Source organism: Gopherus evgoodei, chromosome 1, assembly GCF_007399415.2.
Source record: "Gopherus evgoodei ecotype Sinaloan lineage chromosome 1, rGopEvg1_v1.p, whole genome shotgun sequence".
In the NCBI taxonomy this organism is placed as follows: domain Eukaryota; kingdom Metazoa; phylum Chordata; order Testudines; family Testudinidae; genus Gopherus; species Gopherus evgoodei.
In genome coordinates this window covers 310,431,064-310,719,421 of record NC_044322.1, presented here as the reverse complement: position 1 = coordinate 310,719,421, position 288,358 = coordinate 310,431,064, and the positions used below count along the sequence as shown (strand labels likewise).

The 288,358-nt window shown below is 42.2% G+C and overlaps 1 protein-coding gene across 1 annotated transcript; it reads right to left on the bottom strand.

The window, feature by feature from the left end:
- Positions 1-73,889: 73,889 nt before the first annotated feature.
- Positions 73,890-270,848, bottom strand: ADAMTS20 (ADAM metallopeptidase with thrombospondin type 1 motif 20). Its single transcript, XM_030548927.1, is given in 42 exon segments — positions 73,890-75,561; positions 77,038-77,142; positions 81,089-81,180; positions 82,760-82,893; positions 83,306-83,351; positions 83,354-83,417; positions 83,482-83,576; positions 83,745-83,874; positions 83,997-84,197; positions 84,441-84,446; positions 85,211-85,375; positions 87,834-88,007; positions 92,055-92,222; positions 134,283-134,459; positions 140,555-140,716; positions 141,068-141,367; positions 141,608-141,772; positions 142,946-143,047; positions 144,239-144,361; positions 150,310-150,474; positions 151,201-151,365; positions 153,063-153,273; positions 155,003-155,129; positions 163,194-163,323; positions 163,431-163,597; positions 169,316-169,411; positions 173,818-173,935; positions 177,632-177,661; positions 177,663-177,769; positions 177,866-178,047; positions 179,592-179,737; positions 211,297-211,401; positions 213,109-213,250; positions 214,312-214,458; positions 216,505-216,610; positions 216,940-216,980; positions 220,211-220,335; positions 221,464-221,547; positions 227,431-227,693; positions 240,777-240,942; positions 269,203-269,549; positions 270,695-270,848. Coding segments are annotated over 42 exon segments (5,760 nt in total). The 5' UTR covers positions 270,786-270,848; the 3' UTR covers positions 73,890-75,471.
- Positions 270,849-288,358: the final 17,510 nt, after the last annotated feature.

The window sequence follows — 288,358 nt, the reverse complement described above, 5'->3', positions numbered from 1 at the left end:
CTTTAATCTAGCAGAAAAAGACATAAATTCCAGTGACTGGAAGCTGAAGCTAGACAAATGACTAAAAATAAGGCACACATTTTTAATAGTTAGCGTAATTAACTATTTGAACCTCTTGGTATATGGTTGATTGCCATTACTTGAAGTGTGTAAATCAAGAGTGGATCTCTTTCTAAAAGATATATGGTCATTTCTGGCCTTTACATTTATGAATCTATAATATTATTTCCTAAGGTAACTAGTTAAATTTTACTGAAGTGTATGGATAAAAGTATATTGATAAAAGACCCATGGCACAGTCATGGCTGACCTGAGTTAGCTGCCTCGGGCTCACAGGAATCAGGTTGTCAGCTATAAAATTGCTGTGTAGATATTTGGGCTCAAGCATAATTTCAGGCTCTGGGACCTGTCCTCTCCCTTCCACATGGATTCTCAGAGCCTGGGTTCCATCCCGAGCCCAGACGTCTACCCTGCAATTTTATAGGCCTGAATCCCAATCTTAAGTCAGCTGATTTGGGCATGTGCTGTGGGTCTTTGATTGCATTGTAGATATACCATAAGAGGTCAAGTGCAAGGGATTATCTTGAAACTGATATGTCAGAGAAGCAGCTGTGCAGAAACAACAACCAAAAAATCACCATTGTTCTATTCACAGAAAACAGCCATTCACTCATCACAGGGCTGGCTCTAGGCACCAGTCCTCCAAGCATGTGGTTGGGGTAGCACTTTCTAAGGGGCGGCACTCCGCCCCACACACACCCTTTTTTTATTTTAGCTTGTAGTGACAAAAAGCCACTCGCCCTATCAGAGTGCAAGCCAGGATCCGCACCCCCTGCCCAGCCCGGCGGCGCCCTGCACAGCCCACTCAGGCGGGGAAACACCGCGCCACCCTGGGGAGACTCAGAGCGGCAGTGGCAACAGGACCTCTCCTCCCTCCCTGCATCCCAGGCCCCGCTTCCCTCCCTCCCCAGCTCAGCCCGGGCTTGGCTCTAGGGCTCTGGCTGCAGCGGCGAGAGGGGCTCCAGCAGTGTGTGAGGAGTCAGGGAGGGAGGGAAGTGGGGTCCCCTGGAGCCAAGCCCGGGCTGTGGCGGTGAGAGGGGCTCCCGGAGTGTGTGAGGAGGTGAGCAGCCAGCTGGGCTCATCAGTGCTGAGCAGGTAGCCCCAGAGATCCTCGCCTTCCCGCCCTCCAGGGCTGGGCCAGGGCGCGGTGAGGCTGAAGAGGAGCAGGTCCGGGGGGCTCTCCAGGTCCTCGGCTGCCAGCATGTCGGGGGTGAGGGCGGTGAGTACAAACTGATCCACCTCAGCCACCAGCAGCGCCACAAAGCCCAGGGAGGGGGCCGTGTTCTCCGTGCCACCTCGCAGCCGCATCGCCACCTGGAAGTACTCCCGCTCCATGCGGCCCAGCAGCTCCACCCGCATGGGGACAGAGTTGCGGTTGGGCCAGGGCTCGGCTGCTGTGTGCTGGTAGTGGATCCCATGTTTGGGAGTGGGAAGCCCAGTGCTGGGGCAGCAGGGGGTGTGGGTTGGGGGGGAAGAGAGATCCCAGCCTGGGGCAGCGGGTGGGGGGGGCACTGGTGGGCAGAGGTTGGAGCACAGGGCTGAGGTGGGAAGCAACCAAAATTTTTTTTGCTTGGGGCGGCAAAAAACCTAGAGCCGGCCCTGACTCATCATCTCCAATGCTAAAGCATTAATGTGAGGGAAGCATTATCGTTTGTGTCTTGAGGGGACTGCTCATTCATGTTGAAGGAGGAATTTGAATATTGGCAGGAAGGGGCACAATAAGGACACTGGCGATGAGGATTGGAATTGTATAGGGAAAGATGAAAGGGTTGATTTGTGGTAGGAGATATGGCAGGTGAGTCCAGTGTTTTGTACTTGGGGTGGGGGTGAAAACACAAACCAATGTAGGTGGGAAGATATTTACCCGCCATGAGGTGGGTCTAGCTGGTAAGACTCTGGACTGGGACTCTGGACTGGGACTGAGGAGTTCTAGGATTAGTTTCCAACTCAGCCATAAACTTTCTCTGTGACCTCTTGCAAGTCACTTAATCTCACTTCCCCATCTGTATCTATCTAACTCTACTATATTAATATCCACTAGGGAGCTTTTAGTGCATGCCAGCAGGATACACTGAGGCCAGTTAATGAATGACATGCTACTGCAGACTAAAATTTACATCCTTCTGGTGAGGATTAAAACACAGTGTAGACTAGCCCTCAAAATTTATATGAATTCCATTATTATTGTGTTTGAGCACCTCACAATTTAATGCATTTATCCTCACAATAACCCTCTGAGGTAGTTAGGTGCTATTATCCCCATTTTACAGATGGGGAACTGAAGAACAAAGAGACTAAAGCCCAGGTCTTCAAAGGTGCGTAGGTGCCTAGCTGCCTCTTTAGACACCAAAGTCCACCATTTTAGGTACCAGTGACATTTTCAAACCACCACTGGGCTGCTGCCTAGGTCCCCTAGGCACCTAAGTTTCCAGTGGTTGGCATTCACAAACCTCTCTAAGCCTTGACTCTGACCCATATCTAATGAGCAGCTCATAGCCCTAATCAAGCCAAAATCCTGGAGGCTCTGAAGTGGGATTCCCAAACTAGACAGGGGAACAGTTATCTCACTGGTGGGGGTCAATGCCCTTTCTCTTCTCCTTTGTCGTTTCACTGTCTTATTAGTATGTCTGATCTCCTCAAAGCGAGCTGTGCCTTGGTGAATGGTGTGGCACCACTGTGTTCTGTTTCATGCCAAGCCCTCCCAGTATGTTGGGTTGATGCCTCTCTTTTTAAGGTGCACTTTCAGTATGGCTTTGAAACGCTCCCACTGCCCTCCGAAAGCCCTTTTTCCCTGACTTAACTGAGAGAAGAGTACTTGCTTCAGAAGGCAAGTATCAAGCATACGGTACGCAGCGGCCAGCCCAGCGGAGTTGGTATTTCATGATGTGCCCTTCTATACTGCTGATGTTGGCTGCAGAGAGAACACTGATGTTAGTGCATCAATCTTCCCAGTTGATCCTGAAAATACTCCTGAGGCAGCACTGCTGTAATCACTCCAGTCACTTGAGATGTCACCTGCTATCTACTTACCCAGGTCTCACATCCATAGAGAAGGGTGGGGATGACAACTGCCTTGTAAAACCAGATCTTAGTACCTGTTTGTAGATCCCTATTACTGAAGACTCATTTGAGTAGTCTTCCAAAAAATGTGCTGGCACAGTGCATCCTGTATTCAATTTCTGTGCCAATACTGGCTGTTTGGGAGAGATGACTGCCAAGGTATAGAAAATGGTCCTCATTTTCCAAGGGTTCTCCGCTGATGGTGATTTGTGGAATACGAAGAGTAGTTTGTGCAGGTGAGAGCTGGTAGAGTACCTAGGTTTTCCCTATGTGGAGAGAGACAAAGCCAGGTTGTGATATGCATCTGCTAAAAGATTTAGGGTGCTTTGCAGGTTGGCCTCTGTGTGTGCAAGAATGACACAGTCATTGGCATCACTGACCTTCAGTATGCAGATTCTTGTGATATTAGATTTTGTTTGGAGAAGTCAAAGCTTGAGGAGTTGGCCATCCATACGATACTCAATCCTGATTCCGTCAAGAAGGCGGTCATGAATGAGAATCAGAATCGCAGCAAGGTAAACGGAGAAGAGTGTTGGAGCAATGACGCAGCCCTGCTTGACACCAATGTGAATGGTTAAATCTCTGAGCTGTTGCACAAAATGGTGGCAGTCATCCCATCATGAAGTAGTCTAATGATGGAAATGAATTTTAGTGGACAGCCAAACCTACACAGCACCTTCCATAGATGCTTACAACACTAAAGAAGGTGGGGGGGGGGAATCCACCCAATATTGTCTAGATTTTGGAGGGTGAGGGGAGTTGACTTCTGGTCAAAACCTGATTATAAGATTTATGTCATCAAATACATAAAGACAGAGCCTGGAGCAAAAATATGATGAGCTGTAGGAAAGGGCTGGTTGTAAGAAAGTGTTAACACATTTATTATTGCTCTAGGGAAAGGTGTATTTGACATTCTTATCAGACCAGCTGTTAAACTATAAAGGCATGGAGATTTACATCTGGTTTTGAAAGCCAGACAGAGTCACACGATTGACATACAATGCTGAGTTGATCAGATCTGTTTTTTAACTATAAAATGCCTTGTTACATTAGACATAAAACTGAAGAGTCTGGTCATTATGCCCTACACACAGCAGTGGTATTTCGGCTTGTATTAATTTTGTTGTCAAAGATACAGCTGTTGTAGGAAATATTTTGAATTTTTAGTACCATCTGGTGTGCTGAAAGAAGAAGTGCTTTAAATGTTGGCATAAATCCATTTTCTAAGTGGGTAATATTGGTGCTTTGAAAAAGGGGCTGTCAGAACAGGAGATGAGAGGAGTCATTAATCTGAGCTGTTTTCATCATTCTATCATGCTACAAATCCTACCATACCTCAGTTAAAACAAACATGTTTATTACTCTGTAAGAGTCGTCCGAATGGCTCATCATTACTAAACACATTTGCATTATCAAACATTTTTTCAGGGTTTGACATTCAACGGTGCCGTGAAATGATAGACTTGGGAATTGTACAAAACCAGGAGGCAGAGTGAGCTTAGACTTTATGCTGAGGCAGTGACAATACATCATTATGTGGGTGAATACCTGCTTGATGGCCCCCTCTGCAGTGCTTCTGGCACCATACTCTTTTCTTGGCTGTTGTTTAGTGTAGGTCTTGGCACTCAATTTATTTTTATTTTGCATATAACTGAGAGTGAGCTTGAGATCTAATTTGAATACATTTCCTTCAGGGAGAATTGATTGAGCTTTCTTAACTTTATGAATGTGTATATGTGGCTTTTTGGATGTATACTATATTGAAGGTCCTATAAAAATATACACAGTATAATTTTCCTGCTAAGGAGCTATTTTCTATCCTGGCAACTTGACTTAGAGTTGTAGCAGTTGTAGCACTGAAATAATAGTAACAGCACCTTTCAATTAGAAAGTATTTTTAATATGAGGATCTTTAACACATTAATCCATTGCTCCTCCTAACCCCCTTGTATAAGTAAGAATTATCATTAGAACTATTTTTAAAATGGGGAAGCTGAGGCACAGAGCTGTTATGTGACTTCCGAAGTCAGTGGAAGAGCCCCAAATCCAGGAATTCTTCTTTGAGTGCTTGTTTATGTCCATTCCAATCAGGTGTATGTGCACTGCATGCATGCCAGCTGGAAGATTTTTCTCTTAGCAGCATCTATAGAGTCAGCCTGGGCACTCCCTGGAGTCGCGCCTTCATGATGCCCAATATAGGGCCCTGCCAAATCCCACTCCCATAGTCCCTTCTTACTGCTAGTGACAGCTAGGTGGAACAATGGTCACTCTTGCTTTCAAGTGCTTCTGGCTTTCAAGTCCTCTTCCATCTTCATTTTGAGTAATTGTAAATAATTAGTTATTAGTCATAATTAGTCATTGTAATTCTTGGGGGATCCCCCCAACAATTTTTTCCCCAGTTCTGGGGTATGCCCAGGTCCCCAGGGTTCAAACTCTGAGGACTGTGGCAAGTTTATGCTCAAGAGTGACCCGCACTCTTCTTGTCTACGGTGCCTTGAGGAGAGCCACCAGAAAGACAAGCGCAGGATCTGCAAGAGTTTTCACCCTAGGACACGTAAAGACAGGTCTCAAAGACTCAAGATCCTGCTAATTGAAGCAGCACTTCGACCACATTCTGACCTGCGGTCCACAGAACCCACACTGAGCACTTCTGCGTTGGTCCGAAGTGCTCTGGCACCGACAGTGCATGAGCCAGTGCTGAGCAAGGACTCTAAGGACTCCCGGCACCGCCAGGGCTCCGCACAAAAGAAACTCTCTTCAGTTTGGCACCGTTCTGAATCCCCGGTGTCACAAAAGAAAAAAAGGACAGATAGGAGTCACTCTCCCCCTTTAACAACCAAGGGGCCTGCAGCATCGGAGCACATCTCGAGCCAGGCCACCTCATCTCTCCAGCCTTCCAGGGTTTCATTGACTCCTGCCCCGTCTGGGGTTCAGTCGACCCCAAACCCTCAATGGTCCCCAGACCACCAAGGTGATCATCTCCAGCTCTCCTCAACACCAGAGGCACTCAAGGTAGCCAAGGACCTTATACGCCTCACAGTGCTGTCTTCCATGCAGAGGAGATACAAGTCACTGGTGACTGTGCTATCCCACTTTTAGTCATGGGAAAAGCCACACACCGATCCCATCCCCGGCACACCTTTTCCTGGCAAGGCCCACCCACACTGGGGAGCTGCACCAGTCCCCGACCTCTTGGCACCACTCTCCAGCAGCCCAGAGTATCGCTCCTTCATGGTCTTCCTACTTGGAGACCTCAGAGTTGGAGGTGGAATCCTATCGTTCTGATAGGACCGTGACCAGGAGGTCCAGATCCTGCTATGACACCAGACCTACCTGGCACCATGGCCTCTGCAGTGGCAGCCCCTCCACACAATGGCCCTTTTGGACACCCTGGACGTATCACCAGGGACAGGTCCAGGGCCCAAGGTCCAGGTCAGCGTCCTTCGTCCCCCTCGCAGGCACCGCCAGCTCCACTGGCAGCAGCACCACAGACAGAAGTGCCACTGACAACGTTGTTGTCCCCTACAGCTCCGGCATCAACCCACACATCAGTGGCACCGCTGGCGGCTGCAGCATTGGTACCACTGACGTCAATGATATCAGCACCGCTGGAACCAACAACTGCGGCACCACCTTCCTCGGCACCAATATTTCTACCCCTGGTGTCCTTGGCACCGCAAGCTTCAGAATACCACATGCAGTGAGACCCACGGGGCACTGAAGGGAGTGAGCAAGGTCCCCTGCCAGGCCTCTCCTCCTCATCCTTCCTGGATGAAACTGTGGCAGGGGCATAGACAGTCCCAGCCCTGGAGAATAACAGGGCACTCCATCAGCAATTATGTCGTGCTGCCCAGAACCTGGGCAGACAGGCAGAGGAGGTTGTGGAGGAATCCAATCCTGTTGTTGACATCCTCACATCCTCCGATCCCTCTCATGTCGCTTTGGCCTCAATAAGGACAATTTCAGAGATAACAAAGACCCTATGCAAATCCCTGCACCTCTGGCCCCTACAGCCAAGAGGAACGAGAGGCGATACTTTGTCCCTCCTAAGGGATATGAACATTTATACAACCACCCACCTCCCGACTCCCTGGTGGTTGATGCAACCAATCAGTGAGAGCACCAGGGCTACCAGGGACCCTCACCTAAAAACAGGAAGGTAAAAAGACAACCTTTTTGGAGGGAAGGTTTATTCCACTGGGGGACTACAGCTCTGCACTGCTAATCAATAGGCCATCATGAGCAGATATGCACACAAGACCTGCGCTGCAATGGCCAACTTTGCAGAGCTCCTGCCTCAGAACTCTCGTACAGAGTTCTCAAAACTGGTGAAGAAGGGAAAGCTGGTCTCCTGAGCTTCCCTGCAGGCAGTATTGGATGCAGTAGATGCAGCCTTACATACTATGGCAAGGAGAGGTTCCTGGTTGCAGGTCTCTGGGTTGCCCAAGACTCCATAGTCTAAAAGACTCAAGGGCGACCCTTAGATCTTTGAGGCTTCACACCCCGGCCACTCAACAAAGGCATTTCTGTCCACAACCTCCCTCTAGGTTCTACTAACCTCAGAAACACCAGGATGCTCCTTGTAGGAGGAATAGGAGCGGTAGAAGGAGGCAGTACCCCTCCTCAGGCCAGGGCTCAGGCCAGCCTAAGCCAGCATCTGGCCCCAGACCACCCTTTTGAAGGTGTGATCGAGGACGGTGCACCAGTACTGCAACTTGATCCAACCCCTCTTACCTTTTCATCCCGACTGTCCCCTTTCTCCTGTGCATGGTCCTATATCACCTTGTACCGTTGGGTGCTCCTTATGGTAGGGAGGGGATATTCCATCCAATTCTGTGCCCTCGGGAATTCACCAAATGCATGGCAGTCATCGTAGCATTCCTGAGAAAGCAGCAGGTACAGGTGTTCCCATATCTCGACAACTGGCTGATCAAAGGCCACTCCAGATCCCAACTGGAAGCTCAGGTCGGCTTCATAAGAAGGACATTTGACAAACTGGGTCTCCTTCTAAATGAGGCCAAATTGACACTGTCCCCAGTTTAGAGGATAGATTTTATAGGGGCAGTGCTAGACGCGACTCAAGCCAGGGCATACCTCCTAGAAGCCAGGTTTTGGTCACTGAGCGACATCACACAGGGCCTCAGGCCCCACCACTACAGCAAGGAATTGCCTGAAACTTCTGGGGCATGTGACTGCTTGTATCTATGTAGTATAGCATGCCAGACTCAGGTTTCGCCCACTCCAGTCATGGCTAGCTTCAGTATATTGGCCAGCTCCAGATGCTTTGGACAGCATCATAACCCTGCCTCACCCACTACTAGACTCCCTCCTGTGGTAGCTCAACCCACAGATAGTATATGCAACAGTTCCCTTAATCAGTCCCCAGCCATCGCTCTCATTAGTGACAGATGCATTGTATCTGGGATGCGGGGAGACCTCAGGACACAAGGCTTCTGGTCTCAGACAGACCTCACTCCGCATATCAGTGTCAGAGAACTGAGAGTGGTGCACTTGGCGTGCCAGGCTTTCAGAGTCATATATCAGGGAAATGTATATCATTCCTCATGGACAACACCACAGCAATGTTTTATATCGACAAACGGGGGTGCACACTCCTCTACCCGGTGCCAGGAAGCCCTCATGCTGTGGGACTTCTTTGTAGAGCACTCGATACACCTGCAGGCATGATACCTCTCTGGGATACAGAACAAGCTGGCGGATAGATCTGGGTCCAGATCTAATGCATCCGAGCGTGCTGAGGGAATTCACTGATGTGATTGCAGAGCCATTGGCCATTATCTTTAAAAACTCGTGGCGACTAGGGCAGGTCCCGGATGATTGGAAAAAGGCTAATGTAGTGCCCATCTTTAAAAAAGGGAAGAAGGAGACCCCAAGGAACTACAGACTAGTCAACCTCACCTCAGTCCCTGGAAAAATCATGGAGCAGGTCCTCAAGGAAACCATTTTGAAGCACTTGGAGGAGAAGAAGGTGATCAGGAACAGTCAACATGATTGCCTTCTGTGATGAGATAACTGGCTCTGTGGATATGGGAAAAGCAGTGGACATGATATACCTTGCCTTTAGCAAAGCTTTTGATACGGTCTCCCACAGTATTTTTGCCAGCAAGTTAAAAAAGTATGGATTGAATGAATGGACAACAAAGTGGATAGAAATCTGGCTAGACTGTCGGGCTCAACAGGTAGTGATCAACAGCTCGATGTCTAGTTGGTAGCTAGTATCAAGCGGAATGCCCCAGGGGTTGGTCCTGGGGCTGATTTTGTTCAACATCTTTATTAATGATCTGGATGATGGGATAGATTGCACCCTCAGAAAGTTTGTGGATGACACTAAGCTGTGGGGAGAGGTAGATATGCTGGAGGGTAGCGATAGGGTCCAGAGTGACCTAGACAAATTGGAGGATTGGGCCAAAAGAAATCTGATGAGATTCAACAAGGACAAGTGCAGAGTCCTGCACTTAGAACAGAAGAATCCCATTGCTACGGGCTGGGGACCAACTGGCTAAGCAGCAATTCTGCAGAAAAGGACCTGGGGATTACAGTGGATGAGAAGCTGGATATGAGTCAGCAGTGTGCCTTTGTTGCCAAGAAGGTTAATGGCATATTGGGATGCATTAGTAGGAATATTGCCAGCAGATCGAGGGAAGTGATTATTCCCCTCTATTTGGCATTGGTGAGGCCACATCTGGAGTATTGTGTCCAGTTTTGGGTCCCCCACTACAGAAAAGATGTGGACAAATTGGAGAGAGTCCAGCAGAGGGCAACGAAAATGATCAGGGGGCTGGGGCACATGACTTACAAGGAGAGGCTGAGGGAACTGAACTTGTTTAGTCTGCAGAAAAGAAGATTTGATAGGGGGGATTTGATAGCAGCTTCAACTATCTGAAGGGTTCAGCAGACATTTTGTGCACAAATGTGACACATACTTTAAAAAAAATATTGGGACTGCATTCTAAAGTTCAATACAATTTTAAATCCTCCAGAATGATAATTTGTACCACTCACTTGAAATAACAGAATCAAGTACACTAAATGAAAACACAGGACACAGACAGAGTAATTATCTCTCCTACTGCTGTGGCGTTTTTGTAGCAGCCGGAGACCATCCTGTGATGACGTTCTGTTCCTTTGACATTATCATTTAATTCCTTTCTTTTTTTTTTTTAAGGTTTTTAGAGGGATTGGGTGCAGCTGTGTCTTATTAGCCTTTCTAAGGAACCTGTTTACTTTAGAGCCTGCTTCAGCTGCTGTTTAAGGAGATTGAATGTCTTACCCCTGTCCTTCCCAGTGTGCTTTTCCTAGCAATTTTAGAACATTATACTCTGCATTAAGAATTTCCTCCTGTTATTTTATTATGCTGATGAGTAAATATAGGCATTTTTTGTGGGAGACATTTGTCTTATTCATAGTGGATTAATAGTTTCCTTCTTCTCCCTCCTGTTTTAATTTATTAGACTTTTGTAAAATTTCTTAAGTGGTGCAAGAGTAAGTGGGAGCGAGTTAAACCCCAGGAGGCTGTAAAATCTTCTCATGGCCTGATCCCAAGGTAGCTGAGCAATGCTAAACTCTTGCTGAAAACAGGGGAAGTTGAGGATTATTCAGCACCTTGCATGATTGGGTCTTTTAGCATCCTCTATCTTAATCATTGGAATGCATTAATATTCTCTAACCAGTCATGTGTATTCTTGCATCAACATTACAATAAAAATAATTTTCAGTCTGAAGCAATGTCTCCTACTTCCCAAAATATGCATGTAAAAAAAATCCAATTGACTATTTTCAAATGATCTGAATGAGTGCTGGAAAAAGAGGATTTCAAACGCCTTTTTGTGCATCTAGAATTATAAACCACTTAGCTCCAGCTCATGTGACTGCTTCTCTCCGTGTGATACTACTGCAGTTGCACTCATCCCAGGTGCTCAAGCTAACAGTGGCAAGTTTAATGGGAATAGGATGTGTGGTTGTTTGAATGAAAACTCTCTGTATCCATCACCGTCATTCTGTCCCCAGGCCAGAAGACAGATTGGTGGATTCATAGGCGCCAACCCTATGGGTGCTCTGGGACTGGAGCACCCCCGGGAAAAAAATTGTGGGTGCTCAGCACTCACTGGCACTGCCTCTATCAGCACCTCCTCCTCTTCCCCCATGCCTCTTACCCGCTGGTGGCCCCACCAATCAGTTACTCCCTCTCCCTCCCAGTACCTCCCACCTGTGGCAGATCAGCTGTTTAGGGATGTGCAGGAGGCATTGCGGGAGAAGAGGAGGAGAAACGGCGGAGCATGCTCAGGGGAGGGAGCTGAATGGGGCAGGAAGAGGTGGGGGAGCTTGGAAGAAGAAGTGGAGTGGGGTTGGGGCCTGGGGCAGAGCAGGGGTCGAGCACCTCCCAGGAAAAGACAAAGTCAGCACCTGTGGGTGGATTGACTGACTGACATCTAAAGAGAAAAATATATCTAATGTAAACTAAAGGTATGTCTATGCCGTCAAAAAAGTTGTGTTCTTAATTTGCATTAGCTAACTCAGGTTAAACTGACAGTGGAGACACAGCAATTCTGCTGTTAATTTGAGTTAGCAGCTTGCTTCCAACCCCAGACTCCTTTATAGGTTGTAGCCTAAGCTGCTAACCTGAGTTAAAAGCAGAGTTGCTGTGTCTTCTGTTTTATTTTAACCCATTTGCTAACAGGTTAAGAACACACTTTTTTTGGTGGCATAAATATACCCTAAGAGATGGAAGGGTATTGGAGGTAATGTTTGAGTGAGAATGTGTCAGGACAATACATGTTAGGAACATGAAAAAACTCCAGATGCTAACAAAGCTGGGGTGGGGGTGGAGTTTGGTGGTGGGGGAGGATGAGGATTCTTAGTGATGTTGTGTACTGACAGCTTGATTCTTTGGTTTTTGCACTTTATATAGTTACACCTGTGCAAAATGGGAGTAAAGCACTAACACTGGTGCAAATGAGTAGTACATACTGATTTGATAGCCTCTTCTATTTACATGTCACAAGTGTAAATGACTACACAAAGTTTAAAGAACCATGTTCAGGCTCTCTAAAGGCTGCTGTACATTAGAAAAGCTGCACCAGTGTACTAAGTCTATCTAAATTAATCTAGTTACACCAGTGCATACTTCAAATGTAGAGGCATTTAAATTTAAACTGATTTAAGTGAACTTTAAACCAGCTTAAGTGCATCTACAAGGGTTTGCAATGGTGTAACTAGAGTGATTTTACATAAGCAGACTTTAACAAACTGAAAGAACTAGTAGGAATGGTCCCATGGGGAAAAAATCTAAGGGAAAAAGGAGTTTAGGAGAGCTGGTAGGTTCTCAAAGAGACAATATTTAAGGCACAACAGAAAACTTTCCCCATGCAAAGGAAAGATAGGAAGAATAGTAAGAAGCCAATATGGCTGCGCCAGGAGCTCTTTAATGACCTGAAAATCAAAAAAATAATCCTACAGAAAGTAGTGGAAATATGGACAAATTGCTAAGGAGCAGTATAAAAGAACACAAGACTATAGGGACAAAATCAGAAAGGCAAAGTCACAAAATGTATTTAACCCAGTAATACACATAAAAGACAATAAGTGGTTCTATGAAAAATGTAGGAGCAAGAGAAAGAGAATTAAAAGTGTAAGTCTATTACTTGCCAGGGAAAGAGAGCTAAAACTGGTAACAACAAGAATGCTGGTGTGCTTCATGCCTATTTTGCTTAAACAATTAATATTAACAACAAAGGGGAAGGAACACAAGCCAGAATAGGGAAAGAACAGGCTAAAGATATAGATAAATTAGATGTATTTAAGTTGGTAGGGCCTGATGAAATTCAACTTTTGGTATTTAAGGAACTAGCTGATGTAATCTTGGAACCATTAGCAATTATCTTTGAGAACTCATGCGAGTCTGCTGAGATTAGAGCACTGGAGCAGTCAAACATAGTGCCTATCTTTTAAAAAGGGGAACAAAGAGAACCTAGGGAATCACAGACCAGTCAGCCTAACTTCAATACCGGGAAAGATACTGGAACAAATTATTACACACTGAATTTTTAAGCACCTAGAAGATACTAGGCTGGTAAGTAATAGCCAACATGGTTTTGTCAAAAACAAATCATGTCAAACAACCTAATTTCCTTCTTTGACAAGGTTACTGGCCTAATGGATGGGGGAAAGCAATAGACATGACTTATCTTGATTTTGGTAAAGCTTTTAACACATCCTACTTGACATTCATATAAGCAAAGTAAGGAAATGTGATCTAGATGAAATTACTATAAAGTGGGTTGATATCCCTTACTCAAAGAGCAGTTAACAATGTTTACTGTCAGACTTGGAGGAAGTATCTAGTGGAGTCCCTGTAAGGGTGCGGGACTCACCCCTGCAGCACCTCCTGCTGGTCATCCCCAGGAATTAGCTCTCCAGCCATTGAAGCACCCTCTGCAGGCCAGTGATCCGCCTTACCTCACTCTGAACCCCATGTCCCATCCAGGACCCAGTGCCCTGTTATCTGGGGTGCTGCCCCCTAACAGTAACCCCATAGTTCTGGGTGTCCCCCTCCCAGGGGAACCCCCACCCACTATCCCCACTTTGCCTCAGTCTTGGCTACTGCCCCATCTCCATCTAGCCCCCACTCACTGGGGCAGACTTCAGTATAAGCCACTCATCACAGGCAAAGGGGTTTGGACCTGCTGCCTTTGCCTAACCCTGGGCTGCCCTCTGCAACCCCCAGTACCTGTTGGCCTTCTGGGCCTGTAGGCTGCAGCCTGGGGCTTTCCAGGCTGGAGCTCCCCAGCTCCTCTTCCTTTCCCCAGTCCTGCTCCACTCAGGTACCAGACTCTAGTTCCCTGCAGCCAGGCCCATCTCCCTCTGTAAACAGAGAGAGACTGCGTGGGCCTCTGGCCCACAGACTTTTATAGGGGTCAGCTGGGCCTGATTGGGGCATAGTCCCAGCTGAGCCTACTTTCCTCCAATCAGCCCAAGCTCTTTGCTCCAGCCACAGCTCTCTCCTGGGCTGTTTTAAGCCCCAAAGGGCAGGACCGGGTACCACCCTGCTACAGTCCCCCAGGGGCACTTCCTCCCCCTCGTGTCCCGCCCTGATACAAAGTGGCAGGACCTCCTGCCACCTCTGGAGGGTGAGGAGCCCCGGTGGGCCAGCCTCTACTCCACCCTGGTCCCGAGGCCCACTGGGGATATTAGTTGGCGGCTTCTCCATGGGGCCGTGAGCACGGGCGTGTACTTGGCGCGGTTTACCCCTGTCCCGGACACCTGCCCCTTCTGTGGCGTGAGGGAGACCCTGGCGCACGTATACTTAGAGTGCGCCAGGTTGCAGCCCCTACACTGGCTCCTCATTGACATCCTATTACGTTTCTGGCTGCACTTTTCCCCTCACCTCCTTCTGTACGCACTCCCTATCCGTCGCCCCACGAAGTCCTGGGACCTCCTGGTCAACCTCCTCCTCGCCCTGGCTAAAAAGACCATCTACGCGACCAGGGAGAGGAGGTTGGCCGATGGAGACTCTGGTGACTGTGGGGCTTGTTTCTGATCCATGGTCCGTTCACGCATCCGGGCGGAGTTCCTCTGGGCGGCGTCCACTGGCTCCCTTGATGCCTTCGAGGAGCAGTGGGCGCTGTCCGGGGTTCTCTGCTCGGTGTCCCCATCAGGTTCCCTTCTTATGACCCTTTGACCTCACTCCTGTCCCTGTTCTTTTATTAGTTGTCCCCCGAACTCAGTGGTCCTGTGGTTCCTCCCCTTAGGCTGGGGGGGGATCCTTTAGCAGTTGGCGGGCTTCGCCCGCCCACTTCCCAGACACCCAATAGATACAGTCCCCCAAGGGCACTTCCTCACCCTCGTGTCCCACCCTGATACAAAGTGGCGGGACCTCCTGCCACCTCTGGAGGGTGAGGAGCCCCGGTGGGCCAGCCTCTACTCCACCCTGGTCCCGAGGCCCGCCGGGGATGTTAGTTGGCGGCTCCTTCATGGAGCCGTGAGCATGGACGTGTACTTGGCGCGGTTTACCCCTGTCCCAGACACCTGCCCCTTCTGCGGCGTGAGGGAGACCCTGGTGCACGTCTACTTAGAGTGCACCGGGTTGCAGCCCCTGTACCGGCTCCTCACTAATCTTCTGTTGCGTTTCTGGCTGCACTTTTCCCCTCACCTCCTTCTCTACTCACTCCCTATCCATGGCCCCACAAAGTCACGGAATCTCCTGGTCAACCTCCTCCTCGCCCTGGCTAAACTGGCCATCTACACGACCAGGGAGAGGAGGCTGGCCGATGGAGACTCTGGTGACTGTGGGGCTTGTTTCCGATCCATGGTCCGTTCACGTATCCAGGCGGAGTTCCTTTGGGCGGTGTCCACTGGCTCCCTTCACACCTTCGAGGAGCAGTGGGCGCTGTCCAGGGTTCTCTTCTCGGTGTCCCCATCAGGTTCCCTTCTTATGACCCTTTGACCACACTCCTGTCCCTGTTCTTTTATTAGTTGTCCCCCTGTAATCAGTGGGTTCTGTGGTCCTGTGGGTCCTCCCCTTAGGCTGGTGGAGGCTTCGCCCGCCCATTTCCCAGACACCCAATAGTACAGTCCCCCAGGGGGCTCTCATGAATCCAGTACTATTCAGTAATTTATTAATGACTTGGATAAAGGAGTGGAGAATATGCTTATAAAATTTGTAGATGATACAAAATTGGGAGGGGTTGCAATCATGTTGGAGACAGAATTAGAATTCAAAGAGATCTTGATAAATTGGAGAACTGCTCTGAAATCAAAAGGGGAAGTGCAAAATGCTACACTTAGGGCTGGTACAAAGCGGATGGTAATCAATTGTTCTCCATATCCACGGAAGGTAGGACAAGAAGCAATTGGGTTAATCTGCAGCAAGGGAGATTTAGGTTGTATAGAAGGAAAATTAAGGATAGTTAAGTACTGGAATAAGTTACTCAGGGAGTTGTGGAATCCCTGGCAATAGAGGATTTTAAGAACAGATTAGACAAACACCTGTGACGGATGGTCTAGTATACTTGATCCTTTCTAGCTCTACATTTCTATAATTCTATGAAAATTATTTTAGTTACACCAATGCAAATTTTCTAATAGGAGAGCTTTAAACTAGATTCGATGGGGACAGGTGAGAAAAGCCCAAAGGTAAGCGGAGAACATGGTGACCTGGGAGATGGGTCGGAAATAGGAGGAAGCATGGGCTATAATGGCAGAGAGAAAGAAAGGCCAGGGCAAAACTAGGAGGCAAGATCAAACCAGTATCTTAGATACCTATACAGAAATGCAAGAAGTATGGGTAATAAGCAGGAAGAACTGGAAGTGGTAATAAATAAATACAACTATGACATTATTGGCATCACCGAAACTTGATGCGATAATACACATGATTGGAATGTTGGTATGGATGGGTACAGGGCCAGCTTTATGACCCAGGGGACCCGATTAGAATATTCGGCGGCAGGGCATCTGGTTCAGGTTTTCCGCAGTACTGAAGGACCCTCCACTGGCACTGAAATGCTGCCAAAGACCCCCAGAGCAGACCCCCACCGCCAAAATGCTGCTGAAGAACCCCAGAGCGGGGCCCCCTTAGGCACGGGCGCAGGGCCCTCTTTGATGTGGTGTCCAATTCCGGGGAATCGGGTGAATCAGCTTGGATGGGTGGATGGGTACAGCTTGCTCAGGAAGGATAGACAGGGAGAAAAGGAAGGAGGTGTTGCCTTATATATTAAAAATGTACACACATGGACTGAGGTGGAGATGGACATAGGAGACAGAGGTTTTGAGAGTCTCTGGGTTAGGCTAAAAGGGGTAAAAAACAAGGGTGATGACATGCTAGGAGTCTACTACAGGCCACCTAACCAGGTGGAAGAGGTGGAGGAGGCTTTTTTTAAACAACTAACAAGATCATCCAAAGCCCAAGATTTGGTGGTGATGGAGGACTTCAGCTATCCAGATATATGTTGGGAAAATAACACCGCGGGGCACAGACTATCCAATAAGTTCTTGGACTGCATTGCAGACAACTTTTTATTTCAGAAGGTTGAAAAAGCTACTAGGGAGAAGCTGTTCTAGATTTGATTTTAACAAATGGGGAGGAACTCATTAAGAATTTGAAAGTGTAAGGCAGCTTGGGTGAAAGTGATCATGAAATCATAGAATTCACAATTCTAAGGAAGGGTAGAAGGGAGTACAGCAAAATGGAGACAATGGATTTCAGGAAGGTGAATTTTGGTAAGCTCAGAGAGCTGATAGGTAAGGTCCCATGGGAATCAAGACTGAAAGGAAAAACAACTGAGGAGAGTTGTCAGTTTTTCAAAGGGACACTGTTATAAAGGCCCAAAAGCAAGCTATTCTGCTGGATAGGAAAGATAGAAAATGCGGCAAAAGACCACCTTGGCTTAACTACAGGATCTTGCCTGATCTAAAAAATAAAAAGGAGTCATATAAAAATGGAAACTGGGACAAATGACAAAGGATGAATATAGGCAAACAACACAGGAATGCAGGGGAAAGATTAGAAAGGCAGAGGCACAAAATGAGCTCAAACTAGCCACAGGAATAAAGGGAAACAAGAAGACTTTTTATAGATTTTATACATTAGAAGCAAGAGGAAGACCAAGGACAGGGTAGGTCCACTGCTCAGTGAGGAGGAAGAAACAATAACAGGAAACTTGGGAATGGCAGAGATGCTTAATGACTTCTTTGTTTTGGTCTTCACTGAGAAGTCTGAAGGAATGCCTAACTTAATGAATGCTAATGGGAAGGGAGTTGGTTTAGAAGATAAGTAAAAAAAAGAACAAGTTAAAAATCACTTAGAAAAGTTAAATGCTTGCAAGTCACCAGGGCCTGATGAAATGCATCCTAGAATACTCAAGGAGTTAATAGAGGAGGTATCTGAGCATCTAGCTATTATCTTTGGAAAATCATGGGAGACAGGAGAGATTCCAGAAGACTGGAAGGGGGCAAATATAGTGCCCATCTATAAAAAGGGGGAAAAAAACAACCCAGGAAACTACAGACCAGTTACTTTAACTTCTGTGCTAGGGAAGATGATGGAGCAAGTGGTTAAGGAAATCATCTGCAAACACTTGGAAGGTGGAAAGGTGACAGGGATGGATTTGTACATCCAGCATGGATTTGTAAAGACCAGGGATGGATTTTGTACATCCAGCATGGATTTGTAAAGGCCAGGGATGGATTTTGTAAATCCAGCATGGATTTGTAAAGAACAAATCATACCAAACCAATCTGATAGCTTTCTTTGATAGGATAAGAAGTATTGTGGATAAGGGAGAAGCAGTGGATGTGGTATACCTAGACTTTAGTAAAGCATTTGATATGGTCTCACATGATATTCTTAACAATAAACTAGGCAAATACAACTTAGATGGGGCTACTATAAGGTAGGTGTATAACTGGCTGGATAACCATACTCAGAGAGTAGTTACAAACGGTCCCCAATCCTGCTGGAAAGGTGTAACAAGTGGGGTTCTGCAGAGGTCTGTTTTGGGACAGGCTCTGTTCAATATCTTCATCAACAACTTAGATGTTGGCATAGAAAGTGCGCCTATTAAGTTTGCAGACGATACCAAACTGGGAGGGATTGCAACTGCTTTGGAGGACAGGGTCATAATTCAAACTGATCTGGACAAATTGGAGAAATGGTCTGAAGTAAACAGGATGAAGTTTAAAAAAGATAAATGCAAAGTGCTCCACTTAGGAAGGAACAATCAGTTTCACACATACAGAATGGGAAGAGACGGTCTAGGAAGGAGTATGGCAGAAAAGGATCTAGGGGTTATAGTGGACCACAAACTAAATATGAGTCAACAGTGTGATGCTGCTTCAAAAAAAGCAAACATGATTCTGGGATGCATTAACAGGTGTGTTGTGAGCAAGACACGAGAAGTCATTCTTCCGCTCTACTCTGCGCTGGTTAGGCCTTAGCTGGAGTATTGTGTCCAGTTCTGGGCACTGCATTTCAAGAAATGTGGAGAAATTGGAGAGGGTCCAGAGAAGAGCAACAAGAATTATTAAAGGTCTAGAGAACATGACCTATGAAGGAAGGCTGAAGGAATTGGGTTTGTTTAGTTTGGAAAAGAGAAGACTGAGAGGGGACATGATAGCAGTTTTCAGGTATCTAAAAGAGTGTCATTCGGAGGAAGGAGAAAACTTGTTCACCTTAGCCTCTAAGGATAGAACAAGAAGCAATGGGCTTAAACTGCAGCAAGGGAGGTTTAGGTTGGACATTAGGAAAAAGTTCCTAACTGTCAGGGTAGTTAAACACTGGAATAGATTGCCTAGGGAAGTTGTGGAATCTCCATCTCTGGAGATATTTAAGAGTAGGTTAGATAAATGTCTATCCGGGATGGTCTAGACAGTATTTGGACCTGCCGTGAGGGCAGAGGACTGGACTCGATGGCCTCTCGAGGTCCCTTCCACTCTTAGAATCTATGAAAAAAACTCCTAAGATTATTCATGACTGTTACTTCCTCCTCTCCTCTCCCAGCAAGGCCAATTAATTATGCTTAACTGCTTACTAAGCAACAATAAGTTCTCACTTGCCTCTGAATGAGATATGTGCTGGAGTGAGGAGTATATATTATACCTGGAGTTTCTCCATGATAGGTCTCTATGGGCTAGAGGCAGTTCTAAAGCCTTCCTCCTTTGTAACCCATACGTATATTCCTCTGTTAAAACTGAACTGATTCTTTTGTCAATTTTCTAAAGTATAAGCTATATAGAACAGCAGGGTTTGGATGGGATTGTAGGAACAGGAAAATCAGACCAGTTCAGAAGGCTTTAACATTTTTTGGCTTTGTTCTTAACTTCATCCTTTTGATTTTTCACAGTAGCCTTCAGTCCCCTCCTTCTACAAAAAATGTTACCTAGCTTCCTAAATGTTGTATTGTGCCCTTGTTTGTGACCACTTTATCAGTGTGATAAATGTGTCTCACATTCAACCTTCTCATCAAGATTTTGAAAAGTTATACCCAGACGTTAGGATGGTGTTAATGTTAATTGCTTGCTGGAGAATGTCCTCCTGTTAATCCAGAAGTGACTTTGCTGAGAGAGCTCTGGTAGTATCTCTCCAAGAAAGCTATCTGCATTGTACATGCATGTTCATCAATAAAGTTCAGAGGCTATTTTCCAGGAAGTCTTGTTTATACTGATTATTATTTACACTATGTTTGCGAGTGAGGCCAGATTACAACAGTGACAATGTAACAGTAGATATAGAATAAGCCCCGAGGTAGGGTGGCAAGCTAGCTTTATTATAATTATTTATCATTGTGGCAGAGCCTAGAGGTCTCCACTAGGTTGGTACCCCTTGTGCTAGCCACTGCACAAACACAAGGAGATTTTCAAGTTCTATGTATTTTAGAACCCTTTCACCAGTTTATCACTGTCATGGTATAATTCCCCACTCTGAACTTTAGCGTCCAAAAGATGGGGTACCAGCATGAATTCCTCTAAGCTCAATTACCAGCTTAGTACTTGTAGCGCTGCCACCAACCAGGAATTCCAGTGCCTGGTACACTCTGGTCCCCCCAAAACCTTGCCCGGGGACCCCCAAGACCCAGACCCTCTGGATCTTAACACAAGGAAAGTAAACCCTTTCCCTCACTGTTGCCTCTCCCAGGCTTCCCTTCCCTGGGTTATCTTGGAAGATCACTGTGATTCAAACTCCTTGAATCTTGAAACAGAGAGGAAAATCCACCTTCCCCCCTTCTTCTCTCTTCCCCTCCCAGACTCTCCCTGAGAGAGAAAGTAATCCTAACACAGAGAGAAAATAACCTTTCTCTCCCCCTTCCCTCCTTTCTCCCCACCAATTCCCTGGTAGATCCAGACCCAGTCCTCTGGGGTCTCGCCAGAATAAAAAAAACAATCAGGTTCTTAAACAAGAAAAGCTTTTAATTAAAGAAAGAAAAAACAGTAAAAATTATCTTTGTAAATTTAAAATGGAATAGGTACAGGGTCTTTTAGCTATAGACACTGGGAATACCCTCCCAGCCTAAGTATACAAGTACAAATTAAAATCCTTTCAGCAATATACAAATCTGAACTCCTTCCAGCCAAATACACATTTGCAAATAAAGAAAATAAACATAAGCCTAACTCGCCTTATCTACCTAGTAGTCACTATTCTGAACTTATAAGAGCCTGTATCGGAGAGATTGGAGAGAAACCTGGTTGCACTTCTGGTCCCTCTGAGAACCCAGAGAGAACAACCAAAAACTAACCGCATGCACAAAAACTTCCCTCCTTCAAGATTTGAAAGTATCCTGTCCCCTGACTGGTCCTCTGGTCAGGTGACAGCCTGGCTCACTGATCTTGTTAACCCTTTACAGGCAAAAGAGATATGAAGTACTTCTGTTCCGTTAACTCTTAACTGTCCGTTTATGACACGGCCCCCAAATCACCGACAGTGTGGAACCACACTGGCAGTGATTTCTCGCTAGAACTCTAGAATAAACAGATCAATAAACACATGCACCCTTACATATGCTACTAATTATGTACAACAACAAGATTCTTCACATTGTAAGGACAATTTTTAACCAGTTGATTTTGGGAAACTTTCATGGGAGAGTGCATCAACTTCTTGATCTGTTGTCGCTGCAGATGTTCCCGGGTTGTGGAGAGGGTCACCTTTCCCACACCACCATCCCTTTTCCCTTCGTCGTAGACACCGTCAGGCCACTCAGCGTCATCTCCTCCCTGGGCTGTAAACTGACAAACCGGTAAGCCTCTGGAATAAAAGGGCTTGAGAGAATTAACGTGGTACACTCTGGGCTTTAGGGAGGAATTGGGAAATGCTATGAGGTAGTTAACAGTTCCCAGGCGCTCTTGGACCATGAATGGCCCTTCCCATGATGCTTCCATTTTATGGGTCTGTTGTGCCTTTAAGACCATAACCTGGTCTCCTGCCTTGAAGGAACGCTCTCTGGTATGTTTATCTTACTAGCCCTTTTGCTGTTTCTGAGCGTCCTTTAGGTTTTCTTTAGCGAGGGCTAAAGAGTGTCGGAGGGTGCTTTGTAAGTTGCTAACAAAGTCCAGAATGTTAGTTCCTGGAAACAGTGTAAACCCCTCCCATTGCTGCTTCACCAACTGTAATGTCCCTTTAACCTCGTGGCCATACACAAGCTCAAACGGTGAAAACCCTAAACTGGGATGTGGTACAGCCCTGTAAGCAAAGAGCAACTGCTGCAACACTAGGTCCCAATCATTGGAGTGTTCTTCACGTAATTAACGTATCATGGCCCCCAAAGTTCCATTAAATCTTTCGACCAGGCCATTGGTTTGATGGTGGTACAGGGTAGCAACTAAGTGATTCACTCCATGAGTCTCCCACAGTTCTTTCATGGTCTCAGCCAGGAAATTAGTCCCTGAATCCGTAAGGATGTTGGAGGGCCAACCTACCCTGGCAAAAATGTTTATTAGGGCCTGGCACACAGTTTTAGCCCTGGTGTTGCCTAGAGCTACTGCTTCCAGCCATCGGGTAGAAAAGTCCACGAAAGTCAGTATGTACTGCTTTCCTCTGGGTGTCTTTTTTGGGAAAGGACCCAGAATATCCACAGCTACTCGCTGAAATGGGACCTCAATTATGGAGAGTGGCTGGAGAGGTGCCTTGACCTGGTCTTGGGGCTTTCCCACTCTTTGGCACACCTCACAAGACCGGACATACTTGGCAACATCCTTGCCCATCCCCTCCCAGTGGAAGGGCCACTGAGATGATCATGGGCTAAGCTTAAGAGCTTCCCCTGGTATTTAGTTGGAACCACCAACTGTTTTTGTGGATGCCAGTCTTCCTGGTGTCTACTAGAAAGAGTCTCCTTATATAAAAGCCCTTGTTCTATAACAAACCGGGATCAATCAGAAGAGCTGAGAGGCGGTGGGGTGTTCCTTGCCGCCGCCCAAGCTTTCTGAAGGCTGTCATCTGCTTCCTGCTCAGTCTGGAACTGTTTCCTGGAGGCTCTAGACACCAGTTCTTCCTTAGACTGTGGACTTGGGCTTGATCCTTCGGGAAGCGATGTAGGTGATGGGGTTGTTTTCGTGGTTGGTGAACCGCTCTCCGCTGGTGCACTAGGTGGTATTTCAGGCACTGGCTGAGCGTCTTGGGTATGGTTGTCTGCTGCTTCTGCCAGTTCAGGCTCGCTGGCGCCCTCTGGCATTGGGGTTGAAGATGCGTTTGCAAGCGCTGGCATCAGTGATGGCAATGGTTCTGGTGCTGGTTGCGTTTCCAGGTCCAGGTCTGGGACTGGAAGTACTGTGGCTGTTGCAGTCATTGGCAGGGAATCCGGGTCCACTACCTCTGTCTAGGTCTTTGCTAACACAGACGGGGCCCCAGTGTACGGCTCAGGAACAGGGTTGAGTCTGGAAGCTTGCCTGGCTTGGCTGCATGTAATCATTCCTATCCTCTTGGTCCACTTTACCTGGTTGGCCAAGTCTTCCCCCAGTAGCATGGGCATTGATAATTGTTATAGACTGCAAAAGTCCACATTCCTGACCAGCCTTTGTACTGGACAAGCAATTTAGCTGTAGGCAAGTTTACAACTTGTGCCATGAAGGGATAAATTGTCATTTGGGCCTTTGGATTGATGAATTTGGGGTCCACTAAGGATTGGTGGATAGCTGACACTTGTGCCCCCGTGTCTCTCCACGCGATAACCTTCTTTCCGCCCACTCTCAAAGTTTCCCTTCACTCTGAGGGTATTTGAGAGGCATCTGGGCCTGGGGATCTTTGGAGTGATGAAGATATAATGAACTGCACTCAGTTGGGGTTCTTGGGGCAGCTGGCCTTTATATGTCCCAGTTCATTACACTTGAAGCATCGTCCAGCTGCCTGGTCACTGGGCTGAGGTGGGTTACTGGAGATTGGTGAGGTGAGAGAATAGGGAGTCGGCAGCTTTTCTTGGGTTGTAGGTGGGGTCTTGGGTTGCCCTCGGGTATAGGGTTTATTGTCGGTGTGACCCCTGTGATATTCGCTCCCCTTGATAGTAGTTTTTTTCTTTTCTGCCACTTCCATCCATCTAGCTCCAATCTCCCCTGCCTCAGTTACAGTTTTGGGCTTCCCATCTAGGATGTAACTTTCTATTTCCTCCAGAACACCCTCTAAGAACTGCTCCAATTGTATTAGGAGGTGCATGTCATCCAGAGATTTAACATTGGCTCCTGATATCCAGGCATTATAATTCTTTCCAATGTGGTAGGCGTGTCGGGTGAATGACACATCTGGTTTCCACCTTAGGGCTCTGAACCTCCGACGGGCATGCTCAGGTGTTAGCCCCATTTTGATTCTGGCCTTGGTTTGAAAAAGTTTATAATCGTTCATGTTCTCCTTAGGCATTTCAGCCGCCACCTCTGCTAAGGGTGCACTGAGCAGTGGCCTCAGCTCTATCATGTACTGGTCTTCAGAGATGATGTACCCATGGCAGGTCCTTTCAAAAATTTCTAGGAAGGCCTCAGTGTTATCACCTGCCTTGTAGGTGGGAAATATCTTGGGATGTGGAACAATAACTGGAGAAGGGTTGTTAGGGTTGGCTGGAGCATGCTGCCTAGCCTGGGCTAATTCCAGTTCATGCTTTCTCTCTCTTTCCCTCTCTTCCCTCTCTCTTTCTTTTATCTCCAGCTTTCTCCTGTAGGCAGCCTCTTTTTCTCTTTCTCTCAGTTCCATCTCTTTTTCCCTCTCTTCCTTCTCTCTTTCTCTCTCTTTTTCTTTTATCTCCAGCTCTCTCCTGTGGGCAGCCTCTCTTTCTCTTTCTCTCAGCTCCATCTCTTTTTGTTTTATTTCTAATTCTTGTAGTTTCTTTTCCATGTCTTGCCTGTGGTCTGTGTCTTTGATTTGTGCCTCTGCATCCAGTCTTGCCTGTTCCTGTTTCAGGGAGTCCTTGGTAGTCATGGTCTGTTTTCTTCTGTTGGGGCACCCTCTGCTGTTTACTGCCTGAAATTCTGGTTCTCTGTTGCCTCCTTAGGGTTGCTTAGCAACAGAGTCTTTTTTTAACTCCTTCCACCTAGCTATTCCGACAGAGTTGGAAAGAAAAAATAAATTCATTTGCAAATGTGTTTTGCTGGTGTATGGTGACTCACAACTGGAGTTTCTTTGTTTAACAAAGATCCTTGTTAAACCCTAATGTCTTTGCCTTCAGAGTACTCAGAAGGGAGAGACCAAAAAAAACTTGCAGACCTTTGCTTTTAAAAACAATCTCCTCTAGCCTGCTTTACACACAGCTAGCAGGAAAAGAGAAAGAAAAAATTCTACTGGCTTTTGCTTCTAAACCCAAACCTCTCAGTCTGCCTGCTAGCAGGGAGAGAAATAAAAACCTCACTGGCTTTTAGATTCTGTCTTGTCTATCTATCCCAGATGCGGCACACCATGTCATGGTATAATTCCCCACTCTGAACCTTAGCGTCCAAAAGATGGGGTATCAGCATGAATTCCTCTAAGCTCAATTACCAGCTTAGTACTTGTAGCGCTGCCACCAACCAGGAATTCCAGTGCCTGGTACACTCTGGTCCCCCCAAAACCTTGCCCGGGGACCCCCAAGACCCAGACCCTCTGGATCTTAACACAAGGAAAGTAAACCCTTTCCCTCACTGTTGCCTCTCCCAGGCTTCCCTTCCCTGGGTTACTTGGAAGATCACTGTGATTCAAACTCCTTGAATCTTGAAACAGAGAGGAAAATCCACCTTCCCCCCTCCTTCTCTCTCCCCCTCCCAGACTCTCCCTGAGAGAGAAAGTGATCCTAACACAGAGAGAAAATAACCTTTCTCTCCCCCTTCCCTCCTTTCTCCCAACCAATTCCCTGGTAGATCCAGACCCAGTCCCCTGGGGTCTCACCAGAATAAAAAAAACAATCAGGTTCTTAAACAAGAAAAGCTTTTAATTAAAGAAAGAAAAAACAGTAAAAATTATCTTTGTAAATTTAAAATGGAATAGGTACAGGGTCTTTTAGCTATAGACACTGGGAATACAATACAAGTACAAATTAAAATCCTTTCAGCAAAATACAAATTTGAACTCCTTCCAGCCAAATACACATTTGCAAATAAAGAAAACAAACATAAGCCTAACTCGCCTTATCTACCTAGTACTCACTATTCTGAACTTATAAGAGCCTGTATTGGAGAGATTGGAGAGAAACCTAGTTGCACCTCTGGTCCCTCTGAGAATCCATAGAGAACAGCATACACAAAAACTTCCCTCCCTCAAGATTTGAAAGTATCCTGTCCCCTGATTGGTCATCTGGTCAGGCGACAGCCAGGCTCACTGATCTTGTTAACCCTTTACAGGCAAAAGAGATATGAAGTACTTCTGTTTTATTAGCTCTTACTTATCTGTTTATGACAATTACAAAAATGTGAATGAATTGGAAGAGAAATAAACAGGAGTGTTTTTGTCCTTCAGATTAGTCACTAGGCTATTCTGAACCTCTCTAGGTGCTTTATTACTTCCTCAAATACCAAATGCTAACTACTTTTCCCTTCAAGGGAACATGGACCCATATAGCCAATAATGTCTTAATAGTATATTAATTATCAATAGCTTGGGCTCACATGCTGCCTCACACAGAGCACAAGCTCTACTTCTTGCTGGAACGTGGGCAGGAAGTGACTTGTGAGTCAGTCTAATTAAAGTACATGACCAGACAGAACTTCACTGAATGCATCTTGCTTAGTTATCAGTTGTTCTTTTGACTTGGGGTGGGTGAACATCATGGAATTTGAGGTATTATGAACCTCTTGAATGGTTGGGAGCCTTTTAATAATCTTGTCATTATTTTTAAACCTATGTTGTTGTTTTCCCCAGCACTGATTCACTTTTTCCTCTCAATGCTTTTCATAGAATATCAGGGTGGGAAAGGACCTCAGGACATCATCTAGTCCAACCCCCTGCTCAAAGCAGGACTAATCCCCAGACAGATTTTTACCCCAGTTCCCTAAATGGAACCCGCAAGGATTGAACTCATAATCTTGGGTTTAGCAGACCGATGCTCAAATCACTGAGCTATCCCTCCCCCTTGTTAAGAGAACCCTGTGTTTATGTAGTAAGGTTATAGGAGAGCCCCAAAGACAGGCTGGCAAAAGTGAATGCCCTAAATATGGTATCTATGCTGTAGTGTATTCATTTTTTCATTATATTATCTTTCTTGCTGCTCCCTCTTATCACCTTTATCCAGTCTCTACTGAGCAGAATGGAAATGCAATAAAATTCAAGTTAAACTTTCAAACCCACATTGTGAGAAATTTGACAAATCAAGTTTGTCGGTGCTTCTCTTTCATAAAGAAGACCATAAAATTAACACGGATTTGCAATTGGCTTGTAGCTAATTAGTTCATTTTATCATCCATTTATCATTGAGTTATCGTCAATTTGTGTGCTACTTCATATAGAATGAACATATGTTAAATAGATGTTACTAGGACATAGACTTACAAATGCTTGACATGAGTGGGTGATCTAAGGATGAGTAAGGTCAGAAGATTAATGTAAAAGATGTGCCAACAGGTGATGTTACAAAAAAAAACTAGATTGCAATAAACTGCAATGTAGTGTCCAAGATCAAGGGAGAGCTGACTAATATCACGGAATGTTCTGCCCTGCCCGCAGGATACATATTGTGCATAAATGCTAATGAGAATAAAAGAGATTAAGAACAACCTATGAAAAACAGAGCACCCCAATATTTGTGAGGTGTGGAAGGTACAGATAAGGAAAAGAGGGTTGAAACCCTCATGCATATGCATAACGTGTTAGGTGTGCACAGAACAACAATATAAAAAAAGTTCCCTGGTTAGATAAAAGTGGGAAGGCGCAAGAGTAGACACATGGGAAACCCCGGTAGGAACCATCCCTCTACCGGTGATCATCTGTTGAGAGGTCCATCAGACCCTGGAATATCTTTAGGGATGTGATTATGACTATAGTCTTAATCATTGCATGGATTTATGTAGGATTTCTATATGCATGGGTAATTATAACTTTACTTATTGCATTAATAAAATGTGTAGTACAGATAAGACTTAGTAGTTGTGATTGTGTCTGTGGTCACTGTCCTTGGACTTCATGTGTTCCTAAAGTCTCCAAGTTTGAGAAAAGTACCAGAAGTAATATTTACTCTGAGCTTGAAGCTGTAGCAACAGGAGCTGAACCATGGTAGTTTAATATGAAATTACAAACTTCAATTTAAATTAAAAAAGGCTACAGGTTTTAACTGCAAATTCACAGTCTTGTTCTTGGTATCAGTATCTTTAGAAACCCCATTCTTTTCTTGTCTTCCCATGTTAACTTCCAATCCAATGGTTTGATACAGCTCCTGATTGCAGCCTTTCATTTAATATCAAGGATTCAGACTCCTAAAATTCCATATAATGAAGTGACAAATCTATTCTGTGATTTTTCTTCTCTAATCTAATTTCCAATGCTTGTGTAGTGTTCTTTATCTATATTGAAAGCTGTCTAAAGTGACCATCCAAAATACCAGCAACAATCATTTGCTTTGCAAAGGCGGACTTGGTTTTAACAAACGCTTGTGCAAAACTGTAATGAGAAATCTTGAGATTTAAAAAAGTTTCTTAAAACATGGGAATGTCTTTTGAAAGGAGTGATCCTTAGGGCACAGACTCGTGTCTGCAGACTCATGGTCTGGCCTTAGGCAAATCACTTATCCACTCTTTGCTTTGGTTTCTCATCTGTAATATGAGGGACGCTTCATTTGTAAAGTGGAGTAAACCAAAGGAAAAGCCTGCAATGATGAGAAGGAAGCCTGGAACAGCCTGAGAGGATGAGGAAGAATAGCCAATGCAATGATCTGTGGGGATGCAAAAGAGAAACCTATAGTGGCCAGCTGAATGACTAGGGAAAGATAGCGTTGGAGTTTCTGGCAGAGGAAGGGGAAGTATGCTGAGCACGCCTCCAATGCAGCAAAGAGCACTTGATTGACTGACATTTAGCTTAACCGAACAAAATGGTTTCAATGCAAATTAAGAGACTGACTGGTATTGCAGGCAACAGTTTTCAGTTAGACTCTAACAGCACTGTATACACGAGGAACATGGACAAACTCCAGCTGCTCCACCCACGTAGAGTTCTTTGCAGGATCGAGCAGCCGGTGGAGCAAATGATGCATAGCAATTGAAACCTTTGTGAATGACATGCCATACTTTCTGCTTTTTACAGCAATTTTCTATTGCAACTAAAGCTACTATCCGTGTCTATGATAGTTATGGTGTTTTTCCAGCTGATAGTGGCGTTGATCCCTTTGGCACTAGATACAAAGGTTAAAAATAAGAAACTTTAGTTGGAAATTTTTCCCTACATATCGATTTACTTTGCTGTCCAAATATATTTTGCTTTACTCAACATTTGGTGAGTCTTGGAGCAGTGGCACCAGTTCAGATATTTCTTTTGGCGTGGGGGGAGACAATTTCCAGTCCCCACTTGTCCCCACCCACTTCCTTACGGACCCTGGGTCTCCCTTGGCCAAGAAGTCTCCCCTCTCTCTTACCCACACAGTGCGTGAGCCAGCATTGCCAGGAGTTTAGCTCTCAGTGGTCAAATTTCAGTGGCGTTGCAATCACACAGCAAGGGTGATGCTCCCGATCACAGGAGCAACAGCCACACTGATTTAGTGTGGGGCCACTGCTTAAAAGTGGTTGGACTATGAGTGAAAGGGAGCTCAGTCCATACTCTGTTCATTGCTGTGTGGGCTCAGCTCCCACCTGCGCTGCTGCATAACTTCACACTCCTTGCTGTGCACCACACAGGATTTGCAGAGTCAAGCCCTTCGACTGCTTTGTGCTAGGATATCTTCCAGCATATTCTCTCTCTCTCTCTCTCTCACTTTTTGCAGACTCTCTAGGTCTCTATAGTATTATACTAATTTGGTATTTTTCTGCAACCTCCTTTTGCAACTATTGTCACAGCTACATTCTCTACCAACTGATATAATCGATGAACAATAATGTAAGAAATACATGAGTGCCCCCTTTTGTCCAGTGTAAAGTAAAACAATTCAGCTGCTTCTTTTTCCCAGAGGGAGAATAGAATCAAGTCACTTCTATTAATCAATTATTCTATACTTACTTACAGGGTGAAGTGGAATAAAATAGACAAATTCATTTCTGTTATAGCTTATGGTAAAATGTAGAAATGTGGCTGCACACGTACACATTCAGATTGTGTGTAAGACATTTTATATACAAATACACAAACATGCACATACACGTTATATATAAGATGGAATTAGTATTATTTTCTTTCTATCTCTAGTACTATACTCATCATGGTTGTATCTGAGTAGAGAGACTTTCTTTTTGGTATCACTTGATCAGAGAAATCAGACCTAATAAAATATTCTCTTTTTTCCTAGCCCTGCTTGAACCATGGGATTCACTTTTCCTTAAGATAAGCTCAGCAACATGGTTATGCTGTTTTATTAAGAAGTCTGATTTCCCTGATAGTCAGACCTATGAATATTAACATTCTCACTTGCAGTCCCTCTTGAATAATTGTGAAAAAATATTACAAATACATATGTTATTTGAAATCTAGTAACTAGTCAGAATGCATATAGCTGATGGATGCTGCACGGAAGAATGTGTCAGCTTTCAATTTATATTGGAGGATTCACCCCTAGCATTACTGTAGCTGTACTGTCATCTTCAGGAAGTTTGAAAAACAGACAGGGCTTTGTTTTGAATGTTTGAGTAGAAGATGTGGGAGGAAAGGGGTTTATTGTAAAATCAGTTTATAGTACTGTTTATAATATGGACAATACCTCTATGTTTTTAAAAAGTGAGATTTTCCCCTAAATTAGCAAAAACAATCAGCCAAAACATTGAAGAATCCCTGGGCATTGCTCAATAACATTTCTTGATTGTTCAGTGGATGGGTTGCCTCTGGAAAAGAGTGCAGTAAAGCAATTAGCTCTTGCAATTTGACAAAAACAAAGAGCATCTTATTATATGAAAAATCCAGTGCTTAAAATTTATTCCCAAATAAAGAAGTCTACAAAAATGTCATGTGAAATCTGTCTTGCAAGATTGTATGCCTTTTGTTAGCTCATTTAGAAGGCACCCATGAAATACCAGAGACTTTATTTTGTGAACTATAGGAAGAAGAATCTGTTGAGTTTAGATGGCAATTAAAAAAAAAAAAAGCTTCTGTGAACACAGGGATTATGAAAGGTGCCAAACTGAGCTGTAAAGAGTGTGTAGTGTTACAGCCTTGTTGGTCCCAGGGTATTAGAGAGAAAGGTGACTGAGGTAATAATTCAAGTTGATCCAATAAACTATATTACCTCATCCACCTTGTCTCTCAGTTGTAAAGAGTGAAGGTCTTAATTTATCCAGGTAATAGAAGGCATGAAAGGCATGTGCTATACACACAAATTGCCTCAACTTCTCTTCTGGAGGAAACACTCTAGCTAGATGTTCAGTGTCCATTTTCATTCAGCCCAGAGTCCTTTCTAAGATTGCCAGTTAGATCTGCTCAAATAATAGAAAAACAGATTAGTATATATACATTTGAAAATCAAGAACTTGCATATGATTTGCTGCTGTTTGTGGGGCCAAAATTTAGTTATTCATAAATATTTCTACAATTGCTGGTAATTGCAAAACATTTGTGTATCTTGAAAATGTGTCATGTTAGTTCCAGAAGTGTGTTTCTTGCTGTTCGATTTGCATCATTTATTATTCTCCTGTTAAAAAGTCACAGTAATACAAGTGGGAAGCAAATCACCATGTGACCAACTGTAGACAGACAGCAGCAAAGAGTCCTGTGGCACTTTATAGACTAACAGACGTACTGGAGCATGAGCTTTCATGGGCGAATACCCTCTTCGTCGGATGCAATTAATGAATATATCTATCTGTTAGTATTGTTAATGATATGACCCTCATCCCAGTAGTACCCTGATGTCTTACTATCTTTATCCATACAACTGTCCTGTGAGGAATGGGCATATTATCCCCATTTTACAGATGGGGAACTGAGGCACAGGATGTATAAAGTGACTTTTCAAAGATCATCAGGGGTGTCTGGATGAGCCAGGAATTGAATCCAGTGTTCTAGAGGCCATGGGACATAGTCCATCTTCTATGCACTAAACTATCCTTCCTACCCATACAGAATACGTGCAAATGTCCTAACATTTTAAAATTCCAACTATTCAGTGAATACTTACAAAAACTGCATTAACTTGCAGAAATCTACAATGATCAGCAAGAGATTCATAAACCATAAAAAGCCTAAAGTTATAAAATATTTGGTTGGACATATGCTGTTCAACTCTATTTCCAACCTGACAGTGCAGCCTGGGATGATATATTTTTGTGATGTGCATACCTGTGTAGTAGAACTGGACGGATACAACCGTCTTATTTCACTTAGGCCAATGAACAGCTATTAGATGGTAATGAAATTCAGTCATTTCTGACCTGGTCCACATTTGAACAAGTGACCTGGAGATAGGAGGCTTTGTATCCAAGCCTCTAAATTCTGCTAACACTATTATTACTTTTTTAATATCGCTTTGAGATATTTTCCCTTTTCTTGTATACTGTTCCCAGTTGAGATTATGTTTAATAGCCTTAGATCCATGTAAGACTGAGAACTAAAGACATTTTAAAGTAAATGTGCAGGAACTGTGCAGCTGAAACAGAATAAATTACGTTTAAAATCAAGGAAAGCTCCTAAGGAGGGAGAAGTGTAGCAATCTTATTTTGATTTTGTGCATTGCATCTACCAGCTGTATTTTTTCTGATTTTATATCATTGATGTAGCAAGCAGTTCTTCCAAATGAAAAAACTTTTGAATAAAGGTCAACAAGTTTTTGGAGTGCTATGGATTTTTGGATGCATTTAAAATTTCAATATATGGTAGTACAAAACGTCGATATGTCTCATATGCATAATACATCCTCATCAGCAACTGATCTTCATCCCTCTTCAAAGACATTGCTTCATTTTGCCTGAGTCTGCGATCCCATGAAACCCAGCTCACTGTAAGCTTTGGGTAAATTGGGTGCTTTCAGTTAGCTTGGGTAGGTGTCCTGCTACTATCTCATCTCTACTTTGCTTTTTAGAACTTTACAATTTATACAAAATATTCTGGCATGCCTTGTCTGAGGGAAAGCATTTGGTTTTCCCCACTTTTTTCTGAGATCCATTTCTCCAACGCAGATTCTTGTTGATTGAAAGGGAGGACCCACTGGCCAAGTGAAGTGAGGCCTAATACGCAACTTGAGGGATTTTCTGTTTGTCTGTAATGTGATAACTTTTGAAGACTACATTCAATTAATTCCAGAATTTCAGGCATGTTCTAGGAATCAATGGGAAGAATCATACTGAGTTGGGTGACAACTGAAAAAACAGAACACCAGAAAAACCTGATTTCCACACTGTGCCCATTTGTTGTGGCAGATAGAGGAGCATTATGATATCAGAAGTAACTCAGACAGTTATGAGTCACTCACTCCAGTTTATTTGCATATTTCAATCCCATTTGTTGAAATGAGTCTGCAAACAAAACTGTAGGTCAGAAACGAGGTGCTTTGACAGAGTTAGAAGGGGTGTGTGGGAGTGCAGGACTGGAATAGTGGGGGCTACTTCAGATCAGGAAGGCACAGGCAAGATCATTTATCTTTGTCCAGTCCAAACTGTTTTAGTTCATCTAAACAGTACCCATTTGGTGGTCTAGGCAGAGAGAGATTCCTCTGCCTGCTGCAACAAAAGGACACTGTCAAGGGAAAATTGGTGTTGGTATGAAACCGATAAAACAACAAAGGCAAGTTTAGTTACTGTCTTTCATTGTAGGCTCCAATTATCTAACCATATCTAAATCTCATCGTATCTTTTCTGAACCTTTTGTGCCACAGAACTGTGGTATCCATTGTAATAACATGAATGAGAGTGAACTCATTTGGCCTTAATGTAGAAGATATAGGTAATAAATGTAATTCCATGGGAATTTGATTTTAATTTAGCATGCATGTATGTCTATATATTTGAAAAGTTTGTCTGGATAATGAATTATATTTGCTAGGCATTTCATAATAGTTCTTATTTAAGTAATAGTGTCTGTGAGCTAAGATCAAGAGTAGTATCTTAATTGCTTTTCTAATACCTAAATGTTCTTAACCAGCAAAATGATCAAAACTGAACATTTTATGCAGTTTAGCCCAAAATTTGAATTCCTGTCTAGCTATGTATTTTAATTATGCAAACTAGGACCCCCTGAACAATTGTCACAGAGTAAATGGGAAATCACAATAGAGCTCCCAGCGCGGTAAAATGTAAATCTCTCTAGCCCTTGCCCATCTCCTGCTCTTATTGCATGGGACCAGGTTTTGGTAAATTGTGGCTCCTCATCCTTCCTCTTTGGAGGCTCCTACACAGTTTCAACACGAGGGATCTTGTTCCCCTGGGTTTGCTGGAAAATATACAATACACTCTTCAGAGCCCAAAGCAAAGCAGTCACTAAAAATATTGTGCTTCCTGTAATGGATGGTGGAGGTAGCCGTCTAGCTCTTCGACCTACAGGGAAATCATCTTTGCTCCTGTAACACCGAGTTGTTTGTTACCATTGAGTTAAAACAACAAGGCTCAGGGACGTTATTAACACTCCACTTCCATAGCCCAGTATGCCAGTGTTACCAATTAGTAATATAATGTAACCTGCCTAATTTAGATCTAGATGTGATGAATGTCATCATATATCCCTTCACACTGTACTGCAGTGTATTGTCTAAGCCCTAGTGAATCTTACCAGTACTACTGTATCATTTATTTCTCTCAGCATGTTGTCATGGCCATGCTGGATTGTTTTCCTTTGGATTCCAACAATAGTAAGTCAATTAGAGCAGGACTAGGCCCCTGGGAAATGACATTAACTCCCTCCCTCCCAATAGGAGTACAGCTGACGATAGCTCTGAACAATTGCTTTCTTTTCTTTGTCCATTTTGTTGGTTTTCCTGCAATCCAATGAGCCTTTTCTTTCCTAATTAGCTTTCTGATAGGTACCTTATCAAATGCTTCTCTCATCAGCTAAACAGAGCAACCAGCTGTGGGTTGCTGTCAGGCTACAACAAAGTTAAATACTGTATTGTGATAGAGGTAAAAAAATTGCTCTCACTGATTCTGTGCTGGGTTTTGTAGAAAAGAAGCATGTGATTTTTTTTTATCTGATTGGTTGTCTCCTTTCATTCATTAGTTAGTGTAGAGGAACCATGGTAAAGTAATGTTTTTTAACCAAAAGCATGTCAGTGCTTAGATAAAGAGAATACTTTTCAAGTCAAGTGTTTCATTTCCTGGATTAATATAGGCAGAGGAATATGTTTTGCCAGTTCGAATTCTCTTCTGCTGGGATGCTTTTTGGCATTATTCTGTGCAAAAAGTAGTAAATCTAAAGCATTAAACAGCCTGCTGAGCCTAGAATTCCCTGGCATTTAAAGAATACGCATTCAAACACCTTTCAATGTGCCTTCCCCTGATTCCACATGGAGAAAATACTGTTCCCCTTCCAGGGGCAGAGCTGATCATGAACAAAGTAGAGCCAACGTGGGTATCACTGAGTGCTTGGGGATCTGTACAGACTTAGCACTGCAGTGCACAGCCCCACAGACTTTTCTTAACTGCTGAGAGAGGGGGTTTGAGGACTAGAAGCTGGCTATGCCATTGGACCCACAACTGCAGGATCTACTGACTAATGCACACCCTTGCATGTGAGAAAGAAGGGGCAGACAAGGGCTACTCCAGTTCTGTGGTAGTGATAGTGGCTCTGCATCATTGGTTCTCAACCAGGGGTTTACAGCCCTCTGGGGTTCCAGAAGCAGTGTTCCCTCTAATTTTTTATGTCCATGTGCAGAATGAATTTTGTTGTGTGCACCAATATGGAGGTGATGTGTGACACATCACCTTTATCTTGGTGCACATAACAAAATTCATGTGGTGGGGCCGAGGGGTTTGGAGTGTGGGAGGGGGCTGAGGGGTGGGGCAGAGAGTTGGGGTGTGGGGGGTGAGGGCTCTGACTGAGGGTGCAGACTCTGGGGTGGGGCGGAGGATGAGGGGTTTGGGGTGCAGGAGGGGGCTCAGGGGTGGGGCAGGGGATGAGGGCTCCAGCTAGGGGTGAAGGCTCTCTGGGTTGGGGCCAGGGATGCAGGATGGGACTCAGGGCTGGGGCAGAGGGTGGGGTCCAGTGGGGTGTGGGGTGGGGCCAGGGATGAGGGGTTAGAATGAGGCTGCCCTGGGGCTGCAGTGAGGAGAGAGGACTCCTCCCAGCCCTCTGTCACCACAGCAGACCGGGGCCGGGGGAGAGGCACTTTTCCCTGGATGAGGCAGCTCTGTTGGGGCTGGGCTGGGCCAAGGGAGGGGCTCCTCTCCTGGGAGCTCTAGCAGGCCTGAGCTGGGCCAAACGAGGAGCGCCTCGCCCCTAGCCATGGCAAGTCCAGGGCAGGTCCATGCTGGGGCCAGCAGGGAGAGGCACCTCTCCCCACCGCAGCCCTGAGCCCTTGCATGGGGCTTAATAGGCAGCTGCATGGCCACGTGGCCACACAGCTTAGAGGGAACTTAGTCCATGAGCCCTTTCAATGAGGCTGCAGGGCCCCATGGCTGAAACCCAGAGCCCAAACCCCAACGCCCCCCACGGGGCGGAAGTCGGGAGCCAAGGCTGAAGCCCCAATCCCTGGGACTCTCTGTGGGGTTGAAGTCCTGATCCACAGTGCCTCCTGTGGGGCTGAAGCTTGGCGGTGGGGGGTTGAATCCTGGAACCCCGAGTCCTGGTGCTCCCATGAAACAGATGCTCTGAGCCCATGGGCAGAGTTCGGGGGCATGGAGGGCGTTGCCCCCCCAAACTGCAGCACAAGAGCAGGGCAGTCCCTGGGACAGGTCCACCCACTGCCCCCATCTCCTTCTCTCCCTACCCCCTGGCCAGGTCGCAGATGGAAAGCTGGAGCCGGGCAATGCGGGGCAGCTGCTGCTCTGGTTGATGCCATGAAGCAGGCAGCCACAGTGTTCCCTCTTCTCCTGCTGCTGCTGGTGCCCAGAGTTGAAGCTGCTCCTCAGCTCCCAGCAGCCTTTGCTCCTGCAGAGGCAGCCAGTAAGAGCTGCCCAGGTGGAGGGGCCCATCTCTATGGCTGGCAAAGCCCTCTGGGACCAGGGACCGCAGGGGAGCCCACCCGGCATCCAGCCCCTAATATCCTTCTCCCTGCCACCCTGGGCTACTCCCCTGCCCTCACACAGCCCTAGCCACCCTCATCCTGTTCCCTCAGCTACTCCCTTCCCTCACACAGCCTCTAGTTACCCCTCCCTGCACCTGAGCTACCTGTACCCACACACATCCCCTAGACACACGTCTCCCTGCCAGGGCTGGCTCCAGGCACCAGCTCAGCAAGCAGAAGAAAGAAGCAAGAAGAAAGCGGCATGTTGGAGCTGCCGCCAATCATGATCATGGCTTGTTTTTTCCCCGCCGCTTGGGACGGCAAAAACCCTGGAGCCGGCCCTGCTCCCTGCACCCTGAGCTAGCCTCACACAGCTGCTAGCTACCCCCTCACTGCACTCTGAGTTACCCTCTGTCTAAACACAGCCCCTAGCTGCCTCCTCCCTGCACCCTCAACCATTTTTAAACTTTTTGAGCTGAACTCCCCTCCTTTGAGTTATAATTTTTGGTTGTTGTCCCCCCCCCCCAGACAGAGTGGGTGGCCTGCTGAGGTGAGTCAGGGGGTGGAGGTGGCGGTCCCTCCCTGGACTCCACCGTGTGGAGCTGCCTCAAGCCACACTGGCCCCCGCATCTCCCCCAAATAGACGTCAAACTACGGCTATGCCCAAGGTTCCTGCCCTAAGCCTGCCACCACTGGGCCCTGGAGTTTTTGTAGCATGCTGGTGGGGGGGCCTCAGAAAGAAGAAGGTTGAGACTCCCTGCACTGGATCACTTCTACTGTTGCTGTGCTCCACAGCCCTCAGTACTCAGGTTGTGTACTGAGTCCAGGATTTGCCTTTTGCTAAATAGGACAATTTCAGGCACCACAGTCTTCAAAGCATCAAGCAAGAGAAGCAGGACAGGATTAAAAATCCCATTTGCAAACCATTTTGTTCAGGTAGATGCTGTAGCAAAACTGCCTGGAGTGGAACTACCAAGAGCCAGGAAGTGACAATGATCCACTTCTAATTATTCCCTTGAGCACCGAAAAGAGAATCAGTTTTGTTTTTCCAGACACAGATAATTGTAAGTGGAGTGCTGTAAAGACCTGGGTATAGCATGACTAGACCTAGTGTTGTTTTGGGCAAAAAGCCTATCAGCTGAAGTTTACATTAAGGCAGCTGCCTTACCTATATGTAAAATTACAGCAGGGCACTTGAGAGAATTTTACTCCTGAGGATATTCTTTGCCAAAAAAATTAAAAATTCTATGCACAATGTTTTAAAATTCTGCAGCAAGGCATTGGGGAGCACAGGCCACTGGCTGCACAGAGGTGGGAGATCACTGTGAAGCTTCCCCCCAGGTCTGACACAACATAAGGACAGGACCTGCCCCAGATACATCCCAGGGCCGTACCCCTCTGGGCCAGGTGCACCAGATGTGGGCAGGCAGGTTCAGCAAGGCAGAATCCAAGTGTGAAGGGGTTTAGTGAGGGGGGATCCAGATGTAGGTTGAGAGTGTTCTGTGTGGGGAAATCTGGGTGTGGGCAGCTCAAAGGGGGATCGGAGTGTGTGGGGGATCTGGATGCACAGGGACTTGTTAGGGGTTCTGGTTGCAATGGTAATCAGATTCTGCAGAGTGGTCCAGGTGAAGGTTGTTGGGACTCAGCAGGGGGGTCTGAGTCTTGGGGGGGATAGAGCTCAGCAGGGGGATCTTGGTGTGAGGGGCCCAGCAGGGAAGTCCAGATGCTGGGGGAGTGGGGTTAAGTGGGGTGGGGATTCAGCTGCAGCTGGTTGGGGCTCAGTAGAATGGGGTTGGAGGTGCGGGTGGCTCATTGGAGTGGTGCAGGGGAGTGGGAGTGGGACTCATCGCGGGTTTCTGGATGTTGGAGGTGAAGCTTGGAGGAAGGGTTTCGGTATGATGGGGTCTGGATGCATGGGGGTTGGGCAGATGGGATAGCAGCTCCCTGTACAGTTATCCCTCTTCCTGCAGCTGAGGAGCAATGGGTGCAGGAAGCATGGGGGCGGGGGGAAGTTTGTGGAACTGCCTACAACCAGGGGAGAAATTTGGGGATAGGTCTGACACGGTCCTGGATGCTGTGCAGGGGAAGAAGTAGTCCCATCCTCCTCAGCCCAGCCAGGACTAGCAGCTGAGTTCGGTGCAGGGTAGGAGCCACCAGCTGGGTCTTCCCCAATCCTGCCCCCTGCTGCACAGTGATTTACCTCTCTGCTGGCTGCCCAAGCACCTGAAACATACTGCTGGGGAGGGTCTCATGGCCGCTCTTGTGGCTTCCCTTTGCTTCCCAGTCAGAAAGTCATTTTTCTGTGGGGAACAAAGAAATCTGCAGGGGACATAAATTCTGCACATGCGCAGTGGTGCAGAATTCCCCCAAAAGTAGAAGTTGTTGTTAATCCTCAAACTTATGACTAAAACCTGTTTTTAGCTATTCTGCACACAATATCAATCTAGAATGAACCTAAATATTATACTTGCAAATGTTTAATAAGTTGGGGACTACAGTAATTTATATTAAATCCTATACTAGAACTTGTATCTGTATATACATTATGCAATTCCATATTATGAACTACAAAACATGTAGGATATTTTAAAGTTAATGGAGCCAATATTGCTTGATAGAAAGTATGATGTTCATGTCTAATTAGCCAGTAACAGAGAAAAAGTAGACACTTGCATGCAGAAAACATAAAGGCATTGGTGAGTGCGAGCGTATCTGTCATAGTATAATTCCCCACTCTGAACCTTAGCGTCCAAAAGATGGGGTACCAGCATCAATTCCTCTAAGCTCAATTACCAGATTAGTACTTGTAGCGCTGCCACCAACCAGGAATTCCAGTGCCTAGTACACTCTGGTCCCTCCAAAACCTTGCCCAGGGACCTCCAAGACCCAGACCCTCTGGATCTTAACACAAGGAAAGTAAACCCTTTCCTGCACTGTTGCCTCTCCCAGGCTTCCCCTCTCTGGGTTACCCTGGAAGATTACTGTGATTCAAACTCCTTGAATCTTAAAACAGAGAGGAAAATTCACCTTTCCCCCTCCTTCTCTCTCCCCCTCCCAGACTCTCCCTGAGAGAGAAAGTAATCTTAACACAGAGAGAAATTAACTTTTCTCTCCCTCTTCCCTCCTTTCTCCCCACCAATTCCCTGGTGAATCCAGATCCAATCCCCTGGGGTCTCATCAGAATAAAAAAACAATCATGTTCCTAAACAAGAAAAGCTTTTAATTAAAAGAAAGAAAAAACAGTAAAAATTATCTTTGTAAATTTAAGATGGAATATGTTACAGGGTCTTTCAGCTATAGACACTGGGAATACCCTCCCAGCCTAAGTATACAAGTACAAATTAAAATCCTTTCAGCAAAATACAAATTTGAACTCCTTCCAGCCAAATACACATTTGTAAATAAAGAAAACAAACATAAGCCTAACTCGCCTTATCTACCTAGTACTCACTATTCTGGACATATAAGAGACTGTATCAGAGAGATTGGAGAGAAACCTGGTTACATGTCTGGTCCCTCTGAGAACCCAGAGAGAACAACAACCAAAAACTAACAGCACACACAAAAACTTCCCTCCCTCAAGATTTGAAAGTATCCTGTCCCCTGATTGGTCATCTGGTCAGGTGACAGCCAGGCTCACTGAACTCGTTAACCCTTTACAGGCAAAAGATATATGAAGTACTCCTGTTCTATTAACCCTTAACTATCTGTTTATGACAGTATCAAAGACAATTATGGTTTGGTGCATCATGTTCCGCAACTTTAGTGAAGAACACTATTCTGTGTAATGAAAGAACTCCAAGGCTGGTCTGTTATTTGGTCACTGTTCAGTGGACAATGTATTGGGTTCTTCTCTGCATCATCACCTTGGCACAGGAGTTGTGATTAACTGCCTGGTCAGGCTGGGACTGTAGGCCTCTTGATAAATTCAGTGCTTTAGAACAAAGCCATCATTCTTCTGAGTGGTTTAATGTGCCATAATGAACTGAAATAAGGCAGAATGTAAAGGAAGAGAGATACAGGCACTCTGCTGGAAAGCAAAGTCATTAAAAATAATGAGCAGTCTTTCACTTCCTTCTTTCTATTAACTTTTTGCAAAGGACAAACTGGTAGCTTATTTTTTAACACAGCCTCCCCTTTGCTGATATCCCTTAGACAGATGGCTAAACATTTTCCACAACATGGTACACAATATTCAGAACAACACTGTAAGAAAATTCAAAGAATTTCCCTCTTTTATTTTTCATCTACATATTCCTCAGTCTGTTTCTCTAACAATCTATCAGTCTCCCTCCTCCCCATCACATCAAAAAAGGTACATAAAAGTGGCATTTTTAAGGATAATTTGGAACATGTATATAAATATATATTTATTTCAAAAACCAGAAAAGACTTTAAATACCTGTTGTAAATTTGAATTAATTTAAGCCTTGAAAATTCTTCCCTGGCTTGACTCCTGTAGTCACTAATCCTAAAATATATTGAAAAAGTTCCACAACAGTTTGCAAACATGTTCTGTCCTGATAATGCTGGGTAGGAAGGACAGACCCATCAGTGGTATTTTAAAATGTATTGCCCAGGAATAGAGTCCAGAAGGGGAACCCACAGAAGGTTATGTTTAATAGAATGTTGTTAATTGATCCCATGTAATTCTTTCTTTCCAATAATCAAAGAAACTTTCAAATCTTTGATCAGTATTCATGGGACCCAGTTCTGCATCCATCCCATATACAAAATCATCTGATATGAGTTTTCAATGCAAGTGGGCTACAGAATGAGGCACATACCCTAACATTAGAATTTAAATATATATATGCTTGGAATACAGTAAAAGATTAAAGTTATTTACAAGCAACACTAAAATCTGTCTTTAGTGCAATCAGACTAGTGGCTCAAATTATTGTCCTGGATTATTATTTATTTATTTGTTTTATTTATCTTGAAAGTTGCAAAGAAGGGTTCAAGCCTCTAATTTACACTCAAGACTTGTCTCCGCTGAAGAATTAACTCAAGTGTTTCCCCAAAGTTGAATCCTGCCTGCACACACAAATCCATAACTTGACGGCGGTGGTGGTTTAATTCCATTTAGCCAGCCTGTCAGGGAGTCTCAGCTACAGCTGGAGTTCGGACAGCCATGAAGCTGCTAATACAATCACTTTGTGCAGTAATCCAGTTGCTCTGTACAGTTCATGTTAGCCACTCTCACTGGAGCTAAACTAATTTGAGAGGAATTGACTTTGCAGTGAAGGGGCTATTGCAGGAGGGGCTATCTACTACAAAGAACAACCAGTGCTCAAAGTGTTCTGCTCATGTTCCTTTCTTCTCCTGGCACGCCCTGTATACCCAGGACCACAGGGAGAGGCACAGTTCCAGTCTGGCAGCTCTATGCTACCCAAGGAACTCCCTTACACAAGGGAGTTTTCCTTGTGGGTGGGGGGATGCATTTTAGCTATTTCTGCTAGCTTCCTGGACCCCACACATAGCTGAGCAATATAAAGGGGCCAGGACAGAACAGATCATCTGGACCAATAACATTTAAACAAGTGCAAACATTATTGATTTGTCTTAATGTCAGTAACTCTTGTCTCCAGTTATAGCTGTTTAAATTACTTAATCCTTTCACTGCTGATCATCCAGTAAGAAACAGAGACCTGCACCTGCCCTGCCACATTATGATCTTCATTAATTGAAAGGATGTTCTGATGGAACAATCTTGCATAGTTTGAATATGTAAGTGGAGGAATATTCTGTATGGCCATTTATCTGTATAGCTAAGATTCTTGCTTCTGTTCCTAAAATGGTTACCAGCTAAAGGTCTGTTGGGTTCCTGGGGAGTGGAATTTTATAGGTTTTTGATAAAACTTGGTCTTAAACCTTAATTAAGGCTCATTAATCTAATTCAGTAATAAATACCTTGCAATAATATCTCAGATTAAAATCAAAGTGCATGGGAGAATAGAAAATAAAGCTAAATCTCCCCCCAAATACAATAGAATTGAAGAAAATCTTAACAGATTTTGGCAAAAATTCCCCATAGATGTCAAATGGCCAGGGCCGGCTCTGGATTTTTGGTCACCCCAAGCAAACAAACCTGCGAGCCGGCCGGAGCAGTGGGGTGGCGGGGGGTGGGACGGGGACGTGGAAGAGGGGAGAGACAAACAAACCTGCAGGCCGGCCAGAGAGGCGAAGGGGAAAACAAACAAACAAACAAAATCTGCGGGGCAAACGGATTGCGGGTGCAGGGTGACTCCCAGCCCTGCAGATGTGCCCCAGGCAGCAGGGGGAAGACAGAGAAGGAGGGTGACCAGGGCTTCCTTCAGCAGGGCGCTCGCCACACTGCCTGCCAGGAGGGCTCCACACCGCTCCGGTCAGCGGGCAGGGAAGGATGCGGGCTCACACAAACTCTACGAGGCAATTGTGTGTGTGTTCATTGCAAAAATCTGCAGCATGCTCACAATGGAAAATTTGAGAGGGGTGTAAAATAAATGAAGTTTAATGTCAAAATAAACAAACAACAAGAGGTACTGTCATGATTGGACTGGACCAGGCTGGGAGGAGTGGGAGAGAATAAAATGGCAATTCTGGGCTACCTGCTTCATTATGTCTAAGGTGCCACATAAGATTTAGGATCCTGGACACAATATGCAAATAAAACTTTGAATGATCTTTTAGAGCTCCTGAGTGCACCTTAAAGCTGTACTGACACAGTTGAAGTTAATGTCAACAAAGGAAGAAGGATGGTCTAGTGGTTAGGGCATTTGCCCAGGTGTTAGGGGAGAGATGTTCAATTCTTTACTGAACTACAGACTTCCTGTGTGACCTTCAGCAAGTCAGTTAGCCTCTCTGTGCCTCAGCTTCCCATCTGTAAAATGGGGATAATAGCATTTCCCTACCTCACAGAGGTGTTCTGAGGATAAATGCTTTAACAACTGTGAAGTATTTTGAGATCTACTGAGGAAGAGCACTATATTGGCTAACTTCTATTATTAAATTTATCTTGTCAATAATCTATGGATTACAAACCTCTGAGATTGTAGTGCATTCACAGGATACTTAAAGAGTGTGCTCACACCACATGCTATAAGAGCACTGAAGCCCTTATGTCACTTTTGCCTATGATTCAGGAATAATGGTCTAATAAAGTCAAACTGCATGTACTATCTTATTTCACAGATGCTAGTGTTCAGATAAGTGACTGTAATAATATACTTTCCCTCAGAATCCTGCTTGAAAAATAACACTGACTGATGAGGGAATATTTAAGCAAGGAATTCCAGTTGTGTTTGTGCATTTTGTTTGTTTGTTTTTGCTTCACTTGTCTTTCCCATGCACCTTCCAAATGTCAGTTTGTACTTAGGCCTGGTCTACACTGGGGTAGGGGAGGATTGATCTAAGTTACGCAACTTCAACTACACTATTCACATAGCTGAAGTCGACATACTTAGACCTGCTCACTTCAATGTCTTCACTGCAGTGAGTCGACTGCTGTCACTCCGCCATCGATAGGTGACAAGATGTCCCATTTTTATAGGGACAGTCCCATTTTTTTGGGTCTTTTTCTTATATAGGTGCCTATCCCTCCCCCCCTGCCCCCACCCCCGCCCCCTGTCCTGTTTTTTCACAGTTACTATCTGGTCACCCTAGCTGTCGACTCTGCCTGTGCCTCTCACAATGGTGGAGTACAAGAGTTGATGGGAGGGTGCTCGGAGGTCGCTTTATCGCATCTAGACTGGATGCCATAAATCGACCCAAACACGATAAATCGACCCCCACTGGATCGATTGCTGCCCGCCGATCCGGGTAGTGTAAACATACCTTTAGAGCTGAGTGACTAATTCACAGTGAATAATTTTTTTGATGCATTTAGTCTCTCTCTCTCTCTCTCTCGCCTTTTTTTTTGTTGTTGTTGAATATCTGTGAACAGACTGATTTCTTCAAATTAGTTGCATTTATTCAACAACTATTGTGGTTTAGTAACAAGGGGATTAGGCTGTGACTCTGCAGAGCTGAATTCTCTTCCTCATGCTCACACTAACTTTCCTGACTTTGGAAAAATCACTTCATCTGCCTATGCCTCTGTTTCTCCTTTTGCCACTGTCTTGTCTCTTTAGAATTTCATTTCTTCAGAGGAGGGACTGTCTCTTATATGTGCGTGCACAGTGCCTAACATAATGGGGCCCTGATCTCAGCTGGGACCTCTACTTGCTACTGTATTACAAATAATTATTCATAATTGCCACGGTTGCAGGGCTTGCTGCACCTCTGTCCCCTCTCTGGACTCCATGAGTGCATCCTTTCAGGTGTCAGTCCTTGTGCCTTTATCTCTCCTGGGGTGGAATTATGCAACTCTCCCACTCTTAGGCTGGGCACTGGGCTACAGCACACTGTAGATCCACCATGCTTACCCAACTGGTCCAACTGAGTTCAGCACCTGTGGCTCTTCCCTTCAGGAGTCTGTGAGCAGTGGTGAAAAGAGTGACCAGACAGCCTTCTCAAATCAAAGTATTGTTTAATCTTAACAGTGGGAATAAAACATTTAGAGAAAGGAATCTAAGACAACCTGTACACGTCTACCTTACCTCAAGGCTTAGCATCCCCTGATAGAAGCCTATGAAGGTCTAACTTTTTCAAACACAGTGAGTATCTGTATGTGTCAGTCTGAACAGCCTCCGAGAACCGACTGGCTGATGGCTGGACAGAGAGTGTCTTTTAAACTATTTATAGCGAAAATGTGGGTTGGGGTAATATCTTATATTGGACAAATTTCTGTTTGGTGAGAGAGAGAGAGACAAGCTTCTGAGCCACACAGAACTCTTCTTCAGGTTTGGGAACGATACTCTGAGTACCTCACCCATCTTGTCTCTCTAATATCTTGCGACCAAGATGGCTACAACTAAACTATTTATAGTCCTTTTAATCTGTTGGCCCCAAACAAACTCTGTAACTTGGCTAGAGCCCAGAGATAGGATCTTCACAGCTAATAGCTCAAGCATTATCTCCTAACTACCCTAAGGTATTTACCAGGGGATGGCTTATCTTGAGCCATTGCTTTCACTTCCTGCTTGTTTTTACAATTCTCTGTTAAACTCAACCAACATATTCATGCAGTAAACCTCCCAATATTTAACCCGATGTATCATACAGCAAACATCTCAATAACCAGGTCCACACTGGTATTCCTAAATTATTACAGAGCAGCGCCACATCTGTCAGAATAATAGTTTTATACCAGATTTTCATCAATGTCCCTGAAAAAATTTAGGTTCTTGTAAAAAACAAAAAAACAAACCATAAACCAAAACAAAACCAAAAAAGTTCACTCTAGACTGTTAGTTGTAGCCGTATTATTTCTGTTTCTGGTCTGAATGAGTGTGGAAGCACTTCTCGCAGAAAGTCTCTTGTGTAAATTTAAAATACAGTTTCCTTGAATAATTGAAATTTTGGAATATATTATGCTAGCATTTTTGCCAGGAAAACTCTATCACAGGAATGATTATAGGAAAGAAAAACACAAGGTGTAAATAAGACTGAAGGAAATTCAATTAAAAATATAAATGAATATTCACTGTGTATGTGCATATGTTTGTCTCATTCATTTATTTTTAAAATTACTTAGGGCTGTGCTGATTTATACAAGATGAGGACCTTGCTGGGTTTCTATTTCAGGAGAGATGGTTCCAAACTTAATCTCCTACTACCCAAAATAGACATGAACTGTAAATGATTTTGCCCTTGAGAAGTCCTTTCTGTTTGTGAGTGACATGGTTGCTTTTCATCTTTTGCCAAAATTGGCATGAATCAAACCTTGAATGCCTTTACTCTGCATATTCCCAAATGCTAAAACATTTTGCGGTTTCAGGATGGGATGAATGACAGGTGTAATGAGCACACTCCACCTCCATCCTCTGGTGCCCCAGAACCTCTCAGATGCTGGCAGTAGATAACAATTTCATATAAATTTATTTATATTCCCATCACCAACACCTGGACAGTCTTGTGCAGAAAAATATTGACAATGTTTCTGGCTATCAGGCTGTTTCCCACAAGAATCTGGGAGGGACAGATCACAGTGCATACTGGGCTGTACTAACCCAGGTCATCCACCCTGGCTTCCTTCCTATGTCTTCCTTTATACCCCTCAACTGATGGCTAATTGGTTCATCAGCCTTCCCAGCCTGATCATCTAATTATAGACTCATAGACTCATAGACTCTAGGACTGGAAGGGACCTCGAGAGGTCATCGAGTCCAGTCCCCTGCCCTCATGGCAGGACCAAATACTGTCTAGACCATCCCTGATAGACATTTATCTAACCTACTCTTAAATATCTCCAGCGATGGATATTCCACAACTTCCCTAGGCAATCTATTCCAGTGTTTAACTACCCTGACAGTTAGGAACTTTTTCCTAATGTCCAACCTAAATCTCCCTTGCTGCAGTTTAAGCCCATTGCTTCTTGTTCTATCATTGGAGGCTAAGGTGAACAAGTTTTCTCCCTCCTCCTGATGACACCCTTTTAGATACCTGAAAACTGCTATCAGGTCCCCTCTCAGTCTTCTCTTTTCCAAACTAAACAAACCCAATTCCTTCAGCCTTCCTTCATAGGTCATGTTCTCAAGACCTTTAATCATTCTTGTTGCTCTTTTCTGGATCCTCTCCAATTTCTCCACATCTTTCTTGAAATGCGGTGCCCAGAACTGGACACAATACTCCAGTTGAGGCCTAACCAGCGCAGAGTAAAGCGGAAGAATGACTTCTCGTGTCTTGTTTACAACACACCTGTTAATGCATCCCAGAATCATGTTTGCTTTTTTTGCAACAGTATCACACTGTTCACTCATATTAAGCTTGTGGTCCACTATGACCCCTAGATCTCTTTCTGCCATACTCCTTCCTAGACAGTCTCTTCCCATTCTGTATGTGTGAAACTGATTGTTCCTTCCTAAGTGGAGCACTTTGCATTTATCTTTATTGAACTTCATCCTGTTTACCTCAGACCATTACTCCAATTTGTCCAGATCATTTTGAATTTTGTACCCTGTCCTCCAAAGCAGTTGCAATCCCTCCCAGTTTGGTATCGTCCGCAAACTTAATAAGCGTACTTTCTATGCCAACATCTAAATCTTGATGAAGATATTGAACAGAACCGGTCCCAAAACAGACCCCTGCGGAACCCCACTTGTTATACCTTTCCAGCAGGATTGGGAGCCATTAACACTCTCTGAGTACGGTTATCCAGCCAGTTATGCACCCACCTTATAGTAGCCCCATCTAAATTGTACTTTCCTAGCTTATCTATAAGAATATCATGCGAAACTGTATCAAATGCCTTACTAAAGTCTAGGTATATCACATCCACCGCTTCTCCCTTATCCACAAGGCTCGTTATCCTATCAAAGAACGCTATCAGATTAGTTTGACATGATTTGTTCTTTACAAATCCATGCTGGCTATTCCCTATCACCTTACCACCTTCCAAGTGTTTGCAGATGATTTCTTTGATTACCTGCTCCATTATCTTCCCTGGCACAGAAGTTAAACTAACTGGTCTGTAGTTTCCTGGGTTGTTTTTATTTCCCTTTTTATAGATGGGCACTATATTTTCCCCCTTCCAGTCTTCTGGAATCTCCCCCGTCTCCCAAAATTAGCTGTTTACCCCAAATCAGCCTTCTCCGGGTGGAACTGATTGGTGCCTAAGCTGGCTCATCTGTTAGCTTCCAGCACTCTGTCGCACACCATCCCGCTTTGTTGAATGCTGAGATTCCTTTTTCTTCGTGCTCTCTCTTTTTTAGAAGAGGCAGCAGCTATCTGTTTCGCACAATCACCCCCAGGGTGCTTATCCAGTATCCCCTTACAAGCTTCATCCATCCTTCACTCACAAAAGTCACCCTTTGTGGGTGGGGATCATCCCTCCCAACTCTGTATCTGCCCACAAGTCTTCTCATCAGGGGCAACTTGGAGTCTAATCTCCGCATCCTCACTCTGTTTATTTTGAGGTAGGGCATATTTTATCACCCCACTGTGCTTTTAATCTATAGCCCTTCCGCCCCATTGTCCTAGCCTGATAAGTGTATCTTGGGGTACCTCATCTCAAGACCCTGGCAGTGAGAATGCTGGGGACAGCCCATCTCCTTCAGATACTCTTGGGTGTTTTTTCTCATCCTGTATCTGCTCAGCTACTTCTTTCTTTTTTCTCTTTTCCCCTTGGGAACCTCTATTTTCATCTTTTACTCCCTGGCTTGTAATCTGTTGCCCAGGGTTCTCTGGTTCTCCTATTTAGAGCCCTTTCTTTATCTTTCCCAGTGGCTCAGTTCCCTTCTGTAGTGAATCCTGGATGCCTACTCTCTTCTTAGAGGGGAAGGGGCTCCGGTCCATCTCTAACACAACCTGTTTCTGTCTGAAGTTATTCAGGACCTCCAGGGGTATCTCAGCTATTGCGCAGAGTTTTTTCTCCCGTGGATGCACTCCTTTCCCCTGGCAGGATCCAGTGTGGCTTCACCACATCTTTCCTATCCAGCAAACACAATGCAGTGTCCAATAGGCCATTCTTTCATCCCCTCCCCACCTTCACAGAGATGTCTGGCATTTTTCTTCACCTCTCCCCCAGTGTCCCAGTCCAACCACAAAATCTAGACAGTTCACAGTCCATATAGGAACACTATCTAATATGACCCTGTCTCCCACAGTGGTGGTAGGTAATTTCCCATCTCACCAAAGGCGTTCCTCTGGTCTCCTCCCTTTTCTTCTCTACAGGCTTCACCTCTGCCAATTCTCCAACCTTCTTTCCTGGTTTGGGTCTGCTAAAAGGACACACACCCTTTTGGGGAAAATCTGCTTCCTCAAACTTCTCTGTGAGTCTGACCACCACCTCCAGGGCTGTGGGATGATGCCTCCTAACCCAGTTACAGGTATTCTCAGGGAGCTCCTGTAGAAATTGCTCCATAATTTCACCTATCCTCTGCATATCTGGCTTTGACCAACAGGTAGCCCAGTCTGTTAATTTTTTCATGAAAACCTTGGGCCACACATCTACAGCCCATCTAGTGACTTGAAACTTCTGTCGGTACTTCTCCAAAAACAGATCCATGTGATCTAATATGGCCATCTTAACACCATCATAGTCTCAGGTCTGTACATCACTCAAGGCCATGTAGGCTGCTTGAACCTCCCCTTGCCAAATAAAGTGCTGACCATATTCTTCTGTCCCGGCTGGCTTCTGTTGCTACCCTTTCAAATGTCACTAGAAATGCACTGGGGTCGTCCAGTAACTCTGAGCATGAAGACAGCTATTTAAAGGTAGACATTGTCCCAGAGTGACATTTTGATGCCTCTTTGTAGTCCCTACTTTGATCAGTTTAATGGGAAAAATGTTTTTTATTGGATACTCTGATTGTTTACTGGGTAATTGTTTTTCAGTGCTGTGTTGAGTGCAGTTATGTGTTTATATATAAAAAGCAGCATTCCCTTTCCTTTGTTCTTTTCTTCCTCCCTCTCCTCATGGTCTGTAGTCATTCCTCCATATCTTCTCATCACTATGTGATGCTCAAGCACACTTATGGTGGTAGAGTATATAAGTGAGGAAAAATAAAATTGGCTGGTTGTGGATGTACTGTTAACAGATGGCTCAGAATGGTCTAATTAGTACTAATTACCCTCACTCCTAAAAATGTGTGCCTTATTTCTAGCCTGAATTTTTCTAGCTTCAACTTTCAGCCGTTGGATCTTGTTATATCTTTGTCTGCTAAACTGAAGAGCCCTTTAATTACCAAATTTATGTTCCTAATGTAGGTACCTATAGACTGTGTTAAAGTCTCCCCTTAACCTTTTTTTAAAATAAACTAAACAGATTTCGCTCTTTGAGTCTATCACTCAAAGAGGTGTGTTTTCTAATCCTTTATCATGCTTGTAGCTCTTCTCTGACCCCTTCCCAGTTTGTCAACATCCTTCTTGAGTTGTGGACACCAGAACTGGAGATGGTATTGTAGTAGTGGTTGCAGCAGTGCCAAATATAGAACTAATATAACTTCTCTACTCCTGTGACATTCTATACCTTGGGGGAGCATACTGTAACCCCCACAGTCCTCATTTTCATATTATTATGATCTTACATATAAAGCATGCTTTGTAAGATACCAGAGGAAAGGTTATGATCTGCTAAAAGTAATTTTTCTATCCATATATGTGTATCATTAATGCATATGAAGTTCTGAGAATTATGTTGTATGGTGGTCATTAAAACATGTTATAAGTTGGGGAATCAGCCAGATATTAGTTCCCCAGAGGAAACAGCAAGGAAAGTAACCAATGCTGGGCAGGGTGTCAAACAACCCCGCAATAGCTATTGTCCAGGAAGGGAGCTACAATGCAATGACTCACCTACATGAGGCCATACCAGAGAAACTGCTCAACCTTGCTTGGAGAGACTCTGAAATGCCCCCCCAGACATGCCTGGACTTGTGTTCCCCAAGCACATGGACTGAGGGTATAAAACAGAGTGGACACATACTGGGCCCTTCTCCTGTCCCCAACTTTGTTGCAAGCAACTAAGACACTGAGAGGAAGACAGGACTCCAGCAGAGGAGATAGGCTCAGGTTTAAGGAACAAACCTGTGTATTAGGGACTGCAATATCCAGTGGGGTAAGAAAAACGGCTTAATCTAGATGTTGCCCAGTCTAATAGGGTTGAGAGTTTAGACCGTGTGCTTATACTTTATTTTATTTTGGTAACCACTCTGACTTTTTGGCTATCACTTAATATCAGTTAAAAGCTATCTTTGTAGTTAATAAATGTGTTTGTTTATTCTACCTGAAGCAATGTGTTTGGTTTGAAGTGTGTCAGAGACTCCCCTTGGGATAACAAGCCTGGTACATATCAATTTCTTTGTTAAATTGATGAACTCTTATAAGCTTGCAGTGTCAAGCAGGCATAACTGGACACTGCAAGACAGAGGTTCCTAGGGTTGTGTCTGGCACCAGAGGTATTGCCTAGTGTCATTTGGTTGCACAATCCAAGGAGCAGCTTACATGCTAGAGGCTGTGCGTGAACAGCCCAGGAGTGGGGGTTCTCACAGCAGAACAAGGTAAAGGTGGCACCCAGAGTCAAGCAGATCACCAGTCCAGATAACACTAGGGGAATGTTACAACTCCCTATTCGAAATTCCCTTGTTTATGCATCTAAGGACTGCCTTAGCCTTTTTGGCCACAACTAAATAGTCTTTCACTTTAAGGCTTGTTTTCTAATCCTTTAATCATTCTCTTGGCTCTCTTCTGAACAATTTTTCAACGTCCTTCTCAAAGTGTGGACAGTAGTACTGGACACAGTATTCCAGCAATAGGCACACCAGTGCAAAAAACAGTGGTAGTATAACCCCTTCTCCCCAACTCCTACTTGAGATTCCACTGTTTATATATTCAAGGATTCCAATAGCTCTTTTAGCTACAATGTCATACAGGATACTTATGTTCAGCTGATTATCCCCCATGGCCCGTAATTTCCTTTAGACACACTGCTTCCCAGGATAGAGTCCCCCATACTGTAAGTATTGTCTGTGTTCTTTGTTCCTAAAACTATACATTTACATTTAGCCTTTTAAAACTGGTCCTAGCTCTGAAGATCCTTGAGAAATTCACTCCCTGTCTGTACCAGTTCAAGCACCCGGTTTCTGATTTCAAACTTCTGCTGGGTCAATGTGAACAAGGTGTTCCTAAATACTCAGTAACTTGGGGATCTTCATGCCATATTTCTGCACTGAAGCAGTGTTAGTTATTCTTGGAGCTGCAAAGAATTAAGGGGACTGTATCAGTAAACACTCAGGTCAATGCCTGTCTAGTTTCAAGGTCTTACATCTGTACAGTTATTCTCCTCCTATGCCCATGTCCAAATGGAGACTAATTAACATGGTGCTGCTGACTTCTCTTGCTGGTCTGCCAACTTTGCTGTTGCGGATGCAGTGATCACAGTTGTCTACTGGAAAGAACCCAGTGCCCCCCAAATATTAAGTGTTTTCTTTTCAGAAGCATTGTATGGTGCGCTGCACAGTAAAACAGATTTGTAATGGACAAACAGCCCCTTCTGTGTGATTTTAACAAATGTGCCAAGTCTGCATGGGTTCCTTACTATAATCTCTTTGTGTCAGCTCTGCTTATGAATGCTTAGCAGAAAGGCCTCATGCTGCAGCCAAAGGATCCATATCTCAAAGTGCTATGATAGAAAAATTTGGAGTCAGATTTTATTTCCCAACTCTGTTAATAAAATTTCCCATGGAAGCAATGTAGAGAGGAGCTGGCGCCACTTGATATTATTCAAAACCACAAATTTCCTCTGCCTTAAAACTTGCCAGATTTACTAACTCTACTGCAATGTCTCAGAAATTGAAGATGTATTTCAAACTAACACCCTCATTGTTTGAAATGCACTTACTGAGCATTAGTGATGCGGATTTAAACATACAGATATCTTTACGGATGATACAATGAAGAGGGAGTTATGTGATGAAACAGCACAACTTCTTTAAATGAAATAGAATACACTGTAAGTCAGGTTTCTTCTCACTAAATCACCTCTTTATAGTGTTTACTATTGTTATTAAGGCTTTAGATGGCAGAGAGCTGTAGTTATTTACAGTCATCCCAAGCCTGAGAACATGAGCACAGACTGTACAAAAAGAGGACCAGAAGAAGCAGAATTTCAAGCTCCAAAATGAAAGGAAGGGTGAGGGCATCTGCACAGCTGGGTCTCATCTGGTTTCTTGGCCATCTAACTGACTGTCTGCATCGAGGTTTTGGGCTAGCACCCATGAGCACTGCATATGAGCCATGCCAGGTTAATTAGTCTGGCACTGTGAGGTTCCCAGTGGAATTCTGGGAGTTGGCGACTATTCAGTATGTACTGCTCTCCATGCCAGAACTGGGCCATGTGGAGCTGTGGGGTATGATATTTGCACCACTGTAGGCATGTGGTGCACTGGAAGACTCGACACAAAGGTCTCCTTCACAGAGCCTGAATGGGTGTGGAGACTGCTTAAATTCTCTATATCTTGGGCCACCAGCTTATGTATCTGCTAGTTTTGGCCTTAATGCACCCACATAAGCAGGCTAAGTGTTTGGGCCTAATATAGTCTTGGTTAGGATTGATTAGGCCATATTTCACTAAATAGATTGGGCAGTTGTCATGCTGGCAGACCAAGTGCAAGCTTATGCCAAGGCCCCTAGGCCTCACTGAATAGTGACAAATACATAGCTAGGAACCAGTCTGACTCACCCGTGTGCTAGTATTGTTAAAATAGGCACTATGTTTGTAAAAAATGTGTTTAGCATTTACACCAGGAACAGGCAACCTATGGCACACGTGCCGAAGGCAGCACATGAGCTGATTTTCAGTGGCACTCACGCTGCCCAGGTCCTGGCCACCGGTCTGGGGGCTCTACATTTTAATTTAATTTTAAATGAAGCGTTTTAAACATTTTAAAAACCTTATTTACTTTACATACAACAATAGTTTAGTTATATATTATAGACTTATAGAAAGAGACCTTCTAAAAACATTAAAATGTTTTACTGGCACGTGAAACCTTGAATTAGAGTGAATAAATGAAGACTCTGAAAGATTGCCAACCCCTGATTTAGACTTTATGAAATGCTTGTGAGTCGCTGCATGCATTAATCCATATTATAAGGTAATAGTCCAGTGTTTGCTCTGAAACTGTTAACCCCCACAGTTAGGAGAGAAGCATTACTGAGTGTGAAAGACTAGTTTTCCACAAGAGGCATCATCACCTCTCCAACAAAAGAAGGCCCATAGACAGCAGACAAGCCATAGTGGAACATCATATCAGAGGGGTAGCCGTATTAGTCTGGATCTGTAAAAGCAGTTAGATGCATCTGACGAAGTGGGTATTCACCCATGAAAGCTCATGCTCCAATACATCTGTTATGCTATAAGGTGCCACAGGACTCTTTGCTGCTTCTACATAGGACAAAAGACTTTGTTGATTGCTCCCTCAACACCTATGAAGAGGAGATGTGCAAGTGGACTTATCCCATCAGCTTGAACTCTGGGGACAGGGAATAAGAAGAAGGACCAGTGTGTCTACGCTGCTTGAACACTGAGGGGCGATGATTTGTAAGCATAAGCAAGGGATCACCCAGCTGTTTGGCCTGGGTTAGCCTTAGAGGATTTATACATCTTGCACATTACAGCAGCTTCACTTACCTTTTGAAACCTCAGACTGTAACTCGTGTGTGTGTATTTACCTGCTTTAATGCTGTAAATAACTCTCATTTCTTTTTCCTAGGTAATAACTCTTTAGTTCGTTTATTATAGGATTGGCTACAGGCATTGTCTTTGATGTGAGATCTGAGTTACAATTGACCTGGAGTAAGTGACTGGTCCCTTGGGACTGGACATAATCTGAATATTGGTGTGATGTTTAGCGTAAGAGGCCAGCTATCACAAAGGCAGGTTGCCCAGATGGCAGAATAGAGCGGAATACCCCAGGGGCTCTTTGTGACTCTATATTAAGGCTGTTATAGAGGAGTTTACACTTGATCAGTGAAATCTAAGTATAGAACTCACAACTAGTTTGGGGTTTGTGCCCTGCGGTTGACATTCATGTTCATAAGCAGGGCAGGTGCAAGGAAGTTTCACGCCCTAGGCAAAACTTCCACCTTGCACCCTCCCCAGCCCTGCAGCAGTTCCCCGCCCCACCCTCCGCCATGAGGCACCCCCTGCACCCGTGGCAGCTCCCCGCCCCGGGGAGCTGTGCATCACCTCCCCACCCCAGCTCACTTCTGCTCCGCGTCCTCCCCAAGAATGCTGCCTCTGCTCTAATTCTCCTCCCAGGCTTGTGGCGCCAAACAGCTAATTGGCGCTGCAAACCTGGGAGGCGGAAGAATTAGAGTAGGGGCAGCATGCTCGGGGAGGATGCAGAGCAGAGTGAGGAGCCCTGTGGCAGCTCCCCCCCGCCCTGAGGCACCCCCACGGCAGCTCCCCACCCCCCTGGCCCAGGGACCCGTACAGTACCTCCACACCCCAGCTCACCTCTGCTCTGCGCCCTCCCCAAGCACGCCACCCCTGCTCTAATTCTCCTCCCAGGCTTCCGGCACCAAACAGCTGATTGGCGCTGGAAGCCTGGGAGGCAGGAGAAGCAGAGCCACGACTGTGCGGTGGAACCTCTGGGCTGCCAGCAGCACGCTGACCCAGGGGAACCCCTGGGCTGCCAGCGGCAGCTCAGACTCCCTCTCCCTCCCAGCACAGCGGCGGCTGAAACACTTCAAAAAAAATTTGAGGGCGCCGCTTTTTGGCACCCCCAAATCTTGGCGCCCTAGGCAACCGCCTAGTTGGCCTAAATGGTAGCACCAGCCCTGTTCATAAGCCACTCCAGGCAGCGTGACAGGGTCTACTTATCAATCCTGGTTTTCACTATTTGCCATATATTACATTTATATTTTGCCTTTTGTCCCAAAGGGAGGCAGCATGAGCAAGCAGATAGGGCACTGGACTGGGAGTCAAAGAGACACAGATTCTATTCCCAGCTCAGCCATTGACCTGCTGTGGAAACTTGGGAAAGTCACTAGCTTGCTGGATCTCTTTTTCCACTCCCACCCTAACTGTTTGCACAATGTTTAGCACAATGGAGCTCTGAGTGCTGCTGGAACATTTATGTCAGTGGTGCACAAACTTTTCCAGTCACACACCACTTACTATTAACGGAATCTATCTATGCTCCCTCTGCCCCCTCTCTGCCCCTTGCCTCCATTACTGCACAGCCAAGGCTTCCTCAGCAGTGGAGCTTGGGCTGAAGTGGAGCTGGAGGCAGAACTGAGACTGGGGGAGGAACTGTGGCTAGAGGTGGAGCTGGTCTGAGGGCAGAGAGGGAATGAAGGCAGAGCTGGGTTGGAGGTGGAGCGGTGGGCAGAGTGGAGCTGGGGCTGCGGGAGGAGTGGGCATGGGAGTGGAGTGGGACTGGGGATGGATCTGGTCTGGAGGTGGAGCTGGGCCTGGAGGTGGTGCAGGAGTGGGGGCTGGATGGGTTGAGAGCAGAGTGGGGCTGCAAGCGTGGTGCTCCCTCCCCATCCCCCATGGGAGCTGGTCCAGTACTGAGACAGAGCAGGACTGGGAGCTAATTGGGGTGTGGGGAGGAGCGAGCCTGGAGGAGGAGCTGGTCTGTGGGCAGAGTGAAGCTGGACGCATGATGCTTCCTCCCCACCCCCTGTGGGGGCTGGCCCAGGCCCTGCTGCAGGCCCCCCCCCCCCCGAATGCTCCTCCATGTCCCCCTAGGGGGCAGTTTGGGACCACTAAGCTAGGTGTTACTGTAATGCTAATAATAATGGGATCCCAAAGCCAATACGCAAATCAGTAATCATAAATAATCTGAGGTTTTAAAAGGCCTCTCATGTTTCCTTTACCTTATTGTGTCTGAGCAGGCTTGAAGGCAGACAGCTCCTTCTGGGTTTCAAAAGGACCAAACGGCTATTGTTTGCTTGGCACAATTTCACATAGTAAAACTGAATTGCTTCATGAAATGCAATTAGTTTAGCAAAATATTTTATACATGTGTGTTGCCCAGTTTAGGTGAGACTTGCCATTTTTCCATTATTGTATGTAGTTATTGTAATAATTGTCATGAATTTTTGCAGTAAGTTTGGCGTTAATTAGGAAAGACTGTTTCTAACTAATGTCAAAGACCTGCAGTCAGATAACCTGGACAGTACCTTCTGGCATGAATCATTATTCTGGGAATATTGTGACTGAGACCTGGTTCTCCATGGAATGACATTGTACCATGGTGAGTAAGTACACATATAGATTCATAGATTATACAGCCAGAAGGGATCATTGTGATCATGTCTTTTTGCTGTGTGTTTGTACAGCACCTAGCACAATGGGGTCCTGATCCATGACAGACTTATAGGCACTACAATAATACAAATGATAAATAATAATAATCCAAATCTAGTCTGACCTCATGCATAACATAGGCCAGGAGTTCTCAAACTTCATTGCACCGCGACCCCTTTCTGACAACAAAAATTAATGCACAACCCCAGGAGGAGAGACAGAAGCCTGAGCCTGCCCAAGCTCCCATCCATGGGAAGGGGCCAAAGCTGAAGCCCAAGGGCTTTAGCTCTAGGCAGTGGGACTGTAACCTGAGTCCTGCCACCCCGCCCTTGGGCTTCAGCCCAGGCTCCAGCAAGTCTAAGCCAGCCCCGGCAAACCCATTAAAATGGGATCGTGACCCACTTTGGGGTCCTGGCCTACAGTTTGAGAACTGCTGACATAGGCTTTTGGGCTTTCCAAAATTAATTCCTGTTTAAGCGAGAGAATAGCTTTTAGAAAAACATCCAATCTTGATTTCAAAGTTTCCAGGGATAGAGAATCCACCACAAGCCTTGGTAAATTGTTCCAATGGTTAATTACACTCACTCTTAAAAATGTGCACCTTATTTGCAGTCTAAATTTGTGTACATTCAACTTGCAGCCATTGGGTCCTGTATTACATTTGTTTGCTAGATTGAAGATCCCGCCATTACCAAATGTATGTTTCCCATGTAGGTACTTATAGATTGTGCTCAAGTACCTCTTAACCTTCTGTTTGGTAAGCGAAACAGACTGAGCTCCTGAACTCTCTCATGATAAGGCATGTTTTCCAATCCTTTAATCTTTATTGAGGCTCCCCTCTGAACAATTTCTCAGCATCCTTCTTCAACTGCGGACAGTAGAACTGGACACAGTATTCCAGTAGCAGTTGCACCAGTGCCTAATACATAGAGTATAACCTCTCTGCTCCTACTTCATATTCCCATTGATACATCCAAGGATGGCATTAGCCCTTTTAGCTACAGGGTCACACTGGAGTTCATGTTCAGCTGATTATCCCACATGGACCTTAAGGCTTTTTCAGAGTCACTGCTTCCCATGTGAGAATTGCTCATTCTGTGTATAAAAAGGGATACATGAAGGTGCCCATTAGTCACAAATATGCTGCTTCTCTTACATCCTTAATGGATCTAGGTATGAAAAAAAAGGCAGCGGTTCTTTGATTTGATTAAACAATGAGCAGCATGGTATGCTGGATACTACGGTCGCTTGTTTCCCAGAGACAGAGTAGTCTGTCATCAGAAATTCACATGGAATTTACACTTCAGTGTGAGTTGCAGTCAGATCTAGGTAGAATTTGGTCTTCTTCTTTTTCTTGTGTAGGCCCTGTGACACAGCAGCCCATTGGTGGTTCACTACTCTGTGTCAGCAACTCTTGTCAGGCCTGACAAACTCACTACACCTAACACACTGCTGCCATATGAAGAATATCATGTAAAATATCAAACAAAAGCTTATAATCATACTGCTCATCCTGACCATTGTGAGATGTATGTATGGGTGTCATGCAAGAGGTTGTATGTATTTATTATAAATAGGTTTAAACCATAAAAACAAGAAGAGTTGATTAAACAAGACAAATACATGCTGATTTACCTGTTTTCCTAGATCACTGATGTAAATTAAGCAAGATAAGCCAAATACAATGGGAGTGTATTTGCATTAAGTCAACAGGAAATGCCAGATTGACATCAGCATGGGCAAACACCGAACCCCAGAAAACAAAGACACTGCGTGCTGGGGAAATATAAGGCAAAGCAAAAAGACACTCTGGTGAGCCATTTCACTGAGGAATACTCTTGGTGGAAAGGAGTGAGTCATGAAAAATCTGGAGCCTAATTTGACCAAATATTAGAAAGTTCTGAACAGGACTCTGAGCGTGAGAAACTGTTTGAGACAAAGGCATGTAGCCTGCTAAAAATAGGTTTAGTCTCTTAAGAGCATGTTATAACTTTGTTTTATTTATAACCAATTGTTTCCACCATCTTTACTCAGTACACTTACAGACTTCTTTGTTTTCTCATAAGTAGATTTCAGAGCTTTGCTGTTAAAGTGTGAATTCTTAGTTGAACCAAACCTGGTGCACTGTTTCTTGAGAGATAGCAAACTTGATAATTTCAGTGAGTGCCCCATCACAGGGAGAGCACTAGAACACCATTGTTAATGTTGGGAGATGGGGAGTTTGTTGTATTATTAATGTTTTAGCATTTTTTAATGAACCTTAACTCCATTTATTCTCTAGAGCCGCTGCCCCTTTGTAATACTGTTATTTTGGAATGCGGCATTTCATTTGTTGGGGCTTGTATTAGTGTACTCTATTTCTTGTGCACCAGTTTATAGTCCTTGTTAAGATTAGTAGGGAGTTATTTTTTGCCAGGGGACAGCACCCTTGCATCCCATGCACAATCAGGAGTCACTTTAGGTGTAGGCAACAGGCATCACAACAGAGACCCCAGGACCAGACATGCCAAATCCGCAGAAAAAATGCAGAAATAATTGGGCTTGTTTTTGGCTTAATTAGCTTGTGAGTTGCTTGTTGGCTAGTTTTTGGCTTGTAGCTTGTTGTTTCTTCTTCTTTTTTTTTTTTTGATCAGCTCCGGGCAAGCAGTGGCAAGGAAGGATAGAGTGAGGGGTGCACACCCAGCCTACACAGTCCCAGATTTCACACTGGGGGGATCTAGTCACATAGAGTGTTGGGGTTCTTAGGGATTGGCTTGTTTTGAAATGGAATTAGCTTGATTTCTGGCTTCTTGTGAAAGTCAGGTGCTTATTTACTGCATGCAACTTGGCAACTGTGCCTAGGACCTAACTTATGCAAGGAGGGAAAGAAGCCACTCCAACTAGCCAGCACCAGGGAGGAGCCTTAAGCCACACCTCATGGGAGCGGCTACAGGCATCTCAGAACTCTCAGGCAATGAGCGAAAGGCTCAGCCTTTTTTTAAAAAACCCTGAATTAGTATTATTTATTTATTAATTGATCCTCAGCAGTGTGCTCTGTGCTGCATAAAACAACAGAGGAAAACACATTGCCTGATACAAACAATTTACAACCTTAGGCCTTGATCATGAAATTGGATCTGCACCTACATGAAGCTTCATTAACTGCAGCAAGTTTCCATGCAGGCATCTGGGTCCACCTGTGTGGAGCCAACTGTGGGATCAGGGCCTAAAAGCCTTCTATTGCATTAGACAGCAGTGGTTGAAATCACTACTGACCATACTCAGACCTAGTGTAAATGGGCACAGCTCTGTTAAAGTTATACTAAAGTTTCCACCAGCTGCAAATATGGCCTTACATCTTCCAGATTCTTCCCTTAAATAGACACATGAAAATGCCATTGACTTCAGTGGGCATTGTGTGTACATGTCTGTCATAGTATAATTCCCAACTCTGGACTTTAGCGTCCAGGTTATGGGTACTAGCCTAAAGTACTCTAAGCTTAATTACCAGCTTAGATTCTGTAGCACTGCCACCAGTCAGGAATTCCAGGGCCTGATACCCTCTGGTCCCCTCAAACCCTTCCCTGGGGACCCCCAAGACCCAGATTCCTTGAGTCTTACCACAAAGGGGAATAAACCATTTCCCTTCCCCCTCCTTCCTTCCTCCCAGCTCTTTCCCGCCCTGGGTACACTAGGAGACCCACCCCGAGAGGAATGTTACCTTCCCCCTCCCTTCTTCCCCAGAGAGAGATACAGAGATAAACGAAGAGAGCAGGTTTTTCTTCCCTCCTCCCTTTCCTTTCTCCCACCAATTCCCTGGTGAGTGCAGACTCCCTTCCCTGGAGTTTTACAAAAGATAACCAAAAAATCAATTAGATTCTAAAAAAAAAAAAAAAGGAAAACTTTAATAAAGAAGGAAAAACATAAAAATTGTCTCTGTAATCAAAATGGTAAATATACAGGGTTTTTTAGCTTATAGACAATAGAAAGAAGCTTTCTCCAGCAGAAACACAATTTAAGCTACTTCCAGCAAGTACACATCTGCAAATAAAGAAAAACAAGTTAAAAGACTATAACCGCCTTTGTACTTACTCACTATTCTGAATAGATAAGAGACTGTAGCAGGGAGATTGGCAGAAACCTGGTTGCACCTCTAGTCCCGTCCAGGACCCAGAGAGAACAACCCACAAACCCAAAACCCACAAACAAAGGCTTCCCTCCACCTAGATTTGAAAGTATCTTGTTTCCTGATTGGTCTTCTGGTCAGGTGTTTGGATCCCTGTTTGTTAACCCTTTACAGGTAAAAGAGACATTAACCCTTAACTATCTGTTTATGACAATGTCTGGTGCCAGAAAGTTAAAATGCTTTAGGTCATTACTGTAGTGTATTTAAGAAAAAAAAAATAAAGGGTTTGAGGGATCTGCCATCTTCAAAAAAGAAAAATTATTTCAGTGAGAAAAATCTTCCTTCATTTGGCAAAGCATGAGTCTCTTTTGAATGGATTATCATGGCTTGTAATGCAAGACAGCCTGCAATGCTCACATACTCCTCTGGATAAGAATTTCATTCCAAGTGCGAGATATCTGTACACTATTGTTTTATTATGGCAATAATAACACTGCACTAATCCTCAAGCTAGTTTTCTGTTTCACTGGTGCATGTCAGGTTAGGTGGGCAGGCTGGAAATGTCTTTCCATCACCGAGGTTAAAGTCCTCTTTTTGCCTCTGCTTAGAGAGGTGTGTGAGTTAATATTAAGCATATTAAGATTAAGAATGACAGCTGTGGTTTATTTTCCATGTTGGAAATATTCTGAAGCATGAATTTCACGTATAGCAACACTGGCACCAACTGGCCAGACAAATGCATTGGTGAAGGGAGCGGTGTTTCACAGAGCCACAGAAGAGCTTTTCCCACTTAATTTTATGTCTGCCTCACTACATTCTCATAGATCCTTCTCTAAATAATCTCTTGGAGCATTTATTCATGAATACAATCCCAAACACACAACTGACCCTAGAACAAGAAGTGCCTATGCATTTCTAATCTTGACATGAAGAATGGAAAGTTAGTGAAAAGCAGTCGGTTTTTTTAGTCACTCTTTTCTACTCCCTTTAAAAGATAGGAAACAAAGGTCAGGAATAGATGGTCATTTTTCAGAATGGAGAGAGATGTCCCCCAGGGATCTGTACTGGGGCCAATACTATTGAATATATTCATAAAGGATCTGGAAAAAGGGATAAATAGTGAGGTGGCAAAATTTGCAGATGCTACAAAATTATTCAATCTAATTAAGTCCAAAGCAGACTGAGAAGAGTTACAAAGGGATCTCACTGAACTGGGTGGCTGGGGAACAAAATGGCAGATGAAATTCAATGTTGATAAATGCAAAGTAATGCACATTGGAAAACATAATCCCAACTATACATATACAATGATGGGATCTAAATTAGCTGTTACCACCCAAGAAAGAGATCTTGGAGATATTGTGGATAGTTCTCTGGAAACATCCACTCAATGTGCAGCAGCAGTCAAAAAAGCTAACAGAATGTTGGGAATCATCAAGAAAGGACTAGATAATAAGACAGATAGTATCATATTGCCTCTCTATAAATTCATGGTACATTCATATCTTGAATATTGCATGTAGATCTGGTCACCTCATCTCAAAAAAGATATATTGGAATTGGAAAAGGTACAGAAAAGGGCAACAAAAATGATTAGGGGTATAATCATAAGAGGCAAGATCAAAAAGACTGGGACTTTTCAGCTTGGAAGAGAGACAACTGAATGGGGAATATGATAGAGGTCTATAACATCATGACTGGTGTGGAGAAAGTAAATAAGGAAGTGTTATTTACTCCTTCTCGTAACACAAGAATTAGAGGTCACCAAATGAAATTAATAGGCATAGGTATTTCTTCACACACAACGCATAGTGAACCGGTGGCACTCTTCGTCAGAGGATGTTGTGAAGGCCAAGACTATAACAGGGTTCAAAAAAGAACTAGATAAATTCATGAAGGATAGATCCATCAATGGCTATTAGCCAGAATGGGCAGGGATGGTTTCCCTAGCCTCTGTTGGCCAGAAGCTGGGAATGGGCAACAAGGGATAGAACACTTGATAATGATCTGTTCTGGTCATTCCCTCTGAAACACCTGGCATTTGTCACAGTTGGAAGATAGGATACTGGGCTAGATGGACCATTGATCTCACTCAGTATGGCCATCCTTATGTTCTTATGTACCACCTTCCTCTCAAAGTTACCTGCAGCATAAGGCTGAATGCCTCATGTTAGTACTTTGAGGGGGAAACTGAAAATTGCTCTAATTTTCTTCTTTATCTCACATGTAAGCAGTAATTAAATTGAGGAGCAGTTCGAGTTAATGCAAATTGTTATTGAAAAAAGAATAATACATTTAAGACAGAAGAAGATGATAGAAGGAAAAAGGGCCCTTGCTAAATGCTATCAAACATTGGTTAAAGGCAATAGCAATAGCAGCCTTTTATGTTCAAATAAGATGGAGGCCTTCCTAGATGTTCGAAAGAACAACTGGGCCTTCTGTTTTCTTTTCATGAAGTATTAAATAGACCTTACAGAGAATCTTTTCTGCAAGGTATTTTAAAACAAGACAAAAGAAAACAATAAAAATGTTCTGCCTTGGATTTTATGGGCATAAATTCCAATTTGTGTACCAGACAGTTAGTTTTAATGATTTCTAGTTTTAGAGGCAAGAGATGACTCAAATGCAAAGATGGTTTCAACTCACAAGGCATCAATACTATCAGGAATCACTGTAGTTTTTTGCATTGGAAAATTCACAGACTTTCTTTGACTGTCCCTTCCTTGTATAAATCAGAAGGTAAAATTAGACCCTTTCAAAAAGAACCTTTCACTATTCATAAATTCAGGATTTTTTTCCAGACTAAAACAACAATGGTTTGCATGAAATAAATGGGTTGCATGAAATAAATAGCTTATTTTATTTCACCCACTTTGTAATACCCCCCTCCCTTAGCAACCCCAACAGAGTTATCCCCCTTACAGCTTGAATTGTCCTTCGGTATTTTTTTAAATTGTACAAATAAGATTTGAAAAAATACATATGGGCTAAAAACTCATATTGTGGGAACAGTGATGAACCACAAGAAAGGCAATATTTGTGCATTACAAAGAGAAAGGTTCTGGACTGCTGTGAAGAATCAAATATGAGACAGCTTGATGTATGCACAGCTGTTCATGTTTAAGGACAGAATACAGACATAAATATGGCCAGAATGCTTCGCTTTGGTGCTACAATATTTTTATAAACCAGATTCAAAGGCATATCTGTCATAACTGAACACAAGGCGAAATATATCAGAAACAGAGCCCAGACGCCTTTCTCCACAGCCAGGATAAACAAAACCAATAAGAACCTCTCAAGTCATGGACATGTAAAATAAATCTCATTGTGCAAAAGAAAGCCACCTTATTTATATGAGACGATTCAATGTCAAATATTTCACCCACATCAGATAACGCTTCTGCTGAATGAAATGCAGAAGGTGGTGCTTTTTTCCCTCCTGACTGCCATCATCACTGTTGCTTGTCCGTCTGAACTGAAGCTAATATTTCCAGGCAATAGCAGCAGTATCCTACTTTTTCTAAAAGCAGCAAAGAATCGTGGCTTGTGTCCAAAGCACACCAGTAAGAGAGCCTGACTAATTAAGACATGGAAAAAAATGAGTTCCTGCTTATTTAATTCACATGCACAGTGAGGTCCATCTTGAGAATCATAAAGGCTCAAGAAAATGTGAAGACATACCAGAAAAGAGCAAAGCCAGCCTACAAGTGAGGTTATGGCACAGGCAGTCAGGAAACCTGCCCTTTTCCCAGGTTTGCAACTGTGTGATCTAGAACAAGTAATTTAGGGCCAGATTCTGCCACCCTTATTCACAATGAGTAGTATTTTTATATGTGCCAAGGCAGTAAAGTACTACACAACCTGAGTAAGGGTATCAGAATCTGGCGTTCAACTTCTCATGGCTCAGTTTCCTCATCTATAAATTGGGAATAAGTAAACTATTATGTTGTCAAAGTTAATTTTTGGTATCCTTTGCTGGAATGCAAGTGGAAAGTAGTGTCATTTATTTATAAAGGTCAACCAAAACTGTAGCGAAGCCTTGGGAATACTCCAAAAGTAGGCTACAGCAACATCTCTATTGTGACCTTGTTTATGGCATACACATTTCCACACGCAGTCCTGTTTGAAACAATCCCATTTATGAGTTAGAATTTCTATCTTTGGGGGGGGGGGGAAGGATAGCTCAGTGGTTTGTGCATTGCCCTGCTAAACCAAGGATTGGGAGTTCAGTTCTTGTGGGGGCCAGCTAGAGAACTGGAGTAAAAATCTGTCTGGGGATTGGTCCTGCTTTGAGCAGGAGGTTGGACTAGATGATCTCCTGAGGTCCCTTCCAACCCTGATATTCTATGATAACCCCAGTGATCTTTATTTTTCTGCTACCTATTTACTTTTTTTTTAATGTTCTCTGATGGTTTTTAACTTAAGAATTAAAATTTTAAAATACTTGAGAATCTTTCAGGGGGGGGTTGTGTATGCATTTTGTTTTGTTAGCTGGATACCAATTTAGGGCAACAGTATTGTTTCCATTTAGAACCTTTAAATTTTTAGAATATTTTAAAAAGGCATGAGATACAGAAGATGCTTGTAGGATGGCAACGCTATAAGTACCAACATGGGAACAAATATTTAATAATGGGCTCTTCAGTCGAGAAAGGTATAACAGGATCCGAAGGCTGAAAGTTGAAGCTAGACTAATTCAGACTGGAACTAAGGCGTACATTGCTAACAGTGGGAGTAATTAACTGGAACGATTTATCAAGAGTCCTCACTGACAATTTTAAAACCAAGATCGGATGTTTTTCTAAAATATATTCTCTAGGAATTAGTTTGGCCTGTGTTATATGGGAGGTCAGACTAGATGATCACAATGGTCCCTTCTGACATTAAAATCTAGAAATGAATAAATTAAAAATACTCTTTGCTTAGATTGAAAACTTCTTGCGCCTGAGACCATCCTTTTATTCTGTGTTTGTACAGCAGCTTGCCAAATGAGGTCCTGGCCCATGACTGGGGCTTCCAGGCACTACCGCAATACAAATAATAAACAATAACTCTGTACTTTATTTACAGACGTTTAAAGAGTTTTTTGCTCAACCCAGGAAATAAAATTGAGATGCTAGGCTAAAAACATTCAGGATCTATGGAGTGAAAAAAACCCCTCCATTATCTTTAAAAGCTCATCTTGGATATTATAGCCTTTAAGTTAGATAAAGCCACATAAAAACACACATGTGCACGTACTCCCACCCATACATTAACATACTAAAGGTATCCTCTGCAGAACCTTAGATTTGGCTTATTGTGTCCTGTACCTAGATGTGGTGGGCAGCTGCCCCACAGCGGTGGGAGAAAGGTTAAAGCAGCCTTGGGGGAGGCTGCTCAGAACCCATCCCCAATTAGAGGAGGGCTTATTGAGCCAGCCAAAAGAGAAAAGGCTTAGTGGAGCAGCCAATCAGGGCCAGGCTGGCCCATATAAGGACTACTAAGCAGAACAGGGGCAGTCTTTCCTTGGAGGCTAAGGGAGGAGGACTGGTTACCCTGTAGGAGGGTTGAGAGAGACAGAACCATGGACAGAGCAGTGCTGGTCAAGGGAGCAAAAGGGAGCTCCAGCCTGGTGGCTGCCAGACAGAGGCCTTGATACAAGGGCAGAGAAGATGCTAGAGCTGTGAGGAAGTGGCCCAGGGAAACAGAAGGTGGAGTAGGAGGAGGCGCAGTACATAGCTGCTGGCTAGAGGGCCCCAGCATAGCGGTTGAGCCCAGGTCCTTCCCTCTCTTTGTCCCCCCCACTTGCCACCCAGTGGAGTGGCCAGTGCATGGACTGCAGTTTGCCACTGAGGCGAGTGACTGGACTGAGGCCTGTCGCGTCTCCCGGAAATGGGTTGAGAACTGAGTGGAGCACAGCCAGAGGGCTGTATCCAGATGAGGACACTGTGCAGGCAAGAGAGATGATGAGTGGGACACCACTTGAGGAGGGTGCACTGGCAACTCTGAGCTAATTCCCAGGAGGGCCAGCAGGAGGTGCTGCGGTGTTGAGTCAAATGCAAACTGTTACACTATTGTATCCTGGATCAGATTTTTGCACTGCTTTGGTGGCACAAAGTGGCTGGAAAGCAGACAGATCTGGATGGATGTGAATTCACCCAAGCTGAGATGCTCTCAGCTTACACAGATCCAGTGAACTCAGCTCCTGTGCTACCTCTCACATACGGCTGCAGTATGTGAATATGCATGTAAGGACTCTAAACCACAGCTATCCCCACCTGACATGCAGTCCTTGAGGACTGTTGCCAGATGGTGCTGGTTAGAGCAGTCCCCAGACAACCTACCTTCCAGATGCTAACTAGTGACTTGAGTGACATTTGCTGTTGAGTGTGCAAAAGGTTTTCCACTTCAATCTGCCTCCCCATATCTAACGCTAAGAGATGAATGCTAATACTTCCACTAGAGCCAACATTTCATAGCTGCATAAGGAGGGGGGTTCACCACCTTGGAGGTTGTTTAGTATTATTGTCCCCATTTTCTGAATGGGTAAACTAGACACAGGGATGTGAGATGACTTTCTCAAGGTCACACAGCAAACCAGTAGTAGAGTTGGGACTGGAACCCTGAATCCTAGCACTTTCCATTAGCCACAAAGATCATCTCTCCCCTAATTTTACTTGCCCTGGAAACCCAATGAAGCAAAGAATCTGGGCCCATATTTTCAACACAAGAAGCCCAATCCTCCAGCCCTTCCTAGGTGTGTGTGTGTGTTTCAAATGTCTTTGAAGGTTTGGTATCACAGAATGGGTGTGTATTAGGTACTCTCAAAGCACGTTAGAGCTTGCTGAACCTGTGCATTTAGGGCCAGATCCTGCTCACAATGAAGTCAATGGGTGTTTTTCTATTGATTTCAATGGGAGTTGGATATGACCTCTAATAAGCAATATGAAAAAAGTCTGTCTTTCTCTCAGGAAATGAGGTGCCCTCTTACAAAAAGGTTATGCTTTTTACACAAATGTGGCAGCCCATTTACTGGGACAGGAGGAAGAATTATTCTAAATAATTAAACCTGAGAGAGACTTGTCAAAGTACGAACAAAGTATATGTATTCACACAATGCTCTTGCATGTTAAATGATAGCTATTCACTAGGGGTCACATGTAGCATTTAGCCATACCCTTTCTGACGGCATGAAGCCATTTGACTTCGCAAGCTGTGTCGGGGGAGTGCTGGGAGTAACACAACTTTAAGAGGAGCAACTTTCTTCCCTTTTTATGTGGCCAGTCAACTCTGCTGGGCTGCATGTGGGCAGTGGAGCTGTGACTCCATGTAGTTCTCATCCCTTCCTGGCTCCTTTTTGGAGCATTGTTTGGGGGCAGAATATAGTCTCTGTGCTTACCAGAAATCATTGAGTGTGTCCTGTAATATAGACATGTGGGTGTAAGTGTATGTAGATTTTACATTTTATTTGGTGATCTAGGGAAAAAATTGTCAAAATACTTTCTAAACTTGACAATTCTGTATTTTTATTAGTGTTTGGACAATTTGTATATTTTAATCTTAGCACCAAAATAAAATGACAAATACAGGTATTGGATTGTCCAATATTTCACTTACTATGGGTCAGACTCCAGTTGGTCACCTGCGGCTGGCCTGTGCCAGCTGACTTGGGTTCGTGGGGCTCAGGCTGCGGGGCTGTTAATCGCAGTGTAGACATTCCAGCTCTGAGCCGTGGGACCCTCTCAGCTCACAAGTTCCTAGAACCTGGGCTCTGGTCTCAGACTGAACATTTGCATCACAATTAAACAGCCCAAGCCTGAGTCTGCTGGCACAGGCCAGCTGCGGGTTTTTAACTGCAGTGTAGACATGCCCTAAGTGTAAACCAAACATGACTAGCTTTCCAATTGACATAATGTAATTTATCATGTGTAACAGCCACAAGATGGAGCTCTGCACATGGCATTTTAAGAAGATTCATCATATGAAGCACAGATCTGGCTTCAGATTGTGGTATAAATTTAGTGTGATGTCAATTAAAGGAAATGAAAACATAATACTATAGGAACGATCCATAGCTTTCATTTCAGTACATGAGACTTCAAACAGGAGCAAATATGTCAACAATATCAAGTAGCCAAATTCATCAGCGTTATTCATTAACCTGCATGTGTCCTTTAAATACCCTTTAGATTAAAAACTAGTGAGTTTGCACAGAATGATTGATGAAAAGCCCCTTCCCTCCCAAATAAATCAAAATACTAAAGTGGGGAATTCACGAAATGCCAGAACAGTGAAGTACATTCTCCCTAACATTCGTGCTGAAACTCAGGCAGACAGAGAAGCACAAAAGTCATGCTCCATTGAAGAATTCATTATAAAAGTATTTTCAATGGAAAGAGGAAAAGGAATAAATTCAGCCCCAGCTGTCATAAATAATGATTTTGGCCCACAGGCTTTTAATGACAAAGAGCTATTTATTCAATGTCACTATTGTAACCACATTAATACTCTGCTATTTGTTGTGAATTTGATGTTAAAAGTCTAAACAAATACAGTTTGCTTAGGAAAAGATATAAGGTTAGACTCTGCACTTAGCGATCTGAAAACTGCCCAGCACCCAGAAGGTGTCTTTTATTCCTGAAAGGGCAAGGAGAGAGGAGCCAACCTACTACCTGCCTCCCATGAACTGGCCAATAATAAGCCAGAGAGCATGGCACAAACCCTGCCCCCAGAATGTGGGGAAGGGAAGGAGTGGGAGATGCATCCCAAGGTTGGCACATGGCTGGCTGCACCCAAGCATCTTTCAAAGATGCAGGGTGGCCATCAACTGCAAATCCAGTCAATTCCCCTTCCTACTGAGATAGAGAGCATCTTCTGCTATTCCATTCCTGCACCAGGAACTGGAACACAAAGTTACAGTGTGAAGGGCAAAAGAACATTTAAGCCACTTTTCTCCTCCATTCCCCCCACCTAAATTAAAGCAACTTTAGGCCTGCTCTAAGTTATGCTCTGCTGCAACAGCTCTAGCAGAATATTGTGTTCTCCAGTAACATCTCTTCCCCTCTGACCTGCTCACAGAATACCCTATACATTACAAAGTGCAAGTTGAATGGTGCGGCTGTATCCAGCCTGAGGAAGTTGGACACTGTGATGGAGTCAGGGTGCAATGGTAAATTTACCCCATAAATTAGAAAATATCCTGAGGTTGTGATGTTACTTGATTAAAATTTCAATCTGCACAGTAAATGTAATAGCTTGGATTTTATTTCCCATCATTAAGTACATTAGAAAACTGCAGTATCTCATACCATGGTGTGGCAACTGTAGGCAAATTGATACTTAATGGTGACCATTGTAATGTGGTATGAGGGACAACTTACCTATATTGAAAAACTCTGGAGCACTAGCCAATGCTAGTATCAGCTAATGGGGCACTTTAAAAATTAAAAAAATCATACAGCTTTAAAAAAACCTAAATTTCCTTTCCAAAATTAACAATATGACTTTATTGTAGCTTATTGAAACTGGGAGCATTTTGGAAATCTAATTCTGCTTTACATGCCTTCTACTATCTGGCTGTTTTTGGTGGCTATTGCCCACTCCCAGACTGGCACTGCCTAATTTCTGCTCCCACCCTACCCCGTCCCAGCCCTTCTTTTCTTGTGGATCCCTGGCCTGAGGAACAACTTCCTTGGAGTCCTGAGGTGGGGGACAGATTGCCACTGAGGGTGCTGGCTGTCTCCCTGCCTGCACTGGAAGAGTGATGTCTGCTTGTAGAGGGTCCCCTCTTTGTGAAGATCAGGGGGCAAAATCTTCCATTACTGGGAAAAGGGGATGTGGGTGATAATATACTAGCATGATTCCCCAATGTTAAGCACTAAAGGCTAGATTCACATAGGGTCTTTGGCACCTAATTGCCACTTCAGGCACGTAATTTCCAGATTTTGGCACCACTAGGATTCACAGAACCATCATTCAGCTGCCTTCTAATCCTGTAGGTGCCTAAACTTGCTTGGAGCCTAAATGTTGGCAGTAAAAATTCCCTTGGCACCTGTGTTTCTGCCTCTCAGCATGTGCGCTGTAGCCTATCTCTAGTCATCCAGCTGTCTTAATCGCCAGAATGATTCACAAACTGAGGGAAGATACACTCCTCTGCCTAACTCACATGCAGGGCCCAATACAATAGCACACTCAGAGGCTGCCTAACGCCACACAGAACAGGCAGCAGGAGGAGCTCCCCTATAACCTTTAGCCCAGTGGTTAGGGTACATGCCCAGGGCATGGGAGACCCCTATTCAACTCCCACCTCTGCCTGATGAGAAGGGATTTGAACTTAGATCTGCCACTTCTCAGGCAAGTGCCCTAACAATTGGCCTATGGGACATTCTGATGTGAGGGTGGCTCAGCGTCTCCTGGTGAAGCTGCTCTCCGTTGGATAAATAAATAGCCATTGGCTACTGGGGCTCCCACCTCTGAGGCTACAAAGTCATTCTCTCTCTTTTCCCCCACCTGGCTTTTTGCAAGAAATGCTATAGGCACTTGTCTCCAGGAGAGGGTTCGCAGCTGAGAATCCCAAGCAAAGGTAGGTTTCTCCCTCCAGCCTAGACACTAAACTCCCTGAGGGAACAGGGCTGAGGACACATCCTCAGGCTTTGTGAATCCCAGTGGTTTTCTTCATGCCTAAAAGCTAGGCACTGTGACACTCAGCAACACAACACCTACCTTTGTGAATCTAGCCCAAACTTTCACTGCATGACAATGAACTGGGAGGAGCTGGATTTTCTTGATCATAAAGCAATGTTTTGGAATGAGAACAAGCATAGTTCATTTTGTGATTTTTGTAATGGAGAATAGTAAATGGAAGCTGTATCCTTTATAGTTTTTGAATTATTATAATTGGCCATTTCAATCAACAGTTATTATTCCAAATCTTTTAAAAAAGGCATTCACTAAAATGCTTTAAAAAGTTAGTTACATAGTAGCTGATGATACCTGCATCTTTTCAGTGTTTCTTTATTGAATGTAGTGGCCCATAATCTGAACTGCCACTTCCTCTGTAAAACTGTCTAGACTCCTGTGCTTAATCTTAATCAACCAAAGACCGCTACATGGAGGATTCCTTAATAAAACAGCATAATATCCTGTTGCAGGATTGGGTCCTTACTTAGCATAAACCTAACACCACAATATTAGTTCTTTCTTCTACAGAACAAAGTACTGTAAACTCTTCCCAACATTAAAGTTTCCTGTAGCTCTGATATGTTCTTTGCATTCCTTAAACTCACCTGTGAATTTTAAGTGCACAAGATTTGCAGGATTAGGTGTTAAATCCATGAGACATGAATACAGTTCTAGATACAAAGGAGTTTTTAATCAAATATTTTAAAAATGAATCTCACTACACACTGATTTCTGTTTGCCTGTACAGTGAATACAACTGATTGTGTGGCAATTATTTCAAGAATTAAACTATATGTTGTATTTTGCTCAAACGATGCTAGGAATTTGAACTATTCTGAAGGTATATAACAGCTTCATTATTTTTGGAATACTATGCTATACTTCATTGTGGGGATAAATAAAAAGTACTCAAGTGTCAATCACACAATTATATTTATTATATAAATATTTTATAAATTACATTTTAATTATAAATGTAAACATTTCTAGGAAAATAGTGTTATATATTTCTTATACACGTTTAGAACCAGTATAAGGCACATAGTGCAAAAATACTTTTCTGATACAGAGATCGCAAAATAGTCATCTACATGTGTTATCTAAAAAGCAACTACTTAAACGTATGTGGTACAATATAGCCTTTCATTAAAATGTATTCCTAACTTGGCTTACACTTTGTGGGTAAAACTAAGCTATAGCTGCCATATGACCTACCAGTTCTCACTGGCGTATAGTTAAAATAGTTAGCTGACATTTGATTGAGAATTAAAAATGCCTATAATTATCTAGTACATAATGTGTCTTATTATGCACGTAGAAAATCTTATTTTGAATACCTGAGAATTTACCTGAAACAGGTTATCTTTATTCTGTACTTATTTCTGCACTTCTGGACTTGGACTAATTCTAAACAACAAATCAAACAGCTACATCATGTCTGAAATTTAAACATTTCCTCCTATACATTTCATTTTGCTAGGATGAAGCACTTTTAACAATGTGCATTATAATTGCATTTATTGCCTTCTGAAAAATTAAACTGCACTTCTCAAAAACGTGCACTAGGCACACGTTGGCCTAACCTTACCTTCCCTTGTTGAACTCAGAACTTTCACTAAGGTCAATGGCAATTCTGGGTGTGGAAGTGAGACAAGATAGGGCTTTTGTTAATATGGTGTTAGCCACTTCCAACAAATAAAATGTCTGGAGTATGTGGGCAGAGGTTAAGTAAATATGTATAGTTATACAACCGCATACTAAATTGTACAACATACACAATATACTGCTTTTACAGTATACGTAGCTGTGTGAGAGGTAGGGTTTTAAAACTAGATTTTCAAACTATGATGTGTTTCTTTATTTTCTTGTACCCACAACAAAACAGCGTTTTGATGTTTAACATTTTTCATGGAGACTACAGAGTTTGAACCACACTTTCCAAAATTAATATTACTGTTTGAGCACCACAAAAATGAGAGAGAATGAATGTTTTTAATGACACAGAAATGGAAAAAAAAAACCTATAGAAACTGTATCAGGAAAAAGTATATTGATGATGCACTCTTCTGATCTAAATTGTTGACAAAACACAATTCCCAACAGGTTTCATAAAGCTGAAAGTAGTTGAAATTATGAATTGGTTTCCTTCTTTTCTACACTTTAATATAGTTAATCAAGAAAATCAGCACAGTATATGCATTTTACTGTACATTGTACAATGAGGTGCACTGATTAGTTGCAGGTACAGTATTACAATTATGGTCCAGTTTAAGGTGTTACCAGCAGTAACATCAGTGCAGTTTATTTTATTTGCTTGTATATACTGTACATTGAATGAATATCTCTTTATTAAAACCTGAGGGTTTATGATTGTGGTTTATGTACCTGTTAGCCCATCACTAAAAACGATTAAACAATGATATGCATCCTTGAACACTGAAGAAAATAGGAAGGAATTCTTAGTAGTAAACTAACACTTCAGAGATGAAAGACTGAAAAAAATAATAGCACCTAGAATTTGCACCTTAAAGACAGATTTTCCTGCCTTTGATGTTCTTACCACTTCAGGGTTTTTACTGTATTTGAAGTTGGAGACCAATACTTGTATTAGGAATACATTTCCCACAGAATCCTCCACATCTTCCATATATTTTAGTACCATCCTGGAAATTAGAGAGGCAAAAATAGCAAGAACTCAGTCAAGAGAAACTACTAATGCCACAGTTACACACAACAGTTTAATAAAATGTTGACTCATTAGAACCTTTGACACATCCCACTGAAGACTACTGTATCTGGAAGACAAAATCAAATTAACTTGAACCCATAATGAACTCACTGGGTTTGTCCAGACAGGGCAGCAGTATATACCAGAGGGCTCTAAATTGTAGACACTCGGAAAAGTTGAACTCAAACTGATATATGTAGACCTTGCTAATGCCCTCCTAAAGGTTCCTAGCATACGTTAATTTAGCACTGTTTCAGACAGGACTACATCAATGGGCAATAAGTACCTATTAGCACAGGTGCCAGCTTCCTACTTATTCCAAGGGTGCTCAGCTCCAGGCCTCAAGCCCCCCATCCTGCCCTGCCTCTTCCTACTTCCACCCCAGGCCCCAACCCCACCCATGCTCCACCCCCACCCCACCTCTTCCCACCCCCGTCCCTGAGCATACCCCATCCCCACTCCTCCCCTTTCCCCCAGCACCTCCTGCATGCTGCAGAACAGCAGATCGTGATGGGCAGCAGGTGCAGGGAAGGAGGGGAAGGAGTTGATCTGCAGGGCCACTGGCAGGCAGGAGGCACTGAGGGTGGAGGAGGAGCTGACTGCCAGTGGGTGGTAAGCACCTGCTAACTTTTTTCCGTGGATGCTCCAGGGCTGGAGCATCCTCAGATTCAGTGGCTATGCCTATTAGACTGTGTCAGCAGGGTCTATGCAGGGCAGTTAGAGTGCAATCCTTTAGAGCGTTCTATAATTTACAGCCCTCGGGGGGCGCACTGTCCTAAAGAATAGACAAGTTCATAAATTCTTGACCCATATGCACTGTGTACCTTCAGAGATTGCAAGGCTAACTGTGCAATGTTAGAATGTACTGCAATATCAATAACAATGTATACCCATATAACGATCTGAAATTTAATGAATTTACGAAAAACATGTATGGACTAGTGGTTAATTAACCAATGTGTGTTTTATACTATTTATACCCTAATGCTCTTTCGATTTCCTGCATGAATTCTGTAGGAGATAAAAGATCCATGAGAATTCCGCACAGTAGATATCGTAAAAAAGATTTATCACCTGGATAATGCCACTATGTCTTCTTAAAATTTTATGGAAAGCTAGATAGGACGAAGGTACTTACCTAGGTTGGAATGTTAGGAGAACAGGATTAAAACACTCTTAAGATCTCATGTCATCTTTCATAAGAGTTCAGTGACCACAAGTTGTCAGGCCTCAGTGTTATATCTCATCTCAAACAAATCAGTGGCCTTGAACAACATTTTGATTCAGAAATGACTGAGATCAAAGAGTGGCTCCTACTGAATCACTACCACCACTTCCTACAGCTCCGACGTACAGATGAAAGTGTCTCAGTCAAGTTGAGAATGGACAAAGAATATGCAAAACTACTTACTTGGGATTTGTGTATATCAACAGTTGCATAATTGCCCTGAGCAATCCATCTAGCTGTACTGGATAGCCTCAGTCCAGTGCCTGTCAAATTAATGCTGAACTGCCCCTATCAAGGAAAAAAGAAATCAAAGCACAGAGCTTACGTACAAACTTTAAGACACTTAACATTAGCAAATACTACTTAGAGTATTGCATTGTAACCTTATGTTCCATACTAAACTTTGTATTTCTAAAGTCAAAAAGCCTAGAAACCTCTGTGTTGACACACATAAGCCTTTTACTGTATTTAGCTTGCTCACCATCTCTTATACCTTGAGAGTAAATTATTATTTTAATATTTTTCTTGCCTTTTATAATAAAAAATTAGGTTACATCAAATACTCAGACATTTTGTGATGTTCCCAGATAGTTTTTGCAAAGGGATTAATTATGGACAAAAACATAACGATCAGGAGTTCAGTTTAGATTAGAGAAACATCCAAAAGTTCTGATATTTATTTGAAACATAAACAAGCATTTTCATCAAGAGACATTGCTGGAATTCTGGTACAAACAGTTTTTTTGTGTGATCCTTGCAGTAATTTCTGGTTTGCTGGCAATGGGAAATAATGCTAAATAATACCAATTATTAGATCGTTGGCATAATTACAATACCATATAATATAACATTAGTTATCATAATAATCAAATAACAATTCTGGTCAAAAGCCAGACATTTTGAGAGATCAGCAACAAATTTCAAAAATACTTTTAAAATTATCTGAATTTCTGAAAACCTCAAACTTTTTGGATTGATTCATGTTTTGGGTTTGAGTCACATTTTATCTGAAGTGGATTGCTTATTATTCCTAACTGAAATCTGATGTCTTTATTTTAATCTGTGTATTAAAAAATGTGAGACCTGCCAGAATGAGGCCTGCTTTCTTAAAGATAGACAAAGAGGGTGAGGTAATATCTTCTTTTGGACTAAACTCTGTGGGTGAAAGAAACAAGCTTCTGAAGCTTTGAAGAAGAACTTTGTGGAGCTCAAAAGCTTGTCTTTCACCAACAGATGTTGGTCCAGTAAAAGATATTCCCTCACCCACCTTGTCGCTCTGATATCCTGGGATCAAGACAGCTACAACATCTGAAACAACAATTTCTCAAAAGATAAATATTTTAAACTGTGTTCTGAACTTTTTGGAGCTACATAGGCAGGGATTGCCACACTCTGGCAACTACAGACACATCCTTCTCTTCTACTCACAGCTCTCAGCCTTTTTCAAGTGCAGTATCCAATCAAGTGCCTCACCCTATTCTGAAAGTGATAGCTCACTCTTCCATGCTTACATAATACTTAATATACCTCTTAACAAAAGCAATCAATACAGATACAAATAAATATTTAATTTAAATTCACTGCTAAATACAAAGTTGTATAATAAACACAATTTCAGAGAATTGCATAGAATCCAAAGCCCTTTTATATGCAAACCTGTATTTAAAAATAAAAATCAAAGATGGACTTGAAACACACTTTAGAACAGACAACATGTTCAGAACTAGAAACTATACTAACCTTTTTCCACTAATTTTTTCCACTTTAGAAAATAAATGGTGACATAGAAGACAAGTTGCAGAAATTGAATAAACTACATTAATGCAATATTGTGGTTGATATTTTAAACAAACATGTCAGCAAATACTCCGTGTGTGTGTACATACAGACAGTGCCAAAACTTGCTCCCCCTAGTAGCGAATGAGAATTTTGCAATTAACTTTAATGAAAACTGAATCAATCCTGTATTGAATGTGCTTGTTTTAAATTTTGTAAAGCGATGAAGGCTATGAGATTAGTACTATGCAATCGAAATCTCAGTCAGTTCCAGTAATACAGTACTACATGAAAAACTCTCTCCCATTTTACTGCTTTATTCTTTTGCCAAAATCCAATATGGTAAATATATGTTCTACTTAGTGTTGGGTGGTTTAATCTAGGCTTGGCAGAATTTCAATTTTAATTTTTTCTATAATTTTGACAGATAATATCAAAGTTTATCTTTAAGCATTTTTTTCAATTTTTATCTATTTAAATTTTCACAATTGTGAAATTCTGAGGGGGGGTCAGACAATTATTTAAAGACAGATGTTGAGATTCAAAAAGTTAAAACTTTATAAATATTAAAACACATTGTCAACATCATATGTAAAAATATACAAAGTGAATAACCTTAAATCAACAAATCATACCCGGTTTTCCTATTGATTCACTAGCACATTTTAAACAATCTAATCACTGGATTTTGACTCTAATAAAGTTTTCAAACAGCAATTTTCTTATTTTGCCTATCTGTAAATTTCAATGATCATCAATGGTAATACTTTTTTCTCAGTTTGTGGTATACAGTGAAATCAACATTTACCGACTTACTGAAATCTAATCTTTCCAAGCCTAGTTTAAAGGTGTAAATGTTTAATGAGATACCTGTATTATGATAGTACCCAAGCGTTATCAAAAATAAACTACATACAAAGGACTGTAGGTACTGTATGAAGAGTTTATTTTTATTTCAGGGTACTAGTGATGCATATGCACCATTTAAGTGTCACACTTGTGATTCATATAGATGCTGGAAACGTCATGAAAATTCAGTCTCGTATAGTTTGGTCTCTGTATATAGATATTTTCATATCTAGTTGCTCTTTTTATTTTTTAGGACTCATACCCCTAGGTGTACTGGCACATGTTGATATGTTACACAGGTGAGGCGGTCCTTTGAGTACCAAAGAAGTGGAATGTATTAATTTTATGGAATACTGCATCTGGAGAATATTAATGTAAATTGAGTGCAGCTTATTCCATAATCATAGACCCATAGTATTTCACGAAGTAACTTCATCCATAGTGCTCTCATGTTGCAGAAATAAATGAAAGGTGCATGTGTGCAATTCTACTGATGGTACAGCAGTTGCCTGTCATGTATAATATTCAGGCTTGGGAACAGATTTGAAAAACTTTGAGTGTGAAGGAAGCAGTTCAACTGATCTGGACAGAGACCAGCAGCACTCCTTCAAGGCATCTCCTGTAGGCGTGAACACTTCAGTGCAGAGATATGTCCCCAATTAGCTGAATCCATTATCATTAGTCATTAAAGGTCATGTTCACCACTGGTGTAAATAGAGGCAGTTCAATAGAACTGTGCCCACTTAGGTCAGTAGTGGATTTGGCCCTACAATATTTTTTTCAGTAGCCAGTGCTCTGAAGCACTTGTGAGGATTTTTGTTTATTTGTGGTTTAATTTTCTGGTTACTGTATTCTGCTGCTGGTCGTAGGCCAGTGGATGACATTTGGCTGCTTGGGATGCCTTATTGTATCTGCATTTATTAGACCTCTGCTCTTTCTCCACACAGGTATTCCGACCTCTTTCGTGATGTCCCATTAAGGCAACTCACAACATATGGTGGGAAGTGTTCTTTTGCTGCTGAGTGGTCAATGGCTGACTTATCTTTAAGTACTGCCTTTCAGCTCCTCCACACTTTATGTGAATGAATGTCTCATGCCATATACATCTTAGGAGCAGAGAAACCAAGAGAAAATACAGAGAGAAGGGGAGTTAGCTGATACTGCTGTCCCAAAAGGGATCAAAATAAGGGGAGAAGGAAAGGGATGGAGAGGAAATGAGAAATTTGATGGTGCCTTAGCAAGGACAGCTGGAAAGAGGGATTAGAAGGACATTGGAAAGACATGCAAAAAATTTAAGGGGTATTTCACATCAGAAGAACACCAGAACAACTTCTGTAAGAGGCAGGAACACAAGAGATCAATAGCAGATTGGATACTTATACAGGGAGCAGGAACATGAGGGACAGCAAAGGAGACAGCTGTGGGGAAAACAATTTCAGGGAGCAAATGTAAGGGATGATGGAATAGAAAAGAAGGGAGCAAGAAGCAATTATTTATTAATGTACTGTATTTTTATACAGAATATTGAGCCTATTGCATCTTCCTACTAAGACCTCTAGTAAAATGATCTTTTTCTTATATGTTAATTTCATGAAAAAATTATAAATACCTGTGGGCATCTGGCAGCACTATAGCAATCTCCAGCTGTAGCAAAAGGAACAGCTCTCCCAAATACAGTCTGAGCAAAGAGAAGGTCTGTAGCTAATAAACAGTTATGACAATTATTTAGCACTGGAATTTTTGCTTTATAAACTTATACAGAAAGTAGCAAAAGTATTACTTCTGTAAACTGCTTCCATGTACATTTTAAATGGCATGTTTCATTAAATCCATGTAACAGTGACAATGTTGTCTCTCAGATTCATAGATTCCAAGGCCAGAAGGGATCATTGTGATCATCTAGTCTAACCTCATGTATAACCCAGGTCACAGAATTTCCCCCAAATAATTTCTAGAAATAAGTGCCTAAGGCCTGGAAATTGAGAGAGAACATCTCTGATTAGTGAAAATATTCCAGCTAGATTACAAAATGCAACGCAATTAGAGGCACAGTAGACCCTTATCCACTCACCACTAAATAAAGAAAAAACTACATAAATAATTAAGAGATTGCATAAACACCTTGAGTTTATTAATTCACAGAACTGCATGTTAACACAATAAGAACTCTTACAACTTGCTTTAACATCTAATTTTGTTGTCCATTTGTGTCATATATTAAATTTGGTTTTATTTTTGTCGTTGATTACAGTGTATACATTTCCTCCTGTCGAGAAGGGCTCTTTAACTAGTAGATTAGGGCATAACAAGAACCAATGGCTGGAAGTTAAAACCAGACAAATTCAAATTGGAGATAAGGTGCATGTTTTTAATAGTGTGGGTGATTGACCATTGGAACAAACTAACAAGGGAAGTGGTAGGTTCTCCATCTCTTGATGTCTTCAGATCAAGGCTGCATGCCCTTTTGCAAGATATGCTTTAATCCAACAAGTTATTAGGCTCAATATGAGGGTAACTGGGTGAAATCGGCCTGTGATATACAGGAGAACAGACTAAATGATCTAATGGGCCCATCTGATCTTAAAATTTATGAATTGTGCTGAAAATTTTTTAAAAAGTGTTCTGTAATGGGAGGATAAATACAATTGGGGTGTTTTTCTGTACAGAGTTTCTTAGATGTTTTACATTCTAAAGTTCAAGTAATTTGGACATTCTTTTAAGTGTTGACCTCATATGAAAGCATATAACCTAACACATTCATATTAATAAAAATAACAATACGCCACATTCCCTCTCCCCCATACCTCCAAATTTAGGGTTTGAGTTAATGGTTTTACTAGAAAGTGCTGATTTTCAGTCAGTCATCGTCCTACTTCCCTTCTCATCCCTATTGTTCATGATCATCATCAACTTACATAAACATAAAGCTTGGGCCCTTGAACACACCTTGAACTTAGACAGGTCCCTTGAACACATTTCTAGTTTTGGAAAACAAAATCCATGTAATCTGCTATAGGAAAAGGCTTAGTTCTTCTCTTGAGAAACACAGACACATGCAGATTATGCATGTGTATTAAAGTTAGGAGACATCCATGAAAGTTTAAGGTTTGAACCTGTAAAGTTCTGCGTTTCATTCATGGAAGTGCCATCGTAGTTAAGAGTTTTGTTTGCACAGAAATGGCGCAACGAGGTCCTCAATTTGCATTTATAGTAGTCGCTTTAAAATTCCAACAGAAGGATCATATTACATAGAGGTCTATACTAATATATAAACACTTACTTTTAATTTGCATAGAGATTATATCAATTCTTATTTTGCTAAAAGTAGTGTGTCCTGCAGCAAGGTAGTCATTTCTGCATGCACAGTCTTGCCTTCTGCTTCCATTGAAAGGACATTCGTATGGATTTTGTAACCTGCAATAGCACATTTTGGTTTCTATTTTGATGTTTCTAAAGTAGTATCATAGGTGAATCATAATCAAATCATTTTAGACTAGGCACAGAATACCTTACAACAAATATTGAATAGTAGAACATTTATTACATGTGGGCCAACTGCAAGCACTGGTATAACCAGGTGCTATTTTCACTGAAAAATAATAAAAGGTCATCTGTAAGGTCAGTTACTGCAGGTACACACACATTCAGTATGGAAATATATTACATTAGTGATGTACATTGTATGCCTACATCTTTGAAAATTGGGTCCAAAAATATTTCTATGCACATGCTCCCATAAAGGAAAACTCGGCTTTATAGTTTCAAAGTACCGAATACATTTCATAATGTAAGAATCGCACTGACTTTAAAAACAAGCCCTTTATACCTGTATCCATATACTTCAGAAAAGTTGTCTGCTTCACCTTTAACCATGTTAAATATTCTCTGGGATTCTCAAACTGCATCCCCGAACAATAATCTACAACCAAAAATATAACCTTTATTACATAATACAAGTTTTATTTCACAACCCACCCCTTGTGATAGAAATTTTGATAGTACCTTTATCAATCTTCCTTTAACGTTAAGTAAATATTCACCATCCTTTCTAATTCCTTTTTTAACCTGGATTTCTTTGCAGCTAGTGAAAGCTTCACCTTAAAAATGAATGATTGAACCATATCAATATTTCATGAACTAAGAATTGAATCTGAACAGCTACTTGTAAATATTTGCATTACAAAGATATTTATTTTACAGTTTTTACATAAATATCCCAAGAAAGCATTTAGTACAGTACATAATCATCACTGTAAATTACTTACATTCTTTTGCATGACAGATCTTTCTGGCTGCCGGTTTTAAACGTGACAGGCACAAGCTACTGGAGAAACCATTTTCAGTCATGCATTCTACTCTTCTTTCCTTTATTCCCACTCCACAAGCTACTGAGCACTACACATATAACAAGAAGTTCAGAAGAAAATAAATCATTAACACTGTCAGCAAATAAATTTTGGTAAACTTTTTTGTGTTTGAGGCAACTGTAAAGTTTTAGCTTGCACATTTATACTCACTTTGCTCCATTTCCCCACCTTCCAAGTAGCTGCTTGTAAACATCCCCTGATATTACATTTATAAATGTGTGGGGAAGGCACTATTGGGCAATCTCGATATGCTACTGAACGAAGACCATAGGCACGATTATTCCGAATAGTATGGATTCCAATACAGTATGTGATCCTTTGCCAGTAATCAAGCCCACAGCTGGCTGAACACTGGATAATAACAAAACTCATTATTTTCAATAATAGTTGCAGCATCAGAATAGTAGAGTTATTGAGTTCTGATCCTCATCTTCATTGAGAGTATGGGGTGAAGGTAGCCATTATTTCCATTAGATGCTGGCCCCAGATCTGAGTAATGATCTGGCAGAGCACAGAATGGCGCTCTATGCCTCAGGACTTATGGAGCCTTTGGAGGTGGGAGCGCTTGCCCTCCCCTGTCCCAAGGGCAAGAACCTGGCTCTGCAATTACCCCTCCACACAGTGCAGGTAGAAAGGCCCAATGGTCCAGGAGCCTAATGTAAAGCCTACTGAACTCAATGGAAAGACTCCCACTGACTTCAGTGGGGCTTTGGATGAGGCCTCTGGAGAGGTTCTTCAGTACACAGAAAAGGAATTTGGTGGTTAGGACCAAGAGGACAGCTGTTTCGCTAACTGAGAATCTTCAGGTGGGTTAGGTGTGGCTAGTAGATCATGGCAAAATCTCTAAAACATGGTGGCTGCTGCAAAACAAGGGGAGAAAACTGATAGAAAAGAGAAGCTCCCTTATCTTCTTGCGTATGCCATTTCATCACCCCATTACAGTTCCTGCTATTCCTTTACCCCCTGGACGCTGCTCCAGAGAAGAGTCACTTAAAGATGTGAGAAGCTGACAGTTCTACAGCCAGTGCCTTCCAGCACTCAAGAGTACTCAGCACCGCCCCCAGGCTCAGGCGGCAGCACAAATGCAGTGGGTGAGGGAGAAGAGCTTAAGTATTGTTCCTGTTGCCCCCACCGACAGGTCAGAAACCCTACCCAACAGTATCCTCCCACCCAGAGCTGCAACAGATTGTGGAACACAACCATATAGGATTGTGGTATTAGAACCACAACAAGAATCATGGCTGGTGTGAATGTCCCATGCGGAAAAAGTCTAATTTTTTTTTTTACATAGAATGGACAATTTATATGAACAAACAACATCAAAAGGAAAATTTGGTTAGGCAACATGATAAGTTACCTGTGACAGAGTCTCCTGTAACCACAACATATTTACAGGGAGCAATCCTGCATTTTTTGATCGACGGAGGCTTTGTGGCAGGATCACAGGAACTTTCATTTACTTGGATCTTGTTTTCATCCACACACTTGACCTTCCGGCGTGTTTCCTTTTTCCTACATGATGCTGAGCACTAGGTATGACATAAACAAATTACAGCTTTTCCATTTAAAATGGTTATTTATAGAACAAATCTATCTGGTGCACAAGTAAAATCTTGAAACAAAGGTCTAATGAAACCTGTTATCTAGTTCAGTACAAAATACCTAGTGTGTCCAAACCTTTCACTTTGTTCTCAAAGCACAGATACCAGCACTTGTAATTATACATCCTGATTGTTTCATATATGACTGTGTAACATGTGAGGTGAGCCAGAGGTTAAAATGAAGAAAATGTCAGGGCAGGACAAGGGGCTGGGTCAAAATGACTCCTCTGTGTGAAAGAATAAGAAACAATAAGCATTCAGTTAATGTAGGCTGGGTAACTTGGTCTTTAGAAATTGAACATCTTGCAAATGTTAAGTTATAAAGAAGTTTTGATAAAATGAATCCAAACTCTACATTAGTAACCATTAATACTGGATATAATTGTGAAAGAAGGGGCAGGAACAATGTGAACAAAGGAATTTCACACAAAGGTAACAAACATGAATGAGTTAACAAGAAGAGAGAGCAAAGCAAAATGCATTTATGTTTCCAGTTGAGAGCTCTGCATTTCTAAATAAAAAAATACAAGCATTGGAGAGAAGGAAAAATCCATACTTATTCTTGAAAATTTGTATTTCCTGTTATAAACTCATTATCCTAAACCATTTCTGACAGTCTAGAGAATCTCTGCACCACTGGTTAGCACATCATGTTTATGTTTGGTCTTGGCTAATAGTCATCCCTTGTGTGCCAGTATCACAGCACTCCCAATACTCCAATAGTGGGTACCTCAGGACCTCTTGACATGTTAGTGCCACTTCGTTGTCTTTGTGAGGGCTGAGAAGGAGAGGTGGCAGCACTGTGCTGGTTGGATCCGGGGAATGATGAAGGAAGAGGCAGCCGATGAGGGGCAGGAGAACCCAAGGATAGAAGAGGGACATTGAAGAGCACATACAGGGAAGCTGAAGCATAAAGACTAGAAAATGGCGAAGGAAGACATGGGAGCAAATGAAGCTAGATGATGAATTTTTAAAAAAAAAGTAATTAGAAACAGATGTTTCATTCTCAGTTCAGATAAATGTTTTCAGAGGATTTTTTGAAAAGGAAAACAAAATAGATAATTCCCCTAAAGAAAAACAGCCTTCACCTGGATGGACCAGGAAGGTGCATGTGCACAACTCCCCATGAAGCTAGGTGTTCAGTATTAGCAGTCATCAGGCGAGGTGCCCATGTGCATTATGGCAAAACATTTTGTGATGCGAGCACTGACAGCTAGTACCACAAGAATGTTCTGTGCATGTAAAGTTTTGGTTCCTCCCCTCTGTTATGCTAACATCATAGTACTTCAATGATTACAATTACTCTCATATTATAAACCGGGGTTTCTCAAACTCTGTTACAATGTGGAGCACAGCTTAATAGAGATTGTTTCTAGGACACCTCCCCTCCCAATCTCAGTCATGTGGGCAATCCCATTCTTGATCACATAATATCCCTCTGGCAAATGCCACAGTTGCTTACATGAGAAAGTGACAGTAGGAACGTATTTATATATCTTCAACTTTCTTGTAATTGATTTAGCAGGAAAATATGCCAGAATCATGTGACCAATACCCCGCTCTTTCCAAGCCACCAGCAAGTGATCTGTGGATTATCTGTGGTTTATGGCATGTACAGTAATAGCAAGTCAAGAGGACTATACTTTTACAGTATAAATATTGCACCATTTAAGTTTTAAAATCTCATACCCAGATTTGGGACTTTGTTCCTCTAGTAGCCTGATTCTAAGAGACAGCATCCCTGAGGATCAGGTTATAAATTAACATTACATAACAGCTAGGCTACCTGTGCATCTTCCTGACTATGCTTCTTTTTTTAATTATCCGCAATAGTTGTTTCACATTTTTACTTATTTATTTTTTACAGTTACAATAATATCAAAACCATCTACAATTCTATGCCTTTGGATCTTCCTAAATGGGTATGCCATGTTTTATTTTATTTCTTATTTTTAAAGGCAAATCTTCACATTGTAGAACTTCTCATTGTGGAAAGAAATGTTCCCAAAAGGATTTTATCCTTGGAGTGTCTACTGAATACTTCATCTTTCATGACATTCCCTGTAGATTTTTTCTATTCTTGAAAGGTGATTCTTTTATAGTTTCTTATTTTTGAGGCCTCCACTATTAAACATATTCTACACTACATATGGTTTACATCAGATTGAAGAGAGAGAGAACTATTACATTTAAATTAGTTTTAAACTCCCCCATTGGGGACCTGCTGATACTTTCTGCACTGTTTATGCCTACAACTCTAGACAAACAAGTTCTTTATTAGAAAGAAAAAGTGCCTTTGAAATTTCATGCCACAGCTTTTGAATTTTGCAGGCCTGTTCACATTTGCAGGCCAGTTATTTCACACTAGTTAAAAGGCCATACTTACATCTTGCCATTCATCTGTCAGCCATTGGTACAGCACACAGGCAGGCAGCCAACAGGGCTTCTGACTAGGGGGCTGGGCATCATGATTACACATTGCTTCATTCACTCGACCCCTGCCTTTCAGCTGACAGTAAACATCCCGTTGTTGAATCCCCACTCCACAGGTCACCGAGCACTAAAGAAAATACATAGACTTTAAGGTCAGAAGGGACCATTATGATCGTCTAGTCCAACCTGCACAATGCAGGCCCCAGAATCTCACCCACTCACTCCTGTAACAAACCCCTAACCTATGTCTGAGCTATTGAAGTCCTCAAATCATGGTTTAAAGAAGTGGACAGCTTCCTCTATGGCTCCCAACCAGAGGAATCAGCTCCTTAAAGGAGAACTTCATCATGAGCTCTCCTCACAAACACATCAGAACGGCTGTCTGGAGTTCCCAGGCAGTCTGGATGAGCTGGTAGCCACTGAAGAAGTAAGTGAGGCTGGTCTCCTATAACGTCTGTTCCTCTTTCTAGCCTGGTACTGGTGATGGGACATACACAAAGCATACCAGTGTGACTGCTGGGGACAAGAAGAGAAGAAGACATTGATGATATCAATTTGCCTCTCAATGATACTGAATGTGATGCCTAAAGTATCAGATACTGAACCACCGTTGATGGTAAATTTTGACTAGCAATCATTGGTACCAAGTGAGAAGGTTCTTGGACTGCCAGCAAAACCGCTACTGAGAGACTAAGCAGATGGCATGCTGCAAAATATGTTTCAGGAGTTGACAGTATAGGGATAGTCTCCTGTTGCTGCTGAACCAATGAAGATTGCACTGCTTAGTCAGGCAGTGCCACCTTAGGGGTCGGTCATAACAGGGCAAATGCGAAGAGTAGTGGATTGGATATTGCTGTTCCATCTCACCATCAGACACAGGCATTGAAATTCTCATTGTTACAAGAAGAAGCAGAAAAGCAACTGAAAAGTTTCTACATATAAATTTTCTATTATTGTTGATCCTATATATTCTTGGCATATGGCAAGAAAGGGATCCACCTTAGCTATTCACATGCTAATCTAAATAGCTCTCTCACACACAAACAAATGTTCTTTGTGCAGCTTCATCTTACCATTTTCATCCAATATTTTTAAGACTTCAGCAACCACCAAATGATAAGAAAGAGTTCTTCCCCTTTTTCTACATCTGTGTTTCCTTTTAGGATACCCAGTCCACCCCAATCACATAATTGGCAAAGTTCCTAAAGTGTGCACCTTTTAAAGAGACAGAATAAATTATCTGATACAATTTGAATAGGAAAGATGTATACCACAACTTTTAAAATTAATTTTATTTGAAGATACTAGGCGCAAGAGTGGAGGTTCTATTCTCCAGACACATTTGTAACATAATCATTAACTTTCCAGGTGCCTACATGAGAGTGTAAAAGAGACAATAGACTCTGTATACACATTTCTGTATTCATGTTATATTCTTCATCACAAGTACATGCCTGTGTCAGACAGATTGTTATATAAACTGTTAATTTCAAAACAACAATAAAAAGTCAAGATGCTGAAATGAAGAATTTGCTATAATTCTCTAGGACACATCTTTGGTTGCAAATTATCAAATTATAAGGCTAATACTTTCAATTATATTTTAATAGGAAAAATGTACTGAAATGCAATTATTTATGATGCATGATTATACTGTAGAAATGTTATAATTTATTCTGTCTCAACATACTGTCACCCAGACACATGACTAGGGGTAGACTTGCCAAAGATGACTCAGACAAAACAATTTTAAGGTGCAAAACAAAACATCTATTATTGCTAATACAACAAATGTTTCAGTGTGTCTGACACTGGAGCACATTCACAAACTTCCACACAATATCTGCTTCCAGTGCTGTACTATATGTCTTTTATACAGCTGCCAAATCCTTACTGCCTCCATTTCTTTGAGTTACTAATTACCACACTGATGATTCTGTAAACTACCTCCAGCAAGGTTGTCCTAGGCTTACTGGTAACAATTGTCAGGGACTGACTGACCAATTCTCAGAGCCATGTTCTTTCTAGAACAAATTTGGGAGTAGAGGCAACTGCCATTTTCTCTTTAGGTTAAATAGCCTTTACATCGAGGGGCTGATGTTGGGAAGCCAAAACAAATTAAACTCAAGTTTTTTCCCTCACTCACTGGGGAATACTGTTTTCTTCTGACTTTAGCGAAGCTGACACCACATTGCAATAGCCACTGTTCTCCTTAGAAAGGAAAATCGTAAGAAAAAGTGTTGACAGATGGTTTCACCTCTGCTCTTGGGAAGAGTTGGAGAAATAGAATGTTACGGTAATTAAGGAAAAAAGAACTTAAAGAGCAGGATTGTTAAGTACCATTCATTCTCTATTTGTACCACAGACATAGGCATTTATAGACTGGGTCAGTTCTTCTGCTGTGTTCACTTCCTCTCGGTGTGGCAAAGAGGTGAGACTGTCACGGCGCTGATTATAACTTCCTGATTCTCCATCTACCATTAGGCATAGGTCAGAGCAGCCTAGTTCACTAACCTGTGCCAGGTGGCTATGGTAACCAAAGGACCATTTGCCAGCTACTGACTGCCAGAGTACATCATCTGCAGGAACAGCCCTTTGTGTACTTCCACACTTCTCCACGCTCCGCACTAGAATCTCCCTCTCTTTGCACTGCCTGAGTAGCACAATACAACCAGGGTAAAGAACCTCCATAATAATCAGGCTCCCAAAGCAAGAGAGACTCTTAAACCACAACGAAGCATCCTGGGGGTTTTTGTAGGGGAGAGGGGTAGTTCAGGAAAAGAATGGAGCTTCTACCTCCCCCCATCAAATTCTTCAAAGTCAGAGATCCCTAAACAGATAAATAGGGGATGGGAAGAAACCCAGCTTTTGGCCAGGCCATTTGTCTGAATTCCTCCCCTTCAACTCCAGGGGACTAAAGAATGTGTGTGAAACACTATTCAGTTAATCAGGTAAACTGATCCATCCCATATATACACAGAAGAATGTCAGCAACCTGCAATATTACTGATGAATACATTATTATATATATTATGATAATACCGTAGCCTGCAAATGTTAGTGTATGTTCTATTGTTTATAGATGATGGACAACATTTTCAAAAGCATGCATGTGATGTAGGACACAATGGGATTCAGGCTCCCTGGTGCCTAAGACACTTTTGAAAAGGTTACCCTCAAAGAGCAAGTTAAAAGCAAAGTACTGCAATGTGAGGAATTATGACACAATACATTATTACACACTGATAAGAAAACCTCAAAAGATTTGGAGTTCTGTTTAAAAAAAATATCACAGAATGTAAATGTTTATCTTAGCAATTTCACCTTGAATATACATATTAGGCTAGCTTCCCTTCAAGAACAGGCTGCCCTGTGAGAGGAACACCCCAAACTATTAATCAGCAAAAGATGTGTATTATCAAATAGATTTTCATTTTTACTTGCAAATTTGTCAGTCATTTCTGTGATTTAGTTTAAAGATAAAAGCAAGACCTAAGTGAGCCACTTCAGTTTAAACTGTAGATATAATTAGTGTGGTATGAAACAGCTTCCATATGAGGAGAGATTAATAAGACTGGGACTTTTCAGCTTGAAAATGAGATGATGAAGGGGGATACGATAGAGGTCTATGAAATCATGACTGGTGTGGAGAAAGTAAATAAGGAAGTGTTGTTTATTCTCTCATAACACAAGAACTAGAGTTCACCAAATAAAAGTAATAGCAGGTTAAAAACAAACAAAAGGAAGTATTTCTTCATACAACATACAGTCAACCTGTGGAACTCTTTGCCAGAGGATGTTGTGAAGGGCAAGACTGTAACAGGGTTCAAAAAAGAACTAGATAAGTTCATGGAGGATAAGCCCATCAATGGCTATTAGCCAAGATGGGCAGGGATGGTGTTCCTAGCCACTGTTTGCCAGCAGCTGGGAGTGGGTGACGGGATGGATCACTTGATGATTACCTGTTCCGTTCATTCCCACTCAAGCACCTAGAATTTGCCCCTGTCAGAAGATAGGATACTGGGCTAGATGGACCTTTGGTCTGACAAAGTATGGCCGTTCTTATGTCTGCAGCACATCTAGCACTTTAACTGAAGCAGTATGGCATTAATATGGCCTTTTATGCTTTGCTTAGAAGGAAGAATGGTATAAAATTACAGTAAATTTTACATACATCCTTCCACCTGTTGGCCTTCCATGCAGGACATCTGACAGCTCTACAAACTTTGTGGGTTCGAGGCTTCTTTAAATGTCTACAGTTTTCTTCCTCTAATTTACTTTGGAGGTTGTTCACACAATGCACATCACGATACTTTATACCATTTCCACAGGAAACAGAACACTGGAAAAGAAGAAATAGAGTTGCTTTATTCCTTTGTCTTTATTAGAATTTTAAAATGCCATGAAAAAAACATAAAAAGCAAGCACTTAGCATATACCAATAATACCAATAAGTAATACTGTTTTATATTGTGGCAATATCTACTGTACATGTCTACTTTGAAGTTACTATAGAAGTTGTTTCCTAATGAACAGTACGTATTGTTCTCATCCTGGCCACAGTTATTGTTCAGTGATCATTTTTAAATATATGAGATCAGCCTGCAACTCATGAGATCTCATAAATATGCTGATTGCACAACAATTCATCCAGGGCCTCTCTGTTTGTAATAAATAGACTTCTCATTTGTGTGCGTATAAGAGAAAGATGGGGTTATACAATTAATCAGAACAAATCATGAACAAAACAAAACCCCTTCAGTTTCCAGAATCTGTAGGAGAATGTGTTCACATAGACCCTAGACTTCATGGAGTTTGTACTGTTTTTGATCCTACATTACTACATCCGACGTTACTATATTTTTACATTTACTATATTTTTATATTTATAATTTACATATTATAATTTTTACATTTATAATTTACATTTATATTATTTACATTTATATTTCAGTGCGGCCAGGATTTCACCCCAACTCTCTAGCAGCTCTCTAGCAGCTCTCTTCACTTCTGCAGATCCTATTTGGGTCCTGATCCTGCACTATTTAGTGTGTGGGCGGAATGGGTGTATTTCATACAAGTAAAATCAGCAATATTTGATGCTGAGATTGAAAATAAATTAATGAAACTGTTGCCTTTTAATATCTGAAGAATTAATTTAGCTGATACATTCATTTCTGGAAAAATGTTGATGTATGAAAGGAATTTTTTTCTCTTTCCATTTTCAGAAAGGGTACAGTTTAATTTATTCTAGGTTTTAGACTATGATTTATCATAGGCCTTAGAAGTCTTGTGCAAATGCTTCCATTACAATCAGGTGGAGAACGATTATGCATTCATATACATATGCAGAAAAGAAGACTTAGCCAAAGTGGGTAACCTCCCCTTTCTTCACAAATGCCAGCAGGAATTTCCTTCTTTCTTCTATCTAGTGTCCTTCATCAGGGGAATTGACATCACATCTCAATATAATCAAACCTTGTAACATCATTTTCTATTTCCAGGAAATAAAATTTACAAAATACAGCCCCCTGGCTGCAAAAATTTTAAATCATCTTGCCTTAAAACTACCAGTGGAAAGCCACTTTACACAACTGTTTTGCTGAGACACACACATTTTATACAAAGATGCTCATCAGATTTAATTAAATAGGATGTTAACCTCCTTACTCAGGCCTTGACCTGCAAAGACTTAGGCATGTGCTTTAACTTCATACATGTAAATAGTCCCATGGATTTCAATGGGACTACTTGTGTGTTTAAAGTTAAGCATATGCATAAATCTTGGCAGGATTGGGACCTGAGCTGTATTATTAAACATCATAATTGATATCATGTCTCTTTATATAACTTTCACTATGTTTTTGAACAAAACTACTGGCTTACCCCACAACTAACAGCATACAGTTCTAATTGGGAGTGGCTACAACGAATCGGAATGTTTCTAAACTAAATTATTTTCCTTCATGTGAACCTTTCAGTTTATGGCTTTAAAATGGTGTGCATATAATTTAAAGGATGTGTGTTACATTTTGAATAATCCAAAGAGAGGAAAATGTGGTAAATGCTGCATATAAAACAATTGCTGTACTCAGCTATTTCTTTACCTTTATCTAAGACTAAGGTTGGTGAGAAACCTGCAATTTTTGCAAACCTTATAATTATAAAGGGATTTCAAAGATAACCTGATTTCCAAGGATTTAGACCTCAAGCCTCACACATTGTCTACACTTAAAAATCTAAAATACTAAGAAGACCTTGAAACATGGTAGTACACTTAAAGTGTCTACAGATATTTAAAAGAAGTAATAAAATGCATGTACAAAGAAACACAAACTCTAAAGATTCTCCCTTTTCATTCTGTTTTTAATAGAATTGGAACTATAGTATAGCACAAGCTCACATCCCCATCTGATATCTAGGAAGAGATCACATTCACATGGCTGGATGCCACTCCTTCCTCAATGGCCTTTATCTGACAATCATTACTTAATCCTCAAATGCTACTAGACACAGCCTTTCTAGCTCCTGTGAGCACTTCTCTATACAAGAGATAGCATAACAGAGAGTCTTTAATTCCTTGTTGCCCTTGCAATTAAAAATCAAGACACTTTTCATATTATATTTACAAATTTTCTTCCAAGGTTATCCAGCAATAATTTGTTTAATAAAATGTGAATTTTTTCCTTCTGCAAGCCTTATAGAGCGACCTTCTAAAGACATTATTTTGCATGTGCTTAACTATATACTGAATATTTATGTTTAATACTAACAGTTCAAAACTGAACACTTTCTTTAAAATAGTGAGCCCAAATCCAACCTTGACATGCCTCCTTTAATTTCAAATTGGCTAAAATTTGCATTGGCCCTGTCTCCAAAGAAGGTGAAAGATTTAATCTATTCTAATTGCAACATAAATTGATAGCAGGTAGAATATAAAAGGATCACTCATAGAATTTTGCAGGAAAAATTATGTATATCGTTTGAAGACATGATTCTAAGTTCTCTTATATAACAAAGTTCTACTATTAAACTTCATGGTTAGAATAAAATTATACCGGAAACAGAAAATATAACAGAACCAAATGTTTTGGTCATCAACAGCAGTGGAGAGGGAACAGATGAGATGGTCATTCGAAAGGAAAATACAAGACATAATAATTATAGGATTATAGGTGGTCCAAACAGTTTCTTTTAAAGTTCATTATCTCTAATATTTCTCATTCAAGTGAAAATGGTTAAAGCCTATGTATTCGATGTCTCAATGACATGTGGAACCACAAATGAAGGATTACCTAACAGATATTTACAGAAGAAAACAGGACTTATGATTCTTAAAGTTGTTAAATTCATAAATAAGAACATTTAATTTAATTGTGGGAAATGGACTTTCATTTTACACTCATGTAAATTTATGTAAATAATCCCAAATTAAAAACCATCAATAAAACCTAATGAATGATTTTAAATGGCAGTAATGACATGAAAATTTGTCTTGGACTTTCCAGTTTGTACCAAGAAAAATTAAATTAACTGAGAAATGATAGTTGTAACAATGATTTTATTTTAATATAGAGTTATTGTTTTACTCTATGCTTATCTAATGCCATAGTTTGGGATTATGTTTAAAAAAATTTCAAAATGCAATTCGGACTTCATACTTTAAGAGTAACCTTTCTGGGAAACCTACAGACAGGATCTATAGATTTTGTATCCTTTTCTCTGTTACATGTTTCTCAAATTAACGACTGATCTTTAACTTCCGGCACACCCAAAACTCCATTCATTATAGGGAGCAGGACACAAATTAGTAGCTTCACTGTGTGGGCGATATTATATATGTCCCAATAGAAGTTTTAATTCACCAACATTTAAGTCTGATTGACTTGTTTAATTGTACTTTTGTTGTTTCAGTGCTCAGACTACCTATGGAAGGAGGAGGAACAATCGTTGATATACCAGTAATAAAAAAATACCAATGATAAACATTTACTGCATTTTAAATTCTTATTAGCATAGTTTACTATTGTCATTCAATTTGTAAACCTCAATCTCTACAAAATTATTTAAAACCAAAGAACCCAAACAATGAAGGTTCTGCTCAACATGTGTAAGAGTGGTAGAACTGGACCTTTAGGGCCTGATCCAAAGTCCATTCTGATCAATGGAAGGACTCTCACTGACTTCAAGTGGGGCTTAGATCAGATCTTTGTTAGTTAACATACAGTAGAACCTCAGAGTTACGAACACCTTTAGGAATGGAGGTTGTTCACAAACTTTAAAATGTTCATAACTGTCAACAAAACGTTATAGTGGTTCTTTCAAAAGCTTACGGCTGAACATTGACTAATACAGCTTTGAAACTTCACTAGTAGAGAAAATGCTGCTTTTAACCCATCTTTATTTAATGAAAAAAAGCCATAGAAGGTTTCCTTACCTTGTCAATTTTTTTAAAACGTTCCCTATATTTGTTTAGTAGTTTACATTTAATGCAGTACTGTACTGTCTGCTGCTGCCTGATTGCATACTTCCGGTTCCAGATGAGGTGTGTGGTTGATGGGTCATTTTGTAATTTGGGTGTTTGTAACTCTGAGATTCTACTCTAGTTGTTACAAGGCTCAATTGTGCTATTTATGCACAGGCCTACATTTCTACCCAGGTTCTCTGAAGCATGGGAAGGAGCACACCACCTCTTTGTGAGGTGTAGCTCTCTGCCAATTTTGTTTTACAGGCTGTTATGGAGGGGGCATCCCCAGAGGAGGGAGCAATCCCATTGTTCCCTTAAATGCAAGGACTGCAACTATACCTGGATTTCTTCTTGTTGTGCAAGGTCAAGGAGATCCCTTATTCTCTTCTCACTCTGCACACTTCCACAGGAGCCAGGCACAATTTGGCTCATAGTGCTCAGCACAGATATAACGCTTTTCTTTGTATAACATATTGTAAAAGCAGGTTAGTTATTTTTTACTTATTGATTATAAACTTGAATTGATTTTGGAGTTGTATGAAGAACACATTTTTCATATTTCATGGATCACATGTGTAGAAAGATTTCCACAGGAACTTTATATCTTGGAAGAAATATGAATATTTTTCTTAAAACAAATACAAGTTGAAAAATATTCCACAACTTTTTTATCCTGAAATTTTAGCATTTGTCTCAAAATGGATTAAGACAGGAGTCAGCAACCTTTCAGAAGTGGTGTGCTGAGTCTTCATTTATTCACTCTAATTTAAGGTTTCGTGTGCCAGTAATACATTTAAACCTTTTTAGAAGGTCTTTTTCTAGATGTCTATATAATATACAACTATTGTTGTATGTAAAGTTTCAAAATGCTTAGAAGCTTCATTTAACATTAAACTAAAATGCAGAGGCCCCTGGACCGGTGGCCAGGACCCAGGCAGTGTGAGTGCCAGGGGCGGCTCTAGTTATTTTGCCACCCCAAGCACGGCAGGCCAAGCTGCCTCTGGCGGCTTGCCTGCAGAGAGGTCCCCGGTCCCGCGGATTCAGCGGCACACCTGCGCGAGGTCCGCCGAAGCCACAGAACCAGCGGACCCTCCACAGGCATGCCAGCAAAGGCAACCTGCCTGCCGCCCTCGTGGCAAATGGCAGAGCGCCCCCCATGGCTTGCCGCCCCAGGCACGTGCTTGGCGTGCTGGTGCCTGGAGCCGCCCTCGGTGAGTGCCACTGAAAATCAGCTCGTGTGCTGCCTTCAGCACACGTGCCATAGGTTGCCTACCCCTGGGTTAAGATAATATTTCTCATATTGCAGATCCTTTAAAAAATATTATAAAACTGCAGTGAAAAGCTGGAGTTGATTAATATCATTCAAAGTCATTCCATAACCCTGGTAACTAGGAGTCACTGGTTAAGTCTTTTTTCGGTATTAAAATTTTATGAGGATCAGCCTCATGCAGCTACTGGCACTCTCTGAAGTGTACAAGTTAATTCTTATGCAGAAGGAGCATAACCAACTGCTAGCAAATTAAGGCTCTTTTGAAACAGCTTAAATATAATTCTGAGCAGTTGCAATAAATAAAGCTTTACTGGAAGGTTTTAGATGTGTCCTTTTTTATAGATTGAAAAAAATTAAGCAGTTGGATTTTTCTTGGAATTTTAGTCTACATTTATTTTAACTTCTTTTCAAGGGAACATTTTGTGTCTGTACTCTAACCAGGCCAAATGGGTTTTTCCAGACTCTACTTGGAAAACAGCTTAGCTAGTGGAAAAGCTATAAATAGCTCCACCTTGTGCTTTTATTCGCAAGTGAATAGCATAAGAGTTGTAAGGCTATGGCCAAGAGGGGAAAAGTAGCATCTACAGAGAATAACATATTACCACTGTAAAAAAAAACCAAAAAACTTTTAGGTGTGATTGTGTGACAGTATAGAGCCAGCATATTCAAAGATAACAAACTGCAAGAAATTGGGACTAGAAACTTTCAAATTCTAAGGCTCAATCCAGAACCTACTTCAGTGAGGTAACAGGAATCAGAAAACTGTTGGATTTCCTGTTGTGATCTAGGAGGCATGTTAGAGAAGGGAGGAGACAGCACTACAATGCCTTGTACTCTATCATGATTTTTGGTTGGCACAATGGCTCCTAGGACCATAGTCAAGTGGGAATAGTTTAAACTGCACTAAAACTAGGCAAAGATTATAACAGTTCTTGGTTAGCTGCAGGATGATGATAGAGTGCAGGGGCCAGCTGGGAACTACTTCAGTCCCTGCCATTAGTTAGAGCAGGCTCTCTTCATGCCCTCTTTCAGCTGGCCCTGCCTCCCCCATGCTGGAGGGTTAGAAGTACTGGTGTAGAGTTGTTACACCAACTCTGCACCACATATGCATTCCCTTTCTGCTGAAGGAATTCTCAGCTGAAGAAATTCACAGGGTTTCCCTCCCCTTCGCAGTTGTGGAGCATTGCAAAGGGGCCATATCAGACTCTAGAATTGGGCCTGTGTCATTTCTGATTTTTAAGTTACTAACTCTTTATTAAAACAAAATGAGTTCTTTACAGCACAAATTACTGCAATACACAAACATTATAATGTTTAACATTATACACTAAAAGAGAGGGTGACACACATAAAAGACGAGAGAAACCAGCAGAGTTGAGGCAGTGGAGATTATCATAGGTATGTATATTATATACAGTCATTGCAATGATTCTCATTAATTTCATCCTACCTTGCCCATCTTCAGTTAATTTATGGTTGTATTTCCCATATTCCTCTTACTATTAGGGTGACCAGACAGCAACTGTGAAAAAATAGGATGAAGGGGGGTGGGAATAGGTGCCTATATAAGAAAAAGTCCCCCAAAACGGGACTGTCCCTATAAAAATGAGACATCTGGTCACTCTACTTAGTATGGTGTTAGAAAACAGATTAAGGGGCTATGAAGTGCCCCTTTACTATTATGTGCAGGCTCACTCATTGTGTGTTGCAATGTGGGGGTGAGAAAGTGGCAACCAACAAGCTTCCACAACATGCTTCATAAGCTAGAATTCTGAACTCCTCAACAGGGCCACCCAGAGGATTCAGAGGGCCTGGGGCAAAGCAATTTTGGGGGCCTCGTCCATAAAAAAAAGTTTCAATAATATAGAATACTATGTTCTCAGGGGGGCCCCACGGGGCCTGGGGCAAATTGCCCCACTTGCCTCCTCTCCCCCAGGCGGCTCTGCTTCTCAAACTCAGAATTCAGACCAGGGCACAACACAAGATGGTTCCAGTGGCAATACAAGATGATCTCTTTGTGTCCTGGACATAGGTAAGATCTCCAGCTCAGCCGCTGGATCTTTGACACAGTGGACTGCAAGACGTTACTAACCAACTACCTGACAAAGCAGGAATAGATGGCCCAATGCTACAGTGGCTCCAATCATTCCTCTCTAGCTGAACTCACAGAGGTGTGATGGGTAACTGCTTCTCCTCCTCACTTATGGGCTCCTGCAGAGCTCCATATAACACTTCAATACCTATATGAGACTACTGGGATGATAGTAAGGTACTATGGGCTCAGCTGCCAAAAGCATGGTGATGACACTCAGTCCTGGTCTACACTACGGGTTTAAAGCAAATTTAGTAGCATAAACCGATTACCCCTGCACCCGTCCACACAATGAACCCTGTATATCGATATAAAGGGCTCGTTAAAACCGATTTCTGTGCTCCTCCCGACAAGAGGAGTAGCGCTGAAATCGGTATTGCCATGCCAGATTAGGGTTAGTGTGGCAGCAAATCAATGGTATTGGCCTCCAGGCAGTATCCCACAGTGCACCATTGTGACCGCTCTGGAAAGCAATCTGAACTCGGAATGTACTGGCCAGGTAGACAGGAAAGCCCACGAACTTTGAATTTCATTTCCTGTTTGCCCAGCATGGAGCTCTGATCAGCATGGGTGGCGATGCAGTCCCAAATCCAAAAAGAGCTCCAGCATGGACCGTCTGGAGATACTGGACTTGATTGCTGTATGGGGAGACAAATCTGTTTGATTAGAGTTCCGTTCCGAAGATGAAATGCCAAAGCATTTGAAAAAAATCTCAGGCTATGATACAAAGTCCACAGCACAGTGCTGTGTGACAAGCATATGGAAAGCCAAAGAATGAATGGACGCTCATAGAGGGAGGGAGGGGATACTGAGGATTCCAGCTATCCCACGTCCCCGCAGTCTCCGAAAAGCATCTGCATCTTGGCTGAGCTCCCAATGCCTGAAGGGTCAAAAACATTTCCCTGGGTGTTTCAGGGTATGTGTCGTCAATTTACACCCTTCCCCCCCAAAAAAAAAAACAGGGAAAAAAACCGTTTCTCGCATTTTTTCAATGTCATCCTATGTCTACTGCATGCTGCTGGTAGACGGGGTACTGCAGCACTGAACACCAGCAGCCACTTCCTGGTGGCAGACGGTACAATATGACTGCTATCCATTGTCATCATCAGCCTGTGAGTGCTCCTGGCTGGCTTCGCTGAAGTCAGCTGGGGGCGCCTGGGTAAAAATGGGAATGACTCCCGGTCATTCCCGGCAGATGGTACAGAATGGCTGGTAACCATCCTCATCATAGCAACTGGAGGCTGAGCTCTATCAGCCCCCCCCATCTTTCATGTGTAAAGAAAAGATTCTATACTGCCTGGACTATCATAGCAGCGGGAGGCTGTGCTCCTTTCCTCCCCACACCCTTTAATATCCTGCCTGGACTATCACAGTAGCTGGAGGCTTCCTCCCCCTCATTTTATCTCACTAAAAAGTCAGTGTTTCTTATTCCTGCATTATTTATTACTTCATCACACAAATGGGGGGACACTGCCATGGTAGCCCAGGAGGGTTGGGGGAGGAGGGAAGCAATGGGTGGGGTTGTTGCAGGGGCACCCCCCAGAATGGCATGCAGCTCATCATTTCTGCGGGATCTCTGGGGCTCTGACACAGAGCGGCTGTGCTCTCTGGTTCTCTAGTACACTTGCCCCATATTTTAGGCAGGACTGACTATTTTTAGACAAAACAGAAAGAAGGGAATGACCCGGGGAGTCATTCCCATTTTTGTCCATGGGAATGGACAGCGAGGCCAGCCAGGAGCACCCGTGACAGCAGCAGCCGGTACAAAACGACTGATAACCATCATCTCATCGCCAATTTACAATGGCAGATGGTGCAATAGGGATGGTAACCATCTCTCCTACCTTGCAAAGGCAAATGAATGTTGCTGTATAGCACTGCAGTACCGCATCTGTCAGCAGCATCCAGTACACATACGGTGACAGTGACAAGGCAAAATGGGCTCCATGATTATCATGCTATAGCGTCTGCTAGGGCAACCCAGGGAAAAAGAGAGCGAAATGATTGCTGTTGCTTTCACGGAGGAAGGATTGAGTGACGACATTTACCCAGAATCACCCGCGACACTGTTTTTGCATTGGGATCTCAACCCAGAATTCCAATGGGAGGGGGAGACTGCGGGAACTATGGGATAGCTACGGAATAGCTACCCACAGTGCATGCTCTGGAATCGACGCTAGCCTTGGTACATGGACGCTCATCGCTGAATTAATGTGTTTATGTGGCCGCGTGCACTCGACTTTATACAATCTGTTTTTACAAAACCGGTTTATGTAAAATCGGAATAATCCCGTAGTGCAGACATACCCTCAGTTATATAACCCATTCTCAATGATCAGCCAATGACAACACAAGAAAATATCAAAAAGGTTCAGTGTCAGAAGCATGACAGTCACATCATGTGTGTTAAAGTGTTCTTGGTTTTTATATAAGAAATATGGTGACTACTGAATTTAATAACATTCGATTTGTTCCAAATGCTCACTTATTTCTATATTGCCCAGACAATTTTCTAAAACACTGATTGCACACGGATATCTTTTTCATGAACCTTTGTACTGAAAGCAGCAAAGAAATTATATACACTCATTTCTATGCCACTGTAAAATATATACTCCTAGATGAAAATTAACCCAGATAGCTGTTTAAGTTTATTAAATCAGGTCCCTTGTGCTGTCAATAATAGAGTAGGTTTATTTATTGACATTAAAAATAAATCCATCTGTTTTTTTAAAAGAAATGGCATGTTAATAGTATTTTTATTAGTAAGAATATTTTTTGTACTTTATCTATGCTACTTCCTGGGACTTTCAAATCAGCTCTTCGAGAAGTAGGTTTTGCATTGTGGCTACAATATTCCAATTAATTCCATCAATTTTTAAATCATTTGTAACCCTCCTTAAAACTCTCCTATGCTGTGATGCCTACAAATACTTGACAATGGTTGGACAGCTAGTGTGTGGTGTCCACTGCTTATCATGTTAATCAGCATTGTCTTGTTGTTACCTTGTGCTCCCCACTCTGTTATAACCAACTTTTTTATATACTGAGCCTGTAAGCTCTTTGTCCAAGGACCATCTTTTATTATGTGGTGTACAGTGCCTAACATAATGAGGCTCTGATTTCTGACTGGGGCCCCATGACTCTCTGCAATATATTTAAATAGCAGTGGCACAGACATACATTGAAGGAAAAATTATACCCATCCCAAACTAGCTATGAAACTGGTCATAGAATTTAAAAGGATGAGATTCTGCCCGTTTTATAACAAATATAGCCCCTTTGACCTGAGTCATTTTGCACGAGTTGCAAGGCAAGAAAAATTAGACCTATGGAATTCATAGAGTAGAAAAGTATTGCCCAGTGTATCATGTTTTCTTGTCAATAGAGAATATTCTCTTGAATACATTTTCTAGTGTTCAGTCCAGTTTAGTTTAGTTTTAAATGTTTCAAGTATTTTTATGTCCACCACTTGTCATAGGAGACTATTCAAACCCTAATAAATCTCATTTTTACTTTCCTAAAATACAGTCTAAACATTCACTTTAGTTATCTGATTCATTATTTCAATTTATACTGCTTAGCACCTTACTTTCTCTCCTCTTTGTTGTTCCACTCTTCTGATAACATAACCCCCTTGCTGTCTTTCAGCCAAGCTAATTATTTCATCTTTCCCCATAAAACAATCCCTGCTGTTCCTTGACAATTTTTTGTTGTTTTTTTCTGAACTCTCTCTAATGTATTTTTCTAGTAAGGCAGTCCTTTCAACTGAACACAATATTTCAGATTCAGTAAGTTGAATCACAACCATTTAGGCCTGGATTTTGCCATCTTTATTCAAGCTGAGTAATACCTTACTCCATGAGTAGTATGACAGGCGAAGGCCAGATAGCTATAGTAAAGTAATGGGAGACATATATTATCCACAGGCTAAATAAATCCCTGTGACCAGAATAAGCAAATGGCAGCTGCTCCAGGTCAATTAAGACACCTGGGGCCAATTAAGATCTTTCCAGAAGGCAGGGAAGACAGCTAGGTTGATTGGGACACCTGAAGCCAATCAGGGGCTGACTGAAACTAGTTAAAAGCCTCCCAGTTAGTCAGGTGGGTATGCATGTCAGGAGCTGTAGAAGGAAGTTTTGCTGTTAGAGAGAGTGAGCAGTCTACATACTAGGCACAAGGAAGAAGGCCCTGAGGTAAGGGTGAAGTGGGAGCTGCTGTGGGGAAGTAGGCTAGGGAATTGTACATGTCCTGTTTCTAAAAAATCACTATCACAGGTGATATTATTAGGGTCCTGGGCTGGAGCCTGCAGTAGAGGGTGGGCCTGGGCTCCTCCCTTTGTTCCCCTGGTTAATCACTGAGAGTGGGAGACAACAGACTGTGCAAGGGAAGGTAGCTTTTCTCATGTCCCTTGCTGGCTTATGATGAAAATGGTTCAGTAGGCTGTAACCCTTCTCTCTCTAGAGAGACCCCTACATGAAGGGTTGCAGTGTCACTCTGGAGGCTAGTGAAATCCTCCAGGAAATGTGGGTGCCATGAAGACAAGGACAGAGCTTTCACAGTTGAAACACTTGAGACAATGTCACAAGTTACAACTTAGTGTGAGAGAGAATGACAAATTGACCCATAGAAAGGGCTGTGGATGCAAATGGTGCCCAAATAGTACACTGGTCTCTTGCTGCCATTTTACATTGCAATTTCATGTTAACTTTGCTGTCAATTGTCACACCTCACTCCAATCTCTTGGTGTTACCTTTTCCCAGATTTCTACCCTCCCCCATAGAATATAGTGCTTTGAGTTATTTTCCCCAAATAGATAAGATTGTAATTTTCAAATTTTAGTGATTATTTTCCTCCTAGTACTTGTTTTATTATGGAGGCACATGTCATAGCTCCATAATTAAGGTTGATTTGAATGCCTGCTTTTAGTGCAATCTGTGTATGAAGAACACAGTGCATCTGCACAATTACAGCACTGACACTGTCAATCAAAATGAATTTTCTGATCACTTCAGTAAATCCATTAGATTGAGTTAAAAATGGGTCCTTTCATAAATTTAGAACCCTGAGTAAGAGTTTTTTGTCCCAATGATCTCAGCTCAGTTATTACCTATCTAAAACTGTCGGAGGTAAATCTTGTAGATCTGGTACAATGGGTAAGTTTTTTAAATAAATATTAGGGTTTAAAAGTCAGTTTCCCTTTTATCATTCATAACTGAAAAATACTCTTTCAACAGAAGCTAACTTCCAAATTTTTGGAGAAACTCATGAAGAATGACCCTCTACCAAAATGACTGCCCTCCTCCTACTCTTCTTTTATGGTACTAAAACCGCAGGATACCTTAGTAAAGATAGCTACCACCTTCATTCTCTTGCTCCTTGGAGTGTTCTGCTCTAGCTCTTGAAAGCACAGGGCAATCATCTTTCCTAGGCCAGTTTGGCTTTATTCCAGTTGGAAACAATGGGAGGCATTGGCCATTTTTGCTAAGGTCAGCCTGTGGCATCAGTCCCATTGAGAGCAGTGGTAGATGGTGGCTATTTGAGGCAGCCATCTTAACCATGCACAGCATATATGCCTTAGTCACATTAAAAATAATTGGGTGACAGTGGTCCATTTTAAGAGGACAAGCCTGTGTGACTAAATGCCTATTCTTATATGGGACTTTTCATCATAGGTCTCAAAGCATGTAATATTAATGTACCAATTCACCAACACCCCTATAGGTAGGGAAGCAGTAATAGTGCCATTTCCCAGAGGGGGAACTGAGGCATGGAGACTAAATGGCTTGCATAAGATCACACAAAGTCCATGCTGGAGCAAGAAATTGAACCAGCTCTCTACTCTCCTCACTCCACAGCTCTAGCCCAGGGACCATCCTTCCCATTCACTGTATTTCTTGTTGGAGATTTTGTCATCCCTCTGCTGAAAGAGAAACCTATTATAAAGAATAATGGCAAAAAATGGCTCTTAATCCAAATATTTATTTTCAAACCTACTTGTTGCACCATATCTATTTAACAGGGAGGGCATATAGGGAAAGTATGTGTGCACCCAACACATGTGAATGGGGTGTGTGGAAGGCAGGAGGGAGACAACTGAGGCTCTTTGTGCAGGGAAATGTAGAGAACAGAAAAGGAAACTGGGGTGTAGAGGTCTACACTCCCTGCACTATATGCTGCTCTGATAACGCAAAGCTTTAAACCAAGCTTAACTGGCCAGTCTGCTCTGGCTTTTTATGCTGCTCCAAAATGACAGCATCCAGAGTACAGCTGTAAATCTACTCCTGAAATTTAAAATAAATAAAATCTCAGGTTGACAAACTATATTTCTAACAATGTGAAGATATGCAATATAGTCGCATTTGGGTTGGGTTTCTTGTATAGGGTTCATATGTGACATTTTTAGTCAATTTAAAAACAAAGATTTCCAGTATAAACTAGTTTAAGATGAATAAGGTCAGAGCTGCTAGACTCCAGCAGGGGCAAGGCTGGTCAATAATCTGATTTCCTTGCCCTTAGATGATTTTTCTCCTCCTGTGCAGCTGCTCCTAAGTCTTTATCTGATGTGGTAGATATATCTACATTTCCCATGGGAAAGAAGGTCCTTCTGTGATTATAGCTCCCCTTACGTCATACTAAACAGTTGCAGACATTTTCAGATGAACGCATCTCAAATCAAGGAGTTGGGGAGTGGGGAATTCCTGCCTAAGCAGAGCAGCAGTTTTATCTCACATAGGTGCATAAGAAAAATAAGCGTCTCCTTCTGCAATTTTTTGAAATAAAATGAGAACTCATTTGGAAAGGTTAAACACTTAAGAGCTTAAAATGCTTGTCCTATAGATTTAGTTTTTTCTCTCTAGTTGAATTTAAAGAGATTTACAATAGGCTTCCATTTATTGGCAGCCAAAATAGTGTAACTTAATTAAAGCAATTTTATGTCTTCCATTACATAGTACCACAGTTTCTTTTGGGAGATTCAACTATATCCACATTTAAGGGATATGTTCATTGTATTAAAGTGCATCTGATATTAGAAATTAATATACAGTATTTGGAAATATTTCCAAATAGTTACTTTTAAACAGTGACCTCTTTTAAATTGGACTGATACTTTTTTTCAAATGAATGACTACCATGTGTTTTTAATATACGCACAGTGAGTATTTTCTCCTGAAGTTCTAGATGGTATTTTCTCCTTACTGTATTTTAAATTTTGTAATTGATTTGATCTCCTTTATTTAAAAGGAGACCTAAGACCAGTAGTTTTATTTACGTTGCTCCTCCATGTGCAGAAGAACATAACTTAGCACCTATGAGACTTTCTTTGTAGTGATCAATGCCTCATTTTACAAAGGAGAAAATGAAAGTGCAGCTGGTGTCAAGCATACTTTGGACATATTGCATATTGTCACCCTCATGAATATGTCCCTGCTGCAGCAAATGAGCATGAAAACATAATTATCTTTGTTTGCCTCATCCAAACTGCATTTTACCTCAACAAAAATGATACTATTGCTGCCATCCTTATCTATCTATCCCTCCTTCCTCCCTGCAATATTTGAGATGACAAGGTTGCAAAAATAATTATTTGTAATACAAAGTTGCAACGATCAAGAGATGTGTGAAGTGTTTATACCCTTGACCAACATGGGTGCAGAGCACAGGACTAATGAGGTAAGAACCTTTTATTACATTTTATGGGCCCTGAAAGTTCTCTATGGAAATCATTCAGCTTCCTGAATGAATTAGAGATTCTATTTCTGCCTTGCGCTCTGAGGTAAAATGGGTGTGGTTCCAGGACACCCTGCTTATTGCATCTCATTTTTAAACTGATTTGCAATATTAACATGCCCATTTTAAAAGTAAAAATATGCTTTCCAACTGCTGGTCCTGCAAACCCAGCTTGACTATGGAAATCAAGCTGGATTCATTCATTGTTACACTGTCAATTGTGATAACGATTCTGGTTAAATTATGCCTTCACTCATACCTGTGCAGTCACTTAGAATTTGATTCTCCAGAATCACTATCAGTGTAAATGTGTTTTCTGAATTCAGTTTCTCTCCATTAGAGAATTCCCCCAGCAAGGGCAATCATTGGGTGGCAGGGAGTGAATATATCAGCTCCTAAATACCCCCCCCCCCAACAGGGGGAGCACAGACAATGGAAATGAGGTATAACCAAGATGTATCTGCAACCTGTCCATCCTCAACTGATGTAACTTGCATTGAGGGATGAGACTGGCACAGAATGGCCCCAGTACAAGATGACTAATCCACTGAAATCCATGGGAGCTTTGCCATTGACTTGAATAGGAGCAGGCATAGGCCCATAATTCCAATAGGTCCCAAATTAATTGAGATGAAGCATTGTGAAGCACATTATAATGCATTTTCTCAAACCAACAGAACTTTGGTGAACCAAGTGCTTTTCAAAACAGCAAAGGCCTGACAGTGTAAGTTGAAGTCTTTCCCCTCACCTACTTTGGTGGTGTTCTGTTGATTTCAGTGGAGTATCAAGCCTCCAAATGCCCATGTTCTTATGGATTAAGAGCATGCAAAAATGCCATTTCTGAAAATTACATAATTTGACATTTTGAACAAGGGATGATAACCATCTAAAACTGACAAAATAATATTCTGTCTGCTATTCTCAATAAATGTCAAGTGATGATTTTTAAATAAGTATCTGTATCCATATTGAAAACAGGCTGAGTTTCAGCCTTATATAAATAAGTCCCTAAAAAAAGGGCTGATGGTATCCTTGTGGTCTAACAAGAGCACAGAGTGTCTAGCATACAGGAGTGTGAAGTACAGACCACACAAACTCAAATGCTCATTCCCAACTCCTAGGGATAGAAAGATTTGCCATGCTTACCAGTAGCTGCTTCTGGTGAAAAGATTAGGTTCCACTTTCTAAATGAAGTTTTGTCTCTTCTTTCAGCTGAAGAGTGATGGTTCAGCCTTGATTGGGAGTGACTATAGAGTGAAAACTGAGGCTGGGTAAGATCATGTGGTTGAGAGGGATAGAGGAGTAATAAATTATAAATAGTAGCCTTTCACAGAAGTCCAAGCTAAATCCCAAGTCCTCATTATAATAATTCCCAGAAGGGAAGATGGGATGTACACAACATTCAAATCAAATTCAATTTCATATGAAATTTGAACTCAAATTTTGGAATTTGTCCCAAGCTGAATATAAATGAACACAACCCCCCAGACAGCCATTCTCACTGTATTTCCAGTAAGCATATACTGTAAAATACCTGAAGGCAAAATGTTTTTTGTGGTATTCCATGTTGTGATAGCACCATTTCATAAGCATGGTGAAGCATTCATTAAGAGTTCCAGATGGAAAATTGTGTGGCAGACAGTAAGAAGAAAACAGCAGGATACAAGATGAACATAAGACAGGCAAAGATAGAAGAATGGGCAGTAGAGAGATTACCCAAAGAGAAAATAATGAAAATGTGTCAGATATAGGACAATACAAAATAGGGAAAAGCCTACAGAGGCAATATTCTTCTTTGTATACAGATATGAATACTGGACTCAAAATCCCAAACCAAATATGAATCTGAGACCTGTCCTCCAGAAACTTTCTTCCAGGTTTTTGCCATTCTGGAAGAGGTACTCAAATGGAAGCAAGAGTAATCCAATGGGGAACCAGCTAGCACTGGCAAAATTAGGGATGGACCTAAGTTATATAGAGTAGATAGTTATAGTGTCTAAGGTTCTATAACAAATGCCTGAACCTGGCTTGAGCTATCTAAAACAGAACCATATGTTGGCACACACCTTCTAACTGTGCTAGATTTTTTTATTGCTTTTAATATTTAAAGACAGCTGTTACTATTTCCTGAGTAAATGACAAATGATTTTTAAACAGCTATGTCTGTCATGTTTGGCACCTCATTTAACATGCCTTTTTTTTAGATTCCATTTAAGCTCCCTATTATTCCTGCCTTACTCACACTTGACTTGAATTCATGGCATCTGGTTACCAGCTGAGAATTAGACATATGTATTCCTTTCTTCTGCCATCACTTTGCTCGTGGACTCTTCTCCCTCACGTGCAGCCTGAAAGTGATCTGGAGGATCTTGCATATCCCTCTGTGCTAATTTTTACCTTCAACCTTATTTAGGCAAAACTCCCACTGAAATTTATTCTAGTAGATATTAAATTGTAAGGGGACAATTGGTTTATTAATTTGCTGCAAAAATACTTTGAGTGATGCTGTTAAACTATCCCTTTACCACAAGTCTAGTACATGTGCCTAACTCTTTATCACTATTTAATTTAGTAATGTATTACATAGAGACAGATAGTTGGAGGCAAATAAATTTAGAAAATATACAACAGGTGGAATATTCAAAAACAATCACCTTTTGAAATCAATGGCAAAAAAATGGTAAGACTTAAATGGGAAGAGTTAATCCCAAACTGGCACTTTTGAAAATCTCATGGTAGATGTAAAGAATCTGTCATTACAGTTCTACATTCAGTCGTGTATGGCTCCATCTCCAGCTAATGTCAGGCATATACTATACTCTACATTTGGTACCTCTACTGTCACAGTGGACCTCAAATTTTTTGACTTCACTAATTGGCAACATGCCCCCCATTTCCTCTCTATTACTCCACACATGTATAGGGCAAGGTTTCACCATGGGAGAAAAGTGTCATCAGACACAGATGAGATGGAGCACGTTTAACAGAAAAGAAACTGGGCAAGAACCAGAACTGGAAGTTTGAGGTCTCTAAAAGGGTAGGAGTAAAAGAAACATGATTTTGGTCTATTGCTGTTACCAACAAACAAATGCACTCAGGGACACCTTTCAAAAGAGGGGAAATAGGCATTCTTGCACTGTCGACCTATTGTGCTCACAAGCTCCGCCACAGTTGTGCATGCACAACAATAGTAAACCTAGAGAAGACCCATTATTATCTCCTGCCCAGAAATCTGGGCACAGAGCAGTGGATTATGTCAGAGAGCAGATTATCTTCTGTTCCAACCCCTCCGGAGGAATATATGTGGTGTTGATATATGTGCAGATGGTACTGCACAGCTGATACACTGCCACTGCACATGAAAAAGACATGATCTGCACTGAGTGTCTTGCATAGGTGGATCTCTACAATACAATCTGGACCATAATTTTAACTTGACAGAGCCTCTTTAACTGCATGACCCAGCTGAAATGTAAGGATTTAATTTATGTGCTTTCCTAAATGGATCTTTCATTTTCTTAACAGAATAGGCTCCATTCAATTAACCTAATTCAAAAGTATATACAGGCTACCCATTCACAAAATGGCAGACCAATAGAGTTTAGCTGAGCTCCTATGTGTGTACAAAAAATTAAATATGAACACAAGGAACAATTAATCCTGTCTCAGTGAAAATGAGATAGGATCACGGGTAAAATGGGGAAAGAACAAGTTACATATACCACTTAAATGTTTTCAAGTCACCAAGGCATGATGAAATACATCTTAGAAGACTCCAGGAGCTGACTGAAGAGATATCTGAGCCATTAGTGATTATCATGGAAGATGGGTGAGATTCCAGAGGACTGGAAAAGGGCAAATATAGTACCAATCAATAAAAACAGGAATAAGGACAACCTTGGGAATTACAAAGCTGTCAGTTTAACTTCAGTGCCCAGAAAGATAATGGAGCAAATAATTAAGTAATCAATTTGCAGACACCTAGAAGATAAGGTGATAAGTAACAAGTCAGCATAGATTTGTCAAGAACAAATTGTGTCAAACCAACCTCAGAGCCAGGGGTGGCTCTATGTATTTTGCTGCCCCAAGTATGGCAGGAAGGCAGCTTTCAGCAGCGCACCTGCGGGAGGTCTGCTGGTAACATGGATTTGATGGCATGCCTGCGGGAGGTCTGCCGGTCCCGTGCATTCAGCGTCCCTGCTGCTGAATTACCACTGAAGGCCTGGGATCGGCAGATCTCCCACAGGTGTGCCGCTGAAGGCTGCCTGACTGCTGCCCTCATGGTGACTGTCAGGCTGCCTGCCCCTGTGGCTTGCCACCCCAGGCACACACTTGGAGCACTGGTGCCTGGAGCTGCCCCTGCTAATAGCTTTCTTTGATGGGGCAGGGGAAAGCAGTAGATGTGGTATATATATTGACTTTAGTAAGGCTTTTGATATGGTCTAGTATGACCTTCTCACATATAGAAACTAGGGAAATACAACCTCGATGGAGCTACTATAAGGTGGGTGTATAACTGGTTGGAAAACCATTCTCAAAGAATAGTCATCCATTGTTCACAGTCAAGATGGAAAGGGTATATCAAGTGGGTTCCTGCAGGGATCAGTTTCAGTCCAGTTCTGTTCAATATCTTCAGCAAGGATTTAGATAATGGCATAAACAGTACACTTATAAAGTTTGTGGACAATACCAAGCTGGGAGGGGTTGCAAGTGCTTTGGAGGATAGGATTAAAATTCAAATGATCTGGACAAACTGGAGAAAGTCTGAAATAAACAGGATGAAATTTAATAAGGACAAATGCAAAGTACTCCACTTAGCAAGGAACAATCAGTTGCACATGTAATGGGAAATTACTGCAAAAAGGGATCTGGGGGTGGATCACAAGCTAAATGTGAGTCAACAGTGTAACACCATGGTCAAAAAAGCAAATATTTTGGGATGTATTAGCAGGAGTACTGTAAGCAAGACACAAGAAGTAATTCTTCTGCTCTACTCTGTGCTGATTAGGCATCAACTGGTGTATTGTGTCCAGTTTTGGGCACTAAATTTCAGGAAAGATGTGGACAAATTGGAGGAAATCCAGAGAAGAGCAACAAAACATGACCTATAAGGGAAGATTGGAAAAAAAATGGGTTTGTGTAGGCTGGAGAAGAGAAGGCCGAGAGGAGACATAACAGTTTTCAAATATATTAGAAGGTTGTTACAAGGAGGAGGGGAAAAGTTTTCTCAACATCTGAGGATAGGACAAGAAGCAATGGGCTTAAATTGCAGCAATGGTAGTCTAGGTTGGACATTAGGAAAAATTTTGCAACTGAAAGGGTATTAAGCACTGAAATAACTTGTGTAGGGAGGTTGTGGAATATTCATCATTGCAGATTTTTAAGAGGAAGTTAGACAAACACCTGCCAGGGATGGTCTACATAATACTTAGTCCTGCCTTAAGTGGAGAGGACTGGACTATAAGACTGCTCGAGGTCCCTTCCAATCCTACAATTCTATGATTCTTACCAGCTGCAATCTACACACTGTCATTTTCAACAATGTTAGGAGAAATACAATGATGACCCAGAAGGTAAATGCCACATCAAACATGCATCTGTAAATACCTCCATTTCCACCTCCCCAAATGTAAACTTTGATATTTTTTATTCTGTTAAAAACTAGGTTTGTGTTTGGGGAAAGCCTCAATTCTACTATATAGAATTGTTAGTCTTCAACTACTGTATATTTATTACTTAAATCTGCAATACAAAAGCATGCAGAATAACAATAGCACTATTTATAAAGTGCTGAAAATTTCAATGACAGCAAATATGTAATTGTACCACAATAAACACATTTTGTTACCCTTTCATCCCACACCCTTTCCTCCTGTTTTTTGTTATATTATTAATATAGATCTCCAGCCTGCTTAACTTTAAAGCACATGAGGAGTTCCACTGGAGTCAATACCTACTCATGTGCTTAAAGTTAAGTGAATGTCAAAGTGTTTGCAAGATCAGTGCCTTAGACTGTAAGGTCTATAGTGACTGCACCCAATCCTGGCTGGGTCTTTGGGTCATATGGAAATAATAGGAATTTATTCAAATATAGTTGTAGACAAATATAGTTGTATTATCTACAACTATCTATAGTTGTAAATAATATGACAAAGATTAAGAAATACCCAGACACTCAGTCCAATTCTTATTTTATACTTTTCTGGTTAGGTTTGAGATCTTCACAGAGACACAACAGAGACATTATCTAAGCATGTGTTGGGAGTGTTTTAATTATCTTGAAATATGTAGGTTATTTTGCTCATCATGTGGAACACTCGACTAGGGAACTAGCTTTTTTTTCCACAGAACACTTCAACGTGGGCCTGCTCCTGCTCCACTGTAGTCAATAGGAGTCTGTCATGGACTTCAGTATCAGGACCTAAAAAGTACAATTACTTACCCTTCCATAATTGTGGCTCTTTGAGACATGTTATCCACCTGGATTCCACTTTTTGGTGCACATGTGCTTTAGAATGATTCCTTTGGCCAGCAGTGTCTGTTGGGGCTGCACTTACATCCTAGATGTCCTCATGTCCCCCAGAGTATAAATAGCGGAGCGGGCCAACCATCCCTCAGTCCTTTTGCCAATACATTATCCCAGAGAAGTAGGAATCTGTAGGAGTGTAGAAGGTGGGTGGACAATACATCTCAAAGAACCACAGTAAATGTAAGGTACGTAACTGCTCTTTCTTCTCAAATGATTGTCCACATGGATTCCACTCCTGGGGACTAAAAAGCAGTTTTATGATTGTTTGAGCAGGGCTCTTGATACCCAGCTCCAAGCAATGACTTCAGGATAGCCCTATCAAAATGGGCATCCTATGTGGAAGCCTTTACCAAAAGAACAGTATCTTGAAAGTCTGTGGACCAAACTCCACACAGCTGCCCTAGAGATGTGAGAAACAAGGATGTTCTTCAAACAGGAAACCTGAGCTCTAATGGAATGAGCTCTCATATGAGTAGGTGGCTCTACCTTGCTTAGTTCATAATATGTTTATAACCGGGAGGCGGGGGCTGGGGGGAATTTAGTGAGGTCCTGCAGGAGTCTGTCTTGGCTCCCATACCATTCAATATATTCATTAATTATTTGGACAATGGAGTGGAAAGTAGGCTTATAAAATCTGTGGATGACACAAAGCTGGGAGGGGTTACTAGCAATTTAGAGAACAGGCCTAGAATTAAAAAACATCTTAAATTGGAGAATTGATCTGAAATCAATTAGATGAAATTCAATACAAACAAGTGCAAAATAGTAAACATAGGAAGAAAAAAATCAAATGCACAACTACAAAAGAAGAAATAACTGACTAGACAGTAGTGCTGCTGAAAAGGTTCTGGGTCTTACAGTGGGTCACAAACTGAATGAGTCAACAATGTGATGCAATTGCTAAAAAGGCTAATAATCTGGGGTAAACTAACAGGAATGTCATATGTAAGTCACAGGAGGCAACTGTCCTGCTCTAGGTGGTGTTGGTGAAGTCAGCTGGAGTACTGTATCCAGTTTTTGGCACCACATTTTAAGAAATATGTAGACAACTTGGAGAAAGTCCCGAGAAAAGCAATAATGCTGATGAAAAGTTTAGAAAACCTGACCTATGATGAAAGGTTAAAAAACCGGGGCATGTTTAGTTTTGAGAAAAGAACTGAAGGGGGACTTGTAAAACCTGATAAATAAGTTAAGGACTGTTACAAAAACGACAGTGATTGATTGTTCTCCATGTATACTGAAGGCAGGAAAAGTAGTAACAGGATTAATCTGCAGCAAGGGAGATTTAGGTTAGCTATTAGGAAGTACATTTCTAGCTATAAGGCTAGCTGAGCACAGCAGTAGGCTTCCAAGAGAGGTTGTGAAATCTCTGTTGTTGGAGGTTTTTAAGAACAGGTTAGACAAACACTTGTCAGGGATGGTCTAGGCATACCTGGTCCTGTCTCCAATCTTTATGACCTCAGATGGGGGATGTGAGGACATCTAAGGTAAAGGCATGGCTGCAACAGGCACTGCTGATGAAAAGAACCTGATCTTGTGCATATGGAGCACATATGCACCAGGAGTGGACAATCACTTGAAGAATCTAACATTTGCTACAGTCAAAACTGCTATTTATGCATTACAACATATCAAAACAATCATTAGTTTTATTCTACTTCTGTATAATTTAGAGATGAAACCCAACAGTAGTATTTAGATCCTGGTCTGTCCACCCCAAAGTTCAGTGGTATTTAAATCCAGAAACTGAGTTCAGAAATACCAGCCATCTCTCAAATTTGTATGTGCATCTGGATTCCAAGCCTCACATTTCCAAATGTTCAGAGTAGGCCCATCTCTACTAATGTATAAACTGTATCCCTTTACCTTAGTTCATTATGCCCAGGTATTACAATAATATCTTGCCTTTAAATAGCACCATTTATATGAAGATTTTAAAGTAATTTACAAACTTTCCTCTATGAAATCCCACTGAATCATAATAAGAGCATTTTAAATAGACACTTTTGTGTTTACAATATAAAGTCATAGACTGAAGACTCTTACCCCTGCAAAGGGTTAACTCGACCCCCCCACCAAACTGAATAAGAATTAAATGTTGATAAAGGCAGTAGTTCAGTATTCATAAACTTGCAAAATACAGTTTCATTTTTATACAGTTTTTAAAAATTCTACATGAATTAAAGAAATAGGGAAAATAGAGTAGATTTTTTGTTTTTAAATGTTAAATAAAAAGGAACAAAATATTTTGTGTAGTTTAAGTCATGAGAAATACAATATTTTACCCACCTCTTTACGTCATCTTCCATTTTCTTTTCAACCTATTACATTCTTCTGTATTTTTCAGTCTATATATTATTATTTAAGCCCCAATCCTCCAAACACTTATGCACAAGTTTATGCAATGAAACTATTCATATGCTTAAATGTAAACATGCGTGTAAGTGTTTGGAGATTTGGGACTTAGGGTGCCTCAGCAGGAAAAATTCAAGAAACACAGGAACAGCCACATCAATCAGACTAGTTGTCTGTACACTAGCCTGTCTCTGACAATGGCCATTACCAGAATCTTCAGAGAAAGCAGCAAGGACCCTCATAATAGATAATTATGGAATAACCTGCCCATTTGCTAACCCCTGTAAGTCAGTGGTCACCTTATAACCTGAAGCATGAGTGTTTACATTCTTTATATATTCTAAACATAGCTAATATAACCACAGATATCTAATACTTTTCTGAATCTTGTTAAGCTTCTTGGACTCTGATATGTTGTAGCAATAAGTTCCACAAGCTGATTATGGATTGTGGCTGGATTTTCAAAGGTGCAATAGGGAGTTAGGTTCCAGCTTTGAACTCCTATTCAGAGATGGGTACCTAATTCCCTTAGACTTCTCTCAAAATCCTAGCCTCTCTAAAAAAAAAAAAGTGTTTTTTTTAAATTAATGGGGTTTTTTGGCTTTTCATTTTCAGTGAATATTCCATTGTTTTTGTATTATTAGGAATGGTAAACAAAAGTACCTGATTATTGTTCTCTATGACATTCCTTATTGCATTGACGTCTATTATGTCCTCTCATACTTGTCTCTTCTCTAAATGAAACAGTACTAATCTTTTCAAACTCTTCTCATATGGAAGTCTTTCAGGTGATATAATAACTTCAATTGCCCATCTCTCTAGATTTCTATTTCTGATATCTTTTTTGACATGGAGTGATAACATTTAAAAGTGTTGCAGTTGAAGGTGTACGATCAATTAACATAATAAATAACATTAAAATATTATCAATATTGTTTTTGCCACTGACATTAGTGGCAGCAGGATTGAACCCTAAAGTTACAGCTACAGTACAAGGAGGCCTGCTGCCAATATCCTTTAATTCTATCTCCAAAAATCATGCATCAACCTGGATATTTCATGCCAACCTGCCCAACTTCATTAATTGCTGCTGTTGTGCCTAAGTAAGCTTTCTGGTGGCAACAATGATTAGTTAAGGTAATTAATTTTAGGTTCAGGTATAAAAACCATGACAAGTTCTATAATACAACAACCTTTAATATTTTACAAAAGGAATTCCTTAACATTTTTTCCCTGTGAAAATGTTACTGAAAAACCATAGAAATTTCATTACAATACAAAGATCACTCAATGGTAATAAAACATTTCCCACAATAGTGGTTAATTCCAACATTTTTTTTAAAAAAGCCCAAATATTAGGATGCATTAATAAAGCACAAATTAAATATAAACACAGACAAAGCCACAAAACGTGTCAAACAAATAGGGGTTAAAATGCAACTGTATTTCACACAGACATGAAGTCACCTCAACATAATAAATTATCAGACAAATTATAAATTATTTATTTTTAAAACTACACAGACAATAGTATCAAAATGGATGAATGTATTCTAAATTTAATAAAACCAACACATACAAATCTTCTTTTTGGAATTTTGGAAATAGCTATTTTGATCCATTTTAATCAAAATTATGGTATAGTTAATAGTCTACTATTCCAGGTCCATTTTATGACACAGTCTGGATAGTGGCAGACATTACCAGTTGATCTCTGAAAAGGCATTCCTTTCTCTCAAAGTTTTAAAGAATCATCAGCATATGCTACCATTAAAGATTTCAATCAATGGGATATTAAATATGTTGTATCAGTAATGAGGTATTCTGAAGTTTGAAAATATGCAGCAGCAGTGGCAGAGGTATAAGAATGTACCTGGTTTTGAAAACCATGATTTCTGATCCTGAGTTCCCTTTTAATATAAAAGGTTAACTTTAAGGATATAAATACTCTTTATATACTATAGAAGTGAATGCAGGCACTTTTATGAAACATGATAGGATCTTCACATTAAAATTAAAGCAAATATTTCTACTTATGCACCATTGGCCTGCTCCTGCTCATAGAGAAGTCAATGGGAAATTGGCATTGACTTCATTGGGACAGGACTGGAACCTCAGTTTTTTAAAAAAAATTACTTCCATTCATAAAAATAAAATAAAAATTACATTTCTTCCACTAGTGCAAAGACAGAGTTCTTCAGTGTAGTAATTCTGGAGTTAACGACTAAAGGGAAAACCTAGAACACTAAAGAAATCAGCAACATTTGTCTCAGAGCTTTAAAATATGTGACTGAATGATAGTAAGTCATGCCATTAAAAATCTTTAAAACATAAAACTAACTAGAAAGAGGAGTTCATCCTCCCATTTATGCACTGGTAATACTAAGGACAGTTGCATGTATCAATATTTGCCCAACAATAGAAGAAAAAACACATAATATGCCACTGGTATGTTGAATATGCCTCTAGAAGGAGTACCTTATCTGATCTGCATAAATATCCTAACAATATACTTTATTCTAAAAACAAAACTATAATTTCATCTTCATTTAAGAAGGAGATAAATACCTGATTCAGCTCTGGACTATACATGAATCCATTGATGAAAAGATACCCGAACACGGACCAGCTACAGATGGCTCCAAGGTATGCAGGACAGTTAGCATTCTTAAAATGAAGTTTCCTAATTCTTAGCTCCAATAGTAAATGCTGATGTATCGTACGCTCTCATTTAAAAATATCTGAGCACTTAAATTAATATTTAATTTAATTCTACGGTGGGTTTCTCTCAATCTGTCATCTTGAAGCATTCCAGTTTTTATAAATAATTAAATATTCATTGGATCAGAGAGAGGCTCTATAGTCCGATGGTGAAGACTTGGGTTCAGGTTTCTATTCCAAACCATGCAAAGCAAATATTCAAACTTGAGTTTCCTATATCCCAGAGGAGTGCCCTAAACAGTAGGCTGTTGGCTGTTCTACACGTGCCTGAAGACCTGGATGTTGCTACTTGAAACAGAGGGCAGAGAGACACACCTGTTTCCACTCCAGTGATGTATGCCATTTTTCAGTTTTCGCTTTGGTATTCCATGCTAAAGCCCTGATTCAGGAAAGCATCCATATTCAGGCAGCACTTAAGTTCACCTTTAAGTCCCACTGAAGTCAAGGTTAAGCATATAATTACGTGCTATACTGAATAGGGTTGGATTTAAACATCTAAGTGTATTCTTGAACTGGAACCTAAATTAGTAAACTTCATATTGTGATGAAATACACCTCTTGAACTTTTAATGGAATTATTAAAAATACTTTGAGAAATACAGGAGCACCTACACTACTCTCTTTCAAACCTTTCCTCAAGACAAACTTGTTCCATGAAAACTTACCAGAAGCGACCACTAGGTCATCTAGTCTAACCTCCTTATATCGCAGGCCATTGACACCTGCACACTAAACTTGACCACTGAAACGGGACCAAAATATTACAGCCCATGGGACATTAGACTATTACGTACCACAGGGAGAGAACAGGAGGGACTAACATGCACCAGAGCCTGAGGCCTCCGAAAGGCAGGGAAATGATTAAATGAAATATACCCAGATAATCCTGGCAAATGACCCACACACACACACTTCAGAGGAAGGCAACATCCCCCACAAGATCACTACCAATCTGACCTGGGGAAAAATTCCTTCCCAAATCAACATATAACTGTCAGTTAGACTCTAAGCACTGAGCAAGAACCAGCCAGTCAAGCATGCGAGAACGAGAATGGTCAGTGCCACTATAGAGCCTTGGCCCACCCTGTCCAGTATCTGATCTCCAGCTGTGGCCATCTTTGATGCTTCAGAGGAAGGAGGTGTTTTTTTTAAAAAAAACTCCCAGAATACACGGGCGGTGTGGGGCAAATATCCTTTCCTAACTCCCTACTGATGGCCAGCCAATCCACCTCCTAGTAAATTCTATTCTTAAAAACAAACAAACATACACCAAACTCTGGAGCAACTATGCGATGTCTGCAGACTGCTCACTCAGCGCTCTAAATGAAGTAACAGCCCGTCATTTGTCTTTTAGAACGTAAAATCTAACACAGTCATCCCTCAACAAATAACCATAATTTACTATTTAGTTTCACAATTTGACTAAAGGAATCAATGAAAAACTAAAAATTGATTGAATAATATTTCATGTTGACTGAAAAAATTGCGTAACAGATGGCAATTTCCTGCAATATCCTGGACAAACCTTACTGAATTAAACTTAATTCAGTAAGGTTTAACTTAAGTATTTGAGGATCCCATTGTATTAAAAATGCAAATGTTTATGTACTATTGTGGGATTGTGTTAAGACAAGATTAATGCAATATCTGGGAAGTATTGTGAACTTCAAAAGACTCTGTTGAACAAGGTAGCAGACATTACTAATCTTTTGGAATAATACACGTGAAGCGGAATTCCTGGGAAATACTGGAACAGAAAGGATTGCAAGCCTCCATCTACAGGCTCAGCCTTTGAAGCTTTACCTTGAGAGGAGGTCCTTAGGTATGCTGATCACCTGTTACATGAGGACAGTTCAATGATCAAAACTGAATTCTCAAGGAATCAACAGACAAAGAAAGGACTTTACATAATTGGAGTTTAAACTGATTCAGGGTCTTCTTCCTGAGCTAGCAAATGGATAGGACCTCTGATACATGGAAGGCCCCAATCCTTAGAGAAGGATTGGAAGGACTTTGGCCTACAGAGGTCCCATAAGACTGTGTTCCTGTTTGGAGCAATGGGTGCAATCAACCTGAAACCACAGGAAAACCCCTGGTTGGGAGTTGAAGGGAGAGGATGATCTCTGGTAAGCATATTTGTATTCTGTTTTCTTTGTAGTGCTTTCACCTTAAGAAAAAATATGCTTGCTTAGAAAGAACATTGTGGTAGCTCTAGCAATTAAACTGTGTGCCATCTCTGAGGAGAGAAGTGAAGCAAGTCTGCTTAGGCAGACTGTCTTTTGCTGGGAATAACACAGTGAAGGCAGGAAACTGGTCAGCCTTGAAATACCCCTATTGGGAGGGAGACAGATGTAAGAATCCAACATAGTGTAATGAAAGAAGGAAAGAATAAAATATAAATCATTAATAAAAAATGTACTCTTAGCAAACTGCTAAAACACTATGGCATTTTCTCTTGATATTTTACAATGTGGCATATGGTATCCATATATTTTCTCTCAAGTTTTTTTTTAATTCCTCCACAGAGTTTTGAATGGTTAGCTCAACCTTTTCACACCTAAAAGCAGGGAAGACTTAAAGGAAAACATCCTAGACATAGGAGGCAGAATTTTTTCCTGGTGTAATTCCACTGAAATAATTAGTTATATGAAAGGTTAATTTAGACCATGTATTATAGCGCACTGTATGTATCAAGACAGAGATTTTGTACTCAAGTATGCAGCAGTTAGCCTGAAAGATTGTACCTAGAAATTTGACTTACAGGTTTTTTGTACCCATGCCACTGCCAGAGATTTAACAGATTTAAAGTAAAATTTTTAATATAATTAATCAAGAATGTGAAAAATTTATTATTTTGGATTGAGTTGTATCCCCGCAAGAATAATCAAAATCATTCAGAGTCCCTGAAAGATGTATGGATCTTGGATAGTCACCTGACCATTACTAGTTGACATGCAGATGAAGCCACCCTGTTTCCTTTTTTTTCTGCAAATAAAGACCACGATTCATCACTCAAACTTATGTACAATTCAAAGCGAGGATTGGGGGGGAGGGGCACTTATACTTTGAAAAGTGATTGTAAAATGGCCCTCCTAGGATCCCCTATTCTTTGTGTCTCAGAGACTTCATACCAAGTGTATTCAATTTATAAGTAAAGGGATGTATTTCCTAATTGCCACCCTGCAAACTCAATCTGGGACTAAAGTCTCTGGCTTTGACATCACCAATACTCAAGATTCTGCAATGGGAACTTAAGTTAATTTTATTTATAGTCATTTAAAGAATTCAATTCAATCATTCTGCAGTACTCATAGTAGTTAATAGTCATACAATTTATATTAGGATTTGCCTACATAGGGACACTCAGGAAAATTAATCCAGATTAATTAAAGATGTGAATTAAAAGTGGATTCATTAAACTGCATTAAACCTCAGTGTAGTCACCCTCATTCACAATTAAAATGGCCTTAATCAGTTTGTTAAGTTAAACTGAATTAAGGCCTCTTTAATTTTGGAAGTGCCCACACAGAGGTTTAACAGAGTTTAATGAATCCACTTTAAATTCAAACCTTCAGATAATCCAGATTAATTTTCCTGAGTGTCCTCATGTAGACAAGCCCTACACTAATTAAAGTCAACACATATGACCTGGAGTGTACAGGCAGAGCAGACCTGTTAAGTAAAAATTTGCACATTTGTACACTAACACTTGTCAGGACAGAACTGCATTTTAATTGAATTTCAGTAATCTTCAAGCAATTACAAATGCTGTTGAAACTGATCTAACACAGTCTCTCTATAGTGAACCCACTATTCTACACACAGCAGCACCAATCTAGTAGTGAAAGTATGACGCTGTCACATCTCTACAGCTTACAGACCTGGCTATAGCATTCTTTGGAGCTACTCCCAGTAGTCTATCAAACATTGAGGCCAATGATATGCAGTTACCAATGACAGTTACTCTGAAGAAGCCAAGACCTATAATTGATAAGAGCTCATTTCAAGTGCCAATTGTTGTTATTTTTTGCTTATATCTATAACAGAAGGCAGATAGGTGACACAATCCTCACTCTATACTGGAAGAAAAAGAAATGGCAATTGTCAACTGACACATTCTTTCTAACTCTTGTGTCACATTATTGCCTGTCCTGAGGATTCTAATTTCTTTAGCTCAGTCTTCTTCTGCATCATTATACCTGACGCTAGACCCAACAGGAGGATGTACTACAACTAGAACTTTTGCAGAATCAGTGAGTCAGAGTTTCTGGTCCAGCTGAGAAGTAGTCAGGGACAGATTTGAACAGGGACAAAGCAACCTTTACACTTCCTCATAAGTGCTGACTCCGTGGGTGCTCTGGGACTGGAGCACCCAGAGGAAAACCTCCAGTTCCACCAGCGCTTCCTGCCCGCCGACGGGCCCTACTGATCAGCACCTTCCCCTCCTTCCCAATGCCTACCACATGCTGTGGATCAGCTATTTTACAGTGTTAGGAGGCATTGGAGGAGGGGCAGGGGAGGAGCGAGGGCACAGCATGCTTGAAGGAGGGAGCGGAACTGTGTAGGGGTGGAGTGTGGGCGGGGCCTGGGCAAAGTACAGGGCAGCATCCCTGGCAGATTAGAAACTCGGTGCCTATGCACTTCCTTAAATCTGAGCTCAGCAGGGCCCAGGCCAGCTCCCACTGTAAATTAAAAGTAACTTCAGGGCTGCTCTAATTTATGCCCCAATCTATGTTCCCTCAAAGGCCATTCCACAGCCAGTAATGCTGTATCCGTGTCTCCTTTCCCCCAGTCCTCCCCTCTCCTCATGCATTTGGCAAGGTGCAGAAGATTGTGTACGACACATTTTGACAACTCTATAGTAATTGTAGATTCCCTGACACAAAGGGAATCCTTCTGGAGCCAGATGCATAAGATTTATGGCTGCTTTGCACACCAGAGATGGGCAAGCAATGAAAGTGAAAGAGAATCTGCTTCAGTATTCTTTAACTGTACATTTCTATTATACAATCTTTATTAACTTTTTATTATTGAAGTGGATGGGACAGATTGTCAGGTGGTGTCACTTGGAGAAGCTCCAATGAAATCAATGGCACTATGTCAATTTACACCGACTGAGAATATGACCTCGTATTACTAACCTCCACACCTATTGCAAAGAAAACTATAAAAATGTGCAGATATACTATGCAGTAATGTTATCAATATTGCTGTAAGATTATAGAACATAAGAATGGCCACACTGGGTTAGACCAATGTTTTTCTGGCCGAGGATCCTGTCTTCCAACAGTGGCCAGTGCCAGATGCTTCAGAAAGAAGGAACAGAACAGGATAATTTAATAGAAATATCCATCCCTTGTAATCGAGTCCCAGCTTCTATCAGGCAGGGGTTGAAGGACACTCAGAGCATGGGGTTATTTCCCTGACTATCTTGGCTAACAGCCATTGATGGACCTATCTTTCATGAACTTCTCTAATTCTTTTTAAGCCATTTATATTTTTGGCCTCATAGCATCCCTGACAGCAAGTTCCACAGGTTCACTGTGTGTTGTGTGAAGAAGTAGTTCCTTATGTTTGGTTTAAATCTGATACTATTTATTTCATTGGGTGACCTTGTTCTTGTGTTTTTATTCACTTTCTCCACACCATTTATGCTTTTATAGACCTCTACACCCACTCCTGCCTTAATTCTCTCTCTGCTAAATTGAATAGTCCCAATCTTTTTAATGTCTCCTCATATGGAAGCTGTTAAATAATCTTAATCATTTTTGTTGCTCTTCTCTGTACTTTTTCCAATATGAATACATCTTCTTTGAGATGGGGCGTCCAGAACTGCACACAGTAGCCAAGGTCGGGCATACCATGGATTTATACAGTGGCATTTTGATATTTTCTGTCTTACTATCTAGCCCTTTCCTAATTGTCCCTAACATTCTGTTAGCTTTTTTGACTGCTGATGCACATTGAACAGATGTTTTTAGAGAACTACCCACGATGAAAAACAGTTACTTACTCATAATTGTTGTTCTTTGAGGTATGTGCAAATGTGTATTCCTCATAGGCGTGTGCATGTGAAGTGCACTTGAGCCAGAGAATTTTGCCTAACAGTACCCATAGAAGCAGCAAAGAATCCTGTGGCACCTTATAGACTAACAGAGGTTTTGGAGCATGAGCTTTCGTGGGTGAATACCCACTTCCTCAGATGCATGTATTCACCCACGAAAGCTCATGCTCCAATACGTCTGTTAGTCTATAAGGTGCCACAGGACTCTTTGCTGCTTTTACAGATCCAGACTAACACAGCTATCCCTCTGATACTTAGTACTCATAGAGGCAGTGCCCACACCTTGTGTCTGTAGCCCCTCTCCTGGCTATATGAGGTGGCAGTGCCCCAGCCCGCCTCAGTTCCTTCACATGGAATGCTAAGAGCATAGACTCCAATGCAGAGGGGAAGGAGGATGAGTTGTAGAATACGTCTGCATCATATCTCAAAGAATAACAGTTACAGTACAGATAAGTAACTGATCTTTTTCTTCGAGTAGATGTAGCTGTGTATTCCACATAGGTAACTCACAAGCAGTACTTGCAGGAGTACAGCTCAGAGTCTATTTAAAAAGGGATTGCAAAGATGCCTTCCCAAAGTTTGCATCTGCTCTGGGTGCTGCAAAAATGGCATAATGATCCATTAGTGGAAGTCCTATATTTAAACATCACTTAACAATACAATCAACATAGCCTGCGCTCTGATAGAATAAGCCCACATCCTTTGAGGGGGCATAATCAGAGTTATTTCGTATTCTGTCTTGATACAGGAAGTTACCCACTTAGAGATCATCTGCAAAGAGATTGCTTGTCTCTTCATTCAGTCTGAATTCGACACAAACAGATGAGGCAAAGCATGAGAGTTTAGTCCTGTCCAGGTAAAAATCTAGACATCGCCTGACATCCAATGAGCGAAGATGCTGCTCCCCCAGGATTGAATGCAGTTTAGAAAAGAACACAGGTATATATACCACCAGATTCAAATGAAGTTGAGAAACCACTTCAGATAACAACTTAGGGTGTGGCCACAAGGTCACTTTGTCTTTGGAGAATTGTGTGTATGGAGGCTCTGCTATCGAAGTTTGCAACTCACACACTTTCCTCATAGATGTCATTGCCATCAGGAATATATTTTTTTTGATACAAAAGAGAAAAAGAAGAAGATACCAGAGGCTTGATCAGAGCTGCTAATACCATATTAAGGACCCATAAAGCAACAGGCTCTCTCACTGGTGGGTGGAGACAAAGTATTCCTTTCAAGAAACTTGTTACCATGGTATTCAAAAATACTACCTCCCATGGATGGGTGGATGAACACCGAACTTGTCATCAGATGCACCCTCAACAAGCTAGAAAAAGACCTTATGACTGAAAAAGTAACAAATACTTCAAGATGTTCTGAATACTAGTCAGCTTTGGTTGAACTCCGTGGGCTAACAACTATATCAAGAAATGCTTCTATTTGGCCAAATAGGCCATTCTGGTAGAAAGCTTCCTATATTGAGTAAAACCTGTCCAACAACCTCTGAACATTGCTCTTCCTCCTCATTTAACCAGAGAGCAGCCATGTAGTGAGATGCAGAGAGCTGAGCACAGGATGCAAAGTATGACTGTGATGCTGAGTCAGAAGGTCAGAATGAAGAGGAAGGCATATGGGAGGCCAAATCGATAACAGGAAAAGGTCAGAGAACCAACACTGCCTCAGCCATGCTGGAGCAATGAAGATGACCTTGGCACAGTCCAATTTCAGTTTGAAGATCACCTGCAGGATGATTGGAATCAGTGAGGAAAGCATACAGGAGTGCTGCTTCCCAGTCCAGGTAAAAGGTATCACTCTGGGAGCCTGGATTGAGACTCCTCTTGAGCAAAACAGATGGCATTTCTTGTTGTCTCTCATAGCAAACAGGTTGATTGTTGGGATGCCCCAAGCTGCAAAGATGGACTGCAGGATACTGGGCTTCAGGGATCACTCATGATTCAGGGGGAAATTCCTGCTGAGGTGATCTGAGTTGATTTTGGACCCTAGGTAAATGATTGGCCACCGGAGTAATGCTCTTACCGATGCAAAACAGCCAGATCCTGATCCTGACACAGAACATTTGAGTGTGCCTTTCCCTCCCGTATGTCTCAGAAATACATTGCAGTGGTATTGTCAGTTAGTACGTGAAACCACTGAGTCCTTGATGTGATTTTGGAAAGTGTGGATAATGAGAAAAAGTCTGACAGGCATGTAGGTGACCTGAAGCTCCAGGATGTTGATATGCAGTGATGCTTTCTGTTCTGGCCACAAGCCCTGAACTTTTAGTGACCCCGGATGTGCTCCCCAAACCAGTCCTAGCTGGTAGGGGCTGATCAAGGAAAACCCTGGCATATGTTATCCTGAACTGTCCACTACCATAAGAAGACCAGGAATGGCAGAGAAAGTTGGACCAGTCTGTGCAAGTGATGATGGGTCAGGTGAAAGACTGACTTCAGTCACATTTGGAGAAGGAGAAGACAGTCTGGCAAAATGGACTACATTTCCAGGAGAGCATCATTAATAGGAGGCCTACTCTCCCTGGAGCAGATGGTTGGAAAATGTAGAGGAACTTGTGCTATTCTTCTGTAAAAATTCTGCCTGGATGCCTCGGTAAGCAGCCATATGCTGCTAAAGGTGCTGGTATGCCTTCAAATTCTCAGGCATTGAGGGAGAAGAGGGACCTGTACCACTGAATCATCAGGAGATGAAGAACAGTCAAGTACACCAGGGATGTATTTTGTTCCTGAATAATTGGATCCAGATGCGACAAGTCTGGAGGCGCTGAAGAAGACTCAACGCCTCAACACTTGTGGTAGAACAGCAACATTAGCCACCAACAGGGCCCCTGAATTCGTTCTGGAGCTGGCTGAAGAATATGATCTCTGGGACTGAGGAGCATCCCAGGGATTCCAAAGAGGCCTCTGTGGGTATAGATAAGGCACTGGTGGCCAGTAGGCACCAAGCCAGGAGCCCAGGTCCCAACTACACGAGGAGTGCTGATTTCAGTACCGATACTGCTCTGAGAATGGTCCCTAATGCCAATCAAGTGATGAAGGCCGGGAGTAGGACCCTGACCTGGATATCAAGTCCTGCCATGTTTCTGGTGAAAGCATTGAAGTTAGTCTCAATGGTGTAAGCAGATGGTTAGACTCATCCACAGCCCAACAGGAAAGTGGTACTGGTGCTGATGAGGAATGAGGAATCGGCATAGCTGGTGTCAAATATCTGACACCTACTCCCGGTGCCAGGGAAAGGATTGGTACCCAAAGAAGAAGGCGGAAACTGCTGCCAAGACAATGTTGGTGCCGAGGAGTGAACCAGTGATGAGAGGGACCTCAGAGCCAGGCCAAACACTGGCCTCAATTCTACAGTCTGTGGTGCAAAAGGACCAGCCTGCTGTGCCGACGGACTCTTTGTCTCTGCAACACGACCAAAGGGTGTTACCAAGGCGGTGGAGGCCATTGCCCTGGTAACATCCTGGATAAGTGGATAATCCGGAATAGATAGGCAGAGTAACTCTGTTGCTTCCTGGTATGCCTCCTTGGAGATGGTTTGGGCTCTCAGTGTCCTCAGCACAGTATCTGGAAATGGTGTGATGGACCTACTCCATCCCGCATGTCAGAAGTGGTATGCCGGTCCATGCTCTTTTTAGAGGAGGAAGAAGAGTCTTCATGAGCCCTGGGATGGTCCCATTTAGCTTTATGGGACTTCAGTGATCCCGAGGAGGGTGAACGGCACCTCCGTCTCTTGGGGGAGGTAACAGCTGATCTTAGGCCTTGGTAGTGAAATAGGTAGTGAAACAGGCCTCATGGCCTGCTCAAGAAGGTGCTGTTCCAAGTGTAAGTCTCTGGCCACCTGGTTTCTGCTGGTGAATGATTTACAAATAGAGCACTGCTCCTCAGCGTGTGCCCCTAAACATGGCAAGCATCTCATGTGGGGATCACTATGAGGAATCGCCCACCCACATGATTGACAGCACCTGAACCTTGGTGAAAGCATCACACAGGGCAATAAGTATCTTAACTAACTAACTTAACTAACACTATCTAGGGTACTAGTGACTATCTAAAAACTATATACACAAAGAAAAAAACTCAGAAAACTGAGACAGAGAATGAGCTGATAACCACACAGAGCTCCGGCTTCAGCCAGGAGCAGTGAGAAGGAACTGGGGGTAGAGGGTGGGGGTCAGGGCAGCGCTGCCTCGTAGCCAGGGCCACAATATTCTCTCTGATTTTTTTCATCCATGTGCGGAATGAATTTGATTATGTGCAGCACCAATATCAAGACGATGTGCGCCACCAGTAGGAACAAAAACCTAGATATAATATATATTTTTAAAAAGTTACCATAGGTATGGAAGAAGAAGAATGAATATTAAAACAAGGGATAATTAACAAGGTGCACTGCTTACGACATTGATTTCATATGAAATCAAATAAAAAATAAAATTAACACTGCATAATGTTCAGTAGTCCTCTTTCCCCGCCGCAGCCCCGGGGCTAGGGGAAAGGCATCTCTCCCTGCCGCAGGCCTGGGGCTTGGAGAGAGCCCTCTCACCTCACCGTAGCCCTGCATGCCCCAAGTTCTCCCATCAATACCAACCCACCTCACTCCAATGCCCCCACCCACATCCTATTCCCCACCTCACCCTACACATCCTGCAGGCTTACTTGTGGCTACCCCTGTGTGTGCACCTGTGCAGCTGTACTAATCAGGTATGCAGTCCTTGATGGCCTCTTGTGCAGCTGGGCAGGCATGGCGCTTAGAAGGAACACTGACCGGGGTGGGATTACAGCCCAAGGCACGAGCACTGCATCTACAGATACTGCTAGGCAAAATTCTCCAGCTCTGGCATGCTGGGTGTGCACACACCTAGATTGAATACATGGCTGCATCTATTTGAAGAACTCTGTGATCTCTTTCTTGAATGGTATTCAGCTAATTTAGACCCCATCATTGTGTATGTATAGTTGGGATTATGTTTTCCAACGTGCATTACTGTGCATCTATCAACATTTAATTTCATTTGCCATGTTCTTGCCCAGTCACCCAGTTTTGTGAGATCTCTATGTACCTCTTCGCAGTCTGCTTTGGATTTAACTATCTTGAATTTGTATCATCTGCAACTTCGCCACCTCACTGTTTCCCCTTTTTCCAGGTCATTTATAAATAAGTTTAACAGCACTGGCCCCAGTATTGATTCTCGGCAGATCCTGCTATTTACCTCTCTCCACTGTGAAAACTGACCATTTATTTCTATCCTTTGGTTTTTATTTTAACCAGTTACTGATCATGAAAACATCTTTCCTTTTATCCCACAATTCCTTACTTTGCTTAAGAGCCTTTGGCATGGCACCTTGTCAAAGACTTTCTGAAAGTCCAAGTACACTGTATCACTGGATCCTGCTGGTCCATGTTTATCAACGCCCTCAAATAATTCTAACAGATTGGTGTGGCATGGTTTCCTTTTACAAAAGCCATGTTGACTATTCCCACCATATTTTGTTTGTCTATGTCTCTGATAATTCTGTTCTTTACTATAGTTTAAATCATTGTGCCTGATACTGAAGTTAGGCTTACCCCTGTAATTGCCAGAATAGCCTCTGGAGCCTTTTTGAAAAGTTGGTGTCACATTAGCTACCCAGTGAGTAATTTAAGTGATAGGTCACATGCCATAGTTAGTAGTTCTGCAATTAAATTTCTGAGGTCCTTCAGAACTCCTGACTGAATGACGTCTGGTCCTGGTAACTTATCACTGTTTAATGTATCAGTATGTTCCTGTACTGACACCACACAACCACTGCAGTGAAGGCCAATGCAAAGAATTGATTTAGCTTCTCCGCAATAGCCTTGTCTGCCTTTAATGCACATTTAGCACCTTGATTGTCCAGTGGCCTCAGTGATTGTTTGGCAGGCTTCCTGCTTCTGATGTACTTAAAAAAAAATCCTGTTTGTTTTTGTGTCTTTTGCTAGTTGTTCTTCAAATTCTTTTTTGGCCTGCCTAATTATACTTTTACACTTGGCTTGCCAGAATTTATGCTCCTTTCTATTTTTGTCACTAGGTTTGATCTCCAATTTTTAAAGGATGCCTTTTTGTCTCTAACTGCCTCTTTTACTCTGTTGTTTCGCCATGGTAGGTTTTTTTTTTTTAATTTTTTTTTTGTTTCTCTTACTGTTTTTTTATTTGGGGAATGCAGTTAGTTTGCGTCTCTATTATAGTGTTAGCCACTTATGACTAAATAAAGAATTGCCTCTCCCCTCGTTGGTTCCAGGACTAGCTGCTCCAAGAAGCAGTCATTAATGATGTCTAGAAATATTATCCCTGCATCCCATCCTGAGCTGACATGAACCACGTCAATATGGGGATAGTTGAAATTCTCCATTATTATTGAACGTTATATTTTTGTAGCCTCTCTAATCTCCCTGAGCATTTCACAATCACCATCTTGGTCAGGTTATTGGTAGTATATTCCTACTGTTACACTTTTTTTTATTCAAGCACGGAATTTCTATCCATATAGATTCTGTGGTACATTTTGATTCATTTTAAGATTTTTACTATATACAACTTTATGCATTCTTTCACATATAGTTCCACTCCCCCACCAGTGTGACCTACTCTGTTATTCCCATATATTTTTTATCATTGTTTCATCATGTTTTTGTGATGCCTTTTATATCAATATTCTCATTTAACACCAGGCACTCAAGTTCACCCATCTTAGTATTTAGACTTCTACTATTTATATAAAAGCATTCATATAATTTGTCAATATTTAGTTGTCTGCCTTCATGTGATGTAACTAAAAGGGACTTCTTTGTTTGACTGTTTCACTTTCAGTTCCTACCTGTACTCCATCAACTTCTATCCTCTCCTCTTTACTAGGATACAGATAACTCACAATTTTATATAAAATGTATAATGTGCTCTTATCCAGACTCACACTTGTTATCCTAAAACATTTTTATTTAAGACTGCAGAACTAGATTCTACCGAGTTCCCACAGAGCCTTTAAGGGAGCGGGTGAAGATAAGGCAGAATCAAAGCGCTCTGGAGATTACAGAGTGGCTACCAGACACTCATCCAATGTTGCCCAGCACTACAAAATGGCACATGTAAAGCAGAGTCATGGCTTCTCCCAACCCTTCCATACACACTGGTCAGCAGAGCCAATGAGGTGGGAGTGAAGAAATATTCTAAGTGTAGCAATTTGCAGAGTGCACACCACAATGCACCGGGGAGCTCAGAGTAGGCTTTCTGCTTCTGAGACAGAACACTTCTGGTGCTTCTCCAGGGCTCTGCGACTTTGCACCACTCTAACTAAGGGTTGTGCCAAATACACACACTCTAGCCCTTAGTGATCAATAATTCCAGACAATGTGCATTCATCCAAGCCCTACTTAAAAGGTGATTTGAAATATTTTTTTAAATGTTCATTATAGTTTTATGTGCTGAATACTCCTAGCAGTAAGGTTAAGAAGCATAGTCAACACATGTAGCATTTGAATATACTTTCATTTTAGGTCCCCCTACTGGTTTTGATGACCAGCTCCCTCTTGGAAGTGACACCCAATCTGCAACATGCTGGTGATGTCAACATCACCACAGAACCCCACTAGGGCATGGAGTAAAGAGAGGGTCAAATAAAGGTTCCTACTGGTTGCTAAAAGGTCCCATTTCAAACCATATGGCTTAGTTTTGAAAGATATAAAATGCACTTTATATCACTTGGGATATAAAATAACATGAAAATCTTTGCAAAACTACATCACATCTGGTTTAATTAAAAGGACATTTACCTGGACCCCACTTCCTCAACAGAGAGCACCCACCTATTGCAGTGCAATCTGCAGCATCACTGAGAAAACAAACTGGCAGTAAGTGATTTCAGGAGATCGGAAAGGAATAAACATTGAGCTTTTCGTCAGTGGTAATGCTGAAAGTTCTGCTTACCCTTTCAGCATGTAATTCTACAGTTAAACAAAACAAAAACAAAAGCACATATTAGGAAATGTTTGCAAGTCACCAGTTAACACTTGGCAAATGGCTAAACAAGTTTTGCCTAACAGACATGCAGGCACCAGCATAAGACAAACTCCGATTGCACAGTGGAAGAAAGAGATACTATTATAAATTATTAATTAAAACATCTATTTCAATTTATATTGGTATCAAATTTAAGTTATAAAATTAGATTATTTAAAAATATTTTAAAACTGAAATCTGGAGTTCACTTAATATAATATTTCCACATTCTTTGATCAAAAATACCAAATTAAATCAGCTTGTTAATATAAGTAATGTTTAACAGAATTGTGATCCTGGTCCTGCTCCCAATGAAGTGAATGGGATTTTTGCCACTGACTTCAGTGGAACTGGATCCAGGCCCTATTGTGGTTGCCATTGATCTCTTTACAATTTTTGCACATCGTCTAATAACTGTTACAGTGGCATTCACAGCATAGGGAATACTACCTAGTCCCTTAGCATAGGGTCTACTGTGATTATTTCAGTAATGTATATTATCTGCAAGTGGGAACTGTACAGATTTTAATGATGATCACTGTATTTGTTTTTACATAATAACAGACAGTGACATATAGATAGGAGCTCTATTAGAATTACTTATACAATTATACAGACACCTTTAATTAGTCATTGTTATATCCACAAATGTAAACCTTTATACACAATTATTCATAAAATGCAGAGTACAGTGCTGACTGATTTCAGGGAAAACAAAAGATGTGTGGGAGATACATTTGATACTTAGATGTAGCTTAGATTAGAATGTTATGCATTAGATATCTACATGCAAGTATAGATATAAATATTTAGATAATACTATAGCACAAATTACAGTATTTATTTTAAATTTAAAATCCCAAATTGATTCCTCCTCCTGCAGAACAGAATAAACTGTTTATCAGCACTATAACCCAAGATGAATAGCAACCATATTTAAAATGTTTCTTATGATTGTTTACATCCTGCTGCCAGACAAGTCAATGGAAGTTTGCCATTTAATTAAATGGGAGCAGTAGCAGATGCTTAATAAAGCTACAATGGGTACATTCCACACACAATTTTGTCTCCCTGTGATCAAATAAAAATACTATATATAATTTATAAAAAGAGAGAGAGAGGGAGGAAGTAGTGAATACTATCGTACCGATTTCCATGGTCCCCGTTGCCATGAAACATCGCCAGGACAAGAATGCACATTACATTGTGCCATATTAGGTGGCTTGTCTAGAATTTCACAGCTTTGATCATTCAACATTTGGCCATTAGGAAGCTGACAAATCACTAATCTTGTCTTTATTCCATCTCCGCATGTATGAGAACACTAAAAAAAACAAAAAAGATATAGTTCAGGGTTCTCATCAACAGTCTTCATATGCCAAACAGATATTTGCATAATCAGTAAACTGTTATTACTATTTAATATTTTTATTGCGCTACTGCGTAGATGCCTCAGGCAAAAATCTTAGTCCCATTTACTAGGTACCCCACCCATATATAACAAAAAGGCAAGTTGTGCCCCAAAGAGCTTACACAACTACATTTTTTTATTTAATTAAACTTTTGTCTACAAAAGACAAGAAGACAGAAAACAGTCTGCTCCTTCAGGCAGAAGTGAACACTAGTATGAGAGAAAAAAAATTAAGAGAAATTAGTAAGTCTTCAGAGTCAGTGTAGCATGTACCACTTTTTCTGTGATAAGGGCAAATGGAAATTGGGTATAAAACTAAGTTTTCTGCTTGAACAAGAGAACCCCCAGGAACACCAGGCAACAAAGTACACTACCCCTCCCGATGTTCATATTCTGATTCTTAAAGGCCATTTGTTTTGTAGACATAGGTATCTCCTGATATACATATTACATATCTATTTTTTTCAAATTTAAAGTTATTGTTTTGTAGAGCAGAAACAAAAAGAGAGAAATAATCTTTAGCCAGAAGTTCTGCCAAATGTTACATGTACTGCTAAAACAAATAGAAAAGCTGGTTTGGATTCACTCTAGCCCAAGCTCACTCCTAGTTAATTAATCCATTCTTCTCAGAAAACATTGCTTATTTATAATAAACTATTGGAAATAAATTATAATCTGATGAGGAAACAATATGTCCTACTGCTTTATTGTCATATACTCTGTTTCTGTATTAAGAAAATACTAAACCAAAGGAGGGCTGTATATATTGTACAAAGCAAATTCCTTAGTGTGCAGGTATTAGCAGAGAAAATGACATGATGCACAGACTAGGCCTAGGGAACTAAGTTACTAGAGCTGGTGAATAACATATACAAAAAATCAGATGTTGAATTTTCCATTTTTACTCATAAAATTCAAAAATTCATCTACTGGTTATTGAGGTACATGGGATTCAATATGTAGGAGGTAATGCAAGTGGGACCCTAGGTCAGAATAAACTCAAAATATTTGTTTAGCTGTACGTCTGGTCTTTGGAACAGAATCTGTGGTTAAAGTTTGCTCAGACATGCAATAGAGAATCCCTTCCTTACTTTCATAATTGAAAACAGTTCATACAAACCATCACATTTAAAGAAGGGGAGTTGAGATTCTCTTGATTTACAATGTCTGTATCTTCCCCAGGTCATCTTATTTGGCTCTTTGAAATGGTTTAGCTATTTCCCTTGCTCACTTTTCAAATACACGATCTCCCTTTCAAAGACAGGTTACCATTTTCCATAGTATTAAGTTAATGCTACAACCCAGTTCTTCTTTCTCCATCTACTGCATGCTCCACGTTCCCCGAGAACAGTAATTCTTGCAAAGCTTCTAATCAGCTGTACAGTAAGCTTCAGCTTCTGAGAAAACTTCTCACTTGCTAGGAGGCTAGGTACTAAACAGGAATATGAAATGCTCACTTATGAGCATAAATTCAACCTAAGTGCTGTTTCTGAAATCTGGTGGGAAGAGTTTGATGTTAAAATCAATGGTTACAACCTATTTAGGAAGGATCAAGTGTGCAAAGCGGGAGGGGAGTAGCACTCTATGTAAAAATGAGCATTACTTGCTTCAAAGACATTGACAACTCAGAAACAAGCATTCTTAAATGTTTATGAATCAATGTCATATAAGATACAGCACAACATAGAATACTAGCTGGTGTCTGCTACAGACCACCAAATCACACAAGAGAACAAATGACTGGCTCTTAAGCACCTATCTGTAATGGGAAGGGAAAAAATAGCTGTGTTATCATGGGAGACTTCAACCTGAGTGAGATGGAATAATAGAATTATAGAAATGTAGGACTGGATGTGACCACAAAGGTCATCTAGTTCATCCCCTGGTCCTGCACCAGGACTAAGCAAATATAGACCATCCTTGACAAGTGTTTGTCTAATCAGCTCTTAACAACTTCCTCCAGTGAAGGGAGTTCCACAATCTCCCTTGGTAACCTATTCCAGTACTTACTATCCTAATAGTTAGAAAGATTTTCCCAATACTTAACCTAAACTCCCTCGGTGCAGATTAAGCCCATTACTTCTTGTCCTACTTTAGTGGACATGGAAAACAACTGATCACCGTCCTCCATATAACAGCATTTTATCAGGTCCTTTCCCCCACCCTGTCTTCTTTTCTCAAGACTACACATGCCCATTTTATTTTAAACCTTTCCACATAGGTCATGTTTTCTAAACTTTTTATCATTTTTGTTTCTCTCTTCTGGATGTCCAATTTGTCCACATTGTTCCTTAAGTGTGGCACCAAGAACAGGACACAGTATTCCAGCTGAGACCTCACAAGTGTCAAGCAGAGCAAGACAATTATCTCTTGTGTCTTACATACAAACACTCCTGTTAATATATCCCAGGATGCTATTAACCTTTTTGCAAATGCATTACATTGACAACTCATATACCATTTGTGATCCACTATAACTCGCAGAACTGTTTCTGCAGTATTACTGCCTCGTCAGTTATTCCCCATTTTGTAGCTGTGAGTTAGATTTTTTTTGCTCCTCAGTGCAGTACTTTGCACTTGTCTCTATTGAATTTCATCTTGTTGATTTGAGACCAACTCTCCCATTCATCAAGGTCGTTTTGAATTCCCATCCTATCCACCAAAGTGCTTGCTGGCCCTCCCAGCTCAGTGTCATCCACAAATTTTATAAGCATACTCTCCCCTCCATTATCCAAGTCATTAATGAAACTGGACCCAGGACCCTGAAGAACCCCACTAGATAGATCTTCTCAGTTTGACAGCAAACCATTGATAACCAGCCTTTGAGTACAGTTGATTAAACCGGTTCTGCACTCACAGTAATTTCATCTAGACCATATTTCCCTAGTTTGTTTATGAAAATGATTGTGTCAAAAGCCTTACTAAAATCAAAATACATGACATTTTCTGCTTCCTCTATCCACTAGGCCAGCAACACTGTCAAAGAAGGAAATTAGGTTGGTTTGGCATGATTTGTTCTTATCAAATCTTCCAGGTGCTTATAAACCAATTGTTTAATAAGTTGTTCCAGTATCTGGAGATCTCATGCTGACAGTATAAAAACATCCCTGGAATGTCTAAAAATTGCAAATGGCAATTTCCTAACTCAAAATGTTTTGCAGTCAACATGGGGTAATTCTATATTAGACCTCATCTTGACAGACAGCAAGGAATTGATCACAGAACCAAAAATTTGTGATAGCTTAGGAATAAGTGATCATGACTTGATCACATTTACAATGTGAAAGCAGAATAAAGTCCAGACAGGTAATACATGTACTTGGTGCTTTAATAAAGTCAATTTTACAAAGCTGAAAATAATTATGAGACAAATCAGTTGGGAGAAAGAATTTAAACAGAAAAAAGGGAATGATAATTGGGAGCTGTTTAAGATCAACCCCAAAATTCCATATTGAAAAGGGCTACACTGCTTAAAAAGAAAGATATATGTATACTGTGTAACAAATAGAAAAAAGAGGAAGTTCACAGTGATGAATATTAATCAGAAGCTTCAAACTGTAGAAAATTGATGAGGGAAGCAAACGGACACAAGGAGAACTTCATAGCCAGAAGAGTTAAGGACTGTAAAAAGGAGGGGGTTTTAAAATATATTAGAAACAAAAAGGATTCTAATAATGATACTTAGCCATTATTAGACAGAAATGGTAGAATTATCAATGATAATGCTGAAAAGGCAGAAGTATTCAAAATATTTCTGTTCTGTATCTGGGAAAAAGCCTTGTGATGTAATCATTTAATATGATGATGATTTAATACTTTCCAATCCAACAGTAACTCAGAAGGATGTTAGAAAGCAGATATTAAAGCTAAACATTTCAAAGTCAGCAGATCCAGATAACTTGCATACAAGAGTTTTAAAAGAGCTGCCTGAAGAGCTCTCTGGACCATTAATACTGATTTTCAATAAGTCTTGGGAAACTGAGGAAGTTGCAAAGGATGGAAAGAATGCTACAGGTCTGTAATCCTGACATCCATCCCAGGCCAAAAAAAAAAAAAAAAGGACTGGTTGATACAGTACTTGATAAATAAAGAATGAAAGTAGGGTAATATAATTAATGCCAATCAACATGGGTTTATGGAAAATAGATAATTTCAAACTAACTTGATATCATTTTTTGTTGAGATTATAACGCTGATTGATAAGGTAGTAGTCCTGATGTATTATAAACTTCTGTAAGGCATTTAATTTGGTACTGCACAACTTTTAAGAAACTAGAACAATGCAAAAATTAAAAATTGACATATTAAATGGATTAAAACTGGCTAACTGTCAGGTTTCAAAATACAGCTGTAACTGGGCAATTATTATCAAGTTGATGTGTTTCTATTGAGGTCCTGCAACGATCTGCTCCTATGCTAGTTAACATTTCTATGAGCAACATAGAAGAAAAGAAAATCACTAGTGATAAAGTCTGCAAATGGCACAAAGATTGGGGGAATAGTAAATAATGAAGAGGACAGGTCTCTGTTACAGAGTGATTTGGATCATTTGATAAGCTGTGTGCAATCAAATGATATGCATTTTAATATGACCAAATGTAAAATCCTACATCTAGGCACAAAGAATGTAGGTCATTCTTAGAGAATGGGGGACTCTCTCCTGGGAATCAATGACTCTGAAAATGACTTGTGGTCAAAAGGGCTAACAGAATCCTTGGATGTATAAACAGAGAATATCAAGTAGGTGTAGGGAGGTTATATTAACTCTGTATTTGGCACTAGTGCAGCTGCTAGTGGAATACTATGTCCAGTTCTGGTGTCCACAATTCAAGAAGGATTTTGACAAATTGGAGAGGGTTTAGAGAAGAGCCACGTGAATGATGAAAAGATTGGAAAACATGTTTTATAGTGAATCAAAGAGCTCAATCTGTTTATCTTAACAAAGAGAAGATTAAGGGTTGACTTGATTACGGTCTATAAGTAGCTACTTGAGGAACAGAAATTTGATAATAGAGGGCTCTTTAGTTTACCAGAAAAAGGTATAACCAGATCCAATTGCCTGGAAATTACAACTAGACAAATTAAGACTAAATACAAAGTGCATATTTTTTACAGCAACGATAATTAACCATTTGAACAATTTATGAAGGGTCATGATGGATTCTCTATCACTGGACATTTTTAAATGAAGATAGGATGTCTTTTTCTAAAAGATATGCTCTAGTTCAAACAGGAGATAATTCAAGGAAGTTCTATGGCCCATGATATACAGTCGGCCAGACTAGATGATCACGAGGTCCCTTCTGGCTTTACAATCTATTAATCTTTTATTTCACCATCTTATATTTTCTTATGGTGGCTGTTAGACCAGGAGTTCTCAAACTGGGGGTTGTGACCCCTCAGGGAGTCATGAGGTTATTATGCGGGGTGTCATGAGCCATCAGCCTCCACCCCCAAACCCTGCTTCTCCTCCAGCATTTATAATAGAGTTAAATATAAAAAATATGTTTTTAATTTATAAGGGGGGGGGTCATACTCAGAGGTTTGCTATGTGAAAGGGGACACCAATGCAAGAGTTTGAGAACCACTGTGTTAGAAAATGATTTTTGGAGTAAACCCTTCTCCCACCCAAATCATCTTCTAATTAAACTAATGAATAATTGCCATGTGTCAGGCAGCATGACAAAGCTATAACCACTAGTAAGTCCTCACTGGTCTACTGCTTATAGATATGGTAACCAGATGCCAGTAACCAACAGAAACAACATGTCCTTTTATAGCCAATCTATATCACAAAGGCTGGATTAATCATTGAACAAATAAGTTGCTTATTCATTGTGACGACAGTGGTAAATAAAAATTGTTTGAGTTTGAAAATGCTTGATCCTTTTTAGACTAGTAAAAAAGATTTTTTCTTGTACATATACTTAAATAATTATTTTACCTTTTTTTAAAAAATGCTCAAAAGATTCACAATTTTTAAAAAAAAAACCATGAAATAATCTTACTTCTCCCCAGCTCCCATAGTTCCATCGTGGACAGGGTCCAGAATCACAGTGCCTTGACTCTGGGGGCTTTGTTGCCTCATCACAATGACTAGCACTTATTCCATCCACATCTTGACACACTACAACACGACGCTGGAATCCACCTGCACAAGTACTAGAGCACTAGTGAAATAAAAGGCAAACATACATATTTGTTAGTTGTGCAGGCACTGCAATGTACAATATATTGCTTAAATGAATTTGAAAATAAGAAATTTGGAAATTGGCACTGAACTATTAATTAAAAACCCAACAAAACAATTTAGAAAAGTTCTAAACATTCTACATTCTAAAAATCAAATTAAATTGTTTTTGATTAAACATATTACAATATTGCTTTTAAAATAAAAACATATATTGAAGCTAACCAAATAGGTACTGTTCTACAACGTCATTTTCAGAAATGTTAAAAAAGAAAACTCTAATGCATGCAGAATGATGAACATAGTAAATACATTTTAATAGTTTGCTTACTGCTCCCCATGGTCCTGTTCTCCACTGGTTTCCTCCTACAGAAGGCTGGCTCCATTGATTTACATTATCTTGTGGGTGATGGCCCCTGTGTATTGGAGGGTAATCTAGTTCTGGAAAATGGCTTGGATGGTCATGCATTTTAGGAATATGACGATAAACTGGCAGGCATGGAGGCATGTTACACTCTTGCTCTTTAGAAGGACGGCTTTCGGGATCACAGTAATTCTCGTCAATTTGTTGATGGTAGTTGACACAGACAACTTGTCTTGTTGCTACTCCATTATCACATGTAACTGTGCACTGACCAAAAATTAACCCAACACTTGTGATACAACATTACATCAAGAAATAATAACTAAAGATATTCATATTTACTTCTGAAATAAATAAAAGTATATATTTTTTTTCAGGGCACAGACAGTCTCTTCATACACCTCTACACAGCACAATGAAGACCCAATTCTAATCAGAGCCTTTTGGCACTAGTATATAAATATGCATATATAAATATGCAACAACAACAATAAAATCAATACTTACGGGTGACCAATTTCCAGCTTGCCACTCTCCACATGAACTAAAACAATTTGAAATCTCAGCTGGTCTGGGTAAGTGTGTACATAGTGATTCATCAGCAACTCCACCATGAGCATCCCTACAACTCACATAGCGAGCACGGTTACCTTTTCCACAAGATGCAGAGCACTATGAAGCAGAACAATATATGTTGATCATATTTTATTAGACCAACCCCCCAAAAATTAACTTGCAAACATAAGCATATTTAGTACTATCATGATTTAATATAGGTTTTAATCCATAAATTAAACACAAAGAGATAGATTCCAACCTCAATTATACAGATATAAATCCAGAGTAACTCTTCAAGTAACCCAAGATGTGCATTTGTCTCAGCTTGTATCACATTTCTTGGCCTCTCTTCATGGTGAATAGCTCCCTTTAAGGTGAAGTCTTTGGAGCAACTGCTAGTGGGGAAGCCTGACAGTGCGGCTCTAATGGAGCTCTGCTTTCGGGGAATGAGGTGCGGAGTACTGCTAGATGGGCCTTACATGCACAGCTCACAGAAGGGCTATGGGGTTTGGATGTGCAACCTTAACTGTTTCACATGAGTGTACATGTTAAGATGTAGTCTTCAAAATATATGATTGCATTATCATGTAATATTATTATTATTTTCCACAGTTTAGATACTTACAGGTAGCGTCTTCCTATATTTTTCAATTATTTTATTGAGAATAATTTCATTGACATAATGATAAAGTATATTTAGGGCCTGATTTATAATGTCATTACTCTGTTTTTGACACCAGCATAAATCTATCCAGCCCTCTCTGATGTGTTCATATCTCAAAAACTGTCCATAAATTGTGTCAAAGGTTTTTTGAGTAGGCATTATCTCAATCTGGTCTCAATTTCAGTACACTGCACTACACAGCTAAATTAGAAATGCATGCATGTCTCAGTTATACACTTTATGAAATTACAAAAAATATACAGGATCAGTGCATCTTTTCAAATGTTCATTTCTCAGATAAAACAAAATCAATTTTAACAGAGTACTCAAAGACACTTCTTTTCAATGAAGTTTATTTACATGCAAAATCACAACTTTAACCCCATCACTATTCAGCAGTACAGCTGTTCAAACCAAAGGCATCGATAATCCTTTTATAATGGCAAAAATTTATATTTTCACTCTCCCAATGCTTAAAAACTGGTGAATAACTTTTGCACAAACAACCTTCAAAAGTTTATCTTTTCAGACCAAAAGATAAATTTTATGTTCTATGCACTGAAGAATGGGAACTTTCTTAACTATATAATTAGCTACTATGCCCACTGTAATAAATTACATACTGGGGTCCATGATCCGTATCTCCACTGAGTCACCTTCCCTATGACAGGAAGCGATGTTGTCCATAATTTTGTTGTTTCTGGACAAGGAGCCATTTCACAGTCCTGTGCAAAAAAGGATAATGTAAACTTTAAACACATTTTTCAGAACTGGAGAAGGAAAGCAAATCACTATTATATTATGGTAACACTATTTTTCAGTAATCTGTTCTCTACTTTTCCATAGCCTTATGTTTAAAAGAACAATTATTTACCCCATAGTAATTATGGTTCTTCAAGATGTGTTGTCCACACAGATTCCACTTTTGAGGATAGATTCATAAGGGGTCTGAGGGGCCTAAGTACCAGATTTAGGCACCATTAGTATTCTCAAAACCCCCATTCAGCTGTTGCCTAAGTTTTTGCAGTACAAGTTCCCTAGGTGCCTATTTCTCTGCCTTATTGGCATCTGGGTGTCTAAGCCACAGTGTGATCCACGAACTAGGGGAAGATAGACACTAACTCGTCTGTGGAGATGGTTCTGGTAGGCATGCTCACAGGCCACCTAACTCCAGACAAAACAGCCAAGAGGAGCTTGCTGGTGTTCTGAAGCTGTACCAGGTACTAAATATGTGGTTTCTCCACCCAGTGGCTGGATGTACATATGAATACACAACCCCTACGGAATCCAGAACATTTGTATTATATTATTAAAAGGAATCAAAGATCAGTTGAGTGTAACAAACACACACTTTATTAGGGGAAAAGATAGGATTAAATTAAAAGAAAGGAAAGGATAGGAATCTAGAATAAAAGGAAATGGCAGGGAACCAGCTTATACAACTAAAATATATTAACCTCAGAGATTCCTCGCTCAGATAGTCAAACCCCCCCCTCTATTAACTAAACATGATCAGAATCCCACAACAGAGTCTGCCCCCAGCCTGCATGTGGTCAGCCTATGCATATTGCTCCATGCACTGGCGCGTTTTAATATTAATCAAAGGTTCTTTTGACTGTCTGCAAAAGTCTGGGCAGTTCCAGTCAAGTGCAGGCTATTCAGGGAGTGGCTGGCTGTCCAGGAATGTCAGTCATGCTCCTGCCCCATAATGCCTCTTCTCTTCCTCAGCCTCCACTATCCAGATTTGAAGTACACAATATGGACACTTAGTTTCAGTATAATACTCCCAGCCTCCAGGCTACTGGGAGATACTTCTCTGAAGCCCCCCCCCCCATGGCAATGAGGCTATATAATTGGGTTTATTTCAATAAAAAAATGAAACAATTGTTTGCTTGAAGTGCATTTGTTGGACTTACTTGACTGTCTCTAGGACGGGTAGCAGCATTGCACTCTCTGTCATCCTCTAAAATAACTCCATAAGTGCCAGTCACACATTTGACTGCACGCATTTGGTATCCATGTCCACATGTCACAGCACACTGTCAAAGACAACAATTTTAGTTGCTTCAAATAGTTTAAAACTTGGTCATCATTTTAAAAAGGTTGATACAATTTCTTTTTTTAAACCAACAGCGTGTAACAAGAACAGGAACATAATCTAGAAATAATTTTTTTGCACAGTCCTTTTTTAAATTTAAATTTATTCTCTCTCTAAAAATATTCTAATGATAATTTAACAGGTATAATAACTAATATTGAATAATAATTCTGAATAACTACTGCATAGGAGCTAATTTACATGCTTAAATACCATACCAATAATTGGATTAAGCATACCTATGAATGAAAAGTTATACATAACTTGCCATTTTATGCACAATTAGCATTATTTAATCTACTTTCAGGGAACTGCATGCCTAAAACTCTGAAAATCAAACCTTCATTGTACAGCAATTGGCCTGCTCACTTTACCCTGCTAATTAGCCTTCAAAAATGTTTAACAACTATGGCTAATGCAAATACAGTACATTTATTTCCCTGATAATCACCTTTATCCACAACCATGTCCCCCCCAAACATTGCTCAAGTAACAGGAAGTGCCCCTTTCATATCCTACTGGATATTAAACCTCAACCATCCAATCCCAATCACTCTCTCTAGGACAAAAAAGAAAAACAGCTGTATTAGAAGAATATTCAAAAACACCCTTTATGCTTCTCTAATCCAGATAACTTCCAGGCTTCAGATTGTTCCAGACATAAATCAGAGCAGCTCTCAGGATGCTCCAATTTACACAGGCAGCCAGCAGCTCCAGAGGCTACTACAACATGCAGAGTTTGCAAGACACAGAGATGTCCCGGTCATTTAAAAGCCACAATGGAGATATGCTACCCCAAGCATACCCCACAGGAATCTTCCAGGACTGGCTATGCTGGCGTTAAGCAGAGTGACCATACGCTGTGGTTTTTCATATAGCATCCCAAGAAATTACTTCAGGATCGTATCAAAACATTTGAGTTTTTATAGCTTCAAAATTTTTGTTTAAGATGCATTGTACACTAAGCCGAATTAACTTTCTGTTACTAGGAACAAACAGTTCAGTGAAACAAGCTTCTCGTGTGATAAACATTGTAGGGAATGAAGTGAAAAGTCAAATCAGTGTAGATCAGTGGTGCGCAACCTGCGGCCCACAGGCCACATGCAGCCCGTCAGGATAATCGGCTGGAGGGCCACCAGACAGTTTGTTTACATTGACTGTCCACAGGCACAGCCTTCCACAGCTCCCAGTGGTCGCAGTTCGCCCTTTCCGGCCAATGGGAGCTGTTAAGAAGCGGAGCAGGCTGGCTGCTGCTTCCTGTAGCTCCCATTGGCCAGGAGCGGTGAACCGTGGCCAGTGGGAGCTGCGGGCAGCTGTGCCTAAGGACAGCCAATGTAAACAAATTGTCTTGCAGCCTGTCAGCAGATTACCCTGATGGGCCATGTGCAGCCGTGGGCTGCAGGTTGCCCACCACTGGTGTAGATGCTATGAAAGCTGTTCTTGTGCTCAAAGTTAATGTTCATGACTCTTCTTCATTATTTCATTATATACTCATTCAGGGCTCTTACATTATCAGAAAAAATCCTGTATTCTAAGATATATTCACATATTGTTGTTAAATCTGAAGTTGGCAGTAAAAATTGCTGTTTATCAGTAGATGCCAATGCATGGAATTTGGAGTAATGAAGATGGAGAATTCTGTTTTGTTGCTATTACTACATGGATTTCTTATTTGGTAAATTTCTTGTAGGTGTTGTATCGGAAATGCCAAGTACAGCAATTGCTTACATGGAAAAGTAATATTATGAAAGTATGTAATGGATTTTTAGCTCATTTTAATGCAATTTAGCAGCTGGAAATGAAGAGAAGCCAGCACTGGTGACAGATCATTAGCAATTGCTCCACAGACTTCCAGCACTACACTAAAGTTGAGGAATTCTGCCTTCAATGGAGAGAGATTGGATAGATTAAAAGTTCTACAGAAGTGAAAAGTATAGTTTAAGAATGTGCTTATAGGCTTCTTCTCCACAAGGTCTCTGCATCTCACAGGTAAAAGAAATATTATCATATGCTGTCTAGCTCCCTAGCTACATGTTCTCACTGAATATCAGGGACTTCTTCTGAATAACCTGAAAACAATGCTGACTTGATTATTCAGACATGGCTCCATCAAATTAAGGATCCTTCTTTCGAACTATTTTTTCAACTGCTTTACTAGAAATAACCCTCTTTCAAATGAGTACATCCTATTTTGGAATTTTGCAGTATCTCGGATGTATACCAGATATATGCCTTTCGAAACAAAGCACACACTGCTGAATTGTAAATACACTTATTTTAATTAAAATAAATAAGCTGTGCATTTTTCCTAAAGATTATATATTCATAGATTCATAGATTCTAGGGTCAGAAGGGACCAATGTGATCATCTAGTCCGACCCCCTGCACAAAGTAGGCCACAGAACCTTACCCATCCAGTTCTATAACAAACCCCTAACCTATGCCTGAGTTATTGAAGTCTTCAAATTGTGGTTTGAAGACCTCAAGCTGCAGAGAATCCAGCAGCAAGTGACCCATGCCCCGCGCTGCAGGGGAAAGCAAAAAACCTCCAGGGCCTCTGCCAATCTGCCCTGGAGGAAAATTCCCTCCCGACCCCAAATATGGCGATCAGCTAAACCCTGAGCATGTGGGCAAGACTCACCAGCCAGCACTCAGAAAAGAATTCTCTGCAGTAATTCAGATCCCATCCAACATCCCATCACCAACCACTGGGCATACTTATCTGGCGATAATCAAAGATCAGTTGCCAAATTTAGGTTCTCCCATCATACCATCCCTTTCATAAACTTATCAAGCTTAAACTTAAAGCCAGATATGTCTTTTGCCCCCACTACTCCCCTTGGAAGGCTGTTCCAGAACTTCACTCCTCTAATGGTTAGAAACCTTCACCTACTTTCAAGTCTAAACTTCCTAGTGTCCAGTTTATACCCATTCGTTCTTCTATCTACATTGGTACTAAGCTTAAATAATTCCTCTTCCTCCCTAATATTAATCCCTCTGATATATTTATAAAGAGCAAGCATATTCCCCCTCAGCCTTCTTTTGGCTAGACTAAACAAGCCAAGCTCTTTGAGTCTCCTTTCATATGACAGGTTTTCCATTCCTCGGATCATCCTAGTAGTCCGTCTCTGAACCTGTTCCAGTTTGAATTCATCCTTCTTAAACATGGGAGACCAGAACTGCACACAGTATTCCAGGGGAGGTCTCACCACTGCCTTATATAACGGTACTAACACCTCCTTATCTTTGCTGGAAATACCTCGCCTGATGCATCCTAAAACTGCATTAGCTTTTTTCATGGCCATATCACATTGGTGGCTCATAGTCATCCTGTGATCTACCAATACCCAAGGTCCTTCTCCTCCTCTGTTGTTTCCAACTGATGCATCCCGAGTCTATATCTAAAGTTCTTATTATTAATCCCTAAGTGCATGACCTTGCACTTTTCACTATTAAATTTCATCCTATTACTATTACTCCAGTTTACAAGGTCATCCAGATCTTCCTGTATGATATCCCAGTCCTTCTCTGTGTTAGCAATACCCCCCAGCTTTGTGTCATCCGCGAACTTTAATAGCACATTCCCGCTTTTTGTGCCAAGGTCGGTAATAAAAAGGTTAAATAAGATTGGTCCCAGAACCGATCCTTGAGGAACTCCACTAGTAACCTCCTTCCAGCCTGACAGTTCACCCTTCAGTACGACCCGTTGTAGTCTCCCCTTTAACCAGTTCCTTATCCACCTTTCAATTCTCATATTGATCCCCATCTTTTCCAATTTGACTAATAATTCCGCATGTGGAACCGTGTCAAATGCCTTACTGAAATCGAGATAAATTAGGTCTATCGCATTTCCTTTGTCTAAATAATCTGTCACCTTCTCAAAGAAGGAGATCAGGTTGGTTTGGCATGATCTACCTTTAGTAAAACCATGTTGTACTTTGTCCCAATTACCATTGACCTCAATGTCCTTAACTACTTTCTCCTTCAAAATTTTTTCCAAGACCTTACATACTGCAGATGTCAAACTAACAGGCCTATAGTTACTTGGATCACTCTTTCTCCCTTTCTTAAAGAAAACGTTAGCAATTCTCCAGTCGTACGGTACAACCCGAGGTTACCGATTCATTAAAAATTCTCGCTAACGGGCTTGCAATTTCATGCACCAGTTCCTTTAATATTCTTGGATGAAGATTGTCCGGGCCCTCCGATTTTGTCCCATTAAGCTGTTCAAGTATGGCTTCTACCTCAGATGTGGTAATATCCACCTCCATATCGTCATTCCTGTTTGTCATCCTTCCATTACCCCTAAGCTCCTCATTAGCCTTATTAAAGACTGAGGCAAAGTACTTATTTAGATATTGGGCCATGCCTAGGTTATCCTTAACCTCCTTTCCATCCTCAGTGTGTAGCGGTCCCACTTCTTCTTTCTTTGTTTTCTTCTTATTTATATGACTATAGAACCTTTTACTATTGGTTTTAATTCCCTTTGCAAGGTCCAACTCTACTTGGCTTTTAGCCTGTCTCACTTTATTCCTACATGTTCTGACCTCACTAAGATAGCTTTCCTTGCTAATCCCACCCTTCTTCCACTCCTTGTAGGCTTTCTGCTTTTTCTTAATCACCTCTCTGAGATGCTTGCTCATCCAGCTTGGTCTACAACTCCTGCCTATGGTTTTTTTCCCCTTTCTTGGGATGCAGGCTTCCGATAGTTGCTAACCCAAAATTAATGAAAGTAGATGCAATTCCAAGTGCAGTCGTATTGGTGGTAAAGGTCCAGCCAGTCATTTCTAGACAAATCTGCACTTCTAGGGGTATCCTTGATTTAAAATATAAGATTATATATGCCAAGCTAATGATACTGTTAAGAATCTCCAGCTGCTTAATATAATATTAAGATATAATATTAAGGCAAAAATTAAGATGTCTGTACACTAATGCGAGGAGCCTAGGGAACAAAATGGAGGAACTAGAGCTACTGGTACAGGAAGTGAAACCAGATATTATAGGGATAACAGAAGCGTGGTGGAATAGTAATCATGACTGGAGTACAGGTATTGAAGGCTATGTGCTGTTTAGGAAGATAGAAATAAAGGCAAAGGTGGTGGAGTAGCATTGTACATCAATGAGGTTAACTGTAAAGAAATAAGAAGTGATGGAATGGACAAGATAGAGTCTGTCTGGGCAAAAATCACACTGGGAAAGAAAGCTACCAGAGCCTCCCCTGAGATAGTGCTTGGGGTGTGCTACAGACCGCCGGGATCTGATTTGGATATGGATAGAGACCTCTTTAATGTTTTTAAGGAAGTAAACACTAATGGGAAATGTGTGATCATGGGAGACTAACATCCCAGATATAGACTGAAGTACAAGTGCTAGCAAGAATAGTAGGGATCAGATTTTTCTGGATGTTATAGCTGATGGATTCCTTCACCAAGTAGTTGAAGAACCGACAAGAGGGGATGCCATTTTAGATTTGGTTTTGGTGAGCAGTGAGGACCTCATAGAAGAAATGGCTGTAGGGGACAACCTTGGTTCGAGTGATCATGTGCGAATTCAGTTCAAACTAGATGGAAGGATAAACAAAAATAGATCTGGGACTAGGGTTTTTTATTTCAAAAGGGATAACTTTAAAGAATTAAGGCAATTAGTTAGGGAAGTGGATTGGACTGAAGAACTTGTGGATCTAAATGCTGAAGAGGCCTGGAATTACTTTAAGTCGCAGCTGCAGAAACACTTTTTACTCAACACACGTAAAACATGCTGAGGTGTGACAGAATCTTACAACCTTAGCAATTATATTCCAACAGAAAATATTTTAAAACTTTGCTGTTGCATGATCATTCAAAAGTCTAGAATAGATGAAAAAAGCAAAAATACTTATGTACTCACTGATCCCCATGGTCCTACTTGCCAAGATGCACATTCATGAAGTTCACATGATCTTACTGATTCTGGTCTAGAGTTTGGATTACAGAAGTTCTCTCTCACTTTTTCATCATTCAGGTGACACCATACTTGTCGATACCTCATTCCCTTCCCACATGTCACAGGACACTACAGAGTGATAACATTACATTTGTCAGCTGATAAAAAGTATGAAATATAAATTTATACATTCACCTTTTCCAGTCATTTTTTGGACTTCAGTTAATATACAGCTAATCACAAAAACATTTTCATAGTTTAATACAACCAATTCTTTATTCTCTTGCTTTCTAACCATTTCCAGTTCAAGAATATACCAGTCCAAAGATCTATAAACATTTCCCCAGCTATCAAAATGTGAAAACAAATTAGAGTTAATTTACTCATTAATATTAAAGTATCATAAAATGTATACTTATCATAAATTTTGAAAAAAACATAGGTCATAACTTCCAGAGGAAACATGCTTAGCCCATTCACAATTCAGAAAAAGCCAGTATAATCTACATGAAAATATAAACAATAATGTGCTTTGCTTGAGTGCATAGTTTGTATTATTTCAGAGAAATTAGTGGTAAGATATTAGATAAAATCCCTGTAAGAACCCTCACAGTCTTGCAATAACATTCCATAAAAAGCTAAATTACTGGTAAGTTTTTCGCAAGACATCAAGCAAGCTATCTGGAGAGCTTTGCAAAATTCTAGCATTAGAATATGCTATATTTATTTTACAATGAAAATAACTAGTAATACCAAAACTGTGAACATTTAAAAAGTACTGCTTACATTTAAAGTAATTTTAAAAGTAGTATAATAATATCAAAGGAGCCTGAAGTTTTGCGTGATTAGTGTTACCTCACTCCAATCACTAGTAGCCCAGTTTGGACATAAAAACTCATTACAGTTCTGTGTTACAATCCTTGGAAGCTCATGACATTCTCTATCAGCTAGCCGACGACCAAAGTTGTTCATACAAAAAGCTTCTCTCGTTCTTATGCCTCTCTCACAGCTCCTGGAACACTGATATAGAAAAAAGTAAAACAGAGCACAAGAAATGTACTGTAACAAAGACTAATTCAAGCTATATTAAAAAGAGATATATTTGGCCAAATTCATCCTAGGTATAACTCTACAAACTTCAAATAAATATCTCAAAGATAAATTTGTTACTCTGCTGTTTAGCTCCATGATATAGTTCATAAACTAATGTTAAGGCTGCAATTTTATATCTTATCTTCTATAAAATACATATAAAATATTATATTAATATTATTCTATTATATTAATAGAAAGCAATTTAAGTTATAAAATAAAGCACTTCCAAGTTAGGAAATGCCAGATTCATGATTGTATCCATCCTGTGTATTGAACGATACAGGGATTCTGTGGAAAAAATAGCATATGATCATGCAATTAAAGACTGTAACATAATACATATACACAAGGAGGTAGAATTACAGTTGCATGGACAACCTTAATTCTGGCATTTCCTAACTTTCAAGTGCATGACTTTGCCATCTAAATAATTTTCTTTAAACATAATTTGTGTGTGTAATTTCTTAAGTATTTCTAAAAAGTTAAAAAAATTCTCTTATATATGAGTTTAACAACACCTTGCCACTCTACATCATCAGCAGGGTTTGCACACTTAACATTCAGCATTGCTATACCACAAACTGTTAGCACTTGAGCTACAAAACTAATTACATTAGCTGGCAGAAGGAGAAGGCTGTTGTCCCAGAGGATGCAATAAGTCACTGATGTCATGTGGTAGGTCTTTTTTTCCTTCATGTTTTTTAACCAATGCTCAATTCAAGGATATACCAGACCAGTGATCTATTAGCATTTCTCCAGCAACAAAAATGTGAATTTAAATGAGAGTACATTTACTCATAATGTTAAGGTATCACTCCTACTAAAGGAGTTATTGGGAGGAGCCTAGCCCAGGGTAGGTCTAGGGAATTCTCAGGGGAGGCTAGCCTGGTCTGGCTCTCTATCCAGAGGAAGTGAACAGCACCTGCCCTAGGGGATGGGGAGGATTGGGTTTCTGAAGCCAGGTTCTGGGTCCAGAGGGGTTACAAATGAAGATCAGCACAAATCTTTCTTTCCCCACCCCCACTCCCACCTGCATTGGGAGCTAGAGGAGCTCTTGCCCTTTGTAGTGCCTGCACAGAGGAGGATGTGATGCTGGGGCTGTGTATCACATTCATGGGGGTATGGATTAGGAAGACTCTAGCACTACAGCTGCTCTGGCAGCTCCCAGTTGTTCCCAATGTAGTTTGTGCTGGTGCTTTGATGATGTGGTTGTGTTCAGTGATTTGGCATCCAAGATTTTCCTGAACAATAAAAGCAAGAGAAGCAAAATGGCAATTTTTAAACCATTTATAACTCATCTAAACCAGAACGGAAATGTAACTGGGACAAATTCAGCTCTTCTTGCCGCTGAATTTCAAAGGCCAACAACAAATAATTGAAGTGTTAGAGCTTCTATAAAAAATGTTTCAATAAACTTTTATAATAGAAAGCGTTAGGAAACCTAAATATAGGATTTGCTACCAACTCCTCTATAACAACTCAGATTTTCCAAAGGAATTTTTCTTTTGGTTACTTAAATAGAGAAAATCAGAGCAAATTACTACCAGAAAAAAATCAAAATCTAGTATCAGCACTAATCAGAAGAACTGCAATCATACAATCACAAGGGTTTGAATTTGTACCTCTGACCATTCTGTGTAGTGCCAGCTTGTTAACAGACAGTCACCATGACAGGGTTCTCTGATTGGTGGTTTCTGCTGATCAGCGCAGTATTTATCATCCACTGGAACACTGAGTCCTTTTGAAACAGAGTACTTCATGCAGTGGATGTCTAAAGACCGATACCCTGGGCCACACTGTGATGTGCACTCACTTTTGCCAATATTATGCCACCTACAAGTATAAACTGTTATATAAAACTAAATATATTTTAATAAGTACAATATAAATGCATTAAGAACTCAGATACTATAGTGAGGAATGCAGTATAAAATCAATTTTAGGCAATAGATTAAATAAATTGAAAGTAAACATAAGGATTGAGTATCAGAGGGGTAGTCGTGTTAGTCTGGATCTGTAAAAAGCGACAAAGAGTCCTGTGGCACCATATAGACTAACAGACGTATTGGAGCATAAGCTTTCATGGGTGAATATCCACTTCATCAGACACATGTAGTGGAAATTTCCAGAGGCAGGTATAAATATGCAGGCAAGAATCAGTCTAGACATAACGAGGGTAGTTCAACCAGGGACAGGGGCGGCTCCAGACATCAGCATGCCAAGCGCGTGCTTGGGGCGGCATGCCACGGGGGGCAATCTGCCAGTCACCGGGAGGGTGGCAGGCAGGCAGGCAGCCTTCGGCGGCATGCCTGCGGAGGGTCCGCTGGTCCCGCGGCTTTGGCGGACCTCCCACAGTTGTGCCTGCGGGAGGTCTGCCGAAGCCGTGGGACCAGCGGACCCTCCACAGGAAAGCTGCCGAAGGCAGCCTGCCTGCCGTGCTTGGGATGGCAAAATGCCTAGAGCTGCCCCGATCAGGGAGGATGAGGCCCTTTTCTAACAGTTGAGGTGTGAACACTAAGGAAGGAGAAACTGCTTTTGTAGTTGGCTAGCCATTCACAGTCTTTGTTTAATTCTAAGCTGATGGTGTCAAATTTGCAAATTAACTGAAGTTCAGCAGTTTCACTTTGGAGCCTGGTCCTGAAGGTTTTTTTACTGCAGGATGGCTACCTTTAAATCTGCTATTGTGTGTCCAGGGAAGTTGAAGTGTTCTCCTACAGGTTTTGTATATTGCCATTCCTAATATCTGAAATTGAATAAGGATTGAAAATTTCAAAACTGTCATGGAGATTTAAACACATATAAACTGAGGGTTTGTCTACACAGCATTTTGGAGCGAGTGGGAGTGAGTCTCCCCGCCCAGTTTGACAGACTCCAGCTAGCAGGGCTTGTACTAATGCTCTAAAAATAGCTGCACAGACAGCACTTTACACATTGTGGCTGGGGTTGGAGCTCAGGCGCTGAAACCTAGGGAGAAGGATGGGCATCCGAACTTGAACTCCAGCCCAAGCCACAATGTCAAAGTGCTCTCTATACAGCTATTTTTAGAGCATTAGCATGAGCCCTGATAGCCTGTGTCTATTGACCCAGACTGAGAGGCTCACTCCTGCTTGCTCCAAAATGCTGCATGCATAACATACCCTGAAAGACTTCTATGCAGTTTTTTAAATTAACAGAACTTGTGTCTAAATCCCTTGGGTGATTTTTGAAAATCTCAGTGATTCTAATCCTGCATTCTTTGAATACTGCAACCTGGGCATTCCTGGTGCACCAGCAATAGAAGACTGGGCCCCAAAGGAGTTCCTATTGAGAGTACAATTCTTGGTGAAATTCAGTAAAGATGCTGGGGCGGTGAAATTCATCCCCATCAACTAAGAACCAAAATAAATACAATAATTCTTCTCTTAGTTTCAGAAATGGAAATCCAGAGTGTGACTCCATGCAATCAACTCATTTTCTTCTTTTAAAAAGCTGGAAGCTCACCTGTGTATAATACTTTGTTTAGATCTACAGCTGCAAAATAGTTAAGTCTTAAAAGCGCCTTTTCATAAAAACATATTTTTACCTTAATGCACATTCTGTGTTGCACTTTTCAGAGACTGCTGGTAGAGGAGGTATATTTTCACATCTTTGGTCAGACACTACCAAGTGATCACTCTTACGTATGCATGTAACTTTTCTTTTACGAAGACCTTGAACAAAACATTTGAAAAAGTTTAAAGAGCTAAGAAAAAAGTGTTTTTGATCATTTACTGCCATTTTTGTTTATTTTAAAATTAGCTACATATTTTCTGTAATGAAATATTCAGTTGTGTTTCTCAAAATAATTACACAGAATAGAAAAGCCAACATACATGAGACAAAAAACTCATCTTTCTCTACTTGCCTCCCTAGTAGGGTGACCAGATGTCCCAATTTTACAGGGACAGTCCCGATTTTGGGGTCTTTTTCATATATTGGCTCCTATCACCCTCCTCCCCATCCCAATTTTTCACACTTGCTGTCTGGTCGCTCTATTTCCTAGGAGTCTCACAAGTCATCTCTGGTCCAGCCCACACAGCTGGTCACACCCTGAAGCCGGTGTTCAAAAGATGTTGACCAACAAACAAGAATTCCATTTTGTGAGAAAATCTGAGGTTTCAGAATTTATTTTTGTTTCTCATCAGAACCTGAATTTTTTTTCACAATAAAAAGGGAACAACCTGAGACAGAGAGAGAGAGAGAGAGAGAGAGATCCCCTTAGCCCAGAATAGCCAATACTCCAGAGGTTAGGGAACTCATCTGAGATATGGGAGACCCAGCTTCAGGCCCCTGCTCTAAATCAGGCACAACAGGGACCTGAAGCTAGTTGCCAGGTACCTATCTGGGGTTGCTCGCTCTCTCCTTTTGACCAAAAATTCCAGCCAGGACCTGAAAAGCCTTCCCAAAGACACTTTCATTGAAACAGCCACAGTTCCATAAAAAGTTTAGGTTTTGACAAATCTGCATTTTCTGACAAATATGCTTAGTCAAAAAAATTCCCTATCAGTTCTTATGTTAATGTAGAGGACAACACAATCCAGCTACTGTGTCAGCATCACCTGATTACCAGAGTGGCCAGAGCACAGCTCACTTCGAGGCAACTAGAAATACCCACAATCCTGGCTGATCAACCCTACCAAATTCCAAAGCATGTTAAAAAACCACAGTACTCCACCTACAGGCAAGGAGTTGACAATCTGGAGAGGTATGATAATTATAGCATGATGACAGCTATCAACACTCTAGCCCCCAAATTGCCAAAAGGCCAAGAGAACTATTCTTTCTATCTCTGCGGAAGCTGTCAAATCTCACCCAAATGAGGTATTCAAGATGGTGAACAGCACCATCAATTCTGACCACCTACAGCTGGAGTCTCAAAGTCCTGGCCCACGGGCTATCTGCAACCTGAGAACTTCCCCACTGCAGCCCACGGAAGAGAGACACATGCAGACACGCTGCCCAATGTCTGCTGCAGGTACTGCCCCTCCCCTTCCTGGCAGCAACCCTTGTCTGAGGGAGAGGGACAGAGATACCATCACTAGTCACAGGCAGTCAGTCATGGAGACAGCAGCATTAGTTGCCAGGCAGAGTCAGCCATGGAGGCAGCATCACCTTTTTCCACAATGAATACAAACAAGTCAAAATACCGAACACAAGTATATGATGCACACCTTGCTGCAATCCTGAAGGTTTCAACTGCTCAGTCACTGAGGCCAAACATCAATAAACTGACAGAACTGAAGCGCTGCCAGGTGTCTGGCAAACACTAAAAACTCTCTGGCAGGCGAAGAATTGTATAAAGTTGTAAGTCAGTTTTATTATTTCTAAGAAATTTGAAATAAAAATACAATAAACATTTTCTTTTCTGAACACCATCTTCAGTGACATTACTGGCCCCCTGGGAGGATTTGAGGACTGGCACTGGCCCTAATGTAAATTGAGTTTGAGACCCCGACCTACAGTCCAAAGCAGAATTTAGCACCAAACACTTCACGAAAAGATCACACACATTCAGGAAGTCTTTTAGATTTCATGCAGCTAATATCCCTTTGCCAGACAGTAAACAGCACTTCTGCTCCTTAAATTCAGCCCATTCTCTCCACAACTACAGAACATTCTGAAGGAGGCTCAACCAAAAACTTGTGAGTCTAATCCAGGCCCTTCCTGGTTGGTGAAAAAGAGTCACAAGCAACTGATATCCCTCCTGACTGAAAAGGCCAATGTCCCTTCCTCTTTCAGACATGCAACAGTTCTACCAACAATGAAGAAATCCACCTGGCGGTATATCTGAACTGACTAACTACCATATCATATCAAAATTTCCACTCCTGAGAAGACACCCAAATGCTGCTTTCAAACTCATCTAGCTGCAGCCAATATCCTAGATCTAGCATAATCTGGACACAGGCCAGGACATGAAACAGAAACAGCATTAATGGCACTGATGGATTATCTCTTGATGTCAACAGATGGAAGGCAAACATCCAGTCTCATACTCCTGGATTTCTACAGTATTCAGTACGATCAATCATGTGAACCTGCTGTCCCACCTAAAAGAGGAAGCAGGAGTCTAGGAGAATGGAATTCCTGGAGGGAATCACCCAAAGAGTGGCAATGAGAAACTGCCTCTCCACCTGTGGAGTGCCATGATTAGGGCTGTGTGTGTGTCACGGAGGTCACAGAAGTCACGGCAAGAGCAGCTGTAGGGCATGGGGGCATGCCCGGCAGCTGGTGCTGCTGGCCCCAGGGGGGCCCCCAAGCAGTGGCCACCCCAGCTAAGATTCAGTCAGGGTTATTTATAGTATAAATCATGGACAGGTCATGAGCCATGAATTTTTGTTTATTGCCCATGACCTATCCATGACTTTTACTAAAAATACTTATGACTAAATCATAGCCTTAGCCATGATATAAATCTACCCAGCAAATTAAAACCCACAGTGATGAGTCTCTCAGCCCAGTCAATTGACTCAGACTTGTGCTTAACTGTGGGGTTAAAAGCAGGAATGTCTACATTGCTATTTAGGTGAAGAACCTGGGTTCTGACACGCAGCCCTGGTCTACACTACAAGGTTAGGTCGAATTTAGCCACATCAGGTCAATTTTATAATGAATGCATCTACACAAGCAACCCCGTTCCATCGTCCTAAAGGGCTCTTAAAATCAGTTTCTGTACTCCTCCCGGGCGAGGGGAGTAGTGCTAAAATCGACCTTGTTGGGTTGATTTCGGGGGTAGTGCACATGCAAATTGACATTATTGGCCTCCAGAAGCTATCCCAGAGTGCTCCAGTGTGACTGCTCTGGACAGCATGTTCAACTCCAATGCACTAGCCAGGTACACAGGAAAAGCCCCAGGAACTTTATTTCCTGTTTGGTCAGCGTGGCGAGCTCAGCAGCACTGGTGACCATGCATTCCCCCCAGAATCACAAATGAGCTCCAGCATGGAGTGAATGGAAGACACTGGATCTGAGTATGGGGAGAAGAACCTGTGCAGGTGGAATTCCGATCAAAAAGAAGAAATGCTGATATATATGCCAAAAATCGCACAGGGCATGATGGACAGAGGCTACAACAGGCACACACAGCAGTGCCGTGTGAAAGTCAAGGAGCTCAGACAAGCCTACGAAAAGACAAATGAGGCAAACGATCACTCTGGGTCAGAGCCCCATACATGCCACTTCAATGATCAGCTGCATGGCATTCTAAGAGGGGGGGACCCTACCCCTATCCCACCATTGTGCATGGACACCTGCAAGGGGGGAGTCTCACACAACACGGAGGAGGATTTTGTGGATGAGGAAGAGGAGGAGGAGGATAATATGCAGCAGGCAAGTGGTGAATCTGTACTCCCCGACATCCAGGACCTTTTCATCACCCTGGAGCCAATATTCTCCCAACGCAGGATCCACGACCCCGAAGGTGAGTACACATTTGTAACTACAGTATAGGGTTTAAAAACAATAGTGTTTAATGTTCGATTTGCCCTGAAGACTTGGGATGCATTTGTGGCCAGTACAGCTACTGGAAAAGTCTGTTAACGTGCCTAGGGATGGAGCGGGAATCCTCCAGGGACATCTCCATGAAGCTCTCTTGGAGGTACTCTGAAAGCCTTTGCAGGTTTCTGGGGAGGGCTGTCTTATTTCATCCTCCACAGTGGGACACTTTACCAAGCCAGTAGCAAGTAGTCTGGAATCATGGCAGCACAAAGCATGGCAGCAAATGATCCTGGGTTCTGGTTGCGTTCAAACAACATTTGGTCTTTATCTTTCTGTGCTAGCCTCAGGGAGTGATATCATTCATGGTCACCTGGTTGAAATAGGAGAATTTTTGTAAGGGATCAGTAAAAGGACCCCGTTTATGCTGGGCTGTTTGCACTTGGCTAAAAGGGATCACCCCTGGGAATAGCCACACGGGGGGCGGGGGGAAGAGAGGTGAAGGGATCATCCCAAATAGCCATGCAGAGGGCTGGGGGGAGGGGTGTGCTGCACATCCACCTGAAAACCACAGCCCTTCCTTTTAAATGGCAAACCCAAGTGGCATTGCTTGCTATGGGAAAGGAGGGCGCTGCAGGTTGAAAACATTCCCACATTATCAAGGCATTAAAAGCCAACCCCACGTACCCTTTGGCTTACCATGGCTCCCTGGAAACTGAATTCTGTTGCCCAGCCATGTGTGATGTGTCACCATACTGGCAGGCGCTCAATATAAAAGGCAAAATGCGACCTTGTACCTAAAGCACATGTGCTGTCTGCTGTGAATTTCTTGATTCACTATGAAAGAGTCTCCCTTTTGTTCTCACAAATGTATCATCTTAAATTTTACTCTTTTTTTATCACACGCAGGGGCAAATGTTTCTATGCTCCCCCTATCATCTCCATCCCTGAGGTTATCGCAGATTAGAAGGCGGAAAAAAAAAAGCACTCGCAATGACATATTTTCTGAGCTCATGCAGTTGTCCTGCACTGATAGGGCACAGTTGAATGCATGGAGACATTCAGTGCAGAGTCCAGGAAAGCATTAAGTGACTGCGATGAGAAGAGGCAGGATGCAATGCTGAGGCTAATGAGGGAGCAAGCGGACATGATCAGCGTCTGTTGGAGCTGCAGGAAAGCCAACAAGAGCACAGACCACCGTTGCATCCACTGTACAACCGCCTGCCCTCCTCCCCAAGTTCCATATCCTCCTCACACAGAGGCCCATGAATGTGGCGGGGAGAGGGGGAAAACTCCAGGTACCCAGTCGCTCCACTCCAGAGGATGGCCCAAGCAACAGAAGGCTGTCATTCAGACAGTTCTGATTTGTAGTGTGGCTACAATAAGCAATGTGGCCTTGTCCTTCCCTCTTCCCCTGCCCCACCCTACCCAACCAGGGATACCTTATCAGTTATCTCCCTTTTTTTAATTAATAAAGAATGCATGGTTTCAAAACAATAGTGACTTTATTTCCTTTGCCACCTGTGATTGAAGCGGAGAGGGTGGTTGGCTTACAGGGAGTTAAAAATCAACAAAGGGGGTGGGTTTGCATCAAGGAGAAACACACACAACTACAACATCGTAGCCTGACCAGTCATGAAACTGGTTTTCAAAGCCTTTCCGATGCGCAGTGCGCCTACCTGTGCTCTTCTAATCGCCCTGGTGTCTGACTGTTCAAAGTTGGCAGCCAGGCGATTTGCCTCAACCTCCCACCCCGCCATAAACATCTCCCCCTTACTCTCACAGATATTATGAAGCACACAGCAAGCAGTAATAACAATGGGAATATTGGTAGAGCTGAGGTCTAACCTAGTCAGCAAACAGCACCAGCAAGCTTTTAAATGTCCAAAGACACATTCTACCACCATTCTGCACTTGCTCAGCCTATAGTTGAACTGCTCCTTACTACTGTACAGGCTGCCTGTGTATGGCTTCATAAGCCATGGGAGCAAGGGGTAGGCTGGGTCTCTAAGGATAACTATAGGCATTTCAACATCCTCAACAGTAATTTTCTGGTCTGGGAAGTAAATCCCTTCTTGCAGCTGCTCAAATAGCCCAGAGTTCCTAAAGATGCGAGTGTCATGCACCTTTTCCGGCCATCCCACGCTGATGTCAGTGAAACGTCCCTTGTGATCCACTAGTGCTTGCAGCACCATTGAGAAGTACCCCTTGCAGTTTATGTACTGGTTGGCACGGTGGTCTGGTGCCAAGATAGGGATATGGGTTCCGTCTATCGCCCCACCACAGTTAGGGAAACTCATTGCAGCAAAGTCATCCACTATGACCTGCACATTTCCCAGAGTCACTACCCTTGATAGCAGAAGGTCATGATTGCATTGGATACTTGAATCACAGCAGTCCCCACAGTAGATTTGCCCACTCCAAATTGATTCCTGACTGACTGGTAGCAGTTAGGTGTTGCAAGCTTCCACAGGGCTATCGCCACTGCTCAACTGTCAGGGCAGCTCTCATCTTGGTATTCCTGCGCTTCAGGGCAGGGGAAAGCAACTCACAGAGTTCCAGGAAAGTGGCCTTACGCATGCGAAAGTTTAGCAGTCATTGGGAATCATCCCATACCTGCAACACTATGTGGTCCCACCAGTCTGTGCTTGTTTGCCTGGAACAGAATCAGCATTCCACTGTATCAGCCTGCCCCACTGCTGCTATGATGTCTCAATTGCTACATCCAGTGCTTTCAGGAACATCTGTGTCCATGTCCTCCTCACAATCGTCCTCGTGCTGTCTCTTAGCCAAGTTCTGCACATACTGCAGGATAATGTGCGAGGTGTTTACAATGCTCACAACAGCAGCAGTGAGCTGAGCTGGTTCCATGCTAGCCATGTTACAGCGTCTGCATGGGTAACCCAGGCAAAAAGCCATGAAATGTTTATCTGCAGTTGCTTTCACGGAGGGAGGGAGAGAGCAGAGAATAACGACATGTACCCAAAACCATCTGCAACAATGTTTTTGCCCCATCAGGCATTGGGAGCTTAACCCATAAGTCCAATAGGCAGCAGAGACTGCGGGAACTGTGGGATAGCTTCCCATAGTGCACCGCTCCGTGAGTCAATGCTAGCTATGGTAGTGAGGACGCACTCCGCCGACTTAATGTGCTTAGTGAGAACATACACAAATCGACTGTATAAAATTGATTTCTAAAAATCAACTTCTATAAAATCAACCTAATTTTGTAGTGCAGACATACCCGCAGTCGCAGAGCCTGGACTCCAGCCTAAGCAAGAACATCTACACTGCTATTTTTAGCTCCACAGCCTGAGCAGCAGCCTGACCTGGCCTCTGAGACTCATTTCCATGGGTTTTTCTTTGTAGTGTAGACATACCCAAAGGGATCAATTCCTTCTTTAGTTCGATGCAACATATGCACACAGCAGTGAGACATCATAGACTCAAATGCCATCCATGCAGATAATACATAGCTTTTGTTATGCTCTGCAATGTCTATTGTCTGAGCTTCCTGGTTATTCGTAACAAGCTTGGATTTGAAGCTTAATCCACTGTGATAGGTTTCTTTAACTGAAAAATTTTACTGAGCTTTCTCTGACTCTTTAGGAGATTCAGCTAAGGTTTAGAAAACATACAGATGGCTCCTTTTGTTGGCGCTCTGGCTTAGTTCATGTCAAGCAACAGCACTAGCCGTATCAATCAGATTCTTGTAGGCAAGTGGCTAGTCTTTTATGAGATTATATAATGTAATCATTTTTTGAGCCAAACTGCTTCCATAAATATAGAAATTCAATTACTGCTAGAATTACTGCGAAAAAGTACAAATAAATAAAAATAAAATAATAACACTTCTCTATATATAAAATTTTAAACTAAATAGAACTAATTAATCCTTTGATGAACCCAATCCATGTTGTCACACTTTTCTGGATGACATACCTTAAGTGTACCTTAATTTCAGTATCACTCATTTTAATCTCTAAATTTAAATTAACTATAATTTCATGCAAATTTCACACTTATACAGTTGAAAATTATTTACATTAGAAATAGAGAATCCAGAATAGAAGATACAGAACTCTGTTTACACCAAGGAAATGAATCCCTCACCATTTAAAAGTTTCCTGCATTTATTGGTGTACCTCATTTTCAGGACTTTATCCCAAATTACGTGCGACATTTGGGCATACACAGGTTTAGATGCATGATGTGACATATTAAATACTTCTGAATTTACATGTAAGAATATGAAATAACATCATAAACAGAATTCTGATTTCAAAAAGAATTCACAATACCTTGACACATTTTGCTGCACTCTTGCCAGGGACCATATGGATCCCAGAGAAACAGATCACTTCTCTCTTCTATAGGAATACTGAATGAATAACGCACATCAGGGTTGTATAAATTCCCTACACATAATACCTTTAAAGATATAAAAATAATACTTTTTTTTCAATGAATTGACCCATGATTATAAAACTATAAACACTTATTAACTTTACAAACTTATTAAAACATTGAAAATTCACCTGCAAAATTAGCTCTTCTTGTAGTCGATCGGTGCTGTTAATTCGCTCTACAGTGTTGTTTGAACCATTGTACTCAAAAATGGCTCCTTGTATACCAATTTCTTTTTTAGACATGCTTACAACAAAATTTCCATTCAGGATAAAATTCCCGTGAGTATCAGATAATGCTAAAAGTAAAAATTTGGGAATAAACATCTATCCCAATTAAAAGGTATAATAAACAGTAACACAAATTTGAAATTTTGTTTGCATTTAGTTATTCATTATGATAATTGGTATTTTTTTAATTTATGACAAACAGTTTTGAAAACATCAGTAAGATCTGATACCGTTAGTAACATACTTCTATTCAGGTGCCATAGGTACTATCTACATCGTTAATATTTACTGTGTTGGGGACCTCATTACTACAGGGTAGTAATACCAGAAATAATTTTTAAATGTTTTGCTCCTGCCAGTATACCCAGGAACAGTTTGTATTCTGAATTGTTCTACAGTCTTGTATTCTACAGGTCTATGGTTCAGTAACATGGTTAAAAATGGGTAACTCCTAGGCAAGGGGTCGGCAACCTTTCAGAAGTGGTATGCTGAGTCTTCATTTATTCATTCTAATTTAAGGTTTCGCGCACTGGTAATACATTTTCATGTTTTTTAGAAGGTCTCTCTCTGCAAGTCTATATATTATATAACTAATCTAGTGTTGTATTGTAAAATAAACAAGGTTTTCAAAATGTTTAAGAAGCTTCATTTAAAATTAAATTAAAATGTTGATCTTACACCGCCGGCCCACTCAGCCCACTGCTGGTCTGGGGTTCTGTTCACCTAGGCAGGCAGCAGGCTGAGTGGGGCCTGCGGCCGGGATCCCAGTTAGGAAGGGTCCGGCAGCCAGAACCCCAGACCGGCAGCAGGCTGTGCGGGGCTAGCAGCCGGGACCCCAGACTGACAGTGGGCTGAGCAGCTCAGCCCACTGCCGCTCAGGGGTTCCATCTGCCAGCTCCTGCCAGCCAGGATCCTGGTCTGGGGTCCCAGCCCTGCCCACATACAGTGAGTACCTACCATCTCCCTGGTTCTGGCCATTTCTCTTCCTCTCTCTGCACTGAGCTGAGAGTGGGAGTGGACCAAGCACAGGGCTGGGGGAGGGTCTGTACAGGATCTAGAGTGAGGGAGCGGGGCTCAGGGTTGGGGCAGGAGGTTTGAGCGTGGGGACACTTACCTGGGCAGCTCCCATTTGGTGTGAGGGGTGCAGGTGGGAATGTGAGTAGGGGTGCAGGAGCTCCCGTTTGGTGCTTAGGGTGGGGATGGGGATGTGCGGGGTGCATGAGATGGGGGTGGGGCTGGGGATGTAGGGGTTGCAAGAGTCAGGGCAGAGGGCTAGGCACATGTAAGGGGGGTGTAGATGTCAGGGTAGGGGGGCTGGGTATGGATGTGGGGTGCCAGAATCAGGGCTGGGGTCATGCGGGGGGTGTGGTGAAGGAGCCAACAGAGGGCTGGGTGGTACAGGGCTCAGGACAAGGACCTGGGGGGTTTTGGGGGGTACAGAGCTCAAGGCAGAGGGCTGGGTGTGTGTGTGGGGGGGTCAGAGCTCAGGTCAGAGGGCCGGGTGACTGCCGCCCCCAGAACCCCCAAAGCCCCTCGCTCTTTGTCCCGACTATCCCCTCCTGGGACCCCATCCCCTATCTAAACCTCCCTGCCCCTGGTCCCCTGACTGCCCCCTTAGGACCCTACCCCCTACCTGTCCCCTGACTGCCCCAACCCTTATCCACACCCCCGCACCCAGACAGACCCCATGGACTCCCATGCCTATCTAACCGCTCCCCACCCTGCAACAGGACCCCCAGAACTCTGGACTCATACAACCCTTCCCTGCTTGCCCAACCCCTCTTCACACCCCTACCTCCTGACAGTCCCCCCAAACTCCCAACCCCCCCAGCTCCTTGTCCCCTGACCATCCCCGCCAGAGACCCCCCCACCCTAACTGCCTTCCCAGGACCCCCCTTGCTCTCTGTCCCCTGACTGCCCTAACTTCTATCCACCCCCCACTCCCATGCCTCATCCAACCCCCCCTCCTCCCTGACTGCCTCCTCCAGAGACCCCTGCCCCTAACCACCCCCCTGGGATCCCACCCCCCCATCAAATCCACCCTGCTCCCTGTCCCCTGACTGCCCCCACCTCTTATCCAACCCCCCCCCAGACCCAGACCCCTTACCATAGGCTCCTCGCTGATCTGGAGCCCTGCTGCCATGCATGCAGTGCTCTGAGGGGCGGAGTGGGGCTGCGCACAGCGGCGGGGCTCTGGATCAGCGGGGAGTGTCTTGCCCTCCCCACGGAGCCAAACACTGCCCCGCGGGAGCGCGCAGCCCCGGCCCCGAGAGTGCTGTGCGCGGCAGCATGGCTCATGGGAAAGGGGGGTGAGGGTCGGCGGCTTGCTGCGCTTGCCTGGCACTCCAGCCCGGGAGCGTGGACCCCGCAGCTTGCTGCATCGGCAGGATTTATAATGGCACCCTGGGGTCCCGGCAGGCTCCAGTGTGCCATTAAAAATTGGCTCGCGTAGGTTGCGGACCCCTGTCCTAGGCCTTCATTGGCAAGGCTGAAATGTGCATTCTGGCATTACATGATAAATTTTAATATTGTAAGATAAGCATACTTTTCTAAAAACCTCTTTTTCTCATAGTATTTTCATCCATGGATAGAATATATGTATAATGTATGTATAGGTGACCACCTGAGCTTGTTCTCTGTGCATGTTTAACATTCTGACAAAGAGCTCTGTGTAAGCTCGAAAGCTTGTCTCTTTCACCAACAGAAGTTGGTCCAATAAAAGATATTACCTCAGCTACCCTGTCTCTCTAAAATTAATGAAACATTTAACTGCAAAATGTCATAACACAACTGAAAATAAATGTTTTCAACAACAATTCTACTCTGTCTAAATCTCGTTCTCCCACTTTACATCAAATTAAATAAACTATATAGTTCAGATATAACAGAGATCTCAACTTATAAATAAATGGTGTTTTCAACAAATATGCATTTAAAAAATCCCAGTGCTTGCTCTAATTCTTAGTTCACTTATAAATAACATGACCACCACATATTCATACTGATAAAATCTTTGTAAACACACCATCCATTCGTACTGCCTCTTTCTGACAGATAAGCACAAACACACATTAAGAATAAGAAACAGACCACCAAATCACAGTAGGAAACAGGATCACTGCCTCCTTATGCACCTACCTATAATGTGTAGGAAAAATAACTGTGTGATCACAGGGTACCTTCAATTTGAGTGACATATTCTGGAGGTGTCATGTTGACAGTACAAAAACATCCCTGAAATTTCTAATCATCATAGGTGACAATTTTCCTAACTAAAAAAGCTTTGCAGCCAACACAGGGGATTCTCTATTCAACCTTGTCCCAACAGATAAAGATCACAGAACCAAAAATTAATGGAAACGTAGGAACAAGTGATCATTACTTGATCACATTTATAATATGCAAGCATAATAATAATAAGGCCAATTTCACAAAGCTGAAAACAATGATGAACCAAAGCAGTTGTGAGGAAAATTTTAATAAGAAAAATATGAATGATAATTGGAAATAATTTAAAACACTAAGATGCCCAAAATGTCACAGTCTAACAACTGAGACAGTAGGTTGTACTGGATAAAAAATTGATGTGGTTTAGAGGGAAGTGCAGGCAGCTACAAAAAATTAAAAATATATATATTACCAATGGAAGAAAGAGGAAGTTGATAGTAATGAATATAAATCAGGAATTAGGAATTGTGGAAAACTGATAAGGGAGCAAAGGGACACAAGGAGAACTCTGTGGCCAGCAGAGTTAAGGACAATATGGAATTCTTTAAATATATTAGGAACCAAAAGCATCCTGACAATGATATTGTCCACTAGTAGATGGAACTGGTAGTCTGATCAATAATAATAATGCAGAAAAGGGGGAAGTGTTTATTGTCTAACTTTAGTAGCTTCTGTTTGACATCCTCCAGAGATACGATTTGAATGGAAAGAGTGTTATCATCACCATATAATGAGACTACATCATCTGTTTTACCCACAAATACAGAACAACGGTATCTCTGGAGGATGTTAAACAGAAGCTACTAAAGTTAGACATTTTTAAATCGGCAGGTCCAGTTAACTTGTATCCAAGACTTTTAAAAGAGCTGGCTGAGGAATTCACTGGACCATTAATGTTGATTCTCAATAAGTCTCAGAGCACTGGAGAAGTTCAAAAAGACTGGAAGAAAGCTAACGTTGTGCCAAATTTTAACTAGGGTAAACAGAAGGACCAGGCTAATTATAGACAGTTTAATGTCAATCCTGGGCAAGATAACTGAGCGGCTGAAATGGGACTCATTTAATAAAGAATTATAGGAAGGTAATGTAATTGATGCAAATCAACATGGGTTTATGGAAAAGAGATCCTGTCAAACTAACCTGATTTTTTTTTAAATGAGATAAGTTTGGTTGATAAAGGTAACAATGTTAGTAAAGGTAATATACTTAGACTTCTGTATTACATTTGACTTGGCACTAAACAACCATTTTGATTAAAAAACAGAATATAAAATTAACATGGAACACATGAAATTAATTAAGAACTGTGATTGGTAGGTCTCAAAATGTAAGTATAAACAGGGAATCGTCACTGAGCAGGTTTATTCCAGTGGGTCCTATAGGGACTTGTTCTTGGCCCTACACTATTTAACATTTTTACCACTGACCCGGACGAAAACATCAAATAATCACTGATAAAGTCTGCAGATGACATATAAATTGGGGGAATGTTAAATAACGAAGAGGACAGGTCACAGGACAGCCAATTGGATCACTTGGTAAACTGAATGCAAGCAAACAATATGCATTTTAATATGTCTAACTGTAAATGCATACACCTAAAAGAGTAAGGTATGTAGGCTATACTTATAGGATGCAGGACTTTCTCCTGGAAAGCAGTGACTCTGAAAAAAGCTTTGGAGGTCAAAGTGGATAATTAGCTGAACATGAGCTTCCAGTGCAAAACTGTAGTCAAAAGAGCTAATTCAGTCCTGGGATGCATAAACAGGAGAATCTCAAGCAGGAGTAGGAAGGTTATTTTACATCTATTTAGTACTCGTACAACTAGTGCTGGGATACTGTATCTAGTTCTGGGGTCCACAATTCAAGAAGAAAGCTGATAAATTGGAGAGGGTTCAGAAAAGTTCCACAAGAATGACCAAAGGATTAGAAAGCATGTCTTACACAGTGATAGGCTCAAGGAGCTCAAACTATTTAGCTTAACAAAGAAAATGTTAATAGGTGACTTGATTACAGTGTATAAGCACCTACATGAGGAATGAGTATTTAATAAAGCTCTCTTCATTCTAGCAGAGAAAAGTATAACACGATCCACTGCCTGGAAGTGAAAACTAGACAAATTCAGACTGGAAATAAGGCATACGTTTTTGACAGTGAGGGTAATCAACCATTGGAACATTTTACCGATGGTCATGGGGGGTTCTCCTTCATCAACAGTTTTTAAATCAAAACTTTTCCTAAAAGATATGATCTGGGAATTATTTTGGGGAAGTTCTATGGCCTATGTTATTCAGATCAGACTAGATTATCACAATGGTCCCTTCCAGCCACAGAATCTCTGAATCCCCAAAAGCCATTAAAGTTCCTGTTTTTTTTTCCCAGATGAAATTACACTTGTGTAACTTCTGCAGAGGGAACCAGGCAACCTAGGTGATGGTAAATTATAATTACAAAATTGCTCTAAGGACTTTATCAGACTTCTTATATTTTGTGTCTGCAGCAGACCTTTGGGAAAGTACACACAAACCATCTGTCAGCTGTTTACTGGAAACCTTTACCAAGGTAGTTGTCATCTTCTGGTTTTCCTGAATAGCTGTGCTGACGAATGTCAATGTTTGTTGCTCCCATGGGAATTTTTACTATGATATTATAACCTGGAATATAATTGTACATAAATTAGTTTTTTTTAAACACCATAAACATCCATATACTTGTAAAAATTAATCTGCTGAACATTTGTTTAATTAGCTTTCATCCCATACTTTGACAACCAGTGAGGAACAGCCTGCTGTTAAATCCACTCATTTTTCTGCAGGAAAGAAAATCTGGTAGCTTCTTTTAGAACACAGAAATTAATCTATATAAAGTCTAGTCAAACTGAACTATTATAATACTTATTGATTTCGTATCAAAAAAGAAAATTATTTTTCCTGGTTTTATGAAAACTGAATGACATGTACTATAACCAATAATATTAGTGGACTCTATTAATAAAATCCTTTCCATATACATGTCTATTGAATAGGACACTATAGTGGGACTCAGGAGGACCTGGCTTCAAACTTTCTGTGAGAACTTGGACAAGTCACTTAATCTACCCTGTGCCCCAGCCCTCTGTCTGTAAAACGGAGATAATACTTCGCTATTTTAAAGGAGTGCAGTGAGGTGAAAATCCATTAATGACTGCTAGGTGCTCAGACAGTACAGTGTGAAGGCCAGGTAGGTAGATAAGTTATATACATTGGATAAATTAGTCATGTTAGATCTGCAATCTTCTAGATGTGAGTTAGGCTACTCATTAGAGTGTGGGTCTAATGTGTTCCCTTCAAGAAGTAATTCTTCATAAACAAGTCATCACATTCTACAATTACTCCAGCTAGTCCCAAATACAGTAATAGGTATTGTAGCAGCATAGTTTTGAGGTAATAAAATAATAAATAGCCAGATCCACATCTGAGAGAAACAGCCACACTCTTCTCACATGTACAGTTAAAAATGCTTATTCACAGCTGCTACCTAAACATCCAGGTGCACCACTGAATCTAAGAACACTATATTGTGAACCTGCTTAACAAATAGTAGCACTGTCAGAAGAATTACTATAATTCTTGATAACTCCTCCAATTGCTTCTCTATCCACTAACATTACCTCAGGATTATTATTAGCACTAAGTGTCAACTGGCTAGCCCTCATCCATGGGTAATAAGCTAAAAATATAACTACAAGACTCTCTCCATTAGTTTCATTATCCACTAATTGTACAGTATTGTATTAATCACATAATAATCAATGTGCATAACCCAAACAGCTTAGTGTTAGCACAAATTTATTATGTCTACCACTTGGGGGCAGCACTGTAATTGCAAACTGTTACAATTTGCACATCTTAGTCAATAGTCCACTACCTGTAAATTACACAATATATCTTTCTAATATGTAGTAAAGAAAAAATATCCAAGAATCCCCCTATTATTCACACCCAAGAGAAGGTAAAAACAGGGAGAGGAAAGAGAAAAAGGTAGTTGGACAAGAGAGGAGAGAAGACAAAATTCGGAGGAAAGAAATTTAAAAATAACAGAAACATTGCCAAGTAGCATGCTGATATAAAACAATCACATCACTGACTTTTGTTGGGGAAGGGACAATTCTTTGTCAAGTACTCAGATACTTCAGTTATAAGTGCAATATAACAGAAAGACAGTTAAAAATACCAAGTATGAGTAATTAAAGGTACCTGTCTCCTCAGACCAGGATGCCAGTACATTAGCATTTAGTTGGAATGAATTGCTGATGACTATTTTATTAACATTTAAATATGTAGGGCAAAATTATAACTTAACATTACATGGCATGCAGAGCACTGCTCCAGTGACTGATCACACAGGCTGCTCCTGCAGTGGCATAAACCAAATCTCAAATTGGTCCCTGGGTGCATAAGAGTGTCTACTACTGTACTACTCCCAGGAAATATCAAAGGGGCAGAGTATTGCAGCACAAGCTGGTGAGGCCTACACATACCAAACTGCATGGTAAAATCAATTTGCTGGTTTAATATAGCCTTGAGAGAGCATCTTATATCATCAGTATGACTGGAGATGTGCTAGTGCTATCCTGGAGGGTTACCCCTCTGTTTTTGGGAAGATGCTAACTGAACATCACATTCTGTGAGGGCTGTTGCATTCCTACTTGAACATGCTGTCAAAGTGTTAGAGCTATGTGGGCAGTGCAGGCTACAATATCTGTGGCATACGTGCTACTATCTGTTTTAGGGTCTGTAGACATGCCGTAATTTGCATAATCCTGACCATTTTGAGGGACTCTAGCCCCATTTTGTTACCGAGCCAAACCATGTCATAGTAACAGTGGACAGAGCTAGTGACAGCTCTGAACTATTCTCTCTGATCATGCAGGCAGCAGGTAGTTGCCTCACTACTTGCCATCACACATTTAGAATTCTGGAAGACCTAATGTACTCACATAGGATGTATGATTATTTAATGGCTTACTAATTAAAGCACAATTTAAATTTTATGGTTAATTGTGAAACAGAAGAAAATAACCCAATTTTAATTTCCCAAAACAAGCTTTATAATCTTGCTATGTCAAATTCTGCCTTGACCAACACCCTCTGCAAGCCCAGCAAAGTCAGAGGATTAATCAAATAAGTAAGGGTAAGGCTACATCATACCATGCTGTGTTGCTGAAAGAAGCCTAGTTGGAGGTACAAAGTATAATGGGTCTTATTCTCATTTATAGTAAGCCCTTTTACACAGGCTCATGGAAGGGGGTAGGGTAAACACAGGGAAAACAATCTATAGCAGCCTAAATGGTTGTTCAAATTGCACACACCCTGTGCACAGGACACTGTACCACACCGATGGATGGCAGTGAAATAACTTCCATGACCTAGTCCTTCTGGCATATGCACAGATTTCTTTTCCTAACTAAAATGATTAGGTCTTAATTGTGTTATTTCCTCAAAATACAAAGTCCTGCAACCTGTCAGTTGAAAATGAAAAAACAGCCAAAAAACCCCACTTTTTTTCACTTCCACCATAGAAAGAAGTGCCTGAAGCTAATAACTTCATTATTTTACATAATTTACTAATTTTCAAGACCAGACTTAAAATAAAAATGACTAAATTAACAATAATTTAATTTTGAAATTTTATTAAAAAAGAAACCCTATTTTTAAATGGAAAGTTCCATATTTTAGCGTGTTTGCTTTTAATAAAGAACAAACTAACTCAAAAATATGTAAGGTGGTAATAGATATCCTAACACAGCCTTGCTGACAGTGCCATTAATGCCATTTTTATAAGAATATGAATAGATTGGTATCAGGCACATTCTTAATTCAATTCATGTGCTAACCCTACAGTACATGATCATTAATGGTGATAAAAAAAGGCCACAATTCCTTTACAGTTTTATCAAACTCTTACATCCTTTCACTGTTACAATTTTAAATGTACATTTACAAATTCATATTGTTTCTGATTTAATAATTATGGGCACTTACTGTGCCTTCAATCATCCATCAGCACAGAAACAAGAGAGGATTGTGTGTATATACACATGTGGGAGAAGAGACAGAGGGGAGACAATGGCTGTGTGCCACCTTTACGCCTTCTGGTCTTTTTGCCTCGTCCCTTGGGATGAGCACAGACCATCTGCCAGGCAAAAAATAACCGAAGTCCAGCAGCATTTTGGACATACCCTTCCTCTTGTCCCCTGGAGGACGGGAAAGGTGCCAGCACAGAACCTTTCTGGCAGCTCTACATTGGCCAGGCATTTCCTCTTTTTGCCAAGGGTCATCTCCACTCAGTTTGCTGCACCTTTAAACTAGTGGAGCAGCCTACAGGGGCCATTGGACAATTGATGTCCATGGTCTCCTGACCCTCTGTCCCATGCTCTTACTATGAAGCTATGGCTCTGTATGCTATGCTTGACAAGAGTTTCTATTTATAAATACACAAACTGATCTCTCAAACCCTCCTACACATTGATGTAGGAACTACAGATAGTACTAATGAAGAAACTGAGGTAATAGATTCTCTATGGGATAGGTTTTCCCACTAATTGTCATAGATCAGAAGAAGGACATACATCTTCAGGTAATCTGGGATAAGAGAGGGCATCACATTTTATGGGTCTATATTCGTCATTTTAATAAAAGAAAGAAAATCAGCCAGGAGCTCAGACCTGGGATTCACCCCTCTCTCTCCTCATGGGGCCAGCAGGAGATGCTGGAGCCCAATGGGCTGTGTAGTTTCAGCACAGACTGATCACAAAGTGCAGGAGGCAGGAAGCTCTTTTCCAGAGATAGCTCTGCAACTTCTCACCACACCATTTTCTCCCTCTCTTTTGCTTTGACTTTACTCAGCAACTGACTTTTTCTTGAATAGGTCAGCATACCACAGTGTTTGTCTCTGTATCCTTGAAAGAGCTTTTGTCACTCAAAGTCATGGATATTTTCTGTTGGCAGAGGCCCTAAAGAACGTACACTGAAATCGTACTTTAAACACAACTTAAATGTAAAATAAGAGAAGAACATACCATAATGAGCACTGCTGAAAGTGCCTGCAAGAGTCTTACATGAAGAATTATCACCACCACAGATTCCACACTTATCTCTCCTTGCCTTGGAATTCAACACATGATCACAGCCAGCTTGCTACAAGAAATACAATAAATCTGTGTTGCATATATTGTAATAATTCATTCAGCTCAGTAGAAAACAGTGAAAATGGCACATTAAGATTTTTTCCCAAAAAGATTTTATTTACTAGATAGATAGATAGATAGATAGATAGATAGATAGATAGATATCTCAATGGACTATTTCCATCTCTGTTGGCAAATCATGAACAGTCTTTTATATGATCTTAGGTGCTTTGATGTAAGGACAAAGTATAATACTTCTGTTATTCTAAGAAAGCACAATGCAAATCTATTTCATATTTCTGTATTTCTTGATGCATTAACATTTTCTGTCTACAATTATTGAAAGTTCACTATAAATTTTAAAGACAATTTGTTCAAAAACTTCTGTAATGTTAAAATGAATCAATTCCTTTAGTATTATGTGCACATGAACATCAATTCTTTTAAACTCTGTAGTTGTAAAATAAAGAATGATTTATTAACTATTTATATGAGCTAAGATACTAAGAAAAATAAACCCAAGATCACTATTTTAATTTTAATTCTTTACTCAAACCATTCCCTTTCCCTCCTCCACGTAAGTACAGCTGCTCTCTGGCATTCCTCCCTGTGGTTTACCCTAATGAAGGGTCAAATTTTATCTTCACTTTCACATTATGCAACCCACTGCAATCAGTAAGGCTGCATGAGGATGGAAAGCAAAATCTGGCTCAAAGTTCTGGGTTGTTTTAGCATCCCTCTCCCTATAAAAAGGCCTGTGGCATTACCATAAATTTTTATCCATCTAAGAAAACTTTGAAATGATCTCTTTCAAAGCTAAATTGCCTCCTGATTTTGAGAAATATGATGTAAAACCTCCTCTCCATAGAGGTAATAGCACTTTTCTCTGCTATTCACTGACTTCAATAGTTACCTCTAATTTACAGCTGTTTAAATGACAGAAGAATTAGGCTATTAGGAGTCAAATCTGGGTTTTCTGATTTATGAGCTCTACCTCTAGGTCACTAAGCAGATTAGGATCAGAACTTTGTTAAAATCGATTCAAACAACTTTGCTTTAGTGGTTTCCAAGAAGATTTACTTTGCCGTATATTTTTATATTTTTTTAAAGAGCGAGAGAAAGATTGTGTGTGTAGTATATAGTATGTATATAATAATATGTAGTATACTATAGTATATACTATAGAGTATAAGGTGTACATACTATATATATAAAATGAAAAAGCGTGACTGGGTACCGCAGCAGAAGTCATCTGCATAGATGAATTTGCGTAACTGAGTCAGTAGCAGGTTGTTTGTGTACGGACTGAACAGGGTGGATGCAAGCACAGGGCGTTGGGGTAAGCTGTTGGATTGTCTTCTCCATTCGCTTGTTCCATCCCATGAAAATGCCTGTCAGGAAGTAGAAGTTCAGCAACGTTCACCACTCATGCTGGGTGAGCTTTTGACAGTTTTATCAGAAGATGAGTGTGCCGTGCTGTATCGTTGTCAGCTGTCAGGTCCAAGAAACAGCTCTGGTCTTCCAGTTCTGTTGAAACCTGTTTTCTATATATGTAGTGAGGGCTAGGACTTAGTCACGTGTGCTTCGACTTTCCAATAGCCAGCTCAGTCAACGCTGAGAATTGCCACCACCTCTGGAGATACACAGTGGAGGATAAGCCACTCCAAGTCTTTGAATCCAACAGATAGCAGTGAGATTAGTTGGTAGTTTGCTGCACTATGTGCGTCCTTTTCAGGTTTTAAAAGGGTGATTACTTTTGACATTCTCCAAATCCTTGACAGGTTACCGAAATTGATAACCCCCATCAGGAATTTGGATAATCATTGATAAACGTTGATTCCAAGGTGATTCAGGAATTCTGGTGAAATTCCAGATTTGATGCTGCACAGTGCAGTGTCTAGTTCAGTGTTTGTGAATGGTGCAGATTACATCATCTGAATTGCTGCCATTCATTGCAAATCTGCCACTTCACAAGCTTATTCAAGGGAACTTTTGCAACCTGAAAGCAACTTGGTTTGGAGTGAAAGGAGGATGGGGAAGCACTTGCTGTACCAAGTCAACACAAAAGGTTCCAGGATTTCTGGCTAGAATGGATGAAGTTCATAATTCTTGTTGTTTCCTCCCATCTTGTTTCTATCACAGCAGCTAAGGACTTTTATTAGCTGGTCAGCAATATCTGGATCTCCAGACAATTCATACCACACCAATAGTTCTGAATGTATGGTGTCAAAACAAGGAATGTAGACACAGCAATGGCCTTGTGGAATGGACTCTCAGGCTGCTTTGAAGATGGCTCCATGGAAATGGTTGTAGGCTTCATTGACTGGCATGAAACATGATGGGATAGTATATACTTCATTCCAAGATTTGCTAAATTTCTCCTAATTTGGTTCTGCCTGAAAATCCATCTTCTTTTGTTTAAGTTCCTAACATGGGCAGCTGAAGGCCGACATGGATAAGTGCTAGTCTGTGTTAACCGTGTGGAAAGTTGTCCAGAACCACTATGATGCTGATTGGATGATGTCACCCAGCAGAGGTCCATGAGCAACCATGTGACCATCTAGCTATGTGAAATGTACACGCATTGTTTTCGGTCACGGACGAGAACAGGTTGTTGTTTGACACCAAACCTGCCCAAGGATGGCAGAGTACTATAGCAGTTGGCGTCTCCAACAAAGTGTGACAAATACAGTTTTTCAGTGTCTTCCACCTTCCACCATGAAAGTACTAAATGTAAGTTAGACATCTTCCTACTGGATAATGACTGAAATTATAAGGGCAAAACAGGTCTACCTTGTGTCCCACTAGATCGCTATTTGACTTACCACAGCATCTAAAACAGACTGCAGCCAAAGCCAGGACCAGGAATAATCTAATCAGCAAATTAGCCAGTTTGACATGGGGCACAGGAGCACAAAAGACTTTGCACATCAGCTCTGGTGCTGTGCTACTCCTCAGTGGACTACTGTGCCCATTTGTTGTTATTCACCTCACAGTAAATTGGCTGATGCTGAATTGAACTCAACTATGTGCATCATCACAGGCACTCTATGCCTGACTCCTATTCCATGGCTACCAGTTCTGAGCAACTTAGCTCCTCCACACATTCGTTGCAGACAATCAATAGCCAAACTGGTGGAAAAGCTACATCCCAATCCAGGTCTACCACTGTATGCAGACATCTTCAGTCACCACGGACCATGATTCATGTCCATCATGGTCTCAACTGTCAGATCAGAATTTTTCAGCAGCAACCCTATGGTGCAATAAGTGGTCCAGCTAACGAGATCTGGAATGGTTTCATTGTCACTGATCTCACCGTTCAACTGCCGGGATGTGACCTGCCACATCATCTTCGGACTCTGTTGAACAGGTTCCGAACTGGCTAAGGAATATTCACAGCCAACCTCTACAAGAAGGATCTACGCATGACCCACTTTGTCAGTGTGGTCTCTGTCACAGGGCACATGTTGTCGATGAGTGTCACTACCAGACTTCATGATGCCTGAGGGCCATTAATTATGCGGTAAGCTGCTGTCCGGTGGCTCATCAAGCACTGCAATGCTAGAAAAACGGCGTATTAGTATACACTATAGGTATACTATATAAGTATATAGTATACATATATAGGTGATAAATATTTATTAGTAGTTAATACATTGTGTATATATACACAGTGTAATAATACCAAGGTTAATTTAAATACCCTCATAAGCCGTTGAACGCATATGTCATATGGTTTCAGTTCCACAGGGAGTACCATCGGCAACTCTGTCTTTCAGCTGGTAGTAGGAAGTTGTTCCAGACACTCGGCAAAAAAGTTTACAGCGATCTTTCATAGAAACTGTAAAGAAAATCCAGCATGATTTTTGTCTGTTGTAAAGCTTTAAGCAAATGAACATTTTTATTTAGTTAGCAAAGAAAATCTGTATTTACTCACTGCCACTGTATTTTGGAAGCCAGCGTACAGCAGATGTAAGACCGTTGATGTTGAAATGTTTACCATTGAAATCAGAGCACTGTTGCTCTCGAAAATCTTGTTTGCCCTTTGGACATGAATCAGTACTACATGATCGAAATTTCATCCTGCGACCCACACAGTATTTTCCTCCATTTCTTGGCCTAATCAAAATGATTCAAAGTAAAGTACATAGGATCAACATCATGTCCATCATTTGTTTCTAAAACAATCAGTTGATCCTAATGGTAAAACTTCAAAACAGTCTTTCATCATATCCATGCAGCATAGTTTTTCCCTATGTACACAATCGACTGTATAAAAACAATTTCTAAAGAAATCTCAAGACATTCTATAGAAATCAACCTAATTTCGTTAGCTGTAGACATACCCGTTATATGTTGATGTTCAGAGACTCATGCTCCACTCGCTTTGTAGCAGTGACTCTTGATGCAAAGTGGTGTATCATGCCGACCATTTAGAATCGGGCCTTCAATGCTAATAATAAATCTGAATACATGAACATCTACTAAGCTGTAAGAGCCCCATTTTATTACCCTTATTTGTCGTAACTACTTTACTCTGGCAAGAATTAGTAAATTAGTTTTACACTGCAGTATGCCTAGGGGCCGACAATCAGGAGCAGAGCCGCATTTTACTAAGTGCTATACAACCAATAATGAAGACAGTCACGGCTCTGAGAGAAACTCGTTCTACTGAAGTCACTTGCTGTAAGGGAGGCAGACCTCAGCCAGGTCCCACTACAGCGTTAAATCGATTTAACGCTGTTTAAATCGATTTAACGCTGTAACCCTTCCACACTACAAGGCACTTAAAATCGATTTTAAGGGGTCTTCAAATCGATTTCTGTACTCCAGCGAAACGAAAGGAGTAACCCCTAAAATCAATATTACTAAATCGATTTAGGGTTAGTGTGGACGGAAATCGAAGTTATTGGTCCCATTCTTTACTGAGCTACCCAGAGTGCACCGCTCCAGAAATCGATGGTAGCCTGGACCATGAACCACACCACCAAAGTAATGTGCCTTACTGTGGATGCGTAAAATCGATTTTATAAAATCTGTTTTATAAAATCGATTTTATTAATTTCGATTTTACTCTGTAGTGTGGACGTGGCCTCAAGCCCTAAAGCATTATTCTCCAAAGTTCTACCACTGGCAGAGGCAAGTCACATTTACAAGACAGAAAGGAGGTGGAAAAAAGGAAAATACTGTTAAATAGAGAGGAAATGTTTTATTAACATAAAATATGTACTCTTCAGCATCCAAAGGCCTAGCTAGAACAGTGCTCCCTATCGCCAGTGAATATTCTTGTTGGCAACCTTGTGAAAAAGCCATAGATGAAATGAAGTGATTATTTAAAAGGTTAACAAAGGGAAAATATGTTATTCTGAAGTTGCTACTTCAATGAAAGCATTTCAGTGTTGACTCTAAATTCTAACAAGTTATATAAAATTAGAAGAAAAGGTCCTCTCTAAATGCAATTTTAAAATATCTGAAAAACACATAATTCACCTGAGAGAAATTATAAAATTAACTCAGAAACCTTCTGAGTATCAGAGATTGTAGACTGACCTCCTCTAGCTTTAGAAATTATTAAAACTGCTATTTATTTTGCTGCTGCCTTGAACTAACTTGCTGGGATACAACATCAAAAACATATTGATACAAACAAACAAACAACATACTCGGGTTGATTACACAGCCTGGTTGTGCTCTTGATTCCACCTCCACAGGTTCTTGAACATGAATTATAAGGTCCCCAAGGTCCCCATTCTCCATCTACAGGACGTGTCTCCATTTCTTTGCTTACACAAATCCCATGGTAACAGTGCTGTTCAGTTGACAAACAACAACATTTAAAAGTTAGCTATGTGTGCTTAAAATCTGAAAACCAAAATGGAAATAGTAGAAAAATCATTTTTAAAAAAGATATTGTGAAACAAGATTAATAGAAATCAACCAACAAGTTTATTATCGCAAAGTTACTGTATCACAGAAACAAAAAAGAGAAAAAAATATTAAAAAACACACATAAAATTAAGGCTCAGCACCAACAGGTAACACTAGATTTTCCAAATGGCTTAGCTTCCATTTTAGGAATGTAAATGAAGTGCCAAAATTTCAAGAGTGTTTTTCAACCAACAGCTCTCATTGAGAACCACAGACGCTATTGAGAACTTTTCAAAAGGTGGCCACTTCATTTAGGCACCAAAATGGGAGCCAAGCTCTTTTGAAATTCTGACCCTAAATGCTTGTTGACATTTTACACACAAACTTTACATTTATCTGCAGCAGTGTTCATCTTATAAGGTCTCTTCTATTTGCCTTGAAAATTCATGATGAAAAGCAAAGGTAAAAATTTTACCGTATTACCAAGCCACCAAGAAATTCAAAGTGTTTAAGTATTCTACTAAAGCAAATAAGCTGAAGGAATATTAGTAACTTTCAGAACAATTTGATTTCATTATGATGTATGCAATGTTCTTGTAGCCATGCTGGTCCCAGGATATTAGAGAGACAAGGTGGGCAACTTCTGTTGATGAGACAGATAAGCTTTCAAGCTACACAGAGATCTTCTCTGAGTCTGGGAAAGGTACTCGGAGAGTCACAGCTAAATCTCAAATATCATTTTGATGACACTCTAGATCTGATTTGTGTATGGGCCTGAAGACTTGCAGATGAGAGTGACGGGCAAAAATACTCTGAATGGAATTGGCCAAATTCAGCTAAGGCATAAAGTACAACTCTCATGTTAGCTGCTGGGGGATTCATTAAGTTCCAGATAGAGATAACACAATTACTGTATACTCTGATAGGGCCACTGCAGTTATTAGACTTGGCACCTTATAACTGTAACTAATGTATTATTGTTAATACGAACCATGAATGAGCATGGTACGTTCCAGACAAGTGAGAGACAGTATTACTACTTCTAAGAGTGTACAATCTAACCACCCAATCCTGCACACGAGTAGCCCTACTGAAGTCACTAGGAATTTTCCTGAAAAAGCAATTATTAAAAACTGAGTAAAGACCTCAAGATTTAGTGTATGCGTGAGATTTTTATAGAAGCACCTAAGGGAGATAGGTGCCCTAATCCTGTCAACTAACTATGGGAACTGGGGGACTAATTCCTTTAAAATCCCAGCCCACATTTGGTCTCTACATATGGGCATAGCATCATGCCTTCACTATAACCCTAGTGACTGCCTCATTGGACCACAAAAGAATGCAACTAATGACAATACTATATATAAATTCCCAAATCAGAGTGGTAGAGAAGGTTCCAGATTGACTCTGGGATCTAGCAATTAAAATAAGTACTACAGTGGGCCCCGTCTTCCTCAGTAGAACTGAATATATCACATCCAATACAGATTTAGCTATCGGTTATTATCCACATATACAGCTGTCAAACAGATATTAAGAGTTAATGGAACAGAAGTACTTCATATCTCTTTTGTGTGTAAAGAGTTAACAAGATCAATGAGCCAGGGCTGTCCACCTGACCAGAGGACCAATCAGGGACAGGATACTTTCAAATCTTGAGGGAGAGAAGTGTTGTGTGTGTGCTGTTAATTTTTGGTTGTTGTTCTCTCTGGGTTCTGAGAGTGACCAGACGTGCAACCAGGTTTCTCTCCAATCTCTCTGATACAGTCTGTTATATGTCCAGAATAGTAAGTACTAGGTAGATAAAGCGAGTTAGGCTTATGTTTCTTTATTTGCAAATGTGTATTTGGCTGGAAGGAGTTCAAATTTGTATTTTGCTGAAAGTATTTTATTTGTACTTATATACTCAGGCTGGAGGGTATTCTCAGTGTCTATAGCTGAAAGACCCTGTAACATATTCCATCTTAAATTTACAAAGATAATTTTTACTGTTTTTTTCTTTCTTTAATTAAAGCTTTTCTTGTTTAGGAATCTGATTGTTTTTTTATTCTGGTGAGACCCCAGGGGACTGGGTCTGATCCACCAGGGAATTGGTGGGGGAGACAGGAGGGAAGGGGGAGAGAAAGGTTAATTTCTCTCTGTGTTAGGATTACTTTCTCTCTCAGGGAGAGTAAGGGAGGGAGAGAGAGAAGGAGAAGGGAAGGTGAATTTTCCTCTCTGTATTAAGATTCAAGGAGTTTGAATCACAGTAATCTTCCAGGGATAACCCAGGGAGGGAAAGTCTGGGAGAGCGCAACGGTGAGGGAAAGGCTTTACTTTCCTTGTGTTAAGATCCAGAGGGTCTGGGTCTTGGGGGTCCCCGGGCAAGGTTTTGGGGGGACCAGAGTGTACCAGACACTGGAATTCCTGGTTGGTGGCAGCGCTACAAGTACTAATCTGGTAATTGAACTTAGAGGAATTCATGCTGGTACCCCATTTTTTGGACACTAAGATTCAGAGTGGGGAATTATACGATGACGTGGTGTGCAGCGTGTGGGATAGATAGATAGATAGATAGATAGAAGTCAAAAAGCCAGTGAGGTTTTTATTTCTCTCCCTGCTAGCTATCTGCAGGCAGACTGAGGTTTGGGTTTAGAAGCAAAAGCCAGTAGGATTTTTTCTCTCTCTTTTCTCTCTGCTAGCTGTTTGTAAGCAGGAGAGTGGGTTTTTAAAACTACAGCCAGAAAAATATTTCCTTTTCTCCTTTCTGGTTGTGCAGAGAGACTGCCTGAAGGCAGAGACATTAAGTTTAACAAGAATCTTTGTTAAACAAAGGGACTTCAGCTCTGAGTCACCATACACCAGCAAGACACATTTGCAAATGAATGGTTTTTTTTCTTTCTAACTCTGTCGGGAATAGCTAGGCAGAAGGAGTTAAAAAAAGACTCTGTTGCTAAGCAACCCAAAGAAGGCAACAGAAAAGCAGCATTTCAGGCAGTAAACAGAAGAGGGCGCACCAACACAAGAAAGCAGAAACCATGACTACCAAGGACACCCTGAAACAGGAACGGGCAAGACTGGCTGCAGTGGAACAAATCAAAGATGCAGACCACAGGCGAGACATGGAAAAGAAACAACAAGAACTAGAAATAAAACAAAAAGAGATGGAGCTGAGAGAAAGAGAGGCTGCCCACAGGAGAGAGCTGGAGATAAAAGAAAAAGAGAGGGAAAGAGAGAGGGAAGAGAGGGAAAAAGAGAGAAAGCATGAACTGGAATTAGCGCAGGCTAGGCAGCATGCTCCAGCCAACCCTAACAACCCTTCTCCAATTATTGTTCCACATCCCAAGAAATTTCCCACCTACAAGGCAGGTGATGACACTGAGGCCTTCCTAGAAAATTTTGAAAGGACCTGCCACAGGTACAGCATCTCTGAAGACCAGTACATGATAGAGCTGAGGCCACTGCTCAGTGCACCCTTAGCAGAGGTGGCGGCTGAAATGCCTAAGGAACACATGAATGATTATAAACTTTTTCAAACCAAGACCAGAATCAGAATGGGGCTAACACCTGAGCATTCCCATCAGAGGTTCAGAGCCCTAAGGTGGAAACCAGATGTGTCATTCACCCGACACGCCTACCACAGTGGAAAGAATTATAAAGCATGGATATCAGGAGCCAATGTTAAATCTCTGGACGACATGCACCTCCTAATACAATTGGAACAGTTCTTAGAGGGTGTTCCTGAGGAAATAGAAAGGTACATCCTAGATGGGAAGCCCGAAAGTGTAACTGAGGTGGGGGAGATTGGAGCCAGATGGGTGGAAGTGGCAGAAAAGAAAAGAGCTACTAGCAAGGGGAGTGAATACCCCAGGGGACACACCGACAATAAACCCTATACCCGAGGGCAACCCAAGACCCCACCTACAACCCAAGGAAAGCCGCTGCTGCCCCATTCTCTCACCTCACCGATCTCCAGTAACCAACCTCGGCCCAGTGACCAGTCATCTGGGCGATGCTTTAAGTGTAATGAACTGGGACATATGAAGTCCAACTGCCCTAAGAACCCCAACTGAGTGCAGTTCATTATATCTCCATCACTCCAAAGATCCCCAGGCCCAGATGCCTCTCAAATACCCTCAGAGAGAAGGGAAATTTTGAGAGTGTGCAGAAAGAAGGTTATCGCATGGAGAGACATGGGGGCACAAGTGTCAGCTATCCACCAATCCTTGGTGGACCCCAAATTCATCAACTCAAAGCCCAAGTGACAATTTACCCCTTCATGTCACAAGCGGTAAATTTCCCTACAGCTAAACTGCCTGTCAAGTACAAAGGCTGGTCAGGAATGTGGACTTTTGCAGTCTATAACAATTATCACATTCCCATGCTGCTGGGGGAAGACTTGGCCAATCAGGTAAAGTGGGCCAAGAGGGTGGGAATGGTTACATGCTGCCAAGACAGGTACGCTTCCAGACCCATCCCTATTCCTGAGCCGTCCACAGGGGCCCCGTCTGTGTTAGCAGAGACCCAGACAGAGGTAGTGGAGCCAGATCCCCTGCCAATGACTGCAACAGCCACAGTACTTCCAGTCCCAGACCCGGACCCGGAAACGCAACCAGCACCAGAACCATTGCCAGCACTGATGCCAGCGCTTGCAAGCGCATCTTCAACGCCAATGCCAGAGGGCGCCAGCGAGCCTGAACTGGCAGAAGCAGCAGACAACCATACCCAAGAGGCTCAGGCAGAGCCTGAAATAACCCCTGGCACACCAGCGGAGAGCGGTTCACCAACCACGAAAACAACCCCATCACCTACATCGCTTCCCGAAGGACCAAGCCCAAGTCCACAGTCTAAGGAAGAACTGGTGTCTATAGCCTCCAGGAAACAGTTCCAGACTGAGCAGGAAGCAGATGACAACCTTCAGAAAGCTTGGGCGGCAGCACGGAGCACCCCAACGCCTCTCAGTTCTTCTAACCAATCCCGGTTTGTTATAGAACAAGGGCTTTTATAAAAGGAGACTCTTTCTGGTGGACACCTGGAAGACTGGCATCCACAAAAACTGTTGGTGATTCCAACTAAGTATCGGGGGAAGCTCTTAAGCTTAGCCCATGATCATCCCAGTGGCCATGCTGGGGTGAACAGAACCAGAGACAGGTTGGGGAAGCCTTTCCATTGGGAGGGGATGGGCAAGGATGTTGCCAAGTATGTCCGGTCTTGTGAGGTGTGCCAAAAAGTGGGAAAGCCCCAAGACCAGGTCAAGGCCCCTCTCCAGCCACTCCCCATAATTGAGGTCCCATTTCAGCGAGTAGCTGTGGATATTCTGGGTCCTTTCTCAAAAAAGACACCCAGAGGAAAGCAGTACATACTGACTTTCATGGACCTTGCTACCCGATGGCTGGAAGCAGTAGCTCTAGGTAACACCAGGGCTAAAACTGTGTGCCAGGCCCTAATAGACATTTTTGTCAGGATAGGTTGGCCTTCCGATATCCTTACCGATTCAGGGACAAATTTCCTGGCAGGAACCAAGAAAGAACTGTGGGAAACTCATGGGGTGAATCACTTGGTTGCCACCCCTTACCACCATCAAACCAATGGCCTCATGGAAAGGTTTAATGGAACTTTGGGGCCATGATATGTAAATTCGTGAATGAACACCCCAATGAATGGGACCTAGTGTTGCAGCAGTTGCTCTTTGCTTACAGGGCTGTACCACATCCCAGTTTAGGGTTCTCACCATTTGAGCTTGTGTATAGCCATGAGGTTAAAGGGCCATTACAGCTGGTGAAGCAGCAATGGGAGGAATTTACACCCTCTCCAGGGACTAACATTCTGGACTTTGTAAGCAACCTACAAAACACTCTCTGACACTCTTTAGCCCTTGCTAAAGAAAACCTAAAGGATGCTCAAAAAGAGCAAAAGGCCTGCGTGGACGAGGGGGTGCCGGGGCTCAACCCTCCCTGGGGAGGAGGGGAGCCACACCGGCCTCGTCTCGTCGTCCGAGGGCCTCTGCCCTCAGGATCGTAGTCCGCTCCGGCGGTTCAGACCCTGTGTGCGGGACCGAACAGCTACACAGTTAAATACTAGGGGCCCAGCCCTTGGTTCGGGCGGGGCACCAACAAACACAGTTATCAGCTCTGGCCCTTTAAGGCAGGGCAGAGCAGTGGCAAAGTCTAAAGGGGCCCAGCTCTCGGGTTGGGCGGGGCACCAACAAACACAGTTATCGGCTCTGGCCCTTTGGAGCAGGGCAGAGCAGTAGCAAGGTCAAGGGGACCCAGCCCTTGGTTCGGGCGGGGCACCAACAAACACAGTTCAGTTAGCTCTGGCCTTTGGAGCAGGGCAGAGCAGTGGCAAAGTCAAAGGGGGCCCAGCCCTTGGTTCGGGTGGGGCACCAACAACCACAGTTCAGTTAGCTCTGGCCTTTGGAGCAGGGTAGAGCAGTGACACTAGGCGGGAAGAGGGGGAGTCTGCCACCTGGTTACGGGTGGCAGGGGGAACGTAGGCCCACCCACTCCTCTGCGTTCCAGCCCGGGGCCCTGGTAGCGGCTGACGCCGCTAGTGGCGGTCAGTGGGGAGGTCCTGACCGAAACACACTGACATAGGCGCAGGGCCTTCTGCAGTCTGACTATAGTCAGCTGCCCCCGGGCTACTTCCAGCCTCCCCCCCGGTTCCTACCTGGTCCGTCGGGGTGTCCAGTACCATGGGGTCCTCCCAGTCCGGGCAGGGCGGTAGGTCCGGGAATACCTCTGGGACGGCGGACCAGGTCTGGTCTAGCAGCTCCTCGGGGCCATAGTGGGGACGGGGCAGCTCCGGCAGCTCCTCATCGTAGCCACTGCGGGGCAGCTCCCATCGGCCTCAGGCCTCAGTGGCTTCCCAGTGAGGAGGGTCAGTGGTCACGTCTGCTCCTGCCGGCGGCCAGGCCCTGACTGAAGGCTGAGGCCCGGCTTTTATCCTTCAGGGTCGCTGCGTGACCCTTTGAGGGGCGGGACTTCCTCCCAGCGGTTCCCCCCTGGGGGGTGATTGACGGGGCTCAACCCTCCCTGGGGAGGAGGGGAGCCACACCGGCTCGCTACAGCCTGGTATGATAGACATACGAGAGAGCGTTCCTTCAAGGTAGGAGACCAGGTTATGGTCTTAAAGGCGCAACAGGCCCATAAAATGGAAGCATCATGGGTAGGGCCATTCACGGTCCAAGAGCGCCTGGGAGCTGTTAACTACCTTATAGCATTTCCCAATTCCTCCCTAAAGCCCAGCGTGTACCACGTTAATTCTCTCAAGCCCTTTTATTCCAAAGACTTGCAGGTTTGTCAGTTTACAGCCCAGGGAGGAGATGACGCTGAGTGGCCTGACGGTGTCTACGATGAAGGGAAAAGTGACGGTGGCGTGGAAGAGGTGAACCTCTCCACAACCCTGGAATGCCAGAAGCGGCAACAGATCAAGAATTTGATGCACTGTCCCATAAAAGTTCTCCAAAATCAACTGGTTAAAAATTGTCCTTACAATGTGAAGAGTCTTGTAGTTTTACATAATTAGTGGCATATGTAAGGGTGCATGTGTTTATTAATCTGTTTATTCTAGAGTTCTAGGAAGAAATCACTGCCAGTGTGGTTCCACACTGTCAGCAATTTGGGGGGGGTGTCATAAATGGATAGTTAAGAGTTAATGGAACAGAAGTACTTCATATCTCTTTTGCCTGTAAAGGGTTAACAAGATCAGTGAGTCAGGCTGTCACCTGATCAGAGGACAGGATACTTTCAAATCTTGAGGGAGGGAAGTTTGTGTGTGTGCTGATAGTTTTTTGGTGGTTGTTCTCTCTGGGTTCTGAGAGTGACCAGACGTGCAACCAGGTTTCTCTCCAATCTCTCTGATACAGTCTGTTATATGTCCAGAATAGTAAGTACTAGGTAGATAAAGCGAGTTAGGCTTATGTTTGTTTTCTTTATTTGCAAATGTGTATTTTGCTGAAAGGATTTTAATTGGTACTTATATACTTAGGCTGGGAGGGTATTCCCAGTGTTTATAGCTGAAAGACCCTGTAACATATTCCATCTTAAATTTACAAAGATAATTTTTACTGTTTTTTCTTTCTTTAATTAAAAGCTTTTCTTGTTTAGGAACCTGATTGTTTTTTATTCTGGTGAGACCCCAGGGGACTGGGTCTGGATCCACCAGGGAACTGGTGGGGAGAAAGGAGGGAAGGGGGAGAGAAAGGTTAATTTCTCTTTGTGTTAGGATTACTTTCTCTCTCAGGGAGAGTCTGGGAGGGAGAGAGAGGAGGAGTGGGGAAGGTGAATTTTCTTCTGTTTTAAGATTCAAGGAGTTTGAATCACAGTAATTTTCCAGGGTAACCCAGGGAGGGAAAGTCTGGGAGAGGCAAAGGTGAGGGAAAGGCTTTACTTTCCTTGTGTTAAGATCCAGAGGGTCTGGGTCTTGGGGGTCCCCGGGCAAGGTTTTGGGGGGACCAGAGTGTACCAGGCACTGGAATTCCTGGTTGGTGGCAGTGCTACAAGTACTAATCTGGTAATTGAGCTTAGAGGAATTCATGCTGGTATCCCATCTTTTGGACGCTAAGGTTTAGAGTGGGGAATTATACCATGACAACAGAAAAGGAGTCTTGAAAATTACCCTTTTTGTTATTCGGCCAATACTGAATACATCACATACAATACAAGGGTTCAGTAATCATTTTGCTCTGGATATAGGAACTTATTCACTAATCAGATTCTCCATACTGAATGCTGACTGATCTCTTATCTGGTTGAAATTATCTGAATTTTTTGCCCTGGGTCACCTCAATGTCTACACAGATGGTATTTTTTGAGCACTGATCCTGTGAATCCTCCAGAACATTGGAGGATGGGTCTACTCAAGGTAGATTTGGGCCCACAAACAGAAGAGCACATGCTGGATTTTATCTTAGCTTAGGACTGGATACAGAGAGTGACAATTTTACAGTCAGACCATCACCCCCTTCATATTACGGTCAAAACCTAGATTAACATTAATTTAAAGGACTAAAGGAGCTTTTTCATTAGTCCAATCTCACAAAATGATGGACCTAATATGTTTTCAGTACACTAAGGGATACGACTACTGAGCTGTGGGACTATGTGATATGGCTGTGAAAAAAGCTAATGCGGTCTTGGGAGGCATCAGGCAAGGTATTTCTACTAGAGATAAGGAGGTGTTAGTACCGTTATACAAGGCGCTGGTGAGACCTCATCTGAAATACTGTGTGCAGTTCTGGTCTCCACTGTTTAAGAAGGATGAATTCAAACTGGAACAGGTTCAGAGAAGGGCTACTAAGATGATCCGAGGAATGGAAAACCTGTCAAATGAAAGGAGACTCAAAGAGTTTGGCTTGTTTAGCCTAACCAAAAGAAGGCTGAGGGGAGATATGATTGCTCTCTATAAATATATCAGAGGGATAAATACCAGGGGGGGAGAGGAATTATTTAAGCTCAGTACCAATGTGAACACAACAAATGGATATAAACTGGCTATCAAGAAGTTTAGACTTGAAATTAGACAAAGGTTTCTAACCATCAAAGGAGTGAAGTTCTGGAACAGGCTTCCAAGGGGAGGAGTGGGGGCAAAAGACATATCTGGCTTCAAGACTAAGCTTGATAAGTTTATGGAGGGGATGGTATAATGCCTAATTTGGGCAATTAATTTGTCTTTGACTACTAGCAGTAAATATGCCCAATGACTTGTGATGGGATGTTAGATGGGGTGGGATCTGAGTTACTACAGAGAATTCTTTCCTAGGTGCTGGCTGGTGAGTCTTGCCCACATGCTCAGGGTTTAGCTAATCGCCATATTTAGGGTCGTGAAGGAATTTTCCTCCAGGACAGATTGGTGGAAGTCCTGGAGGTTTTTCGCCTTCCTCTGCAGCATGGGGCATGGGACACTTGCTGGAAGGTTCTCTGCACCTTGAAATCTTTAAACCATGACTTGAGGACTTCAATAGCTCAGACACAGGTTTGATACAGGAGTGGGTGGGTGCAATTCTGTAGCCTGCATTGTGAAGGAGGTCAGACTAAATGATCATACTGGTCCCTTCAACCTTAAAGTCTACGATTCTATGTCAATGGCCTCTAGAAGGACATTATGATGATAATAGCTATTGAAAAACTGGCTCTTGAATATTCCTTCCCTCTGCATCATCCTCACAGTTCACCTCGGTATTGACATAATCATTGTAACAAATGGAACAACCACAAAAGACACTAGAGTGCCATAGGCTGTTCTATTCCAGCTACTCATATCCCTCAGTGGTAAAAAAGTAAGTCCGCATAACTTTTACTAGCAAGGATGGTGGAAAATGCCCCCTTGACACTGTTCAATGCATGGCCCTTCTAAAAAGGTTGCCATTTTCATCAGAACTCATTCATTAACAGCTTTCTGTTTCTCAGTGTGGCAGGACACCACAGCATATTTATTCCATAGATAGCTGTACTGTGCATATCATTTTCTTGCTGTGGTGTCTATTATAGGGTACAAATATTCATTTTATATCAGATGTCTCTTGGGTCCATTTTCACCTTTTTAGCCCAGTCTTCTAGCACCTCAAAATTAATAGCTATGAAAACGTGATGATACTGTGAGAGTTCTAAAATGTGAATATGAAGAAACATAGCTCCTATATGTCCAGAATTTGTCAACAGGATGACAAGATATCAAATATGAATACAGTGGATTGAAAATTCTAGCTCCTATTTCACAAAAAAAATAGTACTTTATTCAAGTATGAGATTTTTACTGTACAACTGTTACAGATATCTGACAGCATAGCTAAGCCAAAATTAAAAAAAGAAAAGAAAACAAGAGTGACAATAACTTCAAGGAAATTTCTGAAAAGTTGCACATAGAAATCCTATGTCTACATCGGGATTGTTTCTCCCCTTAAAAAGTGGTAAGCACATGTTCACATCTGGGATTGTAATAGTTTCTTCAATGAAGTTGTATCAGCTATTGTTCTGCTGCATTCCTACAGAAGCAACAAGATGAAGTCACAGTAGAAAACTGATGCACCAAACACATTCCAGATGTTCCTTTGGGCTTTCTTCAATTATTTAAAAAGTTTGCTTTTTCTTTCAAAAAATCCATGTGTTGATTTACATTATTTTATTTATATATATATATATATATATAGATATATAGATATATAGATATATATATAGATATATAGACACACACACACCAAGAGAACTGTGCTAGGTAGTTTATAATCCTACACATACGTACACCAGAATAGAGACAATGGAGTGATCTTAACCTTCATGACTGTTGTTTGACTGAACAATGGGTTAAGTTTAAGCCCAGAAGACCCAGTTTCCCAAACTCCCTTCAGGGATCTGGCAGTTGGAGAGTGGAAAATTCCCAAACACAGGACAAAGAAGTCAAGATGTTGATGCTAACCTTTTGAAAACAAGAGGCTGGGTGTGTCTGGCAGGGAGACTCACAGAGTGAAATAGGAAGCTTTTGAGTAGGAGTGAGAAAGTAGCTTGACCAGCCAAAGTCAGAGAAGGCTAGTGGGGAGAGAAGGATCCATGTTTCAGAACACAAGCTATGTGATATATCACAAGGATCCTGGATACCCCAGATGACTCTGACCCCAGTCCAAAGAATGCTCTGGACTGGTGGGAAAACTGAGGCAGGGAACTGCACATAGGGTTTATTTATTTATTTATTTTTGTATAGGTCTGTGTATCTCTCATATGATTCATTAACAGCAATATTAGAATCTTGTTCAAACTGTCTGTATGTTGTGTGTTATACCTATCACATGCCCTTGAAGAGTTAAGTTGTGGACCCAGAACACTCACACAGCTGGAGTTCTGGGAGAGCGTGGGGGGACCCTGAATGGTAAGTATTGGTACTAGGGACCTGGCAGTAGGTCACATGGTCACAGCTCTCAAGATGGGGCTGCTAGACACAGGGTCTTCCCTGATGAGTGTGTGCCTAGAGGCCCCAAGACAGCTGCACTGCCAGGACTTCATTAGGACTCCACCTCCAGGGGCTTCAAACACCCAGGATTCAAAGGTTTGGATGTCCTCACAGCGGTCTGGTGAATGACCAACAGGGGGCACTGAACTGGGTCTGTGACACAGGGATTGGTGGTAACGTGTGCTCTTCTAGAATATCAAGTTGTTACATTCAAATCTCTGAAGACCAAGAAATGAAGACCTACAATAACGCCACGTCGACAATGCAATCTTAATTCTGCCCTCTTTGAGTCATGATGCAACACACAGCTAACACACACATACTAGCATTTTACCCTTATAGGTGCTACAGAGCACAACAGCACTGTATGACGGTATCGCACATCTTCTCTTTGCTAAGGCAAAACTAAGGTTTAGGTCAGGCATAGCAAACAGCTGCTACCTATACCTGGCCTACACTTAAGCAATGCCCCTACTCCGCACAAACCACCCTAGACTTGCTACACATTACCTCCCCTTCACCTTTACTCTACGAATTTCTTCTGAGACACTAGGTCCCAGAGACCACTGTCTTGTATACCAGCACACTGCTGACAACTGCCATAAAAAGACCACTATGCATTGCTACTGACACAGCCTACTGAAATGAGGTATATTTGATCCTTCGAAGTACACATCCGCTTCTTGTTATATCACAGTAACAAGTATGCCAACCTGCTCTGACTAATCTCTCCAGCATTCAGTGCAGCTAAACCTAATGCAACAAAGGCAGTTGGAGTGATTGCTGGAATTCAAATCTGTGGAACAAAACACAAACAGCAGCACATTCTCTTAGTCCTTCCCCACCACCCTTACTGAACCATTTCCAGTTTCTATTGCCAGCTCCAAGAGGCAGAGTTAAGATTCCATTGTGGAAGTGGCATGTACCTTAACTCTTCATTTCTGAGTTTTCAGAAGTTTGAACTCCAGACAAAGGCACCAACCAAATAACATTGTAATGTTGCAGTAAGTTTAATCAATAACAATATATATATATATATATGCATGCTGTCACTCCATCCTGAAATCACCACATTTTGCCACTTGGCATATCACACACCTTCCCCCACAGCCCACCACCACTTAGGAACATCCAAACTAATTAAAAATTAAGTAGACCTGTTCAAAAATGGAATATATATCTCATTGTAAATTCCAATATTTCAAAATTTGTTTTCATCACAAATTGAAACAAAATGTAGAAATATCTAAATTATTGCAGAATGGAAAGTTCCATACATTTTGGGTTGAAACTTTTTGTTTTTACATATTTGATCTCAAGAAAACATTTAGACATCCCTGAATCAAAAGGTTTTGCTTAGGCTCGGTTTAATATTAAAATGCAAATACCTGAGCAGCCACTATGCTTCACTGAAACTGTGGTCTGGGCACCTCATACTTCATTCTCATCCATGGGCAGGCTCTTTTATCAGACTATATTGATTTAGTTCAACCAACTAAAATGTTTTTATTCACAACAACAGTAAAATACTTTGTTTAGATTCCCAACAGAAAATTGAAAAAAAAAAACCTTAGCAAACTGAAATTTTCTCAAAGAAAATTTTGATTTTGAGGAAAGCATATTTTTCATCGAAGAAACATTTCAACAGAAAATTCTGACCAGTTGTAAAATGAAATCAAACCTTGCCTGTATTTTTCATACTTTTAAAGTCTGCATAACACTGCTGCTTTCTGATAGCTACTATTTAACAATTTTTTTAGTACACAAAATTTAAAGAAATAAAAACAAATGCAGGAACCTATATTTCAATTCATGTAAAGCTAATTTGGCATAGCTCTGAAGTCAGGTCAAGATGCAAATTCATTTAGGCCTGGTCCACACAAAAACTAGCACTAGGTTAACTAAAGGTAGAATTTAAACCAGTACAATTTTGCATGTGGATACTCTTTGGACAGTGTAAGCCTGACTTTCATTGGTTTAGCTTGTGCTTGGGTAAGCTAAAAGATTTATATCAGTTTAAACCTGATTTATGAGTGTCCACACAGAGGTTTTCATTGGTTTAACTAATTCACTTTTGGATTTAAGCTAAACCAGTGCAACTTCTAAGGACTTGTCAATACTCCGAAGAACTGTAGAATGGATTTTGTAACAGCTCCATTATCCTGTATCCAGTTAAACATGCTGGGCTTGTCTACACTACAAAGTTAAAATCGACATAAGGCAGCTTACGTCGACTTAACTATGGAAGTGTACACATTACAGTGCTCCTCCCACCAGTTTAACTCTCTTGCTACACTGAGATAATAAAACCACCTCATCAGAAGGTGTAGCACTTGGGGCAACACAGTTAGAGTGATACAGTGCCAGTGTAAACACTGCATTGATTATATCGCCCTAAGAGGCCTCCAGAAGTTGCCCCACAATGTGCACTGTGACCACTCTGGTCACCTGTTTGAACTCTGCTGTCCTACAGCCAGTTACACAGGCATGCACCCCTCCCCTTTTAGAGCCCCCAGAAGTTTTGAAATTGCTCTTCCTGTTTGCTCAGCATGGAGAGCTCACATAGCATTTGCCTAGCTGAGCATGCCAGTCCACGCAGCAAACGCACTCCTGCCTGGAGTACAGGAGAGGTGGTGGATCTCCTGGCTCTGTGGGGAGAGGAGGCTGTGCAGGCACAGCTCTGCTCCAGCTGCAGGAACTTGCTTGGGGCATGGAGGAGAAGGGCTATGATAGGGACATGCAGTAGTGCTGTGTAAAAAATCAAAGAGCTGAGGGAGGCATAGAAGAAGGCAAGGGAAGATATATCGCTTCTACAAGGAGGGAGCTGGGATCAGAGTGGTGGTATATGTGTTGGGGCTGGACAGGGCAGCTGTCAGGCTGGAGGCTGTGGGGGAAAGTGGGAGCTGGAGCCAGGGATGGTGGTGGTATATGTGTAGGAGAAGCAGTCAGGATGGGGGCTGTGGGGGAAGGTGGAGGGTGGAGTCAGGATGGTGGTATATGGGTGGAGGACTGGGGAAGGGAGCAATCAGGGTGGGGATCAGGGTGCTTAGCCTCAGGCTGTGGGAAAGGAAGGCACAGTTTTAAAGAAGAATGAAAAGAAACAGAATTAAATCTTTCCCTGGATAAGTAAAAACAGATACCACTGCCGTTCACTTTTTATATAGATGTAAACAGTTAAATTACCGATGGAGGATGGGAAATTGGTACAATTTTTTTAACACCTACCATAGATTATTCATTAAAGAAAAGAGATTTACTTCTCTTAGGAAAGTTTTTGTGTTAAAATAAATCCCAGTTTTCAAGCCATCTTTACTTTAGTAAACACGTTAAGTTAAAATAAATTGCAGTGTTACATGGCTCTGTATAGTATTATTAAAACTCAGTCAGCGTCATATGGACCAATACTGTATTTCCATTACATTGCACATACTCAGAATTGGAACGAACTTCTATTATCTGGGCAATATAATTTGGGTCTCTACCTCCACAGTGATCACAGATGCACAGTGGTGTACTTTTTACTCTCACCTCTTGTCATAACATTTCTTCCCAGATCTGCACCTTAGCGTCCAAAATATGGGTGTTAGCATGAAAACCTCCAAGCTTAATTACCAGCTTGGACCTGGTATCGCTGCCACCAGCTAGGAATTATATAGTGCCTAGCTCACTGTGGTCTCCCCAAAATCTTCCCTGGGGGACCCCCAGACTCAGATGCCTTGAGTCTTACAACAAAGGGAAATAACCCCCTCTCCTTGTTTCCTTGTTACTTCCTCCCAGGCTCCCCTCCCTGGACTACCCTAGGAGATTCCCTGCTTCCAGTCCTGGAAACACAAGTACCGAGAGATCTAATCTCTCCCCCTCGCCCAGAGGGTATGCAGAGTCAGGCTTAGTAAATCTAACACAAAGAGATTTTCCCCTTGACTTTTTCCTTCCACCAATTCCCTGGTGAGCTGCAGACTCAATTCCCTGGAGTCCCCACTAAAGAAAAACTCCAACAGGTCTTAAAAAAAAAGCTTTATATAAAAAAAAAGAAAGAAAAAGACATTAAAAATAGTCTCTGTAATAAGGTGACAATATACAGGGTCAATTGCTTAAGAACAAAAGTGAATAAGCAGCCTTATTCCAAAAGAATACAATTTAACACATTCCAGCAACTACACACATGTAAATACAAAAAAAAACCAATATAAACCTATTGTCTTACTATCCTTGTACTTACAACTTGGAAACAGAAGATTAGAAAGCCAGGAGATAGAAGGATCACTCTCAGAGCCGAGAGGGCACAGACCCAAGACAAAGAACAAAGAACTCGCACCCAAAACTTCCCTCCACCCAGCTTTGAAAAAGTCTTGTTTCCTGATTGGTCCTCTGGTCAGGTGTTTGGTTTCCTTTGTTACCCCTTTACAGGTAAAAGAACATTAACCCTTAGCTATCTGTTTATGACACCTCTGTTAAAGGAAGGAGAGAGATGTCCCAAAAGCAGTTTTCAGGGGGAAAAAATGGACTAGTGCTTCCAATTACAAGAATCCCTGTCTTTCAGCTGCATCTGTAGACATGCATCTCCCCATATTTTTGCTCTGATATGCTCTTTTGAATTTATTGCCTCAATTCTGTATAGAAGTGGTAGTACTGAAATGTATTTACAACAGAATTCATAAGAGCTAGTAGCTGCAGAAAAATCATAGGCAAAGGGGATCAAATCCTTTCCTCTTTTCACAGGTGCACAACTCATGATATAAAGAGAAATCACTGTAGGGAGGCAGAGGGAGAGAATCACAAGGGAGTTCTCTGTACACTTGATACTGTGGTGTGGTCCATGTGAGTTACAACACACTACAACAAATCATTAGATAAAAATATAAATAATCTCCATCTGAAACAAGTCCATATGTTTGAGGTTTGTTTTAATTGTGGCTGAAACCTCTAATCATACAAAGCTTAATTAGAAAAGTAAAAGCATTCCAGGACCGCCTTACACTTTCCCCACCCCCATTCCATGTATCTTCCAGGGCTGCTGCAGTACCCAAGGCACTCCATTCCGCAGGAGATTAAACACGACAGCCGTGCATACACCCAGCTGTGAGAGATTCGTTGGTGTATGTGCTTATGAATTCCCTTTTCCTTCCCCTTTAAAGATACTTTCCCCTGCATGTATGAAGGTTACCTCAGCATTATATAGATATGTTTGCATTGTTGTGGAATAAAAATCTACTTATGGAAACTGAATTTATCTTCATTATTCTCCATCATAGGGTGACTGTTATTAACATTCACCAACAATAGGTGCATGTGCATTGTTACAGTCGGGCACACACAGCAATCATTTCAAGGTTCATAGCATGGTGCAAACAAACAATGCCAGGCTCAGCACACTATAGCAACACATATTACTGTGGCTCATTGTTAAAATGCTCCTTCAAGGCTTCCCTCCACTGAATAGCCTCTCTGTTGAGTTCTTCTTATAGCCTTGTGTTCATAACGCACAGCACAACACTGGAGAGCAGTGCAGGATCTGTGCTTTCTGACAGAGATGGCTGGCTCACAAGCCTACCAGAGCAGCTGAAAAGAATCTGGAAACCTAACAGAATGCTCATGGAACGATGAGATTGAGAAACCTGCATCATGTGATGCTGAACCTGCCTCCATGAGGCATAGTAAACCCTTCCCAAAACACCCAGAAGGCCAGATGCACAGTGGGATAGCTACGCACAGTGCACTGCTCTCTGTGCTAATGCAAGAGCTGCTCCTGTGGATGCGTTCTGCCAACACAAGGAGCATAGTGTGGACGTGCAAGAGTGGTGTCATTACAGCAGTGGCTGTACATCAGTGTAACTTAAGTCAGCTTAACTTTGTAGCAGTGTCACTGAAATGCTTTTTATGGGGGCGGTGCTGAAAGCCAGCAAAATTATCCCCAAACTTTTTACCTTGTGCCCCCCATTCCGCCCCCAGAGCTGTGTCTCCAGTAAGGGGGGGGACATGGACGGGGTAAGGGGGCTGAGGCCAGGGCCATGGCTGGGGGCAGGCATGGGGCCAGTAGCCAGCTACACATGGAGCCGTTGATCACTACCTGTTGAGTACAACAATCTAGCCAGCTATCTATCCACTTTATAGTCCATTCATCCAATCCATACTTCTTAAACTTGCTGGTAAGAATACAGTGGGAGACCGTACCAAAAGCTTTGCTAAAGTCAAGATATATCAAATCCACCACTTTCCCCATATCCACAGAACCAGTTATCTCATCTTAGAGGGCAATCAGGTTGGTCAGGCATGACTTGCCCTTGGTGAATGCATGTTGACTCTTTCTGATCACCTTCCTCTCCTCCAAATGCTTCAAAATTGATTCCTTGAGGACCTGCTCCATGATTTTGCCATGAATTGAAGTGAGGCTGACCTGAAGTGAGGCTGTAGTTCCCCAGGTTCTCTTTCTTCCCTTTTTTAAATATGGGCACTATATTTGCCTTTTTCCAATCATCCAGGACCTCCCTCCATCGCCACGAATTTTCAAAGATAAAGGTCAGTGGTTCTGCAATCATATCCACCAACTCCCTCAGGACCCTTGGATGCATTAGATCCAGACCCATGTCCGGCTTTTCTAAATAGTCCTTAATCTGTTCTTTCACCATGGAGGGCTGCTCACCTTCTCCCCATACTGTGTTGCCCAGTGCAGCAGTCTGGGAGCTGACCTTGTCTGTGAAGACCAAGGCAAAAAAAAACATTGAGTACTTCAGCTTTTTCCACATCATCTGTCACTATGTTGCCTCCTCTATTCAGTAAGGGTCCCACACTTTCCCTGACCTTCTTTTTGTTGCTAACATACCTGTAGAAACTCTTCTTGTTACCCTTCACATCCCTTGCTAGATGCAACTCCAATTGTGCCTTAGCCTTCCTGATTACACCCCTGCATGCTTGAGCAATATTTTTATATTCCTGCCTAGGCCAGCAGCTGGGATCCCACAAGTTCAGCCAAGAGCGGGGCTGGCAATTGGGACTCCGCGTTTGGGGCCGGGAACAGAACCCCAGTCATGGGGGCCAGCAGCTGGGACCCCAGGTGTGCAACTGGGAGCCAGGACCCCCACATAAACCCTGGGGGTGCTGCAGCACCCTCTGCAGCCTTACTTCCTATGCCTATGTTTTGTAGTGTACATATCAGACCAGGGGTTGGCAACCTTTCAGAAGTGGCATGCCAAGTCTTCATTTATTCACTCTAATTTAAGGTTTTGCATGCCAATAATACATTTTAACGTTTTTAGGTGGTCTCTTTCTATAATCTATAATATATAACTCAACTATTGTTGCATGTAAAGTAAATAAGGTTTTTAAATGTTTAAAAGCAGCAAAGAGTCCTGTGGCACCTTATAGACTAACAGACGTTTTGGAGCATAAGCTTTCGTGGGTGAATACCCACTTCATCGGATGCAAAACGTCTGTTTGTCTATAAGGTGCCACAGGACTCTTTGCTGCTTTTACAGATCCAGGCTAACACGGTTACCCCTCTGATAAATGTTTAAAGAGCTTCTTTTAAAATTAAATTAAAATGCAGAGCTCCCCAGACCGGTGGCCAGGACCCAGGCAGTGTGAGTGCCACTGAAAATCAGCTCGCGTGCCGCCTTCAGCACACATGCCATAGGTTGCCTACCCCAATATAGACACTGTAAGGAATTATTTAAACAACTTCTATTTCCTTTTAAACCTCCTTATAGCAATAAGGTAATTATAGTGAAATTACATTTCCAGTGGCAATTCATAGTCATTCGTAGCAACAATGACTAGTCAGTGAGCCAGAGAAACAGTATAAGTGACTATTGCCTGGTGGTTAAGAGTATTCACCTAGGCTGGGGAGAGACAAATTCAAGTGTCTGCTCTAATGACACGGCAGAACAGTGCCAGAAGGAGACATCGAGAGAAACTTGCCCATTCCACAGCCCATTGGGTAAGGCACTCTTCTGCAATGTGGGAGACCCAAACTGAAATCCCTTTTCCACATCATACAGATGGGGGGAACTGAATATGAGTCTCCCACATCAACCCGGGATATAAGTTGTAAGGAAGGCTACTTCTTCCCCAATCACCCACAAAAATCTGTTTTGGATTGATTCTTTTTTGGATTTGGTTCTATTTGAAACAATTTTGCCCCACTTTTTTCAGAACTGACAGTGATCCAAAAAAATCAGTTATTTGCTCAGCTTTACCAGCGAGCAAGCTATTTCAGAGTAAGCATGTGATCTGGCTCTAACTTCACATTGTTACCATGGTAACTTACTTTGATTACTGAGGGAGGGAGGAGAAAGCACCAGCTATATAATATTTTCCATTATTATGCTGCATAATATTTTTTCTCAGAATCTTATAAAAGCAATCCTGAGAAATGTGTATTGTGACAAAGTTCCTCCTCTACCTTGGTGGGTCCTGCGCTTATTGGCAGATTTGCTCACCTCAGTGATCTCCCCCACAGTCTGGATCAACTCCTCCTGTGTCTGATCAGGAGTTGGGAGGTTTGGGGGGAACCCGGGCCCACCCTCTACTCCGGATTCCAGCCCAGGGCCCTATGGATTTGCAGCTATCTATAGTGCCTCTTGTAACAGCTGTGTGACAGCTACACCTCCCTGGGCTACTTCCCCAAGGCCTCCTCCAAACACCTTCTTTATCCTCACCACAGGACCTTCCTCCGGGTGTCTGATAATGCTTGTACTCCTCAGTCCTCCAGCAGCACACCCTCTCACTCTCAGCTCCTTGCGCCTCTTGTTCCCAGCTCCTCACATGCACTTCCTCTCCTCTGGCTCCTCCCCATCTGACTGGAGAGAGCTCCTTTTAAAACCCAGGTGCCCTGATTAGCCTGCCTTGATTGGCTGCAGGTGTCCTAATCAGCCTGTCTGCCTTAACTGGTTCTAGCAAGTTCCTGACTACTCTAGTGCAGCCCCTGCTCTGGTCACTCAGAGAACAGAAGCCTGCTTCTCCTGTGGCCAGAAATCTCTCTTCTACCACTCTGCTGTAGAGGAAGGAGAGAGAGGGCTGCTGCTGCTGCTGCTGTTCCTGCTGGGCGCTGGGCCCTCGCTGCTGCTGTTTCTGCTGCTGTTCCTGCTCCTGCTGCTTCCCTGGCTGGGCTAGACACCACCACCTACCCCTCTCTCTGCTGTCTGTTTGCTGGCTGGCTGGTGGTTCCCCCCCACCTCAGTTACTGCTGTTATTCCACCTACAGCCCCTTGGGGGGGGCTGCTGGCCTGCTTCCCAGAGAAGAGGGGAGTAAGGGACCCCAGCTCTTGTTGCTGAGACCACCACCCTCTGAGCGGGGTCCCTCCTGCCTGGACGCCAGACCACCACCGCCTGGAGCTGCTGGGCCTACTGTGGCTGTTGCTGGGGAGCTGTTGGTGCCCGGAGGAGGAGAGGAAGGAGAAGAGGACCACCCGCTGCTGGAGACAGTATGAAGACCACTGTGGAGGGGGCTTTTCTGGACTGAGTCTTTTTCAAACTGTGCTCTTGTGGTGGGGGTTTGGACTGTGTCCGCTGGGGCACCGGGGGTGTGGCGTGGAGCCTGTCCCCAGTCCATCCGTGTCCCCCTTCGCCCCCACCACCATCGTTGCCCCCTCCACCACCCCCGCTGGCTGTTTTCCTTCTGCTTTGGACTCCTGCCTCTGGGACTGAGCTGCTCGCCTGGCTCACCACGCCCACTTCCACCATTTGGGCCTGCAGCAGCAGCAGCCAACCATTGACTTTTTGGCACAAGTGCCTGTGGTGCACCACCTCCCCCCTCATACTGGACTGACCCCCTGCCCTTTGCCACATTTGTCCACCCCACCTATTTCCCTCTGTTGCCTGATAGTTCTGCCCCGGCCCTGTAGCTGTCCCCGTGGTCCCTCTACCCCAATCTCAGCTCGCCCTTTCCCCCCACCCTGTGCTCCCCCAGCCCTGATCGGTTCCCCCCCATGCGCCCACGCCCCCTCTCAGGCGCTTGTGCCCTTCCCCATTTGGTTCCCCCTTGTTCACTGTACACCCCCCTCTGCCGTTGCCCCCCCGCTCCCCTAGTGCAACTGGAGGAGCCGGAACCCCCCCTCTGCGTTGGTGCCCTGCAACAATCCCACCCTTAGTCCTTGGTTGCTCCCTACGCCCCTTTAGCCTTCCCCTTCTGGCGCCCTCCTCCCCTGCCTGCAGCCTAGCGGGGAAGGGTGGCCGCCTCCTCTCCCTCCCCTCCCCTCGCTGTTTGTCCCCCTCCCCGCCCTCGTTATGGCGGGGGATGCGGCGGGGGAGACCCCTCGCGATGCTCCCACTACCCCTCCTCCACCTGCCCCCGTGTCCACTGCCCAAGCTTCTACCTCGACCGCCGCTGCCGATCCACCTACCACCGCCCCTGCTGGGGCACCGGCGGCGGCGAGTACTGGGGAGACCTCCGTTGCTGCCACGTCTCTCGCCCCTTCTGATTCGGGGGGAGCCCCCCCAGCCGGTGGGAAGGGTCGGGGTGGGAAGAAGGGTAAGGGCCCCGCTAGAAAGGCCAGGCCCTCCATGGCGGAGACTGTCCCCGCTGCCGCAGCCCCGCTACTGGCTGCGGCGTCCCTCCCCGCTATTCCCTCCACCAGCTCTGCAGGTGTCCCTCCCCCGGCCCCCAGGGCGTACGCCCAGGTGGCGGTGGCCCCCCCGCCTGCTGCTGCTCCTCCGCCCGCTGCTTCCGCCAACATCTACAGCGGCCGGGGCCCCTTTCCCACTTTGACCAGGAAGCACGGCGTCCGTTGCCTCCTGGTGCCCGCCTCGCCCCACGTGGAGACCTACGTGCGGGCGTTGGCCAGGGTAGTGGGGCCCACGGCCATCGTGGCGGCCTCCAAAATGTACGGGAAGGTGGTCTTCTTCCTGGCATCGGAGGCTGCCGCCCAGGAGGCGGTAGAGACGGGCCTGGCGGTGGGGGGCGTGTTCGTCCCCCTGGAGCCGTTAGAAGACCTGGGGGTCCGCTTGATCTTGACCTCCGTCCCTCCCTTCTGCCCAATGCCGCCCTGCTGCCCGCCCTTTCTGCCCTGGGACGCCCCGTCTCTGTCATCAGCCCTCTCCCCTTGGGCTGCAAGGACCCCGCCCTCCGTCATGTTCTCTCGTTCCGCCGGCAAGTGCAGCTTCAACTGCTGCCGGCGGCGCGTGGCGGAGAGGCGCTCGAGGGGTCCTTTCTGGTCCCTTACCAGGGAGCCCACTACCGGGTGCATTACTCAACGGGGGAGGCCCGGTGCTACCTCTGCCGGGCGATGGGGCACGTCCGGAGGGACTGTCCCTTGGCCCAGCACGGAGGAGCGTCCGGGACCCCCGAGCCCCGGCAAGGCGCCGGCCCTGTCATCGCCGGTCCCCCTAGCTGCCCGGCACCCGAAGCTGCCCCTCCTCCTCCTTCTCGGTCCACCTCTGTGGAGGAGGGTGTGGCGGGGCTACCGCCGGCCGTGGGAGAGGGCCCGTCCCAGGGGGAATCCTCCCCGGTTTCTGCTGTCCCACCACTGCCTCCTCGAGTCCCTGAGCCGTTGCCCTTGCCCCCCGAGCCGACCCCTGTTAGCCTGCCCCCGGATGATGCCATGGAGGGCTGGTCCTTAGTGCAGGGGAAGCGGGGCAAGCGGAAGGCTCGAGTTTCTTTACATACTTCGGATTCGGAGGCCCCCCGGAAGAGCAGGAAGGGGGGCGCCGATGTCGAGTCTTCCGCCTTGCCCCCTGATGACTCCCGTTGTGTGGAGCTGGCTGGGGATGCCGTGGCAGCACCGGACGGTAACACCGCCCCTCCTCCAGGGTCCCTTCCCGTGGAAGCCCCCGAGGGAGCCTCTCTCGCCCCCTTCCCACTTGGCGCCTCTGAGAGTGCCGCGGTGGGTATCGCCTCGGGTGCTGGCAGGGAGGGCCCTGGGGTGGTGGACTGTGATCTCCCTCCCATCTACGCAGAAATCGAGGCCCTGGGTTTGACCCCGGTCACGCAGGGGGAGGACGACCCTCTGCCGGCAGGCCTCGATCTGGGCGACCTCACTACATCCCCCCTGTCCCTGGGTTCCCTTCCCCTACCCGCTGTTTCTGCTCCCACCTCTGAGGGTCCCCTGGAATCTTCCCTCGACTCGGCTGTGGGTGGCACTCTGTTGACGGCCGCCGAGCCCCTTGGGGCGACGGCCAGTGCCCTGCTGCCGAGACCCGCTTCCCAGGGGGTGACCCTCTTGGGTGTGGAGGACCCGCCCTCCTTCCTCAGCGGGGACCCCATTGACCACCATCTCTCTCTGGGTGCCGAGGCTGCCACACGTGCCACAGTGGCTGAGCCCGGCATCGTTAGGGGTCCCCTGCCCACTTCCCAGATCCTTGAGCCTGGCCAGGAGGAGCCACCTTCCGGCGTCTCACCTATGGAGGCTCCGGATCCTGCTTCTACCTCCTTCCCGGATTCTCTCCCTGATCCACGCCCTACTCCTGTTGGCCCTGTCCTTATCCCCCCCACTTCCTGTGATGTCAGTGCCGCCCCTGGCAATCCCTCCCAGGGAGCGGGTTCACTAGTTCTTTCCTGTCCCGACCCCCCAGGGGCTGCTGTTCCCCTTCCACCGCCCCTTCTTGATTCTGGGAGCGGGGCGGGTCGTGTGGCGTCGGTCCATCTGCTGCCACGTTGGGGATCTGCCCCCTGCCTACCCGCCTCAGTGGGCCACGGGGCTGTGACAGGGGCCCCACTGGGGGCCAGTCATCGATCAGTGACCCCAGCCCCCCATGCGCTGAGAGAGGAGCTGCGGGAGTTCCTCGAGGACATCCGTGGCTCCCGGAACAAAGTCCATCTTGCGCTCCAGCGGTGGGGGGATTTCCATCAGGTCCTCAGGGCCGCGAGGGCCCTCATGGGGGAGGGTAGGAGGACCGGGAAGCAGACCGCCGCGGCCTACCGGCGGGTCCGTGTCTTCCGTGACTCCTTACTCACCTTCGGGGTTGGTCACGGATTGCTGCGTGGCCTGCCGGAGGCCGTGGGCGTGTCTGCCAGCGAGGATCACCCCCAGCCCTCCTCATGGCGCCGATCATCCTTGCCACCTTAAACACCCGAGGCTGTAGGATGGGTCTCCGCAGGAGCCAGGTGCTCTCCTTCCTCCGAGAGGGGGGGTACTCTGTGGTTTTCCTGCAGGAGACCCATACGGATCCTGCCGCTGAAGCTAGCTGGCGGCTGGAGTGGGGGGACGGGGCCTACTTTAGCCACTTCTCTGTCTGCGCGGCTGGAGTGGCGACCCTGTTCTCCCCCGACCTACGGCCCGAGGTGCTAGGGGTCGCCGAGGCTGTGCCGGGTCGCCTGCTGCACCTCCGGATCCGTGTGGAAGGGCTTGTGGTTAATCTCGTCAACGTTTACGCCCCGACATCGGCCCCGGAGAGGCTACATTTTTATCAGCAGGCGTCCGCCTTCCTTGGCTCCCTGGATCCTCGTGAGTGCCTGGTCCTGGGAGGGGATTTTAACACCACCCTCGAGGAACAGGACCGCTCGGGGACCGAGCAGTGCCCGGCAGCTGCGGATGTCCTCCAAGAGATTGTCGACCGCCACTTCCTGGTGGACGTCTGGCGTGACCACCACCCAGACGACGTCTCGACGTTCACCTTCGTCCGGGTGGAGGCCCATCGGTCGTGCCACTCCCGGCTGGACCGTATTTACCTGTCACGTTTCCACCTTTCACGGGCCCACTCCTCCAGCGTTCGGCCGGCCCCCTTTTCGGATCACCACCTTGCCACCGTGACGGCCTCTCTCTGTGCGGAGAGGCCGGGGCCGGCCTATTGGCACTTTAATAATAGTTTGCTGGAGGATGCGGGCTTTGTGGCGTCCTTCCGGGAGTTCTGGCTGGCCTGGCGAGGGCAGAGGCGCGCCTTTTCCTCGGTGCGGCGGTGGTGGGATCTGGGGAAGGTGCGCGCCCGGCTCTTCTGCCGTGACTACACTCGGGGTGCCAGCCGACGGAGGGATGCGGCGATAGGGCAGTTGGAGCGGGAGGTCTTGGAGCTGGAGAGGCGTCTGGCCGTCAACCCCGAGGATCCATCCCTCTGCGGAGCGTGCCGGGAGAAGCGGGAGGAGCTCCGGGCCCTCGAAGACCATCGGGCCCGGGGTGCTTTTGTTCGATCCCGCATCCACCTCCTTCGCGAGATGGATCGCGGCTCCCGCTTCTTCTACGCCCTGGAGAAAAGGAGGGGGGCCAAGAAGCACGTCACCTGCCTCCTGGCGGAGGACGGCACCCCCCTCACGGATCCGGCGGAGATGTGCCAGAGGGCCAGGGCCTTCTACGCCACTCTTTTCTCCCCGGATCCGACCGATCCTAACGCTTGCAGAGTGCTCTGGGACGGGCTCCCGACGGTCAGCACGGGCGACCGGGACCGGCTAGAGCTGCCTCTCACTCTGGCCGAGTTCTCGGAGGCCCTCCGTCACATGCCCACCAATAAATCTCCGGGCTTGGACGGGCTGACCGTGGAGTTCTACCGCGTGTTCTGGGACGTCCTCGGCCCAGACTTGGTCACCGTCTGGGCCGAGGCTTTGCAGAGCGGGGTCCTCCCTCTCTCGTGCAGGCGAGCCGTGCTGGCCTTATTGCCGAAGAGGGGGGACCTCCGCGACTTACGGAATTGGCGTCCCGTCTCGCTCCTCAGCACGGACTACAAAATTGTTGCGAAGGCCATCTCAATGCGGCTAGGGTCCGTGCTGGCGGACGTGGTCCATCCAGACCAGACCTACACCGTCCCGGGCCGCACCATCTTTGATAACTTGTATCTGGTCCGGGACCTTCTGGAATTGGGGTGTAGGGATGGTCTGTCGTTCGCCCTCTTGTCCCTGGATCAGGAGAAGGCGTTCGACCGGATGGATCACGGGTATCTCCTGGGCACTCTGCGAGCGTTCGGCTTCGGACCCCTGTTTGTGGGTTTTCTCCAGGTGCTGTACGCTTCTGCGGAGTGTCTGGTCAGGCTCAACTGGACCCTGACCGAGCCGGTCAGCTTCGGGCGGGGAGTGCGGCAGGGGTGCCCCCTCTCGGGCCAGCTGTACACTCTGGCGATCGAGCCCTTCCTCTGTCTCCTCCGCAAGAGGTTGACGGGGTTGGTGCTTCGGGAGCTGGGGCTGCGGCTGGTCCTGTCGGCATACGCCGACGATGTGCTCCTCGTGGTCCAGGACCCGGGCGACTTGGCGCGGGTGGAGGCTTGCCAGGCTGTGTACTCGGCGGCCTCCTCCGCCCGGGTCAACTGGGTCAAGAGCTCTGGCCTGGTGGTCGGGGACGGGTGGCAGGCGAGCTCCCTCCCACCTGCGCTTCAGGCCATCAGGTGGAGCGCGGGTCCGCTGCTCTATCTCGGCGTTTACCTTTCTGCCACGCATCCGTCTCCGCCGGAGAACTGGCAGGATTTGCAGGGCAGGGTGACGGAGCGGCTCCGGAAATGGACAGGACTACTCCGGTGCCTCTCCCTTCGGGGGAGGGCACTGGTGCTTAATCAACTGGTCCTGTCCATGCTCTGGTACCGACTCAACACCCTGGTCCCGGCCCCGGGTTTCCTGGCCAACCTCCGGACTGTGATTCTGGAGTTCTTTTGGCCAGGGACGCACTGGGTCTCTGCAGGGGTCCTCCACCTGCCCCTGGAGGAGGGGGGGCAGGGCCTGAAGTGCTTACGCGCTCAGGTCCATGTCTTCCGCCTCCAGGCCCTGCAGAGGCTCCTGTTTGGTGCGGGTAGTCCGGCGTGGAGCGTATTGGCGCACGCCTTCCTCCGCCGCTTTCGAGGGCTCCGATACAACCGGCAGCTCTTTTACCTCCATCCGAGAGGTCTTCCGCGAGACCTCTCCGGGCTGCCGGTCTTCTACCAAGACCTCCTCCGGACCTGGAAGCTCTTTTCAACGACCAGGTCCGTGGCGGCCACCGTGGGGTTGACCTCCTCGCGGAGCCCCTGCTACACAATCCCCAGCTTCGTGTGCAGGTGGCGGAGTCCCCCACGGTGTGCCAGAGGTTGGTCTCGGCGGGAGTCACCAGGGTCGGAGACCTCCTGGACTACGACCGGGGAGACTGGCTGGATCCCCTGACGCTCGCTCAGCGCATGGGGCTCTCCAGACCTCGTACTCCCCAGCGCGTACTTCAGGAGGTGAAGGCCGCTTTACTGCCCGCTGCTCGGGCTTACCTCGACCGGGTCCTGCGAGAGGGCACGCCCCGCCCACCCTCCACCCCAGGCCCCGTGGACATTTTTATCGGGCCCCTGCCCCGTGGACCCAATCGGCCCCCTCACCCTTTCACTGCCAGCCGGCTGCATGATCTGCAGCCGGTTTTGTTCCAGACCGCGCCACGGAAACATCTGTACTCGCTCGTGCTCCATACCCTTCACTACCTCACCCTCGCATCCCGCCCCGATACCAAATGGCGGGACCTCCTGCCGCCTCTCGAGGGTGAGGAGCCCCGGTGGGCCAGCTTGTACTCTGCCCTGGTCCCGAGGCCCGCCGGGGATATCAGTTGGCGGCTCCTTCACGGAGCCGTGAGCACGGGCGTGTACTTGGCGCGGTTCACATCTGTCCCTAGCACCTGCCCTTTCTGTGGGGAGAAGGAGACCTTGGCGCACGTTTATTTGGAGTGCGCCAGGTTGCAGCCCCTGTTCCAGCTCCTCCTGAATATTTTCCTGCGTTTTTGGTTGCACTTTTCCCCTCACCTTTTTATCTAAACGCTCCCCATCCGTGGCCCCACGAAGTCGCGGGATCTCCTTCTCAACCTCCTCTTGGCCCTGGCCAAACTGGCCATCTACAACACCAGGGAGAGGAGGTTGGCCGACGGGATTTCCTGCGACTGTAGGGCCTATTTCCGTTCCTCCGTCTGCTCACGCATCCGGGCAGAGTTCCTCTGGGCGGCGTCCACTGGCTCCCTTGACGCCTTCGAGGAGCAGTGGGCGTTGTCCGGGGTTCTCTGCTCGGTGTCCCCATCGGGTTCCCTTCGTTTAGCCCTATGACCTCACTCCCGATCCTGTTTTTTTCATTAGTTGTCCCCCGTAATTATTTGGTGTCCCAGACCTGTGGGTCCTCCCCTTAGGCTGGGGGAGGCCCTTTAGAAGTGGGCGGGCTTTGCCCGCCCACCCCCGCTGGATGCCAATAGGACCAGTATATTTGCCCTCTACCAGACTCCTGCACCCCACTGGCCTGGGTCTATCACAGTATGTTCAATTTAACTATTTCTCTCAAATCAGCCATTAGAAGTGTTTTCAAGTAATACAGTATTTGTTCCTCTGAGCTGTAAATTTCAGCTATTCACCATAGCAAATGCCCCTGCAAACTAGCAAATATTCACATTGGTAAGTCTAGTTTTATTTCTTGTTTTTCCTATAGTAAAGTCTCTGTGGAGCATTAAGTAAGCCAGGGATTCTAAAACATGTATTCTTCTCTGCTCCCTTGTGGGTCTGTGCTGGTAGGATTAGAACCCGCAGATGCTTCCTCCTCCCATTGATTTTTGTGAAGCCCAAAAAGCAAACACGAAAACCACCTGGAAGGGATGGTACACAGTGTGAATATCAATGTACTGACAAGTGGCTCTGGGGGACAGTAGAGCTGCTAAAACTGATCCACTGCCAGACAACAGCATTCAGAATGTAGAAGGAGAAAAGGGGTGAGGGGGCAGAAATTTTCAGACACTCTGGCAGAAAGTCCAACAAGTTTATTTTGCTCCTGCTAAAATAATTATTTCCTGTATATCCTCACATTTGTTAGGTGAAGAAAGTGCACTGTGATGAACTAAATGGACTATGCAGGAAGTTCAGAGTGAAAATGAACCAGTGTTGAATTTTATGAAGTGATTAACACTGACAAGGAGAAGTTCAAAGCCTGACATAAAGGTTTTCTTTATTCTCTGTTGAGATGCTGACTCAAACAATGCTGCATTTTACCTACTACTATTATAGGAAATGCCACCAGTAACGACTGAATTTACTATTAATATTATTTATTATTATTATTGTTATACCATTCATGTGTTCAACTCTGTAAATACCAAACATAAAAATAAAAAAGCCTCTTCTCCAAAGATCTTGCAATCTAAAAAACTAACAGAGAGAAAAAATGTTGCCTTCAGCAACCCAGGAGTTCAGTAAAAACTGTCTATTCACTCACTTTAGTTTATTCTGTATTATTAACTTTAAACCTAGCTGATTAGATACATAATTTGTTAAAACAAAAAAAACAACATGCTAAATCTAAACAGTGCTTTTAGAGCTAAATTATTAACTCCTTAAAAAGCCATTTATATCTTTATCTACAGAGGGAGAAATGTTATAACATAATTCATAATCAAAAATGCAAAATATAGATTTATTCAACACTATGGCTCAAAGAGAATGGCGCCTCAATTACACTAAGCATGTCTTACTGGTTAGAGGCTAATAACTAGTGTCATCTCCTATCCCTTTTGAAGACCATGGAAAATTTCTCACCAAATTTGATGGGCACAGAAGCAGGCCCTTAAATAGGGACAAATCACATTTTATCATATTAATCATTGCACATGTTTTTGGTTCTTTCAAAGTCAATGCTCTAAATACTGTGATTATCTTCTCAATTACTAGAGAAAATTATTTAGTTTCACTGCAGTAATAACATAACAAAGGGGTTTTGTTAGGTTACATAGCAAAAGCACTCTGATATCACTACATATTCACTGTAGTAACTTTAAAATAATGATTACACACAAGGTTTAATACAAATGTGATGAGCTCTCATCATATTTAATGAGTAATTCAGAAAAATAGGTTAAATATTGAATACATGAAGGTTCAATCAGGCCAAAGTCCCACTGGCAGCCCCACAGTAACTTTTTCTTTCTAATTTTGCAAGATATAAGAAAATTATGATTTTTCAGGAGATGTAACCTTCCTTGCTAATTTGTTATCCAACAAATTATATTATCAAATTTACTATTATATATGTAGTATCAAAAACACAACAACAACAGAAAATCTGTAAAGATACAAAGTTACTGTACTCTAGGTGAACAAATGAAATGTAATAGCTTGTGATATACAGGAGCTCAGACTAGATTATTCGATGGTCCCTTCTGGCCTTAAACTCTATGAATCTATGAAAGCACATCAAAAATAATAAAACTAGGGCCCCACTGGGAACTGCTAGCACAGATTAATATCAAGCAGATTACTATCGAAGGCGATTCTGCACAGATACATAGGTCAACACTAGCAGTTCCTTATGCAGGGTCAGGGTCTAGGTTGGCAGATTACACCACCACATCAGCCCAGAGGACCCTATACCCTAGAAAATTCATTTCTGGAACACAGCAGGCAGTAGAGAACTAACTGCTTAGGAAACAACTGGTCAAAAAGGATCCTAACTTTTGGGACCCCAGAAGTGAAAAGAGAAATGACAGCTTCCCCATAAGGCCAACACTCTGTTGTTACCAATGTGCTATCCCTAAACCTTTGTATGTACTGGCCTGAGATTGCAATCTGATAATATTTATGTTACAACATTATATGAGTTAGCCAGACTTTGCATCTAAGGTCAAGTGGGTGCCGCCCATACAATCAGTTTCCAGAAGTTGCAAGGCAGAGAAACAGTGGATACTGAACTTTCTTGTCAACTCTTTCCATGATTTTACTATGTGTAAGTATTGAGAAATAGCAGAGGTTAAATCTTACCATTCCAAGACCACATTCTGTCCCATCAGCCAATGGCATATGCTGAGTACGACAGCCCTTGTGAATTCCTTCAGCACTTGTGCACCATAAGCGTTTGCATTGTTTCTGATAAGAAAACAAAATTTAATTTCCTTTGCTACACCTGTAACATCATTTTGTTCAATGGCCTACATATTAATTACATTTCTCTTACCAAATGCATCTTTTAATGTTTGCAAATAGGAGAATTCTAAAGGCTATCATTAAAATATTTTTCACAAATGTTACTCCTTATAAAACAAGAGAGGAGATTCTGCATTAGGAAAAACAAATAATATGGAATATTTTGATTGAACTCACTGGATTAGCAAAAATCAGTTAACTTCACATCATAACTTGGTATTTTATAAAAAATTAGAGGTTCAGGTTATTTACTACATATCGTAAGGTCTGAATATAATCACCATGTAAAGCTATTAACTACTATTTCCACATAGAGGTACCAATTTATTGACAATGGGTCAATATTCAAAAGTACCTTAGTGAGCCTAAGTCCCACTGAAAATCACAAAAGCACTTTTGAAAACTTTATTCAATATGATTTCACAGATGCAATATGCAGTACTGTAATAGTTTTGCCAAAACTGCAGACTCAATCCTCAATTGTCACCAAACTAGGGTTAGTTGTCCCCAAGTGGATGAACAGGAAAAAATGGCTTTAACAACATTTGTGGCTCCTCAGTCTAATTCAGCCTCTGTTGTAAATTCTCATTGAATACAATGGAGTTATTGCACATTTGGCATTTAGTGTTAAAAAAAATATTGAGTGGTTTTCACAGTAAGGGAGTATATGAGTCACACTATACATTTATGAATGAGAAAGCCTAAAAATTAAATGGTCATAAAGTGTTTAATTTTATAGATTAAATATAGCAATTTACTCGAAAAATATTCCCACTGAAGTTTGTCTAAATCTGATCCTATGTTAACTGTCATATCTAATTAGTTCAACCCGGTAATGCTAATAAAGTCTTCTTCTGCAGGTGGAAACAGAGCCTTTATGCCACATTGGCAGTGCTTGCCCTTTAATTCTTAGTACTGAATGAATCCATAATGACATTTTAAAGTTTGCACAGATACCCAACAACTGAAATTCCATTTTTTATTGTATCAAGATGTATACAGCTTTGTTTCCAGTTCACTGTTCTGCTATTAAGAAACTGTTGACCTTGACCTGTAGGTTAAGCTTACCATGAAAGCTATTCTAAGCACTGCATCTCTAACAGGCATGAGTTATAACTTATAAAATAAGGCACAGGATCCCCTTCTCATTCCTTTCAGCATGTATATGAATTATTTAATGAAAAATGATGTTTACCAAACTCACAATTAAGAACACTTTTTAAAATTAATTAAAAATTGTGTAGTGACTAGGTTATTGCATAGATAACATGTAAAAATAAATAATTATTGAATACATTTGTAAGACAATAAGAGAAAAATACTGATGTCAGAATACATCTGTATAAATTCAGTTTCCTACAACAACCACCTCATGCATAAATGAACAGATCTAAATCACCGTATTCCACTTACTCCTTAACGCCACATAAAACTCTCCTAGCACTTAGAACTACCAAGCTTTCCACTGAAGTTTCTTGTCCTCTACCATGCTGATTTTTTAAACGCTTCCACGTGCTCAAGGAAAAAACCAATTGTTTAAGGATAAAGAGTCTGTGGGATTTCATTTCAATTTTGAAGAAACTGCAAATAATATTTTTCAAAAATTGTTAAATAAATGTTAAAGATGGGTTTCTGTGTTGTGTGACTTACCAGATAGGGGCATACTTGTGACCCAGGACCAAACATAAGTTCACACTGCTTGTTGACATCATACATTGATCCAGGCAGCTGTGATGAAAGATCATATATTCTTCCATTTGGTTTGTCGAGAAGGCATTCCCCATAACCAGTACTGTTACAAAATTAATAAAATGTAAATAAATTGGTTTTATTGAACTTTTACAAATATATAACTTTGGGGATAAGATCACTTTGTGATTATATTACAAAATGTAAAACACTAATTAATTGATTGTGGGGGCAGATCTTACAGTGTTTATATATGCATAACTCCCAACAAAGTAAGCTGTGGGTTTGCACATATATTTAGCTTTACAACTGCCTTTCTAAAATATCACATCAGTGCAACAACAAACATAAAACTTCAAAAATAAACCATAAGAGATAGACAACTGTTATGATTTTAGGACAATCGCCACTATAATTATGCAGCACAACAATATGCAGTTTTTGTAATATAAAATAAAATTATAGAGGTTTCTATTTATGTTCAACTGTTTCATGCAAACTGTTTACAGTAATTCATATTTTAGATGCTGATCTACAAGTTCTGCGTACTAAAATGAAAATTACAGGCATGGATGAAAATTTCCCCATTTTGATTCTGCTTAAGATTATCTTACAATTAATTCATCAACAATGCTCTCTTTTGTGCATTTTTGAGAAAAGGAGAATTAAAAAAAATGTCATAGCAAAGGAAAAGATCAAAAGGTCATGACTCAGGAAAAAACTAATTATAACCAGCATTTATCATTTTAAAAAGAAGCTTTTCATAAAAAGAAGAGGGTGTGCATTTTGATCTAGATACACCATGTTAAATATATTGATGTACTTGATAGTGTTGCCCAGGCTCTGATCGTGAAAAGACTGCAGCATGTCCTTAACTTAACACAGTGTGAGTAGCTTGGTTGAAGTCACAAGACTACTCACAGTAAATAAAGGTAAGCACCTGCATCAGTCTTTAAAGGACAGAGGACTACTTTTCTAAGAATGAATATTAAAATATTAAAAACTGTTCAGTAACTGAAAAGCAACTCCATGGCAAAATAGCATAATACAAATAAAAAGGAACACAGACTTCTATTAAAATAGCATACAGTTATATTTAAGCAATTTTTTTAAATAGTTTCAAGAAACAATTGAAAAAACAGACTACATTATATTGATACTTACTCAAGAAACTCAGTGATATATTTTTGACTGCATTTTGACCAGGTCCATGGACTTGTGTGATAATTTAGAGTTGGGGCCATTACATGGTACTGATATTTTATTCCAGCTTCTTTACACTTAAAACTATCATCATGGGGTATATTAAATCTAAAAGACAAACAAACACACTCCAAAAAAAATTCAGTAAAATTTCATTTAAGTTTACTTTATTACATCACCAAATGTTCAATTCTTAAGTTTTAAAATGCCTTTCACGTATAATGGGCGTCATCTGTAATTGTGCCTCTCTGCTAATATGGTGATAGATGCCCTAGAAATGCCTTAGATAGATTCTGTAGCATCTTTCATCCAAAAAGATAACAAAATATATTACAGACTGGGGGCTTAATTCTTACAACTGTTGGGGAAAAAATGAATATTTAAAAAAATGTAGGTGTATATTTTCACATTATGACCAAATTCTACCTTTAAATATTCAAATAAGGCTCCAACTGTCTTACTAAAAACACACCAAAACTTACACCTTGTATTGCTCTATTTGTTTTAACATAAAAGTGTGTGAAAATCTTCTTATGAGTGGGGTTTCACTATAAATTCATCTTCCACCTATACTTCCAGTCTTTCACTTATACTTACAATCAAGTACGAGTCTATTAATTTATTTTTATCTGCATTGAGAATTATTCTGAATATTCAGTCCAACGTAGTCTTCCTAGCTTTTTTTTTACTATGTATAATATACATGTAGATTAAATCAGTTATAGAGATTAGTATTACATTATCAGAGAAAGAACCACTCTGAGATTTTCAAGGCTAATTGGCATAAGTGCTTGAACTAAGGGTGCCGCTGCACCCCCTGGCTTGAAGTGGTTTCCATCACATACAGGGTTTACAGTTTGGTTCAATGGCTCTCAGCACCCCTACTATGCAAATTGTTCCAGCACCCCTGCTAAATGGGGATTAATTTCACTATACGTTTGTGGCTAAACACCCTACTTGGCTCTGAAAATGTCAACCTCTTTGGACCATGTAGTTTTAGACAAATAGTTTATCCAGCATACTGTATACATTAATAAATAGGATACACATACTATATGCTCCCATACACACACCTTAATTGTGACTATTAAATACACAAATTATATGAAGCCAGCATTATTATATTTATGCAACCAGCAATTTGCAATATTTTGCTCTTTGAGCTGAAGCATTGTAACATGTGGCATGCATCTAAGTGACCATGAAAGGCATATCCAATTCACAATATGGCTTCTAGGCTGTGAAATGCCATCATCACCTAAACTGTGGCATGCCTCACAGACCCAGAGCATGATATGCCTTTTACTTCATTGATAGGCATGGCACTTACCATGAGTTGTCCTTATCTTCCTCTCATATTTTTAATAAGATATTTCTATTTGGTTGTGTATTCCTATGATGCTCTAAAATGGTTATGTAAAGGCAGCAAAGAATCCTGTGGCACCTTATAGACTAACAGACGTTTTGGAGCATGAGCTTTCGTGGGTGAATACCCACTTCTTCAGATGCATGTGGTGGAAATATCCAGGGGCAGGTATATATATTGTAGCAAGCAAGCTAGAGATAACGAGGTCAGTTCAATCAGGGAGGATGAGGCCCTGTGGTTATATTAGCAACTTGATATTTACTTAAACTGACGTTATTTATTAAGACTAGATTGTAGTTAGGATAATAGGGCTACCCTGGGAGGTGGATGGGTGCAGGAGGTACCCATCCTAAGCTCCCTGAATGTAGTGTTCAATCTGTTCCAATCACAGCTCTGGGCACAAGGGACGAACAGGGGCTTTTGGAGCCAATGCTCCCCATGCCCACTGTGAGCAGGTGGATGGGGAGTGACAGAGCCACAGTTTTATTCTGGAAAACGTGCTTCAGTCAAACACAAGGTATTAGGTTCAATACAGGGGTAACTGGGTGAAATTTAATGGCCAGTAACATACAGGAAGTCACACTACATGGTTTAATGCTCCCCTCTGGCCTTAAACTATGAAACTATTTCCCCTACCTGTTGGCCAGCAGAGGCGGCAAGATGCAAGGGGGCAGAGAGAATGTTGTGTCCTGTAAAGGGCTTTAGCTTGTGTGTCCTGTAAAGGGCTTTTGTTATTTAAAAAAAAAAAGAAATCAAAACATTTATTTCATTGGAAAATATATACTTACACATGCCCAAGTTCATGTGCTATAGTAAATGCAGCACTTAATCCATTTTCTTCACTTATGGAACAGCTGCGCAGTGGGTCACACATTGTACCTAATTCTGCTAAACCTGGAAAAATGAATTTTTATATAAAATCCTAACAGTAAAATATTTATGTAGAAGTACTGACTATATTGGATATTTTGGGGGTACATGTTCAAAGTGATGCTTAACGGATATAGCCGGAGGCACACAAATTAAGCACCTATCTTGATCCAGAAAATCATTCCCAGAATATATATCAAGCTAAGGTTACATTACCAAGGATACAATATCATAAAGTTTCACTTTCTAAGATGCACATTGTAAACTTTACATTTACAGTATGATTTCCTCATATCTGTAATACAATTCTAAGTTCTCTTAAAATATTATACTGATTTAACAAAGTAGCTTACCTAGAGTATCACACTTCTCTCTAGCTCTGCAGATATCTTCCCTTGAAGAAAAAGATTTTATTTGAAACTTTTATAATATCCAAAAGAGAATCCAAAATTGTATTCCAAACAATAAAAAACACAGAGGACCAGATCCCGAGCTGGTATAAATTGATGTAACTATATTGACTTCAATGGAGTCAATGGACCAGAACCTTCAATGATTTAAACCAGATGTGGATTTGATGAATAATTTTTAATATTTAAATGTATAGAGCAGTTTTAAATTCTCGTGAACAAGTTAATTTAAACTTAACAGACTTAGCCCATATTATCACTGTCTCTCAAACTTGCATGGAACAAGAGCCTAAATGCTACGTCCCAGATGCCCAGATACTTAGTAGCAAGTCCTGTTTTTAGGTGCTGCTGCAACCCCCAAAACTCCCATTGTTTGGCTGCCACCTAACTCCATAGGCATCTAAACTCAGTCAGCGCCTAAGTTTTAGTAGTAAAAGTTCCCTAGGTGCCTACATTCCTGTCTTTGAGCTTGCACACTGCAGCCTCAGTCTAGGCCTCTGGCCACCCACTTCCTGCCTAAGTGCCAGAGCAATCCACGAGCTGAGGAAAGACAGGTGGTCACCTACCTAAGTTTTCATGTGGACCCAGTCCAGTAGGCATGCTCAGAGGCCATCTAACTGCATACAAAACAACTCAGGGGATGGGTGGAGGGGAGGACAGAAGGTGGATCTGCCTTATAATCTTTAGCCCAGTGGTTAAAGAACTCACCTGGATTTGGGAAACCACTAGTTCAAGTCCTCCCGACCCAGTTGACAGGGAGGGAGTTGAACAGAATCTTCCACCTCTCAAGTCAGTGTCTTAACCAATGGGCTAAAAAGTCATTCCCACTCTGTCTTTGCCCCCAAATAGCATTTAATTATTCAATTATTTAATTAAAGTGGAACTTCAGTAGGACAGATTGAGGGAAACCCACACCAGAATATTCTGTGGCCTAGTGATTAGGCCATTCAACTGAGAAATAAGAGACTCCTGTTCAAATCTCTTCTCCTCATCAGGCAGAGGGAGGAATTGAGCTAGTGGTTTCCCACATTCTGGGTGACTGCACTAACCACTGGGATAAAAGTTATCAGAGTTTTCTCCCAGTTGTTTGTGTGGAATTAGGCAGCCTCTAAGTATACCTACTGGACTGGGCTCCACATACAAATTAGGTAGAAGAGCGCTTATTAGGGTGACTAGCTGTCCAGTTTTCACCAGGAACCGCGGCCAATGGGAGCTGCGGGAATGGTGCCTGAGGGCGAGAGCAGCATGCAGAGCCGCCTGCTGTGCCTCTGCCTAGGAACCAGACCTGCTGGCTGCTTCCGGGGTGCAGCGCGGTCCACAGTGCCAGGACAGGCAGGAAGCCTGCCTTAGCCCCACCCGCTGCACCACTGACTGGGAGCCACCAGAGGTAAGTTTGCCCCAACCCAAGCCCCAGCTCTGAGACTCTCACAAACCCGGAGCCTCCTCCTGCACTCCAAACTCCTCATCCCCAGCCCCACCCCAGAACCTGCACCCCAGCCCAGAGCCCTGACCCCCTCCTGCACCCCGACCCTCTGCCACAGCCCAGAGCCCCCTCCCACACCCTGAACCCCTCATCCCCACCCAAGAGCCCACACACACTCCCACACCCTGAACCCCTCATTTATAGCCCCATCCCAGAAACAGTGCCCCCAGTTAGAGCCCTCATCCCCTCCCACACCCCAACCCCTTGCCCCAGCCCAGTCAAAGTGAGTGAGGGTGGGAGAGAGCAAGCCACCAAAGGAACGGGAATGTAGTGAGCGGGGGCAGGGCCTCAGGGAAAGGGCAGGGCTAAGGTGTTCAGTTTTGTGGGATTAGAAAGTTTGCAACCCTAATGCCTGTCTTCCCCCATTTTGTGGATTGTTAGCAGAGCGAGGCACCTCGCTGCAGCCCAAATGAGACACGGAACTCCATAAAATGGGTAGGCTGAGTCTTAATACATTTCCTTCTTCTTGGGTCTTCCATTGGCTAGCTTAGGCAGTTCTCCACCTAGCGTGCTGGCTTTGTGGATCACATTCTAAGGTGCCTATCCATCCCCATTCGTTGTATAGAAGGCTAGGGGCCTAACTCCAGTTCTATGGATCACAGGGTTGTTCCTGTGGTTTTATAGGGGGATAAAAGTTAGGTGTCATGACACTCAGCATCACAATCCCTAAGTCCCTTTTTGTGGATCTCAACTTATGCTATTTCCCTGGAGGGTCACAATGCAGAGCAAGCACAGAAATGCTGCTGAAAATTGTACAGTATTGTTCCAGAAATTCGAAACTGCCCTAAGCAGAGGAACCAATAACTCTGCTGAAATAAGAAAATAAAATTCAGAACAAGATCTAAATGCAGATTATTTTTTGTCCAGTGGATATACAACAATATATCAGAGCAACTGAAAGAGAGAGAACAATTAGGGAGGGTATATCTTTTATGCTTGAACACCAGAAAGACCAGAGAAGTGGAGACAGGAGGAATATGTATTAAATCTAATTCCTTCCCTCCTGTAAAGTATTTATTAATTTTGTACACTAGTCTCCAAAAGTAGACCATCATTACATCAGTGCAATGGATTCCATTAATGTTATTGCTTTGGTACAGCACCCTAGCACTGACTGAACTGTATTAGTACAATGGGTAGAACCTTCATTTCACCACATCACAATTTCAGGGTTGATCCTGCTCCCATTGACTTCAATGGGAACTATATCAGCTGGCCTGTTACCAACACAACATTGTCGTTGTAATTTTTCATGCACTGTTTCTCACAGGATACAACTACACTTTAGCTGAAGGTATAGTTTCCAGTTCAGGTAGATATATGCATGCTAATTCTGATTGAGCTACCACGCTAAAAATCGAAGCATAGCCACAGAGGTGCAGGCAGCGGGACAGGCTAGACATTGGAGTAAGTACTGAAAGTCTCTGGCAAGACTGTACTTGGGCAGCTAGCCAATCCTACCACCTGGGTCACCACGGATACACTTCTATTTTTAGCATACTAGCTCACCTCAAACTAGCGTGCATACATCAACCTGAGCTGGAAACTATACCTTTAACTCAAGTGGAGATGCATCCTAGGAGTACAAAACACGTAATTTTATTCCACTATTGATTTCTTCATTTACTTTAACTTTGAAATATTTCAGTGCAACAGTTAAAAATAATGTCAGAAACAAACTGTTACTCGTCTGACCTAGTTCAATAAATGTGACTATTTCAGAGGCTGTACCTTGTGATGAGAACAGCAGTATCATGATGAGAAGGGTGAGCATCATCCAGAATATTCTGTGTTTGTTGCCATAAACAAAAATTACGAAGAGTGGTAGCTGCATTAAAACTGATGGCTGGTCCTTCCTGTACAGGAAATTGCCAAGACACAACAAAGACTGTAAAACTCATTCAGTTGCAATAATTCAGTCATGTGGGATCCAATTCTGCAAGCTGATCTGTGTGGGTGAACAGGAGGTGGGGAGTCAATAGGGCTCTATGCAGGAGTCCACACACACAGATTAATTTGAGGATCAGAGCCGTAATGTGGCCAGTAATCAGACAGAAAGTAATATGACCAGTCTTTTAAATCAGTAAGTATAACCCTGTGTCATATACTGATTACAATATCACTGTTAGAAAAATATTTATGACAAAATAAATCAACATAAAAACATATTTTTAAAAATTCAGATCTGTGTTATGCACACTATCTTGGACTGATACAATTTATAACATCTAATTTGTCTTTTTTTTTTTTAATTTCACTCAAGTTTGGATGATAAAACCACATGGGTCTTATGGTAAATACCATTTCCTCCTTCTCGTACACTGCTGCCCTACTGACAGACCACAGACGACAACTCAGGAAGGAGGAACCATTTGTAAGATTCACTTTGTGGCATTTTCAGCAGATTGTATGAGGGGAGGGGATACTATCTCCCATGCACCCTGCAAAACAAAAGATCTCAGGGGATCCATCAGCAACTAGGGCCTCCATACTGCCACCTGTCACACGACCCCTTAGAGAACTCCCTCATTCCCCTGTCAATATGGTATTAATGAAGCCACGCTCAGGAGACTTATCCTGCAGGTAGCTGCCCTATAAGCCCTTCTGAGGGTCTGACTTAAAGCCCATTTAAGTCAATGAGAATTCCTAAAAGAAGGAATAGGAGGAGTTCTATAATAAAAATAAAAGGCTCTGTAGTAAAGCTCTCTGTGTGTGTAAACTAATTCCACTTGGGGCTAGAGTTAATCCTGACACCTACATTCTTTTTCTGTTTTGTTTAGTTCTAGTGGAGGTTTTTTGTTTGGAGGTTTGTTTGTTTTTATATCAACAAAGTGATGGTCATAGTAAAAGTAAGTGTAACTGACCTTAACATTTAAAAAAACTGTTTTTGTTGAAATTATTTTATTCTAAAAAATTAGCCTGCAAACAAATATTCTGTGCCTAATCTGTGAAAAATATCCTATTAATAAGTATATTTTTCTTACCTGTTCACTGTGAATTACAATTAGTTTTACAATCATTATATTTATGAGATTTCCAATGCTTGAGTCTTTGTAGATTGCTGCAACCTAGAGAGAGAAAATTCATAGGATTAGATTGCTAAAACCATATGGAAAACTTGAGATCTCTTACTATTTTCATACTCAATTATTTAGTTAAAAATTTATATTTGGTTATAAGATTCAAATACCACATTGGTTACCAGAAGATGGACAAATCATACTCAGTTACACCTTTGGCAATCTGTCATTTGTGCACTATAACTGAATATACTTGTTTACTATAACTCAATAATTAACCCTGAATAAGACTAAGGTCAAATGGACTCTCCACAGATATGACAGAGACAAGATAGGTACTGGACTTAGTTCTGTAGGTGGAAAGTACAAGCCTTCAACCTACACAGAGCTCTTCTTTAGGTCTGGGGAAGGAAGAATAGTGTTTGAGGTAAATTTAAGTTGGAACAGACTGTTAAACAGAAGGGCTAAAATGTTGGAGGCGGTCACTTGAAATGAAGTGGGAAATTGGGCACTAGATTATTATGAGGGTCTGAAATGGGGAATTTAGGACACCAGGCAGTGTGGTGTGTTACAAATTGTAATGAACCAGAAAACCAGTGTCTCTATTAAATTCATGGCTTTTGGTGTCTAGCAGAGTTATGAATTAAAATTCCCAAGTTTGCCTTTTGAAGGTGTTGTGTAGGTTTTCCCAAGGACAAGTATTGCAAGATCAGATATGGAGGGATCACTATGTGAAAAGTGTTCGACCGCAGGTGATGTTTGTCTTATCACTTTTCTGTGTGAGTTCATTCGAGAGTGTAGTGATTGTTCCATTTCACTCACATAGTTATTGTTGGGGCATTTGATGCACTGGATAAGGTACATCACATGTTGTGACAAGCATGTGAAGGACCCATAAATCTTGAAAGGTGTATTGTGGGAGTACTGATCATCATAGCAGTGGAGATATGTCCACAAGTTTTGCATCTGTTGCTCTGGCAGAGTCTGGTGCTGCTTTGAGTTGGTGTGTCCTGGTCTCTGGGGAGCTTGCTTTGGATGATGAGCTTGATGAGGCTGGGGGGTTATTTGAAGGCCAGAGGAGGAAGTTTGGGAAAGATTTTTTTAGACACGCCATTGAAGTTAATGGAAGCTTTGCCACTGACTTTAGTGGGAGCAAAACCAAACTTTAAGAGACTAGTTTCACAACATGCCTCAAAATTGCACCAAATATTTTGCAGGAGATTTTTTTTTGCACATGCAAAACCTACATATACATAAGCAAACAGGCATTTCTGCACATAAATCAGGTAGCTAGACCACAGCGCTTACTGGCTAAACCCATGGACCAGGGTGAAGCCACACTGAAAGCTTTCCCTTCATGTAGAAAAGTAACTGTGTGAGAGGGATCGCAGGTCTCAACTGCAGACCTAGAAGTCTCCAAGCAGTGCCTAGACCACAACTGCCACCAGACAGCTCTCCAGAACCATTAGGGATAGGTGCTAACAGAACTCTGGCCCACCAGACGCTCTGCTTATGAAGCTCCTGATTGGAGCAGACATCCGGCCCTACTGATTGGGCCACACTACCTGAGCCAGAAGGAGACACAGGAAGTTGTCTAAGCAACTGAATGAACTCCTAATCAGCTGACGTACAGGACCCAAAGCCTGACTCTGGTTTGACCCTGGCATTGTTACCTCACTCCAGTTTGATCCTCGATACTGCTACTGATTCTGATTTTGGCTTCACCTCTGGCACTGTTCCCTTGTTACTGATTCGGACTTGACCCTGGGCATGGCTATCTGACTCCAGTCCTGACCCTCAGCATGAATCCTGACCGCCCCAATCTGGCCCCAACCCTTGGCATGATCCTTACCCTGTCTCTTGCTCTGACTCTGGCTTTGGTTGCTGGCTTCTGACCCTGACTTTGACCTCTAGGCCTGATCGCCAATGCCCCTGTCCCTACACTGTGCCTCTTCAAGATGTGTTGTCTACATGAATGCCACTCTTTGTGTATGTACATCCCATGTGCATTAGATTGGATTATTTTGGCCAGAAGTGTCTATCGGAGCTGCACCTGTGCCCTAGATACCCTCACATCCTACCTACCCACACCACCCCAGTATAAAGGGGAGGCAGGCCCAACCATTTCTCAGTTCTTTTACCAATACCCAAACCTGATGTGGGAAGGATTATATAGTAGCAGGAAAGGAGGGCAGGTTGTCGCATCCATGTGGACAAAACATCTTAAAGAATGACATTTATTCTAAGGTACTTAAGTAACCATTCTTTTTTCTTTAAGTGATTTTCCACATGGATTCAACTCTTGGCAACTAACAAGTAGCTGTCTGATTACTGGAGATGGGTACTAAGAGTCCTTCCTAAACAGTGATTGCAGTGCAGCCCTACCAAAATGGGTATCCTACTTGGAAGCTTTGACCAAAAGATTAGTCTCGTAAATGTGAGGACAAAGCTTCATGTATCTGGCTTACAAATCTCAGGAACAGAGGCATTCTTCAAATACACAGGTTGCCTGACCTCTGGTGGAATGAAGTCTAATGTGTACAAGTGGATTCAACTTGGCCAGCTCATAACACGTCCATATGTAGTTGGACACCCATTCTGATAGATTTCTGTGAAGATAATGCCTGATACTTGACCCTATCAGCAAAGGCCACAAAGACCCAGATCTTCAAAGGTATTTAGGCTCCTCACTTCCACTGAAATCAATGGAAGTTAAAAATCTAGATACCTCTGAGGATCTGGGCCAGTCTAGATGTGTTTCTAAATAATTTTGTCTTGGTAAGGTAGTATGATAATGCCTTTACCATGTAAAGTGTATGAAGTTTAGCTTCCACTGGGATTGGGTGAGGCTTGGGAAAAAAATTGGGAGATGAATAAACTGGTTCCTATAGAACTCAAACTACTTTTGGCAGGAACTTGAAGTGAGGCCTGAGAGTAACTCTAGCCTTCTGAAATACTATATAAGGGGGATCCATCATATGAAGATGAATCTCTGCCCTCCTCACCTTTGAGCTGATGTGATGGCTACTAAAAAGGCAGTCTTCACTGAGAGGTAGTAAAGGGAAGATGTTATTAAGGGTTCAAAGGGGAGACCCATCAATCCTGTTCATACCATAGAGGTCCCAAGAGGGAGGGAGCTACTGAACTGCAGAAAAAATATAACTGAGGCCCTTACTGGAGAAAATACAGTGTGCTCCTGGATAAGAGGGTAATGTGCAACTATTGCTGCTAGTTCCCTTATGGAATTAATAGAAAGCCCAAATTGTTGCAGGACTAGTAAATAGCCCAATATCAATGAAATAGGTGTTGTCAAGGGAGACAGCTGGTACCGAGATGTCCAGATAGAAACCTCTCTCACTTAGCTTTATAAATCAATCTAGTTGAGGATTTCCCGCTTTGGAACAGAATGTTCTGAACTTCAGCTGAACAGCTTCTTTTGGTGGATATCATCCAGTCAGCAGCCAAGCTGTCAGATGTAACAATGCTGGGTCTACATGTAGGATCTCACCATTGTTCTGTGAGATTGTATCAGGTAGAGGAGGTAAAGTGATCAGAGGCTGCATTGAGAGGTTCACTAGATCTGAATACCAGAACTGTCTGGGGCCCAGACCAGGACCAGGATGATCATCATCTCCGCCTCTTGACTCAGATTCTCGGTATCACCAGACCTCAGTCCCAATATCCAGGTGATGAAAAAGACAACTGCAAGGAGCCTGAACTGGAGCCGCATCTAGATCAGAAAACTTGGCATTAATTGTTCTGGTCTGTGAGAAATAATTCCATTGATGGCTATCTTCATTTGCAAAGGATGCTAGTCAGCACTGGGTCCTTGAGCAACTATTCATGATCGTCTGAATTGTCTGTTGTGGTGATCTGCTAGTGAGTCCTGTACACATGGAAGATGCAAGGCCAGTGGCATGATCCAGTAATGAATGAACAAATCTAGAGCCAAATGGCTTTCTGACAGAGTGGAGATGACCTGCTTCCTCCCTGTCTGTTGACATATAGTGTGGTTGTGGTGTTGGACTGTGTCCATCACGTCCATGTGATGACTGCTGTGTAGATACATTGATTTCAACCACCTTTGTCTGGTGCACAGGTGAAGCCTGGCAAACTGTATCACATAGATGCATGAGCTCATATTTCCATGAGCCTAAGGCATATTCTCACTGACATCCTTGGTTGAGTTCGAAGTTTGTTGAGGAGGATCTATCTTAAGGAAGACAGGCTCTCACTGACCTGGAATCTAACACAGCTCCTATGAACTCTATGTTTTGATGCAGAGAAAGTGTGGATTTTTCTCTATTGACTTTGAGGTTCAGAGTGATGAGTAGCTTAATGTTATTTGGGATGATCTTCCTCAGACGAACTAGTCATCTAGGTATGGACAGAACTGAATCCCTTCTTTCCTTAAATGAGCTGGATAAAACAGCCTTTGTTGAAAATTTCCAGGACCCAGTGGACCAATGTCATCTGAGTCTAGGCTTCCAAAAGGTAAGAGTTAGTTCATGAAGGGGGGTGAAAGGAAGTGAATCATGAGAGGTTGTCAGGCTCTTGACACCAGTGTAAAATCTGCTTCCCAGTAGAGGATGCAGACTGTGCAGCAACAAAAGAAGAAGAGGTGGAGGGTCATTGTCAGTGGAACCTCTCTGTCTTGGCAGCTTGGAGGCTGACAACATACTATGCAGAGGGACACTGACTGAGGAAAGCCTGTAGTCTTACTTGCTTCCTTCTTGGGAATGGAGCTTCGCCAGTTTACACCAGCTGAGGATCTGGTGTACAGTATTTAATTTTGAACATTTGCCTATTTTTATTTAAGCCTTATCTGACACCCTGTTATGTTTCTGGAACATACCTCTGATCTCAACCTATATTTGCCCCAAGCCAATATAAAGTTACCTTTATATTAATGACGTCACTCACAGATCTCTTTTTGTCCAATCTGAATGCTCAGCATCAGTTGGTTTTCCTTCAGTGCAAATGGGTTGAGTATGCTACGGACCAAATTCTTTCATTAAGGGACATACTAGAGTAGGCTGTAGGAGGAATTCAATGTCTCTGATCTCAATTCTAGGGTGTGCAACCACTGCACCATTCCTTCAAAAGTAGCAGCATGTGTTTCTGTCTGCAGCTAACCAGAGGGTCAGTATGCAGGAGAGGAGGAGGAAGACCAGAACCAAGCCTCCACCTCCTAATCATCCCTTTTGTGATGACGAGCACATACAGAGACACTATCTCTAAGCCGCTCTAGCATTTGGGTCTTCTCTTCCCTCCAGATCCTCAGCTGGCGTTAATTATGTACTACTATTATTAATTATTATTATTACTGTTGTTTATTACCACAGTGCCTCGGAACCTTAGTCAACATGAACCAGGACCCTATTGTGCTAGGCACTGTACAAACACAGAGCGAAAATCACAGTCCCTGACCCAAACAGCTTACAATTGAAGTAGCTCCATTAGCTGAACCCAGCTGAGAATCTGATTAATATTTTAAAAATGCTTGTAGCACAAATATAAAATAACCTGGGCATTTTATTTCACAACAGCTACACAGTCTTACAAAAGCTACATGTTCTTACAACCGCTACAAAAATTGCACTGCTGTGTAAATTTATTATTTTACTTTAATATTACAGTGAATTATTATGTATTACTAATTCTTTTAATGTTTTATCAAATCAAGGGCTAGATTCTACCACGTTCACTTATGGTAAGTAGCACCTTACTGCACAGAAGTCAACAGGGCTACCAGCTAAGGTTCTGGCCCCAATCTTCTATGTTTACAGAAGGTCCTTATTTCAATACAGAATTCTATTTGACTGGATGCAGATGCTCCAGTAAATTTAAAGGGTATATAATTTTACAGGGAAAATACCAGAACAGTAATAAATTCACTTACTATTGGCAACATCACTTAGGTTTACTTACTATTGACATAAGTGTTAATATATAGTGCTGCAAGCTCCGTCCATGGTGACGAACCATTTTGGTATCAGCTGTAACCATCACCTCTACATATCTTGGATAGGAAAGAAAACGTTTTTTCCGGGAATGTGGATTGCTTCTATCAACCTCTATTGATAGATTTTTAAAAGCATACTCTAAAACTGTGGCCTTATGTAAAATATTTAGGTCTTCATTTAAATTGCCATAGTCTGGAAATGGTAAAGTGATTTTCTTCATCTCTTTTTCTGTAAGGAAAAAAAACAGTTACTCTAGCATGCAGTTTCTAAACTTAACGAGATAGAAAGATTGCACAAAATAAAGTGAGAACGCTGTAATATTTAGGATCTGCTTCCAAAATGAACCAATTTAAGCATAAAACATTAGATAGGGAAGCCTGAAACAGGAATAGCAAACGGGATATTTACAGTACACTATTATACAGCTGTCCAATATTTGGTATCATTGTAAGAAATGATACTGATACTACTCTAGTGCCCAAGAGCCCTAGTCAATGTGGACCAGGACTCTATTGTGCTAGGTGCTGTACAAACACAGAGCAAAAACATTGTCCTTGTCCCAAACAAGGGAAAGAGACATGTTATATACCTTTTAGAATGCAAATCATTTTAAAATTCAAACTGACAAGCTGGAAGGACAAAAGCAGTGTGATGTCCGCCTGCATGAACCTCAGTTTAAGGGGGAAAATCTGATACTATGCAGTTGTAGACAAGACAACAACTCATTGTAATAGGCTACACTCACCATCAAGGCTTAAAACAAACATAGATATAAAAGAAAGATCTTAGAACTGCTACCTAATTGCTGTCTCTGCCCAGACTCTGGCTGCACATGTTCAAAGGGGTTCTGCAAGGACACAGATTAATTGCATTAAATGTATGTGAAGAAGTCAAAGAAGCAAGAATTTGACACACAGAGGAGGAAGAAAGAGAGGACAAAGGAATGCATAATCAAGGGCCAGGTTGTGAAGCCTTCCCTGTTTGTGCTCCTTGACCACAAGGCCTGCTCCAAGCTAATGCCACTAGTCTCATCAAGGGAAGTAGGAAAGACAGTGAAGTTGGGGCCACTGCCCCCCTCAGCCAACTAAACTAAGCTAGCACAGGGAGGAGGAACTCATGATCTATACTTCCAAAGGGTGATGAAACTGTAGTGCCACTGTAGCACATAGCTAGCCACAGCCACAATCCCCACCATCCTCCAATGTTCTTTAGCCCATAATATACTATAGCACAAACCAAAAAGTTACCCCTACCGTAATTGATACGTTAAGCATAGAAAAGTTTTATGCATGCACAAGTGCTTCTTTTTATATATAAGTCATAAGCTTTATTAAATGTCAAAATGAGCAGTGTATTTTCATGACCAAAAAGGGAATTTATCATCTGGTGAGCAAATAACATACACATTTAAAACATTTACAATCAATGTTTACCAAATATTCAAACAACTCAGAAGAAACTGTTCTGTAAAATCAAATAAATAACACAACTTTAGATAAATAAAAATGTATAATACATTAGCAATAATGTTGCTTAAGTTTGTGTTTACCTGAAAGACTGGAAAGGTACCAGTTCTGGTCTCTTCAGGTAAATAACGTATGTTTTATAATCTTCCATGAAAGGGATGGGATTGTTTTTCTTTAAAATAAAACAGGGACATTAAATACAAAAAATTACATTTAAATAGTAAAATTGTGACACAAACCAACAAAAGCCAGGAAGTGTATAAACAAGGCTGACACTGAAGACTTAACTCAGGTCATTACAGAGATTTTGTTTTATTTACACTTTTATGTCCTTACTATCATGTAAACATAATTTTTTGTATTTAATTAATTAAGGGCCTGAATTCTTTGTGCACCAAAAGCCCCTAGTCCCAATTTGAGGAGACATACCCGTGCTAGCTCTGACAGACACAGCCTTAGCAACACAAGCTCTAAGAGGGGCATGCCACCCTGACTATGTCCCCAGAGTCTCCGACGGGTATGTGTGCAGGGCACATAGCCCTTCCATCACTTGTGCCGCCAGGGCTACCCACTATTTTTAGCACAGTAGCTGGATCAGTGCTAGGAGCAGGTATATCTCCTCAAACTTGGGATTACACTCCCAGCTTGAAGTTCACACATACCCTAAGACACCCAACTCCTTATATAATAAATGGGAAGAGTTAGGCCCCAGAGAATGTGATTCGCAAAAGCCAGCACACTGACTATGGAGCCGTCTAAGCTAGCCAGTAGGAAATACTGAAGAGAGGAACTTGGCCTAAGCCTTGCCTCCAAAGGGACTTCAGCACCTAAATCTAGCTGGTGTCATTCTTGCTCCTGCTCTAGCCCAATCCATATTTAATTATTTGTACACAGTGGAACAGTTCCAACAGAAGAGACAGGAAGCCCTGCTACAGAATATCCCCATAGCCTGGTAGTTAGGGCATTCTCCTGGGATTGTGAACTTGCATCCCCCACTTCCCATCTCACATTAGGCAGAGGAAGGAATTGAACTTGGTCTTCCACAGCTTGAGTGAGTGCCCTAATTGCTGAGTTATTGCTGAGTTAGATGTACTTTGAGAACATCTACCAGATCAGGCCCCAAATGCAACATGGGTGGGAAACACCTATGTTATGAATCCTACTCAGAATGATCAGTGAGTGAGGCACTGAGCTGCTGTGCGCTGTCAGGATTGAGGTGGCTTTGCACATGCTCAGCAGTAGAAACTTGAGTACCTAGGGGCTTCAGTCCCCTGAATAATTAGGAGGCACCTGAACAGGGGTTTTGTAAATGTCAGTAGGGCCTAAATGTCAGACTTAGGTGCTAAAGTGGCAGCAAGACTCCTAGGTTCCCCTTGTGACTCCCATACTGGATGTCTAAAACAAGCCAACCAAAATAAATATCCAAAGTCTGATTTGCCTGTCAGAGGCTAACAATGGATTAACTCGATTGAAGTCAATGGATGTATACTGATATAAAATCAATGTAAATGAGGAGAGGCACCCAACAGCAATTTTCTAAATGCATCTTCTACGGAATACAAAAACTGTGAATCTACTTGTAAATGGTTCTGCTACTTTTCACGAGTAAATGAATCTGATCCTTTATTTTTTAGCACAACTCTGTCTGAACAAGTACAGCAAATACAGCAAAGGTTTTCAATAGAGCTGATTTGTTATCTGATACTTAAACTGAAATGCTAATTATTCTGTGAAGATACAGTCACAAAGGGTCACATTCTCCTACTCTTACTCACAGTGAGTAGCACCATATTCCATGAGGAGTACCTTTGATATCAAGTGCAAATATGTACGGTGTAAGTACTCAGTGAGAATAAGGGTGACAGAATATGGCTTCAAATGCATAATATTACTCCTAATATTTTTAAAAGCACTGAACTATAATTTATGTCCACAGTAAAAAGAAAAATGACCACACGATTTCCCATGTATAGCCACATGGCTACATGTAAGGGGGCTTAACTGGATTTTAGTATCATAATTCACTGGATTGTGATAACAAAGGTATCATTTCTGAGAGAATTATGCGGGTGGAGAGTATGTAAATAGTATGTAATTGAATTGGCATACCAGTCACTGGACAATGTTCAGCAATATAAAGGCCTTCAGGAGGTCACTGTCTCTCCACCATGTGTTGCCATATGTTGTCCTGCCTTCAGAACCAGGAAGAGCTTACAGAAGGATGGGGACTGGGATACAATGAACAATATCAACAAAGACCTATTAAAATTGGAATCTGGCAGCTTTCAGAAAACTTACAATTATCAGTTTAACATGTCGATGGATCTGATCTGTGAGGGTATGTCTACACTGCAAAAAGCAATAGCAAGTCTCAGGACCGGGTCAAATGACAGGCTATAAATAGCAGCATAGACATTTCTGCTTAGGCTGAAGCCTGGGCTCTAAGACCCTCACCAGGTTTCAGAACCTGGGTCCCAGCCCAGCAGGAATGTCTACACTACTATTTTTAGCCCTATAGCACAGGCCCAATGAGCCCGAGGCAGTTGACCTGGGCTCTGAGACTTATTGCCATGAGGTTTTTGTTGCAGTGTAGACATATCTTGAGAGGCTTACCATGCCTATGTTTTTAATCTTTGAAAATCTAGGGCAATTTTAAGTTTTGGAGTATGAATGCTGGCAGGAGAGAGATCACTTGATCATTACGTGTTAGGTTCACTCCCTCTGGGACACCTGGCATTGAGTCACTGTAAGTAGACAAGATACTGGGCTCGATGGACCTTTGCTCTGACCCAGTATGGCCATTCTTATGAAAAAACTTTATTTTAAACTGGAGACACATAGTTATGATGTGGGATATTTATTCATAGCTGCACATTTATAAATGTTCATGAAAAAAAATTAATGAAAACAAGGGGATCAGATTTTGATCTCATTTATGCTCATGCTAGTTCATATCCATTCACTAACAATATTGCTCTTTATGATTTCAAAGTTCTCATAGCTTTCATGGGGGGGCATTTCAAGGAATTGTTCAATAGTGCTATGTCATACAATGCTACTGAGTTACAATTCAAGAAAAATAGTGGATATATTTGTGACTGATATGGCTATTTCCTGCAATATCTTTTGGAGATCTTATTGTATTAAGTTTATGTATAATTGGGGGCCAGGAATTGAATGTAATTCCGTGGGAGAAGGTAACCAGTGTCCTCCAGGAGCTAAGAAGAGTAGGGGATGATTAGGCAAATTCACTCAGACTGTAACATCTACAGAACGGTACCATCTCCTGAGGAGGCTTGCATGTACTAGTTCAGACTGGATTCTCAAGAGGCCAACAGACAAAGAAAGGACTTTTGGATAAATAGCCTGAGTTTAAACTGACCCAGGGATTTTTTTCTGATCCAGCAAACAGAACCTTCTGTCCAATGGGAGAGCTCCAATCCTTACATGAGGTTGGAAGGACTGACACCAACCAAAACCCTTATGGAAAGGGGGGTTCTTTTATAGTTTTTAATACATTTTCTCTGTAATACTTTTACCTTAAGAATAAATGCTCTTACTTAGAAAAAAACTGCATAACTTAAAATTGTGGGCAATTACTGTGTTTACAGCCTCTGAGGAGAAAAGCAAACCAGGCCTGCTTAAGTAGTCTGACCTGCTGGAGAATTCACACTGTAGGCAGGGAGTAGTACAGCCTCGGAAAAAAAAACCCAGTCAGGAGGGGGAGAGAGACATGTCTCCATCCAAGAGAGAGAGCAGCTGGTGAGCCAGAAGCCTCAGTGGGTGCCCTTGGTGGACCATAAAGGAGGAATACAGGAACAGTTACCCTGAACTGTGACAATACTGAATTAACAAAAGGAGACTTAGCCCTTTCTCTCTACATAACTTTCTGGCAGTTTAAGCTACTTTTAAACCAACCTAAGAATATCTGTTCACAAACTTGCACCCAGCTTACTAAATCAGTTCAGAAGTAACCTTTTAGATAATTTGGTCATGCACAAATTTATACCAATTTAATTAAATAAATAGTTGCAAAACTCACTTTTAGTTATACTTGTTCAAGTTTGTGTGCAGACAAGGCCCTGTAGAATCTCTGATTTAGGTGAAACAATTAGTGTGACAGGGAACTAGTCTGCTCTGTCTACACAGTCAGAGAACTTCTGCCACTAAACAGCCCACTTCAGTTTATTTACATTGGCTCTTTCCATCACATTACTGATCCATACACCATAAATTATTAACAGTTTGACCTCTTTTCTCTGCTGAGGCAAGGGAAGAGTTCTCAATCCACAGAATGTCCCTGGTTCTGACCCTGCTAGCCTCCCTCTCTCCCCCCTGCACTTCCTTCCTGGGCCTTCTTAGTCCTTCTGTGTTAATGGGCCAATTTACTCATTAATCCTCCCCCAGCCCATTCTAACCCACTAATTAGGCCCCCATCAGGTCCATCATGGGGGGACTTAATTGGTGTTTAAGTGACTAGAGTGCTGGCTCAGCTGTTGATTCCCAGTGCACTCTCACAATTACCTTTACAAAGCTAGTTTCCCAGAATCTTTCATTTTGTGGATATGATGGAAAGGACAGAGAATGAAATGAGTTTTCTTTTTGAGAATTTTCTTTAATGAGATGTTGTACAAATCTGACCAAATTGAATGATTTATTTCACATGATTGTAGATGGATTCTTTTTGATAATATTGGAATAGTTCTTCATTGTTATGCAGTTTTGTTAACAGAACTATAGATAACTAACTCCTGCATGTTTCTGCAGTTTCAAGTCTACCAGGCTTACGAAGTGTTGCAGCATCATAAAATGGCATATAGCAATACAAATATAAATAGAAACATGTTTTCACATTAAGGGTAGTCTAGAAGTTCCTATTCAAAAAGCAACTGTTTGGTTAAAAGCAGAATTGATTAGAAAAACTGCAAAATCTGACAGACCAATGAAATGACAATGACCATGACTTGGATAAAGGATAATGTGTAGTTTTTTTTTAAAAGTGCAATTATTTTAATTTTGTTTATTAAGTAGTACCTAAAACTAACCAAGAATAGGGCCTTATACAAACCTAGTGCAAGAGCAGACATTGAATAGAAATATAAAAGACAATTTCAGATCAGCACTCAAAAATTATAACTGTCAGTGTAATATTTACATGATTTTGACTGAAACTCCTGCTTTTTTTTGGTACAAAGAATAATCTGAGGATTGATATTTCATCGATTTTAAAATAATGTACAAACTACCTGACAGACAATACCTATCAATGGATATCACCATATTTTTGAAGTAACCTTAATCAAAATACATATACAGAAATATAATTTCTATGGCATGTGTAATGCACGAGATTAGACTGTATGATCATAATAGTCCATTTCTGCCCTTAAAATCTATGAATAAACAGAGTTTTTACCTTATACTTACTGCTTCCAAGTTTAAAATCCACCTAACAAGATTCTAGGAATGTCACTGTGTCACTCTGAAGCCTAAAATGTCTTCTGAGTCAGTGTGAGGTGATAGAAGCAGCTTCAAGTATGACAGAGCTCTTGTTGTTCAGAGCATAACCAACTTGAATCATTACTCAGTTTTGCAGTCTGTTACCACACAATTTTTAAGTTCTCAACCATTTTGACTTTATGCATTATACCGGTGAGGTGTACAGTTATAAGGCATGTATCTATGCCAGGCCAAGAGTCCTGGATCACTGTGATATTAGAGGTAACTCAACTAATCGCCACCCTTCCTCCACAGCTAATCTATTTACAATTTCATTGACTGTATGAGGGAAACTGCATAGATGGTGGATTACTTGGCTCAACTGTCACACCTATGTGCCCAGCTGCCACCCACACAAATCCACACATCCCTTCCAGCACAACCCCCCTAGACTTAAATCAACACAATCACCTAACCACTACACATAATAACCCCAAACACACATAGCTACTACTAAAACCACACCACTAAACATTTTCAGGGAATTGGTCTTTTCAAATATTTAATCATATATTCCTTAAGAGGAAAGGGTACAGTCTAACTTTCTTTTGATCACTATCCTCCTGAGAAAAATATGGTAATAATGAATTTTCAGTTTTGAATAAACATTCATGAAATGCATGTACATTCAGAATGAGCTCACATTAGTTTCAATCTCATCAAAGCTAAAGAATTCATTAAACAGGATGCTTCTCAATGCCAGGTCAAACAAATCATAAACTACTTTCTCCAGTTTTCTGCTATGAAGCTGCACACTTTTGTATTTTCTTTGAAGTCATATAAACAAAGCCTTTATGCTCATATTAAAAGCACAAGAAAAGTATCTATTATGTCAATAAGTTTAAAACACTTAGCTACAATGAGAAATACTTCTAAAATAGTAGTCTTATAATAGTAAATTGCTATCCTACTGTTTGGAACAATAGTTGATGGACACCTAGAATCTCAAATAAATTATTTCTAAGCCCACTCTAGATGTTGGTCTAGATGTTGAACTTTGAGGGTAGCTGCAGATGTCTTTTCCTCCTATTACATCATGCTGCAGTCTTCAATAAATCATTAAGATGCATGCAGGTCTAAACACACAACTGCTGAAAAATTTACACTACACTACACTACTATGGGATAGCCTAATTTTGGCAATTAATTGATCTTTGCTTATTAGCGGTAAATATGCCCAATGGCCTGTGATGGGATGTTAGACGGGGTGGGATCTGAGTTACTACAGAGAATTCTTTCCTGGGTGTCTGGCTGCTGAGTCTTACCCATATGCTCAGGGTTTAGCTGATCGCTATACTTGGGGTTGGGAAGGAATTTTCCTCCAAGGCAGATTGGCAGAGTCCCTGGGGTTTTTTTTTGCCTTCCTCTGCAGTGCTGGGTACGGGTCACTTGCTGGAGAATTCTCTGCACCTTGAAGTCTTTAAACCATGATTTGAGGACTTCAGTGGCTCAGACATAGGTTAGGGGTTTGTTGCGGGAGTGGGTGGGTGAGATTCTGCGGCCTGTGTTGTGCAGGAGGTCAGAGTAGACAATCATAATGGTCCCTACTGACCTTAAAGTCTATGACTATGGGCATGTCTACGCTACGGGATTATTCCGATTTTACATAACCGGTTTTGTAAAACAGATTGTATAAAGTCGAGTGCATGCAGCCACGCTAAACACATTAATTCGGTGGTGTGTGTCCATGTACCAAGGCTAGCGTCAATTTCTGGAGCGTTGCACTGTGGGTAGCTATCCTGTAGCTATCCCATAGTTCTCACAGTCTCCCCTGCCCATTGGAATTCTGGGTTGAGCTCCCAATGCATGATGGTGCAAAAACACTGTCGCGGGTGATTCTGGGTAAATGTCGTCACTCATTCCTTCCTCCGTGAAAGCAATGACAGACAATCATTTCGCGCCCTTTTTCCCTGGATTGCCCTGGCAGTGCAATAGCCATACCATGGAGCCCGTTTTGCCTTTTGTCACTGTCACCGTATGTGTACTGGATGCCGCTGACAGAGGCGGTACTGCAGCGCTACACAGCAGCATTCATTTGCCTTTGCAACATTGCAGAGACGGTTATCAGTCATTCTGTACTGTCTGCCATGCCATTGTAAACTGGCGATGAGATGACGGTTATCAGTCGTTCTGTACCATCTGCTGTTGTCATGGGTGCTCCTCGCTGACATTCGCTGGGGTCGGCTGGGGGTTGTATCTAAAAATAGAGTCAGTCCTGCCTAAAATATGGGGCAAGTGTACTAGAGAACCAGTGTACCAGAGAGCACAGCCGCTCCGTGTCAGATCCTGCAGAAATGATGAGCTGCATGGCATTCTAGGGGGTTCCCCTGCAACAATCCCATCCGTTGCTTCCCTGCTCCCCCAACCCTCCTGGGCTACCATTGCAGTGTCCCCCCCCATTTATGTGATGAAGTAATACAGAATGCAGGAATAAGAAACACTGACTTGTGAGTGAGATAAAATGAGGGAGAGGCAGCCTCCAGCTGCTATGATAGCCCAGGCAGGACATGAAAAGGTTGCGGGGGGAGCCCAGCATCCCGCTGCTATGATAGTCCAGGTAGTACAGAATCTTTTCTTTAGACATGAAGGGGGGGGGGCTGATGGAGCTCAGCCCCCAGTTGCTATGATGAAGACGGTTACCAGCCATTCTGTATCATCTGCCAGGAATGACCGGGAGTCATTCCTATTTTTACCCAGGGGCCCCTGGCCAACCTCACCTGAGGCCAGCCAGGAGCACTCACAGGATGATGACGAGGATGGCTACCAGCCCTTCTGCACTGTACCGTCTGCCACCGGGGAAGGGAGGGGAGAAGATGCTGCTGTTCAGCTCCGCAGCACCGTGTCTACCAGCAGCATGCAGTAGACATATAGTGACATTGAAAAAAGTCAACAAACGATTTTTTTCCCTTTTCTTTCACAGGAGGAGGGGAGGGGTAAATTGACAAGATATACCTTGAACCACCTCAGACAATGTGTTTGACCCTACAGGCATTGGGAGCTCAGCCAAGAATGCAAATGCTTTTCAGAGACGGCGGGGACTGTGGGATAGCCGGAGTCCTCAGTACCCCCTTCTCTCCCTTCATGAGCGTCCATTTTATTCTTTGGCTTTCCATTACGCTTGTCACACAGCACTGTGCTATGGACTGTGTATCATAGCCTGGAGATTTTTTTCAAATGCTTTGGCATTTCGTCTTCTGTAACGGGGCTCTGATAGAACAGATTTGTCTCCCCATAGAGAGATCAGATCCAGTATCTCCCGTAGGGTCCATGCTGGAGCTCTTTTTGGATTTGGGACTGCATCGCCACCCGTGCTGATCAGAGCTCCACGCTGGGCAAACAGGAAATGAAATTCAAAAGTTCGAGGGGCTTTTCCTGTCTACCTGGCCAGTGCATCTGAGTTCAGATTGCTTTCCAGAGCGGTCACAGTGGTGCACTGTGGGATACCACCCGGAGGCCAATACCATTGATTTGCGGCCACACTAACCCTAATCCGACATGGCAATACCGATTTCGACGCTACTCCTCTCATCGGGGAGGAGTACAGAAACCGGTTTTAAGAGCCCTTTATATCGATATAAAGGGCCTCACTGTGTGGACGGGTGTAGGGTTAAATCGGTTTAACGCTGCTAAACTTGGTTTAAACACATAGAGTAGACCAGGCCTATGACTCTAAAAACACAACTCAGGGAATTATAGACCAGTCAGCTTAACTTCAGTACCCAGAAAGATAATGGAGCAAATACTTAAGCAATCAATTTGCAGACACCTAGAAGAGATAAAGTGATAAGTAGGGCCCTATTAAATTCATAGCCATGAAAAATAAGTCATGGACTGTGAAATCTGGTCTTTTGTGTGCTTTTATCCTATAATATACAGATTCCACAGGGGAGACCAGCATTTCTCAAACTGGGGGTCTTGACCCAAAAGGGAGTTTGCAAAGTTATGTAAGGGGGGCTGCGGTATTGCCACCCTTACTTCTGCGCTGCCTTCAGAGCTGGGTGGCTGGAGAGTGGTGGTGGTTGCCCAGGTGCCCAGCGCTGAAGGCAGCGCAGAAGTAAGGGTGACAATATCATACCATGCCACCCTTCTGTGCTGTTGCTGGCAGTGGCTTTGCCTTCAGAACTGGCCTCCCAGCCAGCAATGATTGCTCTCCAGCTGCCCAGCTCTGAAGGCAGCACTGCTGGCAGAAGCAGTGCAGAAGTAAGGGTAGCAGTACCGCAACCCACCCTACAATAACCTTGTGACACCCTCCCACCCACAACTCCTTTTTGGATCAGGATCCCTACAATTACAACACCGTGAAATTTCAGATTTAAATAGCTGAAATCATGAAATTAATGATCTTTAAAATATGATGACTCTGAAACTGATTGAAATGGACCATGATTTTGGTAAGGCCTTAGTGATAAGTAACAGTCAGCATGGATTTGTCAAGAATAAATAGTGTCAAACCAACCTGATAGCTTTCTTTGACAGGTTAAAGGGGAAACAGTAGATGTGGTATATCTTGACTTTAGTAAGGCTTTTGATACTGTTTCACATGTCCTTCTCATAAACAAACTAGGGAAAAACAGCCTAGGTGAGGCTACTTTAAGGTGGGTGCATAACTGGTTGGAAAAGCATTCCTAGAGAGTAGTTATCAGTGGTTCACAATCAAGCTGGAAAGGCATATCAAGTGGGGTCCTGCAGGGATCAGTTCTGGACCAGTTCTGTTTAATATCCTCATCAATGATTTAGATTATGGCATAGAAAGTACACTTATAAAGTTTGTGGATGATATCAAGCTGGGAGGGGTTGCAAGTGCTTTGGAGGAGAGGATTAAAATTCAAAACGATCTGGACAAACTGAAGAAATGGTCTGAAGCAAATAGGATGAAATTCAATAAGGACAAAGGAAAAGTACTCCACTTAGGAAAGAACAAATCAGTGGCACACAAAATGGGAAATGACTGCCTAGGAAGGCATACTGCAGAAATGCAGGGGGTTCATAGTGGATCACAAGCTAAATATGAGTCAACAGTGTAACACTGTTGCAAAAAAAATCAAATATTCTGAGACATATTAGCAGGAATGTTGTAAGCAAGACACAAGAAGTAATTCATCTGCTCTACTCCATGCTGATTAGGCCTCAGCTGGAGTACTGTGTCCAGTTCTGGGCTCCACATTTCCGGGAATATGTGAGCAAAAAAGAGTAAGTCCACAGAAGAGCAACAAAAATAATTCAAGGTCTAGAAAACATGATCTATGACAGAAGACTGAAAAAATGGGTTTGTTTAGTCTGGAGAAGAGAAGACTGGGGGGGGACATGATAGCAGTTTTCAAGTACATAAAAGATTGTTGCAAGGAAGAGGGAAAGAAATTGTCTTTAATCTCTGAGGTCAGGACAAGAAGCAATGGGCTGAAATTGCAGCCAGGTTGGTCTAGGTTGGTCATTATGAAAAACTTCCTCTCTGTCAGGGAGGTTAAGCACTGGAATAAACTGCCTAGGATGATTGTGGAATCTCTGTCACTGGAGATTTTTAAGAGCGGATTAGACAAACACCTGTCAGGGATGGTCTAGATAATACTTAGTCCTGCCTTGAGTGCATGGAACTGGACTAGAAGACCTCTCGAGGTCCCTTCTAGTCTTTCAATTCTATGAATATATAACTGTTTTAAAGCACTCTGCTACGTTCACTATTTGTCGTTATGCTATTAGTAGTGGGTTTTTTTCCCCTTCATATTCACGTGAATCATCTCCTAAACTGTGAAGCTTTGAAAATTACTGCCAATGTGTTGTGACATATCCTAATTCTATGCTCCTCAGGTACCCCTTTTTCTGTTTCTCAATGTTAATGTATTAATATAATATGAATATGTAATATGAATATAAAATATTTTAAAAATATATATAATGAGACATTAGTACCTACATTAATAGTAAATAGTAGATAATACAGTATATTATAGGACAGGAAGATTTAATGTATTACTTTTTAGATTTATTTGCACTAAATTTCATTTATTTTGTGAATCTACATAAAAGCTGAAAATATGTCCCTGATGCTGCAAAAATGTAATCTATGGAAGAATCATTGTGAAAAATAAAGCATGTGCATAAGTCTTTGAAGGACTGATGCATATTTTTGCAAGCTAATTTATCTTACATTTAAAGTGGGACATTTGTTTTTCACCAATGTTTGTTAGGTCTATATGAAACGAATAAATAAAATACATTCTAAGTTCCCAATTACAGCGATAGTCATTAATATTACTAAGGAAAAACATTTGTTAAACATACCATTTGTTAAAACACTAAAAACCATAGTGAACAGACATAGATATCAGAATTTAAAGTATAACTATACCTGAAACTTCACAAGGTTTATGGGATTTCTTATAAATGTCATTTTTTAAATCTTCATGTCTGTATATAAGATGTGGTTTGTTATGATCATCTTCGTGCTCATCTCCATCTGCCTTCATCAAAGGTTCTAAAAAATATTCACCATCATGTGCTTTAAAGGTGCCCATCTGAAAATAAGACAGAGCCAGTCAATGTCTTTTCCTCTGAAAATTGTATTTTACACCAGTGATTTTATATGTGCAGTAAAATTTGTATGAAATACTCAAAATTAACTACATGTACTCTGCGTTCTATTATGCTGTCATTGACATTTCTGGAGTTTTTTTTAATTGTGTATTATACACAAATCTCTATCACCATCCTCACTCTCTATGGCCCCAATCTTGCGAGTACTTCCACACATGCAGACCCTTGAGTCCACTCAAAGTCCCACTGACTTCCACTGGGGCTTAAGTTTAGAATTTTCTGCTCCAAGGTCCACTCAGATTTGGAGAGCAGGGCAATCTTAACTACAGAGTTTTATCAGCATGTCATATTTCTGTATTGAGCTGTTGCCCTTTGTTTTTTGCAGATATAACCGTTTTCTCTTAACATTTCAATTTTACAGTACATTAAAGTGACTCTTTTCTTGAAAACTAAACTACTAAAAAAATTATTTAAAATAAGGTTTTGATACATTTTCTTATAGTGGTTTTCTGTCCTTTTGCTGAATGAAAGAACCACAAACAGAGGAAAGTGACTGAGCATATAGGGGAATCTGTGACATTGATGGTACACAGAATGCTATCACATGCTCAAAAGTAAGAAAAAAAAAGTCCCATAACCCCCTGAAGATCCTTCAACTGAGACACCCTATACAGCATCTTTCCTCTTCTACCCTTATAATTATAACTGTAACTTGTTGGTTATTTTATTTTATAAAAGTACATGCACATAAGGAAGAAGGTATACACCAGAAGGTAGAGCTTCTGGCAGTGGGGAAACACAAAATTCTTATGCCTTTGGCTAAGGTTTATTTGGAATTCAGAAGCTTTAGAGCGTGACCTGAAAGTGGAGGTGCTAAAGAGTATACCCGTGGAAATGCTGGTCGGCAATGATATTTTGCATATGACTAAGCCTGCTAATGTTGTAACCCGTAGTAAAAACAAATATTGTGCTGGAATCCCAATAAGAAATGGTAAAGACCCAGAAACTACTAAGGGGGGAGGGGAAGGACTCTCCAGCTCCACTGCAGCAGAAGAAATTAGTCTGTTTCAAGGTGTGGGAGAGGCTGAAGTCAACTCCTATATGGCAGAGGAAAAGAAGCATTAATTGAAGTCCTGCACACAAGACACAAGACATCCCACTGAAGGCAAATGAGGCCTTGTGTAGCATCCAAGGACAGAAACCTTGTTCATTGCATTCCCAACTCCCTCCAGGAACATGAGACCTACACATGAACTCATCCCATCAGCTTGGATTCTGATTTGAAGGGGATAAAAATCACTGACAAAGAGAAACTCCATCTCTTTATGCTCTCTGGACTCTGAGGGGCAGAGATTCCTAAACATAAGTAAGAGATCCCCATGTTGCTTGGCATGGGTCAGCCCTAAAGAACAGCTTATTATAGAAGTGTATATTGCCTTCTTAAATCTGAGACTAACTCATGTGTGCATGTTTTCTATTTTAACCTAGTAAATAACTTTTATTTCTTTTATTAGTTAATAAATCTTTAGTTAATTGGCCACAGGAGTTGCCATTGATTTGAGATCTGAGTAGAAATGACCTAGGGTAAGTGACTGGTCCTTTGGGAGCAAGAGCTCTGGAAAACCGCTCAAGCAGTTGTTTGAGACTGCCCAGCATTGTGAGGAATCAATGTTGCTAGCATATGATTGTCCTTTTGCTAGTCACTTGGGGGCACAGAGAACCTATGAGAGATTAAAGAAAATTTTCTATTGGTCAGGGATATAGAATGATGTGAAAAATTATTGCAGGTCTTGTGAATTATGCCAAAAGGAAAAGACCTGCACGGCCACAGAAAGTTCTCCTACATCCTTTGCCTGTGGTACAAGAGCATTTTAGAGGATAGCAGTGAACATTATGGGCCCTATGCCTACCCAAAGGGAGAAGAAATATATCCTGGTGGTAGTGTGTCCACTGTGCCTGTTTGACGCTTTCATATTATGTATGTTGTGTAAAGAGCAAAAGACAAAACACCCTCCATAACTGATACATCAATTTCCCCACCACTGCTTCCTCTCATGCCTCACTCTGCAGAGGTAGGATTTTCTTGGTGTCAGGTAGATCTAAATTCTTGGAAAGGCCTGGGCACACAGCTCTATGTGGCACAGCACACGCTCAGCTCAGCCTTTCCACACTCATTACTTTTGTGCTGTGTGGTTTTTGAGGGAACAGTGAGAACTCTATCTGCGTCCCTGGGGGCGGGGGGGAAGGGGCTCAGAATCTCAGACTCCCAGCAATCAGAAGTTCTACAGCGTGTCAGAGATAGCCTTGAGTGCATATAACCTTCTGGTCCAAAGGTCCTAGGGGCAGAGAGAGGGTGGTCCTGTCACTCAGACTTAAGGGAGAAAGCTTTTGTTAAGATTTATATTATTTCATTTTTTGAATTACCAATACGGTGAACCCTAAGAATGGGGTAAGATTGACTTTATGCAGTGTGCACAGCCTTTATCTATACATTAATTCATTCTGTGCCCCCCTTCTCTTCACACTCTACACCTTATCTCTGGGCAGGGAAGACAAAATTATTATAAATTTAAATTTAAACCAGATTTTTTCTTTATACGTTGCTACTATTTTTCTTTCTTCCCATTTTATAGTTTCAAATTACCGAAGTGGATATTTTGTACTTGTTTCTTTAATTAGTTTTCCAGTTGAGAACAGAATTTAAGATTTCACATAGAAATGTTTTCTACTAAGAAGTTTCACATTTAAAAATGCTTCTCTATACCAAAAAGATAAGCCCAGTCACATGCCTCCTTAATATCTTACTCTGAGAACACAAACTCAAACACAAAATTCAGTTGATAAGCAAACAGCTTGTGATATATTCATAACCAACATCTTGCAAATATTGAACTGCCAAAAGTCGAGAAAGCTGAAAGGCTTGGACCAGGCTACATTCCTCCATCAGAGTTTGCTTTTTGAAATCAATAGGAGGTGTGTTCTTGAGATACTTAAACAATTTGGAAAATTCCATTCCCAGGGCATATATATGGGCTCCCCTGAGGAGCCTAATATTAGACTTACATGTTTAAAAATATTGGCTTGTGTATAGAAAGTTCACAATAACTTTGTTAAGGTATTTAAAATCAAAATAGCATTTCATTGTTAATATTGAAGCTATCTTGTTTTGAACTAGCAGATTTTATTGATAATAAAAATACAGTTTACCTCCAGATGCTGCAAACACTTATGTACATGCTTAACTTTTGGTTTAAGTAGTTCCAGTGAAGTCAATGAGACAAGTCGAGGGGGTAATGTTATACAACTAATGTAAATTTTTTGTATCATCAGGGCCTTCATTTTCAATATTAAGAATTTTGTCTGCCAGTTTTGTAAATTTCAAATAAGATACCTTACTCCTAGTGGAGTTTAAAAACAAAGCAATAAACAGCAGCATTTATAATTTAGGTCATTATATATTTCAATTTATAGTTATAGTAGCACATTTTCAAATCAGTTTTACAAATCCTCAATTTAATTTAAATCAATTATTTTGTTTAAAAAAAATCGAGTTATTTAAATAAATAATTTAACTTTCCTAGATTTAAAACATTCCATCCTGTCTCTGAGTGATCTTCTCTGTAAATGTAACTTTAGCTATCAGCTTTATGCTGTAGACTCACAAACCTCTCTCTCTGTTCCAGATCTGTCTTCCTATATTCATAAGAAAATGTCAGCTTGTCTTTCTGACATTTCATTATGATGATCAGCTCTCAACTAAAATTTAACATGGGCAAAACTGAGCTCCTGATCTCTCCACCAAAGCCCTCATGTCTACTGTCTCTATCATCAAGTGGACAACACCACAATCCTCCATGTTGCTCAGACCCATAATCTCATTTCATCTTCATTTTTGATTTGGCCTTCTCTTTTGACCCACACATCCAGACAACAACTAAATCTTGCTGCTTCTTGCTACACAATATATTCAAGATCAACCTTGATGTCCACTACCTCGACTACCTGAATTCCATTCTTCTTGTCTGCTTTTTCCCCATAAACACTTTCATGCTTTCTCCAATACAACATATTTAATATATGGGGAAAACTCTCAGTCAAAATCCATAAAGCCACCATTTTATCCTTCTTTCAATCTTTCCTTAAAATTCTACTCTGCTGTAACACACTGTCATAACTTAGTCCCAAATTTGGACCTTAGCGTCCAAAATATGGGGGTTAGCATGAAAACCTCCAAGCTTAGTTACCAGCTTGGACCTGGTACTTGCTGCCACCACCCAAAAAATTAGAGTGTTTTGGGGCACTCTGGTTCCCCCTAAAAAACCTTCCCTGGGGACCCCAAGACCCAAATCCCTTGAGTCTCACAACAAAGGGAAATAATCCTTTTTCCCTTCCCCCCTCCAGGTGCTCCTGGAGAGATACACAGACACAAGCTCTGTGAATCCAAACAGAGTGACTCCCCCTCTCTGTTTCCAGTCCTGGAAACAAAAGCACTTTCCTCTTCACCCAGAGGGAATGCAAAATCAGGCTAGCAAATCCAACACACACAGATCTCCCCCTGATTTCTTCCTCCCACCAATTCCCTGGTGAGTACAGACTCAATTTCCCTGAAATTTCCCAGAAAAGAAAACTCCAACAGGTCTCAAAAAGAAAGCTTTATATAAAAAGAAAGAAAATACATACAAATGGTCGCTCTGTATTAAGGTGACAAAATACAGGGTCAATTGCTTAGAAGAAATATGAATAAACAGCCTTATTCAAAAAGAATACAAATCAAAGCACTCCAGCACTTATATTCATGCAAATACCAAAGAAAAGAAACCATATAACTTACTATCTGATCTCTTTGTCCTTACACTTAGAAACAGAAGACTAGAAAACAGAAACTACTTCTCCAAAGCTCAGAGAAAGCAGGCAGACAGACAAAAGACTCAGACACAAACTTCCCTCCACCCAGAGTTGAAAAAATCCGGTTTCCTGATTGGTCCTCTGGTCAGGTGCTTCAGGTGAAAGAGACATTAACCCTTAGCTATCTGTTTATGACACACACACAGAAAACTACCAATTGGTAAAGGATAGAAAGGAGACAAGTAGTGACTACTACCACCGATAGGTTAAGAATTGTATCCACAGTTAATCTATGATGAAATACCCAATTATTTTTGTTACCTACCTCATCTTCAATCCCCTCTCCGCCACCTATATGTTTGTCTAATTCACCTGTTATGTCTTTTCTTTTAGACTGCAACATCTTTGGGACATGGACTGTCATTTACGATATGTTTATATAGTACCTATTACAAAAAGACCTGGATCTGGCTTAGGCCTATAAGATCTATTATAACATAAATAATATTTTGAACAAAATTGGAATGGTCTCTGCTTATGAAGCTTTTTAAGATACAATATCTCACAAACCATCAAGGTCAGAATACTTGCAATTATACCATTGGAAAGTTAGAAATTTGTGCTTTGTATATTTGCTCTGAATATCAGACCATTTCATCACATTATTCCTATTATCAAGTTACCTCTGTTCCCTATTTAATTTCTAACCCAATTTAATCACTGTTGTCTTGAAAACAGCTAGTATAAATTATGTACACCACCTGAAAAGGTTAGAATCTGAACTCTTAGCTGCAGGAGAATATGGAACTATGAACTATTAAAATTATGCCATAATTGAAGTGTGGAGGGGAAGCACACCAGGAATTAGAATAATCAATAATTTGTATTATTAAATGTTAATTATGTAAATTATAAAGTTATCTAGTTAAATAAAACAAAGTTCATTTGAGTGGCCAATGTAGTTACATCTCTGATACATTTTACTTTGATTTCATAAAATAGTTCCTTTTTCTACATTCAAAAGACGTTTCAATGACTCAAATAAGTTAAAAGGAAAGAACGCTGGCTGTTATCTGCTTTTTCCTCCTCTGACAGATATTTTCTCCATTTAATAGGACTCTTGTATTTCTCATTAAATTTGGAAAAGAAACCATCTGTGACATAAGCAACAGCATGGATTGAAATTACCTCTAACCTTTGCTGGGAAAGTAATCTGCAGTATAAAAGTCTTGTGAAATAATTAAAGTTAACATTCAAAAACATAGCAAACATATTGAAAAATGTATTGTAATAAAGGCTGTGACAATCATGAGTTAAGACCCAGTATTTTGTAACGTGCCAGAGCTTGTGGTCTGAGGAGAAAGGAAGACAAGGCTTTAAGAATGTGAGAAGTATGTTAGTTGTGGGAATTTGGAAAAGACTGTAATTGTGACCCCTTGTTCATACGCAGAAGCAAAACACCACTACCTTTCTAGATGTCATGCCAAAAGGATTACTCAAGAAAAAGAGGGATATTAGCCAAAGATTACCTCTATGAGCCCAGGAGGAGTCCCAAAGTGAAAATTTCACCAATAAGGTAATTCACATAATAGACCCTCTACAGAGTCCAGAGTACAGGTTAAACAAAACCTCAATATCATGCATGAGAATCATAAAAGAGAAAGGACAAGAATAAAAACACTCTTCTAGTTTAACAGAAAGAACCTGCATTTGTCATTTAATGCCCAAGCAGATCCCAGAATATCCAAATGTCAATTAAAGAAATTCATAGTGTGCTGTTAACACAATAAAATCAAAATCCCAGCTTTAGAGGACAGAAAAGCAGATGTGTGCATAGTGTCAAGTTAATGGGTGGGAAGTTAATCTCTTAAATGCAGGTCTTAGGCTACATCTACACTACACGGTAGGAGTTTGATTCCAAGCTCATATACACATAGCCCTCACCAAGCTGGTTCGAGTAAGGCAAATATAAATTTTTGTGTAGCTATGTTGCACGGGCGGCAGCAGCACAACTTAGCCATGCAGAGTGCAAACCCACCTGAATCCTGTAGGTATGTACTTGGCACAGCTAAGCTGTGCTTCTACTGCTGCAGCCAATGGTACCACAGCTACACTACTTATACTTGTGCTAGCTCTCAAACTAGCGCAAGTATGTATATGCAAGCTGGGAATCACACCCCTAGCTCATAGTGCAGACGTAACCTAAGAAAGCTTGACAAGAGTTATTGGAGTGGAAAATAAGTCTTGGATTTGAAGCCACTAGTACAGCTCAAATCCCTAACTAAGACTGAAGTCCGGGTTTCATTACTTGCAAATGGTCACCTCATTTAGACCAGCAGATCTCAACCAGGGGTCCAAGACACACTGGGGGGCTGTGAGCAGGTTTCAGGGGGTGTTCCAAGCAGGGCTTGCATTAAACTCATTGAGGACCAGGGCAGAAAACCAAAACCACGCTGCCCTGTGCCCCACAATCCAGGGCTAAAGCTGAAGCCTGAGCAGCTTAGCTTCATGGCCCCCTGTAGCTGCCGTCCTTGCTACCCCCTAATGCAGGCCCTGGCTTTTATATGCAGAAAAACAATTGCTGTGACACAGCTGGGCCAGGGAGTTTTTATAGCATGTTGGGGAGGGAGGTGTCTCAGAAAGAAAAAGGTTGAGAACCCCTCATTTAGACTGTTAGGTTCTTATACTTGTCAGTCCATCTAAAGAGAATTTGATCATAGGCTTTAACACTATAGCCAGTCTTGCAATCCTTTATTCATGGATGTAATCCTTACTCTGTAAGTAGCCCATTAATTCCAGTAAAACTACTCATATGAGTAAAAATTATTTGCATAAAGCAAAAGAGCTGCAAGCTCCAGCCCTTATCAAATGGGATAACCAATCAATGGTACAGTATCACCAATATGAAATGAGGTAGCACCAACAATATGAAGCATGTAGCATGCTGTAATGGGGGCAAAAAGGAGGTTCTTGTAAACACCCCCTGAACTTTTTCAATAATACATTAAAATATTGAATGAAAAAAACATTTACAGTTAAGCAATTCAAAATAAGTATCCTAAAATTTACTAGAACAGCGGTTCTCAAACTGCGGGTCGGGAGCCCAAAGTGAGTTGCGACCCCATTTTAAGGGAGTCACCAGGACTGGCATTAGACCTGCTGAGGCCCAGGGCCAAAGCCTGAACCTCATCACTGGGGCCAAAGCTGAAGCCTCAAAGCTTCAGCTCCAGGCAGCAGGCCTCAGGCTTTGGCTTCAACTCTGGGCACAAGGGACTAGGTTACCACCCCCTGCCTGGTGCTGCAATCCTTGGGTTTTGGCTTTGCACACACACACACCTGACCCCAAGGGGCTGCAGAGCTCAGGCTTCGGTCACCCCTCCTGAGGTCATGTAGTAATTTTTGTTGCCAGAAGGGGCCACGGTGCAATGAAGTCTGAAAGCCGCTGCACTAGAATGTAAGCATTAAAACAATGTACCATATTTACATATGAAAGTATATCAAATCTAAATTCAAATTCCAGTCCATATCTTCTTTTATGTTTTGGGGTGACCAATGAATTAGTAAAAAAAAATTATTCTAATTGACTGCACACATTAACACACTTAAGTCCAACACCGAAGGAAAAATTCCTTTGTCCAATATCTTATTGTGTATGTTTTTGCTGTTGTCAATGCTATTTCCATAAGATTTTCTTTGATGTCTGATTATAACAGATAAATTATTTCAGATGGAAACATCTGGGTTAAATAAACCAAAATTTTCCACCAAAAGTTGACAGTTTTGTCTTTCCAGGCCATATGCAAGAATTAGTTCAGAGTTTCTAAATGATGTTATATACACTGTTTTAAGTAAAATATTAATTTTAATTATGAAAATTAAATATCATTCTATTTATTGATACAAATTTAACTTGCTCACATATCAAAATCTGGTCTTCCAGTACACAATCTGTATTCCTGATTCAAAAGCTACATTCTACTTCTCTACAGTCTTCTGAATATATCCCTCATTACCACCAACCTCTGCCTCCATCCAAATTTATGAGTGTGACACTGGTGAACTAGATGCCAATTCTTGCCAACACTGTTGGTGTCAGCTGAGCACTGACAAATTCATAGCTGGAAACCAGACCAGCTCACCTGTATGTTAGTATTGTTCAAGATAGGTGTTAGACTTGTAAGGATATATTTAGTGTTTTAGATTCTACAAAATGCTCGTAAGTTGCTGCATGCAATAATCTTACTTGTAATATCTGTATCCCATACTATAGGGTAATTTGTAAGTTTTGCTTTATAACTGTAGAAATGCCTGCTTTGAACTTGTAAACTCAGACAGGAGGAGTGGTTCCCCCACCCAATAAGAAGAACTATTAAAAGTAAATGCGCCTTTGTAAAGTATCGTGATACAGAGACTCATGGCCCTCTCACACCTGTAAATGTGCTACATGCAAGAAAGCTTGTCCCATTAGTGTGAATTCTGGAAGAAGGAAATAAATATATCTGACATGAAAATTCTTCATCTCTTTGCTGTATGGACTCTCACAGGGCTGGAACTAGAAAACAAAAGCAGAGATCCCACAGCCAATCCGGATTAGTCTTAAAAGACATTCAGTGCTGACAGATTACTACAACTCAGTCACCTTTTGAAACCACAGACTATAACTCATATGTGTATACAAGTTGCTTGCTTTAATCTATCTATAAATCATTTCCTTTTGCTAGTTAATAAATCCTTAATTAGTTTATTTTAGGATTGGCTAATAGTATTATGTCAGTTCCACATGACATTATGACAAATAAACTGAAGAAATGAAGGCTTGACAGAACCACAATACAAAATTGGTTAAACAACTGCAAACAAAGCGTAACTTTTAATGGGATGATGTCAGATTGTGGGAGGTCTCAAGTGGGGTTCCACAGAGATCTGCTCTGGTTCCGGTGTTGTTTAACATCTTTACTAATTACATGATAGGTATAGAAAGCATATTGATCAAGTTTGCAGATGACAGAAAGCTGGGGGGGTTACCAGTCCTTTGGAGGATAGAGCTAAAATTCAGAGGGATCTTGATAAATTGAAGAACTGGGCTATAGACAACAAAATGAAATTCAACAAAGACAAAGTGTAGCACCTAATAAGGACAAATGTTAGATGCTACGCTTTGGGAAGAAAAACTAAATGCACAAATACAGAATTCGGGGGAACTGGCTTGGCAACACTGCTGAGAAGAATTTCAGTTGGAGTCAGCAATGCAATGCTGCTGCAAAAAAAGCAAATGCAATTTTAGGTTGCATTAACAGAGGTATAGCATGCAAGTCCTGGGAGGTGATAGCATCACTCTACTCGGTGCTGATTAGGTCTCAGCTCTAGTACCGTGTCCAATTTTGGTCACCAATGTATAGATAAGAAGTTGAGAAACTGGAAATGATCCAGAGGCAAGTGACGGAGATGATCAAAGGGATGATTAAAGGGGGATATGATAGTGGTCTTCAGATACTTGAAAGGCTGCCACAAAAATGATGGAGAAAAGTTGTTCTCTTTTGCCACAAAAGGCAGGACAAGAGGCAATGGATTCAACCTACCGCATAGCAGATTTAGATTAAATCTCAAGAAAAACTTCCTAACTGCAAGAACAGTAGGCCAATGGAACAAGCTGCCTCCGGAGGTTGTGGAAGTTTCTTCCCTGGAGATTTTCAAAAGAAGGCTGAACAGCCATCTGTTCTGGATGGTTTAGACACAACAAATCCTGCTTCTTGGAAGGAGTTAAACTAGATGACCAATGCCGTCCCTTCTAACTCTATGATTTTCTTTGGTGTGAAATCTGAGGTATAAAAATGACCTGGGGTAATTGACTAGTCTCTTGAGACTGGAAGCAACCTGAATATTTTGTGGTCTTTGATGTACATAACCATTTATCAATAAGTCCAACTTGCCTGGGTTGCAATATAGACCGGCCTGCCCAAGGGGACTGCCTGTGACTCCATGGTAAGATTGTTATTGTGCTTCAGAAGTTCACATTTGTTACTGTGTTAGTGGAATCTAATTATAGAACAAACCACCATTTGGGGACATCTGCCTTGCTTTTCAACAGTCTGCCCTAAGGTTGGCACTCGCGGTCATGCACAACCCCAGACAGTGTGATAATGAGCAAGAAAAATTATTTTAGATTTCAGGAGAATATTAAACATTCTGCTCTGCAAAAAAACAAACAGACTTTTAGTTCATTTCCTAAAACTGGCAACATTAGTCAAAATGCTTGAAGAATTATCATATCAGATAAATGGCAAACTCAATAATCCATAAAAACATCATATCATCCTGACATGCAAAAACTTTACTGCAAAGTTTACAATAGATTAAATATGAAATTCCAGTGCATTGCCAGACAGTGAGATTCCTGTAGGAGACATAAATGTTACAAGAGATATGATGTAATTGTAGATAATGGACTAGCCCAAAGAAAAAAACACAGCATTTTCCAAGCACAGTAAATAAAAAGAATTGGGGAAAACCAATAAAGCTCAAGTCACTTAGCAGATATATGCAGACAAGTTGCCAAATACATGCTGAAATAGAAGTCCAAGCCTTTTACAAGAGATGAGATGGAATTTGCTTGACTCAAATTCTGCAGATACATGTCAAATCATATAAGCAGAAATCTGTTGAAAACACTTCCATAAAGAGGTAAAGGCATATCAAAAGTAGATAGAGTTAATAAGCAGATCTCATAAGTAGAAAAAAATTACAAAATCAAAAGTAATCTTCTCTAACACATACGTCTGTGATTCTCATAGACTTTAAAGGTCAGAAGGGACCATCGTGATCATCCAGTCTGATCTCTTGCACATTGCAGGCCACAGAACCTCACCCAGCTGCTAGATTAGCGTGAATTTAACAGAAAATCCACATCAGACAAACAACCCATTCCACAGATCACAGATGTTTTGCATGAGTTAGGCAATTGTCTGTATTAAATTAAAAGAAAAATACATTTAGGTTATATGGAGGAACAATTCTGTCTACTATATAGGGTCTGTTTGAATGGTTTAAAATTCCATTACGCTTACTAACATACTTGCTACCCTCCAAGAGTAATGGAAGAAATTAAGAAAATCTTACAGAATTTATTGATGAGATATATATGTATACATATTACAACCTGGTGTTTAATGGCACCATTGAACAACACATGGGCAAGTATAGCAGCAGAGGCTACAGAAACAGCAAATTGAAATGCTGAAAAGGCTTCAGAAAAGAGCTACAAGGACAGGAGCTCAGGAAGACACACCTTGGACTTAAGAAGCTGAATGTATTTAGTTTATCCAAGAGAAGATTAAGAGGTGACCTGATTGTAACCCACACATATCTACATAGACTAGAGATTTCTGACAGTAGATGGCTCTTTAATCTAGCAGTAAAAGCCATAACAAGATCCAGTAGCTGAAAGCTGAAGCTAAATAAATTGAGACCAGAAATAAGGCACAAATCTTTAACAGTGAAGGCAATTAGCCATTGGAACAACTTACCTAGGGACATGGCAACAGAGGCAGTGGGTATAAGAGGCCAGGGAAGACTAAGGGTATGGCTACACTTGCAGCTGTACAGCACTGGGAGTTAAACCTGTCTTCGTACAGCTGAATAGGGAAAGCGCTGCAGTCTGGCCAGTCTGGCAGTCTGACAGCTACTAGTGCACTGTCGTGGCCACATTTGCAGCATCTGCGGCGGCATTGGGAGAGGTGCATTATGGACAGCTATCCCAGCGTTCAAGTGGCTGCAACATGCTTTTCAAAAGGGGGGGTAGAGTGTGACAGGAAGCGTGGGGGAGAAAGAGAGTGGATTTTTGGAGCCTACACTCTGTCAGCAGCTGCCTTGCAACTTCGGACCCACTCCCCCAACCCTCTCTCATTCACTGAAAGCAAATAGCCCTCTTTGTTTTTTTTCCTCACAGACCAGATAAGCAGCCTCCATGAAATGGACCCCCTTTCCCTCCCCCCCCCGCACTATGCTGCTTCTCTCCTCAAGCCCCCTCCCTTCCCCTCTCTTCAAGCAAACATTAGCTGTGGGCCTTCCAAAGGGAGCCCCCTGCCTGTTTACTCATTCACAGCAAACAGTAGCTGTGTTTGTTCTTTTGATAAGCAGCTCCGGGAGCCCAGAGTTCACAACAAAACAAACAGAGGCATCACAACAAAACAAAGAGAGTTATCTTTACTTAAAAGCATTATGAGAAGCTTCCGGAGGTCAGTTACAGTGTAGTAAGATTATTCCCTGTTTACACTGGCACCCTAGCACTGCAAGAGCAGCGCTATTCTTTTTATTCCTCTCGTCGAGGTGGAGTACATGCAGCGCTGTAGCCAAGGAGCTACAGCACTGTATGTGCCTTGCCAGTGTGGACGGGGAGTGAGTTACAGCGCTGTAAAGCCACCACCAACGCTGTAACTCTCAAGTGTAGCCAAGGCCTAAGCCTCCCCAAACAGCTGGCCCAACGCCTTTGGAGCACCACCGCCAAAAGAGTGGGCACTCTGGCTGTGGCCTTGTCAGCGCTCCACCTCGGCCCCGCTCAGTCTCTTCCCCCGAGGCTCCACCTCTTCCTATCTCTGCTCCACCCACATGGGTGGGCTCACGGGATGGGATGAAGGAACAGGAAGCTTTATGCTAGGAGGGACCAATCAGCAGCTGGTTGCTAGTCAACTGATTCCTCTGAGTCAGTGGATGTAACCTCTGCTTGCGAGATATCAGCTACAGTTTCCCTATATGACTTTGCAACATGGTGATGCAAAGAATAAGGTTCCTACTTGGCAATCCTACAGGCCTGACTTCAGGATCCCTGGTGCCTGACAAATAATGAGTACCCTTTTCGAGTCTCTATAATTATTAACAACACTCTGCCTTATCGTTAGCAGTCTGCACTGGAAGGCTCTGGTGGTAAAAAGTTAATAGTTTGACTTGGAGGAATAGAGAAAAAGGAAAAGATAGCTTAGGCACAGACATTCAGTGATCCAATGAGAGGTGATCCAGCTGGCAGGTTCAAATTTTGCAGTTTTTATCTTGAGGCAAATGACGGTGGCAGGTGGGAGTAAGTAGTAAAGCTGGAGAGACAGGAAGGCAAAATCCTCAAAATTTAGAAAATCCCTATATGGCGACTGTTGTGAAGAATATGGATGTTGCTCTCAAAAGAGAGAACGGATTGTCCCACATCATGGACCTGTTTCACAGCAAAACATCCTTGCATCCAGCAAAGAAAAAACTTTGTGCTGTTTCTATCTGCTCTCAAAAGTGAACAGGCTTAACAAAATTGACTCTGGATAGGCAAATGAATTCCACCTAAGAACAACGTGTAAGATAAAGCAGACAGTTCCATGTACTTCTAACAATGTGTGGAAAATGTTAAAATCAAAAGATAGTACTGTGACATTGCAGTCTATATGGTTTTATAAAAATATGTTAATAACAGAATATAATGTAACTGGAATATGCTTCATGCAAAAGGTCTCTTGTAAGGTATCATTACAAAGATTATAATCTACTGAGTAGCAAAGAATCCTGGGCACCTTATAGACTAACAGACGTTTTGGAGCATGAGCTTTCGTGGGTGAATACCCACTTCTTCAGATGCATGTGGTGGAAATTTCCAGGGGCAGGTATATATATGCTAGCAAGCAACCTAGAGATAACGAGGTCAGTTCAATCAGGGAGGATGAGGCCCTGTTCTAGCAGTTGAGGTGTGAAAACCAAGAGAGGAGAAACTGGTTCTGTAGTTGGCAAGCCATTTGCAGTCTTTGTTCAATCCTGAGCTGATGGTGTCAAATTTCCAGATGAAGTGAAGCTCAGCAGTTTGCAAAAAAACTTCAGGACCAGACTTCAAAGAGAAACTGCTGCGCTTCAGTTCATCTGCAAATTTGACACCATCAGCTCAGGATTGAACAAAGACTGTGAATGGCTTGCCAACTACAGAACCAGTTTCTCCTCTCTTGGTTTTCACACCTCAACTGCTAGAACAGGGCCTTATTCTCCCTAATTGAACTGACCTCGTTATCTCTACCTTGCTTGCTAGCATATATATACCTGCCCCTGGAAATTTCCACCACATGCATCTGAAGAAGTGGGTATTCACCCACGAAAGCTCATGCTCCAAAACGTCTGTTAGACTATAAGGTGCCACAGGATTCTTTGCTGCTTTTACAGATCCACGCTAACACGGCTACCCCTCTGATACAATCTACTGAGTGTGATCTTCCTATTTGTATACATGTATCACTCTTGTATCTGAAACTAGAAATATGAAATATAACTCAGAGAGCCTATTGTAATTATGCAAAGTGTGGGCCATTAATGGTGGTTTGAAATCTTGAGGACTCCCATTAACCAGGACAATTGTCTGCAGATGGGTGTGTTTTACTTGCAAGTCTTCCTGTGTAAGTGTGTGCTGCCAAGTGGACAATGAAGTCCTGCAGTGACATGTGATCATGTCACCTGAACTGGAATCCATCTTTAACCTAGTGTCTTTCCATTGAGAAGCAGGAGGTTGGAACCCAGAGAGGGACAAAGGATTCCCACCTTATGCAAAAGATATATAAAGGGGTGGAACAGAACAAAGGGCAGGTAGGAGCCATCATGAAGAATCCCCTAGCTACCACCTAAGCTGGAACAAGAGCTGTACCAGGGGAAAGAATTGTGCCCAGGCTTGGAAGGTGTCCAGTCTGAGGAAAAAACTTACTGAAGCATCTCTGAGGGTGAGATTATCTGTATTCAGTTTGATTAGACATAGATTTGAGCATTTTATTTTATTCGGTGACTTACTTTGTTCTGTCTGTTACTACTTGGAACCATTTAAATCCTACTTTCTGTGTTTAATAAAAACCACTTTTTACTTATTAACTCAGAGTATGTATTAATACCTGGGGGAGCAAACAACTGTGTACCTCTCTATCAGTGTTACAGAGGGCGAACAATTTATGAGTTTACCCTGTATAAGCTTTGTACAGGGAGTGACGAAGTGGGACTGTTCTTAATATTTCCTCTGAATACTGTGTGGGTGCCTCAGTTTCTGGCCAACACTCTGTCTCCATGGCAACTAATGGCCTGGGCCATTCCCCTCTGCAAGGGGATGCCAAAGGTGTGGGAGAACAAAGATCAGGTGACCTCCTGGCCCGGTAAAGAGACAAAGGCCCAAAACGAGGGGCTGGAGGGGGTTTCAGTTCAGGGCTGGCTGGGGACGAGTGAGTGCAGATGGGGTTATCTGCCTCGCTGGGCCCCAGAATGGACCTGGCTGAGGGATCCCATTCACTGTACCTACAAGCTCTGTTTTAGACCGTGTTCCTGTCATCTAATAAACCTCTGTTTTACTGACTGGCTAAAAGTCACGTCTGACTGCAAAGCGAGGTGGTGGTGAGTGCAGGACCCTTTGGCTTCCCCAGGACCACACCTGGGCGGACTCACTGTGGGAAGCACACAGAGGGGCATATGCTGAATGCTCCAAGGAGAGACCCAGGAGGTCAAGCCGTGTGAGCTTCTTGCCCTGAAGACAGTCTGCTCCAAGGGAGAGGAGGCTCCCCAAAGTCCTGACTGGATTTGTGGGGAGCAGTTCCAGAGCATCGTCCGGGGACTCCGTGACACAGGGTAAAATTGATTTATGTGGGTTTAGACCCCATTGGGAGTTGGGCATCTGAGTGTTAAAGACAGGAACACTTCTGTTAACTGCTTTCAGATAAAACTGAAGCTTCGGGGCAAGTAATTCAGACCCTGGGTGGGTCTGTGTTGGAGCAGACGGGATTGTCTGGCTCGCAAGACAGGGTGCTGGAGTCCTGAGCTGGCAGGGAAAGGAGGAGTAGAAGTAGTCTGGGCACATCAGGTGGCAGCTCCCTGGGAGGGTTCTGTGATCCAACCCGTCACAAGTACTAAGCCCATAAACTGATATTCATCAAGAGCTCAAATTGCCAAAACAATCTAATGAGGAGAACTGATGGAAGCCATCCATTTGGACTGTTAAAACTGAACTGGACAAAACACTAAAACTTACTACAAGGAACAATCTTTCATTTGCAAGACAGACTGGATGATCTAACATGTCCAGCTTTTGTGAATCTTCATTGTGAGTTATTAATAAATACTATCTTTGGAAAGCTGACTCGTACTGAATTGACTATTCTCCCAGATACTGTAACTGTAATTGCTGCAGAAAGTTCCCACTCAACTGGTGAAATACACTGGAAACACATCCAAATGTTCCAATCTTACCAAAAGTACCATAAAGCATACAGAAGAATAACAAACATACCCTAATAGGAATGTCTGTTATGAAGTTGTGGAATTCAGAAACTACAGCTTAATATGTGACTTAAATCTTGTGTTGACAGAAAGTTGTGATATTTAGTTTATGAGGGAAAACAACATTCATGTGTGTTACATGGGAAAATGTACTGTACACTATAGCACATTTTCATTGTAAATTGAGTCTATAAGACTTTCTAGGACAGGGGAGCTTGTCTTGTTATTTGTTCTTAAATCCCAGTGAAATAAATAAAAGCTAAGAATCTATATTTCTACCCCTCAGTCACTCTAATTTGGAACTGCCTATGCCCAGGTTAGTTCAACTTTGAGAAATAGGAAAAAGTTTGCTACATATGTTTCTGTCCCTTGTTACTAGAGGTGGCAGAAATTTTTTGAATTTTAAGACTGATGAAATTTTGAATTTTAAAAATCAAACAAGATATGCTTCAACAATTTTTTCACTCATTTTTTCCCTTTTTTGATCAACTAGAAACCTGTTCAAACTGTTTCAAATTTCAATTAAATATTGAAATTTTAAAAAGGAGGATTTTTTTTTTCAAAATTTCCCCTCTCCACTTTTCGACCAGCTCTATTTGTTACTACCTGAGAATGAGCCACACACAAATATGACAATATTTAGAAGTCTAGTAAGGACCACTCAACACATAAAGATAAAAAGCTACTTGGTCGCATTATGCAACATAAGGTGATCATTATTCCCATTAATGCATAAACAGTTTTTAAGTTCTATGTTGTAGATATTTTGTGCACTTGGAAATTTGTATATTATTGGACAGGAGAGGAAAATGTAATTCAACTGCTGATTAAACACTGACTGAACTTAGTTTAAACAGCATTAAGCTTTTCCTTAAATATGGCCATTAAACCACTTAAACAGATAATCTCATCTACAAGTGCAATCGTCTGAACAAAGTTGCTTATATATTATGTCAACTAAATTGAAGTGACCAACTCAAGTGTCAGCTCATATGAATTATCACAAAGATCATAGACTCATAGACTCATATATTGCTGAGTATTATAATGCAAATGCGTAAACACCTTTCACATTAAATAGAAATAAGGCATGAGAAATTCACAGCAATATATACCAATACCTGAATAAACTATAAAAACTCTTTAAAATATTTAAGGAAACTGCATATTTTTCAGTCTAACCAAAGTAGCATACAGTAAGTCATTTTCCTAATACTCATGCTATTCTGAACAATTGCTTTATTTTAAATGGGATTTCAACATTATTTATTAATTTAAAATGTAATTACTATGTTTCTCAGCACATCCCAATGGAATGGTAAAGACTATTAAATATTACATATAAACAAAAATAATAAACGTGTTTAACACTCAAAGATAAGACTTCAATTTAATTTTGAAACAAACTGAATCTGCCACATAGCTCTGTAGAGTAATTTACCGGACTCTGTCAATGATTGCCTCAAACCCAATTACATACCATGGGATCAAATTCTCCCCATATTTACACAAGCTTAAATCTTACTGAGTTAATTGGTAGTTGCACATGCCTGAAATAGACAAACTCTTTTTGAAATATATATAATTAAATGAAACAATATATAACTGGAACCATGAAAATTAGGAGGCCCTTATAAGTCGGTATATCAAGAGACAAAGAATAAACAATATAATCAAATATGTTAACACGTCACAATATAATGTTTAAACTAAGTTTGAGTTAATTCAATGTATATTAAGTTTTAAGCTAATTGATGAGGTAGTGATCAATATGCTAATTTTTAACACTTGGTTTCTTAACACACAGATATAAAGCCACAAAGACTATCAATAAAGGGGTGCTAGTTACACAAGAATCTATTTACACTTCAAATACAGCCAACTCAAAACAACCTAGTTACAACACTTTTGCAATTAGCAGTGTAGATGATAGCATGATTGTGTGATATGGTTAAATCTTGGGACATGGAACAGTTAACATAACCTTTCACATGTCTGAAGTTTTAACACATCTACAGTATAAATAGCAACCACATTGTAACTAGGTTGGAAGACAAGAAGCACTGTAATCAGGTTTTGTAAATTGGTTGCATTTGCAACATAAATGGGCTCAAAGATATACCAACTACGCTGAGAGAGAGAGAGAGATTGATCTTGCATACATTTTGCTGTATCATATCATACAAACTTGCAAAGAAAAGGACAGGACAGGCCTCTGAGGAAGCTATCAACTTGGACGCTGAAATGAAAGGTCTTATTAGCACATAAGGTTTTTATATAGCTTAACTCAGTTTTCAACTTTTTTGATTTGTGGATGCCTAAAAAATTTTAATGGCCCTCTTTGGAAATCTTAGACATAGTCTTAAATTTAGTTTCACCCTAGGGGTCCGTGAACCACAGGGTGAAAACTATTGGCTTAACTCATATTTTGTATTTAATTGCAGAGCCTAGCTAACGAGTTTTACAATAGTATTAGTCTAGTTATTTTAATATTTTGTATGGACTTACATTTTATTATTTTGATTTTTTATTTATTTTCAAATCCATGCCAAATAAAATTTGTTCTGTTTAAGATATCTGGAATGATGATAGATAGCTGTTTGCTTGTAAACAAGCACTGTTAAATACAAGATGAACAAAACTCTCTTAAGATCTTAAGGAAGGCTGAGACAGAAGAGAAATAACTAATGGAGCAGTCTGTGAAAAGCGAGGAAACTCAGGGTTTCTTCCACAAAATGGTTCTGAAAGGAAGTTGGGATAGGCCAGCAAGGACACAGGGAAAGTTTAAACACCTGAAGAAGAGTGCTAGGCATGGTTAACACCCTATGTAGCACTTCGGTGAGTACACACATATAATCACCTTCTTCCCCAAACTTTCCAAAATACAGATCAGATTGGTCCCTTCTGACCTATGAGTCTATGAGTATGGGACACAACTGCACAACTCAAACCAGAATAAGAAGTTATCAAAGTAGTAAGCCTGACAGCAAATCAGCTAGTTCTTTTGCTATTTAGTGGCATTTACAAGCAAATGGAGATCAGTTTCCATTTTCAGTCTTAGTTCAGATGCACTTGTGTGACAAATATAACAAGATACACACCATATTATTTTTCTCTCCCACATCAGGAAGTGGTGCTGCTTCGTGTGGAATGAACCATAAACCCAAAAGAAACCTTATAAGAATCACTGATACACACTCTGATCCATTTCAACAACATGTTTTGATGGAACTTATATCCCTGTGTTTTGTCCTTCAAAAATACTTAAACTGTCACCAACTCAAATATCCCAAATACAGTTTAACAAGAATTTCCTGGATCTGTGTGGAGGCACTTCTCATTCTCACTAGATGAAGAGAGACACAGAAACACAGCCTTATCCTGATGCTAACAGTTGGAGAGCTTTCGTCTGTTCATTGTCTATGGGACTATTAGGAGAGTTAGTGAGAAGAACTGGATTCTAAAGTCTTATTATGCTGATCACAACCAGTTTTATATCTTCAGTTTGTGAGATCCATAGAGCATGATTAAGTATCTCCCCACAGTATCTGGTAGAGATTGTGTCATGGAGCACAAATTGGTTGTGGTTCAAAACTAATAAAATTGAGATAACGATGATAAACTTGGCAAAGTAACCAGAAGATATGACAAAGATTATATTGACCCCTTTGCTTGGGATGTCACATAGGATGTGTATCCACCCCTTGTCACTCAAGTACATAATTTTGAGGTCCTGGTAGCTTTTCAGTTGTTTTTAGATGATCAAACAGCAGTGGTGACTAGGACTGCTTTTTTCAATATACAGTGAGTCAGGAGATTGTGACCTCTTCTCACAGTTACAGACCTTTCTACCATAATCCTACCTCTACCACCATTAAGTCAGTCTTGTGCAATATGCTTTACATAAGGCTACATTTGAAATTGATTGGAAACTGAAGTATGTGTTATAGACTGCTTAATAAGCAGCTCTCTTCCCAAGAGCAGATGAGACCAACCCTCTGTGATATCTATTGGCTATTAGTTGGTTTGCAGGTGAAACTTATGGTGTTAGTTTAGTCCTATAAGCCTTAAAAGGTTTGGGACTTGCCTATATGAGAGCCAGCATATCTTCTGTGTGAAAATGCTGCAGCTGAGATCACCTGCAGCATTCAGGCTGAAATTCCTTTAGTTTGTAAGAGAGGGGGACTGCAGACAGGTCATTTTCTGTGAGGGACCCTCAGATATAGAACTCACTCCCACACACACAGCTCATGGTTTGAAATAATAATAGCTGCCAGAATTTGCTGACCTTTGGAGCATGCTTAAAGGGCTATCTATTTGCATATGAGTCTGGGGCGAGCAGAAGGTGTATGGAGTTTGGGGAAAACTGAAGTGGGGAAGTTTTGTTTTCTGCTGATTGGCTGATGAGGTTTGCTGCTGTTCTGCTCTTGTTGTTTTTGTTATGAACTGTTTATACAATGATTTGTCAATGCACTCAGAGCCTGGGATAGGTGTTCAAATCCAAATAAATATGTATGTCATGTAAGTGTCATGATACAATATAAGATGAATGTGGAAATCCCTCTGTGCACTTTCAGAGGGGTCACATATGGAGGTGAAAGCTCAACAATACATAGTCAAAGTTGTGCTTGCATAAAACTGGTGAATAGACAGTGACAGTAGAATTCATAGGATCTCTGCAGAGAGTATGTCCATGTTTATCCTAGAGTATTTGGAGTGTGACATTCCCCTCAATCAGAAAAGAGAGAATTTTTGAGAGCAATTTGCAATGATGGCATCTACTTTAGGGTAAGGAGTCCACAACTTTACTTTCTAAAATGTTAGCTTATATCCATGAGCGTGAAACAAGAATTAAATGCAACCTACCTATTATCAAGTACAATTTTGTACTAAGAATTCATTGTACTAAGAGTTTAGAGATATTTTGGTATAAGATAGGTATATTTTGATGGGAAAAATACCTAATCTGAACAGGAGTCCTCGTCAAAGAAATCAGGTTCAGATAAATCCATATTACATGAAGCACTTGGGGACACATAAGGTTTGTCTTAAATAACTGGGATAACAGAAGCCTAGCTTCTCTGAACTGAGTCGCTGGAAGTGAGACCTATGTTATTTAAGAAGAGATAGGCCAGGAGTGGGCACTATTTTAGCTTTGACTAGCAAGACTGAGATGGCTTTAACAATAAATCTTTTTCTTGTTAGTGACAAAGAGATAGCCCACCTGCATTCTGGGCACCAAAGGCTTGAACTATCAAAAGACAACTCTGGGAGAAAAAGAGGAGAAAGTCATGCCTCAAAGAGCATGTCTCACTTTAGAGTCCCAGGTTCCTATGAGTTGTCGGTTCTTCAACTGTTGATGGTTGCTCTTCCTTGACTGCAGTTGAGGCAGATACGTTTGACCACTCAGAAGCCATTATATACAATGATTGAGAGTTTTGACATGAGAGGCAGAGAGATCCTGTTAGACATGCTCACATGATATGGCCATAAAGAGCACTTAATAATTTTCCATACTCTTCTATTTCACACATTTAAAATGTCCCCCTAGGTAGAATGCCTGACTAGACTTTGGGGGCAGAGGGAAGCCTAACAAAAGATCATAAAGCAAAAGTGAGAGCTTAAACATTTGTGCTGTTCATTCTATGACAGGCAAAGTGAGACTGAGGAGCCTTGAGACTGGGCTGACAATAAAATACTGTATTCTCTTAGTTACAAATGCCTGTTCAAGAATGACATATGCAAAACCCATTTAGTTAGAGATTGGCCTTGTCTATAAGAATGGACAGTGAGGGAAAGTTAACAGGAACCAAGCCAAAGTATGTGAGAAGTAGTGTTGGTAAGAAATCATGCTGAAGAAAGGAAAAGCGAGAGCACAAAAGACAAAGCCATGAGAATCAGGGAGAAAGTAGCAGAGAAAAAAAAAGCTGAAAAATCCAAGTGAAAAAATAAAGCACACAACTCCAATTCTCTCTCATTGCACTGAATGTATGGAGAGTTTGAACAGATTCCTTTTTGCTTACATAGAAACATAACAATACTTAAGTTTTACTCAGTGAGTAAATTCTTGTCTCATGCCAATTTGTGTTGGTGAGGGGTAACAATACTAGTAGTACTGAAGTATTTCAGTGACATATTATGGAGATTTGGGGTGACAGCTTCATCTATCAGAACAGAGGATTCCTTAACCCAGAATGTTTAAGTGTATGTTAGCAGCAATTAAATTTGTCCACAGAGTGATTGTTTGTCAGTTGTTGACAGTTTGTAACATTTTCCCTATCCTTTCCCCATCTGATATAATACTGATGCTCGTGTACATTATATGCTTAACTGAGCTTCTGCACACTGATCTCGTCTTCAGAGTTAGGAAGTAACTATTTTCAACAGACAGCCTAGCCTGTTAGTTAAAATTAAATGTTACCTAAAAGAAAAATTTAGCATCCAGTGACAAGCACTGTAAAAGTTTTCTTTGAAAACCCAATTTATTCTAACTCACTAGTACTGTTGTACTTTAACTACACTAAAGAGGGGAAAAACAAATACCAGTGGGCTGTTATCTGTATAATGTAATTCCAGATGAGTCTAACCACTGGCATATGTTAGTACCAGTTTCTGGCAGCCATCCAATTTTTAACCAAGTATAATTAAAAATAACACTTCAGTAAAACAAATTCCAGGACTGTTTACTTTTCTTGAAAAGAAGCTACTACACTCCTACTTAATAGCAGATACAATTGTTTTCAGAATCCCCAGAAAGGTGATCCACTGACCTCTATTAAAACAAAACAAACAAAACCTTTTGCACTGGGGAAGTTCTGGAGATCAATGCTTAGGCCCAAATTCTCTCCACTCCCCCGAAATCAGAATAGCCAGGCTTAGTGTGGAGAAGAGGAGTGTTACAAAAAGGGGCTGAAAAAAATTCTCTGCTTAAGCCATAGAGGTGACAATTGAGCTACTCTGAAGACTATTACACTCCTCACACTGCTTTAGCCCTTACCAGTTCTGTTTTTCTGTACTTCATATAACAGAAGATCCAGTGGCCTCATGCCACACCCAAACTCTGCTGAATAGAGACTATGGGCTCTCTTGTCAAGCTGGGATCCGTATTACATACAAGGACTGCACCTGCAAAAAGGCTCCACGTACCCCTACACACACTCCCTTCCCACACATGCAACCCCACAATAGAACCATGCTAGACCTGGAGTCCTCTGCAGCAATGAAAGAAAGGGATAACATTTGGCAAAAGGTTGGCCAAGCCATCCTTCCAGCTGCAGAAAACATGGTTTATATCTCTCCAGAGTCCAACAACACATCCCTGTGTCTGTCTCAAGAACAACACAATGCTCCTCAAGGGGCTGAGCCTGCTGTTTCTACAGCATTAAATAATTTATTTATTTTTTTAATTCTCACTTTTTCTTTAGGTAGGGGCTACCTTGAATTGAAGACTCACTCCAGTCATGATAATTAAATAACTGTGTCATCTACTATATTGAAATATTCTTTTCAATAGTATTTCCCTGTATTTCTTAATCAACCTGTACAATTAAATGAATGTTTTACCTCTTTTGTTTCTCCTGTCTGAATAGTGTTTGAGAGGCCACTTTGGTCCACATGCAGCCAGTGACATCCATAGGAGACCTTGTTTCCCACTCTTGTAGGAAGCTAAAATTGACTAATGCAGTAAAAGTAAAAACAAAAACAAAGAAACAGAACTTACGAAAATAAAGTTTGAAATTTTAGAAATCACTCAAAAGATGTAAACTGTCTGCTTGCAAGTGATCAGAAGTCCAACTGTGAGCCCATTTAACCTCCTGCCTTTGACTGCATCCCCAACTTTCCTAATTATAGGTTCCCCCCTGCAATTATTACAAGCTCCCTAATAACCTCTTAACCTCCCCCTGCCATTTGCATCCCTCAACCTAGTGAAAGCTCTGCCATGTAACATATCAAAAGTGCATACAATTTGTCAACAGCCTTTAAGCAATGTTCCCTGGGTACTCTGCAGCCATACATGCTTACACTGAGGTCAGAGAAAGAAGTAGAAGCTTGAGAGGGTGACTCGAGTCAGGAATGCAAACAGGAAGAGGGTAGGAACTTAGGAGGCAGTAGTGAAGGCTGTGGAAGAAGTCAGGGAAGTGGAGAAAGACGCCAAAGAGATTAACTGGGTATTGAGTACCTGGTTTACCAACTAAACTTCTGATCACTCTCGGATACACTTGTATATATCTTCAGAGCAATTTCTAAAACATTATTTTTAATTTTCCTGTATCGTTTTTAAGTCGTATTTTTTCCCTTAACTTTTACAGCATTAGTCCAAAGCAGTTCCCCTGAAAGATAAGAAACTGGAGAACATAATTGTCATCACTTGGCTCAAAACAGCCTCTAACTTCACTCACTTCTGATTTCTTGGGAATTGCAATGAGGGAAATCCTCCCCCACTCTTCACTTTCACATGCCAGACTCAAGTAACTGGGTTTAACAGGGAGACAATTGGTCCCACTAAGAAATGGGATTGACCCAATATAATTACAATAAAGGGTTATAAAATAACTAAGAGCTAGATTCTACTATCCTTACTCACAGTGTGTACAACTTTCTCCATGATTAGTCCCATTTAAAACTATACATGACACAGACTGGCTGTTGAATATACAATACAAATAAACTAAAAAACTGAGAAAAATATTTTACACTAACTTCTTTCAGTTCCAATAAGCTTACATATTATATATAAGTACAATAGGTACAAATATTTCAGATAGTTGTGCCTTTCAGGTTGGTCATGTCCCTTCAAGTAGTGAAAAACTGCTTTACATGGGATGTGAGTTCCTAGATAATGAAAGCTGTAAAAGGAGAAAGATCTATTCGCTGTAGTTTACTATACCAATCTAATCTGAGCACCTCTCAATAAAACATTAAACATGATGAACATCTCACACATGTGGCTCATTTTTTCTTTCTTATCTTCTCCCAAGGGGGAGAAGTGTATGTGCAGTATAGTGTTTTGTTTTGGTAGGGTTTTGGGTTGAGCTGTGTTTTCTTTTTTTATGATGTATATCAGTATTTATTACGGATGCTTCAAAAGCAAGATTGGATATGCACAGTCTCTGATCTGGACTGTATACTTTTTCAGCTCAAATTGTCAATGTCTTAGGCTACGTCTAGACTACCCGCCGTATCGGCGGGTTAAAATCGATTGCTTGGGGATCGATATATCGCGTCTCATCTAGACGCGATATATCGATCCCCGAGCACGCTTATATCAATTCTGGAACTCCACCAACCCCAACGGAGTTGCGGAATTGACAGGGGGAGCCACGGACATCGATCCTGCGCGGTGAGGACGGGTGAGTAATCCAATCTTAGATATTCGACTTCAGCTACGTTATTCACGTAGCTGAAGTTACGTATCTAAGATCGATTTCCCCCCGTAGTGTAGACCAGCCCTTAGGCTAGACTGAGTCTGCAGGCTCAGGTCTGAGTATAGGATAGCACATAGTTACACTATCTCAAAAGGAGTACTTGGAAGGAATGAGCAAAGACACCCCTCTGAAGTACAATTTCCTCTGGGGTTCCCCTATTAACACTGTCGCAGAAGGGAGTATGCTATTTGTTGGCCTTTTGTAAATTGCTGCATCATCCCACCACTCACATCCAGCTAACTCTGCTTTATTTTCTGCATCTTCCTCACTCAAGTGCTCATAGGGAAGAGTATAGGGTATGCAGCCCTTGTTCTTCCCCAATACCCAGACCTAAAAGCCTTACTCCTTTTACTTTCTTGTATGGCTGCACGGGACCAAGCCTGTACACAATCTAGTCCTAAATTAACATAGCAACAACTAACTACACAATCATATTTTTAAAGGGAAACATTTTACAACATTGTGGTTGGATGGCAGGTCTAATGAACATAACAGCTTTCACTGTACGGCATAGTCTACACTTGGAAATTAGGTTGGTATAACTGCATCACTCAGGGGTGTAAAAAAATCCATAGCCCTGAACACTTCAGTTAAACCGCCTCTCAAGGAGGTGGAATACCTATGCTGATGGGAGAATCCCTCTTGTTGGCATAGGTAGTGTCTTCACTGGAGAGCAGCACACCACTGTAGTGTTTTATGTGTAGACAAGCCTTTACTCCTTTATCAGAGCTGCAATATGTTTTAAGTGGGGTGGGTTTTTTTGTTTTGGTTTGGTTTAACTAAAACAAGAATATACTCTGTGATACAATTTTATCATTAGAAGGTTAGAATGCTTGATCTATAAAATAACAAATGTTTGACAGGATAACGTAAATAACTGCTTTATAATGTCATCCTCGTTTTAATATAAAGCAGTATTATCGCACTGAAAAAACAAGGAATTGATAGAAGCAGCAAAAGAAGAAGCCAGTGTACATCTTCAAAGACTGTTGCATTGTTTGTGTTTTGTAAATAAAGAGGAAAAGGCCAGTTCTCATATTTTGTAGCCAAGGGTAGGAGTCAGAAGAGTAAATAAAACAAATCTATTTAGCTTTATGGCTCTCACTAGCTCAGTTTATACATGGCCTAATCCTGTTCTCCCTGAAGTCAACAGGGGGGTTTTCATTTACTTCAACTGAAGCATGATCAGCCTAACATAAGCCAATGCAGAAGATTTGGATGATTGTGCCACAGGGCACACTGAGAGTTTCTCTTCTCCACCTTCTCTTCCTACAGCATTTGTGGAAGCAGCGGAAGAAATAGTACAGGTACTAGCCTTTCCCTGGCTATCCCAGGACCCCACATCACTATTCCTAACTTCTGTACATATATAACATTTAATGCTGATTTACAGCATCACTTAATCAAAACACTGGTTTATTGTGTTTCTGAGGCAGTTTTTTGTGTGTTAAAATGCCATACCAAAAATCTTATTATATACCAGTAGCAGATCTTATGAAAATGGCATGTCTATAGCCCGCCAAAAAAGAATCATCAATTCAGCACAAATGCCAACACCTACACTTACCTTACACTTACCTACACTTACATGACCACCTACCTCAAATAGTGCTTGAGAATTTCAGACTTAGCTCTGCTGTAAAAGAGCCTCTTTCAAACAGGGAAAGATATGAATGAAAGAGAATAGGAAGCAATAACCAACATGCTTACCAGGCCACCACAGAGGCTGAAGACAGCCGTATGTGTCTCCTGTGCATTGACATGCCCCCGGTAGAAGCAGTGGCGCAAGTCAGAGGAGGGCTGTTCCTGTGCAGACCCCACATGCATCATTTTATAATGAGCAGCAATGAATCCTGCATCAGTGCTCAAGTTCAGTTGGAAGAGCTGCCCATAAGCATTGAGCTGGTAATGTGTCCTGAAAGCAGCAGGCTCTCCAGGTGCCTCCAAGCTCCTTTTCCTCCTCCTGAAGTGATGTGTGTGAGGGAAAACTTCTCCAAATTCATTCACTCGGGTAGGTGTGACTATCTCGTAGGAAGACAGTTGCTTCACTAAGGTCTCTGCAACAGAAAGAAAGAGACTCATCCTTACCAAATAGTGTGGAAATGAGCCATACTTTTATCCAAAATTTGCCCACAACAGTACAGTATAGTCTAGCATGCAGCTGCCTTACTTGAGCAGACATGGATCAGGAAGGAGACTTTGGGTCTCCAAAGGAATTCGTCCTGTGTCTCTTCTCCAAACATACATACTGTAAGTACCAGCTCCCACAGCTGTACACACGACCCGCCTCCCACATAGCCCCCAACACCCCCACACACTGTGTGCACCACCAACATGCTTAGCAGGAGACTGAAAACTGCCCCACGTGCCTCATTTCCATTGACATGCCCACGGGAAAAGCAGAGGCACAAGTCAGAGCCATTCACATACAGTATATGTGGGGGGTATACACCATACTCAGCTTGCCTCCCAATCCCTACTCACATATCCTATGCCACACAGTCCCTATTCACCCACCCCGCCAACCTAAGCACCACAGCCATCCCCCAGATGCACCCCACTGACATAAGGTACTACACATTCACTCCCACTCTGTTTTGTACCACTCTCACACACACGCCTAACTCCAGTTACACACATACCGCACAAACACACACGAATATGCACTCCACACACAACGCCCCCCACACAAGGACCGGGACTTTGGCACGTGCTGAACACACACCCACAGACCCCCTCCCTCCTTCCCCCCACTTACAAACGGGGAGTGAAATCCCGGCTCCCCCTGACATCAGCAGCACCATCCCAGAGCCTTGTCGGGAGGGCCTGGATTTCACCCCCCACCCCTTGGTTTGTAAGTAGGGGGAAGGAGGGTGTGGGTCTGTGGGTCTGTGTTCAGCACGTGCCAGGGTCCCGGTGCTTGGGGGGAGGCGATGCGTGTGAGTGTGGCGTGCTCCGTGTGTGTTTGTGCGGTGTGTGTAACTGGAGCTAGGGGAGTGGAGTGGGTGTGTGAGCGGTACAATCCGGAGTGGGAGTGAATGTGTAGCACCGTCTGTCAGCATCTGCGGGGAGGCTGTGGTGCCTAATTTCCCTCCGCGTGGGCGCGCCCCACCCGGGCTGCGCGCTCCTCGAAAGCACCGCGCTCTGTGTCACCTCCGCCGCTCGGGGCCGAGCCCAGCCCCCTTTGTTGCCGCCTGTTTACCTTGTGAGGGGTGAAAGCGGACTTCCCAGGACCTGGTGATGAGAAGGGCGAGCGGGCACAGCAGACCCGCTAGCCACTTCGCAACCCGCATGGCTCACGCCGGGGGCGCCCCCCGCCGCTGCTCTCTCCAGCAGCAGCGCCCGCTTCAGCAGCCGCAGCCGCCACCCGGCTGGGCCGACCCCGCACGGCTCGGCTCTTTCATGTTCCTGGCGCCCACCCTTGTCCCCTGCGTTGTCTCTTCCTTTCCCGGCTTCCCCGCTACTCCTTCACAGGGCTGCCCGCTCCGCAGCCCCCGCCCGGCTCCCCCCGCCTGAACTCTGCCATTCGCTCTCTGCGCCTGGGGGGGGCGAGGGCGGTTCCTCCCCTCCTCCCGCAGCCTGTGGCGAAGCGAGGAGCAGCATGCCAGCTTCACTCAGTCCGTGGCCATCCCAGGACCCCCGATCAAAGAGACCGTCCGCCCCCTTGGGGCAGGGACCTGGCCAATGAGTGGAGCCGACTCACTGCAGCCACTTCATCTCTCTCTCACACACACTTGCTTTCTGACACAACCAGGCATCGCAAAGTGTAACGAGTAATAATAATCACGCCCAACTACAGAAACCTACACATAAGAGTTAATCTCAACGTGATTCCAAATACACAATCCTCAACCAAAACTTTCTGTGACTCTAGAGGTAAGCCTGGAAATATGCCTCAATAAGAAATGTACTTAGAGCCCATTGTCCTCGTCTACAAAACACAAACGCTTGAAAAGCCTGGAAGTTCAACGTTTATGCTCAAAGAAAACGAGCTCCATTAAGCATGGAAATAGATAGAAATGGTCACCTAAAAACCTTAATTCTGCCCACTTCCCACACTGACTTTCTACCCATTGCACATTCGGTGTGAAATAGAGCCATTTTAGTTAAGGATTTTGTTTGAAGGGGGTCCTGATAAGGATTTTAAGACGTTTGTAGCCTATGGCTGTAAACATCATGGACTTGGTTTTCTGTCGCCTTTAGGTTGCTGTTTGGGAGCAGTTGTCATAAAAATCTTTAACCAACTATTCAGGAAAGCAATGGGTCAATCACATAATGATTATGGTCCAAATTACTAACTTTATGGAAACGTTTTTAAGGAGGTATGTGAAGGATAGTAATCTGGCAATAAGAAGTGTAGTATTGCCAACCTCAAGAAATCAAAAATAGTGAATTGGACCCCCTCAAGAGATCATAAATTAGACACCCTAAAACATGAAGTTTTTTTAAAAGATTATACTGGGGGGAGGGGTTGGTGTATTGATTTTTTTACCTCCCCTGCCTGTCCTGTGTGTGAGAGAGAGAGAATTAGTGTTGCCCAGGATCCCAAATTTAGCGGCCAAGGTAATTCTGGCCCCCACTGCAAAAGCTCTCATCCCCACTTCTGGTCCCCAATTATGTTTGCTCCGAACCTCCAAATCAATACTGCCTCAGCCCCACATCACTTTAGCTCCCATCCCCCATCAATTCTACTCCTACACAGCCCCCAACCCTCCAGCAGTTCATCCCCTTCACCCTTACCCTTGCTTTACCTGGGGTTCTTCACACCCTCGCTCTTCCAGGCTTGGAAGTGGAAAGTTGTAGCAGGGTCCCCTCTTCCCTTCCAGGCTGGGTGGGTAGCTCCATGAGATTTTCACTCACACACACCCGCTCCTTCCCAAGTTTGGTGTTGTTGGGGGAAGAAATAGAGGAACCATGTGAACTGCTCACAGGAGGGAGTAGAAGGAGGGAGCTGGAGCTGTTCTGAGCTGCTGAGCTATTTCTGCTTTTTCCTGTGAGAACAACTTCAGGTAACTGGGGGGAGAGCCAGGAGGGAGCTCTTCCTATAGCAGCTCTGGTTGCTCTGCCCCATGGGACCAGCCAGGAGGCAGGCAGCAAATCAAAGGGGTCTTCCTCCCCCCAGAGCAGGCCTCAAATGCATTAGAGCTAGACCTGCTCAGTCATGGCCAGACTCAGCTCCAACCAAGCCAAAATCCCTTCACTCAATAAATAAATAAATAAATAAAAGGTAGCGTTAGCAATACTGAGCAGAATGTCCACAGGCGCCTGGAGCTAGTATACATCCACCACCACCACCACACACTTGCTGCCAGAATGGTTCCTTTAGGCTATAGGTAGTTGGGTTTAAATTGGAGCAACTTCAGGACTGCTCTAACTTATGTTGGTGATTGGTCCTGCTTTGAGCAGGGGGTTGGACTAGATGACTTCCTGAGGTCCCATCCAACCCTGATATTCTATGATTCTATGGTTCTATGATTGGGGCCAAACCAGCCACTGGTCAGCCCCAGAATCAGGGAATCAGAAAAGTGGCATAAAATTACCTTTGTCCCTACTGCAGGTCTTGCGCTGAGCTCAGCTTGGCCAGCCACAAGAATCACTTTCTTTAAATCCACATTGTTTCCTTAGTTGTCATTGAAGCTGAAGAAACCTAAAGTACTTGGCTTGGTCTTGTATATGTCTGTGAATGTGTAAGGGTGATCCTCTTCCACTCTGCAACCTTGCATGTACACTACCTATTTTTCACTGAAATCTTTAAGATGTTTGTATCTCCACAGTGTCTATATATCCATGCTATGTGGTGCAGTAAAATAATGCTTTTACAGTTGAAAACCTATATACATTGAGCAGCTTTTCCTGAATGATTATATTGAATTTGCTCAATTTTGAGGGTAAAAGTCTCTCTTGAATGACTGGGTATGGTCTTAAAGAAAGTGGGTATAGTTCACTGTAATTTGTAAAGAGAGGTATTTTTCAGTTTAAATGCTGTAACAGTGATCTATCCACAAGCATTCGGTGGTACAGTTGGATAAGTGCTCAGTATTTAGAGTAACTGATGCTATTAAGCAATAGTGGATGGTAGCTCCTGGTATTTATTTCTTCTAAAGACATTCTGATACAGGGGCAGAGTAAGATTGTTTAGGACGGTGACACTAACTGCGTATTTTGTTACTTTCTAATGGTTCTGTCTATTGTAACCTTAGCTTTCAGTATCCAGCTTCTGTACCCTCAACTCCAGTTTGACAATTTTTGCCTGGGATTTTTCTTAGAGATTAAAAAATATTTAACCCTTGCTTGGTGACAGGAGGCCCCTGGAGCTTGTGAGCGTATAGTACACCTTCCCTATCCCATTTCTCAGCAGTACAGACACAGAAAAATATGAAGGTCAATTACAATTATTACGGACTATGTCCCTTGTGGAAAATAAGTTTTTAATGCATTTGAAAAGAGGGTAATTTGGCAGCAAGGAGAGGAACACTGTTACAAGTGTAGGAACAGCATGCAAGAAGGAATAGAGATGAGAGCTGGAGAAAAGGAGAGAGGGAGAGAAAGAGAGAAACTATTTACCAGCAACCCTTTTCTGTGTTCTCTTTATCAGTTCTCAGGAGCAAGGAGCAAGTCACCTCCTAACCTTCTCTTTAAAAAACTAAATATATTGAACTCCTTGTGTCACTCACTATAAGGCATGTTTCCTAATCCTTTTATCATTCTCTTGGCTCTTCTATGAATCATCTCCAATTTTTCAACATCTTCTTGAATTATGGACCCCAGAAATAGACACAGTATCCCAGCACTAGTTGTACCAATACCAAATACAGTGGTACTGTACCAAATACAGTACAAATATAACCTCTCTACTCCCACTCAGTATTCCTTTATTTATACATCCAATGATCATATAGCACTTGTAACCACAGGAGCACTGTGGCAATTCACTTGGAGATCTAACTGAACATTAGAGTGGCACTTCAGCATTACAGAATCCAATGGTGGAAGATGAGACAGTGATTAGCATTGCTCAGAGCAATTGCATTTGCACACAATGATGGTGTGGATGCCTATGCATTGTTGCAACTGCTTCTTTGTGTAGATGCATGCTGCGTTGGGGTTGCAGTGGTGCCAGCACCACCAAAATGCTCCAGTGGAAACAAAGCTACAGAGATAAATGAAAAGATATTCCCATTTTGTCACTAAAGAACATGATCAAATGTGATTAACAAAGTGTGCTTATGGAAGGTGAAAAAAATCACACAGCTAAAGAGTCATCAAATCAAGAGCGAAACTCAGTTTTGATTTTCTATACCGGGGTGGCCAAACTTTCTGACCCTCCAAGCCACATCTGATAATCTTCTGAAGTTGAGAGCTGGGGCATCCCTGCTGGAGTTTGGGGTTTCTGCCCTGTGGGAGGCACTTGCCAGAGCTTGGGGCTTCTGCTGCAATCCTGCTGAAGCCCTGAGCCCCAGCAGGCATGCCTGGCGGGACTGAAGCCCTGAGACCGCCCCCTCCTCACTGGGTAGAAGTCCCTACCCCAACGCTCTGGTGCAAGACAGAGGTTCTATGCTCCTCCCCCCAAGTCTGGTAGGTGGAGAATGGAGGGGCTTGGGAGAGGGGCTCTGTGAGCTGCACTTTAACTTGTAAAAGAGCCACATGTGACTTGCAAGCCACATTTTAGCCACCTCTGTTCTGTACGTTGTTTACCAATATCTGAGTTAAGGCTCTCTGTGTTTCAGTTCATAAAGTGCACTCAATACTTCTTGCTATGCTGTCTAAGGGCTAGATTTGCACAAGCTTTATTCACACTGATGAGCCCTTGCAACAACGCATAAGCATTCACTCCGCCTTGCACTTGCTCTGGGCAAAGCTAATGAATCTGATTCCAGGTTTTGAATACGCTCCGCAAAGTGGGAGTGGGAGTGAGTTTTCACCATTACTGCTGCTGTTTGTCTAGCAATATTTTTCTATCCATTTACACTGCAGTGACTATATGAACAAAATGGAAAAAGAGATAAACTTACTTTTTTTTTCTAAAAATGAAAGCTTAGCATTTACTGAATATTGCAGAAAGCAGCAAGAACTGCAAAGCTCTTAAAATCACAGGCTCTGCCATTTTTCCATGCCTGCAGTTTCTCCCATCCCTGATGTTAAGGCAACATTTGTTTAGGATTTTTTGGATGATTAGGCTCACTCTGTTTTATAAGACTCTCCCTCATGTAAACTATCCTACCAGTAGCCTTAGTCAAGCCAAGCAAGAAAACTATACAGTTATGTCCTACATTGGACAGTATATTGTTAACCTCTGATAAAATCTTAGCAGATACTGTTAACCTCTGATAAAATCTTAGCAGATGCCCGGGGTGTATGGGGTTGTCAGGGAGGGGTAGTACCTCTGATGGGGGAGCAATCGTACTAGGGGTAGCTCATCCACTTTGGTCCCCACTTGACACCCAGCTCTCACCTGTGGCTCCAAGTAGCTGTCAGCATGCGACAGTGGCCACACCCTGGAAACCGTCTCGATTGGCGGGCTAAACCAGGTGAGGGTAGCCGATGAGTCTGAGACCCTTGGTGAGTCAGGGCCTGTCCACCCATTGCATGCGAAGGCTGGATCTGGCTGACTGAGGAAACCTGGTTCAACAGTCAGGAAGGCGGTGACAGCAAGCGTTGTGGAACACTCAAGAGCACAACAATCTTATTTACTTTACATACAACAATAGTTCAGTTATATATTAAAGACTTATAGAAAGAGACCTTCTAAAAATGTTTAAATGTATTACTGGCACATAAAATCTTAAATTAGAGTGAATAAAGACTTGGCACGTCATTTCTGAAAGGTTGCCAACCTCGATATAATTGCTTGCTCCATCTGGAGCACAGCTACTTTGTGGGTGAAAACATCAAACATTTTATGGTGCTGAACAACTACTCGAGCATCCGTATGCTCATTCATGAAGCACTACAAAACTGGTGCACTTTTTACTGTCCAACACTGCCTTGAGAATTCCCTTGTGTTCTCCCGTGTTCTCCCGTTTTTTGGGGGAAAAAAAAATTATACATTTTGGTCTGTTTGTACAATTTGGCTTGATTTTTATGATGTTTCCACTTTGGACACTTTCACTTTCTCCCCGCAACTTAATGGGGTGGGCGGTGGTGGGGGGAACTTCCCAGAAGTTTTTTGGTAGCAGATTCCCATGATAGGGAATAACTAAAAATACCTGTAGCTATGACTTCTCTGAACAGGAGTCTGCTGCTCTGGCAGAATCCTGGTTTATTGTGTTTGACACTTTTTTAGTGCCTGGTCACACACAGATGATAATTGATCATTATCTTTGGATTCTCTGGGGAAAGAGAGAGGAGATGACAAGTCTGCTTTTATTCCATCCTCCTTTTCTTTTGGAGAAAATTTTTCAGCCTGATGTCTCAATATCTAATCTGTTTCTTCTAGTGTTTTCTTATTCATCTGAACTTTAGCATTTGTGGCCTGGTTAGCTATATCAGTACATGCCTGTAAAGAACACTTAGCAAGTAGACAGCATGCAGGGATAGCAAGGCAAGAAACTTCTTATCTGCCTTTTAGAGATGAAAAAGGTAGACAAATTCAGCAGTCCCAAGCCTAACTGAGCAGTGGATTACTACTCAGACCAGATAAAATTACAGGTAAGGAAACTAACCCTGATTTACCTAATTTTAGTAAACTAACCTGAATTAAATAAATTAAACATGAAACATAAAACAGCATGAAATTACAAGATGAAAAATAACATGAAAAACTTACCAAGGCAAAGAAATTCAGAGTTACTCCAGCCATAGTTTAACTCATTCTAGTGAGCATGTACAGCTCTGGTGTTGTGAATGAATGTAGTTTTCTATATCTACTTCTTTACTGTATTGATTCTGTTGAGCCCCTAATCCAGGCTTTGTCTCTGTATTAAGCCTAATATTTGTATTGGGATGAATCTTCTAACTGCGGGAAAAAATTGACAGAGACATAGAAAGGTTAAGAACTGTATGCTTAAAGCAGGTCACTCTCTTGGCACAATGGCTGACAGTGACATTCATTCTGACAACTGACAGACTTTTTGGTAGATATTTCTTGCATGCTTTGCTGTGCTGCCCCATCCCACACACACACATAATACTGTATGCAGTTTGACTCTTCCAGGTGTCTTCAATAATTCTCTTAAAATTACATTATCACATCACATAGTCCAAATTATTAGTTTTCTAAAATAATACCTAGCCTGGCTCAATATCCCAAAGTTCCCAGAATATTGGGTGCTCTTATGTATATACAGTCAGATGAGTTCTAGACAGCTTGACACCCTGAAATGTCTGAATTTTATGCTTAGATTTAATCACTATTAATTATTATTATTATTATTATTATTTGTGTGTTTTACTGTTAAACTGCTATTTCTTTAATGAAGTAAATCTATAGGACTGCCCTGGGTGATACTATGAAAAAAGTTATGTAGCTAGGAGAAAACTATGTGGGCCAGATTTATCTTGGGCATAACTACACTGACTTCAATGGAGTTATGCTAGGGATGAATTTGGCCCTGTGTCTCTTTATCTGCGAAGAATATTTTCTCTCTGGCCAAAGTAACAGCTGCAGTGTACTCATAAGTGTAAAAAAAAAATCTGTATTTTTTTTCAGCAGAGCGAATGTGTAGGCCTTTTGACTACAATGTAGTAAGTCTTATTTTTACATAATGATTTGCATGAAGTCACTGGCAGTCCTTATGCTAGAGCTTTTTGCTTCCTATCTCTTCCCCTCTTAGTTTGCAGTGACCTATATTTCAGTCTCTTTTTTTGTAGCTGAAATTCCCAGTGGCTGATACAACAGCTGCAGTGTGCTGATGGAGCTCCAAAAAAGGGTGAAGCTTATACCCAGGATTGCTGTTTCAAGTTTGGCAGAATGAACATAGAAGTCTTGTGCCAATTTTTGATCCTGTGAAATTTAGCCTTACTACTTACATAGTGACTGCATAGTACTGCACATAATACCTTGTAACTGGGATTTACTTCTTCACTTTGCTTCTTCGTGGAATGTATAATGACATTCAAGTGTTTGTTTTTGCCTATATAGTAATATAGTATTTAAATATATTTGAAGTCATTTAGATCCGTAGCTCTGAATATGTAGCATAGATTAGAATTCTTTTATATTACACTATTCCCCTACAAACTGGTTAGTATTTCAGATTTTGAAATTGCTGGTCTGACAAGCAATTACTAATTTCAGCTACAATGATGGGCTCGCTTTAACAATCAAGGGAGATGGAGATTGCGTAAAGGAAATTTGTGAGCTGCTTTAGTTATGTTGTATTTAAGGGAAGAATAAACATGATGGGATTAAATTTGTACATGATAAATCATCCTTATGAAAAAATCCTATAGAATTGAATAGGCATGAAACCATAGAAAACAATGACTTTCCTAGAGGTTTTTTACAAAATCCATCCTACAAAATCAGATAAAAAATTATATCCCAACTATAGATTTCAATAGGATGGTTCAAAAAACCCTGCAGGTTTCTATAGAACTCTATTCGTTTCATCCCAATTAAATTTGAAAGGACTTTTCAATATGGACATGCAGTCAGTGATTTGACAAATAAGGAAAGTTACCCCAGGCTGAACAGAACTGTGCAATGGGTTTAATATCATGAAGAGAAAAATAAAATGTAAACATAAAAAGGAGTCTTAACGAAGATATGATTTATGGATTTAAGTTGTTTTCCAAAGAACAGCAAAGTGTCAAGGAATGGTGATGAAGAGCAGAAGCAATACTTATCCATTTTATTGCAATATGTATTGCATAGATCCAATTTCTTCTGATTAAATGTGTACATCAATCTTATTTTTGTTAATAAATTGATTTGCTTAAACTCCAATTCTATCTCTTTCTAAGCCACTGCCTTTTTATACTACTACTACTACTTTGCACATAAATAGTCCTTTTCAGCAAAAAAAAACTCTTTACAAAGTTGTGTGAGTATTACCTCAATTTTACAGAAAGGAAAACATAGAGAGGATATGATATTTAGCAGCCAATCTTTGGCACTGCTGGGACAAACCCCCCTAACTCCTGATTCCCATATACAGGACTCTAGTACACAAATAATCTGCATGCAGTTGAATGGCTACATTTTAAATGTTGTACTGTAGCTGAGAAAGAAATTGCATTATTGTTAACCGCTTAACATGTTTATTTTTACAAATTCTATTCTTTTAACTAATAAGCCTTATCTACTGTATGACTTTAAAAGTATGTGCAAATATTTAAATATTCACCATAGCATTACAATTCAAGTTGTCCCAGAAATCCATGCAACTTTAGTGAAACTGCAGAGAATGTAGAAAGTTTCAATAGGCACAGAATAGCCTTGTACTTTACAAACTTGTAAAGTAATTGACATACATATTTCATTCCTAACATTTCCACTAGAAGAGATGAGTGAAAAGAATAAACAATGTAAATAAATGGACTCATTCCACTACTGTAGGAACTGTTTTTTTTTTTAAAGGCAGCATTTTACTAGCAAGAAATAATATCAATGCACACTTCATGAAATCAGACAGCATTACATCACCAAGGGCCAGATTCTCAGGTGTAAATCAGCATAGCTCCATTGATTTCATTGGATTAACACCAATTTACACTATCTGAGAATATGGCCCTGAAAGTCTAAAATTATTTAAAAATATATTATTTCAACTATTCCTCACTCCTTCATCTTCCTTTTCTCAGATTTCATGACTCATGGTACAGCTGCACTTTGAACTGGGAGTGTAATTCCCAGTTTAAGGAGATTTACCTGCACTAGCTCTGATTGAGCCAGGGTGCTAAAAGTGAGTGTAGCTACCCAGGAGAGGCGCCAGGGTTTCTGACGCCCTAGGCGGACAGCCATTTCGCCTCCCCCCGCGGGTCCAGTGGACCTACCACAGTCATGCCAGCAGACGGTCCACTGCTGGAAAGGCTCCGGTGGAGCTGCCGCAGTGATGCCGGCGGGCAGTCCGCTGGTCTAAAGGCTCCGGTGGACCTGCCGCAGGCATGACTGCAGTAGCTCTGCCAGAGCCTTTAGACCAGCGCACTGTCCACCAAAATGACTGCGGCAGCTCCACCAGAGTCTTTCCAGCAGCGGACCGTCCACCGGCATGACTGCGGTAGATCCACCGGACCCACGTGCCGCCCCCCCAAAAAATTCTGGTGCCCTAGGCTATTGCCTAGGTCACCTAAATGGTAGCACCGGCCCTGTAGCTACCGCAGTGCAAGCAGTAGGGGAGCCATGTGAGACACTAGGTATGTACTTGGGGCAGCTAGCTCCTCTTACTGCTCATGCCACTACACTGTTTTTAGCACTAACTATATCAGAGCTAGCAAAGATATGTCTCTGAGCTGTGAATCACACCCCCAGGTCGAAGTGTAAATATATCCCCGGGTTCTCCTGTTTCACTTCCTATCTCTCTGTTTCTTTAGTAGCTGTAATGCTGATTCCTTTTCCTCCTCTATTCTGTTCTCTTTGGTTTCAATCAGGGTTCTCTTTCTGATTCCTTCCTCTTGTTCCACTTTATATCATGGGTTTCATCTATCACCTTTATGCTGACTACTCCCAAATCTCTTCATCCCCAGTCTTTCTTCTTCTGTTTTCCTTCACAGCTCTGTCCCTCCAACACTTTTCTAGATGTTCACTGACAACTCAAACTCACTAGGTTGAAAACCGAATTACTCGTATTCCTTACAAAACTCACATTGTTTTCCATGACTGTTGATAATTCCTCTATATTACCTATCACCCTGGTTTGCAACATCAGTGGCATTTTTAGCTCCTCATTTTTTCTCACAACTATAGATGTTGCCCTGGAGAGCCCTTTATTACAGAGCTCACTGGACCATTGACAGGTTGTTTGCATGATGCTGGCTGGTCACATAGTAGTATTCTCTTCATGTTTCTAATTGCTAAACAGTGTTAAAGGAAGCTAAAAATATTAAATACTTGCCAAACATTAAATTTTCATGTAAGTAATTGCAATAGCTGCCCACAAATAGGAGAGGAAGTGGTGTTTGCCATCATGACTGAGGGGCAAGGTGGTCCATAAGAATATTTTTATTAAGATATAGTCCACACCGAAAAAGTTAAGATTATAGAACAGTTTCCTTAACTCCATTTTAACATGATCATAATTTCTGAAACGTTCACATTCTGAGTTGAAATTTTCCAGGCTTGGTTTCTTCTGAAGCTGAATTGCTGGAACAATATACATTTTGTACTGTAAAACAAGACAAAACAAAAATCTGACTATGCTTGTTTTGAACTGAGCTACAGCAAAAATGGCAAATGTTTGAAATGTGAAAGGTGGCATAGACATAATTTTCACTGAGATCTAGTCCCTTATTTCATTTAGGAAGAAATCATTTTTTGAAAATCTATTCTTCAGCTATCCCTCGATGTGAGGATGATATCGGCCAAGAGGGTTCATTGTTGAGTTTGTAAGTGGCTGAGGAACCCAATTCGTGCCCCACAGATTTTCTCCCAGAAGTGACTGGTGTAATTTTGGAGGAGACTTAGTTGTTGGCTGGACTGTTGTGCCCTTTCTTTCCTCCTTTGTTGCCTCTCTGTCTCATCAGTATGTCTGTTCTCAAAGTGAGCTGTGGCTTGGTGTATAGTGTGGCGCCACTGTGTTCTGTTCCGCACCAAGTCCTCCCAGGTTGTTGAGTTGATGCCTCCCTTTTTAAGGTGCACTTTCAGTACATCTTTGAAACCGCTACCCTCCACAAGCCCTTCTTCCCTGACTTAACTAAGGGTATATCTACACTACGGGATTATTCCGATTTTACATAAACCGGTTTTGTAAAACAGATTGTATAGAGTCGAGTGCACGCGGCCACACTAGGCACATTAATTCGGCGGTGTGCATCCATGGTCCGAGGCTAGCGTCGATTTCTGGAGCGTTGCACCATGGGTAGCTATCCCGTAGCTATCCCATAGTTCCCGCAGTCTCCCTTGCCCCTTGGAATTCTGGGTTGAGATCCCAGTGCCTGATGGGGCAAAAATCATTGTCACAGGTGGTTCTGGGTACAGCCTCACCCCTCCCTCCCTGAAAGCAGCAGACAACTATTTTGCGCCTTTTTTCCTGGGTGAACTGTGCAGGCACCATACCATGGCAAGCATGGACCCTGCTCAGATCAATACAGCAATCATGGATGTTGTAAACACCTCGCGCATTCTCGTGCAGTCTATGCTGAACCAGGACCTGCAAAGCCAGGCGAGGAGGAGGAGACGGCTACGGCAGCACGGCGACGAGCGTGATGAGGACATGGACACAGAATTCTCTCAAACCGCGGGCCCCTGCGCTTTGGAGATCCTGCTGGTAATGGGGCAGATTCTAGCTATTGAACGCCGATTTTGGGCCCGGGAAACAAGCACAGACTGGTGGGACCGCATAGTTTTGCAGGTGTGGGACGATTCGCAGTGGCTGCGAAACTTTCGCATGCATAAGGGCACTTTCATGGAACTTTGTGACTTGCTTTCCCCTGCCCTATAATGTCATAATACCAAGATGAGAGCAGCCCTCACAGTTGAGAAGCAAGTGGCAATAGCCCTCTGGAAGCTTGCAATGCCAGACAGCTACTGGTCAGTCTGGAATCAATTTGGAGTGGGAAAATCTAGCGCGGGGGCTGCTGTGATGCAAGTAGCCAAAGGAATCATTAAGCTGCTGCTATGAAAGGTTGTGACTCTGGGAAACGTGCAGGTCATAGTGGATGGCTTTGCAGCAATGGCATTCCCTAACTGTGGGGGGGGTGATAGATGGAACCCGTATCCCTATCTTGGGACTGGAGCACCAGGGCACCCACTACATAAACCACAAGGGGTACTTTTCCATGGTGCTGTAAGCACTGGTGGATCACAAGGGATGTTTCACCAACATTCACGTGGGATGGCCAGGAAGGGTTCATGACGCTCGCGTCTTCAGGAACACTACTCTGTTTAAACGGCTGCAGCAAGGGAATTACTTCCCAGACCAGAAAATAACAGTTGGGGATGTTGAAATGCCTGTAGTTATCCTGAGGGACCCAACCTACCCCTTGATGCCATGGCTCATGAAGCCATACACAGGCACCCTGGACAGTAGTCAGGAGTTGTTCAACTACAGGCTGAGCAAATGCAGAATGGTAGTAGAATGTGCGTTTGACCGTTTAAAGGCGCGCTGGCACACATTACTGATTCGCTCAGACCTCAGCCAAACGAATGTCCCTTTTGTTATTGCTGCTTGCTGGGTGCTCCACAATCTGTGTGAGAGTAAAGGGGAGACCTTTATGGTGGGGTGGGAGGCTGAGGCAAATCACCTGGCCACTGATTACGTGTAGCCAGACACCAGGGCGATTAAAAGAGCACACCAGGAAGCGGTGCACATCAGAGAAGCTTTGAAAACGAGTTTCATCACGGGCCAGGGTACGGTGTAACAGTTGTGTTTGTTTCCCCTTGATGAACCCCCCGCTTGATTGACTCATTCCCTGTAAGCAACCCACCCTCCCCCTTCGATTACCACTTGTTTAAGGAAATAAAGTCACTATCGTTTAAAAATCATGTATTCTTTATTAAAAAGTCATTATAAAAAGAGGGAGAGAAACGACAAGGTATCCCGGGTGTGGTCTGGGAGGAGGATAGGAGGGAAGGAAAAGGCTACTAAAAACATTTCAATGTAATAACAGCCTTTTGGTTGGGCTTTCCACCGGGGTGGAGTGGGCGGGTACACAAAGCCTTCCCCCACGCGTTCTTACATGTCTGGGTGAGGAAGATATGGGACATGGTGAGTGGTGAAGGTGGTTACACAGGGTTTGCAGTGGCATTCTGTGACCCCGCTGCTCTTCCTGAAGCTCCACCAGACGTCGGAGGATATCAGTTCGATCACGCAGCAGCCCCAGCGTTGCATCCCGCCACCACATATCTTCCTGCCTACACCTGTGATCTTCCTGGCACCACCTCTCATCTCGAGCGTCCCTCCTGTCCTCACGTTCACTGGCATCTTTCCTGTAACTTGATACCACGTCCTTCCACTCATTCAGATGAGCCTTTTCATTGCGGGTCACTTCCATGATTTCTGAGAACATTTCGTCTCGCGTCTTCTTTTTCCTCCGCCTTACCTGAGATAGCTTTTGGGATGGAGTAGGGAGACTTGAAAAATGTGCAGCTGCATGAGGGAGGGGAAAAAGGGAGAGAAGTATTTTAAAAGATACATTTTACAGAACAATGGTTATACTCTTTCACAGTGAACAACACTATTCACCTTACATAGCACCTGTGCTTTCACTACAAGGTCGCATTTTGCATCTTAATATTGAGTGCCTGCGGCTTTGGTGTTACAGATCTCACAGACACAGGCCCGGGCATCAGAATTCAGCTTGCATGCAGCCATGGTAAGCCATTGTCTTTCGGTTTCTGCAGCCTTCATATACACAGTGCCCTCCTTTCCCAAAAACCAAGCAAATCCCGTTCGGTGATGCTTCTTTTCTGTTAACATGCAGCAGCAGAAGCCTCCGCCCCCCTCCAGTTCTGAGGGATGATTGCTTTACCGCTTCCCCCACCACATGGCTGGTATCATGGAAGATCACTGCTAATCACCTCCCTTCCCCCCACCCCACCACATGGCTGGTATCAGGGAAGATCACTGCTAATCACCTCCCTTCCCCCCACCCCACCACATGGCTGGTATCAGGGAAGTTCCCTGATAGCCAAACTCGAAAAAGCTCGGTGCTATTTCCCTCCCCCCGCTTGGCTACATGCAAGGAAGGATTTCTTTTAAGCAACAGGCAAACAGCCCAGTAGGAATGGCCATCTCTGTCCCCTTACTTAAATTCCTGAATTTCAACTAGGTTACCATGAACGATATCACTCTCCTGAGGATAACACAGCGAGATAAAGAACGGATGTTTCTTGAATGCCAGCAATCACCGGGACCATACGCAGCTATGCTTTGTCATGCAGTGATACCCGATTACTTACTACATGCACGGTGTGGTAAAGTGTCCTACCATGGTGGACGGAACAAGGCTGCCTTGCCCAGAAACCTTCTGCAAAGGCTTTTGGAGTACCTCCAGGAGCACTTCATGGAGATGACCCTGGAGGATTTCTGCTCCATCCCTAGACATGTTAACAAACTTTTCCAGTAACTTTAGTGGCCGCGAATGCATCCCAAGCCCTCATGGCAAATCAATCATTAAAAAACACTTGCTTTTAAAGCATGTTTTTTATTTACAAAGGTACACTCACCAGAGGTCGCTTCCATGGCTTCACTGTCTGGGCTAGTGGCTTGGGAGGGCTGGGAGGGTAATTCCGTCTGGGTCACAAAAAGCTCCTGGCTGTTGGGGCTAACGGAGTGCTGTGTGCACTCTGCAAGGTCGTCCTCCTCTTCCTCCTCCTCCTCCTCATCTTCCCCCTCCGCAGAATCCTCAGCCATGGTTGAGATTACAACCCCCACCTCGGAATCCACGGACAGGGGTGGGGTAGTGGTGGCGCAGCCCCCTAGAATTGCATGCAGCTCAGCGTAGAAGCGGCATGTTTTCGGCCCTGACCAGGACCTTCCGTTTGCTTCTTTGGTTTTCTGGTAGGCTTGTCTGAGCTCCTTAACTTTCACTCTGCTCTGCACTGAGTCCCTGGTGTGGCCTTTGGCCATCATAGCCTTGGAAATTTTTTCTAATATTTTTTCATTTCGTCTTTTGGAATGGAGCTCTGTTAGCACTGAATCCTCTCCTCATATAGCGATCAGATCTAGTACCTCCCGTGCGGTCCATGCTGGAGCTCCTTTTCTATTCTCAGGAGACTGCATTGCTACCTGTGCTGATGAGCTCTGCATGGTCACCTGTGCTGATCAGAGCTCTACGCTGGGCAAACAGGAAATGAAATTCAAAAGTTCGCGGGGCTTTTCCTGTCTACCTGGCCAGTGCATCCGAGTTCAGATTACTGTCCAGAGCGGTTACAGTGGTGCACTGTGGGATACCGCCCAGAGGCCAATACCATCGATTTGCGGCCACACTAACCCTAATCTGATATGGTAATACCGATTTTAGCGCTACTCCTCTCGTCGGGGAGGAGTACAGAAACCGATTTAAAGAGCCCTTTATATCGATATAAAGGGCCTCGTAGTGTGGATGGGTGCAGCGTTAAATCAGTGTAACGCTGCTAAAATTGGTTTAAACGCGTAGTGTAGACCAGGCCTGAGAGAAAAGTACTTGCTTTGGGAGGCGAGTGTCAGGCATACGTACACAGTGACCAGCCCAGCAGAGTTGGTATTTCATGACCTGCACTTCTATACTGCTTTTGTTGGTTGCAGAGAGAACGCTGATGTTAGTGCATCAGTCTTCTCAGCTGATCCTGAGAATCCTCTTGAAGCAGCACTGCTGGAACTACTCCAGCTGGTTGAGTTGTCGTCTGTAGTTACCCAGGTCTCACGCCCATAGAGAAGGGTGGGGATGACAACTGCCTTGTAAACCAAGATCTTGGTGCCTGTTTGCAGATCCCTATCACTGAAGACTCATTTGAGTAGTCTTCCAAAAAATGTGCTAGCACAGTGGATCCTGCATTCAATTTCTGTGTCAATGCTGGCTGTTTGGGAGAGGTGGCTGCCAAGGTCTGGAAAATGGTCCACATTTTCCAGAGGTTCTCCGCTGATGGTGATTTGTGGAGGACGACAAGTAGTTTGTGCAGGTGAAGGCTGTTAGAGTACCTTGGCTTTTCCGATGTTGAGAGAAAAACCTAGGCTGCGACAGGCATCTGCAAAAAGATTTAGGGCTGGCCTCTGTGTGTGAAAGAATGATGCAGTCATCTGCATACTGAAGGTCAATGTTGCCAGTTCTCGTGATCTTAGATTTTGTTTGGAGACATCGAAAATTGAGGCGCTTGCCATTCAGACGATACTCTATCCCAATTCCATCAGGAAGGCGGTGGCAAATGAGAATCAGAATCACAGCAAGGTAAATGGAGAAGAGTGTTGGAGCAATGAAACATCCCTGCTTGACACCGGTGTGAATGGTGAATGGTTCAGTCTCTGAGCCATTGCACAGAATGCTTGCAGTCATCCCATCATGTAGTAGTCTGATGATGGAAATGAATTTCTGTGGACAGTCAAACCTACAGAGCACCATCCATAGGGCATCATGATTGATAGAGTCAAAGGCCTTGGTTTGATCAATGAATGCCATGAACAGTTCCTGGTGTTGCTCTCTGCATTTCTCTTGAATCTGTCATGCCACGAAGATCATGTCAGTTGTGCCTCGGGATGGCCTGAAGTCATTCTGTGATTTGGGGAGGACTTCCTCGGCAAGAGAGAGAAGGTGGTTTAGTAGGACTCGCGCAAGGATCTTCCCTGCAATGGAGAGGAGAGCAATACCTCTGTAGTTCCCGCACAAAGATTTCTCCCTTTCTTGAATATTGTAACAATGTTGGCATTCTTAAAGTCAGGTGGGATTTCTTCACAAGTCCAGATTTTGGCAAAGTTTGTGCAGTAGCATTGTTCCACCAGCTTTACAAACCTCAGCTGGGATGCTGTCTGGGCCTGGTGCCTTATGATTTTTTATCTGGGTGATGACATGCTGGACTTCCTCAGAAGATGAGGGATCAGCATGGTGTTCAATTGCTGGGCATTGCGGAATAGACTTGATGGTGTCTTCAGAGACCATGGATTCACAGTTTAGTAGGCTCTCAGAGTGCTCCTTCCAGCATTGTTTAATGGCCGCTTTGTCCTCGAGGAGGGTGGAGTCACCCTGGGAACGTAAAGGGGTTGGTCCTTTGGAGCTTGGCCCATATATTTGAAAATCATAAGCTAGTGAAGCATCACTTAAGAGCATTATCAGAGGGCATCTGCTGATGTTCGTC